The following is a 214,912-nucleotide window of genomic DNA, read 5'->3' on the forward strand; positions in this document are numbered from 1 at the left end:
GTCAAAAGGTCTTGGAAAATTTTGACAGACTTCAACGGTTAGTTCATATTTTCCCTTCGTCGTAAAATTTTTTGATCGCAGGTCACGATACCATGAACGAATTCAAAAGAGGTTGAATTCATGCATAATATTAAAATAATTTTATCTCAAGTTCGCCAACTTTGTACCTGGGTAATTGGAGCATGGTTAACCCCGCGATCAAACCCTCCATTTCAATGATCAACAGAGCAAAATTGACATTCGTTTTTTTCATGATTCAAGTTTCCAGATGATGCAAATAAATGTCCTCATCACTCTCGCAGTAGTTTTTGGCTCGTCGATGGCGCGTATTGAGTACGAAAACGAGGAGACTGACTGGGCTAAGCAGAATCCATTTCAAATCGTCATGTCATGGTACTTGAAACGCACAGGCTCGGTCACCGTTCGAATTTTCAATGGTAAAGAGTCGGACTCGATCGACCGTTGCTCGGCTAGACTGATAACCGCGGTGTGTCAAGAAACCGATACTGCAGTCCTCGTGAGGCACTATTCTATCCCGGTTAAAAATGGAGATCAAGAAAGGAGCAACAGTGGCCTGGACTCATCAACTTACGCTTGGTCATGGCCAAATGGGAACGAAGTTGCCAGTGAAAATTTAGCTCGCGATGTTACAACGATCCTTTTGATACCAGATGCAAAAACTTTCAACGCGTTTCTAGACAAGGCAGGACCATGGCAGAGGAACGTGTTTGAGATGACGCTGATAATCATCGTTTCGGATCCAGACCTGAGCTGCGAAGGAACGCCGGAGACGAAGGACTGGAAAAAACCACTGAAGACGATGCTGCAGAGAATCTGGACCGAAAATCAGGTGACAAACGTGTTCCTAACCGCACCAACCTCGGAGTGCATTAAGGACTATGTTTTCGCCTGGGATCCGTTCGCTTTGGGGACCAACAAAATTCTCGGTAGGCTGAAAAGGGTGAAGGTGAACGCGGATGGCCCCCAAGTATACGAAACGTTGTCAGGGTTCGTTAACATTGTAAAGAACATGAATATGTATCCCTTGAAGGTGACCATATTCCAACGGACGCCTACGGTTCTTGTAACGCCTGAATTGGACGAAACCGGGGAAATCCATGGCCAATCAGACTTGGACCGAGCCACGGGTTTGGATATTATGGTTTTGAAGACTCTGTCGTTGTGGATGAACTTCAGTATCGACGTTTACCCGCCGAGCAACGGTGCCGAGTATGGATACCAGCTTGATAATGGCACTTGGGTTGGCATGATTGGTGACGTTGCCTACGGCAGAATAGACTTTGCCGCTAATGGGGCATTCTTGAAGGACTATGGCGCGAACAATTTGATAGAGTTCACATCGCCAACGAGCTGCGAAAGCATTTGCATTGTGGTCCCGCGGTCGAAAATGATACCTAAGTGGCTACAAATCTTTCAATGCTTCTCGCCCCTCGTGTGGGTCTTGCTGTTCTGCAACGTTTTGATGTGCGGTGTGATCAGGTATTGTCTACGCTCTACGCTTCAAGATCAGAAACGCAGCCCCAGTGGTCTGATGGAAATTCTCATTGCCACTGCAATGATGTTTACCAATTCTCCAGAAAAAATACCAGACAGTAATTCTGAACGAATATTTCTGGGAGTCTGCCTTCTTTGCACCATCATCATTGTCGGTACTTTCCAGGGATCTCTTTACCAGGAATTCACCAATCCTAGGTACTACAAGAACTTGAACACACTAGCGGAGCTCGACCAGTCAGGCTTACTTATTGGCACAACGTCTCCAAACTTGGGGGACATTTTTGGCCTGGATGACGGCTCGGCGACGTTGACACACCTACGTCAGAAGATTAAAATATTCGCCACGTCCGAAGTTGGGACCATTGACAAGACCGCCTCGGACCGAAACATCGCTGCCATCGAGCGAAGAAACGATTTAATGCTCAGTACCAAAACCAAGTTTCTCAATGAACACGGTGAACCGATCGTGCACGTAGTTGACGAGTGCCCGAGGACTTATCATCTGGCCTACATGGTGCAGCGAGATGCCTTTTTCCTAAAACGGATGAACGTCCTTCTTCGCAGGATGTTCGATTCTGGCCTAACGAACTATTGGTACAATTCCACCATCGACTTGTTGATCATGAAACACCATTACGCCGTGGCAAAACGGATTGAAACTAGAAGCAAGTTGCTGGCATTCAAGTTCGAGAACTTGCAGATCTCGTTCATCATCCTAGGTTGCGGACTACTTCTTTCGACAGTTGTTTTTATCGGAGAAAGAATAAAATTTCTCTACAACATCACCATAAGAAGAAACGCAACGAGGGGGGAACACTTTTCAGTGGAACCACATAGCAGGTCAAAGACCCCGCACTTATGCAACGCCTAGACGGAATATGAGGTTTAACCAATAAGTTATCGATGAGATTAACGGCTTAAATTTCAGCACAAAGAAAAAAAAACGATTAATCAAGCATTTGCGTATTTTCAGAGGTTTTCAACTTCCGAATCATCAAAAGAAATGTTTTTGTTTAACCGATGTCTGTTCCCATTACAATTTTTCCTGCTTCGTTGTTTATAAATAAATTCAGCCTTCAACTATTTTTCAAAAACTGATATCAGCTTACACGATTTTTTGTTCAGCCCTTGTTCAGTTTCATGATGTAGAAAGAATCAAATTCAAATTTAGTCTGCTGAAGATTGGTCTAACTACGTGAATAAAACCGTTTTATCTACCGAGAGAATTTAAAGGAATCATGTGGATGCAGTATTCCTCACTGAATCATCCAAGTATTGATCACGCGCTGAAAGCTCTTGCTCAAACGCTGTACGGGTAAAACTGGCTACTGTGTAACCATCCTCAGGCTACAAGCACGAGCAGCTTTATCCATTTTTCGCTGGCTTTGTATCAGCAGCAGTGAAGTGTATCACACCATTGCTGGATAAATGATCCACAGTATGCAGTGCAGTTTTGCTCTAGTCTAACAGGTCATTTAAAAATGCAAAACAAGACGGAGGATCCACAGGAACCATTTCCACAATAAAAGGTCAACCAAGACACGAAAAACAGTTCGATATAATGCCAAACGGAAATTTTGGAAAATTTCATTCTGCGCGGGAAGAATGACACCTAATTGGAAGTAGGTAATGTCGATTTTATAATCTTATGTTACCGCTACTCATTTTTCAAATTTCCTATAACGTCCATTAGTTCAAAAGTCCAGGACACTGCTCGAGAGCTTGAATCGAATACTTTTTCGGCAGGAATTCGTTGCGTGCAAAAACATGCCCGCACCCCTTAGTCACTCCATGTACAGGTATATCGGTACCACATGTATATCAGGCAGAGATAAGGGAGCCACATAAGCGCGCAGGAACAAACAAACAGGGACGAGTCCCGTGTGGCAGCCACGGCGGCGATATGTCGATATTCTAATGACCGGACTGAGATTTATTACATTCTATTTTCACATATCGTTGATACTCGGTTCGTTTTGTTATGTGATGCCAATAAGCAGTAACGGTCATAGTGGCACATCGGTAAGCACAACTTTGACACAGACTAATTCTCCCTCCCTTTTTATCGTCGCCTCTTTTACTTTAAATAACTATTGGACCATTTTTTTCTTTTTTTTCGCAAAAAAAAGTAATGAATGAAGGTGACAGAAAACTTGCTATACGCTGAGGGTTCTTCCTTTCTGATAACTGAAGTGTGGTTGAGAAGACAGAAATAGGACACTTTTAGTTAGATTATTTTACTGCATAAGCTATGATGGAAATCGAATTTTCATTTCAGAATAAAAAGTTGTCGTTTAACATAAGAGGCAAGTCAGCAACGACACATGCCGAGCCTGATGAAGATGGAAATGAATTTTTGACCATAGCTCCAGCGCTTCCAATATTACCAGGTGCTCCGATACCTCCAAAACTAAACAAACGATCCTACAGTACTTTAAGGTTGGTTATTCAGAGTATCGCTGCACTCTTTGGTTGAGTAAATTTACAGATTAGTTGACATCGATGTGTAGATGAGAGAAAGATTTGATGAGCATGAAATTATCTTGATCATTCGACAAAGAAAAGGTAAGAAGAAAGTAAAAGTCATTCAACAATAATGGAACATGATTGCAGTTCATCGAGCTCCACTTTCAACGTAGAAGATGCTGAGGTTGGAGGCTGCGACGTTGTCACCCTGCAGCAGGCTGAAGAAGGTAGAACAGTGGTGGCGTCGCGTGCGCCCTCCCAACGAGACAAGAATCCAGATAGAATATGTTTAGACAGACGAGGTCTGACAACATTTCCTAATATCGTTGGTGAAACTAGACTCAGATTGTTGTCGTTGCAGCATAATTTGCTGACAAAAATCAACACCGATCGACTGATGCAGTTGAGAAAACTTGTATTTTTAGATCTGTACGATAATCAAATAGAGAGAATATGTAATTTAGATCCGTTAGAAAATTTGAGAGTATTACTCATAGGAAAGAATAGAATTAAAAGAATCGAAGGGTTAGAAAAATTGAACAAATTAGAGGTTCTAGATTTGCATGGTAATCAAATTGTACAAGTATCTGGGTTGAGTGAATTAGTTTCATTGAAAGTGTTGAACTTGGCTGGGAACAACATCAAGAATGTTGGATGTAACGATTTTCAAGGTTTGAATTCGTTGAAAGAATTGAACTTGAAAAGAAACAAAATCAAGAAGTTGGCAGGTTTTGGGGAGACGCCGCAGCTGCAAAAATTGTACCTGAGCAACAATGAGATACAGAAGTAAGTGAAGTGAGTCTGGATGAACACATTATCAATTTAATTTTGCCTAAAATAGACCAATTTTATAGGAAATGCTTTAATTGAAGTTTCTTCGAATTCAGAAATTGACTAAAAATTTCAGAATCGAAGATATGGGAAGTCTTGCTAAGGCTTTGCAAGTTAAGGAAGTAACTATCGACGGTAATCCTGTGACAATGAATGCGGACTGCGTGTCATTTCTCGTTTCTTACTTACCGAATCTACAAATCCTGTCGACGATGCAAGTTAACGAACAAGTTAGGAGGGCAGCTATGGCCTGGAGAACTACGAAAGAACAATCAAATTCTGCCTTCTTGGACCTCAGCACTCAAGTCTGCGTAAATGTGAGAAGAGAGGAAGTTATATCGAACGCCAAGACCAACTGGGAACTGCTCAGATCTCAGACAAAATGCATAACTAGCGGAGTCAGTAAAGTTGGTACGATGAAAAACGATCAGGTTCGTGGTCTGCATCTGCAAAATTCATCACAGATAGATACTGTAAGATTGAAAGGATTGGATAAAGCAAAATCAAAGGCATTTGGAAGCCTGACTTCTATAAATGAGAATATAGAATCAAAGAAAATTCACTTCAAAAGAAGAAGTAATTCCAGCGATAATATGTTAAGAACGAACGGTGTGGAAAGAGTAAATGCTCTAGATTTTAAACTCCCGCCTATTCTTCTTCCTATTATAAATAATTTGACAAGCAACAAGACGATGGGAAATGTGCAGAGCTTAGAAAGTAGGAACGATTCGACTCAAGTCGACACTACAGATACACTGACCGAGAGCGATGTGGAGAGTTGTGAGAGCCATGAGAGTCTAAAGAGCGGATTAAGAAATCATTTGATCAAATCTACCGTACAATTAGATCGTGATAAAAATCAACAAGATACAAAATTAGACAATTTGACAGGAAATAATGTCCTCTTCGCAAAAACCCTGAAGCCACATAACAGCGAAGATTCTCACTTAAGTGAGGGACAAAGCCCTTATTATCAGGGATCAACAAAGAATTCTAAGCCATACTATTCCCATGACAGTCAGAATGAATCTCACAGAAAGCCTGCGATCAACAAATCCATCTTTCAATCGGCAAGCTTGAAAGCAAACAGCGTAGAAATCTGCAAATCTGTACTAAGCGATTCGAGTGGATCATCAGCACCAAAGATTTTGCTGGACAAATCACAGGAATTTGAAAGCGAGAAGAGCAGGGTAAGAAGTGCGCAGATGAGAAAAATCGTTCATTATAAAAGCAACAGAGCTGCGACTGCTCGAGCCAAGCACAGAGCGCTACCTCCTGCTAGTCCACCTCCTCAACCGAGTCCGCCGAAGGAAAGAGAGCAGGGTCGGTTAAGTAATTGTGAACAAAAATTTTGGATGAAAGTGGCGTAATGGTGATAATATTGCAATAAATGCTTTTTTTACAGGTGGAGATTATTTAGTTGAAATAACAGGTCGCTGTTTAAATGTCTATGGTCAAGGTGCATTGCGATTTATAGATCGTCCCTGGGATGCGACGAAAGCGAGCGAAGTGAACATAATTAAATTTAACTATGTTCAATTCAACGGAATAGCGACAATTTTGAACAAGCTTAAGAACAGATTTTCAAACGCTGAACATTTCATCTTCAAGGAAACGAATATTTGCCATCTTGGTCAAATAAACGCCCTTGCCGAAGTGCAGGGCTTAAGTAGCATTCATATCGATGCCGAAGGCAACCCAATCATATCGAAAGACTGGAAGGATTACGCTATTTTTCGATTGGCTCACTGGGGCCTGAAGGTGATTAATGGAGAAGAGGTATTGCAAGTATTGCTATTCACGATTTTCAATATTTTTAAATTTCATTTATGGTGATTTTAACTAGAAAGATTTCTGTTAAAAATAAAACAATTTTGTCTCTATTCTCAGATAGCAGATGAAAAAATTGAGCAAGCGAATCAAGAGTATGCAGGATTGACTGATATAGTAATGTGGTCACTGCCAGAATCACTGTTGCAGCCACTGTTGCAGAGACTGCAATTGGACAAAGCGCAGAAACAAAGTGGGGAACAAATAACTGCCAAACAATTTTTATTCAACAGCGATCCAGCGTTGCGAAACGTTGTTGCTAAGGAGGCTCTACAATGGCGTCGCGGTAACGTTACGCAGGTAAATTAGGTGACTTATACTGCATCTTAATTCTTAGATTACGGTAACTAATAACTCTATTACTCTTTTTTAGGACGATTTGATTTGGAGGCACAAGGGTAAAGTTCACTTATCTAATATGGTAGATTTAACGATCGATGCTGTACATAAATTACAAATGTTGGAAAAAGAATGGCCGAATATTTTGAAAGAAATTGTCCGCGATACTTTGATCGACTATTCAGATATGAATTCATACATGAAGTGTCGTATGAGTAAATTAGCCAGCGATAAACAGTGCAATCAATAATTGTTATAAATATTTATGTTGTAAAAAATTCAGGAATCTAATGTGTAACTTTTAATAATATAGGCGTCATTTCTCCCCATAAACAAAATCGAATTGATCTAATTGTATTGTATCCAGTGATTAGATCCAAACGAATTATATAAATAATTAGAAAAGCTTGATTTTGTGAAAAATGAGACAGACAAATCTAATCGAATTTAATGGGCTACGACCTTTGAGACTTGATAAACGTAAAAGTGAATGACTTGTGTGTTCGTTAAAACACATTTTTTCAAGACTGTGCACCATATCGAGTCACATAATACGACGTGGAATAAGAATTGACGCAGGCTCGATATTTGATTTGACGTATAGCCAAACAATATTTCACGTATCAACGTAAGCTACATAATATCATGTACAATTATAGTAATACAAGTAAGCGGAATGTGTACAAAAACTTGAGTAACCTATGGCCTATGGTGTACACAGATATAAACAATGATTGTTTCTTGTTCAAAATATTTTTCTTCGTATGCGTAAAACTTGGGTGTAAAAATAGAATTGAAAACTTACAAACATTAAACAAATGAAAAACGTATGTCTCGAGCAGTTAGGTATTGGATAAATGTAAATGATAATGTTATGAAGAATAAGAAATTGCAAAATATGAAAACCTAGTTAAAATGAAAAAAATTGTCATCTTACTCATTCAAACGACCTGGATCATGAACCGTATCACGCACATATCATGAATTCATATGAAAAGTGACGCATGGACTTACTGAGTTACCATTAAACTTACAAATGAGATAAAATAAAATTATGAGCGAAGAGTTCCACAAATCAGCCAGTTGCATGTGTTCTTTTGTTTTTACCGGCAACTTTCGAGTGAACATAGGAACGATGGAATTCGAACGTCATTCCGTTGATCGCATTAGATATCTCGACGATAGATTCGTCGAAGCGTTGACTGAAGCGTTTAATCAACTGTTTACCTTTCATTTGCATTATCTCGAAAAACTGACCGTAATTCGATTCTGGAGTTCAAGAGTATAATAATAAATTGAAGCTTATCACACAATCGAATTGCCTCCGCAGATTGGTGATCTGACTAAAGCTGGACAAGGAAACTGCGGAACTCGGAACGAATGGACTGAACAAAGAAGAGACAGCAATTGGAAGTCACCTGAGGTTATGTCTTTGTTTATACACGTGTTATCACGTGTACACGACGTTCTTGTAAAGTCTAAAAACTTTCTTTTGGCCGTTGAAACATGGCATTGAAAGGAAAACGATTAAGTCTAGCAGATAAAATCAGCAGCCTGGTTTCAACTGCTCCGACAAGTTTCGATTCAGATGATGAGTACGACGTCACGAAGGCCAAGCTGGTGGAGCGCGACGAAGAGGAAGAAAACTCCGACATCGAGGTTAGAAAGTCAAACTTTCGCACACAGAACGTCGATTTATTAGACGAAGTAGACAAGAGATACGAGGGAAAAAAGGTGAGCAGAAAATCCCTGCAAAAAGAAGTCAGTCCTGCTTTCGAGTCGAGGGAAGAGGAGTCGGAGTTGGAAAATGGGACTTCTGATGAAAATGACGACGCTGAAATATCAGATTCCGAAGGTGATAATAGCGACGAAAGCGAAGAAGAGGTTGAAACAGATTCTGACAATGAACCGGAGCTTGAAACAGACGATTCGAACCCTCTACGTAGGCGAGGTAAAAGTGAAGCGGCGTCCAACTTTAAACATATGTCATTGACAGACTCTGGGGCTGAAATTGAGAAAGGCAGGTGCGTTAGAAATCAGCTAGGGATTTGGGAAAATCTGTTGGAAATGAGGATAAAGTTACAGAAGTGTCTGATATCCAGTAACAAAATGCCACAGTATGACACTCACAAGGATCTTAGGGCGGACAAAACTTTTGTGAAAAGTACAAATGAATCTCAAAAGAATTTGTCCAAACTTTTGGACAGTTTGCTCAACCTCCAGAGTTCGCTTTTAACGAAATATCCGGAGACGAAGCTTTTAGTAAAAAACAAAGAGGCGAGCAATAACGCGAGTGGCAAAGAAGAGATCAGAGATGATGACGATGAAGAAATTCCTTCCGATACTGAGGAAGAAAACGAGGATGAAGAAGATGAGGAAGAGGGAGTCCCGAAGAAGAAAAGAAAGCTGAAAGATTACGAGTCACTTTTAGCAAAGAATCACAACTTGTATACAAACTACAGGAATTCTGTGATACAAAAATGGAATGACAAGACTCGTATCGCGGTCGGTAATGTAAATACAAAGGGATCGACACAGCCGGTGGTTAAACAGATTGAATTTATACTAAGCGACAAGTCAAAGCTGAGAAAGCGAACTCAGTTGAAAAGATCGGAGTATGAAATTGTCGGTAAGCAAGGAAGCAACGATGCGGCTCAGGATGGCAGAAGAGAGCAAGAATACGACGGTGAAATTTATGACGACGATGATTTCTATCATCAGCTTTTGCGGGAGTTAATCGAATTTAAATCTGCCGACATCACTGACCCGATACAGCTCAGTAAACAATGGATACAGCTTCAAAATATGAGGAGTAAAATGAAGAGAAAAATTGATACAAAAGCAACGAAGGGAAGGAGAATTCGGTTCGGTGTTCATTCTAAGCTTGTAAATTTCATGGCTCCCATTACGGTCGATGATGATTGGACCGACTTGGCTAAAAACGAATTGTACAGTTCTCTGTTCGGTAAGATAAAGGAAGTGGAACAGAAATAGTAAAAATGTAGAAGAAATTTTCTAAAAAATATTTACTGATGTAAAATCTTTCTTGTGTACATAACGTTTCATGAATTGTAATAATAAATTCCTTCATTTTATACTGCGTTTACCACGTTTGAGTCATTCCGATCAAAATTATCTCTGCGTAATACGCTATTGCATCCATGCAGTCTTAAAATGAAATGAAAACTCTTGAAGCATTGGCTGATTAGTAATTAATCGTGTCTGTAAACATGGTGAGTAATCTTGTGGCGCAGTATCGTCTACAAACATCCAAGTCATATCATCTTGAGATTGAAAGTTTACCTCCGTTTCAGGTTTCAAGAAGAGACCACGTGCGCGAATTTTTATTTTCATCGCAGTCTGAAATTATAATTTGATTTTTGCTTCTGGTTTCACAAAGTCACGCTTATAAATGATTGTAATCACCTATCGCATACGTTAATTTAGTCTATTTAACAGATAAACCGGGAATCAAGTTCAACTTACGAAAACTGATTAGTTTAACTCGAAAGCCAAAATCTTGCCAAATCTTCCTAATTAATAATAATATTTTAGTGGATGTGTTTCATTCGTTTCTGATTGTTGACTCGATTTCTTTGAAACTTTTAGCTGTTTTACAAATCTCTTAGAGACGATTATTTAATCATACTTTGCTCTTAACGATAATAACCGAAGCACAAGGCTAATTATTTTATCACCAGAATTGGTACCATTTATTTTTAGGCAAATATGATCCACAAATATTTATTCGCGAACTTTGATGAATGTGTAAGTTCAAGATTGAAGATTAAATCACGAGTGTATGAGTAAACACATCGGCATACTTAATTAATATGTATAATCTAATTTTTATAGACTTTAGAACAACATGAACTTGATATTCTAATCTGTAATACTATTACTACACAAAATGACTTGCATCACGACACAATTCGTGCGTTCGAATGCGTGGATTTATTATAAGAAAATATGCAAAATCTCGAAGTAGCCAGTCTAATTAGACGTATTTAAGTTTTTCGAATTCATTATCGCTGAGCGAGATAAAGCTTGTTTTCTTGCTCCGATTTTGAGCTGTAACACGGATTGGGATTCTTCATCTTATTTTCTTCCATTGGCCGTTGGGTAAATACATAACTCGAAGAGCGGAATTCCTCGGAGCACGTGAAATCGGCGTGGGTTTCGAGGCAAATTCCATTTTCCCTCGACGCGAATAATTATTATCTATCGGGTCGTCGATTGATGCAGAAATCTCTCGCCGAACTAATCATCGCCCACATCCGAAATACACGTGCAACAGAGATGGAACATGGAATGGGACAAATTCGAACAGTTCAGGTGCCGGTCAAGGCCAAAGTCAATGGCACGAATAATCGCAAGACGTTACATTATCTGCGCCGAATTGGTTATAAATTATCTCAATATAATTTAGGCGACACGTGCCGAATGCTTTCGACGACTTAAAAATATTTATTTGCAGTTGAGATTTGTTTGAGCACAATGATTTTGCAATCAATTGCACTTTTGGGAACTCTCAAAACTTGGAAGGATCAATATTTCGAATGGCCGATACACACAGAAATTTCAAACATTCCTGAATTTATCTTCACATATTTGAAATTTCGAAATATTCACTCTTCCAAATTTTGACAATCACCCTTATCTGTGTATTTATTTTGCTGACTGAACTGAAAAGTTTGAGATCATACGACTCTCTTTTAAAATATTTGCGAGGACGACATTCTCGTTCAGGACGTGTAGGTATGAAAAAATATGGACAATTTATAGACTCTGTATGATTACTAAGTGAATTCCTAACTACTGCATGGTCCGTCGTCTGCTAAAATTTAATGCGCACGTGCTACAATGCGTTAGAAATTCATTTTGTGTAACGAAAAATTGATCTACACGCAACGAAGATAAAGTTTTCGATTTATTAATTATAGATTTGGAGTTCTTGTTTAAATCTGACTGTCCTCAAGTATAATAGAAGAAGGAAAAGAACAGACCTTTCGCTTCCGTTAAAAAATTAACAATGCTCGAATATTTTTGATTGTTATTTACGTATTTATTTATTTTAGTTTCCTTCAGGATTACACATGACTCGTTATTGTTATTCCCGAAATCCTCTTGTTCGTTTTCTGGTGTAAAGGTAGAATTGTTGAAGACACGAAGAATCTAAATTACGTGAAAGACATGCATGCAATCGCTTACTTCGATGGCGGTGATTTCAAGTAATCAGTAGCATCCACGACATGCGTGTAAATACAGGAATTGACATCGGACGATTAGTCCTTAATTTATTATCATCAAGTAAGTAGGCGCTATTATAACTGACAACTAGACAAATAAACACCCACACCTATACGAATTACGATCAAAGCATTAGATCTAATTCAGTTGACCTTCGTGTTTCGTTCACGAACAAACACCGCAGTAGAAGGAAAATACATAATAACACATATCATACGTACGTATAATACCTACGTAATAACGTATAGGTATTCGCTGTATTTGTATACCGATGTCTCGCTTCCGGTCGATAGTTAGCTCTCGATAGGGTGGATGCTTTGCAATCTTTCGATATTGCCGCATGTAACGTGTCGGGCCTCGTGCCTTCCAGCAAAGGATTTGAATTCCTTTATAGGAGTCCAGAAATCGCTTGGGAAGAAATTCAAATTCCCGAATGCCAACTTGACGCGGCGAATATATGTAACACCCACGCTTTGCCATCCTTCTTCAACCACTTGTTTACTTCTTAAGAACAGAAGTAAAAAGTACCGGAAAGACTGGTGGATGAAATGTAAATGGGAATTAATTAAGTTTATTGATATCGTAATTAGTTGTTATAAACGTAATATTCTTACCGAATAAATTAAATGAACTACAAAAAATCAATATTCCAATAGGGATGGGGGGCAAAACGGGGTACTTAAAGAAATACTTAGTTTTTGAGGACTCAAATACGCTGAATCCTTTGTTTTTTTAATTGTAACCAAAGAAAACAAAAATGATTTTCAGTTATCAGGGAAAAACAAAATTTTTCTAAATTCAAAATAATACTCAATAATATTTGTAGAAGTAATTTTTCACTATTTAAATAACATTTTGAAAAACAATGATTTTTTATACAATTTTAAGGGTATCCCATTTTGCCCCCTACCCCGTTTTACCCACCCCTCCCGTATATAATATATCATATTATTTATTTATTTCTTTGGTTAAATCTATTGAATTCGGAGAAGGTCATCTGAAAAAAATGAAGACGCAATTTTACCCTATTAAGAAAAAACCGTTGAAAAAATCTACGGGAATAATAACGCAAATGACAGTAAACTCGACTGAAATAGCATCCGTACTCTGTAACTGTGATGAACATGAGCAAGTAGGAACACTGCGGTCTGCAAGCTATGAAGATGTCAACAAATGGAGAAAAGGTTTTATAATTGTAAGAAACAAAATGATCAAACTCAAAAGATGTTTTAAAAATCCGAAATGGTGGATCCAATATGGCGGATAAGATTTTCAAATTTAATCAGATTTAGTCAAAGAATTCTATATAGTGGTTTTCGGTATTGGTGATTACAAATCTGAAATCAAGTTCTAAGAATTCAAGATGGTGGATCCAACATGGTGGACGAAAATTTCAAATGTGATCGAATTCGGTCAAAGACTCTATGCGGGGGTTTTTGGAGTCGCTAATATGATTCGGCATACTGAATTTTGAAAATCTAATTTTAGATTTGTAATCAACGACCCAAAAAAATGAATTATTCCAACAATCTTGACGTTTATTTCAATCGCTTTGTTTCTAACCATAATAATTTACGATACATCGCCATAATTACTCTTGATGAGTATTGAAACCTGAGACTCAAAGGGTTAACCTAACATTTCTCGAATTTTTTCCGTAAAACGTGTGAAGATTTTCTCAACGAAAAAAGTGAGTCTAAAAAAATTCTCATCATGTAAAAACACGAGAGTTTAACCATTTTGAACAAACCTTTTCTCGAATTACTGACATCTTAGCTTGCGTTCTTCAATTTTACTCAGATTTATTTCCAAGCATAGTATATATGTTGTTTCATTCAAATTCACTATCATTGGCGCGAATAACATTTCTGAAATTTTTTTAATCGGTTTTGTTCTTCTTCCTAAACTCGACTCTACGTATACATATATGCTTACCGTACATTAAAATATATCTATACATGTTTACTTTCGGAGATATAATTTCGGCGGGAAAAAACGTGACGATATTTCGAGGAAAAATTGCAAAACTCTTCGGCCAATTTTTCGGACAAGCCTTTAACCCTGCAACGCGAAGTTGGCGATGGAACACCCGGTAACCCCGACGGCACATAGTCCAGGTCGTAAACACATGAAGCAGAGAGACAGATAGATATCAGTGGCCATTTGACTCTTGACCCTTGACGGTGGCCTATGTGCCCATCGGAGTAATAGCTCTTCGAGTGGATTCCGCAGTTGCGCTTTGTCGTCCGCTTCGTTCGTGCGATAAAAAAACCGGCTGCGGCAAGTTTTTGACGTTGCGATTTGACTTTCAAAAAAAGTTCGGTTTCCAAATAAATATAATTCTCGAAACAAGTCTGGCTCGCGTGAAAAGGACGATGAAAAATCCGTGAACTTAGAGAGAACGGCGCCGCGTTTTCTTTGCGCAATCAGACTGCCAAACGATTTTCCCCCGCTTCCGTTTCCCTCTATTGCGTAATCGGAATAACGAGAAACTGAAATCCCGCTGCCAATATTGCGACGACCAATTTACCCTTTTCATTCGATCCGCTGCCGCATCTGCAGCGATGATAGTTAAAGCGGAAATCGCGATCCTGCAATGCCTTATGGGAAATTACAACACAAAGATTTGAATGCAGGTTTGATTCAATAACGACCTGGATAATGAAAGGTGAACTTTTTACCCCTGATTGTGAGTGAATTTGCATCTAATTATTTCCTGCAGTGAGATACAACGGAAAAAGTTTGCTTTCCACCGAGCTTCGACACGTGTCTAATTAAGAAGTGCGTCATCGGTATTCCCAGATACAGCGATTGGACTCGCAGATTTTTTTCAGGTGCGTACGATGATAAAGTTGCATAATTTAATGTATTGGCTTTTAGTAAAGTTGCTCTGGTAACCGTGCAATGATATTCGTTTCGCACGATTTTTATGAAACAAATTTGCACGTTGCATAATTCACGGAATTTAATTGGGTGGCCTTTAAAATCTAAAATGCTAGACTGGTAAAATGATGGTAAAGTCGTTTTTTAAGAATTTTCAAATTCAATTCCAAGGAAATTGTAATAATGATGGAGAACAGAATGCAGAACTTGTATGCTTGGTCTGGTTGTTTTTGGAATTGAATATAATGAGAAAATTGAATGAATAAAAAATAGCATCATTTTTGCATATTTCACTCGCTCTTCTCTAAAGTTATTGTGAAAAAGGGGAAAACAAAATCCTTGCACTACCATTACCTGGTAATAATATACAAGCTGTTTTGTTTCATGCCAGTGGAGAGCCTCAAACGCTGTTTCACATTTAATGAGCAATTAGAGAAGACGCTGTTGAAAAATGAGACGACTAAAAATCCCTGTTTAATGAACTTGGCAAGGCATTGAATCTATCCCATTGACTGATACATTTAAGGAATTAAAAGTGAAGAAAAAAAGACTAGCCTCACTCGACTGAAAATAATTTGAAAGTGAGGAATTCGGAGAATGACAGAAGTATGGATAGACACGGATTGAAAATAATTCGGACAAAATTGGTTCAAAGCTGGACTCGGGCGAATATGAATGAAAAATGTCTCTAATTAATTTTCCTTCGGCACGGAGAGTATTTTTTGTATAAAACACGGAGATGTACAATCCGATTAAATTATCGAAGTGAACGGTATAATTTTTAAACCAATTAGAAAAAGGTTTTTTTTTTTTTCTCTTTGTGTAGAAATACGGGATTAAAATCGTCGCGTAATCTTAATCCATTGAAATTATTATTCTAAATCATGTAAGCTGGGGGAAGTAAGTCGAACGAGATCAAATCTAGGCTCCACTTCCAAACTTAACGAAAACGTGATGAATAAAATTTCACATACGTAACGACTAAAACAATTCCATGGTTATCCACTGAATCATGTAAGCTGAGACGAATTACCGAGGAACTGAAGAATCGATGGATTTCCATCATTACTGACAGCTCGGCGCTAACAAGGTGTCGATCCCTCCAGTAGATACCGTTTCTGAATAATCATTTCGTACGTGTGTTGCAAAAATCTACCGTAGCTACGCAGCCTGCGCAGAAAATCGTTGCAAATTCGTTCGGAGCTCCGTTTGACAATATTCTAATTACGAATCGCATTGAGGAAGTTGGTCGGCCAAAATTCAATATTTTTTATATATAAATTTTGTCAGAAAATAGTCGTACATCGATTATTTATAAAATTATTACGTTGTAAGAATACGACGCTTTACTTCAAATCGTTACAAAATGATTAAAACTCCAGTAAATTCGTTCGATTTCACTTCTAAATGCTTAATTACATTCAGAAGATAGTACTTTCTACAAAATCGAACTGTAAAATGAATTTTACAATATCGAATCGATATAGATCGCGATCAACAACTGGCAAGTTTTTAGCCTTAAAAATTTTCAGTTTATCATTTTTTATCCCCGTTGAAAAACCGGGAAAAAATGTTAACCGAATCCGAGTGAATATCGTCGTGAAGGATTATTTTCTCTTCCATCTTTCTGGAAGAAGCTAAGAGAAGACTGCATTTAATTACCGTGATTTTCGGCACTTGTCTAACTACGCAACCGATCTATTATACGTGTCCTTGCCTCTTGACTCTGTGGCCAATATCGCGGATCGTTTCGTAAAAAAATATGTTTACATATAATAATCGTATCCAATCCCCATCTAAATACATATAAATAAGAACGGGCCGTTGATTATTGGCTCGCCGACGTTTTATGACACACACTTTTTTGTGTATAAGTATAAGTCGACGTTGCACGCGGCTTGTCGGTGTTTCTAACCGATTAGATAAACCGCCTCGCGGTTTTATAAAATATATATATATATCTATATATACGCATGAAAGAATGGGCGGCAAATATACGTATATGTATAATCTACGTGAAACAAACAACAATTCTCCTGCAGGACAGTGTCTATGTATTATGTTTATGCGTTAATACATTATACACATACAAATTCGTACAACAGTGTGGAGTGTATGATGTATACGTACGATATCGAGTTCATCGGGCATAAACACGCATCGATTTAACCCTATTTCACCGTTCCTGTTATGTCTCCCTTTTCGCTTCCCAGTCACGCGAGAGCTTTCGAATATAAGTGCTTTCGGAGCTTGCACAAGCTCGACGTTATTCCGTCGCAGAAGTAAACGTGGAATTGATTTTCCTCTCTTAGATCGCAACCTCTGTGTCACAAGGATAAGAACCTTATTGGATTTGTTAGAAATTTTTTGTAAAAATTGGGAAGGGTGGACGAATTTTCGAATCGTACTTTATTCCAGGAATAATTTCCTTGTCATAATTTTCAATATTTAAAATGGAAAATTTGTATGATGTTAACTAGTTATTATACAAGAATGGTTCACAAGGTTGTTCTGCGACCGGAGATCATCCTCGATTTTTCCCCTTAGAGGAAAGCTATATCCGAAAAAGAAAATGTAAAATTTGGATATTTCAACCTAACGATGCCACACCGGTTTCCCACGATCGATATCGTCACATTCCATGTCAGTTTCAGATTTTCCTGTATCAAAGCTGTTAGTGAAGCGCTCCACATCACAGAACTGAAAATCACGTTTTTCCGCAGAATTTTATTAACATCTGAAAAGGATTCGTAGCATATTAAAAAGCTCTACAGTTTCGCATCAAACAACTCTTAATTTGTATAGTTAGTTGAATTTGCAAGAAATATGGCTTTATATTTTTCGGCAATTCATTAAGAGGGAATAATATGCTACTTTTGCCCCTTTTTTCAGGTGAAAAAAGTTAACATTATGGATGAGTCGGGAATAATAATTATACCAGGAAATTTTTACTTTGGTCTATTGTGAGGGTGAAAAACAACAGTTTAAAAAATCTCTATTCATGTTATTTGTTCCAATAATGATCGACGGGAATAAAACGACGTCTTACTGTGTGACAGAGATGAATCTGAGAAAATTCGAATGATACAAGCTGGGACCTCATAATTTGATAAAAGGTTTTGTACTTAGAGCGTTCAAAATAATTATACTGTGGTGTTTTTGATTCGAGTCTGATATATTTAGGCTTATTTTGTTGACCAAAAGATCTCCAAAAATCGTCTGAAAAATATTTTACAAACACTTATCTCTGTACTGGATAAAAAGAGGTCTGTGTCACTATATATATATATATATATATATATATATACTATAACTGTACTATATTATAAGATTTCTTTGATGTTTTGCAGACATCTTGTGGAGATCTGATCAACGAGTCAATTGAGCACAAAAACATTAGAATCGTATAAAAACGACAGAGTTTAATTATTTTTATCGTTCTAATTGTAAAACCTTTTCTTAAATTATTCTTGAATTATTCGTACCTTGACTCATGTTATTCGAATTTGCACAAAATTATGTTCCACGATAGCAGCAGGGATGTTGTTTCATTGAATTTCATTATTCTTGGGGAAAATAAAATTGCTAAAACTTTGTCAAACGGTTTATCCGCTTTTCAAACTTTTCCCTCAGACGCTTAGATCGATTCACTCGTAACTTCAAACCTTCTTAGAACTAACAAAGACTTCCTACAAAGTGGTCTAAAGTAGCGACCAAAAGCCCAATAAGACAACGAGAGCTGGGTTAAAATTCAATTACTTATCACCGGATGAAATGTTGCCTCTGGCAATCATCTCACTCTGTGTCTATTGTTATATTTGACCGGCTCCTGACCTCATTAGTCTTAGTTCCTAAAACAGATTTACAGGGTCCTTAAATTCTGGCCAGCACTGAGGAGAATCACGAAGAGGTTTGCGAGTAAGGCGACACCGAGCGACAAACCAGGTCAGAAGTCACCTTATATCCTCTTAATAAGCATCCAACTTTCTTGCTGCAAGAGTGAAAAGTTCCCGGTACGTAATAATTATCAGGAGCGTAATTATCCTGGTGATTCCAACGAATAATCCAACTTCCAAACCGGGAGTACTATTATCCGCAAGATACCTAATTTCCGGGAAAAGTTGTTAAGGTGTTCCGAGCGTGGAGTCACGTGACCGATTCAAGGAGTAATACGGAAATCCATCTCATTCCTTCATAAATCTTCGATTTTATTTGAAATTTTTTGTGATGTGATCGCTTTGGTCTTACAAAGAGTGTTTTGGTCATTTAGCACTGATGTATTATCGTATGAATTAAAAATTGAACAATTATATGCAAAATTTAACCTCAATGTCCGTCTCGCGGCGAAATAAATAGATAAAAGATCTGTACGATATTTATTCAGCCCTAACTGACCAGAGCACACTTCCCGAGAATGGCAGGATCATTTTTTGAAAAATAGTAAATTGATTCAAAGTTTTATTAAACAATGAGATATATTTTCGTGAAAACTCTTAAGTCGATCACGTGCCGCTACGATTTAAACGCCTCAACCCTTTTTGGCCTGAAGTTTGTTCCTCGGAGTTTTTGGGGTCGCTGATTACGAATCTGACGTCAGACTTGATTAGCTTCTAAATCCAAGATGGCGGATGTAGAATCTAAAAAAATTATCAAAATTCGACGATCCTGCCCGAAACTTGTTATTCGGGGATTTTTGGGGTTATACGAAGTAACAAAGATCAATTGAAGTTGTATAAAATAAACTGTGATAAGGCTAGCACATAGAAGTTTCTGGGGTAGGACGCTGAGCATCCCTGCACTGTTGTTGAAAGGGTTAAGGTCGGCCATTTGCATTTATCGGACCTTGAGGATTCGACGCCGTTTCACTCCTTTCACCCTAATAATAATTGAATAAAACGTATGAGGAGCAGCCGATGGAAAAGAAGCGATAAACATGAAGCTGGTTAGACCGCAATAATGAGGATCTAGATAAACCGTGAACTTGACCAATCGTGGCGAATCGCGATTGCCGCGCTAGAAAAATTGCGAAGTAAAATACTAGACGCGTAGAAATTCGTGCGTTTTGATGAAGGTTCGCTTTTTTGTGTTCACCTTGTTTGGCCCTCGCGTGTTTCTCCCGCACATCTCGACGGTGTACAAATTTTTTCCCCCATATCATAGAAACACAGAGAGAGAGAGAGAGAGAGAGAGAGAGAGAGAGAGAGAAGATTTTTGTTCTATCTATTTTTATTTTATCCTAAATAGAATCCAATCTGACGCATATTAAAGTTGATTCAATTCAAAAGTAATGCAAAATTTTTCACCGCTATAAAAAATAAGCAAACAAAGTAATAGTATTATTTATACTGACAAACAGTTTATTTACACTCAACTTCCACGTAAGAAGGTGTCCATTACGTGTGCTCAAAATGGGGGGGGGGGGGGGGGGGGGGGGGTAAACGAAAACTTCACGTCGGAAAATATACATTATTTTAACAAATAATATTTTGTATTAAAAAATCAGTCTCGGGCATAAACAATATTAAGTATAAATCATATGAAATAAATTTAATTATTTAAAAATCACAGAGTAAATTTCAGGGGAGGGTCATAATTAAAAAAAAAATTATTAATGGACAGTAATTAATGGACGCCTCCTAATGAACACGCGGGGATACAATATCGCAAGGTCATCGGATTCGCATTTTCAGGTTCACCCTCCTTCACTGTAGGGTCCATTTCCTCCTCCACACATGTTCACAGCATCCTCTCCATTTCCGAGATTCGGAGCTCCGCCTATCCTGTATTATATGTCCGACCAGATAGCGTAACAAGTACTTGTAAAGTAATCACCACTCGTAATCCATCTCCGTTGCACTCCCTCTTTGTTGTACAAGTCGTACATTTTATTGATTTGTTAAATTATTTTACATAGAATCAACGGAACGAGTGATTACTGTGACTCATTCGTATTTGTAATTAATCTTTGCCTTTTTTTTTTGTATATCAAAGCATGCGATTCTTCCATTTCTAAATGTAAATATTAATTGCAGATGTGTAATATAATGTAAGAAAACGATGAAATCGAACATCATGCAAGTCAACGAGTTTTAACCACGAATTAAAACAGTAAATTAATTATTTTTTACCATTTTTTTCTTATACATCTGTTCATCACCTTGTCCGTAGCGTAACTCGAAAATTGTACAAATGTTTTGAATTTTTTACCAATCTAGTCTTAATAAACATAAGGTGTATTCTTTTAAAAGTTATTTGAGGTCGAACATTAACAAAGGACCTCAAATAACTTTTGAAGGAGTAGATTTATCGTAAAATGACAAGAGACCTTTTTTGTAGAACGTTCAAACTCCTACAAAAACATTTTTACGAATTTTCTGTACTACGCGTCGTTATCTAGTTATAAAAATCGCAAGGAGCAAGAACCATTTTTGCCATGTTATTCTTATGGAAAGTACAAAATCGCGATGAGGCACTTCTTAGTATTGAAATTAAGAGCTCCCATTTTAACAGGAGCCTTTTTTAGTTATCCTGAACAATATTTTCAGTATATTTTTCAAAAAAAAAAATAGTCAATTTTTTTGATACAGTCTAATATATATATATATATATAATTCTTCCTTGTTTGTGCCGTCGGAGAATGTCAGATCGTTTGAAAATTGCATATTTCCATAAGGGAAAGGAAAATGATTAAGGGATGGAAAAAACTGAAGTAGTAAAAAGAGAAAACGACAAGACACGTCAGGCGCGCGTCGAGATTCCGCGGTTTTGCGCTGGCGCTGAAAACGACGCACTCACTCGGATTCTGAACCAGAGGCATAAGTATAATGGCTTCAGTTGTGTCACGCAGCCCAACCAGTTCGGAACAGGTTGTTGTAATATTATCTTACCGAGCCTTTGACAACCGGCCGACATTCTATACGTCATCGACATCGTCCTTAAATGGGAGTGTATATAATATATACATACATATATACATACACATATATATAAATATATATATATATATGTATACATAAATGGATATGAAATGATCGAAATTCTTTAATCAATTATCATTATATATATATATATATATATATATATACGTAAGATGCGTACTTTCGTTTTCTTTGCATAGCTAAAATTCTCGAAATTTTATTGTATTTGTTTTTTTTTTTTCTTTGAGAATGAAAAATGAATAAATAAAATCTGATAAGCGCAGGAAATAGAAGTCATCGAGCGATTTTCCGAATTCGTTTTCTTTTCATGTAGATACATAATATATTATATACATACTCAATTCGTCAAGTAATTCGTTTTTTATGAGTTTTTACGGTCGCTCTTTTTTTTTTTTTTTTTTTTTTTTTTTGACGAGGATTGGAATACGGCAAAATCGTATATACATATACAATTTTATGAAGCGTTATATTGTTTGTCCAAAAAAAACACTTTCTATCCGGAGTATTTATCGCATTTTAATATGTTATTTAAATTATTTTCTCATATAAGTATATATTAATTGAGCGTATAAATTGTTTTTGTTGAAAACTGAGCTTGTAGAAAATTCAACTCAATTATCTGACCTATATATGTAATTATCACGGAGAGATTATTCTCGTTTTAGTTTTTTTTTTTTTTTTTGAATTTTTTTTTTCTTTTACTCTTTGTAACCAAAAACGTGTGTTATTGCACAGGGAATCCGGAAGACGAATCTTACATCTATGGTATACTCAATGGAAAAAAGTAACACAAGCAATCGTTCAACTCTGTTTACTTACGCATAGAGTTATTGCATTGATGCGGTACAGGGAAATATAAATTTTATCCAATCGATGTAGATGTATATACGTATATATTTATGTATAATAAATCCTGTATAGAATTTAAACAATTTATTTTGAGAACGTAAATAAGTGATGCAATCCGAGTATCGTATCGGTGTTGGACAAAATTACGTTTTAGAATCGAGAGAGAGCCTCTCAAGATACGCGATTCTCGAAGATATGATGTTAATTAATATCAGCGAAGGGAATGCCGTTAATTTGTTTATATAATATGAAGAATTAAGAAAAAGTGCGTAACTTCGATAATTTAATTAAGGGTAGATCGTCTCATGAAAATAATATAATTTTTTAATTTTTTAAAAAATTCTCGAAATTTGATTAATAAAATAAACAATTTATAAATCAACGCCGGTCAAATTTCTTGTGCAATATTTATCCAAAGAACGTTTAGACTTGAAACTAAGTGTTATAAATGGGACAGTGGTGGGTGTGAAGAATTGCAGTATATAGAGAAGAAGAAGAGAGTGAATGCCATGTAAACGAAGACACGCGCACGTCTAAACTTTAAGGTAAATTATCGCAGTTTCAATTTCAACCTGCATCATATCGATTTTTGCAAACACGAGTAGTGGTTTTCAATCGTGAACGTATATCTGTTTACTTATCGAACCCGTTAGTTCTCCCTCGAACACAATGCAGCGAAACGGGCAATAAAACGCACCCGTGTACACAAAACGGTAAAAATTTAGGGTCCGTGTATCAATTCAGGTGGTTTTTTACCCCCGGCGAAAAGGCAGAAGAGATATTTACTCTTCGACAGGGAATCGGCGTCGGTTGCGAGAAAAAAAAAAGTTCTTTTCATTAAAAACTTGACGTCGTTTGTTGATCTGATGGTCGAATTTCGCGTCTTGTGATCATCCGTCATGTCATTAAATAGAGGCAGAAATTGATACATTGAATATCCTTGATCTTGAGAACTAAGATCGAGAATTTCTGATCAGTTTCAGAATAAAAATTTTGAAATTTGGTAATTTCCGTCGTAACTAAGTTCACGGTTTGGAACATTGTTGATCGGCTGTTTGTCTAGAGAACTACGTGTAATTACTGTCAATCAAATATCAGCTTTCAGTCGACTTCGGACTCTGCATTCCAAAGATAATTATACCTGCAACACAAGCTCTCAAAGACAAAGACGCAAATAAATAGTTTCCGGAACGTGAAAATGCGCACAAAGTTTGACAAAAAATAGTCTCTTAAGGGGGTATTTTGGTCTAGAGGCTTAAATTTCAGGCATTTTTCTAAGTGAGATGAAAAAGAAATAGAAAACATTTCGACTATCCATTTTTTTACAAAACCTTTATTGACGTTTCAAGAATACAAAACAAACAAACAAAATCGATATACAAAGAACATTTCCACCAAATTTCAAGTAAATCGGTCTATCAAAACTTGAGATATCATGTCAACCGTATCGAAAAAAGTAGTTTCGAGAAAAACGCGTTTAAAGTTTCGTTCCGGTCGGACCGGTTTAGTTGGCGCGTCACAAAAATAATTGCAACTCCGAAAATAATTTGAATTTCCAAAAATCCTCTCTGAGGCTTATTCTTAAAGATCTAAATTTCGACAATACGGAGAAAAAAAATTCAAATTTTTCAAATTTTTCAAATTTCTAGACCAGAATACCCCCTCAATTCGCCGTAAGATCTATTCCTAGTAAATTTAGTTCTCATATATGTATATGCGTTAGATAAACATGGATTTGCCTGAGGTGGTGCATTATATTCCGGGAAAAGAGCACAATACCCATTGTCAGATCCTCGCGAGTAAACTATTTTCACGATCATCATTTCTAGTTCGCAAAAATGTCCAGAAGTAATAAATGAATTAGCCTAGAACTAGATATCCAAACTTTTCCTGACACGTCGTCGAGTATTTTTACAGAGATTTTCCTGGCTAATACGAAAATTAAAATAGATACAAAAAAATTTGACGAATACTTAATTGCTATCGATGATCTTGTGATGATATTGACGAAAGGAAAAATGTTCACGATTTTTGTGTGGAGTGGATCCTCCTTAGTGGAGTTCAATGAAAACTAAGGCGGAAACGAATCGCGCCAAATTTCTACTCATACACTTCCTGCTGCGTACGTTTTGCTTCGACGACGTATAACGCGTGGCTCATTAATGTGTGTATAATCGACACGAGGTGAATCGCGGGGCGGTTATTTCTGCCAAAGTAAACGAAGGAGCGTGCCTCTTGCAGCTCAACGAAAAGGCGGCGATTAGTTGCCGAAGTGTTCCTCTCGAGTTCTAGACTCAGCGGGGGTTAGGAAAAGGTTCAGCACCTCGAGCGGATGGAGGTCTGACGATCGGCTTCACCGTTCAAACAAACTTCTAGTGCACTTGACCTTCCTGCCCGTGTTTAAACAAGCTGAGACCTTAAAAATTCAATCATTTCAAGCTCTTCTTATACTCCGTTCAAATCGCAGATTTGTTAAGCGTATAAATTAAAGGCTAATTAAAATTGGCTGAACAAATTTTGGAATAAAAATGTAACATTAATTTTCAATCGGTTAATCAAGTGTCTTTCAGTGAAACAAGTGCAGGACTTGAGTGCGTCACGCAGGTGATGCTGCTTGAAAATTAGCGAAATTCCATTACGGAAGTTCAAACAAACCGAAGAAGAAAAAGAAGAATAAGAAGCAGCTCGGATAAATATTTAGCCGATTGTCGATCACTTGGTCGACTGCATCGATCACCGGAAGAATCTGGCCGAAGCTGATCCGTATCAGAAAAAATGCTCGAAAAGATTTCAATCCCTACGTCTAACTTCAGGGCAGTTTCCTCTACGGAATTGGCGATCTTCGCTTTCAATTTAATCAGCTGATTCAATGCTGTTTTAACCAAATTACCAAGGTTTGAAACGGCGGTGATTCACTCGGGTTGCGATTTCCGTTAGAGAAACGTGAGGCGTCCACCGTGGCGTCGAGGTGCCGATACATTACAGGTACCTACGTCTCTCCGTATAACGAGTCCTCTGGGACTTGATTTGATATTGATCACCTGCCAACTTCGCAGGGGTGTTCATTCGGCGTCGCAGGACTCCCTCTGAGATGTCTAATACGTATAACTCGATATACCTGAGAGTCAATTTCGCGCGGAAGGATCGATATTCTCGATATGCGGATGTAGACTGCACCAATTATCCATCAGATATTTTTTCTAACTCGATAAATTTTCACCCCTATAGCTTGTGAAACGCAGAGTGGATTAAATTAGAGTTCGGATGTTGCTTGAAACTAAAGTACACGTCAATCATTTTGCCAGTACTTTTAATCTCGTTGTTAGGTTAGGTTAGGTTGGGTTGGGTTGGGTTGGGTTGGGTTAGGTTAGACTCGGATTTCGGGGTGCCGATGAGTCTGTGTATCGACTTGGCCCGTTTTCAGCGTTTTAATGTAAGCTACGATAAGCTTGCGGCTACTCACCTCAGGATTTTGACGAACGATTACGGGGAGTGGATTTGCCTACCATTGCCGAGTTTTCAGTCGCGGGTTAAGCCAGAGGGAGAAATCGAAAAACGTTTTACTTGAAGCGTGGTAATTAGTGGATATGGAAAAGATGGAGGATCACGATTTTCGTTTACTGTGTATAACCTCTAATCCATAAATCCAGGGAATTTCAGAAGTCTTGTTTCTCAATATGCAACGGGTTCGTCGTTGTGAAGACCAAATATCATCCACCAAATTTCTCAGAGATGGATTTATGATCATCATTGTTAATGTTGTTAGCAAGACACTAAAATTTAATCATCAAATTCGGAAACTTGCTGTCAACGAGTATTGGACAAATGTATCTGACACTATCTTTCATGCAATATCTTGAGGAACGTCTGAAAAAGTTTAATAAAACGGTGTTACTGTATACTTAGTAAATCGCGCAGCTTTATTTCAAGTCGGCACTTCATCTTGAAGGAGATTTGGCTGTCTTTTGGTACAATGAACCCGTCTTTTGATACGCTCGTATCGTGTCTACGCCGCGGATCATCGATCGCTCGCTTCTTTTTCTTTATTGGTATTATTACCCCCAGTTGGGATTTGCCCTTATTTGATCAGAGTTTATCCCAAGACCTATATAATTATCGGCCAAATTGTTGACTATTCCCAACGCTGAATCAAAAGCACACACACTAGTATGATTTCCACCTCAGTTCTTAAGTCTTACTTAAAAAATAGTTCTTTGACTGGTATAATAAGAATTATCCTTCACCCCGCATCGAATATTGTCAAAGTTTGTTGAAGCAGCTTAAAAAGTGATCCTACGCACCATGGTCTAGGAAAACAAGCTGAACTCAAACAGATTGCAAAGTAATTCAGAAACTTCCGCCAACAGCTTGACGAGTTCGGAGTAAAACAAAGTTGAGTCTTGCAACTGTTTAAATTACGTCACTTAAAAACCTCACGAAGAAAATTTCGTTTAAGAACAATCGAATTAAGCTTTTTTTCTAGATGATAGCTCAACTATAATCATCACTTCGAAGGTGGAATACGAAATTCGTACTCAATTCCGCATATTTTATCACCAACTGATGATGAATTTTCCTCCGGCACAGGACGCTAACGAAGATATTCAGCAAAACGACTGAGTACCTACACACCCTGGATTTACAATGGCAAACAACGACACCTGGGAAAACACCACCGCCATGCTGAATAGCACTGGTAATACAACGGCGGAACCCACGCTTGAACCTGACATGATATTCAACGAAGGCCACGTGATAGCCATCGTCACCTACAGTATACTAATGGTCATTTCTGCCATCGGTAATTCAACAGTTCTCGTTCTGATTCGACGGAGAAAAGGAAACACTAGATCCCGGATAAACACGATGCTGATGCACCTGGCGATCGCGGATTTACTCGTAAGTTTATAACACTTAATATTCTTCTTATTTTTATTTTTCTTTTTCATTTCGTTATCCACTTTCGATAATATAAAGTAATTGAAAAGCGATGGAATCGGTCGGGAACGATTGTAACGATTTCTCTCCTGTACACTCCTTCGACTTTTATTTCTCCCAACGAAATCCTCAAATTTCCTTCATCCCGATAGGTCACCTTCATTATGATGCCTACGGAGATCGGATGGGCTGCTACCGTGTCGTGGAATGCTGGAGACGCGATGTGCAGGATCATGGCTTTCTTCAGAATGTTCGGGCTTTATCTATCATCCTTTGTACTCGTCTGCATTAGCGTCGACAGGTGAGATGTTCCTATAACACATAGACATGGGGCATTCCTTGACAAATTTTACCCCTCGTTGTTTACTTCCATGTAATTAACTCGCCCTGAAAACACCATTCAATTTTTTTTCATCAGATTCTTTTTTTCACACCGTATATTATTCAATAACTTTTGAAGTTTAAACCTTCGTCAAGTTTTTTTTCTTTTACGAAGGAAATCTCTGCAGTCTCTATTACCTCGAAATATACTATAAACATTGAACTATTTCAAAAAATGGAAAACCGATTTCTTTGCTATTGATTTCACCACTTTTGATATTATTCTAATCCGAGGTATTTTAATGTCGTTTCTTTTTCAGATATGAATGAATAATTGTTATAATGGTAGCGGTTAGTATTTTCTTACAACTAAAAAAAATTTTTATATTCCTCCCAACCAACAATTCCGATTCATGTTAATCACAATTTTACGAACGTGAAATGAATTTTTCGATCCAGCGTCAGGTGACGAAGCGTTGTTTGAAAATGGTATATTTCAAGCCGAAAAGAGTTCCGCAGTGCAAAGACTAATGATTGATCGCTACATCTAAATTATTCAGGCATTCTCACACCGATTTTACTTCAATAAGCCTGCAGCCCAACACGTGCGGTGATAGATTATCACGTCTAAACGATTCCTTACATATTATACACATTACGACACGAATAAAGTATCCCCTCAAAATCAACTCAATCATTTTTCTCGAATCATGCGATTGCCAAATAAGCTGTATTGAGTATACCTGCAGGAGAAAATCCATCGCGTATAAAAATTTAGAAAATCCTACAAGAGTAATAAAATATAATATACGTACAAAGCTTTCGCTTCTCTTATAAAACTATTCGGTCTTCTTTTTTTCCTGTTACGTATATTTTATTTTTTCGTTATAATTATCAGTTGAATTCACAGATACTACGCGGTATTGAAGCCTCTGCATCTGATGGACGTCGACAGGAGAGGAAAAGTCATGCTGACCATTGCTTGGGTCGGCTCGACGATCTGCTCCCTGCCACAGGTAAGTTCATTACGAGTTTCAAACCACCAATCGTTTCGGGAAAATTTGTAAAAATTCCAATTGTCATAGAAGTGTCGTTATTTATTGCGAAGAAAATGAATGTAGGAAGAAAAAACACATTTCACCGTAATTGGTACAACAGTGTAAAGATATATTAAACCATGCCATAAATCCAGAAATGTTTTTCATGGATTTTCTCTTTCGGTTTGACTACGTTAATTGCCGCCAATTACAAATAAGAAACCAGATTACAAACATTCAAAATGACGGATACAATATGGTGGACGAAAATTTCAAATTTGATTGGATGCGGTCGAAAAACTCTATGCAAGGGTTTTCGGGGTCGCTAATTACGTTCGCCATACCGAATTATGAAAATCTGATTCCAGATTCGTAATCAGCGACCCCAAAAACGTTTGGGCGCAGTTTTTTGCCTGAATTCGATCGAATTTGAAATTTTCGTCCACCATATTGGATCCGACATCTTGAACTTTTAAAATTCGAATTCAGATTTGTAATCAGCGAGGCCAAACACTTGTAATTTATGTAAAACATGTATATGTGTAAAGGGGTAACTTTCTCGGAAATGAATGATTGAAAATCTATTAGTAAACTATCAGAAATAGCAAAACACCGCGAAGAAATATGTCGAAGAGTTCTCGAAGTATATAAAAAATGGATACAAGGTAGGTGGTAAGAATACTTACCACCAAGTCTGAAAGGGTTAATACCGACTTAATTACATAATAATTATGCGAAATGAATGTTACTTAATTACAACTTACAGAAAAAACTATTAATCGAACAAAAAGAAAACAAATATGGACGGAATTTGTTGAAACATGCCATTGACTACACAATTGCTTGTCTATAGTTCTCAATAACAATATTGTCAATAATTTATGTATATGTAAGATTAGAAACGAAAGTTAACAATGGGAATTACGAAAAGAAAGGCAGAAAGATATTGAAACAAATTTTCAACAAGGTACCTGCACTGATTGATTTGGATCGTAGATGGTCGTTTTCCACGTCGATAACCACCCGGTTTTCACCTGGTACGAGCAGTGCATCACCTACAACACATTCCCAAGCTACACGCACGAGTTGACCTATTCTTTATTCGGTATGGTTGTGATGTACGCGTTGCCCTTGATCGTGATAATATTCAGCTACGCCAGCATTATCATCGAGATATACAAGAGATCGAGGGAATCCTTTACAGGCAAGTCATTATACATAACGTATCGTTTATCCATGAGGAAAGTGCGCACCTTATGCGCGTGCGTCGAGTCGTTCGAATTTCATTGGCCAGTTACCAGCAATACCAACAGCGATTGTCAGAAAATGTCCCTAGGAACCAACAGCTAACGGTGGATTCCTAGGGACATTTTCTGACAGTCGCGATTGGTATTGCGTCGGCTGCTCAATCAGGCGGTAACTGTGACCAATAAAATTCACAAAATGTCAGAAAATGTCCCTAGGAGTCTAAGGTGCACACTCTCTTCTATAATAAGCCAAGTTTACAGGGTTCACCGTGAGTCCAAGTTTGAAGGAAATGCCATGCAGCTTATATCTATCCGAATTTCTTTCGAAACTTGGGGATTTTTAATTTGTAGAAATAATTTCTAATAGTTGTCAAGCTTCTATAATTATATATCATTAGTAGCTGCCCCGTCGCAGCTTCGTCCGCATCCGAGTTTAGTGACCTAACCTTTAATACTTACACAACTTAGATAACAAAAGATGTTTAAATGTGGGGCTAGATGCTTAATACAGATGTCACTAGATTCACTCACACCGCCATCTATTGAAAACTTATGGAACTTATAACCGAATTCCAACGCTTCGTCGAATAAAAGCTCCTTAAATTTGCTAGAAAAATTTTGAGGGTCAGTTTTCAAAATAAAAACTGTCCTATCTCTCAAGTTGCCTATAGTTTCATTAAAATCGGTTGAGCAGTTTCTGAAATTGGCGTAAACAAACATCGTGACACGAGATTTTTGTGTATAAAGATCATCGCCCTTTTTTGCAGACAAAATGCGACGATCGTCTCTCGGATTTTTGGGCCGGGCAAAAATCCGCACCCTCAAAATGACCATCATCATTGTTCTGGTCTTCTTCGTTTGCTGGACTCCGTACTACGTGATGAGCTTGTGGTAAGTTGACACGGCGTTGATTTTCGGCACGACTTGAACCATTTCTCACCTTCCTTCGACGTCTTACGGATCTATTTTAGGTACTGGATAGATCGCCCATCGGCGCAAAAAGTCGACCTGCGGATACAGAAATGCCTCTTCTTGTTCGCCTGCACCAATTCCTGCATGAATCCGATAGTTTACGGGGTCTTCAATATCCGTAGCAGAAAAAGGGTGAGTTTGAAAAACGTTCCATGACTATATACTTACGGTAGTATCTTCCTAACATTTCTTCGTAGTATCGGTTTATTCTGCCGCTTAAATAATTTCTCAAATAATTCCGTTTTCGAATCTAATCACCCTATTTGACATTCTATTATAACCGATAATACCGAGTCCTTAATGTTCAACATTGAGTAGCAAACACGGTGTAACAAATGCGATTAATATAAAGAGATAATGAACAACTGCAGGTGTAAAAGCTTTGAGAAAAGCCGTAGAAGGCAATTTTCTCCAGCCCCGTATTTTCTCTTTGTTTTCATTGAAACCCCGCTTTGCTTGACATGGATTTGAAGAGAATTACGAATTTGCTTTGTAGGATCGAAAGCCGGTGCGGGCTCCCACGATAGAAACTCGAGTCACTCCGCTGTTTCTCTCGGTAAAGCTGCTTAGTTGAAAACCAAGAAAAGCAAAGTGAAAAGCAAAGTCAGAAAGAGAAAAAGAGAGAACGAAACAATTGTAACGGATCTAGATGAGGGACATTTACCGAAAGACCGGAGAATTGCATGATGGACTTAATGCGACGGGTTCTGCACGCTCTACTGCAACCTGCACAAAACACAAACACACACACATTATACATTTTTGTTTTTCAGCCTGCCGTCCTATTGTAAATAATAAAAACAAAAGCTCAGTTCTATTCTTAAATTTAAGCTTTATCACCCTTACGCAGAAGCGACTTATCGACAATGCAAACATATCAGTTCGATCTGTTGAACAATAATTGGCTGTAACTGCAACAGGAATGCTTGTCAGTAAAGAGATTTAAAAATAAAAAAATTAAAAAAATACTCAAGCTTGCGTTACTTAATCGAAATATTCACTTTTAACGCAGAGTTTATAGAAAGAAGATAGAGAATGAAAAAAAATATCAATCTATTAGACTAGTCAGTTTTTCTCCTGGCAAAGCTGTGTTTATTTGATATACCGATGCAAAATTTGTTACGACGTTGTTTTGTTATTTTTTATAAACCTTAATTGTATAATATACATACTTAAATACATGTACTTATAGGGTATATGTATATTATATATATATATTTATATGTCTCAAGTAGTATGTAGAATAATCAGTTGTACTATTCCGCAACTGTTACTTATATATTCCTCTCTGTATATTTTATCTATAGTGTGTAATATATTATTAAACTGATCATTCCTTATCCTCCAAGCAATGGAATTACGTAGATTCGTTTTAAATTATTCCGTTTTGTTCAATAACCGAACGTCTGAATCCCAAATTAGGAAACAAGAAAAAACGATCGATAAATTTCCAGCAATGTCATTAATTGCGCAAGCGATAGCGAACAAGAAAGATCGTGAATCTGAAAAGAGTAGAATACAGCAAACTTAAATGTTAAGAATTTGACAAAAAGTTATAATTCAGACGTTCGAAGTAATCAGACTCTGGTATTTTCCATTCGATTTCGAATAAATTTTAAATTTCAAGAAATTTCTTCAGATCTCTATAAATTGCCTAAAATTTAAGTTTGTACATTTTGACTTTGATTTGATTCTCATTATAAAACGTTTTTTTTTCAAATTGATGAAATTGGTCAGGTTTTATTTCTGTCGAGCATATAACAGCTGTGGAGATTTTTTGACGGTTTTTTCCCGTCTTCCTATGTTTCGAATCTGCTTTTTTGGTCGATTTATTTTCAACTAACATGCACCTTATATTTTGACAATGCACTTCTGTCGATTATGTCATTTATACCTATATTATAAATACATCGAACCGATATATTGCAGGAACCAGGAGCTTTGCTCGAATCGCTTTTCATTCTCGAGACAGCGGAGTGTCTGAGCCGGTAAAAATTCGGCTCCGTTCATATCAATCCAGGAAATTCAAATCTCTTTTAAAAAATGAGTCCCGACTGAAAATTGCAATGCTAAACGATCGTCACTGTGTCACACTTGAAACTCCGTAAACTCGGAGCGAAACCGGACGCCTGCAAAAATTAACCCTTTCAGTCACAGAAGCCACAATAATGTGTTCCTTTTTCTTTTTTTTCATTTTTCATGTAAGCCCCTGAATTTTTTAAAACATTTTCAGGTAAAAAAAAAAAATAAAACACCTGGAATGATTAGGATTTTTTGTCAATCCGGAACTGTTTATCATTGCTATAAATAAACATATGGAAAAACAACCTGTCTTTGGTGAATGTAATTAGTTAGCGAAGAAATTTGATAATAAACGTTTTTATGTACTAAAAACGCTTGGAATTCACTGGATGACAAACAGAGATCTCGGAATGGCCATTAGGTTAACAGAATTCAATGCATAAGGGTATTTTTCACCCTAATCAGGGGTGCATATATCAGCCTAAAATCGTACTCTCTGAAAATAAATATTTATTTAAATTTCATTCAAGAACACTGTCCAAAAAAATAATGTCGATGATTCACCCCGTTCTCACCCCATTTTAAAGGTTGTCGTTCATCAGTTTCATTAAACTTTGGACATTAGATTAGCATTCAGCGTAAAAAAAAATACACGAGGAAACGTAAAATTGAACTTCCGTGGCAAAAAAAAACAAAAAAAAACAAAAAAAACAAAACAAAACAAACAACAAAATCGTGAATTGCGTGACTGAAAGGGATAAACGCGGGGGATGTTAAACGCTGTGAAAAACTCGATATCTTTTCCATGACAAGCAGGATGCGACGACATCGCAAAGGGTGGCCTCCAGCACGAGTCGAGGGGTCCTCGGGCAGGGCGCGACGGAAGTCATGTGCCGCGTTTCCTGGCGCGGAAATGCGAAAGGATCCCAACGTCAGCCCCTCAAGCCAAACGCCCTGGCGCGCGAAGCTTTCGAGCTTTTCTCCGCCCGTTACACCCGGAAGGAGAAGCGGCAGAGCGAAAGTCAGATGACCACCGTCACCGTCGAGCAGGAGCAGGTCAATTCCGAGAGTGACAGACACTGTTTTACCGGCACGCCGAAGCTCCGAACCACGATATTCTGAAGCTCACGATGACGTCACGATTCCCGAAGTCATACTCGGGTGGTTTATTGGCTCGTCGAGAACACTTCAATTTTTGTAATTGTGTGTGTGTTTTTTTTTTTACTTTTTTTCTTTCTTTTTTTCCCTTTTTTTAATCGAATTTAAGTATCGATGCTGGCACAGGTTCTACAGAATTGCAACCTGTTGCAGTTGGCGATCAGCTGTTCAATTGCAGATTGCAGACGTGCAACGTCGTGATTTATAATTATATAAAGATTTTGAAGTATGTGGAGATCTGTTCAAGAACAGGTCAGCAGGATCGTCACGATCCGTTAATAATGTGACTGTAATTTCTGAATTGATCAAATTTAGAGCACCGGTTTGGTCAATGATGTTTTATCGTCTACCGTGTAACTGTATAACAATAACGAAATGAAGGGAAGTAATTAGCAAGAAATTGAGAGAGGATTCTTTGTAATTTATCATCGGAGAGAAAAATTGATTGAGATCTATATCTTGCTGTTAGAATTAATATGTGATAGGAAAGTATCGTTATTTTCTTGTGAAATTATTTATTGTCGAGATGATGAGCGACTGAATTTATAATATTTGATGCTTGTTTCAAGCGTAGAATTCTGAGTGTATTTTAAATGGGCGTTCCAGGCTACCTTTGTTCCTTCATTTTACGTTTCGTTCAATTTTTTTGCACTTTGAACCGATTTAGTCGTACAATCATCCGAACTAAATTTACGAATTTTTTAATTTAAACGCGCGATTATTGGATGGCTAATTTTGAAAAGTATCCAAAGCCTTCATGTCGTGTATTTCACGATTCCCATGACGGTTCATGCGATCCATGATGGCGTGGAACGCCCGGCAAACTGTAGTGTGATATATTTTAAAAACTAATTATTGCTGTACACTGTAATACGTGTTATTATGTAGCTCAACTCGATTTGTATAAGCGCCTTCGAGTCCCGAAGGACGAGGGGCGAAATAAATGTCCACCGCAACAAAGCGACAATAAAGAGGAATAGTCGTTTCGACGCACTGAAAGGGCTCAATAATTATTCTTCGAACCGATATTGACCCATAAAAGGTTCCCATCAAAGGTGGAAAAAGACTTAACACCGCTTTTGAGGCCCTAGTGACACCTGAGTTATTGTCGTAGCTTTTGAGCTGCGATAATGGTGATTTACTTTACGAGTCTATAGGGACTTTCCTGATCAAAGAGCTGCCGGAATTGGCCCCAAACTCAAATGACAGTCTTCTTTGTTCGATGCAATGGTTCCATGAAAAAGAGACAAAAATAGCTTCAGCTTTAGTACGGTTGAAATTTTTTTCCAGTTCACTGAGCTAAGACTAAGGCTTTTATAAAATGATTACCAGACGCCAAGCTTTCGTATGTAAAACAAATGAATTTCCTTCCGGAGAACCTTTCAGGCTTGAAGAAAATTTATACTTTGACGGGATCAGGAAGCTGATGAAACCCGGATGAGAACCGATATCGGTGAACATGAATATCGCATTTCATATTGTATGTAAAAAATTCACCCCAAGCGAAAATTTCGCAAGCTCGAGGCCGCGCAACGTCGCTCAGCACGCAATCTGCATTTGATCTGGTGACGGATCATCTCTCGCCACAATCGATCGTCCGTTATCAAAATTCAAGGTACGTATTTCGACGAATATGCAGCGACACGTGACACTTTGTGGCCACCACGAGTGCTGGCTGCGGGTGGCTTTTCGATTCATACATTCAGTTATATAATTATGAACGGCATTGAAACAGTCTCTACACGTGCTCCATTCATTTGCAGATCACAAGAACAGACACACGATCGTTTTTTGCAAAATATAGACGAAGAGTGTTCGGAACAGAAAAGCGAATACAATTGAATTCTTTTTTTCAATTATACATAACTATATACGTTATGCCTACACTCTAAGTGGATTTTTAAGGACTGTATTTTGTCGTTTTATTCCTGTAAATTTTTTATTCACCATAGTAATAAATGCGTGATCCATGTTTGTGATATTTTAATAATCAGATCGGTTTTGGTTAAAATAATTTATCGTCAGATTAGAACCTTAAGGCGTAATGTAAGTAGAATTAGAGGATTAAAGTCCGAGATCCTTTTACGACGCAGAGAGAAATTTTCCTACGTACCTTGATCCTGGATTTAATTCCTCGACTTATGACCTTAAGCTAATTTTCTGCAGTATAAGCCAGTCGTTAATCTGCACTGATCCTGCTCTTTTCGCGTGAATTGTTAATTATTATTGCAGCCCAAAGCCGGAAATAATTTTCTCTCAATCTTCTGCTTCTCCTCAGTAAGTTCCTAAATTTCTTCCTACATATTCAACAAACTTTCTGACTCAATCGTTTCATTACATTTGTATTTAATAACAATATGTAAAATAATGTAATTCGAAATAATGTAAAATCGATAAAAACTTGATACTATCGATGAGCTAGAGCTGAAAAATGATCAAATATTACCAAAAATTTTGTACAATTAGAAAACAGATATTTCCAAGTTTAAAACACCCTCAATTTCTTACTCTGGTACCGAAACATTTAAAAAAAAAAAAAAACAAGAAATTAATTTTTAAGAATAGTTTCGGTATTTTTTTTTTTTATCAAAGTTTATTTGTGAAAAAAAAAACATCAACAATTCGTTTATTGTCTTTGCGATTTTCTTTCCAGATGTTGTAGACAAGTATTCGAAAAAAAAAAAAAAAAAAAAAAAAAAAAAAAAAATATGAGACATACAAAAACGAAGATAAAATTCTTTTGGCGTAAAGAAATGTCGTCAGCACTTTTTCACCATCGAGACAGGGTTTCGAAATGGAGAAACGATGAACCGTAGAGGTAGGACGTGAACGAAGGTGCAGAAGAAATTCGACAGTCGCCCGGATTGTGGGCGGACGGCGCACCTGCATCCGGCGTTATCTGGTGGGCCTGTTCCGTCGATTTGTCGGGTTGGCGATCTCCTCTCTTAGGCTCTCGCAACATTTCGGCGCCGGTAAGGAAACGGCGAAGGAATCTCGTGGGCTGTCGGGAATCGAGTCGCGGAGAGCTGCGGAGCTCGGACGCGGCTAAGGACATGGCGGTAAACACCGTGGGCGCCGTATAAAAGTCAAGCGGAACCGATTCCGCGCTCCAGTGGCAGCGATTAGCTTCCCGCAGCTTCGCGCAGCTTCGCGTAGCTTCAGTAGTCAGTGTCAGTAGAGTGCGAGTCGCGTGTCGAGACGTCGACACGTGCTTTTGTGCCAGTTGCGACCCTTTACTTTATTGTTCGATCAGCTACTTCCGTTACTTTCCGCTCTCTCTTCACCGGAAACTTGAAGATCCTTCGAGATGCGCTGCGTCGCGGCGCTGCTCGTCCTTGCCACCCTTTTCGTCCTTTCACAGTGCTCCGTTCGTAGCGTCGCACCGGATGAAGGTGAGTTCAAAGTTCGCGCTCTGAGTCCGCGGTGGCTACTGAGCTAAGAATATATAATCGATGCATCGATTTATCGGTTAGAAAAAAATAAACGAACGCGACTTGATTTAATCGGTGAAAATTTAATCGATTGTTTAGGATTTATGAAACGAAATTTTGTTGATTTGGCGGAAATGTTTTTTGATAATTTATACTTTTATATGAAATATTCTTCAATATTAGGTGAAAGTGTTTATTTATCTTTTACTTGTTGTATCAAGTTCATAATAAAATCGATTGCGAGGAAAATAATCGCGTCAGTTGATTGACGAGTTTGAAAAATGATTGATTATTTTCATTGGAAATTATTTCGCAATCTTCGAAACCACTTTGTGATTTCTAAAATCACACTGAAATCGGTAATATTAAAATAAAAGTCTGTGTTACTAACGACCATGATAATCGTTGGAAGTTATAAGAAATCATTTAGGATCAGAGAAATTTCTTTGTGATATAAAAAAAAGATCATATGAAATCATAAGAAATCACATGAACGGAGTCAAATTTTTTTCGCAAGTGATCTCTGGTAATCACTTTATAAAATGTAAGTAATCACGAAATACGTAATCATGGTGTCGATTTTTTACGGTAAAAAATCTATTGATCAGGTAAAAGCGCTTTCTTTTCAGGGGGTTTTGAACACGTCGGAGTTACGTGACAGATTAAAGCACATCTCCTGGAAAAGCCGCCCCATTTTTTGTAAAGTGTCTAATGTCACCTAAAATACACTAGAAGTGATAAATTATCATGAGAATGAATTTTTGAAGAAGAAATTTTATTTCACGGTGAATAAAATGTTAAGTAGACCAGCTGAGGTATAATTTCACCCTTAACTGAACTCTAATTACTGAAAATTCATCGCGGAAAAATCACTTGCAAAAACAGACAGGTATGGTTGGCTCTCAAACTTAATTGTTCTGCAGCAATTCCGTGCAGGTTGACCAAAAGTTGCGTAGTTCTAGATTTCAAAGTCACGATGTTACAGCAGGACGTTGACTTTGGAATGAAAAAAAATCGACTAGATCCCAATGAATCCTGAGTTTTTTATAATTCATTTATTCATTTTTTTGGATCGTTTATTGCCTCGTAAATGCAATATTTAAATCACAAAGTCGAAATTCTGCATTTACATTTCGTTCATATACCTAAAATACATATAAAGTTACTTATTTTTTATTAGCTAACTTTTTCTAAGATTATTCTCTATAACTAAATTCCAACTCTCACAGAAAATTGACTTGATGTAATCTTTGAATTATTCGATCACCCGACCAATTCATTCGGATAATTACGACGGAACAACTGTAATGAACGACCGATGCGAAAGTCGTCAACATCTGTTGGTTGACTTAATATGAAACCCATGTTAGGGTACAAATAAAACTTAAAATATTTTTCAGTAACCTTATATCTTATATTCATGGTCATTAACCGATGACTCATGCGTTTCTTTAAATTTCTTCTCTACAATATCTTCTCATTCCACATCTGGCGTCGAACTAAAAAAGCTTCACAGCTTCGCGTGTTTTTCCTTGCTGTGCTTGCACGAATGGCGGTCTAAGGCTGAAATAGCATATTGTGTATAAAAAAAAAAACTCAGTCCTTTCGGGCCAAGCGTGAGCTCGCAATACGAGTCGTAGGTGAGCCGAAAACGAATATTGCAAATACGCGAGGTGAAAATTGAGGTTAGAGTCGCGTAGCGTCGAATTTATTCGCGACAGCGCATGCGCGCAGTACAGAAAAGACCACTTTCAACTCCCAGGACTTAAAAGTGTGATTTTCAGTAATCTGCCCAAACAAATTCGCAGATTCACTCGTCCATCGTAGAAACGGGTGCTTTGTGTACGGAAAACACGCGTGGAAAAAGGCGTAAAAAATACTCGCGTTATGTAAAATTAGTGTCGTAAGCACCGTCTGGCTCTGGCTTACCGGCGGTCGGTAAGCTCAGAGATGGGTCGAGGTTATCGAGCAGAAAGACCGGTACAAATTGCGCTCCCATAAGTTGCGGAATCACGGCGATCTGCGCGACGGCAGTTTCCACAGTCGCTGCACTTATAGCCAGGCGGAACCCGTTCAAGACTCTCGTCGTCGAGCAAGAAACCCGGAAGGAGGTCACTCAACTCCAAGATCGCCGTTGAAGAAGCTCTGTGGCGTCAACCTGCAAGCCGAGGGAGACACAAACGGCGTGAATTCGTGAAAAATACAAAGCATTTGTCGCGTATCGATCGATGATAAAATTTCATAAGTTTTTCAGATCTGCGGTAATTTAGAAAAAAAATGCTGGCTTTATTGTCAGCGAATATATGCATGCAAATTTGTCAATTGATCTCGCACCGCGTCTTTGGATCACAATTCGACCAGAAATGGAAACAGCCGCAATTAAATGCGTGACGGTGGCAAAAAAAAGGTGGTGAAGAGCGCATTTAGAGGACTGGTTACATCATAATGTCATTTATCAAGTGTCCTCTACGATGCGCTACAGGATGATGTCATTACGACACACGATGCTGCGCGTCTATGCTTTTATAAAACTTATTACGTATATTGTAACCGAAATGTGACTGAATTATAAAAAGAAAAGAAAAAAACAATTGAAGCGTGATAAATACGGAAAACAATATATCGTAATATAATATCGATGCTTCATTTCAAATCGCTTTGTAATTGGTAATTAGTGTATTTATAACAAACTTTTACTCTACGACGGCTTATTTTATTTAAACAACAAAAAAACAATTTTTTTCCTGTAGTATCGTCGAATATTGAAGTTTTTAACTTTGCGTCGATCTTGATTGAAACCATCATTATATGTCAAAGTTGAATTGACTGCTGAAAAAAGGAAGGAAACTCGTTTCACGACGAGTATATATAAATTTGTAGAAAATTTTCTTGCGCATAAATCGAGCCTGCATCGCAGACTAAAATTGGACGAGTTTACTAAATTCTTTACCATTTGCAAAGTGACCATCTACTTACAAACCTTTTTTTACAACTCCGGTATATTCCATTTCTCTATTTTTTAATCTGATCTCGAAGTGTTTTAAATTTTTCGATAAAATATAAACACTGCTTGGTTCCCGATGAGTGCAAACTTCTGCCGAAAAAACAGACTCAGAAGCAGACATCTAACGATAAGAAGATAAATAAAAATAAAAAAATCCACCAGTCTGATGGGAATCGCTCATGCAGAGTCTCGGCTGCATAATTTTGAGACAATACTTGAGACGTTTGTGGGTAGATGGATAGAGAGAGAGAGAGAGAGAGACTAATCGATACCCATATGGAATGCCTGAGAAGCGATCTGGGGCTGACACCGGATGAATGATGATCGTCGAAAAATATCTGAGAATATCGGATTGTGCGAGCGTCGATCTTCGGGTCCTGAATCGCTGGGTTCTTGGCTATAATTGGTTGGGTAAAAATGGTTAAACTGTTGGACGTTGCTCAGCCCGCCCACGCTTCAGGAAATCGAATAAGTCACGCTGTTTACGAGGTGTAATCCTGTCGAGCAGCCGAGCCCACAGCTTTCCCGTGCGAATAATCATCCCGTGGGTTCGGGTTATCGGGAGGATCTGTTCATTCATTATTCAGGGGGATTCGATTCAACTCTTGGGATTGCCTGGCGCTTCCAGCAAACAATCAAGTGATAATGAAAACTCCGCTTCGCTCGCTTCGTTGCGTATCACGTGTATAGTAATATTGAATACATACGTTTGTATCACTTGTTTATTATTCAAAATTTTCCGTCATTCGAGAATTTATTTTGAAACCAAATGACGTGGAGGTAATATGTGCACATACTATTAATTTAGGTGTACACGCATCACTCGAAACGAATGAGCCTGAATCTATTTTAAACCCCTTGTGTGTTGATCGAATCTATTTAATTGAATATATTTTGTCAATTTTAATGCCCCTGTTGGAAAAATAAAAATTTATTCTGGAATAAAAGGTGTGGTAGTAAATAAAATTTTATCATATAAGTTTTTGGCACATCCTATTTTGGAAATTAACATTTCGATTGCATGAGGTAGCCTCGAGTTATTTATCACACCTTTGTAGAAATCGGAGAAACATATAACGGAACTTGTTCAGCCCCCGCAAGTTGAGGTTCTGCCATAACCTAGTTGTACGTACGTATCAAGATTCAGAAGTTAGAAAATACTTGAAGAGGCAAAAAATATCGGTGAAACAATACAAATTTTTGTTATTGCACGATGAACAAGTCTACAATATTTATTAGGAGAGTGTTAGAACTCTGGATCGTGAGTTTTACTCACAATGAAACTTCTAGGGTCGTTTCCATGGTCTAAAATAGAAAAACCTGCGATATGTAGTTTAATTTTATAGGCATCTGTTCGATCTGGGTGAAATTGATTAGATCAGCTGTAGTTTGATGAGTGAATTTGTGTATTTTTGCCTCAAATATTAAGTTTCGTTGTTCTCGATTGAAGTTCCGATCACAGAATCTTACAGATTCACAATTTTATCACTTCAGAGCCATAGCAAAGCGCAAACTGCGAACTTTCGACAATCTGATTTATAATTGTAAATTGAAAAAAAGAAAAGCTCCATATTTTGGGCCACAGATACACCCCTAGAAAATTCATCAGAATTCATGATCCGGAAGTCTTCTTATGACTCTAATCGAATGTGATTTTTTTTACAGCACTGACAAAGGAGCTAGAAGAGGCGTTGAATGATGACAATTTTGTCATCGCCGTGAAGAATATCAAGCCGAAGAAGCGTCGAGGTCCCGAGACGCTACTTATTGCAGACTTTTCCGGATCGAAGGAGAAGTTCAAAGTGATACTGGACAGACGCACGAAACAGGGTAATTGAAATTATTCGCAAAAGTTATAATTTAATGTTACAAAAGCTCGAGACTCGATCAAATTAAACCAATAGTCAAATCGATAAATAATCTGTCAAACGGCCTTGGAAAGAGTTCGAATGATCCAGGTATAAAATATTGGAACAAGACTTGAATTTGAATCCCCATATAGACCAGTTTTGCACCTACACTACTTCGGTTCCCAACCCATGACGCAATTCCATCTACAATCTTATACCAGCGCATAGCGTCCCTGACCAAATATGGTGAATTTCTATCTCAATTGAAGAAGGTTGTCTTGAATACACGTTCGTCTTCTTACACAGAGAGTTTGTCCCATTTATCGTAACTCGCTTATTGAGCCTCAACATCTGTCACAATTTTTCACCGCGAACCAAATTCCCCAGCAGCTATATTACACCGTGACGAAATCCTCGGATTGAACGTATGAAGAAGAAAAAACAAAGAGAAGAGAAAAACGAGGAAACAAACAGAGAAAAAGAAACAAGAAGAATCAATCTTGATAGTCGAGTTGGCAACAAAAAAAAAATATGTACACAGTGTCACTTATTATACGACTCGTGTGTGAAAATACCGATGTGGTAATACTGCTGATCGGATTGCGTGTTGAGTAAGTGGCCTGATACAAAACTATGTCATCGCATTTGTCGTGTGATCTGCTAAAACGATCCTCCTGGGGATTGGAAAAAAAATTAACCAAAAAAATTACGAATGAAAAAAGGTCTTCCGATCCGGTGATCACTTCTGTGAACCCCCACACATGTTTGATACTCATATATATATGTGTTAGAAGAATACTAGAGTGTTTGTCAGAGACGGGAAGTTCGAGGCCTCGAGATTGAACCAATTTCTCACTCTCCGTCTCGTGGCACCAGATGTTGCACCCGACACAGAGAAGCGTTTTCCGTATCCCCGATCGCATTATGCAACTCGGAAACTTACAAATTGAGGAAAGTTTTGCTCGGCGGTAGAAACACGATTCCCGCACTTTGACCTTTTCCAATATCAAAATCGTTGAAACACGCATTTTCGATGCGTAACACCATGAATTTGATGAGCCATGAGCATGTTTTCATTAGTATTACCCTAATTCTGATGCAGTTGCAATCGAGACGGTTCACCATGGGAGCGTCCACACTGAACGCTTCGACGTTAAAGGTCTCGACGACTCTACGATCGTCAAGAATCTGCTTCTCCATGTCCACCAGGTTCAACCAGACGCCAACGTCGAGTTGTACGTGAATTGCGCCCACCATGGAAACCTGCCGATGAACAAAACCCTCAGGGATATGGCTGGAATTCTGCGTACGGTTCGCCTCGAGGTGGTGAGTATGGTGTAAGAGGAACTTTAAGAGTCAGAGGATCTTACGGGGTCATAATAACGCGATCAATGAAGTACGTTGGTTATTTCGAAGTGCGAGTGCTTTGCAACAGCAGCCAATCCTGCCAGCTACTATATCGAATCTCATCGATACAGGTTTTCATTCAATTCCAGCAGAGCCACCATACAATTACAAGTACAAACAACTGAAATTTTCCACTTCACATTCTCTCTGTTTACAATCGGATCCGCGGACCTGTCGATTTGCTTCCAATCGCGTCGCCCTCGACAGGGTTTTGGCACCAAGCCTGTCCTACACCCCGTCCTACATCCATTATACATATACATATGCATGCACGGGTGGGTATGTATAACACGATCGCAGCTTGATTGATGAATAATAAACACAAGCCGTACCTTGGCCTGCTAGTCTTGGACAACAGACCTCCGATCATAGAATGTATCACTCTTGTTACTGCTTCTGGCCCACGCCTGAATTCCTCTGACCGATCACGAGGAGAGGCCACCCAGCCTGGCGACGTAACCCAGGCTTTCCATTATTGCAATACGTTCACGACACATAATTATTATCTACAGATTGAACCAGGGAACGATATTCGTTTAACTAAAGTTTGAAACACTTTATCGCTAACCACGTACATGAAATGTCCTGAACGTACTTCCAACATTTCTCAACTCGATCTTCAGAGACATTCTCACGGGCAGGGTTTCACATTCGGTTCAGGGTAACTGATGTGATCGGTAAACGACCGATACATTACACCTCCATACTGCATCCATGCCAGTCTTTTTCTTCGGGATCCTGATACTCATTGCTTTTTCAACAAAGAGATGAAGAAGTTCGTAAAACCAACTTGTTAGATATGCAAAATATACCAGTTTATCCGAGCTTGTTGTACTCGAAAGTGTAATCGGCAACGGAATGAATGGCCCACGCGAAAAAATTATGGCGCAGAACGCCGAACCCACTCAAGCGTTGTACCTTTCTAAGTAGGGTACCTATACTCCCAAGAGCTGCAAAAGACTCGTAGGTTGTAGACGTCGAGGCTCGTGGGCGGTGGGTCTTCCAAATATGGGCGAGAGTGGCGCTTCGCCATGCAAACGACTTGCACAACGTCTCGATACTCCAAACCGCAGAATATGTATATATGTATATATATTTCAGCACGCGGCTTAACATAAGCCTGCAATGCGATTCCACTAACTTTACTTCTCGATGGACGATGTGAGCTTTGACTTATTGGAAGTCTCGAATTTTGCATGTAAAGTCAAGGAATCCAGTAGGAAGCTTGCTTCCCCCGAGGAATATTGATATTGATGAAATTATTTGGATTTCAGTACAAGGAGAGAAAGCACAAGGCTAAAGTGTACTCGGGTATGGAGATGAGTGACGTCTTGATGCGGGAAAATTGTCCTTCGGAGTTCCTCGACGTTGAAACGATGCAGGGAATAGAGCCGCAGGAGGACCTCACACGTATTCCTAGACGGGGTGACATCCAGATTATTCCCGATTGGGACGAGAAACGTAAGCATCGAATTATATCGAAGTATAAACTGCGCCTGAATGCATCTCTAAGTTGCTCACATGCATGTTTCAGGTTGTTTGACGGAAGCTCTGCTCGTAAAAACTCTGAATTCGTTGATAGAATCCATTCGTCGGATAAGGGATGAGGTGGAATTTAACGTAAGGAAAGCGGCCAAAAATGAGTTGGCACACCGTTTTCATTCGATCGTATTTTAATGACCTTGTCTGATTGATTGATTCTATGATTTTTCAGAAACGAGAGACGCAACATTTGAGAAGCTTGATTGAAAACTGCGCGGGATGCAAACAACAAGGTAATGCTTTTAGTAATAAAATTTCTCAGTACGAGCGGTTGTAGCAGCCCTCGTCCTCACCCTTTGCTTATTATCATAAAATCGTCAAATCTAAAATTCTCTTTATAATTTTAAAAATGATCGCAATCTCTCAGTATTTTGTTCTAAGAATTGAATATATGCTGTAGAAACTGCTGCTAACTTATTTCATCTTCTCAAGACTTAAAAGCTCTCACAGAAACTTCCTAACTCCATTCTTCCCAATCTCCACATCAGACATTGTTCAGAGTTGATAAAAATTGCTTTTTTCCACGACCGTTTCTACCTTAGTCTCGTCATGTTCGATGAACTCGCCATGTTACCCGGGAGCACAGTGTCGGGACACAAGCACTGGACCACAATGCGGATCTTGCCCCCGCGGCTACGTGGGAGATGGAATAACATGTCGTCGAAGTAACCCCTGCGCCGAACAGCGCTGTTTCCCTGGAGTCGCCTGCTACAACATGGATGATGGCTACAAGTGAGAATGACCATTAAGATGCCCTTCTTTCGTCTCATTAAAAGAACTGATATTAAAGTCGAGGGATGAGTCAAGCTTTCTCTGATCAAGCATGAGTGGTAGACTTGGTGGAGAGTCACTCGAGGACACTCCTGAAGTCAGTCAATCCGTTCAAGGTTACTTGAAGTCGGTTGGGGGTAGATAGAGTCACTTATCGAATGGATAAGTTGCTGGGATTTGAGATTAGAAAAGGGCAACTATTCCTCCGATTAAATAAAAAAAAAAAGCTGAACAACACCGAATCCACTTATAATTTGTAGGTGCGGTCCGTGTCCCTCAGGATACACAGGAGACGGGGAGAGATGCGACCAGCTGAAGGGCTGCCAACTGCAAGTGTGTCACAGCGGGGTTCAATGCATACCAATGAACAGCCCGCCTTATTATCGATGTGGACCTTGTCCCGCGGGATTCACCGGGAACGGAACGAAGTGTCATGACATCGACGAGTGCGATCTCGATCAGCCATGCGACCCCATGGTTCGCTGCACGAATTTATCTCCCGGTTACAGGTGCGATCCCTGCCCCGCTGGGTACGAAGTACGAACCGTTATGGGTCTAAGCAGCGAAGACCCTCGAAGAAGGAGGCAGCGATGCACCCCCATCGACAGGTGTAATAACCGGAGAAACGGGGGATGCGTTCCGAATTCTCAATGCTACAGTACCGGCGTTAGTGTTCATTTTCGTACGTTTGATTGGGGAAGGGCTCATGATTGCATAATTCTTGTGGGGGATAGAACGAACGATTGACTGTCAAGCGGGAGTTTTGTTCCGACTGACAATGAGGTAGAAACTACTAAAATCGTCTTGTTTACTGCCTTTTCAGGGTAGTGTCAGGTGTGGTCCGTGCAAACCAGGCTACGTTGGCAATCAGTCCATAGGGTGCAAGCTAGCGAAGGTAGTCTGCGATGACGGAGTAACCATATGCGACGATAACGCCTACTGCATCCACTACGGATACAACGAATACGCCTGCAAGGTAAAATAAGTCCTTTGGAACTATTGACCAAGTCTGCAGTCGAGACACATTGTACCTCAACCATTTTCAGGGATCATGGCACGCGGACGAAATACTTAAATAAATGCACTTACTTATGCTATGTAGTTATCGTGTAGACGTCACTGTAGCTTATAAGGTCATCAGACACGAGGCAAACGTGAAGATGCCTTCTTTTTCGATCCTGGATATTAGCCAAGCTTCGACTATAGAAGTGTTACGTTCATCGGTACTTCTTTTCGACGTGACTTAGTTCTTTCAGATTTTTCATTCTCCAGAGACTCGAAGATGCAGGCAACTTACAGAGCTTCAATCACACTAAAACATACTCATTTTTTATAAGCTTCCAATTAAGCACCCAACTATGGTTTGTAGCTAGGTATATATTCTACGAAGAATCATAGGATAGTCTTGTACAGTCGTACCTAATGTACCATACCAAGCAGGCTTTTTTACTCTGCGTAACAATTTACTGACATCGTCTGTTGACCTCGATTGTATAATGATGATTTTAATTAAAAAATTATTAAACCAGTTTTCAAGTCGATTACAACACAGCCAAATCGTAATATGCAAAAAGCCAAAAAACAACTTGCCTGCATCCTGACATCATCAGTGCAATTATACGTATATCACACGTCCCACCATACTTGGGTCGAATATCATCCTCTCGACTGTTGTCACACGTGAGTGATAACGAGGGGTACCAATGGTTATTCGCAGTGTAAAATCGGCTGGGCTGGAAACGGTAAACTGTGTGGACACGACTCCGACACTGACGGTTTCCCAGACAACAAGTTGGACTGCCCCGAGCGAAACTGCATGGCCGACAACTGTCGTTACACTCCAAATGGACAGGAAGATGCGGACGGAGACGAGCAAGGAGACGCCTGCGATTCGGACAAGGATAACGACGGCATCCTGAATGCGGTAGACAACTGCCCGCTCGTTTACAACCGTGACCAGGAGGACAACGATCGTGATAAGCTAGACGGTGTGGGAGATGCTTGCGACAACTGTCCATACTTATACAATCCAGGGCAGCGTGACATCGATGGTGACAAGTTGGGGGACGCCTGTGACCCTGACATCGATAACGACGGTGATTATAAGGATCAGGTTGGCCGTTGGGGTCACTCTCCTGTCCATTCGATGGTCCTTGAATTGTCTTCTTTTTTCAGGCATTCGAAACAACGATGACAACTGCCCGTACAACCGGAACCCCAACCAGAATGACCGTGACGGTGACGGTTTTGGTGACGTCTGCGACAACTGCCCAAACGCGTCGAACGCCGATCAGCGAGACAGTGATGGAGACAGTGTCGGAGATGTCTGCGACACCGGTGCCGACAGGGATGGCGACGGGATTCAGGACGATTGGGATAACTGTCCTTACGTAGCGAATGCAGACCAAACTGACACGGACAATGATGGCCGAGGTGACGAGTGCGACGACGACAAGGATGGCGACGAAGTCCCGGACGACAGGGACAACTGTCCGTACTACTACAACCCGGAGCAACTCTTACCGGACTGTGAGTGATGGATTTATTATTATTGTTGTTTTTTTTTTTTGTTATTTTGGTTTATAACGTTCTAAACCGCTTCTCCCGAAGATGATTTCCGCAAAGAAAAATGCAAGAAGGACTGGGACAACGATGGGTTTCCTAACAACATCGACAACTGTCCAAACAACAGCCAGATATCGACGACTGACTTCCGGGCGTTCAAGGCCATCATACTTGACCCCATCGGTGAGGCCCAGATGGATCCGAACTGGGTGATCCAGAATAATGGGTCAGAAATCGTGCAGACGGTAAACAGTGATCCTGGGATCGCCTTCGGTCAGTTTGCACTGCTTAAAATTTTCCATCTTAGTTTCTTATCGACTCACGTCTTCATCGCTAATCATTCTCTTCGATTTTAGGCCACGACAAGTACAGCGGTGTTGATTTTGAGGGTACGTTCTACGTCGATACCACCATCGACGACGATTACGCAGGCTTTATATTCTCCTATCAAAGCAACGAAAAGTTCTACGTGGTCATGTGGAAGAAGAAGAGCCAGACCTACTGGCAGTCGACGCCTTTCCGTGCAGTTGCCGAACCTGGGATACAGATAAAACTGGTCAACTCAGCCACTGGACCAGGCGAAATGTTGAGGAACAGCATATGGCACACCGGCGATACCGAGGACCAGGTCAAGCTGCTGTGGAAGGATCGGAGGAACGTTGGATGGAAGGATCACACTTCCTACCGCTGGCTGCTCCTTCATAGGCCAAAGATTGGACTGATCAGGCTTAGGATATACGAGGGAAAGGAGATGGTCGCTGATTCCGGGAATATATTCGACTCAACGTTGAAGGGCGGGAATCTCGGCGTCTTCTGCTTCTCTCAGGAAGCGATCATATGGTCGGACCTCGTATCTCGATGCAACAGTAAGCTTATAATTAATCCAGTTCTTCGTCGTATTTCACTGCATGATTAGAGCCAATTTTAACTGGTCGTTATTCGTTTTTAGATCAAGTGCCAGAAGTCGTGTACAGGGATTTACCCCCTCAGCTTCAGCGAGCTGTGCACATTGATGATAACAAGAACCACTTTGGAGAGGTGACTAAAAATCGCGGAGGATAGAGTTTGACTGGTTAAATATTGTAGGAATGAGATACTCGTCGGATTACGAGGTGAATCAATACGCCAATGCTTACAATTATTAAACATATATGTATGACTAATCATGTCCCGAGATCACAACGATTGCACAAATCAAAATTTCGTATACGGTAAACATTGTTACATAAGAACACGGTGCCGGAAAAAATGGAAAAAATGCCGGTGTGGAAAAAATTTTACCTCCATCTGGAGTGCCTTTTTTTCACAAGTATGCGAAACTATGCACTATTTTTAGTGGCTCTGACAGAAAGTCATGATAGTTATGTAATAATAATAATTTTTTTTTTCATTTGCTGAATAATAAGAAAAAGAGAAAATTCGACTTATAAAGCTCTTTGTCATTATATATCTCAATATCAAAACCTGCGCGGCACGAGCTAGAATTTTTATATCGTTACTTTTAATGTAAAAAGTGATAGTTATAATGAATAAAGATATAATATATTCTACTTACCAAAAATAACCATAGTTTTAATGTTATTCAGTGTTCGTGAGTAATCCAGTTCGAATCATAAGGATTCGTGTCATTTCATTATTCAACTTTACCTATAAATGCCGAAGGAAATTATCGACACTAAAATTGACAAATGTAATATTGAACTTTCAGGTGTTGAAAAAAAATCATAAAACTGAGTGAGGGATTAGGATCGGATTTTTTTTTACAGACCAGGTGAAATGGGAAACACATCGTGACAATAATACGACGTCTGAATAAACTGATCGGGTTGTATTTAGTGCGTATATCCATACATAATATATTTTTTTAAGGTATCCAATTTTCATAGATGATCTCCAATAAAATCTAATTGACGAATGACGTGTTTATAACAACAATAACAATCGTAATTGAATTAAATGACGCTAAGAATAAACGTATATATATTATATATATATATATATATATATATATACATGTACATGTGTGACTTTTGGCAGCGTGAGGTGAGAGTGAACAATGTACCATCAATATGCAATCTGTTTGCTTTTCCGTTCCTCAAATTTGTCACACGGACTTAAAATTTTTTCAATTCAGCACCATTGCAGATAATTTTTCTCCGCGATTTTATTATCTATTTATCACCGAGAGACATACTGTAAGTATAACAAGTATGTAAAGCAAAATGACTACTTTTAGCTTTCCTTATACGGTAAGTACAGTAGCAATCATATTAGTTATAACGATCCAACGACGTATAATAACAATGAATATGTATATTTGTTAGCGTAGGATTACGATGATTTTTTCGCATTAAATTGACAATTTAACTATTGACAACAGATAATCCGAACGCTCTGCGTTCTATATACGTATGTACACGACTAATCGCATCATCCTCGCCAAGAATTACATTTATGCATGTATGGTATGTCTACAATTAACTCCGCAATATTACGTTTTTTAAAAGCACCTAGTATTCAGCTATATTAAGTATATCTATTATTATCATTATTATTATTATTATTATTATTATTATAACTACTATCATTGACATTTGAGTTACGTTATGCTGTTTCTAAAAGACGAGAATCAACATATCGGCAGCGATTTGCGGATATGTGCCTCTGAAGTATACATACATATATATATATATATATATATATATATATATATATATATATATATATATATATATATATATATATATAAATAAAAAGGTACACCTATATAATCGTACCTAGTTTAAATAAAGCGTGAGTGCGTGTGTAATATGATATTACAGTCATACGAATCGAGGTACATTTATTAAGTATACAATTTAAGTATCAAAGGTTTGCTATTTCATATTATACGTACATACATACGTATGGTTCAATAACAAAAGAACAAAAAAGTAAGAATAACAATTCAAGTACTGCGTCAAGATGAAAAGAAAAAACATGGCACTTAATTTATTGACTTGAAAAATTTATCGTATTATATATAGGTATAATATATGTATAGTTCTTGAGTCCCACGTTCTGCGATGTTGATTATAACGGATATACATATATACTAATTATTGTCAGGCACAAAAGATTGTCAAGTTATACGTCGGTAATGAGGGAGATTGTTTTAAGCATGTTTCTTTATCGACATTCATTTCTATAGACTGAACAGTTTGATGTTGCAGTTGAATATTCGATATGATTTCGAATGGACGAAGCGATCTAACAGATGATCGATGGGGAAAACAATTATCTGAATCATATATATATATATATATATATAGCATATGTAATTTCAACAACAACAAAATATATACATTCGTGATTTCAACGTTTGATACGTGTGTCAGCTGCAGTCTGAAAAATAAAATTACAAGTTCCGTTATGTTTCGGAAGCTTGATCAATTGTCACGTAGAGCAGCTGCAGTGATTAGACTTATTTTAAACTTATATACCACGGCAAGAAATATATGGCGAACCTTGAAAGGTATACGATGTACAAACGCCGGTTTGTGAGGAAAAATATTGGCGATATTATCGATGGGTGGCGACCGACACATGCAACGGTCTCGACTTACGTTCTCATTATGTATAATAATCGTATACATACTATTATGTGAATGTTATATGCACGGCCGAGTATCATGCATAATATCACTTTTTCACGCTTCTGATTTCCTCAGATGAGTAAGCTCCACGCTTTCCTCCTGTTGACGTAACTCCGCCGCTGCAAGCTCTCCTTTACTCATTTTCTCTATTATGCAAGCTCCTAGCAGATCGCACATCACGTTTATCGTTGTACGGAATCGGTCGCTAAAATCGAAATAACCTCGTTACAATTTTATTCTCACTGATCGTCATAACTTTGCATACGCAAGGAGCAAAGAAAGTCGATTTAATAATAGGGGTGAGGGAAGCTTTCTTAGTGCGTTGGGAGAAGCGATAAGTGAAATATATCTAGTTTGAGTTCACAATTAGTACAGCAATTATCATTTTACAGCGTATACTCACAGGAGCCAATCGACAGCGATGATTAGAGTGACGTCTTGGGCGGGCAAGCCAACGGTGTCTAGTACCATGACCATCGTCACAAGACCAGCCTGGGGGATACCGGCAGCTCCGATACTAGCCGCAGTCGCAGTAACACTAAAGAACAAATCGTTTCGTTGTATGAACCATTTCATCAGTTAACGAGAAACTAGATTCTCACGCTAAGTACAAGCAAAATATAACAGCAGACTCCCAGAAGTTGGTGCATTTAATACCAAGACCAAAGAGGTCATGGTCTTCGGTAATCCAGCTTCGGTACTCACCTTATGGCAATGACACTCCCAATACTAAGCTCCACCTCCCTGATCTGGGCAATGAAAATGGCGGCAACAGCCTCGTACAAAGCGGTACCGTCCATGTTGATGGTGGCTCCGATGGGGACGACGAACCTCGTGATTCTGGGATCGAGTCCCATTTGGTCCAGGCATTGAAGACTGATGGGCAAGGTGGCGGAACTGTAAGAAAACCGAGTGAAATATTGCAGCTGACCGAACGAGCGACACTAATTACAAGCCTTGGAAGTGTCGAGTATCCAAGGATTTACCTTGAAGCTGTTCCGAACGCTGTTACCAAAACCTGACCCATCTGACTGATCGCCCTGAAGGGCAGCTCCCGAGTGCAGACGTAGAAGATTATCGATAGTGTGCCGAAACCGTGGAGGAAGAGACCCAGGAGGACCACGGCGAAGTAGATGCCTAGCTTACCGACTATCTCACCGAGATCAGCGATTTCCAGGAGCTTCGAGGCGACCAGGAACAGGACACCGATGGGCGAGATCCTGGAAGGTAGAAAACCATTAACGGAAACTCGCTACGAATGGGAAATCCAAAGTCCGAGGGACCTACCAGATCACCCAGCCAGTGATGAGCATCATCGCTTCGGAGAGCGCGTTGAAGAAGTCGAAAAGTGGTTTACCGACTTCCCCCATCTTGGCCAGAGTTATTCCCAACACGATTGCGAATATCACGAGACCCAGGGTGTTTGTACCATCTGCGTAGTTGTGCTCGATTTCCCACTCTTTCAAAGGAACTGGTGAATTGCAAAAAAATTTATAAAGCTCATCGTTTCATTTTTATTCACATCACGTCGAAGCGGTGTATGTCTTTGTAATTGACGTCTGACAACACGACTCGTGATCATCTTTTCATCCGAATTTTACTCCGCGACCGTGATAAAATGAGTTTAAAGTAAAGCTGCATCATCTTCGCACGAGGATGGTAATCAACGATTTATTCAGACTAAAACGAAGGTCACGAGTGCCGAGGCTAGTAATCGTTATGCCTCCGTATCGCGGGGTCCACGGTTGAAAGTCCAAGAGCCTGCAGCTGGCTAATCTTTGGCATGAGGCTGACCTAAATTGATAAAAACTTTATCCCCTCAGTGTATGATCTCCGGAATAATATTATACACTTAATTTGCACGTATAACTGCGATCATGAAAAATGTTTGTAAAATTCTTACAGTTGATTCAACTAACGCTGTTATTATTTCGACGGTTAGAATATGTTATAGCAACTCAATGTCGTGACCGCCATCCCAGCGATTGAATCCTTGAGCGATGAATAAACAATGTTGTGTCACGGTTACAGAAATTCGTTTACAAGAATTATACTCACTAGACTCGTTGTGAGGATCCACCAACTCAGTTCGGTACTGAAACGTGAAAAACGATTTGTAGATGTATACCCACTTTTACTCTGACGGAACTAACGAATCAATTATTAATCTGAACATGACAAGGATGTAATGAAATCGCAAGACATCATTTTCGAAGCTGCTCGTAGAACCACGAAAAACATATTCTTCTTTTAACCGAACAAACGTTTCATGTCACTCACCGTACTAGTGCAGGCCTGAACTAGATTCGGCGGGAAGATGTTCCTGCGGGATAAAAAAGCAACACGTTAATTCTGGCCAAAAGCAATTGCAGCTGAAAAGAATATCGTTTAAAGCAAGAATCGCAGAGGTTGGATCATTACCTGATCAAATCGAGCAACGTATCTTCCGTCGTGACATTTCTCATGGGTGCCTTTGAGTGATCGGCTTCGTATACGGCGTTTCCAATTTCCCCGGGACGAATCACGAGGACCAAAAAGATCCCCAGAATGACAGCGCACACCGTCGTTGTAGCATAATAATAAATCGAGCGGGCTCCAATTTTTCCTGAAAGTTAATTCACACCTTTTTTTACACTTTCGTCATAGAAATATTGGTAATCATCGATCGGATCCTCGCATCGATAAACCTGTGCATGAAATTTTGAGCAATTCCGTTTTTCTGGTGTACAAAAATACTTAACCTTTGACCTAGTGTTTAATTTAGAAATTCCCTTTATCCTTTACCTTTTATCTATACTACAACAGGCGGGCCAATCTAATAACCTGTTTGCTGAAACTTTCGATTTCATTTGAATCAAGCGTCCCTCAAGATCGTCGAACATTTGTGGATACGATAATCGGAGGTCAGTTAATTCTCCTTGTCCCACAATACTGAAGAGGCATGTTGCAGAACCTCAGCTACCCGTGTTGGCTGTTGCACAGAGGTCAAGTACTGCGTACCGTTATACTATGCAAAACTATTGCCTTTCTCTTCAACGACGCCTCCATGGCAGGGATTACAAAGGAACCAAAACCACATTCCCAACATTTTGCTGTACCTATACTCCTCGCCCCTCATCTCCGAAAAACTAAGCTGTTGATTCAAAATGCGTCTAGAGAATTCTGAAAACCATGAAAGTGCAGGTCTCAGATATTCGGCGACTTCGTTACAGCCAACAACGGAAATCGAATTCCAGTCACTTCGAATCTCTTTTAACCTAACCCTTTCATGCGTATTTTTATTACATCTGATTCAATTGAAATCTTGCATGCATGGGCGGTTGGCATCCCTGATTAGGAATCTGAATTCTAAATTCGAGACTTCAAAATGGCGGATCCTAATATTGCGGGCGTGAATTCAAAAAGCTATTTGATTTCGATAAAACTTTACGTCACATAGTTTTTGGGATCGCTGATTATGAAACTGAACTCGGAATTTGAAAATTCAAAATGGAGGATCCTTATGGCGGATAGACAGAAACAACGAGAAGAAAAGTTTTGAAAAAATTCTGTAAAACTTTTTCGTGTGTATTGAGATTGTGTAAAAATTAGTATTCGGATTTTCATCGTGGATTAGCAGAAAATACTTTTTCTCGTGGAAAAGTACGAATTCGACCATTTATGAACATCTGCTAGTTTTCCAATAAATAAATAGATAAATTTCGTATTTTTTTTAGACTTGCGAGAGCAAAAAATACGGCAATTGTTACCAAAAAAAAGGTGGGACCGGTCAACGTGAATTAAAGGGTTAAAATTTGGGGGTTGATATGCAAAAACGTATATTTTCTACCCATGTAAGAAAATTAATTTAAAAAAAAACGCATTCGTGTGATAAGAATCGCTGAATCTCGTGCTATGTGATCATATCTGAATGTGATTCAAGGTCTCTTCAACGCGTATAATTACGTATTATTCTCGTGCAAATACAGGATCATTCTTGGAATTGAATGCAGTTTATCCTTACACGGTTATCGTTGCAAAGATTAGACACGAAACAAGTGATCGTTTCATTCCCAAGCGAAAGGATTTCACGCCTACATCAACCGCCACGATTTTATATTCATATTTTATTGACGATAGATGTTAATTCACACAACGATTGCCCATCGAAGAAATGCTAATCCAAGACTTGACACGAGGAGCCGGAAATACATCTCAGGATAATTTTATATACCGAATCATGGCGCTAATTGTGAGCGGTTAAGAGGAAAGATTTGACTGCGCAAAAAAGATTCTCGGAATTATTTATTACTTGAGTTATTGCAATTCGCGCTCGTCCAAGATTTATTATTTATTACTTGCCGGTAAAAAGTTATTCGTTCATCACAAGCGGTCGCATTGACGGTAGATCAATATAATTTCAGGAGGGGAATACCACCAGATTTGATCTATGACATGGCCGAGAGGCTCTGTATCGACTCCATGAGTGATTTGCACATCGTGTGGTGAAGCTGGACGTAATCCCCATCAACTTTAGAAGGTTGGAATAGTAATTAACTGCGCGATTATTACCATGGCATGTATTAGCAAAGTGACTGCACAGTATAAACTTGTTCTGCTTATGACATTACGGGATACATTGGATCGCGTTGAGCGAAATGATTGGAGACTGAAATATAGGTGCTATTATTATAACGGACTGCACTGTGCTCAATTCAGTAATTTCAAGCATGAATATACGTATACATATACGCAATGACGGAACCACGAAAAAGGAAAAGTTTCTTCATACCTGACAACGAGAGATCCAGACTCCCGATGGCAGAGACGATGCTCGAGACGATGAGAGGCAGGATCAGAGCCTTCAGCATCCGAAGGAACAAATCTCCGGTGAACTGGATGTATAGAATTTCGCGTTTCGTCCATTCGTTGGGGTTCTTGACGTTTCTTAATATGAGTCCAAGAATTGTTCCTCCTACGACACCGCAGACCGTCAAAATCGTGAGGAGATTTTCCGAAATGCAACCCTTCAGTCTCCGCGGTGCCATGATTGCTGCAAGTGTCTGGAAGAGAAAAATCAGATATTCTTAAAATTGTACCAATTTTATTACCTTTGTCCATTTCTCATTACGGCATTTTTACACTCAAAATATGCATGAAACTTCGCGAACTAACCGAGAACTTGGTTACAAGAAATCTATTCTGCGATTCGATCACTTCGTCTGGAATTAAATTCCATTCGCGTATTGCAGCTACTCCGTACCTCGAATTCCGATGGACGACGATTCGAGGAAATTATTTTTTCCGCGCAATCAAAGTCTGTGATATGAAAACAGCAAACTAAGCGGTGACCACACAGCACATATACAATAACGTAGCATATCACGCGATAAGTGTAAAATGCGAAAACAGGAGAACACGTGGAGCGCTGACGAAAAAACGTGAGAAAGGCGCGGCCGCATGTGCAAGTCGTGACTATTTGTCCCTCTGGAAAAAGAATCGAGGAAGGCTTGCAATTAGTTCCTCATTACGTATAACTACGTACCTATGGGGCATTCCACGTCAAATTAGCAGCCTGCGTACGTCACCATCTACGATTTTCATCATTTTTAGTACGTTGTTCTTAACGACTCAAAATGTCAGGAATTTTTTCCAATTCTCTTTAGCCGCTGGTGAAATTCATAAAAAATCGTCAAAAACACCACCGAAAACGACATTTTTTTTTATTTTAATTTTTAAAAATTCACACTGATCCTTTAATGTAAAATATGATTTTTGAGCACCACAGGATAATAGGATGTCGATATTTACAACTTTTTCCTCAAGTTTGTAATCTTTCGATGTCGGAATTTATTTTTGTTTCTTTTTTTTTTATTCCTCTCGATCTAAACAGATTGCGGAATCACATTATTTTCATAATTCGTGATCTATTTGGATCGGAGAATAGAAAAACGAACTCCAATTCTGACATGAGAAAACTAAAAGCTTGCAAAAAAAATAATAAATATTGAGATCCAGTTATCCCGTTGTGCTTAAAAATCACATTCCAAATCGTAGGATTGATATTTTTTTCAAACTTTACCGACGGCTAAAAAAATTTGAAAAAAATTTCTACACCCATTTGGGTCGGTAAGAACATCATACTAAAAAATCTTTGGTGACGTGGAATGCCCCTTATACATTCGTATACATATTGAAACGGTTACGCAGAAAACAAGTTTGACGGCATTGTATGAATTATAATGGAAAATTGACGCTTGCACAAGACTCCCAATGCGTCTTCCAATAATTATATTTTGAACTTCACCGTGACCTACCTGCTGAAAATGTTCATGTGTCAAATCACGTAACGTTTTGACATTTTTTTGAAATCACATGGTAAATTACGAGGGCACGAATCATCAGGTAAACTAGATCAAAAATCATATAATCAACTATATCGTGAAACATGTGAATTTCGATCAACTACATGATCCGATGATTCGGGCTTTCCTAATTTATCACGTGATTTCTTATAGATATATTTTAACGAATTCACAAGATAAAGCATGTAATAAATTATTTTGCACACGTGAAGATTTTTCAGTAGGGCCAGGAGTAAACGAGACTCCTTTACCCAGGATAGATGGGTGAAGTGGGATTAATTAAGACGGTTTCGATCAATTCGTCGAATCCAAGAGTACTTTGCAGGATAACAAGTTGAATTGCCATATGTGTGTATATCGATTTGAGCACCACTTATCGTTAGCGGGTAGCGTTGTTGTTGTTGTTGAATTGTCAGCGCCATTTGATCGCGGAACGTATCCAATTAATGCATGCTCTTTCTTTCATTCTTAAATGATTCACCGCTGCACATATCGTATTGTTTGTGATATCGCGTGTGTGTCTGACTTAAAAGCAGCTCGCAAGATTGGGGTTAAAGAGAGATGACAGCGACGCCGCTGTATCTTGACAGAAATACAACTCGTACTATTTTTCTTGTGTAATTTTTTCCTCAGAGCATTATTGAGGAAAACGCAATTTCAACAATTTTAGTAAAATTTATTAAAGCTACAGGACGATGCTACAGGAACTGCAATACGCTTGGAGCTTGAGAAATTGGAACTTGGATGAATGATTCACAGAATTTACATAATAAAAGCAATTCGCAAAAATAAAAGAAATTTGCCGGACTGATTCTATTAATGTATGGCATTTTTCCCCAATCATCCTACGCGTAAGAGACGAAAATTGATAAGAGATGAACTATCGATATACGATAGCTCCGAGTGGATGTAAATAAAAAAAATCCCCCCCCCCCCTGCCATTCTTATAAAATTACAGACATATCTGTCTGCGTATAATTCTATATCCATCGAATATCTTGAAGCGATAAGATATAGGGCGAGTGTCAAGCACCCGCGTTTCTTGCGCAATAAATCCATGAGGTTGAATTTAATAAGGTAGCATGTTCGGGAAAACTGGTTGCTTCGCGTCTTCAGGACTGTCTGAAATTTCGTAAAAGATCCTGATTTTTTGAAAAGTCAAGTTCTTGTTATTTGAAAATTTCAATGTGACAAATTTTTCCCTGATGTTTAGCACAGCGATTGAACGATTGACTTGTATTTGTGAATGAGAACAAATCGATCGTTAATTAATTCTTCGCTTGCGTAAGACTTTCGCTTTTTGTGCCCTCTTTCGCTGAAGTCAACAACCTCATCAAATCGCACGTGCTCGTCGAGAAGGTTTTTATTTTTTACTTTAAATGTTCGAAAAAGTTTGGATTCAATCTCTGAGCAGCTATGGTTTGGCAAATTTTCCACCCTTTCTTACGAGTTTTAAAAAATCCACTCTGCTGCGCTAAGTTCTTGTAATATTTTTTATAACGACGACGCGTGTTGAAACCCGTTCTTATATTGTTATCACATGATGACTTCAACTCGCTTGACCGAACTTTTCGAATGAAGTGAAAACAAGTCAATATATATGACGTACGAGTTACAAACAAAATTATCGTCGTATTCTCCGAAGGCGTTAATTATTTAGCGTCAAACAAGTCCGGCTCGAAATACGTTACATGCATAATTCTGTGCGAAATCTTTAGCTCGAACTTTATATAACCCTAGTTTCATTATGCGATAAACTTGAGATAATATTATATTTTACTGTTTGACTCTTGCTGAGGAACTAAGCGAGATAATAAATATATAATAATACGAGAAGAACAAGACTTAACTATACGTCTATTCAAAAACATTTCCACACATAATTCTTCGAGTCTCTAAATCATTTTTCATGCATATGAAGCGCATTGATTTAATAAGATGAGATGATTTCAGAGAGATAAAGAAGGCACTGAAATTCTCGTAAACGACTATTTACGCTGGCTTTTAAACGGGCCTTCCATTTTCAACCTAATTCTTACAACGAGCATCCAGGACAGGTGAACAAACTAAACGAATTACGACCCCATCAGTCGATACCAGAGCCGGAAGTTACAAGTTACACGTGTTCTCCTGAGTCCCTCGACATGGATCGAGCACGTGTCACCGTAATGTCCGAATCTGGTCGTCTTGCCGGTTCAAGAAACGCCGGGATCGAACCTAACCGAGATAAACGCGGCCCTGCACTCTCCTCTCTTGATAGATACGCATTAGCGCGTGTGACTTGCGCAATCCGAGCGTGTAACCACAAAGCGGTCAAGCGGCTCGTCTGCATACGTTAGTTAAAACTGCGATTTAAAATCGCCGCGCAAATGCGTTTGAATTCAAATTTGAAACACCCGCGCTTTTTCTCTGTAACGGTCATCGCGACGAAAATATCGCTGGCCGTGAATTCGTTTCCTGCAACTTATCTTGACTCACAATGGATACAACATTGTTTTAAAAAAGGGAAAATCAGCCGATCTGCAGCGGCAGCTTTTTTCAAAACTTTCGATTTCAAAACGTGACTAACGAAATGCAAGCCAATCGATTCTCCGACCAAATTCTCTCTCGGATTTTGAGTGAATGCAGTCTACACTTTATAACACGAGATCAAGAAAATAGAAGCTAATTTTGTGAGAAGCTTATGTTTTTTGTCGTTTTTGGTTTACACAAACTTCATAAACTATTGTTTGAACCTGTTAGAAACTTTCTTTGTAAATCAAACACATTTCCTGTATATACATATATAACATATTATAAATATATTCGTCCCTTTCTCCATCGACACGTGATAATCATAACTCGGCCAGTTCTTCAACAACTTATCAATTTCTTGTATCTCATATAGATACAACACCGAGCAGCACTCTATTTGGTTCTTTATTCCTTGCGATCCGACAGTGAATGTCAGTTGAGCACGAATCGTGGTCAAGAAGAGTCCAGTAGGCCGAGAGATCGTAAATCACTGTTTCGACTTGACTGCATACGCAGTCTTAAACAGCATTTCACAGGAGTAGGATCAGATGAGAAATCAGCAAGAAGAGAATAATGTGAGTTCGGGAGGCTGACAATATAACACATTTTGGAAAAGTGATGTTCGTCCCAGATTCTTTGAGTTCCTTACCCTCTTTCGGCCGGAAGGAAATCGAGATAATAATCCACAAGATGCTGCACAATGCCGGGCGAACTATTCCTTAGGGATGAGTATTTCAATCCTAGGAATTGAATTTCGCGGTATGTGATAAACGATTACGAGTCGAACCGTGTACGTGGATCACGCGCGCACCTCGTTCCTCCTCGGCTGTTCCTCTCGAACTGAACAGCAACTCGGTCTGCACTCTGATGAAGCCCTTCGGCGCCGCTGCGATGCCTCGTCGCCTCTTCGCTTTTTGTTGCGCTTGTTTCATTTGGATTCCCCGGACTGTTCCAGTCGCCTCGAGCGGAATATCCGCTGGATAGGACAGAAGCACCACGTTCAATCGACACGGACGAGGATGGGAAAAAATTTTTTAAACACGGTTCAAGGGGCAGAAACAAAGGAAGGAGGACGAAAACGTTGTGTTTTTTCTGCAAACCGGTACTCCATGTGTTTTTAAACTCACGTGTTACTCCGGTGCCGGAACTTTCCGTCGGTAGGATACTAAGGATGAGGAAAATAATCGATTTTAGATTATATCGATTATTTTTCAAACTCGATTAATCGACTGACTTCAATATTTTTTCTCATAATCGGTTTTTGTTTTTTATTTCCATCAACGATGCAATACAATAATAATTTATGTGATTAAAGTATATCGATTATATTCATTGTCTTATTCACAAAGTACCTACTTGAGCTTGGCTTCCGCCATTAAGAATATAAACTAAAACTTACGAAATTTTTGTGTCATATGTCCGTTTAAAAAAAAATACTAAATGATCGATTAATCGATTAATTTTTATCGATTCCATCGAGTTGAGTTCGATTACTTTTGGACTCGATTAATCGATACATCGATCGATTATTTTTAGCTAGCGAAACTTTATTCCGAATTATCGGTTTTCAGTTATAATTGTTTGAGGAAAACTTCAGTCGCATAAACCGGAGAAACCTGATTAGGTATTTTCCGCATCGTAAGTGCTGAGAAGAACTGCAGACTTATAACAAGATTAATTTATAACTGTTATTACGATACAACGATCTTTGAACTATTGGCATTTTTTTTACTATAAACGATGAGTACAGTTCTGAATACAAAATGAAAATTAGTCTCGTCGCTCCAACCAGATAATCGAGCGTATCTTAACATTCGTTTTTATCACAATCACGCGTATAATATACGGGTACGATATTTTCTCGTGTCGATAACGATAACTGATTTGATGTTCATGCGACGTCAAAGTGATGCTAAGACCTTGTTCAGCTGAAAAAATGTAGTTAACTAAGTAAACAAATTAACAATGCGAGAATTACCAGAGAACGTGCAGACAAAGCTGTAATCACATTATAAACAGTTATATTGTATCATTATTATGATTATCATTATTTTGTTCATCCCTTTTCATCGATATTTAAACGTTATCGTAAGCAACAATTCCTAACACGAATATATAAAATGAAATTTCTCTTAGTACAGTCAGAATCTCATTATTTTCGGAAACGTAACGAAATTTTTTTAAACCTCAACAAAAAATCAACCTTACGAAAAAAGTTTCGGGTTTTTAAGTTGATGTCAGTTTCTTAACCATCGGTAACCGATGCAATGTTATCGAAATCTGAGAATTACTATTCCTGACGAAATGTGTGTATGAAAAAATGGGCGTCATCTATTACATACACAAGATTGCATTTAAATACGTTACCGATATACGTATATTTTCTCCGATTTTGTTAAAAGAAATGTGTCTCCGGCATAAATTTTTGGAGGGAATTCAAATTGACCAGCATAATTGTTGCAAGTGTTGGATATTAAAATATTTACGTAACAGTTGAAATACGAGGTTCACCATTCTGGTATTAAATGCTGGCATGATTGTCGAGCCTGTTTCTCCAGCTACATGTATACTCAACCGGGTTTCTCACCCCGAATCATTCTACAATGCATATTACCTTGAGTTTAACAAAGCACAACCATTATGATTGTGCCAACACTTCATAATGTTGTACTGTTGTCAAACATGCGAAGCCTAGAGGTACAGTAAACCGCATAAATAGCATAACTTTCCGGCTAACTTGCTTCGATCCGAGAAACAAAATGCGAGTTCAATTCTATAACATTCATTTGTTGTTTGTTGCAGCCAACGTACGTGCATCTCATTCTCTCACGTCATGCGTCAGCTGCATCGTCAGTCATCGTCATATAATTGGTATAGAATTGAACTCGCATTTTGTTTCGGACCGAAACAAGTTAGCCGGAAGGTTAAGCCATTCATGCTCTTTACCGTACGTGCTCATAATATTCTGGAATTTACGCATCCGCACACAATTCCACGCTGATGTAAATCAACACATAAATAGAATCGTTCACGTTCAGAAATTACCCGTAACGAATCGAGATACCTATCGGCGTTATTATATTAGCTGCACGGTTATTTATACTCGTCGACGATAAATGCAAAAGCAAACTGGGTTCAATTACATTTAATCGTATTTGCTTTCCATTCTGATAAGACCGATCTGCCTTCTATCTTCCCGCTAACTCATTGTCAGTTTAAAAAAACGTGCAACTCGTACAAAGCATAGACTAGTGATACCGAGGTTTGAGTATAGATGGTATGCCTAAGAACGCAGCTTCTTTCTCCAAAAAAGTTTCTTTCGCGCGCTGGACTGGACTTAAACAAGATGTGTACCAACGGCGCCAAAATACCCTAGATCGGTGGCGATTAATTGTCTTGACGTTGAATCTGCGTGGGAAAAAAATGAGCGGGACAAAAAAAATTTCTGTACAGTTTGAAGTAAGGCTGGACTTATCGTTAGTTCAAACTTCGATTAAAGTTAGTGGAATTAGGCCTGACCTTCTAACATGTGACAGAATTTTTAACGTCATGTTTCGTGAAATGGCCCTTTTCACTGGACTTGATCAGACCGGACGGTCCAAGGCGCCACATAATGCGCGAATTCACGCTCGCAATTGATACGCGGTATAACGACAAACATCCGTACGGAAGGAGAAGGCTGGCTGCGGTAGTGCTCATGATTAATTTATGGAAAAAATTCGTCGTAATTAGTGTGAGAATGTGGCATGGCGGGTCAGGTCGCCTTGCGGGGTGCCAACCGAGGCTCTAATTGTCATTTAGCTAATTGTCGCAATGTCAGTAACGCGATTCGCTGGAAGCTGACCGGATCGCGCTGTTTCAATCCCCCCCCCCCTCATCCCTCTTCCCCCTCACCCCTCTCTGCCGACGTGAGAATTTCTACCCAACGTATCACGTGCACAACCTTCTCCGGTACCGTTCGTCCAACTACTCAGTTTTACACGTATCCGAGTTAAAATGTTTTATGTTAAATCGAATTAACGACACCGTTTTTAAGTTGATTCACTGCTTTTTACTCGCGTCTAAAATACAATCATTTCAACAATCAAACTGCAATCAACAGATTTAACCGTGCCGTTTGATTGATGTCAAGAACACATTGAGACCTAATATAATAAACTAAAATTCACTGACAACAGATTTGTTTACAGATGTGAAAATTTCGATACTTAAGATTGCTTGATAAAAATCAACAGCGATTGGGATCCGATTAGCTGAAAGCGAGATAATATGGCGCCGAAAGGAGATCAATGAGCTGATCGTTTTGAATTAATTACATAACAACCGCGGCACGGATATCTTCGTGCAAGCCGTACAGCTTTTATTTCGGAACAATACAGTAATGTTCGTAAAAAAATACGGTAAAAAGGTACTTTTGAAATTAAATACGAGGCTGTCGACACGTTACCTGTGTTTTATCCTACCGCCAGGTGGTACGGAAGTGACCGAAAGTTCAGCTTTTCCTAGGACCTTCCTTGAAGCGAGTAGATATATGAAGCCGGTTTTGCGTACAGATTTTGATACCAAAATTTTACTGAAATTCTTAACCGCTTCACAGCTCAGACACAAACCCTTTTTTCGGGTGGTCAACTTTATCGATCATGCAATTTTTTTTATCCAAGCTGGCCGCCCCCAACCCCCTCGCCTCGAAAAAAGGGTTTGTGTCTGAGCTGTAAAGCGGTTAAAATGTCGGTAACGGAATCTGTATCCAGAACCGGCCCAATTTCACTATTGAAGCAAGAATCGAACCCTGGATAACTTGAAGTATGTGTTTGTTGGCTTTTGCTAATCGTATACATGATTGTCTGTTGACTTTTGAAATATTTCTGAGTACTGAAGCAAAAAATTTGCGTGGGCGTGCATGTCTCGTTTCGCTTTTGCACGTGTGAATTTACCTAATTCGCTCCCGCTTTGTTCTTAGCGTCTATTTAACTGCCCATCCATCTCTATCTCAAGTCACTCATACGACGATGATAAAAATTCGGAGTCAACAAATATTTCCAGGTGTGTACCTACGTGTTTACAGTTTATTACGTCATTTTGCGCCTGTGCCTGTGTTCAGAGTGACTGGGCCCGCTTTGAATGAATAACGATGTTATTGGCATAAGAATTTAATAATGAATTGGCCCGACAGTCCGAACCAAGAGTTGGGGTCGGCGAAAACAGTGTATGAAAAAACTTCTTAAATTTGATTTGCTCCAATGGTGGTGAACGCAAATAAGACAACGTTCTTGTGATCTCATCAAAATGTATCTCAGCTAATTTAAATAACACCAGTTGAGACGTCTACGATTTCAGGAAAGATTTGATAATATTAGAACTTTGAAAATTATTAATTTACAATGATTTGATTTTGACTGTACAGCCGATTCATTCTTAAATTCATTTTAGCTCAAGTAGAGATGAAATACCGGCTGATAGGTTGAATTAAAATTCAATGATGACACGCGAGCATGTATAATACCATTTTTCTTGAACTGCATATTATCAAAGCGTCTGTGGTTGGACGGAAAACTTATTTCATCGCATTGTGAATTTGCTAAATAGCAATTCCGCGTTGGCAAAAAGACATTACCAATAAATATATAGCCTCACAAATAACAATACAAGGTAATACGAGCTAACATAAATCTAGGAATAATTATTTTACGATCCTTCGATGTATTTTAAAAAGTTTTAAGCCTTCTACAAACAATAAACATGAAAGGAATTCGAATCATTCTGATTCTTGAAATTTTATTGATTTTGCATGTTATACCGATACCTATATTTATATACTATTCGATTCTAGAAATCTTAATCGAATTGAGTCGAAATTAAAATGCCTGCTGTAATCAAGTCTAGATACCAGTTACACACCGAATTACACACCGAATCCCGGTAATCTGACTGCAGAATTTGAAAAGGTTTTAAAAGTAATAAAAAATGAATAAACAAAAGAAACTTTCAATACGTTACCAGTGACTTATATTTTTGCATGTCTGGTATTTTTTCTGACAGATTGACGCAAGTTCTCCGATTGGAAGCGAACGTAAACAACAATCTGTATCTACTTGGGATATCGTAAATTATTCTCTTTACTTTTCGTTGTGCGTCTGTTTTCACCCGTAATATGTATGTCATTTCTTATCAACCATTTCGCAGTGATCTTCGCAAGTCAGTCTACAAGTTTTGTATTTTACCTTATGTTTTACGCACATGTGAGCCCTTCAAGATAAACCACGTCAAGGATGACATCACGCGGTCACGATGAGCAGTTTTTTACGAAACACCCGTTTCAACTTACTTAGCTTTCTCTTTATATCATTATCCCGTTGAGATGTTGTTTTACTGCAAATTTAGGGCGCCGATGTACAAAAAGAGAGCACATATGTTTCGTTAGTTAAGAACTTAAAAACAGAACCAGTTTGAAAAACCAACTAATGAAAATCAAAGTGTAAGTCTGTCAGATATTCTTCTATTTAATACGTGTGACGTACATCAATCGTTACCTATATCTAGTCTTCAATCGATATATAGGTCAGCCAAACTTATCTATGGGTTGCCAATTAATTTTGCGAAAATTAAGTTTACTCAATTTTATTAACTCCATTCTTACAAATTTCAACCCGCTTTACATTTTAGTTTTCACGATACTCGATTTAATGTCTGCGTATTTCCGTTCATATTAAAACGCAATTGTCTAACTCATGCATAACACTCACGTGCCAGCTTTTCTTTAAGAATTTCAAGGAAAAGTTATTACATACTACTTTACTGGCGTGCTACTCATCATGCGCCGTTTTAATTAACTCTTATTTTGTTCGAGTCCTGCGGTCAACATTAATAAAGTAATTTGCTAAATTATGCAAACTAGTTGATTCACCCAAACAGTGACTGTTAGTGAGAAGTAAACGTTACTTCGTGTGTGCGTCAACCAGAGGAAGTAGGATAGTCGATGAAGGATGTGTCCGTGAGAAACTCGTCTTTATTTTGAAAATAATTTCTCCAATAAAATCTGCGGATATACCGTGTATTATGGATTTTAGTCCCAAACCTTTGGCAGGTATAATAAAATGTAACCTGTTATTAGACATTTTGAAGATTCCAATCGTATGCTGAACTTGATAAAGTATGTACACAGCACTCAAGTATGACGACCTTTTAAACAATGCTTTTTTTATTCGAAACGCCAACTGCAGACCTCGAACATGGGTTTTATTCTAATTCAAATTTTTCCACCTTGTTCGTTATATTCCGAGAAGGATCAGCAATAATTTATTTGAGGCGGATGACGTCACGCCCATGGCGCCTCTGAATAGCGTCTGTGATTTCAAATTCAAAGAGCACATAACTTGTAGTCATTTTTTCACCTCTACACGGGTGGAAAATTTTCATCAATTTGTATCCAACTAATCAGAGAGGTTCGATACATTATTATTGCACAACTTGCAGAGGCTAGCTGAGGATCCATTCCAATAATTATAAAGTTTAACGTGACTTTTATTACCCATATCGAAAAACACAGCTATAATATCAATTAATTGCGCGCTCCGTTTAGAAATCCAAGGTTACAGTTCCGGCCCACGATAATGCAGGAAGTCATGTTAGCCGAATTATGTATGAGAATACTGTATTAGGTAACATGAAATACAGTTCATCCATCTTATCTGAACGTCGTAGTTACCTAACACCCGATAAGAAGAACATATACATTTTTTCCCCGCTAATTAAGATGGCATTATCTTCGTTTTTCATTTTTTTGCTTTCTGTGCAGAAAACTCTAAAAAACACCCAATTAATTCGATATTTTTATGGGTTTCTTCCATTGTACCAAGCCGATGAAACGTGCTCAAAGGCTAATTATACCATACCTCAGAATCAATCGAAACAATTCATGCAGATTAATTAACAATCACGCCAAGCGAGATGGACTCATAGTGAATAAATTATTGACAAAGATGAAGGAAACAAAGCGACTGAAAATTGATCAAACACGCGTGAGTTAATTGTTAGCAGATAAACATCTCCAGCTGCCAAGAGCGCATATAATCCCAGTCGACACTTGGTTGTGAGAAGAATAAGCAATTCGTTGGGAGCCACGCCCGTATACGAATGCGCCTGCAGCTTTCAAAAATCACCCAGAAACTCACCCAGTAGCTCAATACAAAAAACGAACCTTCCGAATGTGTAGATGAAAAAACAAATCCAAGCCCCGCCTTAGCCGCGGCCCAATTACTGTGAAACAGGTTGGTCGAAATTTAACGTACATGTAATATGTATAGGATGTTTCTGTATTACCGAGTAACGTTTTCACTGTGCAAAACTTCGTTGTGATTCGACTAATTCGCAGTGCGCTACAATTGTGGCCCATTGAAAAATGATAATTCGCGTTGTGTTACCGATACTCGTGGAAATTGGTAAAAAAAAAAATAAAAAAAATACCTGCAACGATTAATAATAAATTTTTCTTATTGACGGCACTCGGTGTATTATACAAGTTTCCCAATCCATATACGTATATACGTATATCGGTGTACTTTCTGCAGGGCACAGTGTTAAACATGTGGAAGACACGTGTGAAAGACACGTGACCAAACGGGTTATGCTGAATGTAACAAACAATCCAGCTCCCACACGAACGGTATATGTGTATATATAGTTCTCAGCTCAATTCGTTGGCATATTTATTTACCGTATGCATAAAAGAAGAGCGCATTGGTTCCTCTTAAAATTGAATTTGAATGAATTGAATTTTGATGCGGGCCGTTTAGTTGCAGCAAATTACTCGGATAAGATATTGTTTAAATGGTTATAAATTAATTGCGATGAACGGTGAGCTGCGAGCTGCAAGGAAAACATCATACTCCCGATGCATCAATTCAAATTTTGTACATTATTTGTTCATCCTCCTCCTTCGGCCGTGCAAGTTAATTGCACGCGAGTCGCATATGGCCCTGACGATCATCATGTAGATATTTGAATCTTTCTAGCCTCCACGATGCATAGTAAGCACGTGATTAACACATTGAATACTCGCGCTGAATTTACAGACTGTACTCGTAAGATAAAAACCATAAATATTCCTCCCCCACCCAAACAGCTGATAGGAAGATAGTGGCAAGATGGTGTGTAAAAAACCATTAGTGGTACAGAATTGTTCTATTTTCAGAAATAATTTGGTGAAATTTGTCAGAATGTATACGAGTATTTTTTTTTTTTTTTTTTTTTTTTTTTTCGAGCTTAATATACTTGCGGCGCATAATTTTAGCGCCATGACGGGACGAAGTTTTCAAGGTGATTTCAATACGAGTGATACAGATATACATACTTTATGCATCTGCATTAGACTACAACTTTTTTCTGCGTCCCATTTAATATTCATTTTTTTGCCTCGCTCGACATTTACGGACGGATAAAACTAATGGATTCAAGTAGGCGAGATATCTGATCTGCATATGACGTATGTCGCAAATTAGTATGATTGGAGTTTTATAATTATTTCCGTCCTGTGGAGAAATACAATTTTTACACGTTTTATCTAGAAAAAAATAGGCTTCTATATTCGCACCGTAGAGTGCTATAATTATGTTTTTGCCATGGAAAGTAGGAATGAATGGATACAATTTTAATCGCTATAGATGTAAGACATACCAATGTGCACACGTGCTACAATTATCTACTTCTCGTCATATTTGAAAATCAAATAATTGATTACGTATTTCTGTACGTACTGCGTACAGACAGTTCAAATAGTAACAGTCAATCTTCCATAGAACGCGATTCACTCGATGAATAATAATATTTCATTGTTTTCCGCTGGCCATGATCCATAAATACTAAACGAAGAGGAATAAAAGTTTCACCCAGAAGTACGGAATGAGAATAACTAAAAATTCTATGATCTTATGATTCTATGTTCAAAATTGCTTGTGTTATCCACCTTTCGCACTGCAACATGTATGGAGTAATGCTGAACCGGTTGTCTGCTGACAGGCGCACCGCACGTGCAAGAATTCACCTAAAAAAACAGATCAGCCGGAATGCTGATATTTTTCCTCCTTTCTCGTCATCATGCGTCAGTTTTACCTGGTAAGGTGAAGGAAAAAAAACTGATATGCTGATGATCTTATAAAAACTACAAATTTATTTAGTTTGAATTAATAGTTACAATTTTTCGGTTGGTAGAAAAAAAAGAAAAAAAAAAAAAGAAAAAATATTATTAAGAAGTTAGTCAAACACCATAATGATACATTGGAAATTCGAAAGCATTCCCTCGACGATTTGAAATTAATGTAGAAAATTACCGTGAATTAAATTTGCGCGAAAGAATTTACGATAATTTCCTTTATTTCAAATCGATTTCCACAGGCTACACTCGAATTTCTTACGTTACGTGATACTTAATCTTACGAATAAAATATTACTATCGTCTATATCCGAAACGGAGGTACGTCGGTTTGACATTTGAAGAAATAATCTATTCGACAAAGTTAGGTACATATAGTTTATTAGTCTAATTAGCTGGGACCAAATTATAGGTAATTAGTTATAAGGAGATTGGAAAAAAAACTAAATGAACGTAATTATACATATATTCTAAATCGAGTCGATTAAAAGGGTTGCAGTTCAAGATAATTATACGATAAGAAAATAGATTAACAACAATAAGGCACATAAGTCACAAAATTGGGTGACTTTTGAATTGAATAATAGTTATATACCCGAGAACTTGATAATTACTCGCCACAACAATGAAAAAAAAAAATATTCCAATATTTAAAAACAACTCAACCAATGATGGTGATCTCGTGAATCCAAATGTCACATTCTGGCAGATGGCCGTAATGATTGGATTTTTCGAGATATCAATTCAGACAGTCAGGACCGAGCAAGAGATGTTTCAAGTTGATGTTTTCTTTTTTCGTTACATTTTTCTTCTTCTTTTCCTCGTTTGTTCTTAGCTTTCATATCAGTTAAATGTTAATGCTGAGCACGGAGAATTACAAACTAGAACACACTATAGACATATTTACAATATACTTCTTTTGTCATTGCAAGGAATGACAGAATTACATAGAAGTAAAATAAAAGAGTAAGAAGAGCTTGGTTGCGAGGATTGTTATTGACGCAGTTCTTTGCAAGTTGAGGGGGGGATCCTAGAAGTACACTTCGAAACTTGCCGTTCGTTTACTTTCGTTCATTGATATTTTTAGACATAATATTTTTTTTTTGCATTTTTTTTCCGATTCTTTTTTGTTTGAATATTTTCTCATCGTTATCAATGTCAGTAGCGTGCTTCTGCGCATCTTTATTCGCAATGTGCAGTTGAAGTAGATGCCATCTATGAATTCACTGGAAGTAAGCTATTTTGAACAACAACAATGATCCCGTTTCCATACATCAAGCTCAGCTCGGCACACTGAATTCGATCGGATTACTGCTCCGGTGGTGGTGAAGTTATTTTTCTTTTGAATAACAGGATGTGTGGCTCTGGAAAAACACGTTTCTTATTGTAATTAGTCTCATTCATGATTAGCTAACGAATTGTGTTCACTACATTACAAACACAAGAAATCAAAGAAGTATTCATACAGCTAATTGGACACTTATATCTAAAAAAGTTTTTTTTCAAAGAACTGATCTGTGAAGAGAGAATTTTTTAATGTAACTGTTTTGTTACAACAGTTTAATAATCTCTGGGATTATGTCACCATCCTCTTCATCAGTATTTGAAATAACTAAGATTTTCAAACATCCCAATTCAGCATTTCAATATTAAATGATAAAAAGTAATTATCCATTGTTATCTGTGTCACTCGAGATTTCAACAGTGAAAATATAAGTCACGATCAGTATTATTCACAAATGGATTTAAATGGAGCAGAAGACTAGATCATACATTGGAAATCCCCAAAATTAATTTCTCTCCTGTTAGAATATGATGACAATTCAACTTGCCCCACTGAATCGAATTTGGAAAATATACAAGTTTCAACGATTCTAGTAAAACAGGAATTTTTGTAGACTTTAGCTTTCACCTGATCATACAGTCCAAAAAATAATTTAAGCAGCTGTAATGAGACTGCAGATCTTTCACTGAATTAAATCTACTAGTCGTCAAATATCAGTCCTAAAATAAAGCTTACATCAATAAAGTGCGAAAAGGCTGGATAACTTCGAAAATTAATACCACACGCTCTACAGCGAGTAAAATTAATTGTGGAAGTATAAAGACGGTAAAATATGTGCTCACTTATATACGATTCACATAATATCAGTCCATAAATTTGAAGAACTTTAATCTCGCAGTTTCAGAAAACACACTTGAGTAAATTCATAATCGTCAAGACTGAGCAGGAAGCTGTGTTGGAGCTACGACGACAGGGGCCTTGCTCATGTTTAACAAAAAGGAACAAGATGAAGAGGAACAAAAAGTGGTTTTTTGGTCTCATACCAGGTTGATGAGTCATGTAATGCACCCAGCCCTGGCTCTGCTGGACTCCAATGGCCCTCCACTCCTGCTCGGACATGAGATGGGTCCTTGGCACCAATTTCACGAGCTCCTTGGACAGGACGACGTGTCTGAAAAAGAAATAAATGTACATACGGAATATTCGGCACTGATTTCAGCACAACAAGCGTCGAGAGGGACAGATAATTGGGAGAATGCATGGATGAGAGTGGGAGAGAATTGAACGTCCGTAGGTGTCTATTCGGCGATACACCAACGTCGAGTGCTCGAGCCAAACGAAATCCAAACAAAAGGATAGACGGGGTATCGATGAGAAATGAAAGGACCAACCTGTATTCGTATTTGTCGTCGTAATATTTGTCCGAATAGTAGATATTGTTGCGCGCCATTATTATTCACTTACAACTAGGCACAGATACCCGCTTTACGGATTACTAAATTCAAGGAAAACCTCGCTCGAATCGCGACTCACTCTTCGAGGATTAGGAGAAAACCTTGCTTGACGGCGTGTATGCTGTTTCATTTGAAATTTAACGGATGTCGGATTGTCGGCAGGCGAGGCGAGTGGGGGGGAGGACTTGTTCGACATTGACTGTTTGAGGTGATTTTATTTCAGTTGAAAAAGTACGATTTTCAACCCGTAAGTTAGTTTTAAGAATTAATCTTCTCTGGAAAGTTATCGCGTTTATTTAAAAAACCGTATTAATTCTTAATTGCGATTTTAATTTGACCGGAATCAGCTGTCCGTAAACCTCAAGCCGCAGTCGTAACGCAAGAAAAAAGCTTCTCGGCATTCAACTCTTCCTGATTGCGTTCGTAAATTGCAGATTTTTGCTTGATACTCGCTGTAGTTTCCGAACGCATGTCTAACGTCATATATTCATTGTATGCCGTGATTGTAGCGTTCGTAAATTGCAGATTTTTGCTTGATACTCGATGTAGTTTCCGAACGTATGTCTAACGTCATATATTGTATGCCGTGATTGTATCGCAGTCCTACCTTAACCTCATTTCCTTGCTTTAACCTGTTTCACGATTAACGATACATAAATTGTTTATTTATTACTGTTATCGACTGAAATGGAGAAATATTCGCGTGGAAATGACCAACACATCTCAAAATCGAACGACAGATCACGAAAAAGGTCTGTAGAAAGATTTAGACGAAGTGAATACACTAGCGATGGGGAACGTAGTTCGAGAAAGGAATCGAAATCCAGGCATAAATCTGTGAAAAAAGACGATCCTTCGAAAAAGAAATCGAAAAAGAAGAAACGGTCCGAATCCCCCAAGCGGAAGAAGTCGTTGAAACACAAAAACCGCAAAAGGTAAGAACATGTTAACAAATTTTGAGGTTACCTCATCTCTATTTTCCGCAGTCTTTCAACGATTCACTTTACTCGTATCCTACTTACCCACCTTGTTTTCGTGAGGTCTCTGACCTTACCACAAATGTCAGATAACTCGTCACATGTGATTTCACCAATATTTTAATATTTACATTCACTTCCAGAACTCCGTCTTCCTCGTCGAGCGACTCGTCAGATGCCTCGACCTCCTCGGCAGACTCAACAAAGCTGTTGGAAAAATTACAAAAGCAACGAAAAAAACAGGATGAGGAGCGGAGGAATCAGAAAGAAATGTTGAAAGCAACAGAGACCCCAGAAGAAAAGAGACTACGACGCTTAAGGAAAAAAGAAGCAAAAGAGCGCAAGAGAAAAGAGCGCATGGGATGGGACAATGATTATCTTCACTATACGAATACGGATAATCCTTTTGGAGACGGAAACTTATTATCCACATTCGTTTGGTCCAAGAAACTGGAAAAAGAAGGTCTAATTGGGGTCAGCAGAGAGGAACTGGAGGCCCGAAACCGACACAAGCAGGAAGAGAATAAACGTGAGTTGGAGAAAGTGAAGAAAAGGAGACAAGAAAGAGAACTGGAGAGGCAGCAACGTGAGGAAGAAATGGCACTACTTCAGAGAGGAAAAGAGGCTGCGCAACTAGAACAGTGGGCAAGGCAAGAGGATCAGTTTCACTTAGAGCAAGCGAGACTCAGGTCTAGAATTAGAATTCAAGATGGTCGGGCTAAGCCAATCGATCTCCTGGCCAAGTACATTAGTGCTGAGGAGGAAGTCGACGCTGTTGAAATGCACGAGCCTTACACGTACCTGAGAGGACTCCAAATTAAAGACTTGGAAGACCTTATTGAAGATATTAAAGTATACAAAGAACTTGAGAGGGGAAAAAACCTTGATTACTGGAACGATATAACAGTAATCGTGGAAGACGAGCTACACAAACTCAGAAAAATGGACAGGACGGAGTACGAAGCTGGTAAGTCGTGTGCTTCAGTAATGTATGGAAGAACGCTACATCAACACATGTCTCACATACTGTATATTTATTTCCTTTTTCAAACTTCCTCCAAAATATTTATTCTTAAATTTTTACAGCTATCGGCAGAAGAGAAGGCATCCATGCATCGGTTGCTAAGGATGTGACTGCTGTATTCAAAGGAAAAACTGCAACGCAACTAGAAGCCTTGCAGCTTCAAATAGAATCCAAAATTATCGGAAAGCCTGAGGGTGTCGATATCGGTTATTGGGAAAGTCTTCTCTCACAGCTTAAAGGTGAGTTTCTATTTATTGCCCTGCTATTGCCTACTCATTATAACAATAAAACTCTACTAACTTTGATATCAAAATAACAGCTCACATGGCTAGAGCAAGATTGCGGGATCGTCATCAAGAAAATTTGCGAAAGAAATTGGAGGTCCTAAAGGCAGAGCAAGGAGTAGTAAAGACCGAAAGTGAAGCTGGCGATTCCGTAGCCCCCAGCGAACATTCCAACAAACAAGATGAGCAGCCTTCGACAAGTGTGACTGCAGCTGCAGAAAATAGTGATGAAAGTGAATCTGAGTAAGTGATTTTAACAGGCTAGATATTGGCAATTCGCTAATAGATCAATGAATCGAATTCTGAACACTATTTTAATATTTCCAGAGCTGAAGCTGAGAACCAAAGTGCTGCTGACGACATGCTGTCTGAATCTTTCAATGATTATGAGTCAGGTGGTTACTCTCCAAAGTATATGACGCAATCGCAGCTAGAGCCGGGGACGCTGGTAACTCTGGAAGAAGAAGACAGTCAACGTTTAGAGTTTGCTAGAAGTCAAGTTCTAAACACCGGGCGGAAGGTTCAAAACGTAATTAGTGCGGAAGAACAGGCGATGCACAGAGAGGCTCGGAAGAACATGGGAGCTGACGAGGCCCAGTTCAGCGTTGAATCTTCCCTTGAAGCGCAAATCTACCTTTGGTCTGACAAATACAGGCCCAGAAAGCCAAGGTATTTCAACAGGGTCCACACAGGTTTCGAATGGAACAAATACAACCAAACACACTACGACATGGACAATCCGCCACCAAAGATCGTCCAGGGTTACAAATTCAATATTTTTTATCCAGATCTGATCGACAAGAACACAACGCCGGAATATTTCTTGGTGACTATTTGTTTTGTTGGGTGAAGTAAATTGATAAACCACTCTGTTTTAATCATGGACTAACTGATGTTTACCATGCTTTCCAGACGCCGTGTACAGACAACAAGGACTTTGCAAATTTGAGGTTTCACGCTGGACCGCCTTACGAAGACATAGCTTTCAAGATAGTTAACAGAGAGTGGGAGTACTCTTACAAGCGCGGATTTCGCTGCCAATTTCACAACAACATATTCCAGCTGTGGTTCCACTTTAAGAGATACCGTTACCGAAGATGAAAAATCCACAGCGAAAGTCTTTTGACTGATAATTGTGAAAACGAAAAATTTCAGTTCCGTGTTTTCGAACACATTGTACATATACACGTAATTTATCTTAGTATTCAGTATATTAATTATGCATATTGCGAAAAGATAGATTCAACCCTCGTGTTTTTTCAAGTCAACCTAATGACCCATTTGTTTTATATTGTACAACATACCCGCATTCAGAAATGTTATCACCGCTCACAAGCTACGCAAACTCCGTTGCTCAATTCGTACGGGATGTTTGGTAACAGTAATGAATATTCATAAATCAAAGATAACTGATTGAAAAAGTTTGCTTGTAGTATTTAGAACCATATTTATCAGGATACCAATGCTTACATCGTTGATTAAAAAGATCTAAATGTTCAAACATGAATAACCGAACAACATCTCGTTACTTGTTCCATATTCTTTCTGTGAAACAGAAACGGGACGCAGACTTTGTGTAAGAATAAATATTATTCCTGGCTGAAATTCGGCCGCCTTCACAATACTTGATGTATCAATAATGATACGTTTCTTTTCAACTTTTATATTATTTGACGGCAAAATTTGGGCCGAGGCCGCGTGATCCAATGGAAGGCTTTGTTACCGCTCGCCGGGTCAAAAGCGTCCCGGCTATTCCGAATACACTCGCGTTAACGTACCCAGTGTCAAATTCAGCACACGAACGATAAAAACGTTTGTTAATAGTCGTCGTTGGATCGATCAACGCCTGCACGACCACAATCGTCGTGGCGTGAAGGTGTGTACCAGGCCTCTCGGGGCGACCGCATCAATTTTCCCCACATCAAGCAGCTCCAACTCCCAGGTAAAAGCGGCAGACTCAGTCCACGCGTGACGCACCTGCACAACAGTCGTGCTGATCGTAAGCGCACAATTTTACCTCTGAAGAAGCCTCGGATTGTTGTAACTTTTCCAAGAAATTCCAAGTTCTCTCCTAGTCTAATTAAGAGAGAAAAGAAATAAGTATACTCGATAATAATATAGAAAAGTAAAGTGAAGAAATAAGTTTGATCACTGCTATAAGAGTACTAAATAATGATACATAGACTCTAAAAGGTAAAACTTGAACGTTTTCGCTGTTAAGGAATCCTAATCCAGCCGCATCTGAAATTAAATCGTACTGAAAACGATTCGAGAAAATTGAATTGATCGAAAAGTTACCGGAGATAATATTAATTCAAATAAAAGTACCTAGTCGATATATTATGAATTAGGTGCTGCGCCGTTTTCCTTACGCATGCAAATACCGAAAGTCATCGCCACCGATTAGCTGAGACGGCTCGTACAATAATTTATAAATGACAAAAGACAAAAGTGTGCGAAGCTGTCAATCTATAAACTAAATACAAGAAGCCGAATGTCTTTGCGCGAAAAATCTCGGTAGAAATAACCGCAGGGTGAGGAGGGTTGGAGCAAAATATAACAGAGTTTGGGGCTGGCGTGTGTGTTACCGATGAGGATGAAGGTATATTAACGGGGCCCAGAGGGGATACAGCGAATCTTTGTAACCACGAATTCCCGAAACGAGAAACGATCATCGCCGTCGACGCAGCGGGAAAATCTGCGCAATGCACGTGACTTGATAATTAAACGTCTGAATGCCGGATCCGCCGTTAAGCTGGAGCCGGAGAATTTCAACTCCGGTTCTATAACTCGGGGAAAGAATTCGGAGGCTTCGATCTGCTCGGAGAACGGTAATCTCGGATATTTACCGCTGCAGGGGGAGAAAATGAGGTGGAAGAACCGGAACGGGCCGTCCGAATTCCTTTCGGAAAAAACCTTCCTCGTGACAAAAGACGACCTTCACGTGTTCGACGGTTACACCGGAAATGAGACGACCTCACGACCCGCCCCCCGATCGAAGCCCAAGTCAACCGGAAGCAACGCCAACACCTGGCCCCCCAAACTGAAGAAGAGCTCGTCGACGGGCTCCAGCTCCTCCCTCGAGCGGCCCAAGACGGCGAACCTCGAGGAGCCGAGCTTCCTGGATCCCCGGCTGATCGACAAGCTCGATATGTCGATGCTGAGCAAGGAACTCCTCTGCGACTCGATGACGCATATTCAGCTTATGCACGCCGGCGTGGGAGTCGAGCGGCGCAGGCAGAGCCTAAACGTCAATCCGCCCGGATCGAGGAGGGAGTACCGATCGGACAGATCGAGCGTCGCGACGCCGTCGAACTCCGGGATAATATCGCTGGTCAGGCAAAAGCGGCGGAGCTTCGAGCCCCTGACGGACTCCGAGGCTTGCGACGGACGAGACACTTCGCTGATCGACGCGATGAAGAAACAGAGCCAACTGGCGATCGGCAAACGGATCACCGCCGACGACAACAACAATCGGCGATCCGCCGCGCCCGGAAACCTCACGCCGAAGATCCCCGTCCTGGCGATATCGAAGCGGAAATCGTCGAAGACGTCGCTCAAGTCGGACGTCGAGCTCTTCACGGGGCCCGCGCGCATCGCTCCGGAACCCTGCAAAACCTGCGGCAGGTCCGATCAACCAGAACGGTTCCACAGCCACCCGGCAAAACCCGCCATCGCCACGGTCAAGGTTCGCGACAGCAACGCCAACCACAAGGCCAAGGTCAACGCCGTGCCGAAGAGCGTTCAGAAGCCCGTTGCTCTCAACTTTCGAAGCGAGAAACGAAAGAGCGAGACGACAAAGAACTCGCGGCAATCCGTTCAGGATCAAAAAGACACTCAGGGTAACGTCCTGCCCGTGCAACCCTCTACCACCGTGCCTGCAGCACATCCTTCGCCTAAACGAGGACCGAGATCTGTTACGTGCTACATTTGCAGCCGGGAATTTGGCACCGCTAGCTTTCCCATTCACGAGCCGAAATGTCTGGAGGTAAGAGTTATAATACTGAACGTTTCGATTTTTAACCTTTCGTTCGCGACCTAGGAAAAATTCTTCCAGTCACTCTTACCCTTTGAAATGGTCGCTTTCTTATTGTTTATTAATTTTTATTCACCTCATGACTAAATGTTTTACTATTCTGACTATCGGAATATCAAAAAGAAACCTCAAATTAGTTACCTAAATTTTTTTAGAATTCTTGCTCACCCCTAAGTGAGTAAAAACAGTCCAGGACTAATTCTTTCTATGTAGCCAACGGCTTTAGTGAAAATATAGGAGGCCAACGAAGGGTTAATATTATTATTCTATCATCAATCAGGCATTCAATTCTCTTTGATAAAACATTTTTCCAACTCATTGTGAATTGATCGATAACTAGTTTCGCATTTGTGTACGAAAACTTTTTCTGTTTCTTTGTGAGCTGAGCACCAGATATTCGGCCGCCGTTTTCAGTATCCTACGATTCAATTATTACGTCAAAGTACATGATGGCTATAATTATTACACAAACTAATTAGTGAAAATGACTTTATCAGTCCGTGAGCTGATAAAATGATAAAATAAGTAGGGTTTTCTCTGAGAACAGGACCGAAGCAAATTCTTGAAAAAGCGAGGTGTGAATTGAGGACTGGTCTCCACCCTCTCGTGCCTACTATCGTGATTGTTGTGTTGTATCGAGTTCTCGATCAACTTTGTTAATTAATTCTAATTTGTGATAAAACCGCAAGAAAATAACTCTACGTAAGTTGGAACAACAAAATACTTAGACTTATTGTTAGACGTGGTGTATATCTGAGAATGGTTCGCAGCTGTTGCATATTGCTTATATGCATAAAAAATTCAGACCGCTTATATCAAAAATTAAAAATATCAGTTGCAAAAATATGTTGATAAAAATGAGTTCACCATTTTAGATAAAGTATGCATACTTTTTATGCTCTTGTTAAAACACTAAGGCTATAGATTGTAAGATATATATATATATATATATATATATATATATATATATATATATATATATATATATATATAGTAGGAAATACTCGTATACGCTAAATGTAAATATTGATACGACATGCACCGTTGGATTGAAGGTGATAAGAATGATAACCCGTGACTAATCACGAATACATATCTTGCAAAACCACTAACAGAGCTGAAAGTGACCATGAACTTGGGAAGGTGTGAATTATATATGACGTGGGAAAGTTAAAACCATAAAATGAATACAAAAATATAAAATTTATGCCTAATAAAATAATTCAACGAATTTCACAAACTAAAAGAAAATCATGTTGGAATGAAATTTCGGGTCCTAAACCGTAGAATATTGCCAAAGGCTAAAATCCATCGGCTCTTCCTCCGCGCTACTCACACAACGCATTATAAGCAAACAACTTTTTGTTTCAGTCCTCGTACATATCGCGTCACTCTTATTGCTGATATGAGTCTTATACAATAGAAAAATCGATGCTCATATATATCCGCAGAATTATAAATAGGCATTACTACGGGCATAAGTTGGGCGTGCAAATGTATAGAATTCTGTCTCTGGTAGATACATAAAGTTAATCGGATTCATCCGAGCGGAGGTTAAAACGATGTAAGATGTAATGAATGACGAATGCTACTCAAAATATCCACTGGGTCGGGCGCTAGATTGTGATTACGGTAATTCGCGAACCGTGGCATTGAAACCGCGCCTTATTCGTTCAACATCAAACTCCGCTCGGTTTCACGTGGCCACACGTATTATACGTGTTTATATGGATCGTTTGCAGACAGTCGATGGTACATCGTGATCGCGTGCGGTATTTTTTCTTCACCAAAAAAAAAAAAAAAAAAAAAATAAATAAATAAATAAGAATGGTCCTATCTCACTACATTAACTCTTGTCATTTTTCCCTCGCCTGATAACGGACCATGAATAATATATGTTCTACTTTACTCGCGCTTATGCGACGCGACTCTATATATAGCGATCAATATTTTCGTTAGATTATTATAGGTATATATTATAAGTATAAGTATATAATAGGGTGGTAAGGTGTAGACATAAAAATGAATAAAAAATATTTCAATAATTGGTAACGACCTCTAAATATTTTCTCACCTCCTCCAGGTTTTACAATAATTTTTTTTTTCAATGTTTGTCAACAATTTTTTGATGAGCAGGTTGGAAAAAAAAGTTTAAAAATTAGCCACCCTAGTATATAAATATTATAAGTACGTCAAATTCACCTCGAGCTCAGAATACAATATTTATAATAAACGAAGGATCACTGTGTTATGGTTAGAGCAGTTCGAATTGTGGGATCATTGCAAACCTGAGTTATCATAATAAATTACTTCAGACCGTGGACCGACATTTTTTAAACTTCTACTATACATGTACAACAACGCTAACATATAACCACCTTAGACGGAAAAGTGTAAAGTTTGCTTAATACTTGTGTTAATTCGCACGGATGACGTCGCGGTGTATATTGATTTTGTATACACGTAACGAAACTGCTGCGATTTTTATTTTGTAAATATATTAGTATTAGAAGGACCTTTGATACAGACTAAATATCTATAGTGAAGCAGAATTAACTGCACTGCTCTAATTTAATGTTATTATGTACTATAGCTTTGACTTCTTAAGTTTTTTGGATATCACAGGTAACTCGATAACTTTCGGAGTCATAAAAATCCTACATTTTAAGATTAGAAACACTAGAAACGGAAATTGTAACATGAAAAGCAATTTTGAGTTAGGCAGCATCGGACGCACTAAGATTTTCGATAAAATGAATACGAAGATAAGATTAAACGACCAGGTGTATCAGAAATCACTCGTTAATTCACCGCTTTGCGTGTGGCTAAGGCCTCAAGGTTGGAAATACTGCATGACCTGCAGTCATTCATTGCGAAATGAATGCGTATCGTATAATAATTACCTGAAAAAAATGGAGCACACCAAGAAACCACGGTTCTAATCGCTCTGCAGGCTGATTAAGGATTGACATTGTTGACTCCTGAATTTTCATTTCGTCAAGCACGTACATCGCTTATCAGACCTCGGAAAAAGTGGGAGACGAAAGTTTCACCCTCTGCAAGAGCTTCATCGGTCTCAAAATGAAATTCAAGAAAAAAATCTTGAAGGGTTTCACCACCGAAGACGCAGTCTGTGGATCTGTTGGGCCCTGAAAACGTTCACACAAATGTATAATCCTTGTTAGACAGACGAGCCCGAGTCCTTATGCAATCCTTTTTCAAATAAAGGCTCCTCTCATTTTCCATCCACATCACGTCTCCCTCGATCAAACTTAATTTCAATTATTCAGGTCACAGTGACCCACAAGACTCAAATTAAATAACATGATGTAAGTTTTTCCTGAAAGTTCGAGCCCATGTAACCAGTGCCAAGCTTGCAGAGCTTGGCGTGCTTGCTCGACAAGGAGCTCAAGGTGCCTGTCGAGGCTCTGGGATTAATTCCTATTACGGACCTATTTAACCTGAATCCAAAGGTCTAGGGTGCCAAGTCATGTAAATTCATGGACAGACCTGGTCAGTACATCGGTAGAGGACACCACCGATGATATAGCCGAAGTACTGTGCTCAGATATTCGATGATATATCCATTGTCAGGAGCCCGTATAATTAATCCCATATGAATTTGCGAGCAACAGTTGGTCAGAATTAATGGGCATGCTAATTCATACATACCGTTGATCTATTCTTGTATCATAGCTGTTCTACATTCTTGAGCTCGCAAGGGATGCATGACGAATCACGACGTGCTTCAATTGTGATCACGCAATGACAATATTTATTACCATTTACGATCGTCAACTGCGAACACAAGCGATATCTCACATTCGAATCTACTTTTCAGAAATGGGAAAGAGAGAACAATGCCTTACCACCATCGCAGAGACGTTCTGGACCCCCGAAAAGACCCCAAACTCAACCGGGTCATCAGGATTGGAACAAAGTCGCGTGGGAACAAAGCCAGGTGATTTGACGGGGTGATTTCCGTGCATAACTTCATATTTGCAATTTCATCCGACTCAAAAAAAACTCGTCAATAACTCTTCTGTAACATTAACTTAAACATACTTTTGTAGGCTCAGTTGCTTCCCTGCTCCCGTTGCGGACGGACATTTTTACCAGACCGTTTGCCGGTACACCAGAAGAGTTGCAAAGTGCAAAAGAAGGTATACACCGTGTATAGTTTATATATATTTTGCATTCCAAAGTTGAAACGCGTCCTTTTATCCAGCAGCCTCCGGCGCAAAAAGATGAACCTGAGGAACGAATTCGACCAGATCGACAGGCTGCAGGACCTCCGGCTGCGTCGCCCGCAATTAGCACGTCCCTCCCGAGGGATTCACCGATGGTATATTGCAACATATGCGGTCGCAGTTTCGGAACCAGGAGCATAAAGATCCACGAACCTCAGTGCCTGAAGCGTTGGCAAGTGGAAAACGAAGGCCGGCCTCCACCGCAGCGCAAGAAGGAACAACCCCCGACTTCTTCGAGCTCATCTCCGGTGAGTCAAGGAGGCTGCAGGGACAGTTCGATTCGCTAATTTTGGTCCCCGTTCGCGCAGAAACAGCATGAAAAGACTAGAAGTATTCTCCTTACACCTGTGATATCACATACTGTATGTCATATATAGATGTATAAGTGTGACATGAACTTTGTTATATTATCTGTTATTTGTCCTGTATGTAACCAATTGTGTGTAGCCACCGTATTTCGCCTTCGATAAATTCGGAATGAAAATAAACAAAGGGGCTTCCGATACGTGAAAGCCCAGAAGCTTAGCAAAAAACTTTTGATGCAGGGGCAAGCAGGAGTGGATCAATTTTTTAATTTCAAAAAGATTTGGCAAATCATTTCCGGGACATGATTTCCGGCCAGTTTTCGTTTCTTTTTCTGCTGATATTAGGCAACGGCCTGATTTCTGGATAATTGAATAGAAAGTAACCCGCTTCCGTCTGCTTCTATTCACGAGCCGTACAGTTAAAGAAAAAGAACTCGCATCGACAAACTTTGATCTATACACTTTGCTTAGGAAGCCAGTAAGCACTGTGGACATGGTATTGATTTCTTAAGGCTTATAAAAACAGCTTTATTATTCCAGGATTTAATGATTCATGTATGTTTATTGATTACTGCGTGCACAGTTTCATGCGAATGGGAACAATTGCTGCAGTTTCAATTAAACCACAGGACAAAACGGCCGACATAACGCGATAATTCTCTCCACTCTGCTCAGTGTGACTGCAGCAAATAGTGAAAAATCAACTATATTATACCTTTTAATTATGTCACAGGACGCTCCTATCTCGCAGAAGAAAACTGTCACGTGTTACATATGTGGCAGAGACTTCGGCTCTACCAGTATCGCCATCCATGAACCACAGTGCCTTAGGAAATGGAACATAGAAAACGATAAGCTACCCCCTAGTCAGCGCAGAGAACAACCAGAAAAGCCGGATATCGTGTTTACTTGTGAGTATAATTCTTATGGTTCCGCAAATAGGTCAAGGTTATAGCGATCCAAGTGCTTTCTTGTCATCGTTAATGGCGTTCAAGCAGTCGAAAGTATACTTCTGTTGCGTAGATTTTATTCTTATTCCCACAAACTGATATTTAAGGGGCTGTCCTTAAACTACGTAGCTCTATTTTTGACACTTTTGACCCCCCCCTCAATCTAGTTGCTAGGTTTATGGACAGCCTCTAAGGATTGCGTGGCATTAGAAAATTTCGATTTCGAAGTTTCCGTTTTTCAAATGTCCTCAATTAACATTTGCTCAAATCCTGTCACAGGTTGTTGATGAAGGCCTATTCGCGCGATACTGTAACCGCTGTCAGGTAGTGTAATTTTTGACAATATCAATTGTACCATTATGGGGGGACTCCGGTGAGATTTTGATAATAGCGGATTTTTCGTTTTTAAATTGAGTAAAGAAAATGTGATCAAAGTTTCCTTCGAACAAGATGTAGATTATGGTAGAATATGTTGTGAAGAAAAATTTCAATCTTCTGCGATGACAGTTTACGCGCACAACGAGAATTTTACAAGGAACATAATTTTCAGCGCTCCGCCAAAAATTCTTTGCGCGTACACGCGCATCGCAGAAGATTGAATTTTTTTTTTAGAACATATATTACCACAATCTAAATCTTGTTGGAAGGAATTTTTCATCACATCCTTCTTAGTCATTTGGAATAGGAAAAACTCGGTGTTATCGAAATTTCATCGGAGTCCCCCTCTTTATACCAAATCAGAAGTAACGTTCTAGGTAAATATCAGTGGAGCTCACTCGCAGGTATAACTATGTATCCCAGGTCAACGACATTCTCCTCTCTCTCTTTCATTCCGCTGCGACCATTGCCCATTACCTGCGGGATCGATTATTTACCCCAAAAGCAGCCGTCCCCTACTGTTTCAGCTCGTTGCGTTGCCTCTAGGTACGATTATTTGCTTTTAAATTGCTGTTGAGTGGCAGTTATTTCTTTCCTTAAAAATCGAAAAATTTCTGATAAACCTCTTAACTGTACGTATAGATTCTTTGTTTTAAATTCAAATTCTTCCCAGCTCACACCCACTTCTCTAGTAATCATAATATTCGAGTAGTTTAGTTTCAGTTAAATGCGTTTCGCTCCTCGATACCCAATCCAATATTGATCGTATTGGTTTGAAATTCCTGACGTAGCTGCAGAGTCCTTTTGAACGTTCGCACCTAAATTAGATATGGCGAATACTGCAGATCTTTTAGCATGTGGAGCTACCATCAGACTGGGACAGTCAGAAGTGGTGAAATACGCAGAAAAGTAAACCGCTAGTAGGGATGTAAGTAGGGTTGAATTTTTATTTCCAGATGATGAAGCCGGGGTAAAGATGATCGATTACGCAGCTACAGCGGAAGCGAACTGGCGATCCCACCTGGGACAGCTGGTCCCTTGTAAACGGTGCGGACGGACCTTTAATCCGGACCGTGTCGCCGTTCACGAACGTGGCTGCAAAGGGACCCGTTGAATTTCTTCACTAAATCTGCTATTCTTTACTGTACAATGTACATACATATACACCTCGACATAGGCATAACACCTTCTAGCCGTATAACACAAGGCAGGCTGAGGTGCGGCGATGGCGGGAAAATTCAAAACACCGAAGAATGATTGCCGCTGCAACTGTGATCCTTCGACTCTACGACGTCTCCGAAACTAATTCCGGTTACCTTGAATTTTTCAAAACGCGCACTTTAACACCCTCGAGAGTTAGCTGTTTTTACATTTAATAGTAATCAGTGTAAGCAACTTTGTTATACACATGATCATCCCGTGTGATGCAGTTATAAAGTAACATCACTGCATTGAAATAATTTGTGGCATCCGCAAGTAACGGCCAGAATTTGCTCTGTGTTATTTTGTTTCTACATTTGGCATGATCGGATCGTTCAGATATTAATGAGTCCAGGAATGGAAAAGGGTGATGATCACAATATTTTGAGTGATACATATATAGACGATATAAAGCACAGAGTTTTAATACACATAACTCTGCACGGTGAGAAGGAGAATTAAGCTACTAAAAAAAAGTAACGAAGAAAAAAAATTGAAAAATCATTAACAAGAAGAAAAATAGAAATAGTATTTTCACGCAAAGTGTATATTATGTGCGTACGTAATTAGACGAATTCGCAAAGCTCGATGGGAATAAATCTTTACTTTTTACACCTGTTGAATGTGTTTAACATAGTTTATTTTACATCCACTTTTTTAAATTCAATCACAATTGTATGAATATTTATTAACCGCTTATGTACACACGCATAATGTATTGAATTCAAAAAATATATAACATATATCTTTACAGAAAAAAAAATTATTTGTTTGAATAACTATTTGTCATTTCTATGAGAATCCCTGACGTTATTTTGTATAGGCTACAGATGAATATTTTTATTTTCAGCCGAAGGCGATTGCGATTTTATCGCAACATTTCATAGGATATGGGAAAATCATCTTAATTCGTTGAAGCCGTGTCGAACTTGTGGAAGAACCTTCAGAAATGACGCTTTACTCAAACACGAACCGCACTGCAATGGTTCCTACTATAAAAAGAGGATCCGACGTTTAGTAGGAGTAAAAACAAGAAGGAAATGAAGAAGAGATGCATATTATATTTATTTCAGTTCACTAATGCGCTTATATACTTACAATTAATATCAGAATTTGAATATTTATGCTAGTACATAATCGTTTCAGACAAATATATGTAATCACGTTAGTCGAAGACGATAAACATTTATACTATACATATATATAAGAGTCGTAAGAACACGGGGTCCATTGTGACCATCCTGTATGTCGATGCATACCAAATGTAGTGAAAAGAGATAAGAATATTGTTGCACAATATTACAAAACGGTGCGTTGGATGCAGATCATACAGATTGCAGCGTAAATGCAGTGTAAGCCAAGCCGGGAGATGGTAACTGCGACACGACGACGTACGAGTGACGCATTGAACGTGAAACGAATATTTTCCATTGAGTAAAATCGGTTTAAGTTTGAAAAAAGAACAATAAACGCAGTGAGAAAAAACTAACAACAATTTATTTTCTTTTGTCAATTGATTAACAATGGAAAACGCAACCCTAATGTCCTAATGATAGCAAATAAGCTTATCTAGAGATTGCTTTGTTTATTTCACAGCGTCAGCATCCGTCAGGTGGCAGCAGGTTTTGGATGCCGTCATAATTCATATTTTTCGGTCCATGCCGGAGGGGGGAAATCCCACTACGCAGTAGCGGCACGCACGTGCCTACGTGAGATTCAGGGCTCTGATTGGTCAGATCTGACAAGGAGAGTGTGTGCATTGCTACGCGAGCGCCATCTGGGACGAATGAACTTGGAGAGTGACAGAGATAGCCTTCTTACCGCACTCCGGTCCGCTTGGCTATTCTTTCCCAGGGAGTCCGCCATTGTTGGCGCACGTATATTTCTGACCAGGCCAACGAAAATCGGACAACATCCAAGATGGTGAGTAGAATTTTAGCACAATAATGGTTAAATCGAATTCCGCATTATTTGGAGAGTGAAATGACGTGTTTATTTTTTACTACCGAGTGTCAGGGAGTTATGAAAAAAATTAAAAACCGGAGGATTGCTCTGGATTGCGCAACCCTTCGTACGTCATTGCTTGGGAATGAATTACCGTTCTCGACAAGGACCTATCCTAATAAGAATCACCCAGAACCCTCTTCCGTATTCCCAACCGCTATCCGCTTCCAAATTTCATCCGTAGAATCTGAACTGATCGGTGAAAAGCTGTGGAATATGTCTCGACCGCGTCCATCACCGACATTGCCCGACAACGTGTCACAAGCCAACATGACGACGAACCTCTTGCCATATTCACCAATATTCTCGCTTTATCTGACTCTCGCAGGATGTGCCGAGCCTTACTTATGCGCATTATTAATTATAGTTTTTCTCACGGATTTTCCTGCCGCTCGCAATACTACGCGATTAATTTCCAATATGGAAGAGAGAGTATCAATATTCCGGAAGAGAAGTGAAAATAGTAGCTGAAAAAAATTAACGAAACCTACATATGGGTACATTTGTTCAATGGATGACCAACTACCAAACGTAATCATATCTATTCAGATGGCAATCTTAGATTAGGATACCTGTGTCCAAATTAAACAATATGTTTGGAATATTACCAGGTAATATGTAATGCATCAGACGAATAGATACAATGGAAACCTAAGCCTTTCCAATTATTTTACCAAAGGAGACGTCCATTAATATTTAACAGTTGTCTGGGAAATATTTTCCATCATTACAGTTCGAATCACAATAGATCTATTAAACCAATTTGTTTTCATTTATCGCAATAACTAAATTTCTCGAATTATTACACTTATGACTAAGCTAAGAAATTGTCCACTGACTACAGGCTGTCTTCAATTTCCTAAATTTCTTAATTTATTTTTTCTACCATAACTATACTGCAACGATAAACATTTCGTTATCCAATTATTTGAACAAATTTGATCATTATTACCAGAGTTTAAATTGGTTGAGGAATGAACTTGGCTCATGTGTATTAACAAAATTTATGAATATATTTTAGGTGAACTTCACAGTAGACGAGATCCGTGGGATGATGGACAAGAAGAAAAACATCCGAAACATGTCCGTCATCGCTCACGTCGATCACGGAAAGTCAACACTGACTGACTCCCTTGTTTCTAAGGCCGGTATTATTGCCGGTGCTAAAGCTGGTGAGACCCGATTCACAGACACTCGCAAAGATGAACAGGAACGTTGCATTACCATCAAGTCAACGTGAGTATTTAGATCGACCATTTCTTCATCTAACCAGAGCTTGTTTATGTTTTCAAAGATTGCTATTACAGCATTTGAAAACAGAAAATGGTTTATTCAAATATTCGGACAGCTCGAATTTTCTACTAATATTACTTTCACTTTACAATATTATTTTTCAGTGCCATCTCCATGTACTTTGAACTTGACGCGAAAGACTGCGTTTTCATCACAAACCCGGACCAGCGTGACAAAGAAGAGAAAGGATTCTTGATCAATTTGATTGACTCTCCTGGGCACGTAGATTTCTCCAGCGAGGTAACGGCTGCTCTGCGTGTCACTGATGGAGCACTGGTCGTCGTCGACTGTGTTTCCGGTAAGCTGAGTTATATCAAATTTTCTTTACACCTTCCAGCACACCAGGGCTACTCTGTAGTGCGTTGAATAACTTTTCTTTAAAAGTTGTTCCGTGCACTTTGACAGTGTTGGCAGTGCATTTATGGAAGAAGATTAAATACGTCACTTTGTCTAAACGCTGCCAGTGGACCTCTATCTTTATGTCCGATACTGGCATGCTACGACCCTGTTCCTACAAAACAAATTATTTCCTTCTATATGTGCCTATGTGCCTGATACGAATCAAAGTGACAGAATTGTGTTGGGTTTTAATCAGCTATTTTTCTGCAGGTGTATGCGTACAGACTGAGACTGTCCTTCGTCAAGCCATTGCTGAACGTATCAAGCCTGTGTTGTTCATGAACAAAATGGACCGTGCTTTGCTTGAGCTGCAGTTGGAAAGTGAAGACTTGTACCAGACTTTCCAGCGTATTGTTGAAAATGTAAACGTCATTATTGCCACCTACTCCGATGACGATGGTCCCATGGGAGAAGTTCGCGTAAGTTATCTATGCTGTATGAATAATGTCTTGACAGATTTCACAATCCATTGACGTCAATGAATAATTTCTAGATGGAACTAATTTCAATATTACTTTTTCCTCTCTCAAGGTTGACCCCAGCAAGGGATCTGTAGGTTTTGGTTCTGGACTTCACGGATGGGCGTTTACATTGAAACAGTTCTCTGAAATGTATGCCGAGAAATTCAAGATCGATGTTGTCAAACTAATGAACAGACTCTGGGGTGAATCCTTCTTCAACCCAAAGACCAAGAAGTGGAGCAAGCAAAAGGAATCTGACAACAAGCGTTCCTTCTGCATGTACGTCCTTGATCCCATCTACAAGGTACTTTAAAAATGTCTTATGTATATCGTGTCTAAAGTGTTTATTGATTATGTAATGAAAAATAACGTATTGAAACGACAGAGTTTTCACTATATTCTTAAATGATATTTTTGGATTACTATGCACATTTAAGATTCGTTTTATTCCTTTGTGCGGTCTAAAGTGACTTAAAAAACTGCAAGTATAATAGAGTATCTCATTGCGATTCAATTCTACAGCTATTTTAGTATTCGTCACTCGAAGTATATGTTTACTTGAGAAAAAGAAATAAAAATTTTTCCAGGTATTCGACTGCATCATGAACTACAAGAAAGACGAGGCTGAGAGCCTATTGCAAAAGTTGGGCATCACTTTGAAGCCTGAAGACAAGGACAAGGATGGCAAGGCCCTTCTTAAGGTGAGCATATCACTTCATATCCAGTTGCCATATTCAATAGTTTTGTGAAATACGAAAAAAAATAATAACTTTTTGCTTATATGATGAATGCTATATTATTTTCTGACACCTCTTCTGAACCGTTGTGAGGTAATCTATAAGCTAAATCTGACATCGCGTAAATAAGCGCATTTAAACAATGCCCACAAGTAACGTTTTAATTCTCTATATGAAAAATTATTATTTCCCAGGTCGTTATGAGAACTTGGCTCCCTGCCGGAGAAGCACTGCTTCAGATGATAGCCATCCACCTTCCATCTCCCGTCGTAGCTCAGAAATACCGTATGGAGATGTTGTACGAGGGACCTCATGATGACGAAGCAGCTCTTGGCATCAAGGTAAAACTCCTCTACTTCCTTCATAGTTATTATAATTTTCTGTATCTACATGATGATTGTTCTTCACAGACCTGTTCTGATATCTAGTGAATGACAGTAAGAACGGCCAACTGACTTGTTACATTCCAACAAAGAATCTCGTTCTATCTATTGTAACGAAATCAATAATAGTGGTTAATTTCATTTTGCAGAACTGTGATCCCAACGCTCCTCTCATGATGTATGTTTCTAAAATGGTACCGACCTCTGACAAAGGACGTTTCTACGCTTTCGGAAGAGTTTTCTCAGGCAAAGTATGCACTGGAATGAAGGCTCGCATCATGGGACCCAACTTCACTCCAGGAAAGAAAGAAGATTTGTACGAAAAGGCCATCCAACGTACTATTTTGATGATGGGACGTTATGTAGAGGCCATTGAAGATGTGCCATCTGGTGAGTGTCTGATCGCATTCAAGTTTTCTTGCTACTTTTTCCGCTGATATGGTACTCGACTAAAAAGAAAATACTCTTCGACGTTGTTCAATGATTGATTTGTAAACGAATGATGATTGTTCTTCACAGACCTGTTCTGAAATGAAATGAAAGACAGAAAGAACGGCCAACTGACAATAATGATGTACAGTCGTGATAACGTTTGTTTTTCAATGAATCCGTCATTTAATTATTGGTTGTTGAACCATAGGTAACATTTGTGGACTCGTTGGTGTTGATCAATTCTTGGTCAAGACTGGAACTATCACCACGTTCAAAGAGGCACACAACATGAAGGTTATGAAGTTCTCAGTGTCGCCCGTTGTTCGCGTTGCTGTTGAGCCCAAGAACCCTGCCGATTTGCCTAAACTCGTCGAAGGTTTGTACATATTGATAAATTTTCTGAAAAAAATTATACCGATATGATAAATTTACCATTTGTCAGATGGACCATTGTTTTCATGCTAGGAAAATTGTCCACGGTCAGCAAAGTAAACGAAGAATTGATTCACAGGATTGAAGCGTTTGGCCAAATCCGATCCTATGGTCCAGTGTATCATTGAGGAATCTGGAGAGCACATCATTGCTGGTGCTGGTGAACTCCATCTTGAAATTTGTCTGAAGGATCTTGAAGATGACCACGCTTGCATTCCCATCAAGAAATCCGATCCCGTTGTGTCCTACCGTGAAACGGTGTCAGAGGAATCAGACCAGATGTGTCTGTCCAAATCTCCCAACAAGCACAATCGTCTTTTCATGAAAGCTCAGCCTATGCCTGACGGCCTTGCCGAAGATATTGACAACGTAAGTGATTGCTTGAAATATGGGCACATGTTCATTTCAATCCAAAGAATTTGATATATTTCAACTCAGGGTTTTTGCAATTGGAATGTAACAATTTTTTGAAATAGTACAGTTCCAATGAAATTTTTTTCTTTTTTTGATAAAATTCAAATTGAGTTTTGAAGTACAGCTTCATTCTATTCCAAGTGAAACAATCTTCCGGTTTATCTTCCTGAATCTTATCAAATTGGCGTGGATTTTCGTAGGGAGATGTCAATCCAAGAGACGATTTTAAAGTTCGTGCACGTTACTTGTGCGACAAGTACGACTATGACATCACCGAGGCGAGAAAAATCTGGTGCTTTGGTCCCGACGGAACTGGACCCAATATCCTGCTTGATTGTACAAAGGGAGTACAATATCTTAACGAAATTAAGGATTCCGTAGTCGCTGGATTCCAATGGGCCGCCAAAGAGGTAATCAATCGTTCTGTACTTTGTCAATCAAATTTCCGGATTTGATATGTAAATTTAAATATTTCAATGATGAAAAAACTCTTTTGAGCACTGGGTTATGAAATACCGTGATTATCGTTGACACACTGATTCAATATTTGAACAATTCATTTTATTTTTAAATAACCTGAATACGAAATAATTTTGGATACTTTCCCATCTGTTAACAGGGTGTTCTATCCGAAGAGAACTTGAGAGGTGTTCGTTTCAACATTTACGACGTCACGCTACACGCTGATGCTATTCATAGAGGTGGTGGACAGATCATTCCTACCACGAGACGGTGTCTCTACGCCTGTCTACTCACCGCTGCCCCACGGCTTATGGAGCCCGTATATCTTTGCGAAATCCAGGTTTGTAGCAATTGTTTTATCCTCTTTGTCATTCGTAAAAGAAACCCCTAATTTACATGATGATTGTTCTTCACAGACCTGTTCTGAAATACTATGAGAGACATTTAAGAACGGCCAACTGACGTTTGAAAGTCTGATTGTGTATATCTCCATTCGAGTCTTGGTCTAAATTTATACATATTTTTATTTTTAGTGCCCTGAAGTTGCCGTTGGTGGAATTTACGGAGTGCTCAACCGTAGACGTGGACACGTTTTCGAAGAATTACAAGTTGCAGGAACACCCATGTTCGTAGTCAAGGCTTACTTACCTGTCAACGAATCGTTCGGGTTCACCGCTGACCTTCGGTCCAACACCGGAGGACAGGCGTTCCCACAGTGCGTGTTTGATCACTGGCAAATTCTTCCTGGTGACCCAACTGAATCCGGTACTCGCCCATTCCAGGTTGTACAGGTGAGCGTGCTTCAGATTCGTCTTTTATTTCATTATTTTGATTAAGAAAAGTTTTTTGGTAGTAGATTTCGGGAATGGTTTCAAAACTATATCGCAAGTTGATACCATTGAGTTCTTGATTTTATATACCTAGATAACACTTTTAAAAAATGACAGCGTCATGAACATTTTCTTTAAAACTTTCATTCACGATCATAACTAATGGCAATGTTACTCTAAACATTGACATTTTTAAATTCGTGAGACAGTAACCGTCTTTTAGTTTGGGTTTCCAGTCTCATCTGGTAAACCAGAATAGGAAGTCGAACAAAATATCAATTGAAAGTAGTCATTAAGCTTTCTGTTGACGGATTAGTGAAAAAGATCATCGGCTACTATAAAATAATTCTTTTTCAGGACACCCGAAAGAGGAAGGGGTTGAAGGAAGGCCTTCCCGACCTGGCTTCGTATCTTGACAAATTGTAACAAGTTAAACGAAGCTTGTACCGTGTATTTAAACATCTATTTAAATATTGTAATTCAATATGATATCATTTTGGAACCTGCTGCTACTACACGAGTCATAAAATCGGTCCTCTATCAATCTTGTTTTGCGCAACACTTATCTTACGCACGAGCATAGAGCAATCGCAGGTACATATGGAAAAGGTGATAAAAACAAAATATTATAAAAAGTAATGAAAATAAAAACAGAAAAAATAAAGGGAAAACGGAAGTAAGAATAAAGAAATTGTAATTATGTCGGAAAAAACCATGTTAATATGGAAAAAGGATGATTATTTTATACATTTATTTAATTACATACGCCATACCAACTCCCCGTGGTACCTATTATTCAAATGTGTGAAAGCTGTTTTTTAATAATATATTACCTATGGAACCCATTGAAATATTAAATCGAAGATGGTCTTCGCTGGATACTTCACTTTAATAGCAGTGATAACTCACAGTAATGCCTATTCCGTTCTTTAATTTTTTTTCTCATAATACTCTTGAAGTTTAAACGTATATACATATGTATCAACTGTTCTGTAGGTTTTTTACGTAACTTTTTCTACTCTGATTTAGCTTCTTTGTTATTACTCTGTTAAGTTTTCCAGTTAATTCCATTTATTCAATAAAAATAAAAAGTTAATCAATGACTGAGAAATGCGTATGCTTGAACAAGATGTATCATATACACACACCAAGATTTCCGGTATATTAAAGGATACAAATAAAATATCGAAATAGTCGTATCTTAGCCCCCCTATTACGTACACAATATAATGAATGACAGTTTAAAAAGTAGACTGCTGGTAAAATTTCAAACCAATTTTCATTTCGATGTACTGGTTACAGAGCGATGAATTTTACAGATTTAGCTAGCCTGGCAGGGGTGAACGGACAATTTCGATTAGATAAAATATATATTCGTATTAGTGATACAATAATTTCTTTACAAAGTAAACAATTTGGATACTGCAAATCCACTGGATCATACATATCGGCACACATTTCTGATGCGGCGACCTCAGATCAGTCCATAATATTACTTTTATTCATAATTCTAGTAGTGTTTCACAAGTTTAATCGTGAGACCTACCATTCCTATATATCATACAAATTTTAAACAATAGTATTTTGAAAGTTGCAATAAAATTTTGTAACGAGATTTTAAGGGCACCTGGGATGAAAATAGGCATAGGTAAATAGCAGTATACACCGACAAGACTTGACGGAGCGGTGGCTACTCGGTAAGTCAACGGAGAGGCATTTGCCGTTGTTGGTTGCTTTTTTTTCAGTCCGTGGGAGGTATTTGATAAGTTGCCCGATATGTAGTATAATACATGATAACGTCATTTAAATAATCGAAATGTTTCAACATATAAAGTTGCTTTTATATGAATGCTGGGTGTCCCGGTCTATATAAATAATAAATCCGTATATGAAAACTACCTATATATAATATATATGTATATATATATATATATATATATATATATATGTGTATGCTAAAAAATTATTCACCTTCAACTTATAGATTGGTTGGTACATATTATAAATTTAATTTACAGAATAAAATAATTGTCTTCACAGTGATTGTAACAATCCTGACGATGGTTTTTCAGTTCTTGGGACTGCCTTAACGTATATTCCAACCAACGATTGCGCTGCGAGCTGAATAATGTCTCGTCGAGAAACTCCAGTCAGCGAGTGATGCCATTCATTATGAGATACCTGATAACGAGATGAATTTCTATAGATTTGTATTATACAATTACAAACTATTTCAGAATTATATCATTCACCTGGCAAATTACACAAACTAGACGTTACACTGTTAGATTATTACAGGAATTCTAGTGGGAATCATGACAGCATACCTGTAAATTATCTGCTATCAAGCTGCCAATGGTAACTGCCAATCCTGAAGATCTGAAAGGGTAATCTGGTGGAGTTGCTTCTTGAGCGGATGCAACAATGTGACTGGGAACTGGTGTCATTTGTGTGAATGTTTGGAGGTTTACATTGTTTTTCGGATCACTTAAGACAATTACGCCCAAGTCGTACCACTGTCCTTGGCTAACTTCTAGTATAAAGTTCTCAATTGCCACAACAGGTACATCACTTCCAACCGAAGGATTACTGCGTGCAGTATTAATCCGCTCCTCAGCACCACGTATACCGGCAGCAAATCCGACTGGCTGCACTGCCACTTTTGAACATTCTGATGCTACACCCCTTAAAGAGAATATTACAACTTCACATTTGAGGGAATATTAAATATAAAAGTAAACTAAAAAACAGAGGGTGTCTACACATAGACGACTTCTGAGCCCATTGGACACTTAAGAATTTAGTGATATAGTGGGTTTTATTTTAATGTTCAAAACTGTACTCACGATACTTTGACTTGGCCAAAAACTGCTTCGAAAGCATCTTGGATGGGACCAATTTTAATGTCTTTGTCGGAGGCAACTACAACCTCAATTTCTTCATACGGATCTAAAACGTACATTTCAAAGAAAATGTGCACATAAGACTTCACGTGTTTAACTAACATGTTGATCACGGGAGATTTACTCTTTTTTTTTTAATTAAAAGACATTGACAGGTGAATTTTGTTTGAAATTTCATATACGAAAATCAGATTCACTCTATTTCAAAGATAAATGTCGATGTGATGTGTTGGTTGATTCAAAACTGGGCTAAGCATTGGCCAAAAATAAACTACAGTATAAACTCAGCGCCAATGTGATGCACGTGTATATAGATTGCACATGTATTCTGTAATCTTCCTATATTTAACATAGTGCGATAAAACGGTGAAAAAATTATTTCTGATCATTTCAGAGTGTGAAAATGTGAAATAAGAAAGGATTTATACCAATCGATCAATACTGGTTAGACGTGAGAAGTGAAAGCATTTGCGAAGATGGTCGGTTAATGACTACAGTTATCAAGACATTTTTATCGCTGATTTCAAGTCTCATCTGTCATAAAATGATATTGAACCTCTAGTATCACCAATAAAGATTTGTGTGATCTTACTTAGAAACTTAAATGAAAATTGTACAATGTCTAGCTTGAATGAAGCTCCATAGCATTAGAAGCAGATATCATAACTCTGCTCGGTAGATTAAAAATTTAGAAAATGTTTACTTACACATAAACTGCTGCATCTGTGGGTCCAGGGTAGTTAGCATGTAGTTAACACTACTTTTAGCTGTCTCAGTGACTTTTTTCACAACTTTACTGGCTGCAACATTTTCCTTTACCCATGAAAATAAGTTAAAATCTTGATTCTGAGTGGCTTGTGGTATTTCGGTGCTTTCATTGGATGGAATAGCGGGTGAAAAACTGGCAGAGTAATAAGTTTCCTGATGAGGTTGCTTCACCGTTACACCAGACTGCGACTGTGGCTGTTTATTAATTGAATCATTGTTCCCACCAGTGCTAGCACCACTTGAATCTGGCATTAGTTTGACGGAGCTTGAGACGAAGCTGGGTAAGGCGCTTGGTGGAGAGACATTGGACAGCAAGTTTCCAGAAGATGAAGAAATTCCGAGAGGTGGCAAGAGAGATGCAGAAGACGATATGCTGCTCGAAGAATCTGAAAGACAAGATGTTGGATATGTCAGCGCTCTTTGAATCCATCACATTAAAGAACTTATGATAGTATTATCAAATGAAAAGTAATAAGCAGAAGATCGAGAGAAAATAAATATATTTTCGCATCTACATATGTATGAGATCTCTGCATGCTCGCGTAAAAAAATTCCATGTATTTATGAGTTGGCGAAAGTGTAAAATTTGTGGGTAGCTGTACAGGTTGTATGTATCTCTGACAGCTGCAAGAAATGAGACGAATGAATATATTAAAGGCGGGCAGGACTAACCAGTCTTGGTAGTTTCTCCGGATATCGACATTTCGTCGGTCTTTTTTTCGACAAATTCGAAGGTAGATTCCCCGTTTGACTCCTCCGCCATCGCTGGTCAACGTGAATTTTTCAGCAGCTAGAATTTATCACAATGTTTTTTTTGCTCTTCTTGTTCTAATTGCTCAACTTATTATTTACGACACGATACGTGTGCAGACTGCGTATCTACGCATGGGTACGGTGTACGTAAACATGCATGGACGTGTGTGCGACACAATTGTACAAGATGACGGAAATTTGAGGTAACGACGATAAGCGCCGCATGACGTCCCAATCCCGTCGCCGCGCATCGCCTGACATTATCATCTTTGGCCGTCGGTACTACATGTTCCATGCTTAGAGCATATACATGTTCCATGCATAGATCGGACACCAGCGCGACCAATGAAGACACACCTTTGAGCAGAAAAGAAAAATTCATTGGCGGAGATGAAGTAGCGAAAGCGCGCCCGGATAACTATGGTTGGTCCTTTTAGCAATGAAGTGCATGAATGGCTTGTAATTAGTTGTCGAATCGCGATTTGTATCTTCGTTTATTATTACCAAATGTGAAATTTTACTCTTTGCCGCGTAATGCATAAATTGCACAGAGCTTTTCACATTCTCCTCGCACTGAAGACTGTTTTCATACATGCGTCCTTCGTGGGAAACACTCATGCATAGATGCAAGGATTCTTGTGTTCTCGAAAGAACAGAACAATCAGGAGTATGAGCCTCACAAGACGAGACACAAAGCGAGACATTATCAAATGATCTACCTTGCCTTATACACTTACGTTATCTACACGTGTTTACAAGCAATTCTGGCGAGTGTAGTTTACGACAACTTGTAACTCAGTTATGAATATAATAATTGTGCTGATTTATATTGAGAATTCGGGAGTGATGTAATGAATGAGAAAAAATCTACTTTTTACCTCGAAAGCTGACATCAAACGCAATTTTGCGTCGCGAACACCAGAGGACAAATTATAGCTGAAAAATGGTAAAATTTTGTTTTACGTTTTCAGCAGTTGATCCACCACGTTCAAGATGGCTTTTCTGAATTTCTGAGGGTCCAAGTATGAGTGATTCAACAAAGCGAAATTAACGTCTTGTGATACCCAGACGCATCAAGGTTTAGTGAGAAAAATTTCGAGAAAAAAAAGCTGACGACTTCAACTTTGGTTCGAAAAGTTTTGGCCGATTTGGAATAATGCTAGAATCAAATTATTCGGAGTCAATATCCACGTAATTTTGCAAGAGGAACTCATTGCACACAGTCTCGACTAATTGCGAGTGATAGATCGAGAGTTACACCCGCAAAACATAGACTTGTACACTGAGTTTTTGAAGAAATACAGAGAAAGAATCATAAAGACGAAGCTACAACATTTCAGTTTCAGTTTCTTCAGGTTTATTCAATATGCCTTGATTCTCATACAATTCTTCAGGTGTCATTGTATATATAAATATACTTTAACGAGTTGCGAAATAATGTGGAAGTGGAACATAATGTACATACATACATGACTTTAAGCAGAATGTGAAGAACGTTATATTAGCTAGTTATTGGGATGATTTGTATGTAAAGTTGAGGTTCTGGCATGTGTCATTGTGCGATGCACCTCTGTAAAATACGATACGTAAGGTATATTATATTGTTACTATTTGATGTAGCCTGGACTGAAATAGATAATCGAAATTTGTCATCTGACTGAGCTGTTGTTACTAATGGTTGATAATCCCTTCTACTGGTCCCTGGGGGTCCAATAAGTCTAGAGAGGGTCATACAGATCAATTCCGAGTCGAGCGAATTTTGGCTACAAAAAAAAGTAGGGCTAACCCCTTTGGATTTTTGGCGAAAATTTCAACCACTTTGAAAAGTGCGGCAAATTATTCTTGAGGAGTTCTATTGCGACGTGATTTTGCGAGAGAAATCGATTCAGCGCAGTCCCAGATCGCTGTGAACATCGCCTGAAGAGTTACAGCCAAAAAACTGCGGATTTTCTTCTTCATTTCTCTGCTGTTGGTCCTACGCTTTTTTCCATGTGTTTTTTGAGTTCCTGGGGTGAAAATTAGCCGAGAAACGGTCATACGAATCGATTCGGCGACCAAAAATTTTCGAATCGAGAAATCCCGGAAAAAGTAAGGCTAACCCCTTTGGATTTTCGACGAAAATTTCTACGACTTTGAAGAGTGCTGCGAATAATTTTTGAGGGTCCTATTCCTACGTAATTTTGCGAGAGAAATCGATTAAGCGCAGTCCCAGATCGCTGCGAGCAACGTCTGAAAAGTTACAGCCGAAAAACTGCAGATTTTCATCGTTATTTCTCTGCTGTTGATCCTACGCTTTTTTTCATGTGTTTTTTGAGTTCCTGAGGTTCCAATTAGCCAAGAAACGGTCATACAAATCGATTCGGCGACCAAAAATTTTCGACTCCAGAAATCCCGAAAAAAGTAAGGCTAACCCCTTTGGATTTTCGACGAAAATTTCGACGACTTTGAAAAGTGCTGCGAATAATTTTTAAGGGTCCTATTCCGACGTAATTTTGCGGGACAAGTCGATTAGGCCCAGTGCCAGATCGCTGTGAGCAACGCCTGAAAAGTTACAGCCAAAAAACTGCAGATTTTCTGGTTCGTTTCTCTGCTGTTGGTCCTACGCTTTTCTCCATGTGTTTTTTGAGTTTCTGGGGTTCCAATTAGTCAAGAAACGGTCATACACATCGATTCGAAGACCAAAAATATTCCACTCCACAAATCCCGAAAAAAGTAAGGCTAACCCCTTTGGATTTTCGACGAAAATTTCGACGACTTTGAAAAGTGCTGCGAATAATTTTTGAGGGTCCTATTCCGACGTAATTTTGCGAGAGAAATCGATTAGGCGCAGTCCTAGATCGTTGCGAGCAACGCCTGAAAAGTTACAGCCAAAAAACTGCAGATTTTCTCGTTCATTTCTCTGCTGTTGGACCCACGCTTTTTTTAGTGAGTTTTTTGAGTTCCTTGGGTTCCAATAAGCCTAGAAACGGTCATACAAATCGATTCGGAGACCAAAAATTTTCCACTCCAGAAATCCCGAAAAAAGTAAGACTAACCCCTTTGGATTTTCGACGAAAATTTCGACGACTTCGAGAAGTGCTGCGAATAATTTTTGAGGGTCCTATTCCGACGTAGTTTTGCGAGAGAAACCGATTAAGCGCAGTCCCAGATCGCTGCGAGCAACGCCTGAAAAGTTACAGCCAAAAAACTGCAGATTTTCTCGTTCATTTCTCTGCTGTTGGACCCACGCTTTTTTTAGTGAGTTTTTTGAGTTCCTTGGGTTCCAATAAGCCTAGAAACGGTCATACAAATCGATTCGGAGACCAAAAATTTTCGACTCTAGAAATCCCGAAAAAAGTAAGGCTAACCCCTTTGGATTTTCGACGAAAATTTCGACGACTTTGAAAAGTGCTGCGAATAATTTTTGAGGGTCCTATTCCGACGTAATTTTGCAAGAGAAATCGATTAAGCGCAGTCCCAGATCGCTGCGAGCAACGCCTGAAAAGTTACAGCCAAAAAACTGCGGATTTTCTCGTTCATTTCTCTGCTGTTGATCCTACGCTTTTTTTCATGTGTTTTTTAAGTTCCTGGGGTTCCAATTAGCCAAGAAACGGTCATACAAATCGATTCGGTGACCAAAAATTTTCGACTCCAGAAATCCCGAAAAAAGTAAGGCTAACCCCTTTGGATTTTCGACGAAAATTTCGACGACTTTGAAAAGTGCTGCGAATAATTTTTAAGGGTCCTATTCCGCCGTAATTTTGCGAGAGAAATCGATTAGGCGCAGTCCCAGATCGTTGCGAGCAACGCCTGAAAAGTTACAGCCAAAAAACTGCAGATTTTCTCGTTCATTTCTCTTCTGTTGGACCCACGCTTTTTTTAGTGAGTTTTTTGAGTTCCTTGGGTTCCAATAAGCCTAGAAACGGTCACACAAATCGATTCGGAGACCAAAAATTTTTGACTCTAGAAATCCCGAAAAAAGTAAGGCTAACCCCTTTGGATTTTCGACGAAAATTTCGACGACTTTGAAAAGTGCTGCGAATAATTTTTGAGGGTCCTATTCCGTCGTAATCTTGCAAGAGAAATCGATTAAGCGCAGTCCCAGATCGCTGCGAGCAACGCCTGAAAAGTGACAGCCAAAAAACTGCAGATTTTCTCCTTTATTCCTCTGCTGTTGGTCCTACGCTTTTTTTAATGTGTTTTTTGAGTTCCTCGGATTCCAACTAGCCAAGTAACGGTCATACAAATCGATTCAGAGACCAAAAATTTTCGACTCCAGAAATCCCGAAAAAAGTAAGGCAAACCCCTTTGGATTTTCGACGAAAATTTCGACGACTTCGAAAAGTGCTGCGAATAATTTTTGAGGGTCCTATTCCGACGTAATTTTGCGAGAGAAATCGATAAGGCGCAGTCCCAGATCGCTGCGAGCAACGCCTGAAAAGTTACAGCCAAAAAACTGCGGATTTTCTCGTTCATTTCTCTGCTGTTGATCCTACGCTTTTTTTCATGTGTTTTTTAAGTTCCTGGGGTTCCAATTAGCCAAGAAACGGTCATACAAATCGATTCGGTGACCAAAAATTTTCGACTCCAGAAATCCCGAAAAAAGTAAGGCTAACCCCTTTGGATTTTCGACGAAAATTTCGACGACTTTGAAAAGTGCTGCGAATAATTTTTGAGGGTCCTATTCCGACGTAATTTTGCAAGAGAAATCGATTAAGCGCAGTCCCAGATCGCTGCGAGCAACGCCTTAAAAGTTACAGCCAAAAAACTGCGGATTTTCTCGTTCATTCCTCTGCTGTTGATCCTACGCATTTTTTCATGTGTTTTTTGAGTTCCTGGGGTTCCAATTAGTCAGGAAACGGTCATACGAATCGATTCGGAGACCAAAAATTTTCCACTCCAGAAATCCCGAAAAAAGTAAGACTAACCCCTTTGGATTTTCGACGAAAATTTCGACGACTTCGAGAAGTGCTGCGAATAATTTTTGAGGGTCCTATTCCGACGTAGTTTTGCGAGAGAAACCGATTAAGCGCAGTCCCAGATCGCTGCGAGCAACGCCTGAAAAGTTACAGCCAAAAAACTGCAGATTTTCTCGTTCATTTCTCTGCTGTTGGACCCACGCTTTTTTTAGTGAGTTTTTTGAGTTCCTTGGGTTCCAATAAGCCTAGAAACGGTCATACGAATCGATTCGGAGACCAAAAATTTTCGACTCTAGAAATCCCGAAAAACGTAAGGCTAACCCCTTTGGATTTTCGACGAAAATTTCGACGACTTTGAAAAGTGCTGCGAATAATTTTTGAGGGTCCTATTCCGACGTAATTTTGCAAGAGAAATCGATTAAGCGCAGTCCCAGATCGCTGCGAGCAACGCCTGAAAAGTTACAGCCAAAAAACTGCGGATTTTCTCGTTCATTTCTCTGCTGTTGATCCTACGCTTTTTTTCATGTGTTTTTTAAGTTCCTGGGGTTCCAATTAGCCAAGAAACGGTCATACAAATCGATTCGGTGACCAAAGATTTTCGACTCCAGAAATCCCGAAAAAAGTAAGGCTAACCCCTTTGGATTTTCGACGAAAATTTCGACGACTTTGGAAAGTACTGCGAATAATTTTTGAGGGTCCTATTCCGACGTAGTTTGCGAGAGAAATCGATAAGGCGCAGTCCCAGATCGCTGCGAGCAACGCCTGAAAAGTTACAGCCAAAAAACTGCGGATTTTCTGGTTCATTTCTCTGCTGTTGATCCTACGCTTTTTTTCATGTGTTTTTTAAGTTCCTGGGGTTCCAATTAGCCAAGAAACGGTCATACAAATCGATTCGGTGACCAAAAATTTTCGACTCCAGAAATCCCGAAAAAAGTAAGGCTAACCCCTTTGGATTTTCGACGAAAATTTCAACGACTTTGAAAAGTGCTGCGAATAATTTTTGAGGGTCCTATTCCGACGTAATTTTGCAAGAGAAATCGATTAAGCGCAGTCCCAGATCGCTGCGAGCAACGCCTTGAAAGTTACAGCCAAAAAACTGCGGATTTTCTCGTTCATTCCTCTGCTGTTGATCCTACGCATTTTTTCATGTGTTTTTTGAGTTCCTGGGGTTCCAATTAGTCAGGAAACGGTCATACGAATCGATTCGGAGACCAAAAATTTTCCACTCCAGAAATCCCGAAAAAAGTAAGACTAACCCCTTTGGATTTTCGACGAAAATTTCGACGACTTCGAGAAGTGCTGCGAATAATTTTTGAGGGTCCTATTCCGACGTAGTTTTGCGAGAGAAACCGATTAAGCGCAGTCCCAGATCGCTGCGAGCAACGCCTGAAAAGTTACAGCCAAAAAACTGCAGATTTTCTCGTTCATTTCTCTGCTGTTGGACCCACGCTTTTTTTAGTGAGTTTTTTGAGTTCCTTGGGTTCCAATAAGCCTAGAAACGGTCATACAAATCGATTCGGAGACCAAAAATTTTCGACTCTAGAAATCCCGAAAAAAGTAAGGCTAACCCCTTTGGATTTTCGACGAAAATTTCGACGACTTTGAAAAGTGCTGCGAATAATTTTTGAGGGTCCTATTCCGACGTAATTTTGCAAGAGAAATCGATTAAGCGCAGTCCCAGATCGCTGCGAGCAACGCCTGAAAAGTTACAGCCAAAAAACTGCGGATTTTCTCGTTCATTTCTCTGCTGTTGATCCTACGCTTTTTTTCATGTGTTTTTTAAGTTCCTGGGGTTCCAATTAGCCAAGAAACGGTCATACAAATCGATTCGGTGACCAAAAATTTTCGACTCCAGAAATCCCGAAAAAAGTAAGGCTAACCCCTTTGGATTTTCGACGAAAATTTCGACGACTTTGAAAAGTGCTGCGAATAATTTTTGAGGGTCCTATTCCGACGTAATTTTGCAAGAGAAATCGATTAAGCGCAGTCCCAGATCGCTGCGAGCAACGCCTCAAAAGTTACAGCCAAAAAACTGCGGATTTTCTCGTTCATTCCTCTGCTGTTGATCCTACGCTTTTTTTCATGTGTTTTTTGAGTTCCTGGGGTTCCAATTAGTCAGGAAACGGTCATACGAATCGATTCGGAGACCAAAAATTTTCCACTCCAGAAATCCCGAAAAAAGTAAGACTAACCCCTTTGGATTTTCGACGAAAATTTCGACGACTTCGAGAAGTGCTGCGAATAATTTTTGAGGGTCCTATTCCGACGTAGTTTTGCGAGAGAAACCGATTAAGCGCAGTCCCAGATCGCTGCGAGCAACGCCTGAAAAGTTACAGCCAAAAAACTGCAGATTTTCTCGTTCATTTCTCTGCTGTTGGACCCACGCTTTTTTTAGTGAGTTTTTTGAGTTCCTTGGGTTCCAATAAGCCTAGAAACGGTCATACAAATCGATTCGGAGACCAAAAATTTTCGACTCTAGAAATCCCGAAAAAAGTAAGGCTAACCCCTTTGGATTTTCGACGAAAATTTCGACGACTTTGAAAAGTGCTGCGAATAATTTTTGAGGGTCCTATTCCGACGTAATTTTGCAAGAGAAATCGATTAAGCGCAGTCCCAGATCGCTGCGAGCAACGCCTGAAAAGTTAAAGCCAAAAAACTGCGGATTTTCTCGTTCATTCCTCTGCTGTTGATCCTACGCATTTTTTCATGTGTTTTTTGAGTTCCTGGGGTTCCAATTAGTCAGGAAACGGTCATACGAATCGATTCGGAGACCAAAAATTTTCCACTCCAGAAATCCCGAAAAAAGTAAGACTAACCCCTTTGGATTTTCGACGAAAATTTCGACGACTTCGAGAAGTGCTGCGAATAATTTTTGAGGGTCCTATTCCGACGTAGTTTTGCGAGAGAAACCGATTAAGCGCAGTCCCAGATCGCTGCGAGCAACGCCTGAAAAGTTACAGCCAAAAAACTGCAGATTTTCTCGTTCATTTCTCTGCTGTTGGACCCACGCTTTTTTTAGTGAGTTTTTTGAGTTCCTTGGGTTCCAATAAGCCTAGAAACGGTCATACGAATCGATTCGGAGACCAAAAATTTTCGACTCTAGAAATCCCGAAAAACGTAAGGCTAACCCTTTTGGATTTTCGACGAAAATTTCGACGACTTTGAAAAGTGCTGCGAATAATTTTTGAGGGTCCTATTCCGACGTAATTTTGCAAGAGAAATCGATTAAGCGCAGTCCCAGATCGCTGCGAGCAACGCCTGAAAAGTTACAGCCAAAAAACTGCGGATTTTCTCGTTCATTTCTCTGCTGTTGATCCTACGCTTTTTTTCATGTGTTTTTTAAGTTCCTGGGGTTCCAATTAGCCAAGAAACGGTCATACAAATCGATTCGGTGACCAAAGATTTTCGACTCCAGAAATCCCGAAAAAAGTAAGGCTAACCCCTTTGGATTTTCGACGAAAATTTCGACGACTTTGGAAAGTACTGCGAATAATTTTTGAGGGTCCTATTCCGACGTAGTTTGCGAGAGAAATCGATAAGGCGCAGTCCCAGATCGCTGCGAGCAACGCCTGAAAAGTTACAGCCAAAAAACTGCGGATTTTCTGGTTCATTTCTCTGCTGTTGATCCTACGCTTTTTTTCATGTGTTTTTTAAGTTCCTGGGGTTCCAATTAGCCAAGAAACGGTCATACAAATCGATTCGGTGACCAAAAATTTTCGACTCCAGAAATCCCGAAAAAAGTAAGGCTAACCCCTTTGGATTTTCGACGAAAATTTCAACGACTTTGAAAAGTGCTGCGAATAATTTTTGAGGGTCCTATTCCGACGTAATTTTGCAAGAGAAATCGATTAAGCGCAGTCCCAGATCGCTGCGAGCAACGCCTTGAAAGTTACAGCCAAAAAACTGCGGATTTTCTCGTTCATTCCTCTGCTGTTGATCCTACGCATTTTTTCATGTGTTTTTTGAGTTCCTGGGGTTCCAATTAGTCAGGAAACGGTCATACGAATCGATTCGGAGACCAAAAATTTTCCACTCCAGAAATCCCGAAAAAAGTAAGACTAACCCCTTTGGATTTTCGACGAAAATTTCGACGACTTCGAGAAGTGCTGCGAATAATTTTTGAGGGTCCTATTCCGACGTAGTTTTGCGAGAGAAACCGATTAAGCGCAGTCCCAGATCGCTGCGAGCAACGCCTGAAAAGTTACAGCCAAAAAACTGCAGATTTTCTCGTTCATTTCTCTGCTGTTGGACCCACGCTTTTTTTAGTGAGTTTTTTGAGTTCCTTGGGTTCCAATAAGCCTAGAAACGGTCATACAAATCGATTCGGAGACCAAAAATTTTCGACTCTAGAAATCCCGAAAAAAGTAAGGCTAACCCCTTTGGATTTTCGACGAAAATTTCGACGACTTTGAAAAGTGCTGCGAATAATTTTTGAGGGTCCTATTCCGACGTAATTTTGCAAGAGAAATCGATTAAGCGCAGTCCCAGATCGCTGCGAGCAACGCCTGAAAAGTTACAGCCAAAAAACTGCGGATTTTCTCGTTCATTTCTCTGCTGTTGATCCTACGCTTTTTTTCATGTGTTTTTTAAGTTCCTGGGGTTCCAATTAGCCAAGAAACGGTCATACAAATCGATTCGGTGACCAAAAATTTTCGACTCCAGAAATCCCGAAAAAAGTAAGGCTAACCCCTTTGGATTTTCGACGAAAATTTCGACGACTTTGAGAAGTACTGCGAATAATTTTTGAGGGTCCTATTCCGACGTAATTTTGCGAGAGAAATCGATAAGGCGCAGTCCCAGATCGCTGCGAGCAACGCCTGAAAAGTTACAGCCAAAAAACTGCGGATTTTCTGGTTCATTTCTCTGCTGTTGATCCTACACTTTTTTTCATGTGTTTTTTAAGTTCCTGGGGTTCCAATTAGCCAAGAAACGGTCATACAAATCGATTCGGTGACCAAAAATTTTCGACTCCAGAAATCCCGAAAAAAGTAAGGCTAACCCCTTTGGATTTTCGACAAAAATTTCGACGACTTTGAAAAGTGCTGCGAATAATTTTTGAGGGTCCTATTCCGACGTAATTTTGCAAGAGAAATCGATTAAGCGCAGTCCCAGATCGCTGCGAGCAACGCCTTAAAAGTTACAGCCAAAAAACTGCGGATTTTCTCGTTCATTCCTCTGCTGTTGATCCTACGCATTTTTTCATGTGTTTTTTGAGTTCCTGGGGTTCCAATTAGTCAGGAAACGGTCATACGAATCGATTCGGAGACCAAAAATTTTCCACTCCAGAAATCCCGAAAAAAGTAAGACTAACCCCTTTGGATTTTCGACGAAAATTTCGACGACTTCGAGAAGTGCTGCGAATAATTTTTGAGGGTCCTATTCCGACGTAGTTTTGCGAGAGAAACCGATTAAGCGCAGTCCCAGATCGCTGCGAGCAACGCCTGAAAAGTTACAGCCAAAAAACTGCAGATTTTCTCGTTCATTTCTCTGCTGTTGGACCCACGCTTTTTTTAGTGAGTTTTTTGAGTTCCTTGGGTTCCAATAAGCCTAGAAACGGTCATACAAATCGATTCGGAGACCAAAAATTTTCGACTCTAGAAATCCCGAAAAAAGTAAGGCTAACCCCTTTGGATTTTCGACGAAAATTTCGACGACTTTGAAAAGTGCTGCGAATAATTTTTGAGGGTCCTATTCCGACGTAATTTTGCAAGAGAAATCGATTAAGCGCAGTCCCAGATCGCTGCGAGCAACGCCTTAAAAGTTACAGCCAAAAAACTGCGGATTTTCTCGTTCATTTCTCTGCTGTTGATCCTACGCATTTTTTCATGTGTTTTTTGAGTTCCTGGGGTTCCAATTAGTCAGGAAACGGTCATACGAATCGATTCGGAGACCAAAAATTTTCCACTCCAGAAATCCCGAAAAAAGTAAGACTAACCCCTTTGGATTTTCGACGAAAATTTCGACGACTTCGAGAAGTGCTGCGAATAATTTTTGAGGGTCCTATTCCGACGTAGTTTTGCGAGAGAAACCGATTAAGCGCAGTCCCAGATCGCTGCGAGCAACGCCTGAAAAGTTACAGCCAAAAAACTGCAGATTTTCTCGTTCATTTCTCTGCTGTTGGACCCACGCTTTTTTTAGTGAGTTTTTTGAGTTCCTTGGGTTCCAATAAGCCTAGAAACGGTCATACAAATCGATTCGGAGACCAAAAATTTTCGACTCTAGAAATCCCGAAAAAAGTAAGGCTAACCCCTTTGGATTTTCGACGAAAATTTCGACGACTTTGAAAAGTGCTGCGAATAATTTTTGAGGGTCCTATTCCGACGTAATTTTGCAAGAGAAATCGATTAAGCGCAGTCCCAGATCGCTGCGAGCAACGCCTGAAAAGTTACAGCCAAAAAACTGCGGATTTTCTCGTTCATTTCTCTGCTGTTGATCCTACGCTTTTTTTCATGTGTTTTTTAAGTTCCTGGGGTTCCAATTAGCCAAGAAACGGTCATACAAATCGATTCGGTGACCAAAGATTTTCGACTCCAGAAATCCCGAAAAAAGTAAGGCTAACCCCTTTGGATTTTCGACGAAAATTTCGACGACTTTGAGAAGTACTGCGAATAATTTTTGAGGGTCCTATTCCGACGTAGTTTGCGAGAGAAATCGATAAGGCGCAGTCCCAGATCGCTGCGAGCAACGCCTGAAAAGTTACAGCCAAAAAACTGCGGATTTTCTGGTTCATTTCTCTGCTGTTGATCCTACGCTTTTTTTCATGTGTTTTTTAAGTTCCTGGGGTTCCAATTAGCCAAGAAACGGTCATACAAATCGATTCGGTGACCAAAAATTTTCGACTCCAGAAATCCCGAAAAAAGTAAGGCTAACCCCTTTGGATTTTCGACGAAAATTTCAACGACTTTGAAAAGTGCTGCGAATAATTTTTGAGGGTCCTATTCCGACGTAATTTTGCAAGAGAAATCGATTAAGCGCAGTCCCAGATCGCTGCGAGCAACGCCTTGAAAGTTACAGCCAAAAAACTGCGGATTTTCTCGTTCATTCCTCTGCTGTTGATCCTACGCATTTTTTCATGTGTTTTTTGAGTTCCTGGGGTTCCAATTAGTCAGGAAACGGTCATACGAATCGATTCGGAGACCAAAAATTTTTCACTCCAGAAATCCCGAAAAAAGTAAGACTAACCCCTTTGGATTTTCGACGAAAATTTCGACGACTTCGAGAAGTGCTGCGAATAATTTTTGAGGGTCCTATTCCGACGTAGTTTTGCGAGAGAAACCGATTAAGCGCAGTCCCAGATCGCTGCGAGCAACGCCTGAAAAGTTACAGCCAAAAAACTGCAGATTTTCTCGTTCATTTCTCTGCTGTTGGACCCACGCTTTTTTTAGTGAGTTTTTTGAGTTCCTTGGGTTCCAATAAGCCTAGAAACGGTCATACAAATCGATTCGGAGACCAAAAATTTTCGACTCTAGAAATCCCGAAAAAAGTAAGGCTAACCCCTTTGGATTTTCGACGAAAATTTCGACGACTTTGAAAAGTGCTGCGAATAATTTTTGAGGGTCCTATTCCGACGTAATTTTGCAAGAGAAATCGATTAAGCGCAGTCCCAGATCGCTGCGAGCAACGCCTGAAAAGTTACAGCCAAAAAACTGCGGATTTTCTCGTTCATTTCTCTGCTGTTGATCCTACGCTTTTTTTCATGTGTTTTTTAAGTTCCTGGGGTTCCAATTAGCCAAGAAACGGTCATACAAATCGATTCGGTGACCAAAAATTTTCGACTCCAGAAATCCCGAAAAAAGTAAGGCTAACCCCTTTGGATTTTCGACGAAAATTTCGACGACTTTGAGAAGTACTGCGAATAATTTTTGAGGGTCCTATTCCGACGTAATTTTGCGAGAGAAATCGATAAGGCGCAGTCCCAGATCGCTGCGAGCAACGCCTGAAAAGTTACAGCCAAAAAACTGCGGATTTTCTGGTTCATTTCTCTGCTGTTGATCCTACGCTTTTTTTCATGTGTTTTTTAAGTTCCTGGGGTTCCAATTAGCCAAGAAACGGTCATACAAATCGATTCGGTGACCAAAAATTTTCGACTCCAGAAATCCCGAAAAAAGTAAGGCTAACCCCTTTGGATTTTCGACGAAAATTTCGACGACTTTGAAAAGTGCTGCGAATAATTTTTGAGGGTCCTATTCCGACGTAATTTTGCAAGAGAAATCGATTAAGCGCAGTCCCAGATCGCTGCGAGCAACGCCTTAAAAGTTACAGCCAAAAAACTGCGGATTTTCTCGTTCATTCCTCTGCTGTTGATCCTACGCTTTTTTTCATGTGTTTTTTAAGTTCCTGGGGTTCCAATTAGCCAAGAAACGGTCATACAAATCGATTCGGTGACCAAAAATTTTCGACTCCAGAAATCCCGAAAAAAGTAAGGCTAACCCCTTTGGATTTTCGACGAAAATTTCGACGACTTTGAAAAGTGCTACAAATAATTTCTCAGGGCACTATCCCGACGTAATTTCGCGACAGAAATGGATTCAGCGCAGTCCCAATACGCTGCGAGCAACGGATCAAAAGCTACAGTCAAAAAAAGAAAGACGTATTTTCGCCATTTCTTCCTTCTGGTCTTTGCGTTGTTATTTCTCTGCTTTTTGCCCTTCGCTCTTTTTCCGTGTCTTCCGATTTTCCGGGCGTCCAATTATTACAGAAAGGGTCATACGCATCGATTCTGAGACAAAGGATTCTCGACCCAAAAAACGCAAGGCTAGTCCTCCCGGAACTTTGGTGGAGATTTGGACAAGTTCGAAAAATTCTCTCAACAATCTCTCGATGCACTATACGGACCTAATGTTTGGCGAGAAATAGATTTTGCGCAGTCTAGAATTGCTTCGAGCACCTGGTGGAAAGTTAGATCCAAAAACCAAAGGCATTCTACAGTCGACGATAACATGTTATCTGATAACAAATCAGACCCCTACTCGATGACGCATGAACAGTACGCCATCGCAGCCGACTAGCTGTTCTCGACCCACCACATACTTCATTTTCCGACTGCGCAGGCTCCGTCGACAGATAAAGATAGATATAAGGCCTTCACTTTCTCTTTCTTCACACTGGGCATTTTCAGACCCGCCCGTCGTACTCTATCCTCATACCTCTATGGTTGTGACCTATCTTCACGTTCACCCGCGTATTCCAGATGTTAAATCAACAAGTTGCCGAACTACATTGACAATTTGATGTGTCCTCTAGTCATAATTGAACATTGACTGTCAAAGTCAGGATGTCAAGGCTTTCTTTCTCTTCATAGAAATGCTATATACTTTACATTACCAAGTTAACGTTACTTAAACAGTAGCTGGACTTATTCTACGGTGTATTTTGGAGCAAATAAATGGAAAACACAACGACAGAGATGCCGGGTCAACCGTCCAGCGATGAAATTGATACCACAGAAACCTCAAGCTCCTGTACCCTGGAAGAATCGGTGATACGGCCAGGAGAGCTCACGCCGCAGTCAGACGTCAAGCAAATAGATAATTCAATCTTTAATACTATCGGAAAAATAGTCAATTGCACAGCTAAGGTGAGATCCATAAGGGTGTATCAACTATTATACGGTCCAGTTAAATAAGTATCCAAATAAAAACAGTCATCAAATTAATGTTCAGCATTTAGTGGAACTTGAAACTAAAGTTTGTTGAAACAAATTCGTTATAGTTTATACTTGTTAGTTTATTCATATTCTTACGTGTTACATTATATTATTGTCTAGTTCTCCCTTATTGAGCTTACACTCGTGTCAATTGGGGGGTTCTTGAATTTGGCTGTCGTATAATAAATATATTAAATATGGGGTATCAATACTTCAAAACTTTATTACCTGATTCTGAGTTTGTACTTGGTATTAACAGAATAATGCGTAATAAAAATTTTGACACTGATCAAGTATTCATTTTTTTATGCTAGTTTTAAAAGACTAAACGCTACATCTTAGATCTATTGGGATATTGTTATAAATCTGTATCACTATATAATCTGCTTAATGCTGTCCTTATGCTGATTTTTACTAATTTAGTTAATATTCAATACATTTCCAATTGACGTAAAGAAAAATAGAAATTAAACACCACTTACTACTATGAAAATTGTTTCATTTCAGGTCCCGGAAATACAGGATTTCAAAATTGTCAAACCAATCAGTAGAGGTGCGTTTGGAAAAGTCTTTTTAGGCTACAAAAAGACGAATCCAGAACAAATGTATGCGATAAAAGTAATGAAGAAAAATGAAATGATAAATAAGAACATGGCATCGCAGGTAGTTATTGAGAGAAACGCTTTGGCTCTAACACGCAGCCCGTACTGTGTACAGCTGTTTTATTCCCTGCAATCGATCAGCAGTGTTTATTTGGTGATGGAGTACATGGTGGGTGGAGACCTCAAAAGTTTGTTGGGGAATTGCGGTTACATGGAAGAATCCATGGCAGCATTCTACACGGCAGAAGTCTGCCTTGCTCTGGAGTACCTTCACTCCCATGGTATCGTCCACAGAGATCTGAAGCCGGACAACATGCTGCTGTCCCGCGAAGGGCATGTCAAACTAACGGACTTTGGACTTAGTCGAATACCTGCAATGCAGAGGGACCTTGAAATATCTGATCTTGTCAATTGCACACCTAGTCTCCTTGCCAGGACTCCTGGCCAGCTACTCTCGCTTACCTCTCATTTGTCGTTTGGATCAGGCCAGAAGTCGAGCCTTGAAGCAAACATTTCGGACTCGAGTCAGAGGAGTAATCCAGCCACCAATCTTCTCCAAATTCACCGTAACAGCAGTTCAAAAACTAGTGGACGGTCTTGCGGTTCATTCACATCTTCGATTGGGGCGTCGGGTGACTATTGCCAAGTTTCTGGCATCACACTGTTTCAATCTGCAGAAGATGTTCGATTCGTCAACAGCAATAATACCGACAGCAGTACGAGCTCCAAGGGGCCAGGCGAGAGCGATGACAACAGCACTGGGTCCAGTTTTCACACTTGCGAAGCTTCAAATTCGATTGTTAGAGTGAATTGCAGCAAGGGGGAGACTGAGGACGATGATTCAACGCTGGAGCCTGATTGGCCTAACAAGCAACTCAGTCACACAAGTCCTCTGAGCAGTAGCAAGATTTCGTTTACCAGAGGAACAAAGCGAAAGAGAAACGCTGTTGCTGCGGGAACCGGATTGACTAAGGAAATTCGGCTTCTTGGTCTAGACGTCGACTCGACACCCAAGAGGAAGAATCGAGGGACGTCATTCTCCCGTGCCATCTCTCCACATCCAGCAATTATCACTGCTAAGGTGACGAATGGCGAAGGGACTGGCAGCAGCGGAGGAGGTGTCGCTTTCAGTACTCCGGTCTCCTCCATGAAGCAGAGACGGACTCGAGATGACGAAACCAATGTCAACGGCGACGGCAGGGATCACATCCAAAACCACAATCATAATCATACTCATCGGCACCATAAAATGGAAGAACATCGCCAGGCAAGTGAGAGCGATAAACCAATTTTAGTCAAGACAACCAGGTTTGAGTTGCCACAATCAACGTCTCGGTCTGCACCTGACATACAACTTGGTACAGACGACGACCATCCAGGTATCTCACCTATTAAAACCCCAGGGACATCTGCCGGTAGTCATACGCCATACAGAACTCCAAAGTCGGTGAGGAGAGGCGGAAAGTTGTCCTCACGGTCAGACGACCGTATTCTCGGCACGCCAGATTACTTGGCGCCTGAATTACTTCTAAGGCAGGGTCACGGCTCAGCTGTTGATTGGTGGGCACTTGGGGTCTGCTTGTACGAATTCTGCACTGGAATCCCACCCTTCAACGACGAGACACCGCAGGCGGTGTTTGCCAATATTTTGGCTCGGGATGTTCCATGGCCAACAGAGGATGAGGCCTTGTCAGCTTCCGCAATGGAGGCCATCGACGCTCTGCTAACTCTCGATCCAATAGCCAGACCTTCGGCAGTCGGAGTTCGTTCTATGACTCTATTCAATGATTTTCCATGGGATGATCCACATAGTGCGACGCCACCGTTTATACCACAGCCAGATGATAATTATGATACCTGTTATTTTCAAGGTATGTTCTTTATTTCATATTATCGTATATTTATTTTAGTTGAACTATGTGTCCAAAGAAAGTTTTTCAGGACCGATAATTCGTCATATTTTATTAGTTTTTTCACTGCAGTTACGTGGTGTGCTCCAAAACGTCGTTCGAGTTATATACCATGCAATATGTATTTCGATTCTTTATTGAGAGTGACGAACTGCAGAACGACATCTCATTATAACGACTCTCTAGTTAATATTGAAAGTGACTGTTTAGTTATTTCTTGAAATCAAAATATAACTTTTATTTTGATTTCATTCTTCGAAATTTTGCTTCAGTAACATTCATTTCGATGTCTCTTAACTTACAGCTCGAAATATACTGCAGCACCTTAATGTTAGCAGTTGCGACGTGTAGCCAAGAATATTGGGAATGGCAACTGAGTTGCTACGGCTCATGTACTGCAGAAGAAGAATAAAGGGTTGAACGATAGTTAACTAACAGTTGGGATGTACAATTTTATTTTATTTTCTTTATGTACGTAGATATGCATAATGATATAAAAGTATTTTAATTACGACTTACAGAATTAGCCTTTTTTTACGACCTTGGCGATGAAATAGAGCTGTATACCTACTAAGTATATGCGCGCTTACGAAGCACGGAATCGTCATCGAGAAAAATTATATTCGCTTCCATATTTCGCTACGAGATATACCGTGCTTGTATATTTACTTTTGATAAAGCTCCCACCCCACCGTCAATCCACGGAATAACTTTTTCATACGTTGCTCGTTTACTTAAGATTCTTTTGAATCCAGGGAAGGAAGTGAGTTACTCTAGTATAAACTCCTGGGTATTGACCCTTGCCGCACCCGATTCCCCAGCTCACTATACCAACTTGGGTCCATTTGCCATCGTTGACCATGAGAGGACCGCCACTGTCACCCTGTGCAAACGAGAATTTCGCTTATTGAATGTAATTATCAGATCTTCGTAGAAGTCAGAAAAAACAGCAGAAAAAGTAACAAAGATTTTATACTTCTTATAATATACTCACGGTGCATGAGTCCATTGCAGATTGGCCTGCGCACATGAAACTTTCGATAATACCGCCGGGTGCTGCTGCCCCGTATTTCGATCTGCACTCTGCGTTGGTCCACACAGGGATAGTGATTTCCTGGAGAACAGCTGGCTGAGGACCATCTGTTTGCATTGTTGAGAAATTATATAGAGAGTGGGGAATATTTATGCATTAGTGAGGCGTACGGAAATGCTGAGAACGGTCTGATATCAATACTTGACGATTCTCTGAATCTGACTCTCCGATTCACGGGCTTGAGGAAAGACGCCGATCATTCCTGTAGCGCCAACCCGATCTTTCATGACAGGGATTCATATACAATTTTTGCATGCTGTATATAGTTACTTCAAGCATTCAATTATATTATGAATGAATATGAGCAATAAGGTGTTAAGAAATTCGAGTCCAACTCACTTTCTCGCAACGAGCCCCAGCCAATTACGGTAGCAGTTTTCCCAGAGTATAACTGTGACCCTGAGGGTAAACAGACGGGTCGTACTTGCTCCGTGAAAGGTACGGGACTGTCAAGGGTAAGGATTGCGACGTCGTTATAAAGGGTTCGCAGGTCGAATCCTCGATGCCGAACGATGCGACGTACCCGTTTCTCGATGTGGCGCACCTCGTTGTTCGTTTGTATATTGTGATCTCCAAGCCGAACCGTCAATCTAGCAACGTCCCATGAGCTCATTCTGAAAATCATCATCGGATCATCCGTCTGAAGGTTGCTGTCACGTAACGAGTCACGAGTTCGGGATTAAACTCTGATCAAGAAGCGAATGACTTACTGTGCAACGCAGTGGGCAGCGGACAAAATGTGCTTATCGTCGATCAGGGATCCGCCGCAAAACTGTCGGCCCATGTTGAAAAGACCAGCGATCCACGGCCATTCGCCGAGGTCCGCGCTATGCCCTCCAACTATTCGTTCCTGTTCCTGATTCCCGTTCTTCGATCCGCAGTACGCTTGAACTCCGCCGCCTCCTGGAGTTGGAGCAACAGTGGCCGGCGGTGAGGGTGGTTTAGCGGATGTGACTGGGGTGGTGGGCCACCACGATGGTCTCTTGGTTGGCCATGTCGTGGCGCCGGGTTTTTTGGTCGTCGTGATCGGCGGCTTAGAAGTGGTAACTACAGGGAATCCAGGCGATGGCGGATGAGTCGGAAGCGGTGGAATCGTGTGATTTGGTGGATGGGTTGGAATCGGTGGTGGCCAGGATGCTATCGGGGGAAGTGGTTTCTCTTTTTCCGAATCTGCAGAACCAACCTGGAATCGAAAAGCGAGTGTAACAGTACTCCGACTGCATTACGACACCGTGAGAAGCGATTTGCAAACTGCGCACAATCCCATAAACGGTACATCATGATCCGTACCGCATGGCTTGTTAATCAAGTGAAACACGAAACACTCTCTCTTAATGTGTTTGACAATACAGACACGGTGTTCATGTACGGAGTATGTCCATCCGGGTGCACCGTCGCGAAAACGAACGTGTCGGAATGCTCTGTGCCCGTGACCTAGAGGCGAACGTGTAATGATTGTCCGCTGTATAACCTACCTGTGTGTCTTCAACGACGGGGAAACTTCCGGTGTCAGGTGGAATGCTGGGTATGATTGGGGGATTTGAGCAGCAAACACCGAATGCCGTGCGGCCATCGGGATCCACGTAGTTACATGACTCGTAAACGCCAAGGATCCAACCGTCGAATGCAGAAAGATCGGGGACCTTGAAGTACGGGTAGCACTCTTTGAATGTCGTACATCGACCTATTTCACCCCTCGAAGTTAGGCAAGGGGATCCGTTGTAGAACGTGGGTCCAGCATCACGTTCCCAAGGCAGCGCACGACTCGAACGAGTGTGCAGGTCTCCGTCTTGGAAAGCTGGTTAGGAACGAAAAAAAAAACGATTCAATCTGCAGTGGACACGGTCAAGAACCTCAAAGTGATCTTACAATCAGTCCTACGATGCTTGGAGGGATAGATAACTGTGCAGCCTGATCTTTTTTGTGCTTTGTGCACAGCGACTTAATGATGAATAATCGAAGGGAATAAACATCTTTGCACGTGGTTGCTTAAACCACTAGTTAGATCCGATTGACTCTCGTACGAATGTTGTTAGCATTCGGCGTTGTCACCATCTAACATTCGTTCGGTGATGTACTCGCGGTGTTATTTTTCCCTCCGAGTACACGGACAAGGAATAATAATCAATCAAAACAGCGAACGATCTTCGCAGATAGACATTGTTAATCGTCGATCGTTGCTCGACGCCGTAAAGTCGTTAACAGCAAATTCCGTGAGCAGTTTGTACGCACATTGCATAGATAAATAGGAATGGCGGCGTTCAGCGAACTTTGCCGTGAGCAAGTACATCGCACTTACCAGCTTCAACGACGATGGAGTCGTCCTCGAGAGAATCGATATCTGCGCGACAAAGGAGTGCGAAGAAAAGACACCCCGCAGTGGCCAGTGAGAATGGAGGTCGGCGCTGGCGCATGTTTGCGGTATCAGGTTGTCGCCCGCCTCCTAGACGTCGGCTATGCCTGGTGTTGCCGACACTGATGTGGAACCAGGATGCGTGATTTGTCGCGCAAGAATTCTTCGAGGGCACAGTAACAACAGAGGAGCACGATACGAATTAGGGTCCGGGTGCCGCGCGGATCGTCACTAAGCTGAGGAACCACCCGTGTCCCGTGCTTATAACGGGCGCGCCCTCCTCTTGGTCCCGAGAGGACGGGGCCCCCGGGCCGCAACTGGCTCCCCGACCCACGTAGAGTTCACTCCCATAATATCTCAGCCGTGTCGCGATTCTTTATCCCGGCGATCGATCTTTGGGGATTAGACAGAGATTCGTCAACTAAGTGATATGCAAATGGAGTGGTTCCGCGGACGAATTATTGTGTCAATTTAAATTTTGGCTGCCCATCATCAGCGACGCCGTAATACAGCGCGTTTTTGTTTAGGATAAAGGAGAAGAGTGATCGGCTGTCCTTGGAGCGGCCATGAACTTGTGCGCCGGCATTGCTAGGCGTGTCTCAACGCTGTCCATGGTGCACCACAATTAGTTAGTTTTGTAGCTGCGAACTGGATCGCGCGTAGGGTGCAGGCACGTATTAGCTTGCAGGTTCGTCTAGCCACTCGATGGCGTTCACCTCGAGCCGAGACTCTCTGTACCCTGTGTACAGTCCTTACAGAAACCTGAACTTGACCCTGTCAACTGTAATTATAAGATCATGCCCGCGAGGGCTTCTCCGAAGGTCTTGCTGCAACTGGTCGCCATGCAAAGGTCAAACGTGTGAGGGTATTCGCCTTTGCGTTCACAGGTGTTGCGAACCTTGCGACCGTCTTGGAAGGGATTGAGAAACAAGACTACAGTGCAACTCGTCAAACCGGACCTGAGGGCGCCGAAAATTATTCGGTGAAAGCGACTAGGTCCGAAATTGAATTCCGCGGTCTCGTCCGAAGGAAGTCGCTTGCCCTTGCTGCATCCACTTGGGATTTGATTTGGTTCGTTGACCCCCCTCGACACCGAACTAAGGATCGGCCGATGTTTTTCTTTCATTATTTACAAGTTATATATGCACGGGGATACAAAAATATCCAAGTGCTTTGGAATAGTTTGTGGCAAGCTTGCACGAGATCGGCGAGTTTACAGTCATAATCTCCAACGGATCGATCTTCGAATCGTTCAGCGTCGAAAATAACAAAGCGGTATACATAAGGTACACTCGGCTTTCAAAGTACCGTTCGAACCGGAGTTAATCCGATAACTCGAGCAGACGCGAGTGACACTATAACTGGGCGAAATTGCGAATCCATTAAAACTTCGCATCCCACGACATGGCCTGTGGTTGAGATATGACGAACAATGTGGAGCTCCGTTATGCTCTCAAAGCCTTTCATATGTTACCTTTACCTGTACGATGTAATCTCATCTGAACCAATATCTTTATTGAACCTATCAGCATGTCCTACAGTTACAAAGCAAACCATTTCCATGGATGAAAAGAATCTTTTACCACTATACTGCGACCAGCATCACACCCAATGTTGTAGCTGACACGCTACATTCATTACGAAGCAAATGCAAATCGGAGCAAGGTGACGTTGACCCGGGACGCAACGTATTTTGAATAAGCTTACGAAATCTCGGGTATTTCAAGCGTGGAAAATGAACGAGTAGCATGACGGGAAAAAAAATTTTATCTATCTATTATATTTGGCTTTAAATTATGCAGGTAGGTAAATATGAAAGATAAATTTACCGAATTTGCAAATTGCACAGCGTCTAAGATATCGTATCTGACCAACGTACGTCACAAACGTCTAACCAATCAGGCAGCGTTTTAGCGATGCTCGTACATTTGAGATCTAATGGTCATGTCACTTCAGCAACAGGACCCTCATATTTTCAGAAGATCTCGACCCTACATAAAAACCTTCTTCGATTCATTTGATCACCTCTTGGAGAAGGCTGTCCCATACTTGGTAGGTATAAATTTCATTTTTCTTTCAAATATTTTATTAGCTACTCTAATTTAATGGGAAGATAAAAGTTGCCCGGAGAATGTAACCCCCACGGCCCTCAATCTCACTCAAAGCTGCGTGAAATTCCAGCAGAGAATGTAAAAGCTGCGGGCTCGGCATCGAATAATCTATTCAGAAATTGCAATTTTCTTTATATCTATAGTACGACGCGCTGCCTGATGGCGTCATCTGCATGTAAAGCAAACGTATAAGCCGATGGCAAACTGCAAGGTACATTAGAATAACCTGTGGTCGGATTGCTTGTGGAGTGGCAAAATTGCGTAAAAAATCGACAATCTTATCCTGATATCCTCATAATACTCGATCACCGAGTGAATAACCCAATTTTATTGCAATTTGGAAAACCACCATCCACGATGGCGGGCGTGTCGATCCTCGAAGTGTCACGAGCCTCTGAAACGTAGACGACATTAAAGTACAAAACTAGAAATTACGATCGGGCCATCGCCCCCCTCAAGGTCGCAACACCCACTTGATACGTGAGCCCGCCATTTGACCGGCATGGCACATACACGCTTGTCTTCATACGTGTCTTCGACTTTGAACGCGCCGTGGACCCACACGCTTGCTTTGGCTGTTCACTATGCACCTCAGGGTACGCAGGCAGCTCCGGATTACTCACTCTGATCGAAGAATCGCGGGGCTCGAGTTCTACGCCGACTGCATTCGATATTGCGACTAGCAGATAGAAATCGGTTGCAAAGTGGCAGGTAGACGCCGCCGATCGTGCAGTTTAGTTGGACGGTTGCCCATTATCGATGATTTCTGCGAACCACTGGGCTCGCGATATTTGCTCTTCTTATGTTCTATGGTATGTCCGATGAACGGTGAAAGGACATTCGCCAAATTGAAAATTTGTGTCAAGTAGGGATAAGCATAATTTTCTTTGCGGTCAACGGCTGCGTCATTCGACAACCGGTAATAATTGGTTCCTCCTGCCAAATCAAAGTGACCAAAGAAGTTTGCTCTCGAAATCGGGAGTTCCCGTTCAGCTGTAGTTTAATGATGATCTGTTGATGATTTCAAAGAAATTATACAGCGGTACTTTTGAGCCCTAGTCGCTGACAACAACATTAATGCGTTTTTAAAGTTCCGTTCGACAGTTATATTTGATTAACGTTCCGCAGATAATTGATGTCCATTATATAAGGTACGTGAGAGAAATAAATATTCATTATTCTTACAGTGAGGCGTATAAGTGGATACATGTATACTGTTAGAGCTCCAAGTTGCGTTGTCTAAAACTTTCATATATAAATAAAACTGACATATTCGGGAGTCCCAATCCGTTTCAGGTTACGTTCGTTTATTTACTACGATAGAAATGCTTTCATTCGTTTGAATGATTCCTTTAATCAAATCAGAGACGACGGTGTGAACGCTCCTTAAGATTGCGTGCTATAGTAAGGAGCACTTTAAATATTATTCATAAGGCTATTCTCAAACTCCATGGAATCGGATGCCGACGAAGATAGGCTCAGGTCTGATTTGACCGGATCGTGTTTTGCTGTTCCTATTTCGATTCCTGGTACCCATGATCCGCTTATTGTAAATGTTTGCTCATAAGTCAAATCTTATATTGCCAGGCCAATTAGTTTTCACATCCTCCTCATACCTCTACTCTAAGAATCTGAACTCTGCTTTCATATTCGCATATATTAATGGTCCCCAGATACCATATCTGTTTTTCACCTCTCTTAGTTTCTGTTCGTATCGTTTTTTGTTTTCTTTTTCGTAAACAGAATATAGCCTGCAAAGACTAGCTTGAATATTACTCATATTCGCACCACATATATCAACGTCTCAGTGGTATTTCCGCTGCAACGTTTTTACTATTGTAAAACTAATAATTGGTATTCACATCAGACATTATATGTGCACTGCATCAACTAAAGCGGGCTAAAACCGATTACAATTATTGCAAAAATTGTCAACGTTGGTTTTGAATTTGAGTTTAAACGATGATTTTAACATTCGTTAGGTATCAAAACGTCAAAAATCAGGCAAATTGTCGTCTGCCTGGATCTGGTTTTATCAATATTTGAATCAGCATTTTAACTCCCGAAATTATCGCTCGGCATTGATTGAATTTTTCAAATTCCTTGAATTCATTTACTATTCTGCGGGTCCCGTTCGCAGGCATCCATCGATGGCTCGCTGTAACGCGGGACGCCATCAAATAGGCGCTATCACTTTCGACGTTACTTGGTTGAAATTCTCCATTTTACTAAAGCATAGAATTCAAAGTGAATTTCGAAAGTTATCTTTCCCACTTCAAGTGTATAGTTCAGTTATAAGATCGTCAAAAACTTGAATTGTTTTTCTCCTCCTCGACACAATGTTTTCTGACAATCAGACTTGGGAGAGTGGCAACTGGCAGGGTATTTGAAAATCTTCATCGACGCGTGTAAACCGCAACTGCTGTTTCCATTTTATAATATATATGTGTAGTATAAGTATAACGAATAGACATGATGTAGGTAGGTACATAATATTATTGTATAGAAATTTTCTTCATGTATATTACATAGTATCAATATCACTTAATACCTATTAACATTGTGCCTACCTATCCTTGCTTACTTATCAATAAAGCGATTATTTCAGGTACTTATTTGCATAGAAACAAACCAATCAACAATAATATTCATGATACAAAAACATTCTTCGCTCTCCCCTTAACATTACCTACTAATATTTGTGACATCTTTGAATCGGTTGCCCTCTTTGAATAGTCAGCTGGCACAACTTGGCCTCTCGCAATGCAAACAAAACATATTTATGCATTCAAACTCATAATCGACTGTACTTAGTTATTCGTTCATCCGTCTGTAATTAAGTAGATGATAAAGAAAATAATAATATTAATCATCACTATAATAAAATTAAACAAAAATAATCATCAACCGAAGAAACTGGAGACAAAGAATCTTAGTACGTATAAGAGACGCGGCATACCACTCAAAGGCTGATGACAACTCGAACACCCCTTGAGATATTTCGCGGTACAATTTTATGTCTTTAAATAACGCTTAAAGAAAAACAATCTCAAGATATATCTGCGGGTAGATACATCTACATCTTGATTTTCACGTCCTTTAAAATGGCGGATGAATATCGAACAGATCAAACCGTGTACGTTAGTCATCTCAGGATCGTCATTATACAGCGTAATGCAGTGAATAATAAAAGTCGTTAATTAAATTCGACATTAATCCGTGGCGCAAGCAGATAGGTAGGTATACATATTATTATAGTAGGCAATGATAAGACCGGCTTGTATATGGCTGACATGTATAGGTGTGATGTACCGCGGGAATTCCTTGTGAAAATTTCATAAATAATTACTGTACTCATGTATGCTTTCTGCGGTTTTTTTTTTCGTTTTTTTTTTTGCATAACAAACAACGGTGGTTAGGAAATTCCCGGTTGGGTCGCAAATTTCACGAAAGTCTTACACGTCTTATATCTTATGTAAATATGTATCTTTCGTTTTTTATATATTTCCCATTAGGCATTGTGTGTATTATTGAAACGATATATTCGCATCGACGTAATATATCTTCTATGTTTGTATATGTATATTATATGTATATGGTAAATGTAAATGATGGATCAAACTTTAATTGAAAATATATAATATATACATACATAGGTATATATATAGTATATATGTTTATAGGGTCAGATAGGCTTATTTTAACATAACAATAATGTGTCAAATAACAATGATAATAATAATATTAATAATAATAATAATAATAATAATAATAATAATGGTATTTTGTAAAACGTACTAACATATAATATGTATTGTTTTTAAAAATGTTTTTTTTCTGTTTGCTTTTATATAAGATAAAAAAAAAAAAAAAGAAATGGAAGATGATATTAATATTAATTATAATAATTATAACGTGTAATATCACCTCTGGCACAATCTCACGATGGCAAGATGTCGCGCGACAATCAAACATATTATGTATTACAAGTGTGTATATGTATATATATATATATATATATATAAATATATATTACATATACACATGTCAACTTTATATTATTATTATTAAAATATATATATGTATATGAATATATGTGTATATATTTATCTCGCAATATATACGGGTGTATGTACGTACATCAATTATTCGGTTTGCATGCTGCAATGCAATCACGAGGAATTCATTTTTCCAATTCGACTAAGTCTGTCGCACCTATTTAATGTATTGATGTACCTGTGAACGTTATATAATAATCACGTACAGGTCTTCGTAGAAATTATTAACTGCATTAAGATTGAAACAAAAAAGAAAAAAAAAAAAAAAAACATAAGAAAAACAAAAACAGAATCAACAAACAAGTAGAACCGTATAAAAATTCACACAATTTTCTCGTCCAAATTGAGATTCACCATTTTAATTTTAATACAAAATGCAATATCGCGATTCAGTTCGATAAGTTATACGTTCACGTATTTTATACGTGACGGTATACATACAAGCATATATAATATATAGGGCAAGTCAAAACGGCTGGCTGGATGCTAATGTTCTGAGGTACATAAAAAAAAAAAGGAATATTATTAAAATAATAAGAACAATTATAAGAATAATAAGAATCCCCGTATACAGCATACTTTGATTCTTCTTTATACAACGTTGTCAACCTTAGCTTTCTTTTCTAACATCATATTCATTTTCATATTCTACTTCTTTTACTTTTCTTGTCTCTTGTTCACACTGTTCCCCGTTCGTATATAGCTATATGTATATGTATGTTTAATTATGAGCAGCGTATTCTTTACAATAATTAATATGTCATGGTCGGACGTCTGTTAAATTTTCGCAATAACCGTAGATCTGTTATATCCGTTAACCTACAATCAAGTATTTTATACATCTGTGTAAAACATATAATTAACGGAGCGGTTGAAATCCTCGAAATATTTGTGTAATTACTCTACTAATAATGATGATTGATAAAATTTTTAAAACTATAATAATAATAATATACATACTACGAATTTCTAGCAGTGTCATATTGTTGGAATAAAATTAATTTATATCATGCGTATGAATATTATTGATAACGGTAATAATAACAATAATGATCATCTAATTCAAGTAATCATACACGTACGGAAATATATATACGATATAATAATAATAATAATTATTATTATTATAGTAATTATATAAATGATGATAACATATATGTTCTTGTAATAAATGTAACAAAAATAATAATGTATACAGTAAAGTAATAATAATAATAATAATATAACATATTGATTTTACAAGCGTATTTTGATCGTTGCTTTGATGTATGGGGGTATAATACGATACGTATTTTGTATAACGTGCGTGATTAACGTTTGTAATAAGAAGTGTATATAAATGGCATAATAATAAAGATAATGATAATAGTAATAGTAATAATCATAAGATAATCGTTCTTGAATGACAAATATATTATGAACAATATATACGTTATATATACTATATAGTAACGTAACGTATTATTAGAATGTATCCTATTAATCGTATCTGATTTGAAATCTAATACAACCTAGGTATTCTGCACGTAAATATTCAAATATATAATATAGTATGCATATATTCATACTAATAACGGATAATTATTATGTTTAAAGTTACGCAGGTTTCGTAATAACAAAGAGAATCGGGGCTTAAAGCCGTGCCGTGGTCTGTAATATATAACCGGGAATAGATATAATTAATCAATCGATAACCATTAACCACTATTCATATAGAGAAAAAAAAATAAAAATAAAAAATAATATGTATATACTATATATTCTCATGATCGCTGCATACCTATATGGCCTTCCCACTATATTAATTAATATCGATATAAGAATTTTCAACATCGAGCATCATATGCCGTTTACCCTAACACTGTACTTTTCGTTTATATAATATCATCACTATTATATTATTATACGATCTACATAACTAAAATTCTCTTATAAACTATCGCTGGTCCTTCGCACGATCATTTTATTTTATTTTAACCCGACATATGTATTTAAAAGTGGCATATCCATATTCGATAATAATATATAATGGACCACGATGTAAAAAAATGAAAGAAAAAAAAATACAACAATCATAACATAGTATGTATGCGTATAATCGTTTAAAGAGAAAAAAAAAAAAAAAAAGGTGAGAAAGGAAACGGCCGTCATTATATTATATACATTCGTATGACCCTAATCATTTGCTGTACAAAAACCTACAATTAAGTTATAAACCTGTGTCAAAAGATGTAAATTGTTAGATAGAATACAAAACAAAAAATCTGCATCTTTTCTCATTTTTACTCTGTTTGTTTATGTCTCTATTACGTTTGCGCGAGAATAAAATGTTAATTTTTCGTGTACGTGAACGTTACACTCAATTGTTGATTGTGTTCTGTCTTAATTGTTTTCTTTTTCTTCTAAATTAGCGTTAACAATCGGTTCAACGGTCTAACCGAAAAACAATAACGGAAACAATGTAGATACGTACCTACGTCGATTACACAGCGTTTCTTTTACAGGTTGACAAATATTATACCGTTTTATTCATCTTTGATTGCGTAATCAGCATATATAAGATTGACGACGATGCGCGTATATTATTAGTCTACCTTTGCGTTATGAGTAAAAATTATACTTTATTGTTAATATATACACGTGCTACTTGAATCTCTAATCTAAAACTGACTCACATGCCGCGTTACGCACGCACGATATTCCAGTATTTTTATTTCCTCTATTATTATTACTTTTAACTTATTAAAATAATTTTCAAAAAGATGAAACGAGTGAATCACGTAGGTACGGTTTAGAAGTGCTTATTCATTATAATGGCTTTGCCGTCCGCCATATTGAATAATTTTTACGCTGAAGTAGCGGACTTTTTACGAATTTCCAAACAATCTTGCAGTACCGATATACAGCTAAATCACATTTAACAGTGGGTCAAAGCAGTCGAACTTTTTGTGGAATCTTACTCGACCTCGTTTGTAATGAGCAAACATTCAGAAAATAGTGAAATCTTCGCGGATATATGAGATGCCGTTCGCTTTGTGGTTGCCAATTATGTTTCGCGATTAACTCGACTGGGTTTGATTTATTTATACCGAAGAACATGGCTGACTATAAATGTATAAATGTATAAACGTCCAACGATGAGTAGAAAACAAGTTTCGAAAAGACATATGTGGGTGTGCTAAGCCTAAATCAAATCTAATCAAATTACATCTCTCGTCATTTTATCAATAACATTTAATATTTGCAGCAGTTAATTGTTTCTGATCGGATTTTAACAAAAATTGCCCAAATAATGATTAGCAAGGTTTTTAATATGGCTGTCAAAATGGCCAGTGTACATCCTACAATTTGCCGATTGAAATTGGGTACGAATTGTGACTTAAATGGAGAAAATTATAAGATATAGAATATACGTAACCAAATAACGTATAATAGATATAACACATAGCATGAAAGTATTTACAACGATGAAGAATCGGGTGATTTCGACGCGATTATTATATAGGTACATAATGAGTTCTCGGGAAAAATTATCCGATTATTATGAGAGAGCGAAAAACGGTGCAGTTACTTTACGTGTACAGTACAGTAATAAAAAAAAAAAAAGAAGAGGGGTGGGATACGCTGTTTCTCACTTCAAGTGCATACAAGTACTTAACGGTCACATTGATTCCACCGCCACGATCACGTGATCAAACTAGCACGGATTGTGTAATCCTGTCTCTAGATCATTGATTCTCTCGATCTGATCTACGTTGTAAATTGAGTCATTGGCCCAAACCATGCATCAGGATCTTCGTATTTTGGGCCAAAGTAACGCTCCTAAAAATTTGAGGAGAATCGATGATCCAAAGACCAGACACTTTCCTCGCGAGCCTAAATACGCGTATAACGCGATTGATTACACGTTTCTGTACCTCTGTCCGATCGTTTCCCTTCTTCTTCTCCTCACCCGACCCCAAAATTCGAACGTTTGACTCGGCGATCGCCGTTCATTGCTCACGTGTTATTGCTCTCGTGAGGGTGTCCATGTTGGTGCTGATGCTGGGAGTGGGGGTGGGGCGATAACGACCCCGGAACTGAGACCGGAACCGAGGTTTGGACCGCGGGGGTCGAAAGCTCGATTAGAGTGACGTCATATCCGGCGCCAGCTCCGTTCCTGATGTCGCCAGGCGACGAGGGATCGTGCTCGGAATTCGGGTCGGAGTTACTCGATACCGGCGTGTGACTCACCTCGAGTAGGAAAAGGTCCTCGTCGACGTAATATCGCACCATGTCGTCGTCAATTTTCGCCGTAATTCTGAAACATTAGGAAAATCGAATAAGAAACGTTGCTTCGTCCAACCTGCACTTTTCGTTTGCACCTGCAACTTACTAGGTAAAATAATAATAATAATAATAATAATATCGACAAACGCTATTATGAGTATAAATTTTAAGTCGGTTATAGAGAAGTGGATAAGGCGAATATTGCGATGATCTCGATGGTCTGAATTTAGATCCATGCCAATGTCTTGGATCTGAATGATAAGTGGTATGATTGAACTTTCAGGTAAATTGATTAAGTGTTATGAAATTCAACACGCATACTCGGACTGTGTAATTACAAATTCCCATATTTCCACAAAATAGCCATATTTAAGTCTGTGTGATTCACTGAATAGAAATCACTTCCAGACTCAATACTTTTCTGTTTTCTGTGTGTTTATTTTTTTTTTCTCCCCATTTTCCATAACATCTGTAAGAATATGAGAAAATTAGTGAGTATGAGTTATCTGTCATTCTCTTGATCACACGTGTAATAGACTCCATAGACGTACAATAATGTCCCTTTAATCGAAAAGAATAACGGTGTTATAATCATAGACACTCATATGTCTGATTACCAAATGTGGCATTTCGGATTTCGGTGGCTCATTCTACCTTGTTACGTTCGAATTATTATCTTTCCTCAGTGAGACACGTCAATTTCAAAGATCGCGAATTTGCATTACCTACCTACAGATTGGCTTAAGTACAAAGTGTTACTTGCGGGATAATTGGCAGAGATTGACAGAGAGGAAGCGTATTGTCCGTTTTTATTATTGTTACATATGTTGTATGTATAACGTGTAAAATTCATGCAGTGAAAACGGTAGACTTGCACCCAATGATTATGACCGTGTAACCACACAACGCTATTAAATTTACATATATATATATATATATATATATATATATATATATGTATGAAACCATAACCATTGCCAAAACCAAAGATCAAACGATCGATCAATAAATACTTGAGCGGTGGGAAATTAGACGGATGGAGGGAGGGGAGGGGGGTTGGGACATAGGATGTAAATTGTAAAACAGATAATTAGTGTGATTTGAAAGAGAAAAAAGTGCGTTCGTGCTTGCGTGCTTGCGTGCAGTGATGCAATGTTGTAGTCGAAACATGCAAGTAAAGATAACACTCTACTAAACTTACCCCTTTGTGTTTTTGCGATAGAGGTTATTAATACTCGAGGATGCAATTTTGTACTTTGACTCAATCTGTAAAATAGAAAAAAGTAGAATATTAGAATTTTGACAGTAGTTTCATTTTTCTTTTAACGTTTTTCCTTTTCTCTCTTTAAACTAACAGTCGTGATACATTTGGATGTCTAGATACCACGACGTTTTTATTTTTATATAATATATACGCACGTGCCAAAGAAGCTGGCTGACATGGTGATGCAAAATTGTGCGAAAATGAGAAAAAATTATAGAGAAAGAAAGAATGAGAGAATGAGGTAAAGAAAGAACGTGTGCCAAATTTCAATGTAGACAGATTGAAAGAGTTGAGTTTTTTTCTATTTCCAAAATGTGTATAATATATCCTTCCACTTTTTTCTCTAACTGCAATTCGAAGCATACGCATGAAATTAGGAGAAAAAAAAAATTGTCAAAAGTTACTTTGCAACGAAAACAAGTAATGAGCCTAGTCGGGAACAAGCAATTAATGCTGTGTACAATTTATCTGCTCTGTACGTAATTTTTTTACCCTGAAGTCTTGCTATGTTCCGACGAAAAAGGGATTAATTATTCCGCTTCTCGTGTAATTAATGGCGGTTTGATTATATATGCTTTGTTAAGTGCTCATGTGTTGTACGAACAGGCATAAGTACCCGAGGCTTTGGCAAGGCATGCAGAGTTATTTTTAATTATTAATCAGCGTATGATACATATTAAATATAAACATTAAGATGGTATTATATACATTTAACATATTATGCTTGTAAGCCGTCATATGCGCATGTTACGTCTAATTTACAGTGTGGTTCAGTAATGGCGAAAGAGATTCAGCGTTATTTATAAGGGTTATGGGGATACATCAGTTTTGCTCGGAAAAAATTTCTTAACTCATTTCTTTCCAATATTCTTTACCACGTCGAAGATAAGACGTAGAAAAAGAGCCTATTATGTGACATTTTTAGCGAGGTGTTGGTTTCGAAAATGAAAAGAGGCCTCCGTTGAACCCAATGAAACGGTACAGACAATAATAATAGTAATAATAATGCGGATAACGAATATTTAATAGGTCTTTATTCAACTATTATAGATGTATAGGCATAGAGAGATGTTAAAATTTACAATATAATCATTTTACTCTCCAAAGTTAGCTCATATTGTCGTAAAAATGTACTATAGATATATTTATCTGTATTTATTTACACATTATGAAGTAAATAAACCAATGCTGAACAGATGACAGATAATTGATTAAAAATCCCATCTTTACATTACAACTATTTTAAAAATGTTAACGTTTTTTCTCCGTACTATTCTCCGCCGTTTCATTAGGTTCGACAACACAGGACTTTAAATATGTTTTGTACTTGGCCAAGCATCAAGCACAGCGTTTATTTCATAGCGCTGTACTTGATTGTTTCGGTTTTTAAAACAAGCTTAGATCGACTTTCGGTTTCCAATTTTGTTTTATTATCGTGTAACATCCAGACCGAACGTAATCAAATTAATCCCTTGGAGCTGGGTGTTTGACTACAATGGATCACGTCCCCAAACTAGCAAATAAAAACAATCGAATAAATGCCATGTTACCTTTGGTCTGCTTTCTGCTTAAATGTAAGATTTTCGGGGCAATGTAAGTAGAGTTACTGAGTTCAAATTTAATAAAACAATTTTGAAATTTTGAATGAATCCAATAGAACGAATAGAATCCATATTTTGCAGGCTTACCTGCGTCTTGCAAAGTAAATTAACGAATATACACAATTTGGTGGGTGATCTTCGATTCTTACCACAGTGTTCGAGATCGCTAATTCGACCGTTAAATACTTTAAAGTAGCAAAAACTGGTTCTTCCACAACCTCGATGGATACACGGTAAACGTGATCACGTGAGGTCACCGATGACTGAAGGTACGATAGAGAAAAAGCTTAATCAGCGTGAGATACGATGAAAAAGAAACCCGAAAAGGGCAGCAACAACACAGCAGCAGCACAAGTAGAAAACGATTGCACACGGTTAGTAGAATTGACTGCATTGCGAGGTGATCGCGAGGCTAGGACTCAAGGGTGGGAGAGCTCTTACAGCATTGAGGAGTCCTTGAACGGAGGGCGGCGCGACGTGGAGTGGTGTGTAAACGTCCTCGGACTCCTGCCGGACGTAGAGCATAACGCGTTCCTCGGATTCGGTGCCGCGAAGATGCTGCTGCTGAAGGTGAAGGCGGTTGCCGACCCCCACGCCGGTCCCAAGGCCGGTTTGCTGCATGCCCTGGAGCGCCGAGCCCTGGAGTTCCTGGACCTGCATCAGCAGGGAGTCCTTCTTGTCGTGGATGGAGGTTAGGTTGTCCGGTGGGAAGTGATTGTGGAACTTGAGCGCGGGGAGACTCGGCCTGCCGCACGTCGGGTATGGACTGCTTGGCCCCGCTTTCACTCCGCCGCCTTCCCCGTTGCTCAGTGAAGACGTGTCCGTGTCTCCGCCTGTTGTGCCGCCGCCACCACCGCCGTAAAATCCGGACAATTCCATCGGCGAGAACTGCAATTGCAAAACGGAACATGGGGTTTTGCGTGTACGAAGTGAAGTAAGCTATGTTTCGGTAATACGAAGATGAAATCAGAATTCAACATGGCCGCCGTTTACTCACTTGCAGTTTTATTTCGGCTGTAAAATTTCTTTCACTATTTGATTCTCGCTGAATCTTATACCACCTCCAACGCAATGATGGCAAGAGTTGTTTACTTGGCATTTCACCTCTGAGGGAGGTTCGAAGGTCGAGTAATAAAGCTTGCAAGATTCGCTCGTACGCCACGGCTCACTAATTCTCTCTTGGCGCTTACCTTGTCGATGGTGTGTTCGGCGGGTGGTGAGAAGAGGACTGGGGGTTTATGGAGATCCGCCATGGAGTAGAACTCGCTACGTTCCGTAACAGAATGGTAGAGCTCGTCTAGCTTCTTCCTTCCGGTGGCCGTCATCTTTCGTTTAGCCGCTCTCCGTTCCTCGTCCCTTGTTTTCCTCTCCGCACCCTGTGCAAGACGAAGAATGATATGTTTATTCCTTCATTCTCTCTCTCTCACTCTCATTTCTGCAGTCGCTCTGAATAATCACTGAATCTGATCTACTTTTGTCTCGCAGAAAATCACACGACGTATCATCAGCATTATCACTCACCTTATCGCAGAACACTTTTATCTGACAGTAGCCCCGATGCGAGGGTGGCGTAGGCGTGTGGGTGTGCGGGTGGGGTGGAGGCTCCTCGTAGGTGTCAACTTGGATGTGGAGAGGCAAACCCTTCACCCCCTTTTGACTCGAAAAGTCTGTACTCAGACATTGGACCGCCACGTTTATCTGCGAAGTATTTAGACTCTTGTCAGTACTGCGACATACATGAACTGATACATTATTCGTAATGGGAATGCGAAATGATTTCATAATAAACAAAGTACTGTGGCAACCAAAAATCCTATTTACAATTTTTCACAATTGATCAGATTAGGTCGTCGTAAATGAACTTCGTTTCAGAGAAATCATCGATTTAAAATCTTCATAAACAATTACATCCACAGAAACGATAGTGGCAAAAAGAAAGAGGCCTTCCGCTTACCTTAGCAGAAGATTCAACCGGGTTCCAGTAAACGGCAATCGCGTTGTGTGCGACCTCCTCGATGCATCCAACTAAGCCAACGCTGTTTTTCGTATCTGAAAAAACATTGGATGCTATATTCGTTTATTGAAAAAGTTGACTAGAGCAGTTAACTAAAAATAGACAGTCTGAAATGTGAAGAATGATAGTCTGAAGAGGGTATTGGGGTCTAAAAATTGTACCACCAACCTTGTAAGTCGTTCTTATCAGGTCCCGAAAGCTTGCGCAAAAAGGACAACAATTTATCTACGATTCAATGGCAGACTATCTTTATTCAGTCACCATCCACAGAGTTATGTGATAAAGTGATGAATATTGGGGGACAGTTTCTTAGTGGTAACACTAACATTACGACCACTTTCAAATCATATGGGGAGCATATAGCAAACTCAAAGATCATTACAATGAACGAAAAAACGAAAACCAGGTTAGGTTCATCATCTTAAGGAATGAAGCGTAGAATGCGGCACGTGCTCATCTCGCGATCGCTGGATTTGAGTTCGTGCGGATGGTATAGGCATGGGTAAACAGAGCCTACAATGAGTAAACAGACTTACCAGCGTCGAGTATGCGCTGCTTGACCGAGTGCTGTCTGCCGTGCCAAAACTGCCACGCCTTTATCTCGTCCTCGGGGCTTTTCTCCTCTCGGAACATCAGCATGACGACGCTCTGTAAGTTTCATTAAGAGTTTTAGGTCGGTTCAAGTAAACCATACCCATTTTCGGTGAAAATACAAGTAGGCACATAGGTACACACTACACACTACAGTTATACGACTGAATTGGTGAGAATGGATTCTTGAAAATCGGAAGCTATAAATAGGTGAATTGAAACCCTCAGAAAACCCAACATGGCCGTCATTGACGCGCTTCGAATTCAATTTATGCCGTAAGATCATTTCACACATTCAATACCCATCATGGACTGTTTCAGGGTAAACAAAACCATGGCAAGAGTACTTCAGCTGCGATGATTACCCCTTCTACGTCTGTTTAAAAGTATGAATCCAAATGCCGTGTGATCGTTTAACCTATAATTTGTCTGTACGCCAATACCGTGACTTAAGTACATATACCTAGTATTCTTAGAACGTACGATAATGATGATATATTCGTACCACATACTTTGAAAAAAAGAAAAAATGTGGTATATACGCATGGTTATGCAGCTGCAGCAAAAACGCGAGGCAATGAAACACCTCAAGTTTCACTGCAGTACACAAGGCGTATACTTGCATATTGTGTGACGTACGTTGCACCGCGGCTGATATATCACGTTATATTACACACATCTCTTCGTCATATTACATTGTATGCAAGTGGTGTACATGCGCCCACCAAGGTAGGTACATGCATACGGACTAGCATGTCCGCCAGTGCGGTAGGTATATCGCAACATGTAATTCTGCGGAGTCAAACGCAAAGAGATCAGCACGTCCACCGGGCTGAACCCTTGCTCTGCACAATCGGTATACATACGTACATACATGACTACTTGACTAGAGAGGAGACAGACTGTGTCGGCGAAAGCACAAAACTACGTCAGAAGAGTGCATCGATATACCTCGCAGTACGCCTGTGTAATTTAGAGGGCGTGTTATACTTGACGAATGGATTTCAAGTACGTAGAAAAAATACTTTCAATGTACGTCCGTGTTCTACAAGTACATATACTTGTGAATACAACTCGTACGTACGTACAATGTACACATAACTTCACCGCGAGATAAGTATTTACTCTAAATAAGTTTACATATAATTGAAGTTTAAGAACTTCTGCCTACTAAATCTGTAAGCACATTTATCACGCTAAGTGCGTACTGTCTCACAATTGTTTCAATTGCTGTATTTTGTGTAGTTACGAAGGATTGATTTATTACAAGGATACGTTGGTTTCGTGAGGAATAAAACAGTTGAATGATGAGTAAAGATTTATACCGTAGAATCAGCCTGGTAACTTGACGTCTTTTATTTAAATTACCATAATAGGATCAATTATAATCCTGAGTATCCATGAACTATAAAAAAACAACAACAACACAAATTCTCAACATTTTTATCGAGTTTCGAGGATATGATTGAAATACTCCAAGCTTTCAGTTCGACTGAGCCACCCCATGTATGAGAGTTTAGTTTGATCATCAAGGGTGGAGGGGGGGCAGAAGCATGTGCGTGAGACGTTACAAAGCCGAAGAGTACGTCGTACGCATCGCATACGTATACGTATAATACCGCATTATACGCAGGTACTGGTTGAGGTAGCGCGTTCAAGTTTCATCTCATGCGTCTCTGCATGCTTATACGTGCATCGTGCCCTTTTACGCCACACAGTTTTTGTTCGTCGAGGCTGCAGCGCAACACCGCGGTAGTTGTTATATATATATACACATATGTATGTATTATATATATACATGTATATAACGTATATACAAGGCGGAGTTTCAGTAGCCTCGCATTGTCTCAAATTTACGGAATGAGATCGCGAAGTCGAATGCAAGCAAAACCTTACTGCACAGATTTCCACTCACTGTGCAGTAGTAGGATATTCAAGCAGTCCGTTTACAGGGTTTGATTTCGACAAGATTGATAAGTAATAAAACGTTGACAAAAATCAGGTATCATGGAAAAAGTGTAAAGTTTTTATTTTCGGAATCGTTCTTCTATTTTCCAAGGTGCAGTATACATAATCAGCTAGACAGACGAGAAAATTCAAATCCACGATCAGTCTGACAAGTGTTCGAATTCTTTGACTTTGATAACAGAAGTATTCCTCATCTCGAAAAGGAAAAACAAAAAACAGAAAAAAGAAGACAAAAAAATGGTGAAGCTGGTATTCGGCGCGTGCGATATCGAAGAGGGTCGAAAGCTGGAATTTGTACTCGTACAATAATAAGCTGGGGTAAGGCGATCAAGATATGAAATGAAATAGCTCGGAGTGCAAGGAGTCGAGCTGGAGCGACGACGGTGACAACAAAGTCGTTGGTCACGCCCGATTCCACACGTATGCGATATACGTATAGGAAACCCATAAGATGCCGGGTAGAGAGACTGCCCATTGCGAATACATAAAGTAATGCCGCGAGTCACAGGCAGAATTGAGCGGAGAATGCACATGTGTGGAGGGCGATCGAACCACACATGCGGCGACCTGCAAGACTGGACGCGTAGAGATTGGTTGCGATTTTTCGTGATTCGGGTGAATGGGCGAACGGACACGCGTCGCACCCGATTCTGCAGCACCACTTGAATATAAGGCGCCATGTTGTCCTGCGGCATACTCGATATCGCCTCATACTTATGTCCACGATGAAAGTGCACACTGTGCAGCACGTAGTGTTACACAGTGTATAGAACACGAGGAGAAATGCTCCCGCAGCAGAGCTTTACGATCAACGTCCTATGGAGCCGCGTCAAATTTATATATATTACACAGTCATATATGTATATATATGCAGCGACACGTATGTGCGTGCAAGTTCCGATTGCAGATCTCTGCAGGCTGCATGCATCGATGCATGATGCAGATTTAGTACCACGGATCGAGAATAACAGGCGTGTTCCCTCGAGCTCTCGAAATATGAATCAGTGGATAACTACCCCGGGTAACACACTTGTCAAGAGGCTGTCGCGGCTTTTTTTAACTGCTATATTCAACCGCTTGTAATAAAATTTTTATAAGAACAAGGTACGTGTATAATTGGAGAGCGCTAATTCGCAAACAGACGTCAATCAGTCTGACCAGTCGATTTGGCAACGAGGATGAAATATAGACAAACAGCGAATTGAAGATAGAAATTACACGCTTTTTAATCCATCTATTTCGGAAAAGCTTATCAAAATTTTGAACTAATTGTTGTGTGGGTAATGTAGTTTAATAAATAATGCAATTTAGGATATCGTATATAAGAATGAGACTAACGGTGATCGGTAAAATATACTTTAGACTGCCGATAGCAGGTGTATGTCGATGAAACGTATCACAGGTTGCGTAAACGCAGGCGGATTTGTATTTTTCAGATTGTACCTATATTTAATATTGCTAAATTAATATTTTTATCAGACATTAACACGGTATAGTGTAACAATTAGCTTGAAAACTTGCATGATATTCTATTCAACAAAATCAGTGGGTTTCAATTTTTTATACCGACACTAACAACTCGGCAATAAATAAACTGTGTGCTACTTGGGTAGCTCAGACGGTAACAGTCGGTGATAAATTAGACAGTGTGTCTCTGCCGTCGGTGAAACGTCACTCCATTCATTGAGCAGGATTGACACGCGAGTTGAATTATTTGAAGCCATGACAGAACTGAAAACTATCGCGAATCGCAAGGCGAGTATAATGAGCCGATGACCCCGGTTACTGACTTTACAGTGTCGAGAATTATAGGCAAATTACTATTTCTTATAAGTATATTATACCCAGACTAGACAGCGGAATTTCAGGGATTCACTGTTTCAATTTAAGAGTCAAATGGAACGGGTATTTAATCAAGTACCTGCAACGTTAATTTTAGCCGTCGTCGCGATGTTCTGACTTATATCCGACAGAAGAGAGCCGGGCTTAGATATGCGTGTTGAAATTAAGGTGATTAGGAGAAGCCGGAGAAGCCGCAGGATTCGACTTATAACCGTCAACGCGTCTAACAGTTTTTATTATATCTATAGATTGGAATCCATTTGCAACGGTTCCGTGGAACGTTTCGAAGGTTTATTCTCGGCCGACGATAGTTTTGATAATTTATCGGCAAACTATACGTAGTATGTATAGATACCTGTATGTATACGTGTATAAAATATGTATTATCATTACGTAGTCTTCGAGGCAAGATGCAGCGGGAAACGTGGCTCGAATTCGATTGAATCTCTACGAAACTTTATTACACGATGGGTGTATAACACACACGTTACACACGGCTAGACGGTTTAATTAATAATTCCATGAGATTTTCAAGACGATTATAGAGAATTTTATGCGGTATTCATTAACACAGCTTCATCACGACGTTCCATTTCACGGAAGTTTAACATCCACCGATGCAGGAAATTTATGGGAGTTTCAAATTTACAAAGAAAAATAATAAAGCTGGTTTTAGTTGAATCGAAAAATCATTTAACCCTTATCAAAAGCTGAAGAAAAAACAAGTTAATTACTCGACAACTTTTTCTCCCTTCCCGATCGAGCTTCTGCAATAAACGCACAAATTCACGTCCGCCATAATTCTGATAACAGAGTAATTCCTTCAATGCACGTCAATTAATCGTTTTCCCAGCAAAGACGAGGAGTTCACCTACCTTAACCGTCTGACCGGACTTAAGGAGCGGCTTGTCTGGGTCCGGTATGTAGTCCAAAGCGATGCCGTAAAACTGACCCTTGTTGATGTACGTGATGCGGTCGTCCTCTCGACGCTGCGAGGTGCTGATCGGTGCTTCCAGGTGGTATTTGAAACCGTATGACGAGTAGCTGCAGAGGAAGACAAAAAAAGAACAATCGATCAAAACTCGCGTCTGGAGACCACTGCTGGCAGATTATTCTTGGGGGAGATTTTACGATCATCCCCTGGCAGGTAGTCGGGCATAATATAAAGGCTACAGAGGTGCCAGACCTCACGCGATACGTGGCGGTGAATAACGGAGTGGAATCAAGAATTTGACAAAAAAAAATAAAAAATAAGGAAACCGTTTGGAAACAGAGTGAAAAAATTGTTCCATTTTCATATCCCACGGGACGTAAACGATCTTGACTTAAAGAAAATTTATTCACTTTATCGTACCAGGGAAATATATTTATGTGTATATATTACGGTAATAACAATCATTCGAGACATTCAAATCAGTTAATTATTCGGACGCGGAAGCTTAATTTGCTGACGATCGAATACCTACTTCGACAAAAAAAAAATAAATAAATAAAAAAATATATATATATATACATATATATTTATTTGATACATTCGTCGCGACGATCAGCCGCGCGATCGGATCGAGGGAGCAGAGCTACATCGTTATTTTATTCAATTCGAAAAATTCCACGTCAACAAAATTGCTCATATTCATGAACTAATCGCAGTTGTTTTTCTTCTCTCGTATTCTCCTTATACATTCTCTTTTTACATTTAGCAGCTATTTTGATTTCCTGGCTTGACCAATTGCACTTTGAACAACTAATTACTTCTTTCTCTCTAATTTTTATACAACATTTCACTGCAGTGGTAAAGACATGCTTGTAAATAATCAGCTCGACTTGAGTCGTACACCGATCAACAATCGACGGCAATAAAGGGATAATAAAATTCTAAGCCAAGCGAGTAATGCGTGCAATGATGAATTGACCGCGCCTTGACGTTTCAAACTTATTATACAGGGAAGTATAATGGACGTTACTTGGTGCCGAGATATGCACAGGTCATAACATGTGTGCATGATAGTGGCGATTGAACACGTGTATGTAACGTTATATCTACTTCTATGTGCCTACGAGTAATAAACGATTTGTGAAAGTAGAGACAGTTTATCAAACCCTGCCACCGTTGAACCAGAGCAATTTGAAGCTACTTTGTCACTGCTTCAAGGGTTCGATGCCTTGCGCACTTCGTACAGTAGAGCAGATATCTGTGCTTGCACCTTATAACCCGGAAGTCGTTATACCGCGTCGATTACTGTAGATAACCCTTCGAGAATACGTCCGGCAGTTAGTAAAATTGCACGATTACACGCATCAGGAAAAACGTCGACTCCTAATTTTGCAATTGTCGCGTAAATTACGTGGATGATACTTATATGTATATATGGAAAATCTGATCTGTGAAGAAAAAGTTGAGTTTAAAATCTTATTTGTAATTTTAGGTCAACCCTAAATTCGTATTCATAAATGATATCGAATTCGGCTTAAATTTCGATCTTTCACTCCGCGACCGTTAGAAGTGATCCGTAAATCATTGATATTACATTTGGATGTATAGTTACCGTATTTCTGTACAAACGAGCGGTTGTATAGCATACCGTGCATGAATACTTGGAGAAATATATTCACTTGGCGACTAGATTGTGTTTATAATATAGATATATCTACATATAGTACATATATAGTATAGTATAAGCGCATCCCAGTCAAACGGTGATCAGCATGTGTGTTGGTTTCTCAATAAAGATTCCGCGATAAGTTGACATGTTTATTGGATAAAATAGTTATTATTTATTTATTTTTTTACTCACTTTACACCTGACACTTTTTTCGTTCCGATAAAATTGAGTACATGCGTTACACACGTGCAGTGTAGATACGATATTAACGAGCCTCGAAGTAGGTTTATAAAAAAAGTCTTGTTTCCTAGGCTCTCATTCCCAGCAATATTGCATCACGACGCGTATGGATTACAATTAAGAAAGGAATTGGAAATATTCGAAAACAGTATAAAGGTCTAAAAAAACAAAAAAAATAAAATAAAAAAAATTCAAAGGGGGAAGAAAAAAAATGAGAGAAAGAGAGAGAGAGAAAGCGAGTGAGGGGGCGAGGAGAGAAGTGAGAAGGAAGGAGAAACAGAAAGTCGAAGCGGCGCGTTTCGCCCGCGTTATCCGAAGGAAGTCGATATCTGTTCACTGAGTGAAACCGTGTATAAAGAAGCGTATAAAGCGTACATATACCACCGCTTCTACTTAGCTTATCTCGCGTCTAGCCTACCGCCAACATTTAATAACGTCGCTTCGCGATACACCAAGCATAGGCCACAAACAACGGCTTCGCCGTCTAACTACCTGCCCGACGTATTATCCTCGAACGTTAACGGAGCTCCGTCGAACGGCGATACGACGTTGCGCGTATTATATTATGTATAATCTAAAGGGACGCGTACGCACGCACACACGTGAGCACGCCCGATATAATATAAATGGAACACTTTCGTATTTAATATTTAATGGGACCAAGCTGAGAGATAAACACTCCGACGGGTTTAACGCCCTCAAATATATGCATGTAATATTGAAGCCACATATCGAAGCTCCCTCATGAGTTTAGTAATTGCGAAGAGAGAATCCAGCAGCGCCATCTTGGAGATTATTTTGCCGTTTTTGAGGGTGTATCAAACAAAAAACCGAGGAACAGGATTTTGGTACGGTATAATATAGACTGAATTGATTTGTGATTACCTTAAGTAGGAAACTAATGAGGGCGGTAAATTTTTATCGGAATAATTTCCTACTCGATTAAGCACTTTTTTTTTTTTTTTTTTTTTTTTTTTTTTTTTATCAACTCTTGAAACAAAAATTGAAATTTATGAAACAAAAAGAGGACCGAAACAGTTCTGCTTTCTTTTTGAATTATGGAAGAAAGGTTGTTTGATTGATTGGCCAAAAAATGGTACTTCAACGGTTAATGCACTCACATTTTTGGTATCTGAATCTTGTCGGCGTCATTTTGTCGGCCAAAGTCGTGCCAAGGTCTCGATCTTGGCGGATTTTGGGAGGCGTTTGGATTACTCGCACCCGATGCCACGAGGCCTCCGCTGCCACCCCGTTGGACTTGGACCTGGCCGTGGCCCTGCTGCAGCTGGAGTTGGAGGGGCTGGTGATGAACGACTGCCCCGCTTTCGAGGACGACGGCTGTCCCGGCGACAGGACCTCCAGGACAGAGTTCCGTGTAATCGAAGGATGTCTGAAAGGAGAGAAGATAACGATTTCATGACTTATATGAATTTATGTTTATTAAGGTGTGACGATGAATTGAGGGTAAATATTTCATCGAAATCGTTCCAGGAGTCGTTGGATATCTAAAAAGAATTACATTACGTACCAAGGGAATAAAGTTTCATATTTCCCGCAAACGCTTTAAAAGTGACTGTTAATGTGCTACACTCGTTTCGCTTTTCCAGGAGTCGTTGGATAGCTAAAAGGAATTACATTACGTACCAAGGGAATAAAGTCTCATATTTCCCGCAAACGCTTTAAAAGTGTCTGTTAATGTGCTAAATTCGTTCTACTTGTCAAGTGAAAAAAAAAATTTGATCTAGAACATGAGATATCGATTCGAGGATGATTAACTTGACGTGTAGAGATGACCTGTGAGGTGTAAATGCGGGAAAGAGAGAAGATACGGTAATTGCACGGGTATAAAAGACGTGCTTTATTATTGAGGATCATTTCAATCTGCACGGTTGTTATATGAAAAAAGGCCGTTAAATCAGGCTGACGATTTCTTGCGGCCTGCGCGAAGTGCGGCATTAGTGATGTAATAGTTTGAAGAGAGGAAGCGAGTGGAGGCAAACGAGTGAGGAGCGAGTTGCTGAGGAAGAAGAAGAAGAAGACGAAGAAGAATAAGAAGAAGAAGAGCCGGCGCTTCGAAGGATTGTAACTGTTGCAGTGCAGATTGCTTGGGCGCGGATGAAAGATAAAACAAACGGAACGACGAAACGGCTCCAATGCAGCGGGACGTTCAAGTACCTACGGCTCGTAAAATAGTAAATTGAAGCGAGTGCGGACTTAACGTGCATCTCTTCTTCGGGTTCTGCGGTCTCGTAAAGCGAACCGCATTCATGCGTGCGCTCCTCACTTGGCGACAATTTCGACGTTTATGAAAGGATTGCGTCTCTATTAATACTTTACGAGCCGCGGTTCTGGCCCATTCCACCGTCTCTCTCTCTCTCTCTCGCTCTCGACTCCTGCTCTTTTATTATCATCATTATCGACTCAGTCTTCGCTTTATCTTACACCGGGATCCGATGAAGCAGTTCAATTTAAGTCGCCACTGTCTCGTCATTACGCGCTTGTACTTCTTTATAATTGCAATCACCGGGGTGACATAACTTTTCCCTTCCAGTTTCTTATTCTAGAACTTATGAAACCCCTTTACCATAGCAAAAAAAAACAGAAATAAACGTTGCAGAAGAATTGACTAGTAAGGGCGATAGCGTTGATTGTAACAATAATAAACAATGGAAATTTGGTTGCTTTTCTATCTCGAAAGTGCGCTGCGAGAAAACAGTTTTGAGAATTTTTTATTTTTGCTTTATAAGCAGAATTTTTCGACATTGGGATGTTACGCCCTTTTTCGCATTTGAGAACTATGAACTTGAACATTTGTAAGCATGTTAAGTTTACACGGGACGAAAAATGATTTCACATCTCCTCTAGTGGATATGGATATGCACATAGAACTTTTTTTTTAAACTAAATCTCACAGAAATTGTGGCAAAATTTGCAAATCCGATAATAAGAGTTAGAAAACGAATAGTAAGCGTTACGAATAATATGCTCAGATAGATCTACCGCAATTGATATAGATCTTGCCTCGAAAAAAGTGCTGTGTCGATATATTCACCGCACATATTATGTAAGTAAAATGTACGTTAAATTTTTTTCCGCGTAAGAATATTTCATCTTTTCAACGAGCTTTCATCCATACCATGCAAAAAACAAATCTCACCCCAACAATGAGGGTGTGAAAACTAAAAAATTGCCACTTTTGATTTGAAAGCATATTTGGATTTGCAAACTTCGAATCTATAAGTTCAAAAAGTGACATTTCTGTTGTTGAAAAATCGACCTTTACAGAGAAGGGAACAACAGGCAACTTCCACAAGCACGCAAGGCGTTTACTCTTAGCACCACCCTTCAATTAAAAAATGGCAATCTTTTATCCGCGTCCAGCACCGCCTCTAATGCACCCACTAAAAACTAACCTGATGAAGAGCAGTCGGTGGCGGATGATGATCCTGCCTTGGAGTGACGGCGTCGGCACCAATGCCAGAATCGGGGCTCGGCAGATCAACCGTAAGAGCTTTGCTGCTGCTGGAAGAGGACCTTATCGTGTGTGTGACGGCGTAGGAGCTCGGGACAACGTCGTACCGGGTGTAGGACGCGGTCGTCGTCGGCAGGGAAGAGGAACCCGAGGAGGGAAGCGGCGGGAGGGTGTCTCCAGTGACGTAGACCGCAGTTCCCTCCTGCTGGAGTCCCGCACCCCCCGAAGACCCGGAGGAGTAGGCGCCCGACTGTAACCTGGGGCTGCAGGAGGAGTAGGGGTCGTAGGGGCTGCCGTACTGCTGGACCTGGAGCTGGTGTTGGTGGTGGTACATGGCCGAGTGATCGGCCGGAGGTGTCGGGCTGTCCTGGGCCTTATGCCGCTTGTTGCTGGACTGCTGGCCCCGCGACGAGCTGAGGTCCTCCGGCTCCCGTTTCACACCGGAAACGCCCCCGGAGCCAGACTCGTGCCGCTGCAGCGACTGGGGGCTGAGGGGCAGACCACTCGGCAGACTCTGGACCCCCGGACTGTGGGACTGGTTGTACTGGTGGAGGAAGTGGTGCAGCTCTCCGCTGCCCGACGATTCTGGGCCCGTCTCCATACGGTTCGATGATCCGGAACCCTGCGGTTCCTGCACCAGCAGTTTCTGGCCCATCACACCCCTTCGACATAAAGATTCCATGGTTTAGTCACATATGATGTATGGAATTGACGGTGTTAAAATTTAGCAAAGTTCGTCGGTGTGGATTAGTGAGGTAAACGGCCCAAGTAATTAACGCTTCACGATTAATTAACGATATACAATTTTTAGTTTCTTCGGATCGCTTTAACGTAAAACCGACAAATAAATGTACAGTTTTCTTACCGACCAAAAGAATTTCAGACTAGTTACTAATTGCGATAGATTGTTTAAATTCAGCTTCAAAAATCGGTTGGGACGTTAAATTTAGAACGTTTTCGACTGGCCTTCTGTTAACCCAAACGGTGTTCAGTTTTCTCCGGTTTCTTCAGAAATACTAAACCGATATACTGAATTCTTGTCATTTTTTTATCAAATAGATGTGAGCGGAGCTGAGTGAATGTGAAATTAAAGTATAATAAATATATATAAAGGCCCAAAATATTGGGCCAGCAACTAAGTGAATTTTCAGCAACTCGAACATGAATCACGTATTTTTAAAATGATTATTCACCCTCATTTTATTATATTTTTTTACGGAAAAAGATATGCTTATGCTCAGAAATGAATGAGGTATCCAAGTTCAAATCTGGTTTTCTATATTGACTCACGTTTGACGATTTCTCAAAATCTCATCGAACTAAATCTACGATAATGGAGCGTTAGATGTGTTTTATAAATTTTTAATTGACAATAAAGTGACTGAAGATTTAACTACAGCAAATGCAGCCTTGATCCACGCTACAGGATGAAAACAGGACCTGATTTATGAGAACAATTGTTTTTCCTGATTCCAGATTACGCTATTTATAGAATCGACGTTTTTCCAACGATTTCATTATTATACTAACAATGAGGATAAAGAATAATCATCGACGAGGAAAATAAGACCCGGGTTTTCACGCCTTCCACGTATGCTGCCAGGACGGATAAAAATAACCCCGCAACGCATATAAGTTTTGCATAAAAAAAAAAAAAAAAAAATTACACATTTAGGTATACGAAGAGTGAGAGAAAATTGAAGGTAGATATGCTTGACGAGAAGAAAAAACTGAAATAACTAATTATTATCCGAAGAAGATGTAGGCAAACGTTTTTCTTTTTTTTTTTGCACAAATTTCAACGAGATTTCAGAGAAAAATATTTTCACCGTGGAATCGGATCAAGCATCGTCGTAATAATATTCATGGATATCCTTTAGCAGGGGGGGGGGGGGGGGATCAAAGCTGGCTTCTTTCAAGGTTCGACTAAACAAGCGAGACGAATTTTGCACGTCATCGGGTCTGAAATTCTACGGAAGAGGCACATTATTCCCGTAACAGTTTGGGGATGCGATCCCCGCACCCTGCTGGAGGACCGGAGGGGTGGGGGGATCCGTTCGGCACTCGATGTAGTTAACGTGTTATATTTAGCATGATAAAGCGTCCGTATAGGTAGGTATCTACCTATAATAAAACTTGAGCCCCTAGGATCGAGCATAAGAAGAATCAGAAGAAGAAGCTGCAACTAGGCTGTGCGGCGGGCGCGCTTCAACGCCGCTTCATGCCCTGGATATCCAATTCTTTTCTATTCTTTTCACTCCTCATTCTCTTGCCTAGCAGCCTTTTTACATCGCGCATGTAACCCGGTCCCCGGCTTCCCTGCAGACGCCGGAGCGCTACCTACGGTCAGATGGTCCCGCACAATGGGACCTTTTTCACTTGTGATACCCGATCTATCCCTTTCCGCCGGCTCTCAAGTCCGTCTGCAGGTACGGAGGAGGAGGAGTAGGAAGAGGAGGAGGAAGAAGAAGAAGAAGAGGAACAGAAGAGGCGCAACAAGGAGGAGCATGGCAGGTAGAAACGCCGGTGCACAGGAGGAGACTCGTCGAAACTGCAGCGGTACAGGAAGCTAAAGAATTCCTTGGCTCGAAGGGACCTTCGGTCGCTTAAAATACACCGTGTAACCCACGACGTGTTGCCCCATGAATTCGGCTTAAGTGAAATTGATCCTGCAGACGAGCAGGAAGGAAGGAGGGAGGGAAGCCCCGCGGGAGATGCTTTGGATAGTCTTTTTTTTTTTTTTTTTAACGCCACTAGGCTAATCCGCGTCGAGGAATCTACGAAGGTGCAACTTCAGGTCACGCGAGAAACTCGACTTTGATTCCAATAAAAATTTATCACAAATATTCAATTCGCAGTGAGAATCTTGGGAATTGGAACCTTATAATTAAAAACTCGGAACTCGTTTTGCGTAGGTTTGTAAGAACCAAAACCATCATCATCATCATCATCAATCGCGGTGCTGACGATGAGGTCGAAATGAGTTCCTTGCTCGGCGTAAGCTTCGAGCCTTTGGCTAAAAATCGCGAATTATTCCCGCATGCGTGATATATGCTGAGGAATATGTAATTACACCGCGGAGTCTGTGAATCTGTATTTTCTCAATTTATCAAAGCGAGCTTGATGCCTTGTCCCGCTTAATACTAGGCATACCAACAACTGCATGGATGCGGGAAGCGCGAAGGTCATACATCCGCGTCTTAAAGGTCAAGACTTTCCAGTTAGGGCTTGCGGTAAACGGCGACCCGTTCGCCACACAACCGGAATCGGCATTTCTCAAACCGGAAATTGCAGGTTATACATGACGTAGGTATAAGGTACACGCTGGAAGCCGTGCAACCCGAATGCGAAACGCGAAGTGTGCGTCTGTTAAAGTACGTGGATATAATATTGGTGTCGACAAGAGCCACGCGCTATCTGCAAGAATAGTGCCTATATACCTTATACGCGTAACGTGTATAACGTAAGAATTAAGCCGAAACTCGAAATACTGGTCCACTATATATACATGTATATAGGTTGGTATAAAAGTAGCCCCGTAGCGAAGGTATAATTTCTTTTATTATTTTCAACATTCCTCTTCCGTTTTCTGAAACGACACGGATCACAGCCTAAACCTGCACCTGCGTAGCACGTGCTTCCTGCACGCAAAAGCTCGTTGGTTGACCCCTCGCCTGGCTGTCCGAAGGTGGTCAGGGGTCTCCGTCGACGCCTGCACGATCCTCTCGACGACGATATGTATATCCTTGTTATTACAATATACGTATGTATTCAAAAAAGGAACAACCAGACGACGTGAATCGCGGCTACGTGTCGTGCATATAACGCGCTTCGTCTCGACGCAGCGTCGCTTTACGACGTTGCCATCGGGGTCAGAGGCCACGAGAGTAGCCAGTTTTATCTAGGTACGTACCTACTCCTTTACCTAACCGTAGATCCTTGCCTTCCGATAGCTAGGAAACAACAACGCGAGAAACCCGCCTGACGATTATATACCTGCGCCAGACGTCTCGTGGCTGCAATTATGACCCTGCACTCTAAAAACTCGTTGCCGGTAAAAATGGCGATATTCGACTACCTATCCGAAGCTAATTCTTCTAGGAAGATGAAATCGCAATTTGTCAACGTTTCTGTAAGGATTCTTCTTCGTAATATAAGCTATCTGGTTCTAATGGGTCCGATTTCAGATATTTATCTCTGACCAAGAAATTGCCTGTAAATCGAACGAGTTAATTTGGCCCAAATTGAATGAGCTGCTAACGATTTTGGCCACGGTCTAGCGGCTGAGAGGCTAAACGCAGCAGGTTGTTCAATTTAAAACTGTTTTAGTAGCGATCTTCGCATCGCTTGTCTACTTTTAAATTAAACGATTAGAAGGAAGAAAACGATTAACCGATAAAAACGTGAAAGAAGCGCGAGGCAAGTTCGGGATCAATTTACTCAATCTACTGCGCACACTTTTTGAAAAAAAACGAAGTGATCGAAAAACTGCTGATGCATTAATAGGTTTTTAAACAGTATATGAAGTTTAATTGAGTATACATATATATATATTTATCAATATATTTTTAACAATATATCATATGAACGATCGGTTCGAATCAAATCTTGTCTCCATGCATAAAAAGAAAGGAAAAAAGAACAAATAATTTCGGTCGAATAGAAATAAATCTGCAAATATTATGCGAATGAGCGTCATTGAAGCAACTGGTATAAAAACAATCATTCCGTTGCATCTAGAGAAGTAATTTTAATGGCTGTATGTAGAAAATAAATGATTTGCGAAGAGACGAACTGCGCCATTTGATTAAATCACATGTATTTTATGTGACGAAGTAGGTACAACACGAGCAGAACGCATAAGCGTTACGAGCACCGCATGCACCGGAGCCCGGTAATGACAGAATAACTTGAGTATAAGGTATAAGCTTGTAAGGAGATGTCATATATCCCAAGAATTATTTATCACGTTGCTATACCGCAGCGGAAGAGCCGGGTTATGTGCGTATAACACAATAACCGGCCGCCATAAAACGAAACTTGCATTGTATGTCGACGCGGAGGTGAAACGCGTCTGGTTGGCTTCAATTTGCGACCCCAGGATGACCCCGCGACCTCGGCGACGGAGAACGGTTCAAAGTGACACGGGAAAACGACACCGTTTGCGCGAGTTTCCTCGTCAAGCAGCTTCGGCCGTTTGTGCTTTTTTTGTGAGTGTTTTACGTTTTTTAATTAAGTGCCGTGACGTGCGTCGGCTGCGACGATACCAAAACCTACGTCCCAGGAGTCGTGGATATGCGACGTGGCGTCCTGAACCGACGACGGGTCGCAACCTCGAAATTGGATTACGGTAACGTTCACGCACCGATGCACTCGCGTCGCAAGCTAGGCGAGGAACCGGGCCGCATTATGCGCGACAAATTACCGAGATCTTATCTGCCAGATTTCATCGAGATAGCGGCGTCGGCAGCAAGAGAGAGAAAGAGAGAGAGAGAGAGAGAGAGAGAGAGAGAGAGAGAGAGAGAGATGGGGAGGAGAGATGTTTTCTCCTCCTGCGGTGTTGTTACTGAGGTTGGGACTCTGCCGGATCAACCGCGCGAGTTCTGATCGTGCATAGCGTTCTACGAATGCAGTAAGTACGTTGACGGTTCTCAACAGTAAATTACAAAATATGCTAAGCGGCAGATATAAATCAAAAGTGGGGCCTACCAACCGACCGACCGACCGATCTTCGGGGATCCGAGTGGGTATAACGCTACGTGTGTATCCACCGGGGGACGTTAGGCCCAAAATAAGAAGGCCGTCGAGTTATAGGGGTGCGCAGGGGTAGAATAACGCCAGTTTGTAAACCAGACAAATGGCTCGGAAGAGTTTACTCGCACAGAAGAACAACGCATCGTCAGACTGATTTGTCTTTTACGTCAAACTTGAAGCCGGTTCGCTAGCTTCACCCAATCGTTTGTGGAATATTAGCAGATACTTGCAATTTTGCGGTGAAACCTGCATCGGTAGAGAATTTTTGATCTCACGACGATTTTTAAAACGAATAAACTACGTTCGATGCTTGGAAGCATGGATAGTTTCAAAGTTATACGATCTGTTATATATTTATCGAACGTAAGAGGCAGTCAGGTTGTTGAATTTGATTAAAAACGTGATCAAAGCATCACAAATAGCTGGGAAGTTGTAGATTTCGAAGATTACTATAAGAGCGTTTAGCAACAAGGAGCCTAAACATGCATCAAGTATCCTCAAATCTTAACCTACTTGAAAATTAGTTTTGTAAAATTTTCTAACCCCTATAACCCCGATTGACTAAAATCCCGATGCAACGATTGGTAAGATAATAAAAATGCGTAAAAGTGCCTTACGAATCGGCTGAGTACCGTAGAAAAAAAACATGTCACGACTAGACCGGAGGAAGACGAAGAACATGGCGAGGGACTCTCACCTCGGGATTACAAAAGTCTCTCCTGCCTTTCCCTGACTGAATTCCCATATTTCTGGAACTGCCTCGTCTTCCGAGCGAGTGAGAGATTGATTTACGCTGTTTGTATTTTGCAATAAAGGGAGCGTAAGTCCTTTTTTCTCAAGTTATGAGCCTAACAAATATGGCCGCTACGCGTGATGAGTACTCACGTGGACCAAAGCTCGTGGGTGGGGGGAAGTTTGACGTCCTGTGTCTTGTCCGGGAGTTTGTAGTACTCGTAAACGTAGGAGGCGCCGGGATCATCGGCGTGACCGGAAACGGCGGACACCTGATGCTGCTGCTGCAGGTTGAGCATGGCTGCGGTCGCCACGGACAGGGGATGCTCGCAGTAGGCCCTCCAGTCGCCCTCCATCGCCTGCACCTGCACCTGCACCGCCGCGACCCTCTTGTGCACGTCCGCCTCCGCGGATTCTCCGTCTGCAGTCTGGAGCGACTGCGCCTCCTCTCTACCCTGGAGATCGTCCTCCTCCTCTCGACTCCCAGATGCACCGGGTCCGAAGTTCTGATCTTGACCCTGAACCTCTTCCGCGCCACCGGAATCCTCCTCGGCGCGACTTCTCCTCCTGCAATTTATCAAATCGTTTACTTTTAGCCTTGTCCGGTATAGAATTATCGTTCACGGACGATCGAACTAACGTCCGTAATAAACATAGACGTATGTCTTAAGAAATATTATATGTTCACTGGTCCTTGCTCGAGGCGATCGGATCTGGACTCGGCGATAATTTAAACTAAATTTTTGTTTCATATATTTATATCCTCTGGTGTTTGAACGTGGATTATACAATTGGTGAAAATAATGGTTGAATCGTCTAATCACAGGTACTCAAAGTCGTCATGGTATTATGCATTATCGATGTAAGGATTTCGAAACCTTGTCAAAATGAGAATTTCACGTGTGTGTGCATACGCACGTGTTTCTTTATATTTTATTTCTAAATTCGATTCTTTAGATTTATTGTTTTTACTCAGTTTAATTATTTTCTACTCGTTAACTCATTTACTATTTGCATGTACACTTGACATTCGATGAACGTACAACAACCACTGATTGAAACGTGTTTTCAAAAGTGTGAACAAGCTACACGTTCAGTATAATACGACATAAAAAATATGAGAAACACACATACTTGCATATGCCACATTTCATCTCCGATCATTTATGCAGCAACACCGCTTCATTAATATTATATGTATAATATCGTTTCGTCAACGTAACATTTTTGAAAGCTGTGCGCTCAGCGCATCATTGAAATAAGCAATATTATTATAAACGCACGCGCATAATTATCCAGCTGCAGACATAAGAAAAAAAGGCAAAACGAAGAAGGACAAGGTTTACGAGTAAAAAAAAAAAAAAAACATTTTTCGAAAAAAATCTCCGCTTCGTCATGTATAATTATATATCTTCTATATCGCCTTATGTACAACATGTTATGTATGAACGCAACACAAACGATCAGCTCGTATGCGCTGATCAATTCCAATAAACTGTATAGATATAAAAACAACTAGCACAAGTTTCCTTCTTCAGAGACAAACTGCACGGCAAGAGAGAGGATTTTTTTCTCGGACAACTGATATTTATCCAACCTAGACGTGCAGTAAAAGACAAGGAAACTAATAAATCACTCGCTTCTCAAAAGTTCGAGTAAAATACATAGAAAAAAAAGCACTAGTGCGCAAAGTCATCGTCGAAGTGTCATGTAGGTGAAAGAGATATTGCATCTGATCGACGACGAGTTGTTTTAGTCTAACCTTCGGTTCGACAATATCAAAGTAAGTAAATATAATATAAACGAATATGCAAAATACAGATTTTCGCCATTCGGAGATCAAGTCTCTCCGATTACGTGCTACAAAGAAACGGTCGAGATATGCGAAGGTCTGGTGAGACATAACCTCAGGGAAAGATTGAACTGAGATACGGATGTGCTCAGGTATAATATAAATGTGTAAAGAGTTAATGACATTCATGAACGTTGGGAGTAACACGTCGGCAATCCGGGCTTCTGTAAACAGTGCTGTACTACAGCTTGGCCATAATAGGTCTGCCTTTTCTATTTGGATTTCGGAGGCAGATGGTGAACTTTTGTTGATTCTTCTCCGACGCGTACGTCGCGTCGTCGTGTATGTATATACATATATGTACCATACACAAGTATGTATGACAAAAATACCCCAGCTATGGGGTATGTCCGTGTGTATGTATGAGGTGTATCCACGGGCTAAGATTAATTATTATAGACCCTCCCTTGTGCCTACAATCATCAATACTCTTGTTCGCCTCTGGCGCATGCTCTCTCATCCTCCTTGGCGCATCAAGACGCGTCCCGGTCTAATTTATGCATTTCAAATCAATCTCCTCTTCCTCTTGTCGATCTACGACTGTAGGGCTTGGGTGTAGGTATAACGGGGATTGTCTACCTGGGCTTTTCCCTGCCCCTGCATCCATCGGGACAACCGTCCCACGGGATGGCCCTCGACATTTCTTCTCTCCTCTCTCTCTCTTTCTCTCTTTTTCTCCGTTTGCGAGATAGACACGGAGTGAACCCGATAATGAGTTCGGCCGAGTTTATCCCGTGCAAATATTTCTCTTCTTCAATCCAACTGTTTGCATAGGTCCTGAATGAATCCTGTCCGTTCCTTCCTGTTATGTTTCCCCGCGATCCTGGACCGCCGTCATACACGTAAGTATTCTGCTTCCTCTTGCAGAGGCTGAGGATTTTCTCCAGATTTTTACTTGAACCCTGGGGTTTTTAATTTCAATGTCCGGGTGCTAAGTTCCTGTCATTCTTCGGAGCGAATTCCTCTAGCCAATGATTGGGCCTGAAATCATGGATCTGGAATCGTTTGGACTACCGTCGGCATCGTATAGGTGAAATATTTCAGAACGAAACCATAGAGATGTAAATTGCAACGTTTTCCACTCCGTTCAGCCCCTCCACTTTTAGATCTCCCACTTCCTCGGCCAGACCCCCCTTCTCCTCTTTCGAGTTTGATACTTTTTGAGACTTCACCTGCGCATCCGGTTTTCGTGCGACCCCCCAAATGCCTGAAGATATTATGAATAACAGCGCGGCGGCAACCGGCGAAGGAATCCGAGCCTCTTTGCGACGATATTGGCGGGAACGTAATTTCGCCGGCTTTTTGTCAGCCACAGCACATCCATGGGAATTCAAATTTCCCGGCTGTCATGATGGCCGATGATCTGCAGTCGGAAGGGAAAAATTATTCATCGTTCCGAGTGATCGATTGCTTTTGGCAAATTTCACACGTTCTTCCTCTTCGACTTAAATTGGACAGAGATTGATACAGATCTTGATCAAAGGATCGGAAAGATTGGATTTAATTATGCCAAAGATTATCATGACCTTGAAACCCGACGTTTTTTTTTTTTTTTTTTGTTTGTTGCTTTTTTCACAGATTGCGACGTTGTGACGTAGCATATCGAACGAGGTGTTTTAATACCCATTAGCGTTAGATTGTAATTGAAATTCATAATATAACAAGAATCATTAATTATCGGCCAGAATAATGTGCCGCATGTAAATAGCGCCGGAATGAATATGTATTTCTGCCGAGAATATATAACTGTAGGTATGTGATAATTGATCGTCACCTTCCTTCTATATGCACATTCGCACAATCTTGCATAGCCATTAATTATCCTGCCTGCAATTTGATTGCGCAGTTAGCGAAAGACAAATTGCAGTATTCACGCATCGCGGATTGCAGAATTCATACCATTCGTGTAAAATTAAGGACCGAAAGTTAAAGGATGAAGCTTAATTTTCCTTACGTCCCGATCGCAAGGAGCGAAGGAAAAAAAGAATCTGTTGAATCTGCTACTCGGTTTTCAGTGAGTGATTTGAATAATGAATCACTTGTTTCACTGATTCACCGCGTGGAATAAGAATGAAGAATTCGTGAGAAATACAAGCTATGCGGTGATAGATTCGTATCTTTGTTCTAAAATAAATCATTTCCACTGAGGCATAAATATGGGGGAAAAGAAGTCGCTGTCAAGTGATGATCGACAAGTCGGCAGATGACACAAAGGCCCTCACAACTTCTGAAGATCGGTACCGAAGCCGAACTTGGCGATTGGTATGCACGAAGTGCAGCCGCGTGTGACTCTGGTCGCGTGGACAATACTCTTGCCGAATGCTAAGCGAGCCTTCCGAGGTTCACGGCTTAAATACGATTGTCGACGTTTCGCTTTGTCGTTGATCCTCGGCTCAGTCAGCTTTTCACTCTTTCCAACTCTCCGCATGCAGCGCCGATTGATGAGGCGTAACGAAGCGCCGCGTTTAAGATAGCCATTATTGCAGCTGTAGCTGTACCTATACGTTGTATTATACCTATTATACATTATTCAGACGATAATGCAAAAAGTAAATAAACCAAGATGAAGTGATACGGTAGACTCTTCTTGGATAATGTTCAGCTTTCAAAAACTTACGTAGTACGTTGCTTCCTCATATACGTATAGCGATTTTATTTTTCGAGTGTGTGCGTATTGAAAGAGGCCAAATTTTTTCTACCCACGTCACATTTCAATAGATTTTTTCCCGATTCACGGCGCGTCTGTACTTGACTTGATAACCTCTATCTTAACTCGGTAATGAGATGGAGAAGAAACGGTACATTTTGTTTTTTTAGAACCATTCTGCGGTTATTATTCACCCTTTTTATTTATCGAAAAGTTGGAGGTCAGTTTTCTCGTTACACGTCAATGTATTTTTTACAGATAAGCCTTTCAACAGAGCGGAAATTTCAATGTAAAAAGCTATAATTCCATGATGATTTATACACTCGAGAGATGGTTGATTTAAAAGTTACGATGCAGGTTGCTCTCACCTCGCGTTTACGAGATATTCGTCCGTCTGCTTCCGATGGAATTACAAAGTTTTTGTGACCAATTAGCAAGCGCATCGAGTGATAGAGTAACTTGCATCATTCAGTATTTGCGATAAGTTATTTTTCAATCACCGAATCGATGAGTTTGTACTTTGGAATCAACATGGCGGCGAGTATCGTGGGCGTTATTAAAAAATTAGGTTATGTCGAAAATCGATCATATTAAGGTTAGTAACATTATCGCGATGGACATTTCGCGATTTTTGAATTGTCTGAAATTCAGTAAACCGTAATAAAACAAAACACACTCATATTTAAAGATCATAGTAAAATTCTGAAAATAGTGATTTTTGCCGCAATGTTTAGTTACAATAACGTGACTACCTTCAATCTCGTGAAAAGCGAAATTGGTCGAAACTATCGGGAGACGTTGTTGTAAAAGTACACAAGGCAGGGTGCAGATAAAATCGACCTGCAAAGCGGCAGCATTGACTTCTCCACTGTTTCTTGCGAGCCACAATGGCCATAATAGGCAATAGGCGGAGGCCCCCCGTGGCGCGAGCGTTTCCAGGGCTGCAAGGTGCCGAGGCGATAAAAAGGTCCGGATCAGAAAGCCGGGGGATGGATGCGGTGACGCCGTCTGTGTGTGCCTAATAGGGATGCTGCGACGGGCTCCCCGGTGTCCTCAACTCGGGTCTCGCGCGTAACTCTATATTATTATCCTTTTTCACACCTCCCTGACTCTCTATGCAGGGCGTCGTAGCCCCGCAAACCTTGGTACAATAAACAAAACGGCATTGTCTCATTGTGCCGTTGTTCCCTTTCGATCTGCTCAAAACGCTGCCGGTGTTCACGCCGATGCATCCGATGCTGATGCTGATGCTGATGCTGATGCTGATGCTGATGTTGCTATTATTGCTCTGCACCGGCCACCCAGGCGTTCCCATTCAGGCGCGTTACTCTGTTCCACCGCCAATGGAATAACCCGCTATTATGTCGTTATACTGTAGCTACTCGCTGTATATTAGGTAGAAAAAGGAGAAGGAGGAGGGTTTAGGGGACCATTAGGATCATCGCGCGTCACGATTAGTTAGGTTTACTCCCACCTTTTCCGATCTTTTCCAATCAGCCAGGAAACTCGTTTGTGAACTTAAAGATTGAAACCTAAAACATGGTTGACGTTGGAAAATGTTCTGTCGTTGTGTAACAATTACAGCGGATTTAACTTGAAGAGCAACAGCATTATGAACTTATTGATTCGAAAGATTGTACAAACATTATATTTTCTAGTTATAATTTTAATAACATTATTTTCACGATGATTGTTGGCAGACTGATTGGCATGCCAGGTATGATCGAAACGATTCTCAAAGGGTGAACAAACTGCTGGGTAATTATTTTCGGTTCACTTTGTGCGTTGCAATGGAGCAATGTATGATGGAGCGATTGAATGGGTACACAGAGTCGAGGGAACTCTTGTGCGGGGTAACTAATTAAATTGGTCACCCGTTGAGTTGCCTGAAAAGCAACCCGCGGATTCTCGTTTCCTGCATCACTTCGCGTTTTCCCATCGGATGAAAGTGACTTTTAGAGAAAGGAGATTAAAGGGTTCTGACTTACGCGAGTTTCGTTGCAGCTTTTGGAACATCGTTAGGAAAATTCTTGGTATAATAAAGCAAAACTGTGTAATGAACAGCCAAATTATAACGTATGAAGAATCCTGCAGTTATAACGAGGAGTCGTGCTCGCCAATTTTCAACCGGAAGTAATGGATACTCGCGAGGTATCGTGGCACATTTGCTGACCCGAGCACGCGATCTTCTTTCACCCAGATTTCATCGGAATCAGGGCCAAGTAATTTCGACGGAATCCCAGGAAGCTGAATTGCAGTTTTTAGCTTGAGGAGGACTTGCAATGAATTTCGAATGTCTTCGGAACATCCGCCGTTTTGAAAAACATTTTTCTACCGCACATGACGAAATACAAAATTCTTCAATAATCGCATTTAACAGCGACATTAACAACGATGTAATCTGAATTGGTCAACATTCGTTTCGCAGAATTATAACGGGGATATAATAATTCACGGTGTAACTTTTCCTGCATGTTCTTACTGCAGTTATCTTGCATAGTTCGGAAAAAATGTCTGTCTATTATTATACTGCGAATCTAATACAGGCGTGGCAGCACCCGGATATATAATTACCTTTACACTCATAGGTATACCAATTGGCTTCCATTTGTGCAAGCCAATTCACTATAACGTATCGTCATACAAATACGGTTAAATTGTATACAGAGTGAGCAGTTATAGGTTAAATATTAAAAAACATGAGGCTCTGTGTGAGTTTGTCGATACTTTTTTATTTACTGTACCTAACGTTGATACGCTGAATGCGATGAAAAACATTTTTCTGTACGTATGGAATATTCTCACTATTTTTAATAACTCCGAAAATGAAAATTAGAGTTTTCACTAATTATTAAAAATCATCAACAAGTGGTTGAATTATCACATTTGTTTCAACTAATCGTTCAACTTCGTTTACTATTCTCGGATCAAATGAAATTTCAGTTTTTTTTTTTCAAACCGAGAAAATAAGACGAGACTGATAAGCCCGCTCAAAGATGTTTTGCAAGAAAGGTATCCCAGATGAATATCTCCGATTTCATTTCTTTCATAATATGTTAAAGTACACTAAAAATTAAGTGACACGTATTTTTTTTTATCTGCCATTAAACACTTTAAGGAGGTGAAACCAGCCTCCAAAGTAAGGCATGTCAAGAGGCGATATAGAGGTTGATTTTTTTTTTTTTTTTTTTTGATAGAGAAAATTAAAAACTTTTCGAATCGAATCCGTTAAAAAACTATGACATTCTTCTGGGTGAAGCTGCCAAATCGTTCCTTGAAATGCCTTATTACATTGGAGGGTGGTTACATGCTCTAAAGTTGGTTAATGGCAAATAAAAAAAAACATGCATCGCTTAGTTTTTGGTCTACTATAACATATTAGAAAAGAAATCAAATCGGAGATATGGACCTGGGACACCTTCCTTGTCAGAGCGTCACGACGGCGTTTGGCGGGTGGCATAGAACCAAGCACGTGGCGCTTGGCTGTACCGTCCGTGTGGAAGTAAATGGATAAATGGCAGAGAGTCGTCGGCTAGCATTCAGTCGTGTTCGGCTTGAGCATGAATGAATGGAACCTGCTTCGCTGCTTGCATACCCATTACAGGGAACAGACGGACGCTCAGCCTATACGTATACAATCCGCCTTCACGAGCGTCTTGGTTAGGTACTTACACACATGAATCGAGAGTCGGTACACATTGTACATCGCAAGCATGCGCGACCTACTCCTCATTATCGATGCGGCATTTGGAATACCGATCCCAAGATTGTAGGAGCCGGCGCTCCTCAGGTGACAACTTGGTGCAGCTTCAATGAACCGAGCACAATCGATATCCCGATTCAGAAGGGTCATCGTAGCGAAGAAATGTTTTTGAAAAACCAAATGATTTTATATAACGTGCCTGTATGTATAAATAACCGATTGGATGTATGAACAGAAAATATACTTACTTGCAGCAAGAATTGAAGGATTTAAATTTTTATACATTATAATGCAAAGTGTCAGAGGAATCGCTTGTTATTTGCAAAGACCGCATGCAAACCACAGCTGCTAATATCCGTCGAGAAAAAACCCGAGGATATGCGCTTAATCGTAAGGTAACATACACGATGCATGACGTGAGCATGCAGACGTGAGATCCTCCAACATGTAAATACATATAACCGATAGATCACTTGCGAACGGTTGGTGATGGTGAAAAATTTTCCCGCCATTCGATCATTAGCAGTTACCTACGCGTAGGCGTCGGGGTTATCGTCGGAGGCCATTCGGAATGCAGAAACTTCTGCAGATTTTGCATAAGAGTGACGAAGAGAATAAAAGAGTAGATTCAAGTAAAAACTGCAGTAAGAATGAGAAACACATTCCGAGTTTTTTGGTAAAATATACTCTACAAGAAACGTTGAAAACCACTGTGTACGAATCAAAATCTGTTACATCTGTAACATCTGTATTTTCAAAAAAAAAAAAAAAAAAAAATTTCATACGTCTCTTTTTTTGTGCAGTTTTGAGTAAAATTTATTGTTTCTCTTCTTCTCTCCGCGAGGGGGAGGGGAAGGGGGCGCAATTGAAAAGGATCAACTGACCAGTCTGATTTTCCAGCAGTTCAACTTTACGTTTGAGTTACTTGTTACATTTCTGTTAGTAAATATGACCCAAAGTATTGCAATTTTCAGATTTAAATTGGCATATCAACATTCAATTATTACCAACTTTGTACTTTTTTTTTCACCTACTATTGTATTAAAAAATGGTTAAACCATTAAATTTTAGTGAACCTGCCGAGACATTTTTTCTCTAACCCTGTACTACGCTACCGATTCCGCAATCCTCTCGACGTCCCGCAAGACGATCATTCGGCTACGATTCCGGCGATGCAATGCAGCCTCCTTGATGCAGCGATGCAACGGCATCCTTCTGGGACGCGTAGAGCCTCCACGAATCGCGACAGCCCCCCTTACTCCACCCGGCAAAACCGGTAGCCGCGACCGGACGACGATCCACGATCCCCGCGATCCCATGATCCACGCCGATCGAGGAGCGTCGCGACGCGTCTTCCGTATATAATTAGTCAAGCGACTTGCGCAGCCGGTCTCGTCGAAGCTGCGACCTGCCGGTCAGCCGTAGCGAGTCGAGGCGACGCGACGTCGGTCCAAAATCGGCGTCTTGAACCCTAACGTTGACGATGCAGATCTCTATGTACAAACTAAACTGAATTACCCATAGAATTCCAATGTTACAAATGGCGTGCAGATCGATCCTCCTCCTCAGAGTCAGAATTCAGCATTGAGTAAAATTTTCTCATCAACTCATTAGTTGTGTCTTTCTTTACGGATATAATTAGGGATAAAAAAAAAAAAGAAGAAAAAAACAAATCTCGTATAATTTTTCGGACGTAAAAGTAGTTTAAGATATAAAAGATTTTTGTGGTCAGTAGGTTCACGTATATGTATATATATATATATATATATATTGATGTATTATATATCAAATTACTAATTCAGATAACGAAATTTCAAGTTATTTACACACGATTAAGTGGCAACTATTCACGCACGCACACATGTGGATAGAGATACACGCGTTCCACATTAGGCTTACAGATTTTTACCCGCTTTAAAACTTTCAAGTTCGATAGGCGTCCACAGGCCACCAACTAACAAGCGCCGCTCGATCGGGGACCGATTTTCGGGCCTTCGCGTTGTTCGGGCATAACACCGACGTCTAAATACGTGCACACATCTACGACACGAGTACATAAATACTGGCTATCGTTGGGATCCAAAATCGCCTTACGAATCCCACGTCTAGAAATTATATACATACTTTGGTCGTTTTTTCATTTCCTTTTTCTTCGATGGTGATTTTTTTCGGCATCTTATTTATATATACCATGTATATTGTATATATATATATATATATATATATGTATGTGTGCGTGTGTATATGTATATATATATTTACCATAATCATTATCACCGCGTACGGATCGCTGTGATATCAGACATTTGGTCGTGTTTTTTATCTCCTTTTCTTTTCATCTGAATATATCAAAGGTGGACCCACGCACGTATACATATATCTACATCCAGACGTGTGTATATATACAATAAATAAAGTGTACCTGTGCCTTTTATTTTGGCCACAATAATTAGTAAATAAATCAATCGTTCCGGCGTCTATATTTATAATCGCTATGTCAGATTATGGCCAAGCAATACACTGGCTTACATGTATATAGATACATATATACACACATGCGTGCTTTGGTATGCATTTCCAGCCTTCGAATCAGTGTGAATATGGGTATAATAAATAACATTAATCAGTAGGCAAAATACGATTTATACTTGTAGCAAAAACAAAAAAAAATATATATATATATGTATGTATGTATATACGTATTTCGAACACCAATATACAGTATAGTATACAAGTTTTTTGTCCAAAATAGAATAAATACAGCGCGAGACAAAGAATCGTGCAAATCAAGAATAGACGGTACTTAATTAAAAACTTCTAGTCTTATTAAAAATTCTAGCGGATGCAGGTTTTTGGTTGGAAGACGTTAAGCATCAGTATTTTTGAATTCAAAAACATTTCCCTTTTCTATCCATAAATTGCTTGCGTAATGCAATAGACTCGCGGAGAAAAGTGACGATATACGAAAATCCGCGGGCGTGTTTTAACACCTGCAGCGCTGGTGTATGAATATGACTTCGTATTAACACCCAAAGAACAATGCGCCACGGGGAATCAGACCATTACCCGACATATACTTGACTTTTGAGCAATTAATAAACCCCTGCGGCGTGGCTCTACGCCCCTAAAGAGAGAAGAAGAGAAGGAGAGAAGGAGAGTCCCAATTATTCGCGTGCTTGTATGGTTTTCATGCAGAGGAGCCGACAGATTTGCGAGCCAATTATTTCCCGCGCTCGTTTCATTTTTATTTATCGCCTTAAGAGTCGTCGCATTCTAATCGTTAAATCGTACACCAAACGGTTAACAAATTTACAGATTTTGCCATTTAGAAATTTGCGTTTCCTGCAGCCTCCTAAGCTTTTTAATTTATGTCAAGGATCGAGTCGCAGCTTTAGACTCTTTACAGAAAAACACTGTTTCCGAACTCTGATCGAGTGAATAATAATTCGGTCAGTTTAATTAGACTCCAAGACTAATCGTGGATCGACTATTCTGTCATCGAGTTTGTATACGTAACGCGAGTGATCAAGGATCAGGGTGAATGCACCAGTGACTGACCGCATGCAAACCGGTAAACGACCATTTGAATCCACTTAACAGGAGACGACACCTGATGATCTGGTCTCAGAGTTGCGTTTTCGTCTCCTTGACCAGGTCACTAACCCGTCCGCCTTGACCATGTTTTCAAAATTCGTTTCCAACAAGTCCAAAAATAATCGCCGACTCCTCCGGTGTTCTTTGGTCTTTCGAGCGCAGAAAATTCCCCTCGTTTTTCACCCCAGGAGCTGGACTACCGCTCGGATAGGACTTATAGAAATTCGGCTTGGACGACGGGTGCAAGTAAGCACGGACATAACGGTTAGGCGCATCGAAATCTCCCATATGAGCACCTAGCGCAGAGCGCATGCATACAGCGCAATTCGCAGGGCAGCCGAGTCCCTCGGTGCGTCTGACCGGCCAGTCGTTGCTAGTGGCCGAAGGGGTCATCGGAGGAAAGAAAGTCTCACTTAGCATAAAGGGTAGTTGTTCGCCGAAGATAGCCCGGCATAATGGAACTAGTGTCCCTTGTCCCGTAATGAGGCCCATGATGCCCATGGGAATATTTCCGACTGACCCCCAGTCAAATGTTTGTCTGTCCCGCAACGCCACCGGCCACCGGCCACCGTCCCTTCTTATATTATTAAGGTTACACACTCGTCGTCCTGCCGTCCTGCAGGACTATGTATAACGTGTGGACAATTTCATACTGTGAGAGATTTGGCGATGGATTGCTTTACTTCTCTTGGGATAAAAAGTATCGAGACTTCGATTTTCAACTTTAACCGGCCACGGTCCCTTCTTATATTATGTATTAAGGTTACACACTCGTCGTCCTGTCGTCCTGCAGGACTATGTATAACGTGTGGACAATTTCATACTGTGAGAGATTTGGCGATGGATTGCTTTACTTCTCTTGGGATAAAAAGTATCGAGACTTTGATTTTCAACTTTAACCCGCTGATCGTGAAAGTCTGGAAGTTCAGAGATGCGGTGTGATCAGCGAAGAACACGAATTTTATTTTCGTTGTGCAGAAAAGTCATCTTCATGATTCAGGTATACATCGAGATTCAACAGACGTAAAATTTATTAATTATCCGATCTAGTTACCCGCGCGGGAAAATATATCTAAGAATAATTTACCTAAGTTCCTTCTTGGTGGTGATGCTGTTGTCGACGCATGTGAACTTCCGGTGATTGATCCTTTCCGATGTATGATAATCGGAGAGTGATTGGTAAGGGTTTGCGGGGCAGCACTGAACGCGAGTGGAAAAACTGTCACTAAAACGTCGCGAAAAACGGAAAAAATCGATAAACCAAATCAAAGGATCCCCGAAGAAGATGCACTGCGGTGGTTATCGCCCACCAGTTTATCGCAAAGGCTTATCGCCACAGCTTTTCCGTTTCACCGGTACGTCGTGAGAAAATATTACAGTCTCGAGTGATTTCCTCCCGCGCTTTTCAGGCACGCAAACTACACACACGCGAATCCTTGGGCAGGACTGCACGGCAAGTGGTTCGTAAGTTTTTGTTGCTTTAGTTCCTCTTTTCGGAATTGCTTTTCGGACACAGGCAAGCACAAGGGGTGAATAGTTTTTTTACTCACACTGTAACGTGGTTTAGGTTCATCGATACCGATTCGAATCCTGATAACCAATCAAGAAATAAATTTAAAAACAATCCTCGATTTAATAATAAATAAAATCCCAAAAAACGTTTTAAGTTTTTACTTTAATTTTAAGGGTTTAAATAATCTTCATCAGTTTCATCCCTCTTCTTAAATTCTCATTCCTAATATTAAAAAACTGCCGCAGCAAAGCGAGTCACTTTTTTTTAATTTCAAACCCAAGGGGTTGGATAAAAGTCAAACACAACACAGATACACCGCACTGCAGTATATCAATTCGTCTGATATTTCATGTCACCGATAATTTCCGGGACACCGTAATGAAACCACCACAATTGCAAACGAAAACTTAACCCCAGTTTCAAATATTACCGGGGGATTTCCCCGCGCGGCACAACAAGTGTCTCCCGTCCCGTCGCGTTTCAAACAGTCTTTTCATAAGTTTAAATATTTTGGACGAACTTTCCGGTTCGGTGTCTTGTATTGGACTGTGCAGAAGTGGCACCTTCCAGTTTCTGAACTTACATCTTGTCCGCGCGCGGTCGAGCCTCTGTGAGTCGGCGTGACACACACCTTAGTCAATGTGTACGTGCACGACGTTCATCCGTGTTTCATCGCCGATCGTACGTGTTGGTACGTGTGCTCCTATTAGAGACGTGCCACCGTGTATAAGTGCGTGTACGTCCCGGAGACACGCCCATTTTTCCCCCCTACTCACCCCCTCCATGCCAACCCTCATATCAGCCCCCTACCACCGCCGTCAAAATCCCCCTCCCCCTCCCCCTCCCCCTCTTCCCTGGCCTCCGACATTTTCGCCCGTACGTGTCAGCGCGCGCGCGCGCCTGCGCTCTCTGTGTGAATCTCGTAGCGCGCGTGTGCGCGCAATGCGCTGCGTGTGCGCGCACTTCGTTTGTCGCGCTCTACGTGCCCATTTACACGGTCAATCCATACATCGATAGACGAGGAAACTATCTTCGCTCCGCGTTTCTATATGTACGCATGTATCTCTATATACCTGCAAGCCCGGATGTTCTTACAGAACGCTTTGATAGCGAATCCCCCCCCCCCCACGCCGCCCTTCTTCCCCACCTTCCCGCTGACTCTCCTACTTCATCTCTTAGTCTGTATATAACCTTTTTCTATTACTGTTGGCCTTTCTTTTTATTCCCTGCATCGTCTCATCGCGTGTCCGTAGAAAAGCTCTGGGACTGATGCAGTGCGACGCTTTTTTTTTATGTTTGTACTTACATGTATATAATATATGTATATGTTGTATGTTATCTGTGTATAAGTAATAATTTGAAATTGCATGTAATGAAGATTTCAGAAGTTAATTTTTCCCTGATTAATTCGTATAATTTTTTTTGTATACTAAATCGTGTAGAAATAACGAGAACGAAAGTTTTCTTTATTTTTTTTTTTTTTAATGACTGCGATGATCGTATAAATGCTTGATAATTTTTCGACGACTTGTCGAGTAATAAACTTTTTATAATAGAAAGTGAGAAGAATTCACCGCGCAGTATCCGCAAAATGTTTTATATTTTCAACTGAAATTTGATATTGACCCCTTTTTTTTTTTTTTTTTTTTTTTTTTTAATCTCGATGCGAATTACTCGGAATGGAAGAAACGAATATGCAAAAGTCAGCAATAAAATTAAAGCGAACCAAGTAGAAAAATAAGAAAAGATGTCTAAGACTTTACGTATGTTTGAGAAGAATCTTTACATCAAAATTCATTTGAAAATTATTTCTAAAATTTGAGATATTTTTTTTCTCCTCTTTATAATTGGTTGTCTTATCATTAGCAGTCACTTTTGCATATTTGCTTTTTACGTTAAAAAAAAATACAGTGAATATAAAAATGACACATGAATATATCTAAGTCTTCAATTCTAAGAATTAATTGCAATATAGATTTGGTATTTTGATTAGATAAACCGCCTTATTTTGAGCGTCCGTGAAATATAAAAAAAAATAAATAAATAAATAAAAAATCGTATAAACTTGATTGCAAAGTTCACGAAACCGCAAGATATATTTTTATTAGCTTCGTCCTGTTCGTTTTTTTTTTTTTCTCGTGTGCAAAAGAATTAAGTACGTCAGCTTCTCCAATCAGCACTTCCGTTCACGCGCAATCGAATTATCGGCATATAATAGTTACGTTAATAATATAATAGTTTACGAGGCTGCAAATCGACGATAATCGCAATTCGGTTTGATCGCAATCCGCGTTTCTGCCGTAATAATCACGCACACAGATATTCGTGCTCTGAGCATTGGATCTTTCCTTCGGACCTTTGTTTCTCTCAAATCTTACTCGAAAGGTCACCGCTCGTTGTTTAATAAAAATCGTGTTTAATCCATTCTAAGTAGTAATAATATTCGAAAGAACCACGTGATTCTAGGATACTATAAAGGCTAGACGTAGCGCGATTTGAACACGCTTTAAAGTGAGTGACGAAAAAACGACGATAAAAAAAAAAAAAAACAAAGAAAAAAAACAAAAAAAAAAACACCGAATCTATTTGCAAGACATATTTATATTACACACCGAAAATGAGTATTCAAATAAGGCCCGGGCATTTATAATCGTGCCTAATTCGACTAGACTCGATATATTTGCTGATTAACATTTTCGCCAATAGATTATAGTCAGATATTATCGGACGTGTTACGAATAACTCCTTTTAAGATAAGTATACAACCGTAAATACTAACAGGTGATTTTATATGTAATAATTATTTGCTGAAAAGTAGCGACCTCTTTGTTTCCTTCGAGTCGTGAAAAAAGTTTGATGATAAATTTGAAAATTTAAAAATTGACGATATATACTTGATTAAAAGGGTAAAATTTTTCAGAAATATTCTTTTATAAAACTGAAAGTGATATTTTTGTGAAATTGAGTAAGTTTAATCTTGACAAAGAATTTTGGAAAACTCGATGAAATGTTTTCAACAACGTAATAATCTTTCCTTAATATTGCATTTCCTTCATTTCTGTCACGATTTCTGATGACGATGAAAAAAAAAGTGCGAGTAGGTAAATGAGAATGACGCATTTCAGACGGCAGTTACGGCCCAATACGTCACGCCTGAAGCTGTGTAGTTATTTTCGGCGTGAGACATCCTCTCAAAATAATCTCTCGGTTGCAATTTGGATGACGTAGGAACCTGGGCAGGTCGATTCTACGACCTTGCCCTTTACTTTTACTTACTATTATTTTTCTCTCTGTCTTTTCAGCTGGCTGCAGGCATCCGATGCACTCCTCAATGCAGTTCTGATCCATCCGTCGCTCGGTTCACGCTGTTCGTTGCAACCTGTTGCGCGGATTCGATTCGATCGTAATACATATGTGATATACATACGACGTGGATATATGTCCAAGGGAAAAATACGCTTCGCAAAATCGTTCAGAGTTATTAAATTATAAGATTTATGAATAAAAATGCAATATTTCCTGAGAAAATTGAATATCCTTTTGAAATAGGTAGGATGTTATGGTATATAGGTAATAGTAGTGAAAGATTGTTGAAAAATTTGTGACATAATGTTCTTACAGAAATCAATAAACGAATATATTAAGTATATATAACACTTCTTATTTATCCATCTATAATAATATGATTATTTTAAGTATATATTCTAGTTGAATAAAAAAAGTTTTAATGTTATTATACGTTTATATTCATCAAGTTCGTGATTTGTGTCGCGTTTTTTGCTTCACCGTTTTTTTGCCCGTCAATTTTTTCGCGTATAATATGACTATGGCTCGCGTATTTTATAAGGTACAAAAGTTCTCTTTTTCACCTACCAACTTTATTTTCGATCTTGTATATTTTGATATTTGTATTATAGAGATAGATATATACCTACGCATACCTGTATGACTTATATCTGCCTTCGCAATTGCAAAAAAAACGTAAAACAAAACAAACCGGCCTACGGCGATGTTTTTTCATGTTTTTCATGTTTTTTTTTTTTTGTTTTGTTTTTTGCATTCTCAATCACAAATTAGTAATTCGATCGAATGATATATTGTCACGCGAATATTTAACATCGATGTATGTATGTACATACGTGAACACCTGGCTATTTTGAATTTTTTTCGCCCCGTATAACTATATAAAGCTTATAATAAGACATTCGTAGCGAATAAATGATTACAGGAACATAAGAGAATTGAAAAAAAAAAAATTCGTAGTGACGAAATCGTCAGCGAATACCGGTCTGCCTGTATATATATATATATAATACCGATTCGTATAAATCAAAGATGGGGAAGAATAGACGGAAAAAAAAAAAAAAAATTCGATGCTGTTTACCGGTGAAATTTTGTTTTAAAAATTATCCGAATATTATTAATTAATTGTCATCTTTTTTTTTTCATCTCTCTCTCTTTCTATATTTCTTTAAAATAAGCATACTTATGCTCGTATTGAATAACGTACGCTGTATAATAAAGGTGATATATTTCTTCCTTCAGATCGTACAAATTTATTACATCGTATAACGGTATAATATATCGATAGGAATCATTACTTACGAACACCTACGCATCTCTCTCGCTTGATAGGTTGTAGAATACATGCGGTACATGAGGTTATTTATATACACGATGGAGGGACTGATTGAAGCAACTGCACGCGAATATTATACACCTCGATGTGTCCAATATCCAACACAAGTAAGAATGATTATTGATGTATATACAGTAGTCAAGTGTATTTTGGTCAAAATGGTACTTTTCAACTCCCCGGAAAGGATGAGACTCGGATTTTTTGGTCAAAAGATTATCAGCTTTCCACGTTATTATACATATATGTATACATATGTGAGAATAAAATAACGAAAGATTAATTTTTTTAAATCTTGAGTCATTACTGGTTAGAAGTCATTCTGATCAACGAGACTTTCAAAAATCAAGATTTCGAACAATTCATCTTTCGCTATTTTTTTATCGCAAGTTTGAAATATCGATATATCGCCGATTTGCAATATTAAGGTTAAAGTTCCTGACCACTGAAGTGTATTTAAAAGAAGACTTCGTCGATATATGTCAACCAAAATTTTCTTTATTCACGACAAAAATTATACTCTGCGATGAAAATAAAAAAAACAATTTTTTTTTATACCAGTAGCCTGACGATGATGATGGGGATCCCCATTGAAACGTCACAAAGTATAATTTTCATCACGAATAAAGAAAATGTCTCTTTCACCAGGTATCGACGAAGTCTTCCCTTAAATTCACAATATTGACCATTCCAAGTTTTGACCTCCACCCCCCCTTTTTCACGATCAACAATTCCGCTAGACAGAAATACTTAATTCGTGCAATATGTTTAAGTATCTAATGTATATAGGAAATATCAACGGAAATTTCTAAGGCCTCGGACGGATTAGCATAATTTAGGTGGTATTATGTGCGCACGCACAGCGCTGCGCACCTGGAGGCACAAGTACTCCGCATCATGTGATGATACTTGCACGTCTGTCTCCCCTGATGGTCACCGTCCTTATGCAGGGGGTCGCTCTTCTACCTACCCTCCGCAACTCTACCAGAAGGGGAAAATCTACACGCCAGTGCAACCCCGTTACGTGGCAGAGAGAAAAACTGCGTCGTCACGGCAAAAATAGAGAGAGAGAGCACGAGAGAGGAGGGGGGGGGGGGGGGGGGGGGGGGTTCGATAATGGAATATATAGGTATGTAAGGCCATGCGTTGACCCCATGTATCATCCCTTGACCGTCGTCCTGCGCTGTCCTTCCATCCCCCAAACTTCTTTAAGCTTTAAGCTCTATGGGAAGAAGGGGCAATCAAATTCCTGACCTTCCTTGTCTCGGGAAGGTCATCGTGTGATGAGGGAGAGGCAAGGAACAGAGACTACGTTTTTTTTGTTGTTTTTTTTTTGCTCATTTTGGTCATTTTTTTACAAATTAATTCCGAAATTATTGCAGGAAATACCATCGAGTAGGTATTCCTATGTACTGACGCGAAGATCGATAATTGTTAACAATTATTTATCTTGGCATATAAGATTGTCTTTACGCTTCTCATTTTTTTTTTTTTTTAAACGTTAATCACGTGATGAAATTGGATTTATTCATTTTGAGAACCGGTGTGAAATGTTCGTTTTGTTTTGTGTTTGTGTGGTCCTATAAAATAAACCTTACAGCTGATCCTGAATGATTGCGAGGTTATAGCAAGCTATTTTATAAATAAATCTGTACATATTTATGGTACTATTGAATGAATTTTTTTTTTTTTTTTATTCGTGTGTTTAGCGATAATAAAACTGTAATTTCCTAAAGTCTATTGCCATTCTACGTGAACGTGAGAGGAAGCAAAAAATATGTTACGATAAAGATAGGTATTTGGTAAAATTTTATGAATAAATCAATGGAGCTCGAAAGTTGAAAATCCCTTTAAATTTTGACTTTGCTCTTTTTCTCATATGTTCCTTAAACGCCGAATGTCGTTTCAGACTTCTCAAATGAAACGTTTATGACGAAGATTAACAAACTACGAACGAGTACCAGGAAACTGAGAAAATTCCATCTGCGCAATAGCTGACGACTGCGTGGTGTGAATAGGCGGAATGAAAAGAATAATGAAACAAAATTGATGATGTTCGGTCGTAATTGGTACGGATTATTATTAAATATTTTTTCCTTAAGCTATTTTTAGCTCTTCCGTCTTCAACGAAATTCGCGCAACCTTCCGACGCAGGGAAAAGCCCGCTGGTTCATTTGATTTTTATGATTTTCCTCGTTTTCCTCATTCTGTCGGTTGGCAAAATGTGGGCACAAGAAATTCGCACGTCCCGCATCGGCTTCATTCCTTTTGTGGGACCTTCTCATGCTGCAGATTCTCGACTACGTCTTATGATATTTTATTACGCCTGAAGGCATATCTCGGAAACAGCTCGTGTCTCAATGTCTCACAATGAAACATAGCGTGAAAGAAACGTTGAGATTTTTTTGGCAATTCAAATTCCTTGTCTTGTTCCTGACTGTCAACGATTTATTCGCGGACGAAAATGAAATTAGTTAAACATTGCAAAATAAAAAATGAAATAAACCCGTTTTTTACGGTGGAAAATTTTTAAAATAGATTATATATATATATACGGATATCTAATTATATATAGCACGCGTAATTCATTAGTAAAATTCTATAGATGGTTAATTTTTTCTTCGTGGCATTGCGCAGTCTTAGATCAGTGATTGTTAAAAATGTCGGAATTTTAGTCTCCGTGTCGTTCAGTATTTCAGCAGTAAAATTTCAGCGAATCAAGATCCCTTAACGTCGCTTTCGCAAAATGCAACTTAAGATCCAGTGTGACCTTCTTTAGCGAAACGACAGCCTGCAGCGACCTTCTTCTTTCACGATCGGCGAAACTGCCGTCCATGCACGACGATTTTCATTAAATTTCTTAATTAAGCAGAGTTTCTGGCTTGTAAAAATCATGCGAAATGAGACGAGACCAACGATTTAATTATGTGTTCTCAAATAATATGTTGAAACCCTCAATACTCAGTGCCACCTATAAATTGTAAGGAAAATATCAGTTGTCGATTTTCTAATAATTAACAGCCAGAAGTCTAGTTTTTACTTTATATCCGCAACCGAATTTCTCGGTTGGTAATAAAAAATGAAAATATTTATATACAGTACATGAATAAACGAAAATGATAAATTCGCAGTGTAAAATCGACGCGAAATAAAATAAGAGATTACATGTATATATAAATACATACACTGTTAAAATGATTGTAAAAGAATTGTTGAGAGACGAAATCAGGTTAGAAAATCTAAAAATTCTGTATAGCGATGTAAACTACAATATACTTTGCTCTAAATTAACAATAAAAACGATTGATTTTCCTAAAATTAATAAGAAAATTAACTAAATTCTCTAGTAAAATTCATTCTATAATATGTAAATTGAATAACCAGTAAACGTATGGTGAATTCGGTGTTCCGCATCGAAATAAAACTTCAAACTTAGTATAAGAAGTTCCACCAAGAAATTTGGAAATTTTCAACAGTGATACAATAGATATAAAAATAAAACAGTATCGGACTTTAGCGTCACCCTGTACCTATAATAAACGGATTCTGCATCGTCAAGATTGTACATAGGTGTATACTTATGTATCCATACATATATATGTGCACGTGCAATGTATGTATATATAATTCCTACGGCTGCACAAGCAGCAGTGCTCAACAGTGCAGAAGTGATATAGAGGCGCGCAGATTTCACCAGAACGATGCGCGTGGAGGAAGGATTTGCTGTATTGGTTAGTTGGTGCATCGTTTTACAATATATATGCGCTGGTCCAGTGCAAGTCCACGCACCAACACCTGGAGAGGAGACAAGTCGCGCCGTAGGTGCAGAGAGAGAAAGAGAGAGAGGGAGAGAGGGGGAGAGAGAGCAAGGCTGGACCACGCCCTGCGTCTGCCCCGCGTTCTCTTTCCCTTTTTATCCCCCCGACCGCCTCTCTCTTCCTCTCTTTCTCTCTTTCTCTCTTTGCTCTGCATGAGCCGGTATACGACGAGGCTTTTTACTGCACTCTCTTCTGCAGTATGGAAACGGTGCGATAGGTTATATTGATTGACGTTATAGGTAGCGCGTTTCTCGCTTTGAAACGCGCCCCCTTCTCCCCCCCCCCCCCGTCGGTTATATACCTATATCTATATATACAGCCTTGGAATTGCAACGCGGTGTAAATTAGTCAGGCTGGGATTTAGATTGACTTTGACTAATATTATTATACTTATATTTCTTTCATTTTGTCAATACAGACATTTTTTTTTATTTTAATTTTGTTTTTTTATTAGACTGTTCATTTATCGTTTTACGATGTGCTATAGGTAACTACATTTATATACACCTTGAATATATGCGGTGCACTGAATAGTTGCATTTGTAGAGATAGAGGAATCCTTTTGGTGGCTAGTGATTGACCGTTTTTGGCAGCATTTTGTTTTTCGCTAATTGTCGGTAGTGTCGCTGCGGAGAAAAATAATCGAGTGAAAGGAAAATGGAAACAAAAAAAAAAAAAATACCCAGGCTAAATATTTTTCCTTATTACGTAAAAAAAATATCTTCGACGAAGATATCGTCTGATCGTAATAATCATAAATCGATACGTAATTTATGTCACTATTCATGCGCGTTTATACATACGAATCGTTCTTTGAATACCTCTTAAAATTTAAAGCCTCTCTTGAATCACCTAATTTTTCTTCGAATTTGCAATTTATTTTAATACCAAATACTGTCGAAGGATATGACCATCAAGCTGCCTAAAATAATTATGGATGATGGCGAATCGTGTCTATTTTGTTTTAAACGTTTCCTAACGGTTTAATAAAATTTCAAAGTTTACATGCAGTCGCTTAAAAAAATGATCAGAATTGCGGTAATTGCAAGAGAAGCCAAAAATCTGTAAACAGAATCATCCCCATGAATTATATATATATATACGGAATGACATAATACGTATATTTAAGTATTAAACTTCTATACACAAAGAGGTTATAAAAAGAGTCTTCAGACAAACGCGAATCAATTTATGGTTCGCTGGATATAAGTTGTCCGAACATAGGTATAAGTATAATAAGTATCTCCAAATAACCGACACATGAACAACAATATTGCAATCTTTATACCGTGCAAATTAAATACTTTTGCTGAAAATCGCGATTGAGTTTTTTTCATCATATAATATTGCGAAATATTTGAGTACCTTGATACGCACCAAACATCATGTGTATAGATATAATATGATATGTCTGCATTATATATATATATATATACACACGACGAAAGGCCAAAGAGTGCCCGGTGATCCCCCCTCCCGCCCCTGCGGCGCCAATCGCTGGAGGACACACGCGGGCTCGACGTGATTCGAGACAAGCAAGAAAAGAAACAAAAATCGAGAGAGAGAGAGAGAGAGAGAAAAAAAAAATACGCTGATATACACAGAAATACACGATGAATATAAATAAGAGGAGGGCGAAGAAAATCGAACGAATGCGAAGAACTGGTAGGAAAAAAAGTAAGAATTATGTTTAAAAAAAAAATCCCCAAAAAAAAAAAACGAACTGAAAAAACAGTAACTGAAAAACATCACCGGGAAGCATAGAATCGCCGGGTGCAGCGTGGGACAGTATGTCGCATTATGTATCCCCCTACCCCCTACCCCTTGGCACTGTCTTTAGTTTCTCGCAGTGTGTTTAATCGAATGATTTAATGTCATATACACGATGGGAGAAAATTTCGGTATATAGGTATGTGTAGGTACACGAGCATATATGTATACGAGTAACGTTGCATAGGTAGGTATAATATGTCCAGTGGTATGGATTCTTGTATCTGATTTCTTTTTTTTTTTTTTTTTTTTCTTCATCTCGTCATTTTTTCTACCTCCATTCACATGCCTGCGACGAACGGTGTTTTATTTTATTTATTTTTTTCTCTCTCGCTTTTTCTTTCTCTTTTTTGGTTTTCTGGAGTTTAAATTAATTAGAGATATTTAACGTTTCAGTTGGCCCATTAGCGGGTTTGTACATTGGGAATAGATGTGTGTGGCGTGCTTGTGAGTGTCTTTCGAGGGGCGAGGAGGGGGGAGGGGGGCGTGTAGGTGTGTACTCAGATATCCGGATGTGACAGGTAGGTAGGTAGGTAGGTAGAGGCTTGAAGGTAGGTAGGTAGGCAGATAGAGATACCGCATAGACAACTTTGTGTCTACAGGGTGTCTCGTTCGGTGATCCAGGTGGGCGTGTTTGTGCGGCAACTTCTGATCGCACCGGTTTACGTTTATACACGTGCATTGCATATTCATATACCGCAGAAATTGATACAAACGAAAAAAAAGGTTCTCCGGATGACACGGCGCGAGAAAATTTTACGACAAAGTTAATATTCTTATTAATCGGTGCGAAAGTTATCCGTGACTTCGTCTCAGGCGAAGGGACAAAAATAAAAACTATTTTTGTCGAGTCAGCTAATGTGAAATTTATTACGAATCCATTTTTTGACTGCAAAGAGTTTTTATTGGACAAGTGGTTGACTGTGAACTTTTTGCACATGTTGACATGGCTGTGTATAAACAGTTTCAATTAAATTCGCGTGTGTAAACGATTTTCTCACCTGTTTTGCCGTTTTTTTTTGGTTTCTCTTTTTTGTATCCCGCTTTTTGTATCTACGTATTATGTAGGTATATGTATATACCATCGTCAGTGAGATCAATCTTTGTTTTTCTAGATGAAAAAGCCTCGCCCCTTTGATCCGCGTCAATGGATACAAGGAAAATCATTCGACATGGACGTATCTTTGCAGAATATATGCAATTTCTATACCCCATTGTGTGCATAAAGTCTTATTCTTAATTTCTTTACGCGTTGAATTCTTCCTCAATCTCATGCCTCGCTGCTCAAACGAATTCGTGCAGTGCAATATTTCTACTCATGTGTATTATAAGGATTCAAGGAAAAGTATACGGAACGGTGCTCCGACAATTTCCACGCGGAAAAGTGAAGGTAGTTACACAGATGTGTGCGTGGTAAAGATATCTGAATACGCCGAGTGCACGTAACAGTCTCTTAAAAATGAGTAACTGTTTGCGGACAGTTTTACAAGCAGACCCGTGAGCATTAGCATTCAAGAACATATTGCAATAGCTTCGCGGTGTCTAACCAATTGCAAGTTGTGATCGTTAACCTTAAAAAAGTTATTTCCCGACGTTTGAGCCACATAGAGACAGAAATATCCCGATACTTGTCACGAGATTATCCAAGATGAAAAATTCGGCAGAATAATTGTCAAAACCACTTGCCAAGATAAATAGTGAATAAATCTATAACGTCACAGTAGTACAGTTGTTGAAAAATTCCCTAGTCTCACCTCGCGTTTTTAAAGTTCGATAAAGATTTTTCTCGAATAAAATCGCCAGATGTAGCGATCGAAATAGTAGCGTAGCGAGTGATAAAGACTGTTGCAGCCTTCGCTTTTTCACAACGGTCATCCACAGTCGCAATTTCCGGCTTTTAAGACCCACCGAAGATCAGACATGGCGGCCAGAAGTAAATTTTTGTTCAGATCACCCATCGTATTGTAAAGTGCAAAATTTCATCTGCAACACGACGCGTGAGACACCCTATATAAGACGTGAACATACTCACACACGAAAAGGTTTACATAGGTGGAACCCGGCCACATGGGAGGCTTCGACAGAGCTTTCTCTGGCGCGGGTCGTGCGGATAACCAGTCGGGCGGTCACCCAGCCCGATCAGTGGGCCTCCTCTTGACTCTTCGGTTTATGTTCACCAACGTGGACGCGTATAATCGTCCACACGAAGTCGCGACTTGGAGGCATTATCGCGTGCACGTATACGCGGACAGAAGGCATGAGTGCGAGAGGCGCGACGCGCATGCGTATTTGTCTTTTACGATTAACACTCTCCCGCCGGCTCGCTCGCTCCTCCGCTTTCGTGTAAGAGCTACACACGCTTCTTGGCCACTCGCACAGCTCCATTTACCTGCGTATTGGACCTCGCCGTATCTCTGCTCGCTGGGTATATATATATACATACATACAGGTACCTTATGTACTGGACCGACTCGCTCCCGTCCCTTCCGTCGCCGTCACGAGACGGGGTTATATTCGGAGCTGATCGTGGGACAGATATATGGCTGCAGTGCTCGCTGCGAACGCCTTTATTGTATATACTTTACTACTTTGTAATAATCGTTTGTGTACACCCGCCTGTTTACATAGGTACACGAGCCGTACACTCGGCCAAGTTTGCTTCTTCCCGTTTCCACTCTCATTCTTCGAAACCAATGTGTCACGCTGTCAGAAGAAGGATTTTATAATGATATATATATAGAGGAGAGGCAAGAGTCTAGGTAATTTTCAGGTAACAATTTTTCATAATTACATCTGCAAGCTTTGATTTCCGTAGAAGTTGGAGAGAAAAGCTGCGAAAGACAGTCGATACCGCTGACGCCATGTTTGTTCACCGGGACAAGGATTCAGCGATTGAACGTAAGAATCGCAGCACATATCAAGTTTTTGTCATAAAGTAATGAGTGCAAGTCTATCTATCAGTAGCTGAGATTCCAACCCGTTAATAAAAACCATGATTTTCACTCGTGAAAAAGTTGCAGCGTGTTTTATAAACGCGAAGTGAGATTCCCGCTCCATTTTCCAACTAGACTCGCCGATCAGAATTTCTGTTTAGAAACGCGCTCGTCTACAAACAGAAGAAGAGCAAAAATGAGCGAATAAATAAGTCAAGTAAAAAAGAATGGAACCGGTTGCTTTCCGCGGATGCTGGGAGCGCAAAGTCAACGAATTATTCAGGGGCTTTCCTTATTTTCTTAAAGAGTCTTGTCGCGTGGACTGGACGGGATTCCCCGAGCCGGCCACCGCGGGGCTCTAGACTAGAATCCGGAATTATATCTGCAGTCAAGCCTCGCCACACGCGTATATACAAGTATGTAATTCATTTCAGAACGAGAAGGCGTGTAAGCCTGGGTGCGCTTATATAGGCGCAGGAAGAAAGCTGCTTCCTTCCATCGGTGGAGCGCTGCAGCAACTTGGCTAGTTCAGACGTTTCACGTTTATGGTTCGCGTCTCCCCCGCGGCACCGCAGCCGAACCGCCGCCTCCTTCACGTCGTTCCATGGCTACGCAAACGACCTTCCGTGGAATCTGGACGACCTGCAACCGGTGCTGGAGGCTCGTACAGACCTACCCTGCACCGCCGGCGATCTGTTTGAAGCCCGGTTTGAACCCGACCACGAATACGACCGCAACTTACAATGAGACGTTCAAACCTGAACTTGTATCATACATAAATTATATCTGTAAAGTCCGCGACACCCGTTGTAGGTACAGGTGCGTGACTAAACGGCCACACACGCTCAGCGACTGACGAGTTGACATTTTTCATGGGTTAGATACTTGTTTCCGTATGTTCAAGAAACAAGAAACGATTGGACTTGGGTGTCACGTCACCGTTTACCGTCGATCAGGGTATAATTTGGTAACCCCCAGAAAGATGCACGCAGTTTCGTTTCAAGGTTGTGCCAAGCCGTAGGGTTCCATAAATCGAAAATATATCGCCCGACCTTTCGGTTTAATTACTTCCTGATCGAGCATTCGGCCGTGAGTTTCTAGATTTAATTGAAACTGATTGGACACGAGATATGGATATGAACTCATAGAGGAAGTAATGAAAACTTTTATGCAGACGTAAGATATTAGATGCCTGTACGTATTATACACAGCTACGACAGAACGTATTATTATGTTGTTTTCCTCTTCGTCTACTTCTCGAAATTACCATATTTAAGGTCCATTAAATTGGTGTTTTTAGGTATCTAAGAATCGCGACACCGGATGACTGTGCGAATCTGTCATCGCGAAAAACATCGACGCGAAGAAAAGTATACTGGCTTAATTCGTCGTCTTCGGAATCTCTGAATTTCAAAAGTATCTTTCGATCGGTACATTTTCGTATCATACAGCATCTTTCTAAATTTCCTATCAGCAAGGTAAACCAAAATTGTGAAATAACTTTAGTGAACTTATAAAGAAATGTAGGAAAGGAAATAAAAAAAAAATATTCGAAATATGGAAGGTACGCATGATTTCGAATGTCCCCAACCTTGATCCACGATTTGTCTAACCCACAATACGAAGTTTCTACTGTTTTCATGGTCAACATGACACCTTTAAAGCTTAACTCCACCGTTATGTCAAGGTTCAGGGCAATCCGTGCGACTATCGAGCTGTGACCCTTGAACCAATGGTTGAATTTCGAAGCGTTCGTAAAATCCCCGCTCAATCATAACGACTGCATCAGCAGCTTAGGAACGACCTCAAACCCGGTCTTTCAACTCACAATAGTAGAGATCGGACGCGGAGAAGAGATGAGAAGTGAAAATCGACTCTATAGGTCTGTAAGACCTGCAGTGGGCGTCGGTCACGGCTAAACAGAGTTTAGTCGAGATTATAGAAAAAAGTATGAGCATAACGAGCCATCCTTCCGAGGATCCTCTTTCCGTCTTTCTTTCTCACTCTATAGTGACTCTCAGCAATAGTTTCGACCGTGTTACAGCAGAAGATCCTCCGAGACTAGCTGACAAAAACGGTGGCGTGGGTAATACGCTCGAATGACCCAGTCCTGCAGGGTAATACCTGAGCGAGTATTGGTGGACGATGCTCGACTTGCCGCCACTGGGTCCAACGGTCTAGACTCCGACTATCGTGGTCTAGGTGCACGAAATTCACTGGGCAGGAGTTGGCCTAGGTTAGGCTAGTGTACAACGGCCGAAACGTGGGTTGAGGCAGGTCCAAGTGTCGAGAAGAAGTCTTTCCGGAGCCACGTGTGCATGTGTATGTATGTATGTATGTGTGTACCGAGCACGGAGCAGGTATTATAGACTGGCTGCAGGTGACACAGCATTTTTCAACGGTTCTGGTCCACCGGCAGACATGAGACAGCTCTGCAGTCTGCGTCTCGAGTTGTTTTGACCGAAACCGCAGACACCGATTTTACACCTTTCATTTATCCCGGTCAGCAACGCGCCTGCACCGAGCAGTGAGAGTTTCGTGATAAGCCTCGGGATTTTCAGGCACACTGCATCGCGGATTGTGAAGAATAAGGTCTCGGTTCGTTTCAGCTTTCTTTCATCCGAACTCTTGAAGGTTCCAGATGTGTCGATTTTATTTGTTTTAATTCAATTCGATGCTGACGGAAGGTATGTACCAATGTTGCGGTGAAAAGAGGAAGAGAGAGATTTCAATGTCGTAAACAGTACGACCTTTCAGACCAACGATAGTCTTTGGGATGAGTCACTGAACGCGGTGTGTATACATTGCGTATTATCATAAACGTGTACGTATGTACATATTTGCATTTCATTATATTCATCAATTCACATCATGTTAATTTCGCCAAGACTGCATCTCGAGAATATATAGCGGCGATAGTCTGAACTCCGGTGCAGGGAGCATCCTGAGGTGTAAAGTCGAATTTTTTTTTCTTCGTTAATTTCTCTCGACTACGTTATAGCGAAAGAACTGTAAAAAAAATTTTAACATTGTTTCTGGCAGCTGTCTGAAGTAAACTTTTTATCATCACGATCACTCATTCGAAACGAATAAAAAGATCCGAACAATTTCATATACAGCGAGTTGGTACAGTATTTAACAAAGAGTAGCACAGCTTCTTTTTCCGTCCGCAACATTCTAGTTGGTCCGACAACCTTCGGCGTTGTAACAATAATAGTTATGCAATTCAAGTTCAAGTTCAAGTTCTAGTTTTAGCTTAGCGGTAATAGGCGAGAGAGTGTTAAATTTAGGTACCTTTTTAACAGAACCTCGTGCCGTTGACTGGCGAGTAACCATGCATTTAAGTGATGTCAAAATTAGCAGCAGTTTTGAAATGATGGATAGTTTTTTAAACAAAAGATAGCCTCGAAGATTTTCTCCCCCATTACCGGGAGTCCAGACGCTTCTTATCGGATCGACAGATCAAGGCGTAATACTCGGTATAAATTAAGGTATCACCCTCGGGCAAAATTCAATCAGACGATCGGTTGGTCGAGTGAAAAGCGCGAGAGACTGACTCTCAGCATGGGTCGCAGAGTGGAATCGGAACGGAATTCGCAATCGACTTTCTTTTTCCAAATAGGTACCGCCACGGCTGTAAGTACCTACCTTCAAGGCGTGTGCATAATAGAAAGAAACAACGTTAGAGCGACTTCTATCGCAGACTGCACACGCCTTGGGAGTAACCATTAGCTGTCGAAGTAGATATGTGTAAATAGTTCAAAGAGTTTTCACGACGATTGATCACTGCTCCACGATTTATACGCGAGGCTGTATACATATACGACAGGTGAATCTGGAAATTTCTAGGATCTGAACTCCGAATAGAGTCCCGATACAATGTCAGTCACATTCTCACGATATATGAAATAATACCGTTGACTTAGTGAAGTTTTTATAAATAAAAAGTGTCTATGCATAAACCATGCAACGTTACTTCCAGGCTCGCCTCTGTTGTACAAGGTACCCACATACATCAGGATGCATTATCATTTACCAACTTGTGAACACGGGTATGATGTCTACGTATAATGCATCGCGTCATTAGGCTTTTCTAACGTCTACAGCAGTGCAGCAACTTTTTCTTCGATGCATAGGTAGATATATTGACTTTTATGAAGCATGCAAGCGGTGCATGTAAGTATTGCGTCGAAGGGACATCATGCTACACATCTTTTTTTCTACACTCCAATCATCATGTCGTTTTAGATCAATTAACGACGACACGAATGGAACTCAAAGTAATTCAGCTTTCATTTAGCCTAATTAGTAAAATCAATGCAGTCGTAAGTATACTGAGTGAAAAAAAAATTTAGCTACTTTAAAAGTAAATATCATACATGGCACTAGAATCTGAAAAATTCAACAAGATCAATGGATCTGTTATTCGATTCAATTGTCTTTTTTTTTGTCGTCTGACTAGTAAATGTTTTATGAAGACAAATATTCACCTAATTCGAAAGAAACTTTCTCGACTTGATTAAATTTCAATCGAATCAACCGAATGGCTTAGGGATTCAAAGATCCTCAATTATTGGAACAGTGTTTCTTATACACGATATTCAATTGTCGATAGTAAAATACAGCGTTTGGAATACCGGTCAACGAGTTTACTATCATCTAAATTGAAATGATATTGGACTTGAAATCCCGATTTTATACGGATATGGCCTCCTGCTTCTCAACGATTTTCACAAAATGTCTATATATAATACCTTCCATCTATTCGGTGCATCATGGACTTTCCCGAGAGTCTCTCATTACGAAATGCGCGCCTCGCATTGGACTGAAGAAGACCCGAACGTCTGACCCCGCGACTCGCTGTGTGTACAGACGCTTCGAAGAGCGGTGCCCACAGAGAGGAAGACGAAGAGAGAAAAAAGGCAGACCTGGAGAGAAAGAGAGGGAGAGAGGCAGAAAGCGAGGAGGAATTATGAAACGGGAGAGACGAGGCGTGGAACCGAACCGAACCGAACGGCGTCCAGCGTCTTCCTTGGGCTGGACCGCGGTGGCTGCGGACCGGCGGCCATCTTGTCTGCCTTCTGTCCCGCCGACGTTGTACGTGTGAAGTACCTACGCTTCATTCGACGGATCTGATCAACCGTTGCTATCCCGCTTACGAACGAAGCCCCTCAGCTTCATCGGATTTGCATGGTACCTTAACGAGATACCCGAAACGACTGCATGGCGCCAGGCGAGACTAGAGTGGAAATCGGTTTGCAACTTCGGGGCGTGGAGGCCGAATCCCGTTGGGAAAAGAGAGAAAATTTTTCACTGCGAAGAACGTTACTTCGCAATCCAATGAACGCAGGAAAGATTGAAATCAACGGGTGCAACACGGAAAAAATAGGGGTGGATTCACCATTTGTGGTCACCTTTATAAAACTTTATTATGTATTCTTTAACTTGACTTTAAGTGTCTTTGATTACTTGATTCAAGACTAAAATCGAATATATACCGTAAGTTTTGGCCAGCAGCTTTTATCACTTGGTAAACTCTATTGTTAAGAAATTAGTGTTCAGGTAGATCAAAGCACCTCTCTCTACCGGTTGTGACCATAACCTCAGATTACACGTGATGAATATGGCCGCAACTGGTGTTATACCGCAGTAGTGACTAAAACCGGTTCATCTACCCTACATAATGCTTCTCCACTTTGATTTCCCTTGTAATTGAAATAAATATGAGGAATCTGGAGAGGATCTAAAAAATACATGAGTCCTGATATTGTCGATATTCTCTGGTCGATGGTTTTGTAAGACTTCTCTCAACCCAGAACATCTGCATTAATATTAATGCCGAGAGTCGAACTTTAAAATGAATGTAAAAATCGACGAAGTAAATCCGATTTGACATCGTAGATTTGATTTAACTGGAATCGACACCACGGAGTTATTTCTTCGACGTTGACTTTACGGGCACATCTAACAAGAGTGATTGCATCTCATGGTGCTAACCTAACCCAAGGATCACTCTAGACCTTGGTGCAGTATAAGGCTGCAGCTAGGAAGGGGGGTAGGTTGGTATACCTGTACCTACGTACCTACAACGCACGTGTCTAATTGACGATCGCCTTCCCAATCACTTGGTAAATACAAATTGATTGTCCGTTTCCTTCTCCGTACGTCGTCCTGCGCTTCTCCATTCCTTGGCCATCGTCACGTTTCTCTCTCTCTCTCTCTCTCTCTCTCTCTCTCTCCCCCCCCCTCCTTATTCTCGTTCTTCGTCTTAATGCAGCTCAGCGTTCTTCCAATGAATTCACCACTCCGCTGCAGGTTTTTCTTATACACCGCAGCGCACTGCGGGACGTAAAGGCAGGCAGCTCTGCCCCCTTTTGTGCGAACAACGCACGCTGCATCGGGACAGAAAAACACGCGTGCACGATCTCTGGACGCACAATATCGCGGATATAGGTATAAGGCGTACGGGCAGACGTTTGATCCGTATTTACTGCGTAAGGCGCATTCCCCGCGATATTTATCCGATACTTTCAATCGGGACGCGCTGCGCATCGGATGGAACTCTTTAGCTCTGCGCCATCTTGGATCACTTGTTTGATACATTGAACCATAGATTCAAGGATGAAAGTCTCTATTTTAAAATAAAAATAAAAAATACTAAACACTGTATAACAAAAAATAGACAAAAAAAAAAAAAAAAGAAAAATAGTACAACAATTTTATTTCTCTGATGTTGGTAATGAACTTGTTGCTTACGATTGAAATTCAGTGTTTCGATATTTTTTTCAAAGATCACCGGTAAGTTTTTAATCAGATTTTCAACTTGATTAGCTTAAATAGCTTTTTCCAAACCTTCGTTTTGTCACGTTTCAATATGATAATAATGACTAGATGTAATCGCATGAATAAATAAATATCAGTATTATTGACAAATAACAAAGTGAATGGTATACATATATAGTATAAAATTAAAAAACAAACAACAAACAACAGAGAGAGAGAGAGAGAGAGAGAGAAATAAAATGCAGTTGTTTTCGAGACTCCAAGGTCTCTCTTTCTCTCTCTTTATCAGCAGCCGTCTCTGTCTCTCTTTAATGATCGGCAATCGGGAATCGCTTGGCGGAATTCTACGTACCTCTTGTGGCTTATACCCTACACCGACATTCACCATCACCTAGGCGGAGATTTGACCAAGGTGTGTTGCCTGCCTACGTAGGTATAAATCGACGCATAGGAATACTACGCGGTATATTATATACATGCATATATACCTATAACTTCGTGCAGCTGAAGGTGTATGTATATATATATGTATATATAATATACACCCACGTGAATGTATTTATAACTGATATAGCGAGTTGAGTGCGTACCTTATACTTTATACCTTCTACGCCGCACCATGCGGTGCGCATGTGTTAAATCACGATTAATTATTACCAATTTTTATCAATACTTGAAAGAGCAAGGTATCGCGTCAAGCAGCGCTTATAACGGTTAAACGAACATCAATTATCACCCAGCGTCTACATCACTCGATTTCCATTTTCATCCCCATCATAACGTGGATGCTGTAGGATTATTATACCTATATGTTCGTATATGCGGTATACATATATGTGGCGAATGTCTCGAGTCAACGACAAACACGCGTAATGCAATAATTCAATAACATCGCGCAGACGGTAATAATTCATTGTCGCCGTTTTAATGCATGCAATAAAAATTTCATCTCATACCTATTATACCTACAGCGTTTAGGTACCGAAATTCCCGCGCTGTAGAAACGTAAGTTGCACTTGTCATTTCGGAATTTCTGTAGGACATGATGACTGGGAGTATTTTTGAAGAATTCCGTAAACGCGCGTGTCTTATGAACTATAATTTTTAATGAACTAATGAAATAAGCAACGTACACAGATAAATTCGTTTCAAGTTATACCGCGACCATCGGATTCGCTGTCGAACGATCGAATTGCGCAAAAGTGATAGGGGACAGTTGGCGAAATTTCTGATAGTAAATTCGAGATCGAGAAGGCCGCGATCCCAATTAAATACGGGTATTAATTATGCGAAAGAACTTGGTATTACAGTTTGAACAACGCAGGGTGTTATGCTTTTTGCTTTCATAATTCTGACCTTGCGCGTGTCCGAGTTTAATTTGCACTCAATTAATCACAGTCCACTCAAAGCCATTCAGGCATTTACACGCGCAATTCAAGACGGCGGGAGAGCGAGAGAGAGAGAAATAAGGAGGTGGGGAATAAAAATTTAACATGAGACACTCGAGGAAAAGAGAGAGTCCAGTCAAGCTGTTCTGCGCATAATATTATGGGTCTCGATCGAAGTCGATAAAAAATATTGAAGTCTGTCATACACAGCCATTCGGCAGACTATTCTTCACTCTCCGATTTCAAAAAAATTTGCATTCAAATATTCCAAGCTGCATATACATATATACACACAATTATGTACCGTCAAAAAATACCATCAGGCCAATTCCCCTGACAATTATTTATATACCATCAATGGTCTGACGTATATTGCGGTTTTGTGCCATGATTGAATACATATTGTTATGCATCTTTAATTGAGGATTGACCGACAGATAAAAGACTTTCAATAACAGTTTCATATCCAGTTCCCTGCACTTCCACAATGAATTGGCTGTTCCAATATATTACAAGCGTCCATTGTATAGTCAGAATTCTGCGAAAGGCGCTAAGATCCAACAGGAATATTGTGTCGAGTGAAAATATTGCGGGTCTTATCTATATTTAGAAACTTCCTGATCCAATACGATGTGCGTAGGCCGGATCGATTGTATGGCCAAATAAGTGTCAAATGAGAGGGAAATAAAAAAAAAGAAATTAACGAATAAATATAATAGAATCATGAAATATGTACCTGATATAATAAATCATGTTGAAGTTCGTGAAAACAACATCCGCGCATAACGCGAAGGAAAACAAAAGTTGAAAGAAAACAAATCGATGTGGCACCCAAAAAAAATAATAATATTAATTAGCCGCAATTTCCAAAAATTTAGTGCTTAATTTCATTTTCATCGGGAGAAAGAATTTGAGAAAACGCGAAGATCTTATCGTCGAATATCGAAATGTACTGATTGGAAATGGCGAGAAAACAATTGAACTAGGCGCTTGATCGATAAGATCGTACCGCAGCAATATTTTTTCGTCTGCCAGGCAGGCGAGCCAACTTAAACGAACTCAGAAAGTCAGGCTTGTAAATTAAGCGATGAATAGAAATCGTGTTATTACAATAACGCGTAGCAAGCGTTTGCAAAACATTCCCGATTCGGCATAGCTGTTAATCCAAAAACATTCGTATCATCTACATAAACTCCATAAGTCACACTTAACATCCGAATGTTGGGTTGGCCAGCCTGTATGAAACGTCGAAAAAACTCGCGCATGCGTAATCGAATGCTCAATCTCGTAAGTTTCACGGTTTCCTCTCGGTAGAAAGTCGGGAAATAATGGTCATAAATTACACGCAAATATAAAACGTCTCGAGCTTTCTACTGTACTTTGACTGTTCTCTTATATCTGATTTCCTGCATTTTCAAATTCTATCCAGATTAGAGTCTATTCACAATATGGTAAAAAACAAAATGTTTCTAAATCGACTCGTCTCCAAAGCGACGTCGACGTTTCTTCGCTCCTTTTCCATACACCCTTGAGAAAAATAAACCACACCAAAGGCTCTTCGAGAGGTTTAATGAAAAGAAAAAATGCTACTCACCCTGCGCGAAGGGCGGCTGCATTTCCAAGGGCGAGTTGCGCGGCTCCAGGATCTGCGGCAACGAGTTCCGAGAGAACAAGGACGGTGGTTGTAGTTGCGCAGTTTGATCCAGAAGCAGCCGAGGTGCAGGGTGTGCCGCGTGCCATGATGGCGTCCTCGTGCTGCTGGAGTTGTAGCTGAGGATAGTGGTGGAGGTGGAGGGCGGCGGCGCGTGACCTGGAGTTCGTCGGCGGGGAAGGCGGCGGAGGCGGGTACTCGACGACCTGAACCCTGTCCGCTTCGTTCTCGTAGATGATCTCCTTGTCGTGGGTGTACATGACGGTCTTCTGGCCGTCGTTGTATATCAGGTCGATCATCTTGTGCTCGCCGAGGTTGGACGGCGGTGCGACTACCGTTCCAGCCGCCTCGGGAGTGACCCGGTCATCCTCTTCTTCGCCCCGCGTATCCTGGTCCTGATCCTGCTGATGCTGATGGTGATGATGGCTGTGGTGGTGGTGCTGGTGGTGCGCGTGGTGATGCTGCTGTTGCTGCTGCTGTTGCTGGTGATGATGGTGATGGTGACGGTGGAACTTGTGGTGAAGAGGGTGCTGCGACGGCTCGTGGAGGTCCAGGACGTTGACCGGCTGCATCGTCGCTAGCAGTACTTGGTCATTCTCGTTTTGATTATGGTTGCTCAGAGATGAGGATGCCGGTGATACGGGACCCTCGACCTGGTGAAGAGATAAAGAAAAAAATTTCACTCGGTTCTTCGGTTTGCAGATAAAACTAGTACGGCGTTTGTCCCGGACTAATATTGCGTGTTTGCAGCCTACCTCGATAATTAATCTCTGCCATTATTACACGTATGTTGGTATAATGCGGCTCGGTGCAAGCATATTGCAACGTATCTATGAGTGGGAGGTGAGCAGAGGGTATATAAAACTGCTGTTAGTTTCCGCGTTAAATGTTAATTGCTCCGTAGGCTTGCAACTGTGAGAGTTTAATCGACGATATAAAGAACCGATCGAACTTTGATCTTAACGATCCTCATCTCGAGATATCTGCACGTAGGTATAAGATGCATTATACAGTTCTGTAATCCGTATGTTATTTTAATACGCGTAAGCTTTATCTCAACTGCGATGTATAACCGTTGATAAAATTCCTCAAGTTATTACGTACGTTGGTATATATGTACATTGTATATAGTAATATCGTTACCAACCGTCAATCATGCAGTGTGCTGAGTAACATGCATCGCATGTAAAAAATATTTTTCATACACGTGATATGCGTGTGTATAAACGTATTACGTATTCAATCGATATAATGAGGAAAACCGTGAAAAGACATCGTTACAATACATTGAGTGTTATATTTTGTTTAAACCGAGTTTTTAACATCAATTTTTTTTAAATTCACGTATGTATTTCCTTTCGAAGAGCTGTTGTCAGTGAAGATGGGAGCAAAAGGAGGGCTGAGATTCGCGTTCAACGCTTTTAAAATTAGTATAAGGGTAAAAATAGCGTTCAACTGACCGGAGACAAGGCCTCCTGGATGTGGATGGACCCCGGGTCCGGTTCGTCCGCGCACGTCGACATTTCCTTTATTCTCAAGTCTTCGTTTCTCCTTGACTCCTTCAGGTACAACGGGTATACTATATGTATATAATTAAATGCAGGGAGTGATGGTGATGGTGCAGGCGCGTTGGTTATAGTTAACAAAATTTCCGCTGCATCGGGCTGTCGTTATTTTTCTTATATGGCTATACAGTACAATGTCCGTCCTGCAGATATCTCCAGGCTGCGGGCGTGTCTGGTAAATAATAGTTATGTTTGTTTTTTTTTCCTTCTTTTTCTTTTTAAGTCTTGTATCACAGGCTGCTGAATGTATGGCACGTTGGAGGAAGAGATCTGCGGAAATAGAAGAAGGAAACGAGACATTGACCTGGGTTATTCAGTTCGCAATATATGTATATGTGTGATTCGACTCGTTACAGCGTTCGTCAGATCTCGCTTTTTTCCCCTCCCCCTTCCTTACTCGAGTTCCGATTTTCTTCTCCCTGCAGCCTCAACGGAACGGGTCTCGATCCAACAGGTTTCACCTCAGCAAGTTTCGCGTCGTTTGGCCTACTCCGAAAATCGGTAACAACCTCCGGCAGGGGGAGGGGGGATGGGACTCGGCACTGTGCAGGTAGAGGAGGACGTGAATTGACCGGGAATCAGGTATGCACCTGCAGCGCAGCAGCCCGGACACAATGAGGAAGGAACCAGCTCCGTCAGCGAGGATATTGACTGCCGGGTCGAAGGCGGCGAAAGAGAGAGAAAGCAGTAGGACGACAATGACGAGGAACCTAGGATCGGTGCCAAGTGTTAAAAGCGACCGATCGAGGAAGAGAGAACGAGAAAAGATCGGAGGGGGACCGAGTGTGGCGGGTGGTGTTGCAGCACCATAGATTATACAAAGCCGTCTGCGAGAGCGAGGAGCAGGTTAGGCCGGTCTAACCTGATTCCGAAAGGAACCCTGCGTCAGGTTGTGGGCCCACCTCTTGCGCCTGTTTGTATTTCAAGTATAGGTACCGGAGCTCAGGTACGCCCTCGCCACCGCGACCGCGACCGCGGACGACGTCGTTGCCTCTCCAGCAGCAGATCGAGGAGTCGCGGACGACAAACGGATGGACAGTGCCGAAGAACCAGAAGCTCCGGACCCGATCGCTCGCGTTTATCGATATAATAATAGTGCAGTGTCACCTTCCTCGAAATACCTACGTCCGATATCCACGTCCAGTGTCCGTCGCTCTCGCGAATAATTTATACCGTCCTCGTTACCGCTGCACAAGTGCCTGACTAAAAGTTTCTAAAACGTCTTTTGGAGTAACGATTATCAGAACTTTTTTATTTCGATTCTCCGGCGTTTTCTCGATTTTGCAATTTGTTCTATACCTACATTATGCGCAAATAGAATTTGATCAGCCTTTAGACGTATATATATATGTATATAGTTCGTTAGGTTCTTCCTCGATATTGTGTAGCCTAGCTAATAATGGCGCTACTCGGTAAAGAGGTGCAGGTGTCACGTGATCAGACCGAGAAACGGATCATCGAGAGACCTGGGATAATTATTCGGTGATCGAGAGTTGGAATCGAAGAAATAAGAGGCTGCAGGGATCGGTGAACCAGGTTAACCTCACGAGACCTGGCAACAAGGTGAAAAGTAAAAAAACTATTCACGATCCGTTTGTGTACACTATACACAAACAATAATAACGTGTGAGGTGAATCGAAGAGGGCGCTGGATCTTTATACTTCGCTCCGTAAGTCTGCGGCTACTCTTGATAATTGAATGTGTATTATCATAAGCAAGTCTAATCGTAATAAGGTGTTTCTGGGTACCCAGTGTGCACCCGGTATATAGTAAAAAGTAAAAAGGTAACTCACTCGTTTGGGTTGCATTAGTTAAGGGCGAAGGTGTGCTTCTTCTCGTCTGGGAGGCTGATGCAGACGGGAGGCTGCATGCTCAGGGGATAGGTGAACTACAAACTACCGGTGATCTCCCAGTCTCTGGATCACATCTCCGCGGTTTCTTCTCTCACGCTTAGCTATAGCGGGCCCGTTTGTAGTCGTCCATCCAGAATGCTGCCTACTCCGGCCCCACGCTCAATTTCCGAGTAAGGCCCAATTATTATCAGCTGTCTGCGTTTCACGCGTGCAATAACGCTACCGTATATCTTACACGCTTCACTGTAAATCCAAGTTTTTTCTCTATCTATCTATCTATCTATCTATCTATCTATCTATCTATCTATCTATCTATCTATCTCTACGCATATGTCACTTTGTACAGAGAACACTGCAGTATATGTCACAATTGTTATTCCCGCCGCGAGATTGTTTATTTGTTTGTTTCTTGTTTTTTTTTACTTTTTGCTGTTTGTTTTGTTCTTTTATGTGTCGAAATTGAACGAGGTACGGTACTGCTGCGGCATAAAGAACAACAAAAACAACAACAACATTATACTTTCGTTTGTTTTTTGTTTCAATTTATAATATTCCGCTGCTCGATTGTTTATACCATCGTTTCTTCTTGTTATCGTTATTATTATTATATTCTTATTCTTGTTGTTACGATGATTATTCTCCTTGAAAACTTAACCACACTTTTAACACAGGAACAATTCCTTTCTTCCACTGCAGGTATATATATATATGTATATAAATATATATGTATATATATATACCCGTATAATAATACACGCGCGTTTCTGTTTTTTTTTATAAATAATACACAGACGTAGTTGTGGTGCAGGTGTATAATGCATACACAACAATTGCATGTGGAAGATACGTCGGTACGTTATACGGCGTGCGGTATAACATAGACGAGGTGTTTATACATCGATTGATCGGCGACGCACGCGCGGACAAGTTTAGAGACAGTTATAATGTACACACATGACACAAGGCATTATATACATATACATACATATATATATATATACACACACACGCACACACACAGACGCGCAGTTGCATGCATAGGATGACGGTAGATCATGTATGTATACAATCTGTGTATATTAGACGTGCGGGAAACCGCGTGACGGGTAATTCGCGTTGATATATAAGTATATGTACACGTATGTAAAATCCTGCCCGCGTTATTAATCAATTCGGCCGTTCGCGGAGGAGCGACGCAGACGATGATCCAGAGGCCGGATGAGTGGATGTGTGACTACCAGCGTCCTGCCGGACTGCGAAGGCCCTGGGCTTGTATATTCCACACCAAAGTTGGGGCCGCTGATCGTGAGCTGGTGGCTGGCTACACAGGGAACACGTATAACCGAAGGAACGCTGCTCGGAGGACCTCGCCGGAGTCTCTTCTCTCGGGAGAGGCAATATGGCCGCCCAGCATCCCGGCCCTCTCCTCTCCTCTCCTCTTCTCTCCTTTCCTCCTCCTCCGCCGCCTCCCCGCGGCTCGCCTTGCCGCACCTCTGGCCCTCTCGCTCCGCCACCGCCGCCCTCCTACCTCTAGGCATTAATCCCGGCGCGGTGTTTCTCCCACTCACCCCTCTCCGCGCAGGTCGAGAAAAAGAGAGAGAGAGAGAGAGAATGAGTGAGAGGGGGGGGGGGGGGGGGACGAACGAGGCCCGGAGGCTGCGGAGGAGACGAGAAACGACGCGCTGCAGCAGCAACAGCAGCAGCAGCAGCAGCAGCAGCGGCAGCAGCGGCAGCAGCAGCTAGCGTTCAGGTAGCCAGGAACCGCGCCCGGCAAGGAGGAGAGAATATCGGAGGAGTGCGTGTGCTGGAAGGAAGAGGAGAGGGAGAGAGCTGGAGGTTCACGCGTTCACCTATACCTGCAGATCCCCCTGAGCCGCAGGACGAAAACGCTCAAAGTAGGCGGTGGACGCGGTCGCGGGCCGGCCGAGAAACGGCGTAGGTATTATCGTGACTATATAGCATTCTATATAACGCCTGCGTCATCTTTACAGCTCGTGAGCAATGCCGGCCGCTGCTCTGCGATATCGAGGAGGAAATTGGTATCCAACGACGCGGACCCCGCGGAGGAAACGATACGAAAATACGAAACGAATAAAGCGTCGAGTCGAGTCGTTCAGCTAACGAACGAACCTATAAACGAACGAACGGTCATGCGGTCCGCTCTATGATCGTTGAAAGATGAGGAGGGGGAGGTTGAGGAGGAGGAGTGAGAGAGAGAGAGAGAGTGAGAGAGGACAAACGCCCGCCGCGGGGACCAAAGGGGAATTATTTTATTGTATCCTCCGTCTCTCTCGGCACCGCGGTTTACATCTCTTGACGAGGATAACCGCGTGGAACCGCTCGCCGACTGTAGAGACGAAGATACCTCGAATCAATGTGCGTTATAACATATATACGTACGTGTGTACACATAGTTATTATATACACACATACACACACACACACACACACACACACACACACACACACACACACATAACATAGAAATTTTCTTCCTGGCGCGCGAGACGTTCACCGTAGCATGGCTAGTGGGTGGGGTGAGACGGGGAGTGGGGAGATAAAAAGGCGGGGGAGATGATGGGATGGGGGAGGGGGGAGGGGGTTATTAAAAGAGTAAAAATAAGACCACACGACGCGGGATAAAATTAAAAGACGAAGCGAGATGTATAATAATACGCGCACAAGCATATGCGTTGCGACTGTGTGTGTGCGTGTGTTTTATATATATATATATATATAAAGAAAATGATACAAGGTATACTGTATACTTATATATACAATATACGTGTATGTATATATGCATGTATAATATTAAAACAGAAATAAAATTGAACAAGAGAAAAAGAAAACAAGGAGAAGGAAAGAAAAAACACTTGTACACATATAGGTGCGCATCCATAGGGCGGAGAGTAGGATATAGAGATAAACACCGGAGGCTGCAGTACCTACAGCTCCTCTGATCCGACGCTGATGCGGACTGTAACACAACTGCATATTATACGTATATATATATATATCGACTTTATACGTAAACTTTATAAAGGTGTACGGTGTTATACATGTTTTGTAACACGCATAGAAATGTTTTCCATATTTATTTAGTGTACGTATATTAGCTGTTTTCTTGCGAACTGCGCATGTGGAAAATTTTCAATTTCACATGTGTATATATACGTATCATACTTACAAATATTTTATGTATAGATATACACTTTACATATATTTATATATTTCGCATCGCGTATAGGTATTATAAGCCCGAGGCGGCGCCGATCGCAGCGTCGAGAGCTATAGCAGTTATACCTATACCTACTAATACCTACACATATTTACGCGTAGAGGCAGCAAAGCCGCGAATCCGATTCTTGGAGGGTTTCGATGTAAAAGAGAGGGTAAAAAAAATGGCGCGTATTATACACATACACATATGTGTATATACTATATATGTATGTTCGCACGCACGTATGTATCATAGTTAGTGTATATGCTGTGAAAGAGTGAGTGAGAGAGAGTGAGAGAGAGAGGAGGGTAAAAAGTAAATGAGATAAAAGAAAGAAAATTGGACGTCGCGTCGCGAGCTCGGCTCGGCTCGGAGAGCTCGACGCTGGATAACTATCTGCGTCGTCCACCATACAAGAGCAACAGCGGTTGGCCGAGACACGAGAGCTCTCGCTTATACCGCCGAGCCGAGCCGGGCATCGAAGTCTCTTCATGGCCGCCCGCCTCACACTATCAAGACTAGCTAGACTGTCTTCGTTTCTCCCAGCCGCGCTCTTTGAATGGTTCTCAACCGGTTAGAGCCACGTTTCATTCAAGCGTTCCTTCTTCTTCCTCTCCGTCTACCTCCGCCCTCCTTAATTCTACCTTATACCTATTTCGGTAGGTGCATGGGTAGGTACCTACCTATATACCTATATACCTATATACCTATACCTCGCGTACTACATACCTACACGTGAATTACGCCCGGGTGGACGTAATTCCCTAGGTACGTAGGTACCTACGTATCTGCATCCTAGACGGCCGTCTCGACACTTTGACCTGCTCAAGCTTTACCTATATACTTATACGTACACGCGTTCATCGATATTGCTACTATAACCGCACTGCTATAATATAGTTGTAATAATGATAACATCGTATCGTTGTATATATTTTATATATATATATATATGTATATAACGTTATGTACAGAGACTATGTATTGCACGGCAGTGCGAGGTTTATATCTATAATATTCTATGTACATACCTAACTACCATTGTATAACTTATTTACTTACTTATACCTACTTCAGATGGAACTTAGATTATATGAGTCAAAATTAGAGTCCGAATAATGGCCTCCGGCATTCAGGTCACGTGTCTAATGTAAGAGTCTGACGATAAGATGTTATTATGATTTTGTTACTGCGAGAGTAGGTACGCTCTGCGGTTCATGATTCCATGCGGTAGCTTATACCTTATACCTTATACATACGCTAGAATTGTGACAGCCCGTGGCAGGATTTATTCTAACTCAAATATCTTTATATATATATATTGTAATACACATGTAAATACTGATCAGACAATCTGGAATAAAAGTGTCCCTTTAAACGATCCACTGTTCTGACTAATACGAGAGAATAAATAAAAATAGTAATAATTAATAAAATGCAGTATCCATCATTAACATATATCTACCTAATTATACTATCAATGAAATACGAGTCAATACAGCGCTGGATAGCTACTGTAACTAACTATAATTGACCAGCGTAGTGTGCAGTAATAACCGATGTCAAGTGTGAACCGATGGGTACTTGAACACAACAGTGTGTACACAATGCTTGTATATAATTATATATTAAACAAAGAACTTGAGTAAAGAGTATGGATGGATGCATATTGATCGCGAAACCTGGACGCGTCCAACAATCTTCAAGTCTTTCTAATTTTGGGCTCGGCCTTGGCCTGGCGTAAACAAATCAATAAATATAGGGTTTCTCTCTCTCTCTCTCACATGCCATAAGCTCGCTGTATGGATTGCGGTTATGGCTTTACACACATGCTTCTCTATATGTGTCTGTATATGGTGTCGTGGTTTTATCATCTATAAAACATCGACTAACCATGCACACGAAGGTATAACATTCACGCGAATCCGGACCTCGGTGTCAGCCATACACGCGTATTTCACCCCGCGGTGCAGAGGGGGAGGAGGAGGAGGAGGAGGAAGCACTCTGTAACATACACGTCGATGCCACACCACGCTTGACTAAATTGTAGGTATCCATGTGCATGGGTGCACGGATACACGGTCCGACATCTTTCGGCCTCTTCTTCTCCTTCGTCTTCTCCGTTCGCTGGGCCTATCCCATCGCTCTTTAAAGTTTCCTTTTTCATTTTTTCACTCTTCGAAATTCGAACACCACATGTGTACCTAAGTTACACACGTACCTACCAATATTATCATCTTCGGCAGTGGCGTAGGACGCTTAACCATGGACAGGATGTATTTCGAAGATGCACATGCCGAGGAACTGTACTGGTACTTCATATTGGAAACATTGATGGTTGCTTTATTGGTCTCAATGTGTCACTGCGTAATGTCAAACGTGATATCGAACATAAGGATATATATATATATATATATATATATATATATATATATATATATATATATATATATCGGTTCAGTTCAGACTACAAACAACTACAACGTATGTTTGATATGAATTTTCATTCGGACGAAGTTCGTGACGTTATTGTAATGACGATTCTTTGAAATCAATTCGTTATTTTGCAACCTTAGAGGATTACCTGAAATTTAATAAACCATTAACGAAGCATGAACAAACTCAGATTTGGAAATTCAACTTTTTGAGCTACTCTAAAAGTGCCGAATAGTCATTTTTTATAACTTCACTATAACTTCAGCCTCGTGAACTTTCGATGTGTATTGTATTGTCGTAACTATGACACATCTTGCTGCAAAACTCTTTTGACCTTTCGCTGGAGTATTGTCATAGGATAAAAATTTATCCACTTTATACACGCAGGTGAATTACATAATTGGCTATGAATATTAATAAGCTGAGAATAAGAAGAAGATCTCAGAACGCACAATCTTTATATACCTACGCATACATATACTTAGTCGAACGGATGAGCACAATTAACCATCGCGCTAATACCTAATCGGTAACGTTTATACGTTACCTATCAGACAATGATGAGGATAAGTATTTGAAACCGCATAAACTGCAACTAAACGTCAAACAAGTGTCCAATGAGATCTAAATGACTTGGGGGATCAGAATGAAAGAAGGTTATCACAGCTGTGCACTACTTCTTTCGTCGTGAAAACGCCTCGTGGCACTGACAATCAGCGAAATGGTGACAAGCTATTGTTGCGGAAAAATGATACAGAAGTTGAAACTGAGATTTGAAAACTTCCTTGAAAGTCACGCCGTTTATCTGCATGACTTCGACGAGGCAAGACAAGTAAAATGATCAATTTCAATTTTCGAAAATACTGACTTTATGTGCCGCCATGTCACTTTTCGAGGTACAAAAAATGCCGCGGCTGTTATAACACACGTGTACAACAAACAACTACTGCACTCGGAGTCAGAGCTGTAATATATTACGCAATGTCAGCCTACGCACTCATTTATCTCCGCCCATGATGCTCCACTTCATACTTACCTTCGTCTTATTCTTCTTCTTTTTCTTCTTCTTCTTCTTCTTCTTCCGGGGATCGGCGAGTGCAAGGTACGGAAAAAGATTTAGATGACACGACGTAACACGCGAAGCAGATTACAGCTTTTGTAATCGACTAACAAAATTGCTTGTCTGATAAACGCGCCTGGAAATACATAAATAAGAAGTCAATAAATACGATAAATAAATCGCCATATTTTTAAAGTAATTGTTTCAAAGAATCGGAAGAAGGAGATTCGTAAAAATGATCAAACAGAAACGACCAGCCTTTTACTTGGAAATCAAGTATAGAATTTCAATTCATTCACACAATTGATTCTGGATGATGTTCAGCGATTTTCTGATCAAGCACTCGATCACTGAAAAAAATGACGACAAATCGTTTAAAATTAATGAACATCACACAATTCAAAACACTTGTCTTCAAGTGATTCGAACTAACATCCGCGTATAATATTTTCAATTATTTCGCTGTATCCCTCGCGATCCGACTTCAACAAGTTGAACATTTATCCGAACACCATCTCGGAGAAGTAAAAAATCACTGGACCAGCAAAAGTCATTGTTAAATTAAGTCACAGCAAGAATTTCAGCTGTCGAGACAAAAATTTTTACTTCAACTACAATTTTCGATATGTTAGAATCGTTGATTAAAACTCTTAGAAATTTTATTTATTTTTTCATATACCCTTTTCGAATAGTGCAAATGCAGGATTACTCGGTCACAGAGTCAGTGGGTCCGAGGGATGATGGGGTCCGCACCCCTGGCGCGTCCAGGCTACAGAGCACAGGGGTGAGGCTACCTGGGCCTGAAAAGGGCCTTAACACCAGACGCGGATTCCCGGGTCTGCGTCAGTGCGCGTCTATGGATCAGCGGCGTCGCCGCAGCTAGTCGACGGTTTTTTTTTATTTTCGTCGACTATCCTACCTGCAGCCCGTGTACGTAGTCCATGGACACACACACACTCAGAATACAGGTACATAGGTACAAGGTACCTACCTCGAGCATACGTCTAACGAAATCCCGGGGGATCAACGGACCTGCAGCATCAGGATCCCCTGCGCGGTCTTCCAGTCACGCGGTGTTGATCCGGTGCGGAGTCGAAACGACGTAAATGTGCGCCTTCCCATTGAAATTCTTCGTCAATACCCGTGCGTGGGGTGGGCTGCAGTTAGGGTGGAAAATCACCTGTCGAAATTGGACGGTGCAGACAACGGCTCCGAAATCCACCCCCGCAACCCTCGGCTCAGCGTTGTTATTATACCTATATCACGGTGTATATACCTTCTTCTCTCCTTCTTCTCTCCTCTTCTTCTAACCTACCTGCATAACGCTGTTGCACCAGCCGAAATAGATCTCGTCTAATGTAAAGACGGCATGACACCCTCCGCTGCAGTGCATCGGTGCGGCTATATGTATAGGTACGTCGAAAAGCCAACGTCTGATCTCCTCGAAACCGAGGTCTTTTATGCCCCTCCCCCCCAGCCGCATTATATATATTATACATAACCTTACACACCTTCCCATAATGCAGCCTGTTCAACGCTCTATAGAAAACAGACAGACAGACAGACAGACAGACAGACAGAGAGTCGGACGAACCGAATTGGGATGGATGGATGTACCTAGTAGGCGAAGAGGAAAAGAGATATCGCCATTATATCGGCTTAGCTTGTATTGTCCAGGTTGGCGTTTGAATTCTCAATTCAGCGGAGCGGCGCCTCACTTTTTCCTTCTTCGGTTCCCTGCTTTTCGTCTTTTTTTACACTCTGGGTTATGTATTTTCTTTACCTTTTTTTTTGTTTTTTCGCCTCAATTTCCGAACCGATCACCGTTGCGCAATTTCGTGTATTATGTATACCGCGGTATGTGGTATACGCGTATGTATACATATATATGTATAGGTACATATGTATGTAGAAAGGCGCCAAACCGGTTAGCGTTTGCTCCAAATCCTGCAAAGCCTCATCCATGCTCGCATGCGGCTGTTAATGCTTCGGCTCTTTGCACCAGACCGTTTTTTTTTTTGGTACACTTCTAACCTAACCTAACCTAACTTAACCTAACCTAAACCACTCGAGCTTCAAGCGGTTTGGCCTTGACCCATCGACTTGTCGATGCTGCGTATACATGGGGTTTGCTATTAGGGTGTGCCTAAAAAAAAAGAATTTCTCTTTCACAATCGGAAGGTGTTTGAATTTTTTTGTTTTCTTGTAAACGGGTGGACTTACAAACTAGCTAAATACAGTTTCTTGGGAGATATTTCAGGCTCTATGAAAAAAATACTGCGATAGAATTTTCGTAACTTTAACTGATTGAGAGATATTCAAAATGACTTAACATTTATGGGTAGATATGGGGTAGTCCATCCCATTTCAACCTGCATCCGACCTTTCATCTCTCAGATTTGACCGGCGATTTTTTATGTGATTGTTCTCACATTAAAAAGCAATAATTTTTTTTTTTTTTTTTTTTTAGATTTTTCCGCACCTAGTTTGAATTTTCGACAATTTTTTTAACATTGTTTTATTTAGCGAACCGATTTCAAAATCTGAACAAATTCTCAAAAATCGGGAGTCAGATGTCAAAATTTTTAAGCCTACGGCCGAAGTGGGAAGATTTTTCCTTCTTACTGTTTTTAAGGTTTTTCCGAATATACAACCTATTGCATTCTTCTAAATAGATCCTTAAAATTTTCCAAAAATTGAATTTACTTACCGATTTTCATCGCAGGTTCTTCCTGAAAATCTTTTTCATCTATACATACTGTTTGTATTATTGCAAAATGTTATACAGCTTAAAAATTGAATCAACAATTCCGTATAGAAACGCTTTGAGTTTCACTTCGCTGACTCGCATCCGGATCGTTAATGGCGTCTCTTGATCTGAGAAATATATATAATATAGTGTAAACTGTAATCACAATTTGAGTTGGCATAAAAACCGAGTTCAGTGAATCGTGATTTCAGTATACACATTTGTACTAGAATTTAACAAATATCTGCCTATATTTCACAAGTCTATGATTAGGATATAATGATCTGGTAATTGAGCCACAGATTTTTTTTTCAATCTCAGTGCACCTTCTACTACCTACCAGTAATCGATGAACGAATGTTTCATTTTTTACCGAAACCTTGTCGAGCTTTATGTAACTCTGATATTCATTGGTTGGATGAACGTAACTACTTACAAGTTAATTTCTCACACCAATTTCCACGACATTATCGGAACGGTGTAGAAAATACACGTTTACACATTCATGTTATGTATATAATATATATGTATATTGTATATATATACCTAGCTGATTCTGAAGCGTGCATCTGACATTACAGAGGAAGACTTTACACGCAGGTAGAACTTAAGGATGATACTTTATACATAAATAGTGGCCATATGTATAGGTGAAATGTATAACATCTTCAAGATATAAACTTGTACGAAAGTTCCGGACACGGCTGTAATAAGTATCCGCTAATAGTTGCCTCCGGTGAAACTGTATAGTATAATGATGAAGGTATGGCATATATATTGCATACATGCAGCATCTTGCGTGTGTAATAATTTGTATATATATATATATACATGTATATATGCAGAAAAGCGTGATAATAGACTTTGGAATCTGTCTATGTAATATATAATTGTTGATCTTCTGTGGGTAGCGTTATGACAACGCGTCTTCTTAACTGCACACCGTAAAAAAATTGCGTTATACACGATTGTAATATCGAAAGCAGTACGGTAAATAAATTTATCAATTTGTATATCGTTGAGGATTATATGTATATTAAAATTATCGCAGAGGTATTAAAAGTACGCATATATATATATATATATATATATATATATATATAAAGAGAAAGAAGAAAGAAAAAAAAAGAAGGTAAAAAATTGGTGAAAAAAATAAAAGTGTGAAATATTTTATGTTAGCCCCTGGGTGTAAAAGTTTAATATTACACGTTATAAACGCGTGACTATAAATCAATTTATGTAGATTTGCAAATGTACCTGAGCAATAAGCGGCCGTTACGTAACAATGATAATTTCATATTATTCTATGAAGAATCGACACGGCTGAAATTATAATAATTATACACCAACGGTATCAATGGTGGAAAACATGAATAGAAATTCCAACGACAGAATTTTTCAGAAAACGTATGCATCTAATGGATGATATCGTGAGAATATGATTACGTAAATTCAAGTACACATGCAACTGTTTATACTATTAAAAATAAAAAAATCATTCTCACTTTCAATGGCGGGAAAATAATCCAAGTGTACATATCAGCGCATCAAAAAAAGCAAAATACTTCGAGGCCTACAAGCTGAACTTCTATAATCCTTGCCAAACTTTGTTCCAAATCTTATTCATACATACAGAGTGATTATATAACGACCGAATAGTCCATCGTCTCCTCCAATGTAATGCGCATGCGCTAAACGTCGAGAGCAGTTGTTTTGTCAGGCTGACCAACCGCCGCGATGTCGGTATTGAGAACAACTGCCAGCGACAAGCGTAAAATTTTTTAGGTTACGTCCGTGACGGTTGGTCGCCCTGGTAAACAACTGATCTCGAATTTCAACGCATGCGCATTAGATTTTAGCAGACGACAGACCATTCTCCGTTATCACTAACATATAATCGGAACCGAATACGAAATAAACTGAGCGTACACGTAATTATATGCGAAAATATTTGCGGTTCTGCGTAATCGTATGTTATCAGTCAGCATATCTCCAGATCTGCAAGCTCTAATCTCGTGTTCCGCGATGCGTAAAGCCTATGCGTAAATATATAATATTTTAATTCCCGGTAAAATACACGCGCTCTCACGCCGCACGATCGACTTGTTGGAGTTATTAATCGGCGTTAATTACGATATACATCCAGGTATGGGTGGAGGTGTATTCATGGACGTTACGAGGCGTCGTCGTGCGGCTTGCGGGAGCTCGGCGACACCTAAATGGCTCATTCGACTCACCGTCGAGAACGGCGAGGAGTTGGGACCAATCCGATTTCGCATAAATCATAACCAACCTCGCCCAGCTCCACCCCGATGCAGAGTGCAGAGACACGAAGCCTGCACGCTCTGGAAATCCAACAACGACGACGTTCACGTTCACTGGTGTTAATTATTCACAGCTGCTTTTCGAATCGAATTTTAACAAGCAACTCGAGCATATCGTTATACGGAAAAGTAGCTAAAGTGCGGTAAAGTATATCAAATCGTTTGGTATTTTTATTTAACTTATTCAGGTACGGTGGTCTGACTTTGTTTGAATATTAATCTTGCATGCAAGGAAAATTATTTTTCCTTATCCAGGCGTAAGAAGATGTTCGCTTTCGACAGGAAAATTTTTGTTCGAATCGAATAAATTTCATTCGGATAACTTTACAAAGTCAAAGAAAAAGATCACTTATTGTGTTATTTTTTCACACGGAATAATTATTTTTCATATTTATTCGGTAAGAAAGAGAAACAGATTTTTGAGAAAAATTATTGAACAACGATTTCTATGAATGCATGAACGAAAAATCGTATCACACATTTACTTGAAATGAAATTATGTGTTTGTAGGTAATAGTTTTCATAACAATTTCAAAAAATTACAACAAAACTGAATTAGCACTACCTGGTTCATTATTTGAAACATAAAATTTTATCATATTACACCTTGCAAACAAACATTCACTTCCCGTAAAAAAAGTTTTTCATAATAATGAGTTTTAAACACGATTTAAATCATTATTTGTATCATCAAGTAATTCAAAAGTGTATTTATTAAGCCTAACAAAGCCTATATCAATATTTACAGTAAAAGCGTATTAAAAAAATTCTTGAATAAACCTTATATTTGCTCGTCAGTTGGCTTATAGCCCCCTTAAATCCTTCGTTTTCATCCCGCGAATAATATTTCCTCGTAGGTATGCAATCGTGCATACAAATCAAGAGACTCGGTGAAGTCTGGCGTATAATGCAAGTGCATTGCACTTTGCGATACGTACTCGTCATTATTTACGCCCGTATCGCTCGTGTAAATCAAAGGTTCCGCAAAAAGGATGAAGGGTTTTAATACCTATATGTGTATACATATATAATCCCGTGAGACGTTGTTTAGAAGGACTCGCGGCTTGTTTAGAGCCCGCAAGTGCGAATTGTATGTACCTAAGATGGCAAAGTTCCCGCCCTGGAATTTGAACCGCGTGTGCATATCGCTGCAAAACTACTTGCTCCAGGCGATTGCTGGCTATTCTGTCGTTATCTAGGCAGGCACATTATTCCCGGATAGAAGGTCTTCCGCCTTCCAATAACTTGTCACGTGTAGATTCGTCAAACCGAAGTTATTTTGAGTGGCTTTATCGTAGCCAAAATTAAATTTTTTTACATAGATTTCATGTGAATTTCTTTCGATAGAATTTGCGCAGCTGATCGATCTCCGAATTTGATCTAGAAGATAAAGACACGCTGTTTTATACACACAAACCTATAAGTTCGCAAAATTGAATTTTGGTTTTTAGTGACGTGAAAAATGTAAATGTTTAATCCACGCAACGATTTATTCAAATGGTAGGTATTAAATTACAGGCATACCGTTGTATGAATGTCCAGAAAAGAATTTCGCGGGTATATAAGAAGATCATCAGTGGGAAAAAAATATCAACTCTTAATTCGCACGAATTCTGGGAAGAATATTTTTTAAACCGTCAGAAGAAACAATACTTAAAGGAAAAAACGAAGAAACGTCGTCGGTCGGGCAGAAAAACTTACTGCGTAGGTATTTTTCCCTGGATATGAGAGCGGCAATTTATTATTCATAATCCAGCAGCAGCTTGAAATCTACAGGATATTCGAGTACTTCGGAATGTTTATTCCGAAAGGAATGGCGAGGCCATATATATATACATATATGCACGCCTTGGACGATCAGGGGGCGAAAACTGCAGTGGATCGCATTTATCGCACGGCGGAGGATCGCGAAAGCTGCACTCGGTCGCAGGACTTGGAAAAAAGGATCAACGAGATAAGCCAGAGGTCGGATTGACCAGGGGCCGCGTTGCGTCGTCATCGTTGGGATATTTTTAGGATCTTAAGGATACTTCGACAGGATTCACCTCGCCGGCTCGATTTTAATAAAACAAAAGAAACCGAAAAAAGTATACCTACATGTATAGTATAATAAAGAGGAAAAGATACAAGATGATAAAAAGAACAGAAAAATCCTGATCGCGTCCAGTGAAAAAGCAAATAATATAAAACTATGCGCACGACGCGACGCCTCCAAGAATTCGCATGAAAACAATCGATTGTAGCTCTCAAACTGTAAAGATGACGAATTTGAATATTCATAAAAAAATAAAAACAGGATTAACAATCAGATCTAAAAGGCTATGATCGGTAAGTCTGATTACCTAAAACGAACAAATACTTTTTAAGCAACATATTTAAACCACGTTGTCATTTTTTTCTGAAATTTCAACCGATTTCAGACGATTTCAATTTCCAAGACATTCGATTACATCGAGCAACTAATTCCGTCGCGATTTTAAACGATTTCAAGTAACTTTGACAGGCGATTCAAACGATTTCCGAATAAATTATAAATGATCTACAGGATTTCGAACGATTTCCCTAATTTTTCAACCGATTTCTCTAAAATCGCTTTACAACATGAAGTGTTGTGCAAAATTTCCCAAAATACATGAACAGCTTTTCGACTAGAATCAAAGAACAATGTTCAAAAGTGCAGATTCTTCAGATATCACAAAACCAGTCAACATTAATTAACGTGTATATACAACGAAAGAATGCGAATACCGATTATGAAGGATAAACTAGTTGATGCAAGTGGCGTCTGCGGTTTGAAATATCGGCTAATTACGACGCCCTATCGCTCCCGGTTGGCTAAGAAAAAAGAAAAAAAAGGCCAATCAAATTACGATACAAGTTAGATAACAGATCTTCGAGCCGGTCTGAGAGCTCGCTTAACTCAGAGTTCTCACAGGAATCGCAAGGCTCGCGTCGCAGCTTAAGGGCGGACCTGTCACCCCGTCGATGTTTCGGTGTTTCGGTGTTTCAGTGTTTCGGTAGCCCCGAAAGTGGCCGGTCAGAACGGGTCCGAGGTGCGACAACAATGAGGACGATAATGATAATGAGACAGGGAGGTAGCAGCCGGACCGAGTGACCGACAGATCCGGTTTGGCCAGTTTCCGGATTCCGGGGTCATCCTGAGGAGACCAGCGGTTGAGCGGTCAACCCTTCCGCAGCCCCTCGCAGGCCGCGAAATCCGGTTTTTCCCCGCAGTGAGAAGAAGGACGCCGGACTGTCCGAGGTAGGTCCGAAACGACGTCGTGTGAACGTCGCGACTTCCACAGGCTTTCCGTATCCTCTCCCTCCCGCAGGGGATGATCGCGACCGCGCACCGGCCGTTGTCCAGGCGTTTTCCGCCCCTTCCTTCGTCCGCATTGTGTTAGTTACAAGAGCGTCTCCTCGGCGGCGGTGGGAACGAAAACCTGATCGAGGAATCCTCGGACCTCGACTCTGATCCTAATTGTGTTCGTCGCGATGTCCGTCGGTCGCCACCCCTGTAACTTTGAGTGTCTGATGTGCTTACGTAGGTACGTCGACGGCAACCGGTCACTAGGAAAGACGGTTTTTCTACGACGCTAACGCACGTTTTATGTTTATACATGAGCGTCTTCGACGTTGCGATCCTGTCTGTTGTAGGTACGATTGCATTGTATGATCGAGGATTTATAACGTCCAGTTTCACCTTCGTATAAAGCGCGGTTTTTGGATAGGGGTGCGAAAAAACCGGAATTCAGATTCGTTGACCAACGGATTTTCGCGCATTTTTTTCATCATCGTCATCTTTCTTCTCTCTTCCGGTACGGTGTGTATAATATAATAATGCATAGACTTGGTATAACGGTCGTCTTGATCGTAAAAAATTTGCACATACATATATATATATATATATATATATACACATGTAATACTACACAATAAAACTCCTCTCGGCAAACGTATAACGAAACTATTCACTGCACAGTTATTTATACATAACAATATGGACTGATTTATGTTTATTACTTATCTTACAGATAGGATGCCTGAGGGTTTTGAAATTTTTGAAAACCAATCGGAATCGAGATTTTAAGAGAAACTTTGAGGATTTACTCTTATATTCCAAAGACGGCACCGCCTACGTCAATACACACAAATATTATTAACTACCTGCCGAATCGTCGTGCGTCGCCCACGCGACGATACTTCGCCGTTGAGTAATCCGAGGAATCGAACTTCCGGTCTTCTTTCGACAGGAAGTAAATACTCGTAGTTATAGGTATACTATCACGCGTACACTCGCGGTTGTTGCATTTTGTGTAAATTTGATAAATAAATATATTCTACGATACAACTGGTTTTTATATTTATAACCGTAAATAGTTTTTTTTTTTTTTTTTCCTTTCTTTGACCACCGTACTATGTACTGTATACGTGGAGTTGATATATACCTACATTATAACACTATACAAACCAGGAATAAATTTAAAACGGTATTAATGATCTTATTATACGTAGATCTGAGATTAAAAAAAAAACGATAGTTGACCGGTCACAATATTATTCTGTGACTACAAGGCATTGATCTCTGAGCAATTATATATGATTAACAAAAAATATTAGCGGGATATGGATAAACTTGAGGAATTTCAACGTACATGTGTATGTACATATATTATCGCAAAAAACGGGGCAAGTTGAAAACCCGCAGGCTTACGATTATCATAATAAACGTTGAATTTTATCGTTTCTCCAATTTTACTTCAGGAATAAAAAAAAAAGAAAGAAAAAGAAGAACCAAATTGAGAACCAATCAATCAACTAATACGATGGTACCTATATTTTTTCATTCAAATTTGCAAAAAGCCTTCACCACTGCAGAGTAATAAACGGCGACCCGAAGATGTGTCGAATCTGAACACGCGTGTAAAATACGACGGTTTACGCGGTTGCATAGCGCACACAGACATACTCGCGTTAATTTTATATTCACTTACTGTGTGACACGCCTAAATGTTAGCTGTCCAACGAATGTGGGCGAGACCTGTGCCATCAACAGTATCCCACGCACTTGCAGGCCTTATATACACCCTCCCTCTCTCTCACTCTCTCGCTCTCTCTGGCCCTCCGAGAGTCTTTCGTCTTTCTCTCTCTCTCTCTCTCTCTCTCTGTGGCTGTTTCTTCTGTGCAGACGTGCGCACTTCTCTCGGTTCACATTGGACATGTGTTGCATGTAATAGGCATATATGCACAATACCAAATTGAACGTAGCTCGTTATTCAAAATGTTGTAACCATTTCGTGCCTGAGCTTTCGAAGTTGACGTCGATGCTTAAAATTTTAGTGGCATAACGCCAAGACTTATCAGCATTGTAATATCGTCGTGTATCTAGGTTTATACAATTGGTAGAAATAAGTCCATAACCAAATGGTCTAGACATAAATTAAACTATGATTGAATATGATTGTTTCTATGCTACCGATGTTTTTATGAATTTAGATGGCTGTGTTGATAGTTTTCATTTAATAATGAAATCACAGAATTTGCTTATATTCAACGCAGCTTGTAAAGGTTTTTTTATTTTCATTATTGTTTGCTGATTTGGTTCTATAATATCGGAGATCCGGAAGGCGATTGTTCCGCCATCGTGCAAATTTATTACCGATCGCAGTTATCGGCACCCCGGAATTTGTAGCAATACGACTTTATTGTATATACTTATGTATAATTGCATACATATCGTATGTGAAGCACACTACATATGTGAGTGAAATATTTCATTTTAAGCCCTTAACTGCAGGCGTGCACGAAATTGAGACAATTTTTTTTCTTTGTAGCCTTAAAGATTGTTTTTTCAAATTGTTGAAAAATGCTTCACTTGCGATTGCAGTGACTCTTGGATTTAGCATATATTTCAGATAAAATAACCAAAGAATACCGACGATTCTTGAAAAAAAGGCTGCATGAAGAATAAATGACATAAGTACGAATAAATAAATTCAGAGGGTCAGTTTCGACCTCGTAACAGTTGCGGCATTGCAAATTAAATATGGGTTGTAAATTGTACCAAGTAATTTTCAAAACACAAAATTTTTCTCTTCATCTTATTTCCAGTACAAGCAAAACTGGATAACAAAATGCCGCCCTGGTTTTGAGGAACGATCACGAAGGCGTCATTTCAGGAACGCTCAGAATGTCGTTTCTAGGAGCGAGAACGCAAATCATGATAAGGTAGGTAAACAGCACGATGATAAAAGACAGTCGGTCTAGAATAGTGGCGAGATTTTGCCACACGTTTGACTTCTCGGAGTAGACGTTGTCCGAAAAAACCTTGGCGTCTGCAGATCCTGCATTGGCCTCCTCCGCTCCAAGTGACCTGGAAGCTTTAGGTCTCAAAATCGTCAGCAGGATCAACTGGCCAGCCCTGCTTTCCAGGATGGTGGATGTCGTGGTTTCCAACCAGACAGGAGTGCTGGCCGATATTTCTCCAAGCTGGCGCAGGACGACGGTCAATAAGAGGGCGAAGGTGGCTGCGATCATCGAGCTCTGATGGAAGAAGACTGAAAATTTTCAGCATTGTAACACCATCCATTATTGAAATACGTCTAATTTGACCGAAAATATACGTTAAAGTTATCGATGCTCACGTATCGAGGGCGTGCTCGAACCGTTGAAAGGCACTTGCCAAATCACGTCCGAGATACAGATTAAATGGCAGATCAGGTTGAGGACTGCCACTATCAATCGTTCTGGGTAGTTTGGATTCAACCAGAGCACAGTTAAAGTCACAATGATTAGCACTGGAATGAAATTACACATGTGTTATGTAAGATGGATGCACCGCGTCTGGTCACTGCATCATTTGTGGCCACCTTTCGTAAAGTCCGTATTTATTAATTTGGCTGTCAATCTCTTCAATTAATCGATTATTCGTGATTGAAATTCATCTCGGAGTTGGCCAGGTTTTTTTTATTGGATAATCAGTGTTAGCATCGATGAAATTGAACACCTCTGTTACCATTTGTGGCAGATATTACACGGAATGAATACAGCCACAACTGGTAGGTACTAACGTCACTCAAACTGGTACGGCTGTACTAGTTAGACCGCATTTTCACACCGCGATAATTCGATTCATACTTACGAACTGCTGGTGCGATTATAGTGACCTGCATCAAATTCGAGTGTCGTTCAATGATGACGTTATACATTATCGTTGGAAATGTGTAATTGGATTCCGTGAGTCCGTCAATTCTAGTGTCAGTGGTAAGTGACAGTAATCTCCACTCAGAACTGGGTACGAAATCGAATAAGATCTTTGCTGGATGCATGTAAATCTGTAAAAAACCGACGTTTTCTTTTTGTTTTCTTAATACAAACTATAGTTCGATCCTTTGTCAACGTTGCAAAATTACGTCACATGTGCACGCAAGAAATGTACCTCCTTCTCCATGGTGTGGTAATTTATTTCCTCTTTTTTATGCGTCCAGGAACCGAGAAGAATTGTACAATTGTGCCTGTCAAACGGCCAGTCCTGGTAGTTCGAAACGCAACTCACCGAATATTGGACCATTGGGACACAGACAACTGCTCCCATAAAATGTACCAAGCAGTTTGTTGTGTGAATTCCGTCGTTGCCCATCTCCACGCTACGGAAGTATAAATAAAAGGATTTCGTTAACGTAATCGAAGTTCGTTAAGTTATGTACAGAACGATAGTACAAGTACGTGTTTCACCGATCGATGGAAAAATTATACGAAATATGACTTACGAGTTGTAGATCGATAATGGCGGCATCCAAATTTCATCACTTCTAACTGGCATGAATTTTAAATCTCCGAAATCCGCACGTTTCCAACTCAGATAGTCGTCATACCACTCCTGAGAAAAATAAGATTACTTACCATTTTTCATTTATTTTATGCGTGAAAAAGCTTTTGTTAAATTGCACTAGATGTGAGATTTAGCGACACCGAGAAAAGCCATGAAGTTAAGGATTATTTCCAAACGGAAAGCCAATTCTTTTTTTTCCACATTCTGAAAAGTGTTGACTCGTTTACTCACCAATGACATCCAAGCGTGAAGCTTCAGGATATTTCCACGATCATACTGCAACGGCAAAGATACTTCACGTGAGTATTTGGAACGAGATTCGTTAACGGTGCAGAAAATTAATAATCATGCGATAATTTGAAACACCATAAAAACATCTTACGAAGTCGATGGATTGCGGAAAGAGGGTGACGAGCACCGAGGTTGTCGAGGTGTGATTGTCGGTCGGACGAACGGTTTTGTCGTAATTGCATAACAAACGCCTTCGTAGACGCGCAGTGTCCGAGTCGTCTGGTGCATCGCTGTTACAGTTGGCCTTTGCCTCAACTGTCACGGATTCCGGACGAAAAAAAAAGGTGTTTGAAATACTGCAATGTACTAGAGAATACGTTTGTCGGTGCAGGTAACTCACCCGAGAATTTCGACGTACAAACGACGAGCAAGACCAATCCGAGGGCCGGTAATGGCGGATGCATGGCGGAAGAGACACGCAGAGCTCAACTGTGAGAATAGTTTAACAAACTGATCCTGGATGATGAGTGAACGGGGAAACGTGGACGCCCATGAAATACGAAACTTACATACGCCCCCAGGGCTGACCTCGACGAGCTTATCTGTCGCCGTTTGATTCCGCGAGACTGCAGATACGCGGATATCCAGATCTAGCTGAAAATGCTTTGGTGATGGAAATCCATTGGTATAACATCCCAGTCTTGAAATGACAGAAATGTATGATGGATGATAGGAGAGACGAATAAATGTATATCATAGACGTGTCACACAATATGATCGTTCTATTTTTGGAACTTGTCATTTACCACGCCGACAAGACTGACGTTATACCTGAAACGATCGAAAATTTGGTCTACTGTTTCACTTTTTTTATGAACAAAAAGAAAGTATCAGGAATATGAAAGAAATCAATTATCTCGGGATAGTATTTAGTGGTTTGTATCAATCGTATCATGTAGTTGTGATTGGATGATTGAAAAAATAGACCCATAACTTGTAAAGTGGTGGCTGAATGCCGTGATGAATTGATAGAAGGGTGACAAGGTTCTGCTGTATCGATTCAGATCAATTATTTATTATCCATCATTGTAATGTGATTCCCAAAATTACACACGCAGAGAATCATCTGTCTAACTTTCTCGTATATGATTCGATGTAGAAAGTTCTTGTAGGTCTGTTGTACTAGGACAAATTACGGGATCGTAATGACAGAACAAGTCTTTTTGAAGGCGCAAAGTGATCTGGGCATCATCCGCAATATTTTTACAGTCCAGAGCTGCGTCAACTGGTAGGGGTTTTAAGCGGAAGAAAAACACACTTGGAATGAATTAGAAACACAGAAGAAATATCCATCACAAAAATAGTGAATTGAGTAAGCAGTAAGAAAATATTCAACGATCGAAACTCACCAGGTAACTTTGTGGAATGAATGGCAAAGAGGCTGAACCCCAAGACCAGCAATTTTGTCTGCATGACAGACCAGCTTGCGCGGGCAACTCGAGTCCAAACAACGACGATGGTTTGATGAACAGAGCGACGCGCAATCGTCAAAATGGTGATGCAGACGTTGCGGTGAAATCAGACTCTGGCAAACGCCCCCAAGAACGAATATTGATTGAACTTATCTGTTGCTGATTTGATTCATTGAAACCAGAGACGCAGAAATATCCGTTAATGAGAGAACATAAAATGCAGTGCTTTGCCGATAACTTTCATCGTAGACATCTATGGGTAACGCTCCTTTTATTGACCTCTAAATGGTTCCTTTTGTCGGTACATGAGATTTTGCGGTCAATATTAATGAGAACAATGTTGTACTTACACATCATAGAAAACACCAATCAGCTTTTATGTCTACGAACCTGAACCTGAGACACCATATCACAACTCTTTTCAGAAAACTATAAATAATCATTTCCAAGTGCCACAGTGATTTTCATTGATCACCTTGCACAAGCTGAATCTAATTCTCACTGTTTCGCAAGAGCTCTTTCAAGGCACGTTATGTGGTGTGTGATATGGAGTGACCCTGTCATTTGGAGATATTGGTAGATTGTATAAAAACAGCTATTACATGACTATGTATTCTCCAATTTCCACATTATTACAT

General features: G+C 40.0%; 13 protein-coding genes and 1 non-coding gene across 23 annotated transcripts; 8 read left to right on the top strand and 6 right to left on the bottom strand.

Moving 5' to 3' along the window:
* Positions 1 to 3,335: 3,335 nt before the first annotated feature.
* On the top strand, positions 3,336 to 7,628 carry LOC124416060 (leucine-rich repeat-containing protein 49). Of its 2 annotated transcripts, XM_046896900.1 has the most exons (8): positions 3,336 to 3,540; positions 3,797 to 3,957; positions 4,132 to 4,770; positions 4,892 to 5,706; positions 5,785 to 6,138; positions 6,221 to 6,594; positions 6,706 to 6,945; positions 7,019 to 7,628. In XM_046896900.1, exons 1-8 carry the CDS (start codon positions 3,436 to 3,438, stop codon positions 7,232 to 7,234), a joined length of 2,904 nt encoding a protein of 967 aa, XP_046752856.1. In that variant the 5' UTR covers positions 3,336 to 3,435; the 3' UTR covers positions 7,235 to 7,628. The 2 variants fall into 2 exon arrangements, with proteins under 2 accessions (XP_046752856.1, XP_046752855.1); XM_046896899.1 differs by having other exon boundaries at positions 4,892 to 6,138.
* Positions 7,629 to 8,392: 764 nt separating this feature from the next.
* Positions 8,393 to 10,071, top strand: LOC124416008 (protein AATF-like). The gene has a single exon (XM_046896808.1). The coding sequence runs from the start codon at positions 8,491 to 8,493 to the stop codon at positions 9,976 to 9,978; it is 1,488 nt and encodes a 495-aa protein (XP_046752764.1). The 5' UTR covers positions 8,393 to 8,490; the 3' UTR covers positions 9,979 to 10,071.
* Positions 10,072 to 14,480: 4,409 nt separating this feature from the next.
* LOC124416524 (adipokinetic hormone/corazonin-related peptide receptor variant I-like) lies at positions 14,481 to 34,644 on the top strand. 3 transcript variants are annotated; one of them, XM_046897677.1, is made up of 8 exons: positions 14,481 to 15,068; positions 27,492 to 27,803; positions 27,995 to 28,143; positions 29,074 to 29,179; positions 30,197 to 30,404; positions 31,215 to 31,338; positions 31,419 to 31,551; positions 34,258 to 34,644. In XM_046897677.1, the coding sequence occupies exons 2-8, from the start codon at positions 27,549 to 27,551 to the stop codon at positions 34,561 to 34,563; spliced, it is 1,281 nt and encodes a 426-aa protein (XP_046753633.1). In that variant the 5' UTR covers positions 14,481 to 15,068; positions 27,492 to 27,548; the 3' UTR covers positions 34,564 to 34,644. The 3 variants fall into 3 exon arrangements, with proteins under 3 accessions (XP_046753633.1, XP_046753635.1, XP_046753634.1); XM_046897679.1 differs by lacking the exon at positions 34,258 to 34,644 and adding an exon at positions 31,916 to 32,273 and having other exon boundaries at positions 14,487 to 15,068; XM_046897678.1 differs by lacking the exon at positions 14,481 to 15,068 and adding an exon at positions 16,686 to 16,689 and having other exon boundaries at positions 27,596 to 27,803; positions 34,255 to 34,644.
* A 3,115-nt stretch (positions 34,645 to 37,759) lies between these two features.
* Positions 37,760 to 50,542, top strand: LOC124416522 (cartilage oligomeric matrix protein). 3 transcript variants are annotated; one of them, XM_046897672.1, is made up of 14 exons: positions 37,760 to 37,991; positions 42,700 to 42,864; positions 43,987 to 44,210; positions 45,566 to 45,752; positions 45,826 to 45,911; positions 46,006 to 46,078; positions 46,376 to 46,565; positions 46,865 to 47,270; positions 47,428 to 47,580; positions 48,322 to 48,700; positions 48,780 to 49,133; positions 49,215 to 49,442; positions 49,526 to 50,035; positions 50,400 to 50,542. In XM_046897672.1, exons 1-14 carry the CDS (start codon positions 37,907 to 37,909, stop codon positions 50,525 to 50,527), a joined length of 3,168 nt encoding a protein of 1,055 aa, XP_046753628.1. In that variant the 5' UTR covers positions 37,760 to 37,906; the 3' UTR covers positions 50,528 to 50,542. The 3 variants fall into 3 exon arrangements, with proteins under 3 accessions (XP_046753628.1, XP_046753629.1, XP_046753630.1); XM_046897673.1 differs by having other exon boundaries at positions 37,761 to 37,991; positions 46,006 to 46,066; XM_046897674.1 differs by having other exon boundaries at positions 37,762 to 37,991; positions 50,119 to 50,459.
* A 1,456-nt stretch (positions 50,543 to 51,998) lies between these two features.
* On the bottom strand, positions 51,999 to 62,553 carry LOC124416523 (excitatory amino acid transporter 3-like). Of its 3 annotated transcripts, XR_006930776.1 has the most exons (11): positions 62,312 to 62,553; positions 57,576 to 57,846; positions 55,226 to 55,409; positions 55,089 to 55,127; positions 54,863 to 54,903; positions 54,092 to 54,275; positions 53,791 to 54,024; positions 53,510 to 53,701; positions 53,208 to 53,342; positions 52,807 to 53,009; positions 51,999 to 52,553 (listed from the first exon to the last, which is right to left on the bottom strand). XR_006930776.1 is itself a non-coding variant. In XM_046897676.1 (10 exons), the coding sequence occupies exons 2-10, from the start codon at positions 57,829 to 57,831 to the stop codon at positions 52,859 to 52,861; spliced, it is 1,416 nt and encodes a 471-aa protein (XP_046753632.1). In that variant the 5' UTR covers positions 57,832 to 57,846; positions 62,312 to 62,553; the 3' UTR covers positions 51,999 to 52,858. The 3 variants fall into 3 exon arrangements, 2 of the variants coding, with proteins under 2 accessions (XP_046753632.1, XP_046753631.1); XM_046897676.1 differs by having other exon boundaries at positions 51,999 to 53,009; XM_046897675.1 differs by having other exon boundaries at positions 51,999 to 53,009; positions 54,863 to 54,899; positions 55,085 to 55,127.
* A 10,033-nt stretch (positions 62,554 to 72,586) lies between these two features.
* Positions 72,587 to 74,724, bottom strand: LOC124416050 (cyclin-dependent kinases regulatory subunit). Its single transcript, XM_046896884.1, has 3 exons — positions 74,486 to 74,724; positions 74,138 to 74,265; positions 72,587 to 73,173 (listed from the first exon to the last, which is right to left on the bottom strand). Exons 1-3 carry the CDS (start codon positions 74,542 to 74,544, stop codon positions 73,118 to 73,120), a joined length of 243 nt encoding a protein of 80 aa, XP_046752840.1. The 5' UTR covers positions 74,545 to 74,724; the 3' UTR covers positions 72,587 to 73,117.
* A 386-nt stretch (positions 74,725 to 75,110) lies between these two features.
* LOC124416051 (cactin) lies at positions 75,111 to 89,148 on the top strand. The gene is made up of 12 exons (XM_046896885.1): positions 75,111 to 75,483; positions 75,669 to 76,492; positions 76,612 to 76,788; positions 76,869 to 77,076; positions 77,161 to 77,659; positions 78,923 to 78,933; positions 79,906 to 80,821; positions 84,711 to 84,830; positions 84,943 to 85,032; positions 85,098 to 85,367; positions 86,158 to 86,335; positions 88,803 to 89,148. The coding sequence occupies exons 1-12, from the start codon at positions 75,236 to 75,238 to the stop codon at positions 88,994 to 88,996; spliced, it is 3,735 nt and encodes a 1,244-aa protein (XP_046752841.1). The 5' UTR covers positions 75,111 to 75,235; the 3' UTR covers positions 88,997 to 89,148.
* Positions 89,149 to 89,723: 575 nt separating this feature from the next.
* Positions 89,724 to 96,444, top strand: LOC124416048 (translation elongation factor 2). Its single transcript, XM_046896882.1, has 14 exons — positions 89,724 to 89,875; positions 90,978 to 91,192; positions 91,354 to 91,547; positions 91,859 to 92,067; positions 92,180 to 92,413; positions 92,697 to 92,810; positions 93,041 to 93,187; positions 93,379 to 93,619; positions 93,870 to 94,037; positions 94,173 to 94,462; positions 94,708 to 94,917; positions 95,127 to 95,309; positions 95,503 to 95,760; positions 96,157 to 96,444. The coding sequence occupies exons 1-14, from the start codon at positions 89,873 to 89,875 to the stop codon at positions 96,223 to 96,225; spliced, it is 2,535 nt and encodes an 844-aa protein (XP_046752838.1). The 5' UTR covers positions 89,724 to 89,872; the 3' UTR covers positions 96,226 to 96,444.
* On the top strand, positions 92,885 to 92,965 carry LOC124416675. The gene has a single exon (XR_006930800.1). It is a non-coding gene; the product is annotated as a small nucleolar RNA Me28S-Gm3255 (small nucleolar RNA).
* Positions 96,309 to 100,441, bottom strand: LOC124416049 (protein PRRC1-like). The gene is made up of 6 exons (XM_046896883.1): positions 100,143 to 100,441; positions 99,410 to 99,856; positions 98,646 to 98,748; positions 98,127 to 98,484; positions 97,838 to 97,980; positions 96,309 to 97,664 (listed from the first exon to the last, which is right to left on the bottom strand). The coding sequence occupies exons 1-6, from the start codon at positions 100,231 to 100,233 to the stop codon at positions 97,640 to 97,642; spliced, it is 1,167 nt and encodes a 388-aa protein (XP_046752839.1). The 5' UTR covers positions 100,234 to 100,441; the 3' UTR covers positions 96,309 to 97,639.
* Positions 100,442 to 114,273: 13,832 nt separating this feature from the next.
* Positions 114,274 to 117,926, top strand: LOC124413647 (serine/threonine-protein kinase greatwall). The gene is made up of 3 exons (XM_046894371.1): positions 114,274 to 114,698; positions 115,275 to 117,240; positions 117,584 to 117,926. Exons 1-3 carry the CDS (start codon positions 114,507 to 114,509, stop codon positions 117,628 to 117,630), a joined length of 2,205 nt encoding a protein of 734 aa, XP_046750327.1. The 5' UTR covers positions 114,274 to 114,506; the 3' UTR covers positions 117,631 to 117,926.
* On the bottom strand, positions 117,720 to 120,970 carry LOC124413658 (proclotting enzyme-like). The gene is made up of 6 exons (XM_046894383.1): positions 120,672 to 120,970; positions 119,848 to 120,170; positions 119,083 to 119,555; positions 118,712 to 118,986; positions 118,274 to 118,419; positions 117,720 to 118,162 (listed from the first exon to the last, which is right to left on the bottom strand). The coding sequence occupies exons 1-6, from the start codon at positions 120,784 to 120,786 to the stop codon at positions 118,010 to 118,012; spliced, it is 1,485 nt and encodes a 494-aa protein (XP_046750339.1). The 5' UTR covers positions 120,787 to 120,970; the 3' UTR covers positions 117,720 to 118,009.
* Positions 120,971 to 130,786: 9,816 nt separating this feature from the next.
* On the bottom strand, positions 130,787 to 193,191 carry LOC124412790 (protein grainyhead). 2 transcript variants are annotated; one of them, XM_046892907.1, is made up of 14 exons: positions 192,892 to 193,191; positions 190,993 to 191,367; positions 189,476 to 190,185; positions 153,398 to 153,811; positions 146,700 to 147,420; positions 144,408 to 144,676; positions 141,319 to 141,487; positions 136,579 to 136,690; positions 135,983 to 136,077; positions 135,550 to 135,726; positions 135,219 to 135,404; positions 134,470 to 134,916; positions 132,365 to 132,429; positions 130,787 to 131,194 (listed from the first exon to the last, which is right to left on the bottom strand). In XM_046892907.1, exons 2-14 carry the CDS (start codon positions 191,053 to 191,055, stop codon positions 130,894 to 130,896), a joined length of 3,729 nt encoding a protein of 1,242 aa, XP_046748863.1. In that variant the 5' UTR covers positions 191,056 to 191,367; positions 192,892 to 193,191; the 3' UTR covers positions 130,787 to 130,893. The 2 variants fall into 2 exon arrangements, with proteins under 2 accessions (XP_046748863.1, XP_046748865.1); XM_046892909.1 differs by lacking the exon at positions 132,365 to 132,429 and having other exon boundaries at positions 131,033 to 131,194.
* Positions 193,192 to 210,337: 17,146 nt separating this feature from the next.
* On the bottom strand, positions 210,338 to 214,326 carry LOC124412780 (neuronal acetylcholine receptor subunit beta-3-like). 2 transcript variants are annotated; one of them, XM_046892898.1, is made up of 9 exons: positions 214,212 to 214,326; positions 213,203 to 213,456; positions 212,954 to 213,117; positions 212,803 to 212,847; positions 212,510 to 212,619; positions 212,179 to 212,386; positions 211,882 to 212,074; positions 211,385 to 211,537; positions 210,338 to 211,297 (listed from the first exon to the last, which is right to left on the bottom strand). In XM_046892898.1, the coding sequence occupies exons 2-9, from the start codon at positions 213,264 to 213,266 to the stop codon at positions 210,900 to 210,902; spliced, it is 1,335 nt and encodes a 444-aa protein (XP_046748854.1). In that variant the 5' UTR covers positions 213,267 to 213,456; positions 214,212 to 214,326; the 3' UTR covers positions 210,338 to 210,899. The 2 variants fall into 2 exon arrangements, with proteins under 2 accessions (XP_046748854.1, XP_046748858.1); XM_046892902.1 differs by having other exon boundaries at positions 213,203 to 213,452; positions 214,212 to 214,302.
* Positions 214,327 to 214,912: the final 586 nt, after the last annotated feature.

This window comes from Diprion similis, chromosome 2 (assembly GCF_021155765.1).
Source record: "Diprion similis isolate iyDipSimi1 chromosome 2, iyDipSimi1.1, whole genome shotgun sequence".
Classification (NCBI taxonomy): domain Eukaryota; kingdom Metazoa; phylum Arthropoda; class Insecta; order Hymenoptera; family Diprionidae; genus Diprion; species Diprion similis.

What these genes read in the sequence shown, in the direction of transcription:
- LOC124416060 (XM_046896899.1), top strand. Translation starts at nt 3,436, where the DNA reads ATGACCGGACTGAGATTTATTACATTCTATTTTCACATATCGTTGATA. An exon ending in GCCGAAGGAAAGAGAGCAGG is followed by an intron (nt 6,139 to 6,220) that starts GTCGGTTAAGTA and finishes CTTTTTTTACAG; the next exon opens with GTGGAGATTATTTAGTTGAA. An exon ending in GTCGCGGTAACGTTACGCAG is followed by an intron (nt 6,946 to 7,018) that starts GTAAATTAGGTG and finishes ACTCTTTTTTAG; the next exon opens with GACGATTTGATTTGGAGGCA.
- LOC124416008 (XM_046896808.1), top strand. Translation starts at nt 8,491, where the DNA reads ATGGCATTGAAAGGAAAACGATTAAGTCTAGCAGATAAAATCAGCAGC.
- LOC124416524 (XM_046897677.1), top strand. Translation starts at nt 27,549, where the DNA reads ATGGCAAACAACGACACCTGGGAAAACACCACCGCCATGCTGAATAGC. An exon ending in GTCTGCATTAGCGTCGACAG is followed by an intron (nt 28,144 to 29,073) that starts GTGAGATGTTCC and finishes TTGAATTCACAG; the next exon opens with ATACTACGCGGTATTGAAGC. An exon ending in CGATCTGCTCCCTGCCACAG is followed by an intron (nt 29,180 to 30,196) that starts GTAAGTTCATTA and finishes TTTGGATCGTAG; the next exon opens with ATGGTCGTTTTCCACGTCGA.
- LOC124416522 (XM_046897672.1), top strand. Translation starts at nt 37,907, where the DNA reads ATGCGCTGCGTCGCGGCGCTGCTCGTCCTTGCCACCCTTTTCGTCCTT. An exon ending in GTACGGTTCGCCTCGAGGTG is followed by an intron (nt 44,211 to 45,565) that starts GTGAGTATGGTG and finishes TTTGGATTTCAG; the next exon opens with TACAAGGAGAGAAAGCACAA. An exon ending in GGGATGAGGTGGAATTTAAC is followed by an intron (nt 45,912 to 46,005) that starts GTAAGGAAAGCG and finishes ATGATTTTTCAG; the next exon opens with AAACGAGAGACGCAACATTT.
- LOC124416523 (XM_046897676.1), bottom strand. Translation starts at nt 57,831, where the DNA reads ATGGCACCGCGGAGACTGAAGGGTTGCATTTCGGAAAATCTCCTCACG. An exon ending in ACGTTGCTCGATTTGATCAG is followed by an intron (nt 55,128 to 55,225) that starts GTAATGATCCAA and finishes TTTATCCCGCAG; the next exon opens with GAACATCTTCCCGCCGAATC. An exon ending in GGGAGTGTCATTGCCATAAG is followed by an intron (nt 53,343 to 53,509) that starts GTGAGTACCGAA and finishes TTTGTTCTTTAG; the next exon opens with TGTTACTGCGACTGCGGCTA.
- LOC124416050 (XM_046896884.1), bottom strand. Translation starts at nt 74,544, where the DNA reads ATGGCGCGCAACAATATCTACTATTCGGACAAATATTACGACGACAAA. An exon ending in GACGACAAATACGAATACAG is followed by an intron (nt 74,266 to 74,485) that starts GTTGGTCCTTTC and finishes TTTCTTTTTCAG; the next exon opens with ACACGTCGTCCTGTCCAAGG. An exon ending in TTACATGACTCATCAACCTG is followed by an intron (nt 73,174 to 74,137) that starts GTATGAGACCAA and finishes GTGTTTTTCCAG; the next exon opens with AGCCACACATCCTGTTATTC.
- LOC124416051 (XM_046896885.1), top strand. Translation starts at nt 75,236, where the DNA reads ATGGAGAAATATTCGCGTGGAAATGACCAACACATCTCAAAATCGAAC. An exon ending in AGTGATGAAAGTGAATCTGA is followed by an intron (nt 77,077 to 77,160) that starts GTAAGTGATTTT and finishes TAATATTTCCAG; the next exon opens with AGCTGAAGCTGAGAACCAAA. An exon ending in GCCGGATATCGTGTTTACTT is followed by an intron (nt 86,336 to 88,802) that starts GTGAGTATAATT and finishes TTTTATTTTCAG; the next exon opens with CCGAAGGCGATTGCGATTTT.
- LOC124416048 (XM_046896882.1), top strand. An exon ending in ATGGCAAGGCCCTTCTTAAG is followed by an intron (nt 92,811 to 93,040) that starts GTGAGCATATCA and finishes ATTATTTCCCAG; the next exon opens with GTCGTTATGAGAACTTGGCT. An exon ending in TATATCTTTGCGAAATCCAG is followed by an intron (nt 95,310 to 95,502) that starts GTTTGTAGCAAT and finishes TTTTATTTTTAG; the next exon opens with TGCCCTGAAGTTGCCGTTGG.
- LOC124416049 (XM_046896883.1), bottom strand. Translation starts at nt 100,233, where the DNA reads ATGGCGGAGGAGTCAAACGGGGAATCTACCTTCGAATTTGTCGAAAAA. An exon ending in CGGAGAAACTACCAAGACTG is followed by an intron (nt 99,857 to 100,142) that starts GTTAGTCCTGCC and finishes CTTGTCTTTCAG; the next exon opens with ATTCTTCGAGCAGCATATCG. An exon ending in TTTGGCCAAGTCAAAGTATC is followed by an intron (nt 98,485 to 98,645) that starts GTGAGTACAGTT and finishes ATTCTCTTTAAG; the next exon opens with GGGTGTAGCATCAGAATGTT.
- LOC124413647 (XM_046894371.1), top strand. Translation starts at nt 114,507, where the DNA reads ATGGAAAACACAACGACAGAGATGCCGGGTCAACCGTCCAGCGATGAA. An exon ending in TAGTCAATTGCACAGCTAAG is followed by an intron (nt 114,699 to 115,274) that starts GTGAGATCCATA and finishes GTTTCATTTCAG; the next exon opens with GTCCCGGAAATACAGGATTT. An exon ending in TGATACCTGTTATTTTCAAG is followed by an intron (nt 117,241 to 117,583) that starts GTATGTTCTTTA and finishes CTTAACTTACAG; the next exon opens with CTCGAAATATACTGCAGCAC.
- LOC124413658 (XM_046894383.1), bottom strand. Translation starts at nt 120,786, where the DNA reads ATGCGCCAGCGCCGACCTCCATTCTCACTGGCCACTGCGGGGTGTCTT. An exon ending in GCTGCCCACTGCGTTGCACA is followed by an intron (nt 118,987 to 119,082) that starts GTAAGTCATTCG and finishes GATGATTTTCAG; the next exon opens with AATGAGCTCATGGGACGTTG. An exon ending in CTGGGGCTCGTTGCGAGAAA is followed by an intron (nt 118,420 to 118,711) that starts GTGAGTTGGACT and finishes CAATGCAAACAG; the next exon opens with ATGGTCCTCAGCCAGCTGTT.
- LOC124412790 (XM_046892907.1), bottom strand. Translation starts at nt 191,055, where the DNA reads ATGTCGACGTGCGCGGACGAACCGGACCCGGGGTCCATCCACATCCAG. An exon ending in ACCCACGAGCTTTGGTCCAC is followed by an intron (nt 147,421 to 153,397) that starts GTGAGTACTCAT and finishes TTTATGTCGAAG; the next exon opens with GGGTGTGATGGGCCAGAAAC. An exon ending in CCGAACACACCATCGACAAG is followed by an intron (nt 134,917 to 135,218) that starts GTAAGCGCCAAG and finishes TTGCAATTGCAG; the next exon opens with TTCTCGCCGATGGAATTGTC.
- LOC124412780 (XM_046892898.1), bottom strand. Translation starts at nt 213,266, where the DNA reads ATGCATCCGCCATTACCGGCCCTCGGATTGGTCTTGCTCGTCGTTTGT. An exon ending in TTCCGCAATCCATCGACTTC is followed by an intron (nt 212,848 to 212,953) that starts GTAAGATGTTTT and finishes TTGCCGTTGCAG; the next exon opens with TATGATCGTGGAAATATCCT. An exon ending in TTCGAGCACGCCCTCGATAC is followed by an intron (nt 211,298 to 211,384) that starts GTGAGCATCGAT and finishes GAAAATTTTCAG; the next exon opens with TCTTCTTCCATCAGAGCTCG.